The sequence below is a fragment of the Lutra lutra genome, chromosome 13 (assembly GCF_902655055.1).
Source record: "Lutra lutra chromosome 13, mLutLut1.2, whole genome shotgun sequence".
NCBI classification, from domain to species: domain Eukaryota; kingdom Metazoa; phylum Chordata; class Mammalia; order Carnivora; family Mustelidae; genus Lutra; species Lutra lutra.
The window spans coordinates 45438184-45641077 of record NC_062290.1 but is presented as its reverse complement, the minus strand read 5'-3'; the positions used below and the strand labels follow the sequence as shown (position 1 = coordinate 45641077).

At 39.6% G+C, this 202894-nt stretch overlaps 1 protein-coding gene and 1 long non-coding RNA gene across 4 annotated transcripts; one reads left to right on the top strand and one right to left on the bottom strand.

The window, feature by feature from the left end:
- Positions 1–498: 498 nt before the first annotated feature.
- DENND4C (DENN domain containing 4C) lies at positions 499–147600 on the bottom strand. 2 transcript variants are annotated; one of them, XM_047701307.1, is made up of 33 exons: positions 147261–147599; positions 107792–108113; positions 97164–97416; positions 93569–93638; positions 91636–91805; positions 79989–80227; positions 77694–77760; positions 76530–76588; positions 75515–75659; positions 72070–72245; positions 65971–66071; positions 65445–65663; positions 58566–58711; positions 57542–57577; positions 57332–57462; positions 55201–55333; positions 51786–51992; positions 47018–47146; positions 46685–46829; positions 46263–46409; positions 40424–40546; positions 38834–38980; positions 35236–36401; positions 32544–32721; positions 31750–31859; positions 31285–31460; positions 26512–26694; positions 25561–25756; positions 23389–23634; positions 21976–22093; positions 2937–3087; positions 1205–1269; positions 499–992 (listed from the first exon to the last, which is right to left on the bottom strand). In XM_047701307.1, exons 2-33 carry the CDS (start codon positions 108094–108096, stop codon positions 856–858), a joined length of 5874 nt encoding a protein of 1957 aa, XP_047557263.1. In that variant the 5' UTR covers positions 108097–108113; positions 147261–147599; the 3' UTR covers positions 499–855. The 2 variants fall into 2 exon arrangements, with proteins under 2 accessions (XP_047557263.1, XP_047557264.1); XM_047701308.1 differs by lacking the exon at positions 46263–46409 and having other exon boundaries at positions 147261–147600.
- A 93-nt stretch (positions 147601–147693) lies between these two features.
- Positions 147694–149994, top strand: LOC125084113 (uncharacterized). 2 transcript variants are annotated; one of them, XR_007122479.1, is made up of 2 exons: positions 147694–148069; positions 149965–149994. It is a non-coding gene; the product is annotated as an uncharacterized LOC125084113 (long non-coding RNA). The 2 variants fall into 2 exon arrangements; XR_007122478.1 differs by having other exon boundaries at positions 147694–148098.
- Positions 149995–202894: the final 52900 nt, after the last annotated feature.

The following is a 202894-nucleotide window of genomic DNA, read 5'->3' as shown; positions in this document are numbered from 1 at the left end:
ATTTGTGTGCAGTGCAAGTTTATCCCACAGGTTTTTAAAAGTGACCAATAGCAACAATTGATGTACCTGAACAATTTGAGGTCAAAAATATAAAATTTTAAGCACGTTCCAATTTTGTAAATTATGAGGTTGATTTCATTTAAACTATGATTGGTTCCTTTATTCCAATCTTAAAGCTGTTGTAAATTAACATGGTATTGGGAAGAGGATGAAAAGTAACTTGGATATTAAAGATAAAATCCACTAAGGAAGAGAATACCTAAGGCAAGGCTGCCCTCAGACTTTAAGATAATTTTGATTAATGACTACAGCTGAGTTTAGTAGTAGTCATTTAATAGTTGCAGACCCCTTTCAGAAAATTGTATTGCAACACGCAGTCTAGGAATTTTAATAAATATAATATGGCTGTACATACAAATAGCCACACAGCCACACATATATACATACACATACACAAACAGTTGCTCCTGTAATTGAGATTTCATTTTTGGGGGGGGGGGGGGGTTAGCAAGTTTACATTAAACTGCTATTCCCCAAGACCAACAACTTAAAATATAAACAAATGCCAAGAATGAATAGTTTCGCATTATCAAATACATTGAGAAATCCAAAACCAGTTTTGGATCAAGCACAGGCAGATGAACCATTCAGAAGTTGCAAGCCTTTTAGGTAACTAGCCCTGGGGCATTTTTATGTTGCGAGATGATTCAGTATGAATTATATTTCATTATATATTGTCCCAAGCGCTAACTTCATTTCCCTTTCATCAACTGTTAGCATTTGGAATACACCTTGAATGTTTGCCAACGGAATCTATTCCCTCAAGCTTTGTTGAAAATCTACTGAACATCTTATTTAAATGAGAGGTGCTCCAAAACACTTCCTGCACCATTCCATACTGATACTTGGTGGAGCATCAATTTTCTGCAGCTTTTCAAGAATCTCTGAAGATAGATTATTGTATGCAAGTCCATATTCGTTGTCAAAAGCCTCTGAAAGACATTTTCAAAAATGCAGTTGTAATTTGTTAGAAGTCATAAAATGAAAAATGTCAGTAATTTCATATATATCTATAAACTGCATATTTAAAAGTAGAAATCTTTGGAAAATAGAGGATCAGTATTTACCCATACCAATTACAATTCTGTAAATTACTTTAGAAAATGAAGAACCTCCTTTAGTAATCCTTAATTAACCAACTTACCAATATCAATATTCTCTCTTCCAAGGGATACTAATGATAAGAAGAGGATTTCTCGGTATAAACTCCTATAAAACAAGTATTTTTAAAGTTAATGGGTAGAGAACATAAAAATACACACATGGAAGCTTTGTAAAATGGTGAAAAATGATTACGTTCTATGTCTAGTTAACAGTAACGTACCCATGTCAGTGTCCTGGTTCTGATAAAACACTACAGTTAGAAGATGTCACGTTTAGGGGAAGTTGGGTGAAAGTATGGTGAATTCTGTGCTACTTTTGCAATTTACTTTGAATTTTTAAAAAGTTTTGGACGTAAGGCTTCATACTAGAAACTATTTCAAGTGGTGTGTTTTAAGTTTATTATACTATTTTAGCAATATAGATACAGTTGACCCTTGAACAACATGGAATTGAATTTCATGGGTCCACCTATATGGTTTTTTTTTTTTTTTTTTTCAATACAGCAGAGTACTGTAAAGGTATTTACTAACTTTGTTGTAAAAATTCATTATATAACACAACATACAAAATGTGTTTTGTGTGTGTTATTGGTAGGACTTCTGGTCAACAGCTATTAAGTTTTGGGGACTCAAACATCATAGGCAGATTATCTGTTGCATTGGGGGGGGGTAACAGGTAACTGTTTTAACTCTACTTTGCCATTATAATTTGCAAAAGAGTTTCATCTTTTCCCACTTGACAAAGTAACATTAATGTTTAAATAAGTTAGGGGTCTAAAACCCTTGGACACTGAAAAGTGGCGTGATCTTTATTATTATTTAATTAATAAAGGATAGACTACATTTGGCTTGTGAACATAAAAGTGTAACTAATCAAACCTTAAAAATGAGCTTCATAGCTCAGTTAAAAGTGAAGGAAAGCTTAAAAAATGAACTGATTTCAGAGTACTTAACATATAAAAAAAAATCAGAGTAATGCTGATTCTGATAATGCTTCATAAAGACTTGTACAGAAGCTTCAGAAGCCGTAACCTATTTCTAATTTTCCTTCTCTGCCTTTAAACTACAGATGCTTGAAACTAGCTGCCCTTTAGACTGTGAGATTACAAAAGGATCCATTCATTTTCATAATCAGTTCATGCTCTGTCACTTCTGAGGTTATCTTCAAAGATGCCATGACCAAAGAAACTCGCAGAGGACTTGCCAACTCTTGCCAACTGCTGGTATTTGGTAGCATTTATTATGCCACCTTTTCTGTAGTTTCCACTGCAAAATTCACTTATACTGAGACCGGGATGAGTACTGATCTAAGCCTGTGAGCAGACAATAGTAGAGGATCAGGAAAGCTCTATATCCTTTGTAATTTACTGTTTCCATCACTTACATAAATTGTTTCTATTCCTAAACAGGTTTTTTTGTTTTGTTTTACTGTCCCACAAGAAAATAAAAGACGTGCAGGTATGACAGGGCCCGAACAAGTAGTACATATGTACTGACATCACTGCTAACGAATTCATAGAAGGTTTCCAGTGAATAGCAGTAAGGTTTCCTGAAGACTCTACATTTTAGACATGAATGAACTACCTAAATTTTATTCCTCCACACACAACTTTTATAATATTTGCTCAAGTATGAACAGATACATTTAGGCAGCACTTTTTGAAACAGGTGTTCTACACTGAGTATGTTTCCTTTACAACTAGAGATATTCTAAAAATAATACTTAAACATGAAATTGTCTTGAGTGACATGAAGCAAAAACTGGATTCCTACCTTTGTCTTTTCATGTCTGGCTTTATTAGCTGTGAAAGTAGGTTGATGGGTTTAAGAACATCATTATGTTGAATACTCTGCCTGATGGTTTCTACTAAAGTGCTTGTTTCTTCTTGTTCCTCTGACAGGAGAGATAATTTCTTTTCAGAATCTAATAATAAGAACACAGTAAATAAGAATACTCTTAATTACTTTTGTTTAAAAAGTTTTTTCCCCAGAGTTGTAGCATTTTCTACAAGTATTGTCTTTTATTCAAGACTGCCCCCCCCCTTTACTAGTAAAATTATGTGTCAATGTGGCCAGCTAAAAAATATTTTTCCTGCTTTCTTCAGATACGAAAGTCCAGTCCCTTTGCCTTCTCCCTGAATGTAGGGGTTCCTTCTTCAGGCTGGGATGTGATACCTTGTACTCTGGCAGCAATCTTGTGACCATGAAGCAACCTTAACCAATGGAAAAGGCACTACATCAGGAGCCTGGGTCCCTGATGACAGGAGTTGCCTCCCAGTCATGGAGTGTCCACTTCATAACTTCTTTATGAGAGAGAATAATCTTTACCTGTTTAAGCTTCCGTTATTTGCCATTAAATATAGCAGAGTATAATCCAAATTGAAACAAGGGTAATTCCAGAATTACTAAGAACAAATACAGATTTCATAAATTACAAAAGAGCTTTAATACTAGGATTTAATCATTCTAATATTAAAAATACACAAAGTCCAGGTGCCTGGGTAGCTCGGTCAGTTAAGCATCCAACTCTTTGGGTTTCAGCTCAGGCCATGCCCTCTGGGTGAGATCAAGCCCCATATGGGGCTCCATGCTCAGTGTGGATCCTGCTTAAGAGTCTCTCTCCCTCTCCCTTTGCCCCTTGCCCTGTTCGTGCTCTCTCTCTCAAAAAAAAAAAAAAAAAAAGTAAATAGGGCGCATGAGTCGCTCAGTGGGTTAAACATCTGCCTTCATCTCAGATCATGATTTCAGGGTCCTGGGATCGAGTTCTGAATGGGGCTCCCTCCTCTGCAGAGAATCTACTTTTCCTTCTCCCTCTGCCTGCCACTCCCCTGCTTGTGCTCTCTCTGTGTCAAATAAATAAAAAAAAAATATTTTTAAGGGCGCCTGGGTGGCTCAGTGGGTTAAGCCACTGCCTTCGGCTCAGGTCATGATCTCAAGGTCCTGGGATCGAGTCCCGCATCGGGTTCTCTGCTTGGCAGAGATCCTGCTTCCCTCTCTCTCTCTCTCTCTCTCTGCCTGCCTCTCCATCTACTTGTGATCTCTCTCTGTCAAATAAATAAATAAATAATCAAAAAAAATATTTTTAAAAATAAGTAAATTAAAAAATCAACAAAGGGTGATTGGCCTGGAAGAAAGGGAAAACTTTAACACTGCAGGTAATTCCAGCAACTATATAATTTTCTTTGTACCCATGTTAGTTGAGATGGGAATATGTATCCAGTAGCTCCCTAGTCAGCCTCAGAGAATGCCTGTCATAGAACAAGCTACTGTATTTTTCATTCAACACAGCCTCTTAATAAAGACAACTAGTAGAACTTCATTTGTGTTCAAATAACAAAGTCCTCTGTTAAAAGGAGAAATACTGGCTGCTACAGGTTTTGATTCTAGCTCTTCCACCTGCTACATGATGGTCTTTGAATATATTTGATTTTTATGCTATGCTATGATTTTAGAACCTAACCTAAATATAATCTGCAACTTTATTGTTTCTCCCATAGTTCAGTTTTTTAATTACTATTTGAGAAATAATTCCCATTCAATTCACCCACTTAAAAGTGTATAATTCCATGACTTTTAGTATATTCATAAGTTTTGCAACCATCACAATCCATTTTTGAAGATTATCATTCCCCCAAAGAAACCTATCAGCAGTCCCTCCTCTATCTCCCCAAACCCTCAGCCATAGGCAACCACTAATCTACTTTGTCTCCACAGATTTACACGTTCTGGATATTCATATAAAAGTAATCATACTTTGTGTTTTGTGAGTGGTTTCTTCTATAATGTTTTCTAATTCATCTATATTGTAGTATGTATCAATATTCATAACTTTTATTTCTAAATAATAATCCATTGTATAGATGTACTATACTTCATCCATTTCTCAGTGGATGGACATTTAGGCTATTTTCATTATTTGGCTACAAGAAAATGCTGTTAAGCACAGTGTACTATTTTTTAGACATATGTACGTTTTCATTTCTCTTCGGTGCATACCCGAATGCTACTGCTGTGTCTCATGATAACTCGGCCATTTGGAGAACCTTTGAAACTGTTTTCCAGAGCAGCTAGCTACTTTTTATTACACTCAGGAGTGTATGAGGATTCCAATTTCTCTATATCCTCACCAATACTTGTTAGTATCTGATGCCTCAAATTAAGGACTGCCCAGTGAGTGTGATACAAACGGGGGTGGAGGGAGGGAGGGACAGAGGGAGAGAAATCCTCAAGCAGACTCCCCACTGAGCTGCAGGTGGGGCTTGATCCCAGAACCTGAGATTGACCTGAGCTCAAGATATCAAGAGCTCAACCAACTGAGCCATCCAGGGGCCCTCTATTTTATTCTTTTTAATGTAAATGGGATTATTTTCTGGCTTTCGTTTTTGTATTATTCATTGAAAAGTATATGGAAATAGTTAATTTTATTTAAATTAGCCAGCATATAGTACATTAGTCTTTGGTGTAGTGTTCAATGATTCCTTAGTTGCATATAACACCTAGTGCTCATCGTATGCCCTCCTTAATCCCCGTCACCCAGTTACCCCATACCCCCCCATACAGGTAATTTCTGTGTATTGCTCTAATATCCTCAACTTTGCTAAGTTATTACTTCCATATAGTGTGTGTATTCTCCCTATATCTTTTGTTAGATTACTTTTATTGTTGAGGAGCCTGACTGGCTCAGTTGGTTGAGTGTGTGGCTCTGGATTTCGGCTCAGGTCATGATCTCAGAGTTGTGAGATCAAACCCTGCATCAGGCTCTGCAATGGGCATGGAGCCTCCTCCTTAGGATTCTCTCTCTCTCCCTCTCCCTCTGTCCCTCCCCGACCCTGCTCATGCTCTCAAAAAAAAAAAAAAAATCATTGTGAAGTATAGTTAACAGATAATGCTATATTAGTTTCAGGTGTATAACACAGTGGTGTGGCAATTCTGTAGCTCACCACAGTAAGTATATAGTCACCATGTGTCACATTAAAACATTGACCATATTATCTTTGCTGTAGTTCTCTTCTCTGTGACTATTCTATAACTGGAAGTTTCCATCTCTTAACTCCCTTCACCTATTGTGTCCATTCCTCACATCCGTCCCCTCTGGCAACTACCAGTTAGTTCTCTGTCTTTATGACTGTTTCTGTTTTTTTGTTTAGATTCCACATATAAGTGAAACCATGCAGTATTTGTCTTTCTCTAACTTACTTCACTTAGCTTAATGCCCTCAACGTCCATCCATGATATTGCAAATGGCAAGATCTCATTTTTAATGGCTGAGTAATATTCCATTATGTAGTATTCCACACACCTGTATCTTCTTTATCAATTTGTATTGGTTGCTGGACACTTGGGTTACTTTCATACCTTGGCTACTATAAATAACGCAGCAAACAGTGTTTTTTATTCCTTTGGGCAGAAACCCAGTAGTGGAATTACTGGATCAGATGGTAGTTCTAGATTTTTTTGAGAAACCGGCATACTGTTTTCCACAGTGCTGCACCAATTTACATTCCCACCAACAGTGCACAAGTTCCCATTTCTCTACATGCTCAGACCACGTGTTCTTTCTACTCTTTGATACTAGCCATTCTGACTAGTGTGAGGTTCACTGTGGTTCTGATTTGAATTTCCCTGATGATTAGTGATTTTGAGCACCTTCTTATGTGTCTCTTGGCCATGTGAATGTCTTCTTTAGAAAAATGTCTATTCAGGTGATCTGCCATTTTTAAAATTGGATTGTTTATTTGTTGTTGTTATGTAAGTTCTTTATATATTTTGGGTAATAACTCTTTACTGAATGTATCGTTTGCAAATTTCTTCTCCCACGCAGCAGACTGCCTTTTCATTTTGTTGATGGTTTCCTTTGCTGTGCAACATCCTTTTATTTTGATGTAGTCCCAGTTTATTTCTGCTTTGGTTTCCCCAGCCTGAGTAGACATACCCATAAATATGTTGCTTATGGGCACCTGAGTGGCTCAGTGGTTTAAGCCTCTTGCCTTCAGCTTAGGTCATGGTCTCCAGGTTCTGGGATCAAGCCCTGCATCGGGCTCCCTGCACAGTGGGGAGCCTGCTTTCCCCCTCTCTCTGCCTGCCTCTCTGCCTACTTGTGATCTCTCTGTCAAATAAGTAAAGAAAATATTTAAAAAATATATATTGCTATGCCATAGTCTAAGAAATTAGTACCTATGCTTTCTTCTGGAGTTTTAGATTTTAGTTATCACATTTGGGTCTTTAATCCGTTTTTAATTTATTTTGGTGTAAGGTATAAGAAAGTGGCCCAGTTTCATGCTTTTGCCTACAGCTATCCAATTTTCCCAGCACCATTTGTTGAAAAGACATGTTCTCCGTATGTATCTCTTGCCTCCTTTGTCATAGAGTAACTGGCCATATAAGAGTATGGGCTCTGTATTCTGGGCTCTGTATTCTGTTTCACTATGTAACTATTTTAGTGCCAGTACCATACTACTTTGATTACTATAGCTTTGTGCAGTGTATCTTGAAATCTGGGATTGTAAACCTCCACCTTTGTTCCTCTTTCTCAAGATCACTTTGTCTATTAGGGATCTTTTTAGTTCCATACAAATTTATAATTTTTTCCAGTTCTGTGAAAAATGCTATTGGCATATTTATATGGACTGCAGTGAATCTATATATTGTTTTGGGTAGTATGGACATTTTAATGAGATCAGTTCTTCCAATCCATGAATATGTTGTAACTTTCCATTTGTTTGTGTCATCTTCAATTTTTTTCATCACCATTCCACAGTTTTCAGAGTATAGGTCTTTTACTTACTTTGTTAGATGTATTCCTTGGTATGTTATTCTTTTTGTACAATTGTAAACAGAAAGGTCTTCTTAATTTCTCTTCCTGCTACATTGTTTTTAGTGTATAGAAATGTTATCAATTTCTGGCTATTACTTTCTTTTTCAGATTTTATTTATTTGACAGAAATCACAAGTAGGCAGAAAGGCAGGCAGAGAGAGAGAGAGAGAGGGAAGCAGGCTCCACGCTGAGCAGAGAGCCCGATTCGGGACTCAATCCCAGGACCCTGAGATCATGACCTGAGTCGAAGGCAGAGGCTTAATCCACTGAGCCACCCAGGCACCCTCTGGCTATTACTTTTATAACTTTACTGAATTTTAATAGTTTTGTGAAGTTTTTCAGGTTTTCTCTATATAATATCATGTCATCTTCAAATAGTGTAGTTTTACTTCCTCCTTTCAAATTTGGATGTCTTTTATTTCCTGTCTGACTGCCACAGCTAGGATTTCCAGTACATGTTGAATAAAAATGGTAAGGGTAGACATCCTTGTCTTGTCCCTGATCTTAGAGGGAAAGTTTTCAGTTTTCACCACTGAGTATAATGTTAGCTGTGGGTTTTTCATATATGGCTTTTTTATGTTATGTTCCCTCTAAACCCATTTTGTTTAGTTTTTATCATGAATGACATTCTACTTTGTCGAATGCTTTTTTTCAGAACCTAATGAGATGATGTTTTTCATCCTTCCTCTTATTAATAACATTAATTGATTTGTGAATATAGAATCATTGTTATATACCTGGAATGAATCTTACTTGATCATGGTAAATGATCCTTTTAATATACTGTTGAATCTGGTTTGCTAATATTTTATTAAGGATTTCTGCATTTATGTTCATCAGGGATATTGGCCAGTAATTTTCTTTTTGGTAGTGTCTTTATCTGGTTTTGGTATCAGGGTAATAATGATGGCCTTGTGGAATGAATTTGGAAGTTTTTCCTTCCTCCCATATTTTTTTGGAATAACCTAAGAAGACCAGGTATTAACTCTTAAGTGTTTGACAGGATTCAGATGTGAAGCTGTCTGGTCCTGGATTTTTGCTTGGTGGGAGTTTTTTGATTACTGATTCAATTGCATTACTAGTAATCAGTCTGCTCAAATTTTCTATTTCTTTCTCATTCAGTTTTGGAAGACTATGTTTTTAGGAATTTATCCATTTCTTCTAGGTCCAATTTGTTGGCATATAATTTTTCACAATATTTTAATAATCCTCTGTAGTTCTATGGTGTTAGTTGTTATTTCTCCTCTTTAATTTCTGATATTACTTGTGACCTCTTTTTTTCCTAATGAGTCTGACTAAAGGTTTATCAATTTCATTTACCTATTTAAGAAACCAGTTCTTGGTTTCATTGATTTTTTTTTTTTTTTTTTTGGTCTTTATTTCCACTCTAACCTTTATTATTTCCTTCCGTTTAACTTTTGAGCTATGCTTTTTTTCTCATTCCTTGTTAGATATTAGTTTGTGACTTTTATGGCCTTCTGACATAGGCCTGTGGTGCTATGAACTTCCCTCTTATAACTGCTCTGGCTGCATCCCAAAGATTTTGGACTATGGTGTTTCCATTTTCATTTATCTCCATGAATTTTTTCTTTTAATTTCCTTTGATTAACTTCATCGACCCACTGCTTGTTTAAGAGCATGCTGCTTAGCCTCCACCTGTTTTTTCCAGTATTTGTCTTGTAACTGATTTCTAGTTTCACACTGTTGTGGTCAGGAAAGATGCTTGCTAGGATTTCAGTCTTCCTGTTTTGCAGCCCAACATTGATCTATCTGGGACAGCGTTCCATGTGCACTGAAAAAGAATGTGTGTTTTGAGGTGAAATTCAATTTCTGCGAATATTTGCTTTATATATTTAGGTGCGCCTAGGGGGATGCTCAGATATTCAAAACTGTTACATCCTATTCTTGGATTGATTCTGTTATCATTATGTAAGGCCCTCCTTTGCCTCTTGCTACACTCTTTGTTTCTAATCTATCTTTTGTCTGATAAAAGTATTGCTACTCTAGTTGCTTTTGTTTTGTATGCTTCCATTTGCATGGATATCTTTTTCCATCCCTTCATTTTCACTCTGTTTATCTTTAGGTCTAACATGAGTCTCTTATCAGTAGCACAGAGATGGGTTTTCATTTTTTTTAAAATTCCTTCTGTCACCCTCTTTTGATTAGAGTATTGAGTCCATTTATATTTAAAGTCATTACTGAATAAGGTACATACTGATTGCCATTTTGTTGTTTTCTGGTTGTTTTGTAGTTCTCTTTTTCTTTCTTCCCTTGCTCTCTTCCCTTGAAGTATGAGGGCTTTCTTCAGTGTTATGCTTGGATTCCTTTCTCTGTTATTACTTTTTGTATCTATTATAGGTTTGTGATTGTGGTTACCATGGAATTCATATGTAACATTTTATGTATATAGCATTCGATATTATTAAGTTCATGATTGCTTAAGTTTGAACACATTTTTTAAAGCACTGGATGTTTACTCCCCCTCCATGTTTTATGTGTACAGTGTCCTACTTCTTTTTGTGTATTACTTGACTGATTTTTGTAGATCTAATCCTGTCATAATTTTCTTCTATTTATGGCCTTTTCTTTCCACATAAAAAAATTCTCCTTAATATTTCTTTTGGGGGGGGAGGAGTCAAGATGGCGGAGAAGTAGCAGGCTGAGACTACTTCAGGTAGCAGGAGATCAGCTAGATAGTTTATCTAAAGATTACAAACACCTACAAATCCAACGGGAGATCAAACAGAAAAAGAACAGCAATTCTAGAAATGGAAAATCAACCACTTTCTGCAAGGTAGGACTGGCAGAGAAGTGAATCCAAAGCGACGGGAAGATAGACCGCAGGGGGAGGGGCTGGCTCCCGGCAAGCGGCGGAGCAACGGAGCAAAATCAGGACTTTTAAAAGTCTGTACCGCTGAAGGACATCGCTCCAGAGGCTTAACTGGGGTGAAGCCCACGCGGGGTCAGAATGGCCTCAGGTCCCGCAGGGTCACAGAAGGATCGGGGGTGTCTGAGTGTCGCAGAGCTTACCGGTATTAGAACGGGGAAGCCGGCTACAGAGACAGAGCCGAGGAGTGAGCTCTAAACTCGGGTTACCTTGAACCGGTCACAGGCTCCGTCATCTCAGAGCGCGGCTGGAGGCCAGGGTGACGGGAGTAATTGGGCGCTGTTCTCTGAGGGCGAACTGAGGAGTGGGGCCCCAGCTCTCGGCTCCTCCGGGCCGGAGACCGGGAGGCCGCCATCTTCATTCCTGCCCTCCGGAACTCTACGGAAAGTGCTCAGGGAACAAAAGCTCCCGAAAGCAAACCCGAGCGGATTACTCAGCCCAGCCCAGGTAAGGGCGGTGCAACTCCACCTGGGGCAAAGACGCTTGAGAATCACTACAACAGGCCCGCCCCTAGAAGATCAACAAGAAACCCAGCCAGGACCAAGTTCACCTACCAAGGAGTGCAGTTTCAATACCAAGGAGAGCAGCGGAATTCCAGAGGAGGAGAAAGCAAAGCACAGAACTCATGGCTTTCTCCCCATGATTCTTTAGTCTTGCAGTTAATTTAATTTTTTTTCTTTTTCAATTTTTTTTCTCTCTTCTGCTAAATTTTTTTTAACTTTTACTCTTTTCTTTTTTAACGTTTTTAACTAGTTTATCTAATATATATATATATATATATATATATATATATTCTTTTTTTTATTTTTTCTTTTTTTGTTTTCTTTTTTTAATTGTTTCAGTTTTTGTTTTTGTTTTTTCTTTCTGAACCTCTTTTTATCCCCTTTCCCCCCCCTCACGATTTGGGATCTCTTCTGATTTGGTTAAAGCATATTTTCCTGGGGTCACTGCCACCTTTTTAGTATTTTACTTGCTTTTTCATATACTCTTATCTGGACAAAATGACAAGGTGGAAAAATTCACCACAAAAAAAAAGAACAAGAGGCAGTATCGAAGGCTAGGGGCCTAATCAATATAGACATTGGTAATATGTCAGATCTAGAGTTCAGAATGACGATTCTCAAGGTTCTAGCCAGGCTCAAGAAAGGCATGGAAGATATTAGAGAAACCCTCTCAGGAGATATAAAGGCCCTTTCTGGAGAAATAAAAGAACTAAAATCTAACCAAGTTGAAATAAAAAAAGCTATTAATGAGGTGTAATAAAAAATGGAGGCTCTCACTGCTAGGATAAATGAGGCAGAAGAAAGAATTAGGGATACAGAAGACCAAATGACAGAGAATAAAGAAGCTGAGCAAAAGAGGGACAAACAGCTACTGGACCACGAGGGCAGAATTCGAGAGATAAGTGACACCATAAGACGAAACAACATTAGAATAATTGGGATTCCAAAGAAGAAGAAAGAGAGAGGGGAGCAGAAGGTATATTGGAGAGAATTATTGGAAAGAATTTCCCCAATATGGCAAAGGGAACAAGCATCAAAATCCAGGAGGTGCAGAGAACCCCCCTCAAAATCAATAATCAGTCCACACCCCATCACCTAATAGTAACATTTACAAGTCTTAGTGACAAAGAGAAAATCCTGAAAGCAGCCAGGGAAAAGAAGTCTGTAATATACAATGGTAAAAATATTAGATTGGCAGCAGACTTATCCAGAGACCTGGCAGGCCAGAAAGAGCTAGCATGATATATTCAGAGCACTAAATGAGAAAAACATGCAGCCAAGAATACTATATCCAGCTAGGCTATCATTGAAAATAGAAGGAGAGATTAAAAGCTTCCAGGATAAACAAAAACTGAAAGAATTTGCAAGCACCAAACCAGCTCTAAGGAAATATTGAAAGGGGTCCTCTAAACAAAGAGAGAGCCTAAAAGTAGTACATCAGAAAGGAACAGAGACAATATACAGTAACAGTCACCTTACAGGCAATAAAATGGCACTAAATTCATATCTCTCAATACTTACCCTGAATGTTAATGGGCTAAATGCCCCAATCAAAAGACACCGGGTATCAGAATGGATAAAAAAACAAAACCCATCTATATGTTGCCTACAAGAAACTCATTTTAAACCCGAAGACACCACCAGATTTAAAGTAAGGGGGTGGAAAAGAATTTACCATGCTAATGGACATCAGAAGAAAGCAGAGTGGCAATCCTTGTATCAGATCAATTAGATTTTAAGCCAAAGACTATAAGAGATGAGGAAGGACACTATATCATACTCAAAGGATCTGTGAAACAAGAAGATCTAACAATTTTAAATATCTATGCCCCTAACGTGGGAGCAGCCAACTATATAAACCAATTAATAACAAAATCAAAGAAACACATCAGCAATAATACGATAATAGAAGGGGACTTTAACACACCCCTCACTGAAATGGACAGATCATCCAAGCAAAAGATCAACAAGGAAATAAAGGCCTTGAATGACACACTGAACCAGATGGACATCACAGATATATTCAGAACATTTTATCCCAAAGCACATGGAACATGTGCACATGGAACATTCTCCAGAATAGATCACATCCTCGGTCCTAAATCAGGTCTCAACCGGTATCAAAAGATTGGAATCATTCCCTGCGTATTTTCAGACCACAACGCTCTGAAGCTAGAACTCAATCACAAGAGGAAATTTGGAAAGAACCCAAATACATGGAGACTAAACAGCATCCTTCTAAAGAATGAATGGGTCAACCAGAAAATTAAAGAAGAATTGAAAAAATTCATGGAAACAAATGCTAATGAAAACACAATGGTCTAAAATCTGTGGGACACAACAAAGGCAGTCCTGAGAGGAAAATATATAGCGGTACAAGCCTTTCTCAAGAAACAAGAAAGGTCTCAGGTACACAACCTAACCCTACACCTAAAGGAGCTGGAGAAAGAACAAGAAAGAAACCCTAAACCCAGCAGGAGAAGAGAAATCATAAAGATCAGAGCAGAAATCAATGAAATAGAAACCAAAAATCAACAGAATAAATCAACGAAACTAGGAGCTGGTTCCTTGAAAGAATTAATAAGATTGATAAACCCCTGGCCAGACTTATCAAAAAGAAAAGAGAAAGGACCCAAATAAATAAAATCATGAATGAAAGAGGAGAGATCACAACGAACACCAAAGAAATACAGACAATTATAAGAACATACTATGAGCAACTCTACGCCAACAAATTTGACAATCTGGAAGAAATGGATGCATTCCTAGAGACATATAAACTACCACAACTGAACCAGGAAGAAACAGAAAGCCTGAACAGACCCATAACCAGTAAGGAGATTGAAACAGTCATCAAAAATCTCCAAACAAACAAAAGCCCAGGGCGAGATGGCCTCCCGGGGGGAATTCTACCAAACATTTAAAGAAGAACTAATTCCTATTCTCCTGAAACTGTTCCAAAAAATAGAAATGGAAGGAAAACTTCCAAACTCATTTTATGAGGCCGGCATCACCTTGATCCCAAAACCAGACAAGGATCCCATCAAAAAAGAGAACTACAGACCAATATCCTTGATGAACACAGATGCGAAAATTCTCACCAAAATACTAGCCAATAGGATTCAACAGTACATTAAAAGGATTATTCACCACCACCACCAAGTGGAATTTATTCCAGGACTGCAAGGTTGGTTCAACATCTGCAAATCAATCAATGTGATACAACACATTAATAAAAGAAAGAACAAGAACCATATGATACTCTCAACAGATGCTGAAAAAGCATCTGACAAAGTACAGTATCCTTTCCTGATCAGGAAGGGATAGAGGGCACATACCTCAATATTATCAAAGCCATCGATGAAAAACCCACCGCAAATATCATTTTCAATGGAGAAAAACTGAAAGCTTTTCCGCTAAGGTCAGGAAGACAGCAGGGATGTCCATTATCACCACTGTTATTCAACATAATACTAGAAGTCCTAGCCTCAGCAATCAGACAACAAAAGGAAATTAAAGGCATCCAAATCGGCAAAGAAGAAGTCAAACTATCACTCTTCGCAGATGATATGATACTCTATGTGGAAAACCCAAAACACTCCACTCCAAAACTGCTAGAACTTGTACAGGAATTCAGTAAAGTGTCAGGATATAAAATCAATGCACAGAAATCAGTTGCATTTCTCTACACCAACAACAAGACAGAAGAAAGAGCAATTAAGGAGTCCATCCCATTTACAATTGCACCCAAAACTGTAAGATACCTAGGAATAAACCTAACCAAAGAGGCTAAGAATCTATACACAGAAAACTACAAAGTACTCATAAAAGAAATTGAGGGAGACACAAAGAAATGAAAAATGTTCCATGCTCCTGGATTGGAAGAATAAATATTGTGAAAATGTCTATGCTACCTAAAGCAATCTACACATTTAATGCAATCCCTATCAAAATACCATCCATTTTTTTCAAAGAAATGGAACAAATAATCCTAAAATTTATATGGAACCAGAAAAGACCTCGAATAGCCAAAGGAATATTGAAAAAGAAAGCCAAAGTCGGTGGCATCACAATTCCGGGCTTCAAGCTCTATTACAAAGCTGTCATCATCAAGACAGCATGGTACTGGCACAAAAACAGACACATAGATCAATGGAACAGAATAGAGAGCCCAGAATTGGACCCTCAACTCTATGGTCAACTCATCTTTGACAAAGCAGGAAAGAATGTACAATGGAATAAAGACAGCCTCTTCAATAAATGGTGTTGGGAAAATTGGACAGCCACATGCAGAAAAATGAAATTGGATCATTTCCTTACACCACACATGAAAATAGACTCAAAATGGATGAAGGTCCTCAATGTGAGGAAGGAATCCATCAAAATCCTTGAGGAGAACACAGGCAGCCACCTCTTCGACCTCAGCTGCAGCAACATCTTCCTAGGAACATCGCCAAAGGCAAGGGAAGCAAGCGCAAAAATGAACTATTGGGATTTTATCAAGATCAAAAGCTTTTGCACAGCAAAGGAAACAGTTAACAAAACCAAAAGACAACTGACCGAATGGGAGAAGATATTTGCAAACGACATATCAGATAAAGGGCTAGTGTCCAAAATCTATAAAGAACTTAGCAAACTCAACACCCAAAGAACAAATAATCCAATCAAGAAATGGGCAGAAGACATGAACAGACATTTCTGCAAAGAAGACATCCAGATGGCCAACAGACACATGATAAAGTGTTCCACATCACTCGGCATCAGGGAAATACAAATCAAAACCACAATGAGATACCACCTCACACCAGTCAGAATGGCTAAAATTAACAAGTCAGGAAATGACAGATGCTGGCAAGGATGCGGAGAAAGGGGAACCCTCCTACACTGTTGGTGGGAATGCAAGCTGGTGCAACCAGTCTGGAAAACAGCATGGAGGTTCCTCAAAATGTTGAAAATAGAACTACCCTATGACCCAGCAATTGCACTGCTGGGTATTTACCCTAAAGATACAAATGTAGTGATCCGAAGGGGCACGTGCACCCGAATGTTTATAGCAGCAATGTCTACAATAGCCAAACTACGGAAAGAACCTAGATGTCCATCAACAGATGAATGGATAAAGAAGATGTGGTATATATACACAATGGAATACTATGCAGCCATCAAAAGAAATGAAATCTTGCCAATTGCGACGACGTGGATGGAACTAGAGGGTATCATGCTTAGCGAAATAAGTCAATCGGAGAAAGACAACTGTCATATGATCTCCCTGATATGAAGAAGTGGAGATGCAACATGGGGGCTTAAGGGGGTAGGAGAAGAATAAATTAAACAAGATGGGATTGGGAGGGAGACAAACCATAAACGACTCTTAATCTCACAAAACAAACTGAGGGTAGCTGGGGGGAGAGGGGTTGGGAGAAGGGGGGGGTATTATGGACACTGGGGAGGGTATGTGCTATGGTGAGTGCTGTGAAGTGTGTAAACCTGGCGATTCACAGAACTGTACCCCTAGGGATAAAAATATATTCTATGTTTATAAAAAATAAAAAGTAAAATAAAATTTAAAAAAAGAAATAAAAAAAATATTTCTTTTAAGGCTTATATAATGGTGATGAACTCCTTCAACTTTTCTTTTTGAGAAACTCTTTCTCTCTCCTTCAATTCTGAATGATAACCTTGCCCAGTATTCTTTTTTGTAGGTTTTTTCTTTTAACCACTTTCAGTATATCATGATCCTCCCTTTTGGCATGCTAAGTTTCTGTTGATAAATCAGCTGACAGGGACGCTTGGGTGGCTCAGTGGGTTAAAGCCTCTTCCTTCGGCTCAGGTCATGATCCCAGGGTCCTGGGATCGAGCCCCACATCAGGCTCTCTACTCAGCAGAGAGCCTGCTTCCCCCTCTCTCGCTGCCTACTTGTGATCTCTCTCAGTCAAATAAATAAATAAAATCTTAAAAAAATAAAAATCAGCTGACAGGGATGCCTGGATGGCTCAGTTGGTTAAACCGCTGCCTTCGGCTCAGGTCATGATCCCAGGGTCCTGGGATCAAGTCCCACACTGGGTTCCTTGCTCAGTGGGCAGCCTGCTTCTCTCTCTGCCTCTGCCTGCTGCTCTCCCTGCTTGTGTTCTCCCTCCCTCTCTCTCTCTGACAAATAAATAAATAAATAAAATCTTTTTTAAAAAATCAGCTGACAGCCTTGTGGGGTTTCTTTTGTATGTAACAGTTTGATTTTCTCTTGCTGTTCTGAAATTCTCTAGCTTTAATTTTGCCATTTTAATTGTGTGCCTTGTTGTGTTCTGCATACACGGGTTCATCTACTTAGGGGCTTTCCGTGCTTGCTGGACCTGGGTGTCTATGTCCTTCCCTAGAGTTGGAAAAATCTTTCATTTGGGATATATTCCTGTCTCTTCATTTTGTCTGATTCTGTGTTTGTTTCTTTATATTAGGTAAGTCTGCTGTATCTGTGTGTCTTGAAAGTAGTGGCCTTGTATAGAAGAGGTTCTGTGGTGCCGTACAGCGCAATTCCCCCCACCCCATCACCAGAACCAGGTACTCCAAGAGCTTTCCCTTTGTGGGCTGTGTGTGTCCTCTTGTGGCTGAGCTGTGACTGCTGTGGGCATGCTGGCCCTCAGCATGCTGGGGTGGGGCTGGCCCTCAGCCCAGCTGGCTGCAGTTAACACTGCAGGTGCACCAGGCAGGGTCTGAGAGGTCCAGCTGCAGTTGCCATGAATGCACTAGTGTGTGGGGCTGGCCCTCAGCCTCGCTGTCTGCCATTAGCCTGAACCACAGCTGTGGGCACACTGCTGGGTGCAGTGCCTGTGCAGCCAGTTAATAGGCCGGAATGCAGGAACTACAGACATGCTAGTGTGTGGGCTTGTTTACCTCCTGCCCCTCAAGGCAGCAGTCACTTTGGAAGGACACCTTTCCCAGCCAGGGCTGCTTTCAGGAGTGGCAAGGCAAGAGCTACTTTGGAGGGGCCCCTGGTGAGGCAGGTGGGTTGGATGGGAAATGTCAGTGGGCATGCAGTGATCATAAGGCACATGGGGACAATACTGGCTCCCCCAAGTGTCTAGCTATCTAGGCTGGGGGAGGGCAAAAAAAGAAAAAAAAAAAAAAAGGTGGCTGGCAGCACTTGCATTCCTGGAGAAATATACCGATTCCTGCCCCTTTGGTACATGTCTTAAGATCCCCTTTCACAGATACCCTAGGCACTTTGTTCCGCACTGCTGCTGCTCTGCTGTGTCCCCGGCGAGTTACCCAGCATTCTGGCTCTTTGAAGGCAGGGACACGGTTTCCTATCATCCTCTTGCTCTTAAGTTAATCCTCTTGCTCCTCAGCTAAGCACTGCGGATTTTCAGAGCCAGATGTTACAGGGACTTGTCTTCTCACTTCATGTCCCCAAGGCCAGGAGTGGGATTATGATTCCCTCCTTCCCCCATGTTTGTGATGCCCCTCCCATCTGTGGTTAGTTGTTCTGGGAGTTTGGTTCCCAACTGCCCCTCTGCTCCCTTTTGATATGGCCTGTTCAACTAGATTTGGAAGACACGTTTTGCCAGTCTTCAGGTCATTTTCAGAGTTAGTACAACAGATATAGCTGTTGCCTTGGTTTGTCTGTGGGACAAAATAACTCAGTACCCTTGTACTCTGCCATCTTCCCTTCTTCCTTTAAAAAAAAAAAATATATATATATATATATATACACATATTTATTTATTTATTTATTTATTTTAACCAATTATGGTTGCTTTGCTGGGAAGTGGATCTCTGAAGCTCCTCTTCCAGAAATCACTGGAAATCACTACCATTCCAGAAATTATCACCCAAGTACTTAATTCTTGTGTCTTTCAATGTCATTTACATGTCAGTTCTTCATTTAAAGCAGCCAATCAGGCCATTCTTGAGAGCTCTAAATTTTATTCCCATCACAAATTATAAAATATTTTGAAACACTTATGCGTTTCAAGAGAGGTAGGAAAATAACTAAAGAAATAGCAACTCTGGGCGCCTGGGTGGTTCAGTTGGTTAAGCGACTGCCTTTGGTTCAGGTTATGATCCCAGGGTCCCAGGATCCGGTCCTGAATTGGGCTCCCAGCTCAGCTGGGAGTCTGCGTATTCCTCTGACCTTCTCCCCTCTCATGATCTCTCTCTCCCTCCCTCTCTCAAATAAATAAGATCTCTAAAAAAAAAAAAAAAAATAGGGCACCTGGGTGGCTCAGTGGGTTAGGCCGCTGCCTTCGGCTCAGGTCATGATCTCAGGGTCCTGGGATTGAGTCCTGCATCGGGCTCTCTGCTCAGAAGGGAGCCTGCTTCCCTCTCTCTCTCTGCCTGCCTCTCTGCCTGCCTCTCTGCCTACTTGTGATCTCTATCAAATGGATAAATAAAATCTTTTAAAAAATAAATAAATAAATAAATAAAAAATAAATAGCAACTCTATTTTTTTTTTTTTTTAAGTAGGCTCCATACCAAGCATGGAACCTGAACTCATGACCACGAGATCAAAACCTAAGCTCAGATCAAGAGTTGGACGTTCAACTGACTAAGCCACCCAGGTGCCCCTAATTCGTTATTTTCCTAGCATAAATTTCAAGATTATTCTCCTTCTGTTTAAAAAAAAAAAAACCACAGGGCGCCTGGGTGGCTCAGTGGGTTAAAGCCTCTGCCTTCGGCTCAGGTCACGATTCCAGGGTCCTGGGATAGAGCCCCGCATCGGACTCTCTGCTCAGCAGGGAGCCTGCTCCCCCCTCTCTCTCTGCCTGCCTCTCTGCCTACTTGTGATCTCTGTCAAATAAATAAATAAAACCTTAAAAAAAAAAAAGAAATATCAGAACTAAAATAACAAAAAGACAAAAACAGCTTGTAATATTTTTAACTATAATTTTGTGACCAGCATTTTCAAGGGAAAAAAAATTTTTTTTTTTACTTAGAACTGGAAGAAAATTGTAATAATAGCAAAATAGTAATAGATTTTTAAAAGTGAACTGTTCCCTTTCCCATCTGAGGAGCCACTGTTAATAGTGGTTTTAGACCTTCTTATATGTATATATTAAAAACATATATTTTAGGTGGCTGTTTTAATTAAAAAGATCATATACTGTTCCAAAACCTGCCCCTTCTCCACTTGATACATGACATCTAATTCAGGCACTCATATGCAAATGACTCATGCCAACATTTCATTATTCTCCTGTTAAGTATTTATGTGAAGTTTTTCATTATCACAAATAATCATACAGTAAGTATCACTGTGCAGACAACTTTCCATACTCTATTTCTACAGAACAGAGTTGTCTTACTGTATTTTCTGAGTTAAAGGGTACGGATAATATAGGCCACATTCTTCTCTAGAACTGTATCATTTTCATGTCTAACTGTATCAGAGTGTTCCTTTCCTCCATATCCTCAAAAAAATTGGATAAAATAATTAAAGTCTTTTGCCATCCTGATGTAACTAAGTTAGTACTTTCCCTTTTTTAATAAAAGAAATTGGTATTTCACTAAATGAGACTGAGCATTTTTTCATGTTTGTGTTATGAACTGAATTATGTTCCCCCAAATTCATAAGTTGAACCTCGAACCCCCTATTTGACTATATTTGAAGACAGGGTCTTTAAAGAAGTAATTAACGTTAAATGAGGTCGTAAGGGTAGGGGCCTAGTCTGAGATGCAGGTGCACACGGAAAAGGCCATCTGCAAGCCAAGGAGAGGCCACAGGAGCAAAACCTGCTGACATTCTAATCTTTAACTTCCAATCTCCAAACTGTGAGAAACAAATTTCTGTTGTTTAAGCCACCCAGTCTATGGCATTCTGTTATGGCAGCCCTAGCAAACTAATATGTCACGTAATGTTTCTTCCATGAACTGCCTATTGATACCATGCTCACATATCTACTGTACAGTGCTGTCTTATTGACTCAAAAGACTTTGGAATACTGGATGATCCCTTTTTAAATGCCCTGTAAAAATATGCTCTAAATGTAAGACTGAAAATGAGGCCAGAATCTTTGAGATTCGCATCCATATATTTGAAATTATGATCCTATACCAACAACACATCCAAATTACTCTTCCACTATATAGAATTTACCTTCCCAATACTTAACCAAAATTGGCATTTAACAGAAAGATCAGGGGCGCCTGGGTGGCTCAGTGGGTTGAGCCGCTGCCTTCGGCTCAGGTCATGATCTCAGGGTCCTGGGATCGAGCCCCGCATCGGGCTCTCTGCTCAGCAGGGAGCCTGCTTCCTCCTCTCTCTCTGCCTGCCTCTCTGCCTGCTTGTGATCTCTGTCTGTCAAATAAATAAATAAATAAAATCTTAAAAAAAAAAAAAAAAAGAAAGAAAGATCACAAAATACTCTTCAACTCCCTGACACAGTCAAATGGGTCAGTAAAAGAGCAAATCAATTTGATCTAAAATGGAAAGACTCTTCATTGAAGATACTAAAAATGCATGAAAATTTTAAAAATAGAGCAGAATAATTTGTTTCTCTCACCTCCTTAATTTTATTTTTTACCCCAGCTGTCTGTTCTTCTTTATTGCTATATAGTATTCTACTGTATGGATTGTATAATTTGAGTCTTTTATGTCTTTAATTCTGTTTTACTTACTAAAATTCCTCCATGAGACGTACAAAGGTTCGCCCGGTTCCTGATGAAGGTTGATATTATCCCATAATAGCTGAATATACACAAGTTTGCTATCCTGGGACAGAGATGATAGGGGAAGCTAAAAGAAATCAATAAAGAGTATTAGTCACTGTAAGCGTAATAATAATTACTAGTGGATTTAGCAAACTTGGTTATATAGAACAAATGAGTTCTTTCAAAATTCTGGACCTAAAATTATAAGCAAAAATTTTAATTTTCTTTGTTATCTGATGATAAATATTCCTATTTTTCTCAAGTGCAGGTTTCTCATTCCTACTTCCACAGACTGGAAAGACAACTTGGTAGCTGACACAGTGGCCACCTGAAAGATTAGTCACCATTACAACAAATTTTAAGGTTAGTTTCTACTATCTTATTGTGCAGACTGCTAAACTTAAATGAGTCAAAAGACAGTATAATGCTTTAAGCAAAGATTGTGTTGTGCTCCTGGTGTATGTTGGGGCATCTCTCAATAATCAGTATCATAGAATGAAGGAACTCCAGGAAGCGCAGTGTCTCCTGGATCAGGCACCCCAGCCCAAGGACAGTAGGGGCTACAAACTCAGACAGGCAGACTGTGGTCTTGGCTCCCCACCACGTAGTAGTCGTGTGAACTTGCAGAAACCATTTAACTAGTCTAACCTTCAACTGTATCATCTGAAAAATATGGGTAAGAGAAGACCTTTAAAATAAAGTTGTGAAAATTTCAGCTGGAGATTTGATAGTTCAAGATAAAAACTACCTTTCCTAGCCACCCTTTCAACTAGATATAAACATATAACTAAATTCAGGCCAAACAGATACATAGATTAAATGTTACATGCAACTCCAGGAGCTATCCCCAGAGGAAGAAGACATACTTTTTTCTCCATCCATCTTTATCCTTACTGCTGGCCAGAACATGGATGTGATAGTTGGAAACAGCGCAGCCATCCTGGACCAGGTATAGAACTTAGAAACAGAGGTAATGCGCAGCTGAGCAAAAAGATAGAAGGAGGGGCGCCTGGGTGGCTCAGTGGGTTAAGCCGCTGCCTTCGGCTCAGGTCATGATCCCAGGTCCTGGGTTCAAGCCCCACATCGGGCTTTCTGCTCAGCAGGGAGCCTGCTTCCTCCTCTCTCTCTGCCTGCCTCTCTGCCTACTTGTGATTTCTCTCTGTCAAATAAATAAATAAAATCTTTAAAAAAAAAAAAAAAAAAAAAGATAGAAGGATCTCAGGTCCCTGACATTATACCATTCCAAGACCACCTACCCAAACTTTTATGTGAGAAATAACCTACATCTTGTTAAGTCACTGTTGTATATTCTCTCTTACTTGAAGTTATGCTTCATTCTAACCAACCACAATGTAGTATAAGCATGTGTAAGTACCCTACCTGTACACCCCCATTACAGTGTTCAGATGTGAGGATGAGTCCTGGCAAGTTACTAGGAAGGTCCAAACGTCTGAAATACCAAACGAGGTTCCAGAAAATGATCGGATGTTGATTGATGAAAGAGGATGTGTGAATCACTTGATCACCTTCATTTTCTAGCAAAGATTCAAGTTCCTTACGAAGCACTAGAGGACTCAAATACGGCACAGAAACAGGGGGAGGATTGGGTCTTTTTCCTAAAGGATCCTTTAAAAAATAAAAATACAGTAAAAAGTGAGTATTACCTATTCTGTATGTTTTAGAGTACTTCTCAGTGAGATTATGCTTAATCTATCCTTTCAAAATCAGTGATTTCAGACCCAGTGCTACATGTAATATACTCTAATGAAAACCTAAAAAAAGAAAAAAAATACTTAACCATAAATGCCCTGAACTTAAAGGATTACAAAAGAAAATTGATAATCCATATAATAGGCCCTATTTTAAACATTGAAAGTTTCTCTATTTTTCTAAGAAATACTACATTCCAGATGTTTTATGATTTCCCCCCAAAAGTTGACTTTATCTTCTTTCTAAAACTCTAAACAAGTGGAGCAATCTTTGTGTTAATATTTGATGACTCCTTTTATAATTATATCTACCTGTAAAAGCTTGCTTTTACATTTTAAAGAGCAGTCTTACAAATCAAATAACAAATGAAGAAAGAATCTAATTTAGTCTCTGTATCAGAATAAAATGCTTATGACCAATTCATTAATGAGTATCCTTAATGCCCAGGCTGAGGTTTCCAAATAGCATTTCCTCTAAAAAGACCCAGGGTTTCTTAGAGAAATAGCTGATTCTAGGTCTAGAGAAAGAGATACATCACATGAGCATGAAGCATGGAAGCCGGTGCCTGGGTGGCTCAGGTGGTTGGGCAACTGCCTTTGGCTCAGGTCATGATCCTGGAGGCCCGGATCGAGTCCCGCATCAGGCTCCCTGCTCAGTGGGGAGTCTGCTTCTCCCTCTGACCCTCCCCCCTCTTGTGTTTTCTCTCTCTCTCATTTTCTCTCAAATAAATGAATAAAATCTTAAAAAAAAAAAAAAGGCAAGGAAGCTTAAAAAAATTTACAAAAGGCTACTAGAATTGTGTCAAAGGGACTAGGGCACCAATTCGTAGAGGTTTCTAGCTGACCAAAGATGGGATAAGGTAAGTATTAGTAAGGATAGCAATAGCAATGATGTAAACACAAATGTTTAAATCAATGAGTTCATAATGATACCCTATTCTTCCAAATTAATTGATTACCTGGGAGAAAGCTAGGAATCCAACTAATTTTTTTGAAAACTGGTAAATAAAAGGAAAAAAATCAGTCATCCTACCTTTACAAAGTAAACTCTGTGTTTGGAAAAGCAAACAGAAAACAAAGGGCAAGTTTCTCTTTACAGATGTACCCCATATAATAAAGACAATTAGACTATTACCCTTTATAGCTGGAAATAAGTCATGTGATCTGGGCACTGGGGCATTAATAGCTATCAGCATCAGGAAGAAAGTTCATGTCTTCAATTGAGGGACATCCCACCACTGCTATTGTCTTACAAAAATAAACCACAAAAGAAAAACCTGACTCTGATCAAGCTTCTAGATAATTAGCAGGGTTGTAATCAACAAGTAAGTTCCAAGGTCAAAAAAAGGGTCTACAGATTTATAAAGACTAAAAACCAGATCAGCTATAATGCAGAGATATTATTTGTCGTTCTTCAAACTACAAAGCACACACAAATTCGACATTTTTTTTAAACCATTAGAAATTTGAACAGAGACTGAATAATTTGGTATTTTTTTTAGTCGTATAATGGCACCGCATTTTTGTATTACTCTTAAGAACTATGTAGTATACTAAAATATTTACAAATGGAATATATAATGTTTGGAGTTTGCTTCAGAAGAATCTAGGAAAGAAGTGAATAAAGGTATACGTGAAAGAACAATGACCCTAAGGTGAAAATTACTGAAGCCAGATGGCAGGTCAAAGGAATTCATTACACTCTTTTGTTTAGTTTTGTACATACTTGAAATTTTAAGAAGTTCTTAGTCTGCTTATGAAAAATTCTTATCACTTGTGGATTATGTGCTGCCCTAATAAATACTTACATGAATACACAGATAATTATCATCTTGTTACATACCACAACTTCCTGCAGACTGTTTGGGAGACTGACTGTTGAAATGCCATGAAACGGTCGCTGGGAAAAGTCAATATTTTGCAAGGGACCTCCAACACTGTGACTTCGAGTCAAAGATACATTTCGCTTTGAAAAACTATTAGGCGCAGGTGAAATTTTCATAGTTTGGACTTCTCCACTGGCTCTCTTTATTTCATCACTTTAAAAAAATGAAGAAATGCTATGTTTGTGCTGTAACACAATCTAAACCTGTCCAGCTAGAGTATTTTCTACAACGAATTTTGAGTCTACTGAATGTACTGGAGAAGAATCAGTACCACCTTATAAGATTTACATTTTCTTCAAGCATTTTGTTAAAGGAGTCAGAAGAATAGGATGGAGTAGATGACTCTGGTGAAGGGTGGGAAAAAGACAAAGGGTAGTAACAGATATTCTTTTTAAAAGACTAAGTGCCCATTCAGTTGTTTTATTCAAACATTATTTCATCTTTACTAAACAAAATCATCTAGAATTATGCAACTAAGTATTATAGATTCTTTGATAAGTATTTAATCTCTACCAGGCCATGATCCACTAAGGATAGAGACCAGATCTTAATTTTTTTTATTTTTAGTCCTTAGCATAATGCTTTCAATAAATATTTGATTCAATCAGTATTTAAGAGGAAGTAGGTATATTTCACAGTAAAGAGAGTATGTCTCTGGAAACTGGCAATGACTACACTAAAAGGGAAAAATACTTTGTACTTTTACGAAGTTCATTTTGTAAACGGACACTGTAAAACATTAATTTCAAAAATGGTTTATCATCACATTCATTCATCATAGTAAAATGTTAAGACTGAATTTTTTAAATGCCAGAACTTATGCCTATATGCATCAAGTTATCTTTAAAGATGGAATTTTTACAAGGGTACCCAATTTATAGTGCAGACTTCTCTGTATCCTGTGGTACCTTGATTCAATTGCAGAGGTGGTTTCTTCAGTTACGGTCTGGTTTTCCTTTGGGAAATCCATAAAGTTGATCAAGTCAGGTTCTGCTGAACTAGATACAGGTTTGTGCTCTGAAGGTTCACTAGCCAATGGAATGCTGCCGCTTTGTAAACTGTCACCAGAGGTACTTGGTTTCAGGAAAAAGCTAAACACGAGCAATGAAAAAAAAAAGTCTTTTAAAACCTAGAACCGGGGCGCCTGGGTGGCTCAATGGTTTGAGCCTCTGCCTGCGGCTCAGGTCATGATCTCAGGGTCCTGGGATTGAGCCCCAAGTCGGGCTCTCTGCTCAGCAGAGAGCCTGCTTCCCGCCCCCTCTCTCTGCCTGCCTCTCTGCCTACTTGTGATCTCTCTCTCTGTGTCAAATAAAGAAAATCTTTAAAAAAATTAAAAAGAAAATAAAAACCTAGAACCCTAGGGATGCCTGGGTGGCTCAGTGGGTTAAAGCCTCTGCCTTTGGCTCAGGTCATGATTCCAGAGTCCTGGGATCGAGCCCCACATCGGGCTCTCTGCTCCGTGGAAAGCCTGCTTCCTCCTCTCTTTCTCTCTCTGCCTGCCTCTCTGCCTACTTGTGTTCTCTGTTTGTCAAATAAATAAATAAAATATTTAAAAATAAAATAGGGACACCTGGTGGCTCAGTGGGTTAAGCCTCTCCCTTTGGCTTGGGTCGTGGTCTCGGGGTCCTGGGATCAAGTTCCGAGTCAGGCTCTCTGCTCAGCAGGGAGCCTGCTTTCCCCTCTCTCTCTGCCTGCCTCTCTGCCTACATGTGATTTCTCTGTGTGTGTGTGTCAAATAAATAAAGTCTTTAAAAAATAAGATAAAATAAAAACCTAGAACCCCTGGGGCACCTGGGTGGCTCAGTGGGTTAAGCGGCTGCCCAGAGTCCTGGGATCAAGCTCCACATCAGGCTCCCTGCTCTGCAGAGAGCCTGCTTCTCTACTTACTTGTAATCTCTCCCTAGCTCTCTGTCAAATAAATAAATACAATCTTTACAAAAAAAAAAAAAAACCACCTAGAACCCTCTAAATTTCATATTTATTAATTTATGATAAAGCATTCACATAAATTTTACACAATCCACAGAACTATTGCCTCTTCCAAACATATACCAAACGTGCACACACACACTGTGCTATCATTCTCAATCCTCTCTTGTCGTAAACTTTTTTTTTAAAAGCTTTTATTTATTTATTTGACAGAGAGGCAGGCAGAAAGGGGGAAGCAGGCTCCCTGCTGAGCAAGAAGCTGGATGCAGGGCTCGATCCCAGGTCTCTGAGATCATCACCTGTGCCAAAGGCAGAGGCTTAACCCACTAAGCCACCCAGGTGCCCCTTGTCCTAAACTTTTCAAATGAAAAAGCTCTCAAAGTCATTACCATTCAGTGTAAGATTCTTTAAAGAAAGCTATGAAGGAAGATGGAAAGCAAAACATTTCATTAATTTTCTGAGTTAAAAAAGAGAGAGGGAGACAAACCCTGAGAGACGCTGGACTCCCAGAAACAAACAGGGTTTCAGAGAGGAGGAGGGTGGGAGATGAGGCAGCCGGGTGATGGGTATTAAGGAGGGCACATGTTGTGATGAGCACTGGGTGTTATTCACAACTAATGAATCACTGAACACTACATCAAAAACTAATGTACTGCATGTTGGCTAACTGAACATAATAAAAAAAAAATAGAGCAGAAATGGCATTTTAGCATGTATTAACCTATATTCGTGTATGGTAGCCTCTCCCTCATAAATATCCATTTTGTCTCAAGTCATTTCCTCTTCCCCTTTATCCATTATTTTGTTTCATCTTATCTCTGTCCTCTTTCTGGGTGGGGATGAAGTGAGGGTTGGTCCTTGCAAAGGACATGACGAGAACTCTCTGAGGTAATGTTCTACATCTTAGTAAGGGTTAAATCTGCAACAGTGTATGCATTCAGTTTTCAAATGGTACATTTTAAATGGAGAGATGGGTATCTGGGTTTCACCATAAGAAAAATCTTTCAACTTAAGCTGCAAGTTTGAAATTTTCTATAATGACATACTGGGGAGGAAAATCAACAATGCTCCTATATACCTACACAGAAAATATAAAATAAGGTACTTAACATAATAGCTTACAAAACACAATTAACTCAACAAAGAAGTATATGACTATGGAGAATAATTTAAAACAAAAGAACATAAAAGACAATCTAAAAAATAGAGGTATGTTCACAGATAAGAGAGTAATGCTGAAAATGTCCTTTTTCCCCAGATTAATCTATACATCTAATGCCGCAATCTCAATGAAAACTCCAGCTGAATTTGGGGGTGGGGGAGGGGGAGACTAAAGTTGCTCTCAGCAAAATAAATAAATAAATAAATAAATAAATAAATACAATGTCCATGATGAGGATTACCCTATCAACCAGATAAAACTGTGGTAAAAAATAGACTTGACCAAAAAAACAGGGAACACAGAGGCAGGGTGAGGTGCACATGGGAATGTGATTTATGATAAAGGTGATGCTACCTATCAATGAAGAAAGGATAGGAAATAGGCTACTTACATGGAGAAAAAGAAAGCTGTATTCCTACCACCATACACAAACACAAAGGTATATTCCAGGTAGATTAAAGATCTAAATATCAGAGGTAAAATACAAAGCTAACGAAAGAAACTTCAGGAGAAATTCTTCATGTCCTCCAGATGGGAAACTACAAGCACAAATCGTAGGGGGAAAATTAATGGATAATTACATCAAAAATTAAATAGATAATGGAAAAATTAATGGATAATGACATCAAAATGAATGCTTTCAAGGAAATAATATCAAGAAGATTTAACAATCAACAAGAAAAAGAAAGTTAACAAAAAAATGGACAAGGTAAAAATATAAACCAGCAACTCACAGAAAATGCTGGAATAATTAACAAGAATATGAAGAGATAAACTCACTGATATTCACAGAACTTAAAACAAAAACAAGATAGCACTTTATATTCATTAGAATACAAAATAAATGAAAAATGGTAATATCAAATGCTGGAATGGATATATAGAAATGAAAATTCTTGGGCGCCTGGGTGGCTCAGTGGGTTAAGCCGCTGCCTTCGGCTCAGGTCATGATCTCAGGGTCCTGGGATCGAGTCCCGCATCGGGCTCTCTGCTCAGCAAGAAGCCTGCTTCCCTCTCTCTCTCTCTCTCTGCCTTCCTCTCCGTCTACTTGTGATCTCTCTCTGTCAAATAAATAAATAAAATCTTTAAAAAAAAAAAAAAAAGAAATGAAAATTCTTAAGCATTACTAGTGAGAGTACTGCCATATGGGGATCTATCTTCCATTGTTTCTTGAAATCGTGAATGAAAATGACTCAATGACCTCGCTGCTAAGACTATTATTCTGAAAGAAACTATTTCACAAGTTCAGAAGGAGACATATTTTACAGTGCACTGCCTCACTGCAGTGGTATTTATAGGAACAGAGACCTGGAAGCAACTGAACCAAAAGTAGGATAATGGGTAAGTAAAATTAGGTATTAACTTCCTACAGGAGGAAAGGAATAAACTAGATGTACATACGGCAACTCAGCTTTTCAACTGAGTAATAGAGATTATCAGCATTCTAATTATGTAACTTAAATTGCATAATCATGCAAAGCTACGTATTTTATGAAGGTATATATTCAAAGGTACAGTGGAGTCAATGTCTTTGTTGGATAAGGGAATGAGAGTGGGACGGGGGGGGGAGAGCTAACAAGAGAGGATCCTTGCACAAAGCAATGATGATAGTGCATCAGGAATTAGAAAACGATTTCACTCAGCTCCACACCTGAAACTAAAAGGAAAAACTAAGCTAAGAAGACACACCTGTAGGGGCGCCTGGGTGGCTCAGTGGGTTAAGCCTCTGCCTTCGGCTTGGGTCAGGATCCCGGGGTCCTGGGATCAAGCCCCGCATCAGGCTCTCTGCTCAGCAGGGAGCCTGCTTCCACCTCTCTCTCTATCTGCCTGTCTCTCTGCCTATTTGTGATCTCTGCCTGTCAAATAAATAAATAAAATCTTAAAAAAAAAAAAAAAGACACACTTGTACAATTAGTTTTTTTTGGTTTTTTTTTTTTAGAGATTTTATTTGACAGAGAGATCACAAGTAGGTAGAGAGCCTGATGTGGGGCTCAAACCCAGAACCCTGAGATCATGACCTGAGCCGAAAGCAGAGGCTTAACCCACTAAGCTACCCAGGCACCCCTGGTTAGATTTTTTAAAAGCAGCTAAAGGTAGACAGTAATATGAAGCTTGTCTTCTCCATAAAACAAACAGAATATTAAGATCATTATTTAAGCAGTTACCAAACTCTTGATTACTTAATGAGTAATTACAGATCACCTACTCTCTTTTCGATTCCCTGGAATTTGGTCATTTCACTGTACAGAGCACTACCACAGAGGGTTAACAAGTTGGAAGAAGAGTCAAAAAACCCCCATCCCCTGTGCCTTTAGTTTTTTCTTCTAGAATATATAAAGTCACTGAGAAAGAAAGTTTAATGATAAATATTGAAGTTCTGAATGATCTATGATGTTTAGCTCTAAGAATTACTACTACTGATAATTGTGTATTAAATAAACTGGAAAAGTAGTCTCCTATACTGCCAGTATTTTCCACCCCAGTAGTGAGAGTGAAGGAGAGAGGAGAGGGACAGCTGGAGGGTGCCGTGACTATCTCCTTCTCCCCCCAGGAGTCATGCCTTCTGAGAAGGAGCTTTCACAATACTAACCTTGCAGAGCCTCTCAAGTCTTTAAATTCTATGTTGAGAAGAGGCAAGAAGTTGCTTTTACAAAATGGACAGGTGGTATTCAAATTTGAGTCATCTGCCGTCCATCCAGCCATAATTTCTTCATCATAAACTAAAGCGCCACAAGCTCTGCACTGGGAACAACTTGACATCAAAACCTAAGAGTAGAAAAGTGCAGACACTGAGAACCTACACAGTGAAGTCATCTCCACAAACCATCCTTTGGAGACACAGCATTTTACTCATTTTGTTGATCCAATTTAGAATTAAGTTCAGTCACTGTACAGGTAAAACTAGCTGTCTATTGCCTTACTTACATAAGACAAGCAAATTCAACAAAACGATTTACTCTTCGGTCTACAAGGGTATCACGAATTCTGTCCAGTGCCATTCTGAAATAAGCATGTTTACAACCATCCTACCATCTGCAGAATACAGAACTTTTACCTCCATTGCACAATTCTGATAGATGCTAGACATGCTGGTGTTTTGAGAAGAACCATGATCTGATTTTTCACAGTCCTGCCCTTTTATGCTTCTTGGAAATGTAGGTTCACCTAAAGAGAAGTAAATATAACACATTATATGAGACTGTCCTTATTCTTTGGAAATGCATACTAGAGTATTCAGGGGGAGTATAATGAAGTCTACGGTTTATTTTCAAGCAGTTCAGTATAAAAATTTCTGTAGGTATATATCTAAAATTAACAACAGTTAACCCTAAGTGGAGAATATGTGATCGTTCATTATATGATTCTTTCGACTATTCAGGACATTTGAAATTTTTCGTTAACAGAATGTTGGAAAAAATAAATAGAACTTAAATTTCTTAAAATAACATAGCACTAAGAAATTTCAGTGACATAGCCTAGGGCTTCTCTAAACACTGGTATACATTTGATTTATCCAGAGAGTTGGTTAATAATGTATTTCTAAGGTCCCAATCCCTCAAATTCAGTCTGAAAAGTTTTAGCCTGGGACTTGGACATTTGTCCATATTTAAAAACAAATTCCCCATGTGATTCTGACACAAACTAAAGTCTGAGAACCAATGACAGAGTCCACAAACACAACTAAAGTGACTGGAACACTTAGAGATCCTGTAAAGTAAGTGATAGTACGGTGGGGCTACCCTCACCGTCTATCAGCTCATCTCAGCAGAGGGGGTCTATTGTGTATGTGGCAGGCGGAGGGGAAGGTACGGGCACATAAATGACAGGAAAGGACCGTCCCTCCCGTACCTGTTGAGTACTGCAGTTTTCCTGCATCTCCACTGCTGCTGCTACTGCCAAGGCTTGTGTTGCTCTGGGTAAGTTCACTGGGAACCAACCCTGCAATATTCATGTTAGGTGACACATTCTCCCCCAAAATATGGTCTTCCAGGCCAGCTGGGAAGCTGTAATCTCTGTTTGTTTCCTCCTTTAATTGAAAAGAATAAAACCCCACATACGTAAATAGTATCTTCCCCAATAAGAATATATTCACTCTGCCCTTTTCAGAATTAAACTTCTCTATAATCCTTAACTAATCATCTCCTTATTTTTCAAAACCATGAACTCCTCTCAGTATTATTTGCAATTTTCTTTCCACACTCTAATTCAAGCGATGACCTAGAATACTTTTAAGATTTTGTTTCAACCCTGGTGTATGTTGGGATGTCTCTCAATAATCAGTATCACAGAATGAAGGAACTCCAGAAAACTCAATGTCTCCTGGATCAGGCACCCCAGCCCAAGGACAGTAGGGGCTACAAAGTCAGACAGGCAGACTGTGGTCTTGGCTCCCCACCACGTAGTAGTCGTGTGACCTTGCAGAAACCATGTAACTAGTCTAACAAAATTATATCATCTGAAAAATATGGATACGAGAAGCCCTTTAAAACAAAGGTGGTGTGAGAATTATAGCTGGCAATATGATTTTCAGAACAACCACCATCAATATTAGAGGCATAAAATAAGAATAAAACTTCCAAACACTATAGTTCATAACTGCTAGTGACTGCTGATGCTTTAGTTTAGAGAGAAAACATTTCAATCAACAAGCAGGTTCCTTTCTGATTTCTGCTTTAAAGAAGACTCGTGTCTTGTTATAAAACCATGTTAAGTGATAGAACAATTAAACAGATATGCGAAACAGGAAATAAAAGCACTTATATTACCAACACCCACACAGTACAATTAAAATCTTTATGTATATCCTTCTAGTCATTTTAATATATATATGTGTGTGTATATATATATATATATATATATATATATATATACACTTTTACAAAATAGGATAGTTTTTTAGCCTATTCTCATGTGTATTTTGATGTCACTAAATCTTCTAAATTATTTAATCCCAGCAACCTATTCCAGTTTACTGATGGACTGCAATGCATTTGGTAAATCTCTGTTGCTTAGGCATTCAGAATGCTTTCAATTTTATGTTACACTGATGAATTCCTTTGAGTTGTTTTTATACATATCCCTAATTATTTCCTTAGATTAAAATCTGGATAAAAGTTAAGAATTTTTTTAAGACTTTGTATACATTCCTTCATTTGGAAATATTTATTAGGTATAACCTATTTGCTTTGTCAGGCACTAGTACCAAGGCGACAGCAATGAAAACAAAAGAAAGATTAAGACATGTGACCACCTGAAATTTATAGTCCTGTATTCCAAGCCCAAAGTACTCTGTAGAAAGGTGTTTTTTTTGTTGTTGTTGTTTGTTTTTTTCACTATTTTTATTAACACTGTTAGATTAAATTTCAAAAGTAGAGTGGCTTACTCAGTCTACTTCAAGGTAATGCTAGGTTAAGATACTTTTGAAGCTAGCTTATTTTGTCTTTCCTTCATTGACCTTGTAAGTTCTTTTAAATGCAACAAAATGCAACTCTGTCTTACAGAACTCAGTATTACTCTTTTGTTTTTTAGAGATGGGGAGAGAGAGAGAATTTAGTAACAGTGAACATTTATAGGTGTCTGTCCTTCCCACTATAGTACCTAAGTACTCTATCATTCTTTGAACACAAAGGTGAAATTTTAATTAATTTTTTTCTATAAAACAAGTAAGCAAAATTTCTCCCCTTCTATTTCACTGAAAGGTCTAATGGTTAATTCTCTTTTCAATAATTTTTAAAAGAATTAGCAATTGTTATGCAGTATGAAATCTATGGATTAAGTTGTAGAGTGATTCCATATATATTAAAGAGAACATAGATAAAAGTTATTTAAAAGTGAAGTGCTAAAAAAAAAAAAAAAAGGTGAAGTGCTATGGGGTGCCTGGGTGGCTCAGTGGGTTAAGTAAGCTTCTGCCTTTGGCTCAGGTCATGATCCCAGGGTCCTGGGATCAAGTCCCACATCGGGCTCTCTGCTCGGCAGGGAGCCTGCTTCCCCCTCTCTGCCTACTTGTGATCTCTGTCAAATAAATAAAATCTTAAAAAAAAAAAAATTGGGGGGCCTGGGTGGCTCAGTGAGTTAAGCCTCTGCCTTCAGCTCAGGTCATGATCTCAGGGTCCTGGGATCAAGTCCTGCATGGGGCTCTCTGCTCAGCTGGGAGCCTGCTTCCTCGTCTCTCTCTCTCCGCCTGCCTCTCTGCCTACTTGTGATCTCTCTCTCTGTCAAATAAATAAATAAATTCTTTAAAAAAAAAAAAAGTGAAGTGCTATGCAAATATAATATGGCATTGTTATTAAATTATTAATCATTAATACTTTCAAAGAAATAAACTTAATGTGTTCTTCAGACTCATCTATGGAATTATAAAGTAGTCCTGATATTCTGTTTCTTTAATATTAATTTCCTTACACTGATGTTCAAGTCATTTCAAGAACAAAATAGGATACACATAAAGTTTTACCAGAAATCTCTAAATATGAAGTTATATATTAAAAAACACTAGAAACGCTCCCATATGAGACAGTCCACACACATGAAGCGTGTTTACCTCATCGTCCGAGTAGCTGTAGGCAGACGCTACGGCTACCCACATCTTGCTGGCTACTGTTGCTGCTTGTTTCATACCAGATTTTAGGACATCCATCTTAGGTCCTGAGAGTATATTATCTAGCTTCAGCCCTGACAAAGAATTTACCACAGAACCCAGCGAGCCATGTGGTGAAGAGCGCACCAGGGCCGATAAAGCTGAACGTTCTTTCTGACCGCGAGACGGCGTCTGCTGCCTGAAACGCCCGGTGAGAGTTTTAGACCTGGAGTCTGCGGGGGAGCTCTTTTCGCTTTCGGGATCTTCCTGTGCTGCTGGACCCTGCTCTAGAGGCAGGCTTGATCTCCTCTCTAAAGGGCGAGTAAACGCACTGGCCGGACCAGACTCTCTGCTTCCCTCTCCGTGTAATTCCATACTGGAAGACTTGCTGCCCAGGGGGCTCTTCAGGTTCATATAGCTTTCAATTTCATCAGCCAGATTACGTGCAATAACTGGGGAAGACACCTTATCTTCAGAATCTGGAGTTTTTTCTCCTGTACCTTCAGTGGCCAAAAGAGACAAAGGATCTAGTCCAGTTTCAACATCCTCCCTCTCAACAGCTTTAACAACCCCATATAAACTACTTCTCTTATTCATGACATCTCTGGATCCTACTTTTGAGTCTCTGGGCTGATTACTGTCACCATCACTGTGTAGACTGTCACCTGCATCCTTTTCCACAGGAGTCTGAGCTACACTGTCATCAACCACAGGTTCCAGGAGCTCTTGGCTTTCCTCGAGCATCTCTAAAACCGAGGAAGATCTGTGCTCTGAATCCCAAGTGCTCTCAGACATACGAGTCCTGGTATCACCCAGATGACAACCAACACTGTCAAAGCTATGGGTGCTTGCAACTCGGAGTGCAGAGGTCTTGGGACAGGTCAATGCTGCTGTGAGAATCTTGGCATCTGCTCCCATCATAATAGCCGCTTCACTTGAATTCAAATCCAAGCTGCTCTTCTTAAGCAACATTCCTGCTCGACTTTCAGAACTGAAACTACAACTCCTCTCTGGAAAATGCTTTTGTCTTTTATCTCCTCTATCACCATTCTTCTTGGGGTTAGTAACTTCACTGAAGACTGCCTCTTCACTCGGATCCTGAGTAGCAAATGGCACACTGGATGTACTATCTGAAAGAGAAAGTACAGTATTAGAAAGGAACTCTATTTTCTGATGTAACCTTTAGAAAATGTTTCTTTTCTGATTTTGGAAAAGTAACACGTCCTCAGAGTGAAAGATTCAGAGTTCAAAAGGTACAAAGAAAATATATAGAGAAAAGAACAACCAAAAAGCCTCCCCTCAGTCCTGCCTCCCAGAGATAACACTGTTAATGTATGACCTGCCTTTCACTCTCTACACACACATTTTAAAAATGAGGCAACATACGCTGCAGATACCTGTACTGTTCACCAAAATCTATCGCATTTACCAAATACAGATCTAAAAATACATCTTACAGCTGCAAAGTTCTACATTCCATTTAAGAAATATATTTCGTGTTAAATAACTAACCTAAAAAGACAAAATCTCTTCCCTTCTGGCTTTCATATATCTAATTCAACAAATATTTGCTAGGAATCTACTCCACACAAAGTAAATTCATAATCATGGAGGAATTATATATTTGCTAAAATCAAAGCCTTACTGCTCCAAAGTAAAATAATTCCCCAAAGTAGAAGAATCTAGAGTGGAGTCCTTAGACTTGGCAAATTCCAAGAAAGCTGATAAAATCTGCATAGCTCCAAATTTTTCAGATATATTCATTCCCTCAACAAATACTCAAATGTCTACTAGCATTTACCATATAACGTGCTAGAAATATAAAGGCAAATGAAACAGACATGATCCCAGATCTCTCTCTGAGTTCAGTCTTGTTTGATCAAGTGGAACAAAATTATGCTGGTGGCTGTAGGGGGAAGCAAGTAGTTTTTGTTTGTTTGTTTATCTGTTTGTTATTGTTTTTAGGGTTTTTGTTTGTTTAGTTTTTATTTAAATTCCAGTTAGTTAACATACAGCATAATATTAGTTTCAGGTGTAGAATTTAGTGATGCAATTTTTTCCCATTCCAAGACCAAAAGCTATTTCCTATTTGAATCATTACCAAAACTCAAGTCTACCCATTCCTATTTAGGATTCTCATTTGTTTTTTAAAAGGCATAGTGACCTAGCAGATTTGAGGGAAAAGTTCTTTAATAAAGTCTTCTTTTTAAAACTTCCAGGTTAATTTCTAGGTTCTTTTTAAGCTTCCAAATTGGTCCCAAATAATAATCATAATCATACCAATTAAACAGAATAAACACTTAGAGATATTTCACAGCTTTTAGGAGAATTAAATTAGCCTGTTTTACACCTCCAAAATTTGTGCCTGCTTTGCGAACCTTTACCAGTATGTGAGAAACAGAACTTAGCAAATTTACTGGTTCTCACACTATTTCCAGGAATTTAGTGGCACATTTTTTTCAATTTTAAAATAAATTTGACCCTTGATATATTGCCAAAGCCCCACTACTCCCGCTTCCTTTCTTATTAGAATAAATCTTCCCACATCAAGACATGACATGGACACAGGATGAGTAAAGAGGGAGGGAAGCACCTTGCCCATGTCAATATTCTGAGAAGATTATAATCCTCTGATGAAGAAAACTGTCTTCCTCCTTTTTCTTTTTTAAACCTGCTAGCAACAGGTTTGGAAAATAGGATACACTACATACATATTAATTATTTTTTCAAAAACCTTTTTTTAGCTCTACCTCTTGAATACTACCTGCCCCCCAAAACAAACAAACAAAATGAATTTGGTATTTGAATTTGGAATTTGAATCTAAAAGAATCTAAAAGAAGGAGAGACTTTGGAATAAGGAGTATTCCTACATGAATTTAGGAAGCTGAGCAAATTAATTTCTGTAAGTCATATAACAGATACACTTAAGACAGCTGACTTTAGAGAAGTGAATTATAGTTACTACTAAAAAAGGGCAGGAAGCACAAGGCCGATCTCTTTGGTCTTTGAAATCACAGACTTAGATGCATGCTTGGAGGGTACTCAGGAGGCCTAAAACACAACTGAAAGGAGTGAACTGAAATTCAAGGGAGTCACAGGCAAGAGAGTTATTCATTATAAATACTTAATCACAAATAAGTGGCTTAGGGGGCCTGTAACAACTGGCCAAATTAGAGACACACTGGTATTTTTCCACAATACAGCACAGCGATATCAATCTTTTCCTTCCACTGCCTTTCCACTGCCACACAAAAGCACCCCTGGAATTCAGTAACATCAGTGCCCCTCTGTTCTTCATGAGTATAGGAGGCCCTCTCATCATCTACCCTGAGAAAGAGGGACCAAACTGAGAAGAGGCACCACAACAAGCAAAGGTACTCCCAATAACAACTAAGCACAATAAACACCCCTCCTTTGATACACTATTTTAAATAACAACTTCTTAACCCATGGAAAGGATTCAAACTTCTGGCTTTTTAGCATGATCATCACAATTAAGTCATCAATTAATGTCATTAAAAACTATTTTAAATATTTGGCCAGAAATCTGTGAAGACTCACCAGTGCTGCTCCTCCTGCCACTGAGGTCAAATATCCCGGACGGAACTTTCACAATACTGCCACCCCATGCAGGAGGCTCGGTGGGACTCTGTGGCTCCGTACCAGCTTGGGAATGTTTTGCCCCAACAGCAGAGACATCACACACTTCTGAGAAAAAAAGTATTTGGGTGTTATTCCTAATTTTACTAAAATGAACAGAAACCATATATTGATTTTAATATTTTTAAAAATATTTTTCCCCAGGGGTGCCTGGGTGGCTCAGTGGGTTAAAGCCTCTGCCTTCGGCTCAGGTCATGATCCCAGGGTCCTGGGATGGAGCCCCACATCAGGCTCTCTGCTCAGCAGGGAGCCTGCTTCCTCCTCTATCTCTCTGCCTGCTTCTCTGCCTACTTGTGATTTCTGTTGAATAAATAAATAAAATCTTTAAAAAAAAATATTTTTCCCCAAGTAGGAGTGAAGAGATGACTATTTCATCACTAATTTATTGTCTCATTTACTTTATGCCATAAAATGTTGCCAGTACTGATGCAAATAAATGCTTAATTTTAGCATCAATAACCCTAACTTGAGCATCCCTGTAAGTAAATTAAAGGTTTTGGCCTTCATTTATAATCCCTTCACTTACAAAGTAGGAGAGAGGCTTGCTTCTGCTAACTATGGAGCATCAATTAAGTAAGATCATTAAAGAAAGTGTCCTTTTGTGTAAAAGGATAGGAAGAACATCTTATTACAACAAAGCCAGAAAATTCCTCCACATTTCCATAAAATGATTAATGTAAATCATATGTACCTCAATGAGTCCCATAAAAAAATAAGACAGGAAAACCTTGGACACTGTATCTAACCTACCAATGAAAAATACCTACTTAGATATTTGAAGGACTTCCTCAAAGAGCATTTTGAAATAAAACAAGCACTGGAACACAAGTTGGATGACTCAAAGTTTAGCCCTGGTTCTACCACAAAATAGCTCTTTGCCTTTGACAAATACCTCAGTGGACTGCACTGTCCTACAAACTGAGGGCTGTCCTACAAACTGAGGGCTGACCTACAGTCTCTAAAGATCTCTTAAATTCTAAAACTCAGAAACTACTCATTCTCTCTCCATACATCATATTACATAGGATTTTATAAGCCCAGACACTGTATTTCTTTCTTGAAATTATCATCAGAATTATCACATCAGACTTAATCAGTACAGGGGTGCCTGACTGGCTCATCCAGAAGAGCATGCCACTCCTGATCTCAGGGCTGTGAGTTCAAGCCCCACGCTACGTGCAGAGATTCTTTTTTTTTTTTTTTTTTTAAGATTTTATTTATTTTATTTGACAGGCAGAGATCACAAGTAGGCAGAGAGGCAGAGGCAGGCAGAGAGAGAGAGGAGGAAGCAGGCTCCCCGCTGAGCAGAGAGCCCGATGCAGGGCTCAATCCCAGGACCCTGGCATCACGACCTGAGCCGAAGGCAGAGGCTTTAACCCTCTGAGCCACCCAGGCGCCCCGGGTATAGAGGTTCTTAAAAAATAAATAAACTTAAAAAGAATTAGTAACAGTGTTTTTTCTAAGAAGAGCAAGTAAATACCAGTACTTCACCTTCTGTGTGCACTTTTGTTTTAGGTATCACGTCTCCTGCTGCTTGTTCTTCAGGCATGTGAATTTCTGCATCATCCTTCCTAAGTTCATCCTTAGACCCATAGCCTTGGTCAGACTGACCGCCTGTTGAGAAAGAATCAAGCTTACAGGTGGAAGCATTCATCTACGCACAGACCAACTATAAAATGTCAGAAGAAACCTGCACTGATTTACATGATTTAAACTCATGGAGGAGGAAGACAAGAAAGCCCACGAAGCACGCAGGACATGGTAAACAGAAGGTCAGCAGCCAAGAGCAGGAAGAAAGAGGAGCACCGAAGGCTGAAAGTGGAAGCACTGAACCTCAGCTTCCTCATCCACAGATTAACAGATCTGGACAAGATGTTCTGGGAAGTCTCTTTTGGAGTACGTATAGAATGCTACCTTTTGTGAAAGAAAGAAGAGGAAATAAAATAAGCATGTATCTGTTTACTTTTGCAAAAAGAAATGCAGAAATAACATACCAGAAAACAACACAACTGGTTAACTACAAGGGATGGGGGGTCATAGGACGGAAGGGATAAAGAGAGAGGACACTCCTCTAAATATGGCTTATTGTGTTGTATTTTTATTTTTACATATTCAAAAAAATTAAATCAACAAAACTGGGAGGAAGGTGGTGACTAAAACTGAATGTGAACAGGAACAAATGGGACCAACTGTATTTCACAAGAACAACCATACTGAAGGGATGGGGAACGGAGTGGGGCGGGGAGAGGACTAATCCAAGAAACTTTTCAACATGTTATTTTGAGTATATACCCTAAACCTGGGAAGGGAGGTGGTAACAGACAAATCCTAAAGTCCTTAGAAAATCTGTTTCTCCCAGAATAACAGATGTAGCAATTCTGAAATTATTTTATATATACTGCAGGACTGAGCAAATGAGTAAACATAATAATGATGGTTACTGGAAGCCAAGATACTTATTGTGGAAGAAGAGAGATTTTTAAAAAAATGAAATGAAGGAAGACAAAGAAAAACCTGTGGGGTTGATATGAAAATGGAAATATCTCTAGGGGTGCCTGGGCCGCTCAGCTGGTTAAGCATCCGACACTCGGTTTTGGCCCAGGTCATGATCTCAGGTCTTGAGACCAAGCCCTGTGTTGGGTTCTGCACTCAACAGGGAGTCTGCTTGGGATTATCCCTCCCTCTCCCTCTGCCCACCCCCACCCTCAAATAAATAAATAAATCTTTAAAAGAAAAGAAAATGGAGGTATTTCCAAAATATACATACATATTTTCCTTTTTCTCCCCTCATATATACATATTTTCCAGCTCTGCTGAAAAATTCTAAAAGCAGTAATAACCTGTAGTGTAAGCATACCTAGAGCCCAGATCTTGGCTTCTAGAATCTACCACCCATTGAAAGGAACCTGGGATCCTTGAATAAATGGCTGATATCAGATCTCTGGCAGGAAAGCTACAAGAATGAGCCAGGAACATTTTGTTGTACAAGAAAGGAAGTGTTTAAAAACATACTCAGGATATGCCTGAGTAAAATTATTAAACCAAAAGACATAGAACACCATCCTATAAATCTGGAGGACAGAGTTGGCAAATCACTACTTTTTTTTTTTTTTTTTTAAGATTTATTTATTTGAGAGAGAGCAAGCGAGTACAGCAGGAGGGTTCCGAGGGAGAGGAGAATTTCAAGCAGACTCCACACTGAGCTCAGAGCCCCACACAGGACTTCATCTCAGGATCCTGAGATCATGATGTGAGCAGAAATCAGAGTCAGATGCCCAACCAACTGAGCTGCTCGGGTGCCTCAATATCACTACTTTATAGTGAAGACCAGTTAAGGCAAGAATCATCAATGGATGCTAAATTTAAAAGAGAAAGCATGATGAGAGGAGGGTATTACTGCACAGTCTCAGAGTCTCCTTCCAGACAGCTCATCATCTGCAGGGGCAATCATGATAATGAGGAGGAACCGGTGATCGAAATGAGTATCACCAATGAGAGGCAGACAGACAGTGTGCGCCTCAGAGGGACAATTACTTCTGCAACAGAGACATGAATGTACAGCCCAAGCTAACCACAAGGGAACATCACACAAACTCAAACTAAGGAACGTTCCACAAAATAACTGAATTCTTCAGAAAGGTCAAAAGACAAAGAAAGGGTAAGGAACTGTGCCCAGTTAAAGGAGACCAAAGAGAGGGATCTAGAGTCCCACAAAGGACATTACAGCAATTGACAACACTGGAATGCAGCCTAAAGATTAAAGTAGTGTATCGGTATCTGTCTGAATCTGGTTGACTATACTATGGTTTTATCAGAGAAAAACACCACTGAGGTATTTAAAAGGTAGAAGGGCAAGATGTATGCAACCTGCTGCCACAGGACTCAGAGAAAGAATGTACATGTGTGTACAGAAAGAAAACGATAAAGCAAACAGGGCAAACTAAGAATGACTCTGGATAGAAATTATTCAAGTGTTCTCTGCACTATACTAGCAACGCTTCCATAAATTTGAAATAATTTCAAAATAAAGTTTTAAACAAGTTTATTTGACTTTCGAGTTCTGTCATTTAAAATGGAAACAAAGACTGAAGACTAAACTAGGACTAACTGAAATAAAGATCCTAGAGAATCCTTACAGAGGACATTAGTGAAAATGAAACAGGAGCATGAAGCTGACCCTTGAACACTGGCCCTCCCGCCCCGCACAAGCATCCAGGCATAACTCCCCAAAACTGAACTATAACCGTCTACTGTTCATGGCAGCCTTACCGATAACATAAACAGTTGATTAACACATATCCTTTATTCTGTGATTATATACTGTATTCTTATAGTAAAGGAAGCTAGAGAAAAGAAAACATTATTAAAAAGTCCTCAAGGGGCTCCTGGGTGGCTCAGCGGGTTAAGCCTCTGCCTTCAGCTCAGGTCATGATCCCAGAATCCTGGGATTGAGCCCCGCGTCGGGCTCTCTGCTTAGCAGGGAACCTGCTTCCCTTCCTCTCTCTGCTTGCCTCTCTGCCTACTTGTGATCTCTGTCTGTCAAATAAATAAATAAATCTTTAAAAAAAAAAAAAAAGTCCTCAAGTATTATAATAGCGCTGTGCAATGACTATGGTGAGCACAGCATAGAGAGAAGTTGAATCCCCATGTTGTAAACTGGAGACTAATGTAACATCATGTATAAACCATACTCAAATTTAAATTTAAAGAAAGGGGGGGACAAAAATCATAAAGAAGAGAAAATACATTTACAGTACTGGATTTATGGGGGGGTGGGGACTGGCATGGAAGTGGACCCATGCCATTCAAACCCATGTTGTTCAAGAGTTAACTGTAGTGCCTTCTACCTTCTGCTGCATGTTATACTGTCAAACTTTGGGTCTGCAATAGAAAAAAAGAACTAAACTTCTTCTTTTTTTTTTTTTTTAAAGATTTTTTATTTATTTATTTGACAGAAATCACAAGTAGGCAGAGAGGCAGGCAGAGAGAGAGGAGGAAGCAGGCTCCCTGCTGAGCAGAAAGCCCGATGCGGGGCTTGAACCCAGGACCTGGGATCATGACCTGAGCCGAAGGCAGCGGCTTAACCCACTGAGCCACCCAGGCGCCCCAGAACTAAACTTCTTTACATACCCCTCGTTAGAATGATTAATCTGTCAGTTTTTTATTGGCCCCTCAGAAAGTCTGGTAAGGCGTGATGTGCCATGAAATGGACACCAGACTGGGGACTAAGCAGACCATTAAATCAAGATATGCCCCCCAACAAGCTAAGTGACTCTGTATCAGGTACCGAGTGGAAAGGTTCTACAAAAGAATCCCTAAAGAAAGAGTAACCTAAGCACTTTGGTTGGAAGTCTCCAAAAGTATCAAATGATGTCACCAGAAACTCTACAAGGACACACAATCACTGTAAATTCAGCAACAGGGCTTCAGCCATTTGAAATGTGACTTTAAAGATACATATGGAAGGGCGCCTGGGTGGCTCAGTGCGTTAAAGCCTCTGCCTTCAGCTCAGGTAGGTCATGATCCCAGGGTCCTGGGATCGAGCCCCACATCGGGCTGTCTGCTCCCCGGAGAGCCTGCTTCTTCCTCTCTCTCTCTCTCTCTGCCTGCCTCTCTGCCTACTTGTGATCTCTGTCAAATAAATAAATAAAATCTTAAGAAAAAAAAAAAGATACATATGGAAAAGGGATCTGAAGTTTCTTCCCCAACTACTGGAATCTTTATGCCCATTACCCAGACTTACTAGGAGATTTTTTTTTTTTTTTTTTTTACTAAAGGAGGTAAGTTTAGAAGAATAAGGACAGGATTTATTACTATTTTTAAAATTATAATTATTCGGTGAAATGGCTTCATATCACAAAATTATTCCCTTGGGTTTTCTTTTTTTCATAAATGAAGTCCATTTCTTCATAAAAGTCCATTCTTCATATAAGTTTTAGCAACAAATATAGGAAGAAATAAAGTAAAATGACTTTAAAATTAAAGTCATATAAAAACTCCTACTGCTGAAGACAGTGAATTTACAAACAGGATTGTAACTTAGAGCTCTATGTTGACTTTCGATGATTTATACACGCTTCTGTAATTTTGGGGTAATTTTTAGCACAAGAACTCAGCAAAGCAGTTTTAGCGAGCAAAACCATCTCAACAGCTGGAACACTGAAACGTTTAATTTCCATAAAACTAGTGGATACAATGATGCTACAAACCAACCCCAAAGGAAGAATTATCGCAAGGCACGGTGTATTTTCAAATAAGACAACAAATAAGCTTTGCAAAATGACAGAAAAATGTTAGCTCGATATTTTCAGTGGTATATACAGGATTACACTTATCTGAAAAGGAAGAAGTCAAGAAAACTGAAATTGCTTTCTACCTATAACAATACTTTCAGCACAACAAAAGGTCTCTCCCCCACCCTTGCATGTCAGCAAAATTTAACCTAATAAACGGGAAATTACCTGAAGTGGTTAACATTCAAGGGTAGAATTAATGCACACGCGTATCCATAGCTTCACGTCATACAAGTCTGTCTGCACCCCACACCATGACAGCCAAGGACAAATGCAGCACCAAGAAACAGCACAGAGCAAAAAGCAGAGCAACAAAGAGCAGAAAAAAGGAAACTTCAGTCATTGAGACAAGTTCATCAGATGAAGCACAGGAATCAGACTTAGGATTCTTTTTAAAGAAAAGCTTGAGATATTAACAATAACAACAACAAAAAAGAAAAACAACACAAAAAGAGGGATGTGCAACACACACATATTTGCTCCAGGTGCTAGTGGAATAACGCATATTTCTAACTTGGGAGGACAGAGGGGACGCCCGGAGCTTTGTATGTAAAAGGAGCTTCAGAAGTTTCTCGGATTTTAAAAAGTGTCATTGAAAAGAATGACTATATGAAGAGAATACTCTTTCTCATGGTGTGTGACTTATTTTCTTCCCTCTTTAATATTCATAATCTCAAATTCTTAATATTTTCCACTTAATGAAAAAAAGACCTGCAATTTGTATCACTAAATTCAAGTCCCTCAGTTCATCATTCCTACAGCTGTATAGTGTACCTTCACAAACTAATGATGAACAAATACAAAGGAGCACCATGCTGGAGCCTTCTGCACAGCACTCCAAAGTTAATTTCTTGCATTTTAGGAAATAAAAAGAAGGGATCTGCAATCAGAGGTGTAATATCTTCCCTTATTTATATAAAGTATTTTTTAAGGACTCATTGCACAAACTCTTAAGAAAGGAAGGTAAAAGCTTTTTAAAAAGGTAAAGACTTTACAAGAGAGTAAGTGAAGGGTTAGTAAAATCCAGATTTTAGTACCTGTGCTAAAGTGATTATCAGTGGAATCAAGCCTGATTAAATCTCTGACGAAGACTGTGTGCTCCCCACTGTTAGCATCATTAGAACTATCCACGCTACCGTGGCTCACCGTGTCCCCATCACTTCCACCTGTGGCATTCGGAGGAGCTAAAGATAAGGACAACAGCAGTTCAATAACTCATGCACTGACCATTTCTGAAACGAAACACGAATGCCCCACAATTCATTTGCAGTTGCAGAACACTTTCTAAATTTGTGGGGGCAAAATAATTTGGGACTAATGTAATCTCTATCTTTAGTTGTATATGAAAACATCCACCAAAATTTCATTTATGTTTTCTATTTCATACAATTAAACACTCGTATGCCTATATAAAGCTTATGGTTCAGCAATAGAGTATCTTTCCAACCACGTGTATTACCTGATAGTGAGGAGACCTGTGACTTTGGCACGGTCTTTTTAAGCGGCTGCCTAAATTGTGCCAAGCCACGTACCACATTCCGTACCTTCGTCCATAAGAAGATACCACTGCGGGTACTGCTAGGCCACGGGCTCTCCAAAACTACCTACAGGTAAAATAACAGTTAAAAATAAAAATTGTTAGGAATACTTTATTTTTTTAAAGAAATACATACACATAAAATACGTAAGTCACTATAGCTTAAAACTCTAGAAGTTTGATGAATAATAAAACGTACAAAAATGTATCAATCTTAGTAAGCAGCACAGGTTGTCCAATGTCGATCCCACTTACCTTATTATAATAACCATAAGTAATAGCATTTGGCTTTATCTTGGCAGTTTTCATTTCAAATAAGACTCTCACTGCTAAAACAGGGTGACCCCAAAGTCCACAGAGCTGCATGACTACTCGATAGCACACCTAACAGAAAAGAACATCAAAGCATAAGCAGTTGGTTAGTCAGTCTGCGGCTCACAGAAATGTTTAAATTACTCAATTCTTCTTCTCAAAGGCATTAAGTATTATTTTATCCTTTGTTCTCTCTATAAATTATTTAAAAAATCTATTCATTAATGAAAACACCTGCCTCAACTGTATCACGTAAGACCGACATGCACGACCAACATTTGTTTCAGCAAAGTTTACACAAAGAGAATGACTATTATTCCCCATAATTTGAGAAGAAATTTATTTTTTAAATCTAATACGATTAAAATAACTCTCTCCCAAATCAGGCTCTATATTCTGTGCCAAAGAAATTAAAGACAACATCTCCCTGATGCCTATGTAACAAAAAAGATTTTGTAAATTCACATCTTAAGAAAGTATGAGAAGAAACTTGAGGGGCACTGGGGTGGCTCAGTCAGTTAAACATCTGCCTTCCTGATCCCAGAGTCTTGGGTCTGAGACTGGACTGCTCAGCTCTCTGCTTCTCCCTCTCCTCCTCCCCCTGCTTGTGTGCACATGCTCTCTCAAATAATATTATTAGCAAAGGTTTTTCTAAGAATATGTGTTTATGGAGGAGGGCTCAATCTTATCACAAGAGGACAAGTGAGGTTGGAAGACGAAGTCCAAATCTCACACATCAAAGACACAGTAGAAAGCATGGAGAATAAAGAGGTACCACAAGAGCTCCCGGCGAAGAGGTGAGCCCGCTGACAGGAGCAGTGCCGGAGCAGCCACAGCCTCTCAGACAGTGTAGTCTGGGAATAAAGAAATGCACAGACAGAAGATACTCTTCTTGGGACTTGTCAAATGTGCTCTGTTTATGACAGAGTTGGTTAACAAAAAGGTACTGTAAAGCCAAGTTGCTCTCAACTAAAGGGGAAAGTAAAAAGATTTCAGAATGGATATTTCAGTCAAGAGAACAGAAGAAATGAAATAGAAAAAGAGACATGAAGAGCCAAGGGTTAAAAAGATGAGTATCTGGAAGCCAGAAATGGAGAATGTAATTTAGAAACAGGAGGTCAGAAACTGAGAGCAATTGTATAAATGACTACATGAATCCGGAAAACTGAAGGAACTCGTAAGATGTGTGAAGGGAGGAAAAAGAATGTAGCACACGAGGGTTCTTCAAGTATCTGAAGAGATGTCGCATGAAAGAGGGAATAAACTGGGGCGCCTGGGTGGCTTAGTGGGTTAAGCCACTGCCTTCGGCTCAGGTCATGATCTCCAGGTCCTGGGATCGAGCCCCACATCGGGCTCTCTGCTCGGCAAGGAGCCTGCTTCCTCCTCTCTCTCTGCCTGCCTCTCTGCCTCCTTGTGGTCTCTGTCTGTCAAATAAATAAAATCTTTAAAAAAAAAAAAAAAAAAAAAAAAAAAAAAAAAAGAAAGAGGGAATAAACAGACTGTGCAATTCCCAAAAAGCCACAGGGAGGTGAAACTGAGCTCAACAAGAAACACAAACACTTCCTGAACATTAGACCCAATTCAAGCATAGGAAAGATCTCACATGCTACAGACTTTCTTTTTTTTTTTATTTAAATAAAAAGATTTTATTTATTTATTTGACAGACAGACATCAGAAGTAGGCAGAGAAGCAGGCAGAGAGAGGGGGGGAAGCAGGCTCCCCGCAGAGCAGAGAGCCGGATGCGATGCGGGGCGGGGCTCAATCCCAAGGCCCTGGGATCATGACCTGAGCCAAAGGCAGAGGCTTAACCCACTGAGCCACCCAGGAGGCCCCAAATATGCATACTTAAGTTTTAAAGTTAAGTATTTCTTTCTTCCAGTTGTGGAGATGTAATGACTTCAGGAGACTAAAAATCTGTCAAAATAACTCATTAGAAGTAGGAGTACAACAAATTAAGCTCCAAATTTTAAGCTTCCTATCAGTGTTTATTAGGGAAATAGTCTAAAAAATTTTTTTAGCTTACTGGTCATAACTGCTGTGTGTTAGAAATGAGAGAACATAATTCCTTGTACCAAAGACTGCCAATGAACTTTAATACCTACAGAGGAGGGGCGCCTGGGTGGCTCAGTGGGTTAAGCCGCTGCCTTCGGCTCAGGTCATGATCTCAGGGTCCTGGGATCGAGTCCCGCATCGGGCTCTCTGCTCGACAGGGAGCCTGCTTCTCTCTCTCTCTCTCTCTCTGCCTGCCTGCCTCTCTGTCTACTTGTGATTTCTCTCTGTCAAATAAATAATAAATAAAATCTTTAAAAAAAAAATACCTACAGAGGAAAATACTTCTTAGGAAATTTATGATATGTATTATGAACTTAAAACTTATCAAACAAACTTAATGAAGCACTGTGCTTTGAATTTAGAGTACAATAACATCATTCATAGAGCATACTTTAAAACACTTTGAAAATATTTCAAATATTGAAATATTTGAAAATTATTTCACAGAGCACATTTAAGAACACTTTAAAAAATATCTTATGCCTTTCACAAGTTAAAACACATCTTAAAACACATCTTAGAAAACTAAATAACTCTATTAGAACAAATTTTTTTAAAACATTAAAATGCATAAGGTACGAAACACAGATTCTGATCAAGTACTTTTAATTTCCAAATAGTTTCATAAACATCAGATGAAAGCAATGTAATCAAATATGAGAATAGATATTTTAGTACTTGTTTTGTAATTTTATTTTTGAAGCTTTCATAACATACAGTTAATACTTAGAGAAAATGAGTTTTAGTGTCCCCAGAAGCATTATCAAATCTTCATATTATATGTGTACATTCACTTAAGATTTTTTCTTTTAAGAAAAAATATTAGCGCTGAAGCCTATAATGCGCCCCTCTTCAATCCCATTTCTCTTCTATCCCTGTGCTTTCCCTTCAGAGAGCCATTATTCTGAGTTTTTATTTCAACTTCATTTTAAGTTCTAACCTGATTCTAAAGATCATTTATAGTTATTTTAACACCAAAAGTTATTTTTAAGAGGGAAAATTAGCAAAGACAAAGGCTAAATAAGTTGTCCAGTTTCCTCAATGATTAACTGGACAGTATCACTACCTCTTAGGATGGCTCTGAAGCTTAAGACAGAGAGTGCCTGTAAAACCTTTAGCGTATCAGTCACTGAGTGCTCACCTTGCACTGTAAGCCAGGTACTATTCTAGGCACACTGTACATCAGCAGATTTCGCCCTCAAGTTAAACTTAGAAAGATGGTACCAACTACAATTATCTACATCAGTGGGGCAATTCTGACCTCCAGGGACAGGTGGCAATGTATGCAGACATATCTGAATGCTGCGTAGAAGGGGGACTGCTCCTGGCATTAGTCAGGCCAGGAGCATTAGAGAGGCCAGGGATGCAGCTAAACATCCTACAATGGACAGGACTGGCCCACAACAGAGGATTATGTAGGCCGAAACATCAACAGTGCCAAGGTTGAGAAGTCTGGATCAACATTTTCAGATACATTATCTGAAATACATACAGGTTATATAACTCATCCTAGGACACAGGGCCTAAGTGGAGAGCCACTTACTAACAGCCTATTCCCTATTTGCTTCCTAATAAAGTTGTATCAAAAATAAAATGAGGGGCACCTGGGTGGCTCAGTGGGTTAAGCCTCTGCCTTCGGCTCAGGTCATGATCTCAGGGTCCTGGGATTGAGCCCCGCATCAGGCTCTCTGCTCAGCAGGGAGCCTGCTTCCCCCCCTCTCTCTGCCTGCCTCTCTGCCTATTTGTGATCTCTCTCTCTGTCAAATAAATAAATAAAATCTCTTAAAAATTTTTAAAAATTAAAAAATAAAAAGAACAAAATGAAGTAGGGGCGCCTGGGTGGTTCAGTCGGTTAAGCATCTGACTCTTGATGTCAGCTCAGGTCCTGGTCTCAGGGTTGTGAGAGGGACCTGGGCGTGGAGCCTGCTTAAGATTCTCTCTCTCCCGGGGCACCTGGGTGGCTCAGTGGGTTAAGCCACTGCCTTCGGCTCAGGTCATGATCTCAGGGTCCTGGGATCAAGCCCCACGTCGGGCTCTCTGCTCAGCGGGGAGCCTGCTCCCCCCTGCCTCTCTGCCTGCTTATGATCTCTCTTTCTCGCTCTGTCAAATAAATAAATAAAATCTTTAAAAAAAAAAAAAAAAAGAAAAAGATTCTCTCTCTCCCTCTGCCCCTCCCCACTCTCAAGGAAAAAAAAGAATAAAATGTAGTCAATATTATTTTCTATTTATCAAGTGCAAACTATCTGACCTAAGGCAGTCTCTGCTTCATTCCAAAGCAGTAATTTTTAAATAACTATATTTAAATATAAATTCATATATAAATTTATATATATTATTTTATATTTGCAATATTTATGTTTATATATTTATATATTGTATTTTATATTTATATTTATATATTTAGTATTTATTATATGTTATATATTAATTTATTATATGTTATATATTAATTTATTATATTATAAATTATATTATTATAAAATAAATATATTTAAAAATAAGCAATAAGTATTAGCTCCATGGAACAGAGTAATATTTAACCTTTCCTGCTTCATGAAAATACCTGAGAACACTTTAAAGCAACTGAGACCTAAATTCCCTTGGAAATACAAAAATAAAATGTATCCTAGTAATGGTAACTCGGTTTGTTATAATCACCTCATCGAGCGGATCCACGTCTGTTTTCCGCATCTTAATGAGAACATCATACGCCTGCTGCAGTGCTCTGACTTTAGGGTGAGAAACTCTCACATGGGCCGGGAGACAGATAAACCACAAGCTGTAACAGTGACTGAAGAGGCACTTGGCCCACTGTGGTGGATTTGTGTAACATCGCTTTGCCAACTTATGAGCTGTTCTTATCTCCTAGGAAGAGAATAAATAACATATTACAGCATTTGGGACACTTGGCTGGCTCAGTCAGGACAGCATGCAACTCTTGATCTCTGGTTCATGAGTTCAAGCACCACACTGAAGTAGAGATTACTTACAAAAAGAAAATTAAGGGAAAAAAAATCAAGGGATTTATTAAAATCCACTAGGGTGGGGATAAAAGTGAGAAGGAAAAGAGAGAGAGGAATGTAATATAAAATCTGACTCTAACATTAAGCATTTCACAGTTTACTTTCATGAGTGCCTTCCCACCTAGTGCCATGTAGGGCCTTCAACATTCACCTACAGAAGCAGTTTATTCTGTGCTATAACTATTTACTGGCAAGCACATGTTTCCCAATAGACTAGAAATCCCTTAGAAATAGAGATCATTCATATTTATATAATATAATGGCTAATTAGTTGCCCCTCACATAGAAGGCACTCATATGCTTGATGGGTAAAAGGGTTTGAACCATTTAGAGCTTGTCAGTCCATTGATGGCATTCTTGAAAAGTGATAGTCTTTCCACCTTTCTCCCTGCCGAAAATGTTTAAGATCCCATAGGCTATTTCCTGCCAAGATTTCCACTCTATCCTCCTTCACCAATCTTTAATTCTTTCACTGACTGATTCCTTAAAAAGATATATGCCACTGCAGGCAACAGTGTGATCAAGGTCACAGACTTTCTTACCCCACAGACCGGTAATTGTATTTTTTACCTCTGATTCTCATTCTCATTTAGGTGGAAAAGAGGTATCAAAACCACCTGCAGAGCTTTAATCAAACTATATACCCCATGGGGCACGCAGGTGGCTCAATCGGTTGAGCACCTGGTTCAGGCCATGAAGTCAGGGTTGTGAAATCCAGCCCCATGTCGGGCTCCATGCTCAGCAAGGAGCCTGCTTGAGAGTAGCTCTCTCTCCCTTCCCCTGCTTGTGCACATGCTCATGCTCTCTCCCTCTCCGACAAACAAATAACTCCTTAAAAAAAACAACAACAAGGGCGCCTGGGTGGCTCAGTGGGTTAAGCCGCTGCCTTCGGCTCAGGTCATGATCTCAGGGTCCTGGGATCGAGTCCCGCATCGGGCTCTCTGCTCAGCAAGAAGCCTGCTTCCCTCTCTCTCTCTCTCTCTGCCTTCCTCTCCGTCTACTTGTGATCTCTCTCTGTCAAATGAATGAATAAAATCTAAAAAAAAAAAAAAACAACAACAACAAAAAAACAGAAACTATATATACTCTTAGAAACCACAGAACCTTCCAGGTACGTCAGACTACCACTGTGTGCCTTGCACTGAAGATCCCTCTGCTGGGATGTGTTCTAAATAAAAATGTCCTAGCCCTTCATTTTTCTTATGAGCTCTATTTCCGTTATACTCAGAAGATATATCTGAAAATATAGTCACTTGTTTTTCTAAGGTGGGAACATTCTTTTCTTTTCCAGCTAGCCTGGGGGACAAAAATCCTGGTGAATAGGAGCTTTAAAGATTTAGTAACCAAATTCTCCCATTGTAAAAACTGGCTTTTATTAAGCCGGTAATAGCAAAATACATATATGCTAATTTCCCTTCCGACATTGAGAGTTCATTAACTACCTTTATGATGATTTTATCACTTCTAAACTGTCCAGAAAACAGTCATCAGGAAAGTGAAAGGCAGCTTTGTGTTATCAGGAAAAGAAGGTTAACTGTTAAAATCTTCACAGGATGGGGCACCTGGGTGGCTCAGTGGGTTAAAGCCTCTGCCTTCAGCTCAGGTCATGATTTCAGGGTCCTGGGATTGAGCCCCGCATCGGGCTCTCTGCTCAGCGGGGGCCTGCTTCCTCCTCTCTCTGCCTGCCTCTCTGCCTACTTGTGATTTCTGTCTCTCAAATAAAATCTTTAAAAAAAAAAAAAAAAAGAGAGATTTTTTTTTTCTCTCAACACGTTGAGAGAAATGTGTATTATCTGAAATTAAGGAACACTTCAGGTTACCTCTAGCATTTGGGGGGACTGTACAGAAGCTGGTAACACCTGAATTTAAAACTTCATTCTGAAATTTTCCATGTTTTGTAAACCACGAATATGTCAACAATATATGTACAAAAGTTGTTTCATTTTAACTCACACCTAACCACAGATTAACTCTTTATACCTAAATCAGATATAGTATGTCTGTAAGATGTCTAACTTGTCCTAAAGTAACTCCCTTTAACTTCCTTTAAATGTAATATTTGGCGAGATAAATAACTGCGAGAGAAATCACAATGAAATACCACTTCACACACACAAGAATGGCTATCATCAGAAAGACAGATAATCATAAGAATGGACAGGGACATGGTGTAACTGGAACCCTCATACACTGCTGGCAGGAATTTAAAATGGTAGAGCTATTCTGGAAAGCAGTCTTGACAGTGCCTCAATAGGTTAAAACATACAGATACCATATGACCAACAATTCTATTCTAGGCATTTACCTAAGAGAAACAAAAACACACATCCACGCAAACACTTGTACACAAATGTTCACAGCAGCACTATGCGCAACAGCCAAAAGATAGGAACCACTCACGTGTACATGAATGAATAAATACAATGTGGTATATATCCATACAACGGAGGATTATTCAGCAATAAAAATAAATGAAGTACTGGCACACAGTGAAACACGGAGAAACTTAAAAATATCATGCTGTGTGGAAGGAACCAGTCACAAAAGGCCTCTTGCTATTTATTTCCGTTTATGGAATATTTATTACGAAATTCCCAGAATAGGCGAAACCATAGAGATAGAAAATAGATTAAGTGGTTGCCTAGGGCTGTGGGGAATGGATGGGGGGGTTAACAAGTCAGAGGTGCAGGCTTTCTGGGGTAATGAAAATGGTCTAAAATGGACCGTGGTGGTGGTTGCACAACCCTGTGAATAAAAGCCACTGAGTAGACTTGACATGGGTGAATTGTATGGTATAGGAATGTACCTCAATAAAGTTGTTTTTTAAAAAGTGTATTTGGTTCCCCAGGATTCTCTTAAAGCATAAACATACGCATTCAAAAACTTCAGCCTCAATATTATAAAAGGGTTGCGAGACATCTCGTTTACTTAACAACCATAGAGGGTCTTCAAATGGTTGCCATGGGTGATAATTCTAAACTATGGGCTGCATATCACATACACATATTTTACATTTTAAATTAACATGTATTAGATAAAGAATATCTGACCTGTTTAGTTCTCTTAGCCATGAGTGCTGGACTGTTTGTAATGCTAGTCCCAGTAGGGTGTCTACTAAAACAAAGTTTCAACTCCTGTGGTCTGTCAAAAAGTTTAAGGTCCAGTCTTGGAAAGTATTTGTAACTAAAATAAAAAGCAAAAATAGAGCTGCTGATTTAAAATACATTAACTTTTCATATTATTCCAGAATTTAGGTGAGTATTTCTACATCTTAAATAGTACCCAATATTATTTCCCAAAATCCAGATATAGAAAAATAATATTTTTCAAAACTATAAGGTGATGTAGTTATAAGATACACAGACTACCTACATGGAAACTTTGGCTTCCTCCCCACCCTGTAATTTACTTTCAACCAATCCCTGCAAAACAGAAAATCTTGATATCTTACTTGACAGAGGAATTAGTAACTTTGAACAGAAACCATGTGTTGAATAATAATTCATATTAAAAATTAACACTTGGTATACTTTGTAATTTTTTCTTCATAACAGTTTAACTTCATAACATACCTTGCAGTGGTATTTAAGGGGAAACGAATCCATAATATTTTTATTTTAGGGCTATACCATAATTTCACCATTCTTTATTATCAGACATTTTAGGTTCTCAATTTTTGCAATTAAAAGATCTGTGTTACTTATACCTTTATGAAACTTTTGCTTAATGTCTTAGGATAACGCCCAATAAGAGAGTTTGCTATAGTCAATGTTTATCAAGAGAATCAAAATTATTACAGTCACTATCAAATTATTTCAATTTCAATATTTTAATATTTCAATTATATACAGTTTATACAGTAGCATAACCTATTTTCAATCCAATAGATTAAAAATGCTTCTACTCACCATTTTGGTTTGCATTTCTTTGAATACTAGAAATACTGAATATATTTTCATATTATTAATTATTGGAATTTCTTCTTGGAGATTGCCTACTCACTGCCTTTGGCCAATTTTCTTCTGGGAGATATGGTCTTTCCCTATTTGATTTACCTTATACATGGATGCCAATGTGTAGTAATTAAACCAAAGTAAAAAAAAATTCTATAATTAACATGTGATCAAAATAACACTTAATTAAGCCACTAAACTCCAGTATATAGTCTTCATTCTTATCCAGTCTAGGTAAGATAATATATTAATTCCGTATTTTTGGAAGCCAGTTATTTTATACTTCCTTTGCCTCAGATATTCTTTTAGGAATGCAGCCTAAGGAAAAAACTATGTATATACACAAGGATATAGATAGCAAAGAACCAAGAAAAAAAAAAAACCCACAAGAGATTAAACAAACCACAATAAATGCATGCAATATGGTCATTCAAAATGATATGGCACAAAAATATTTGTTAGCATGGAAAAATGTCCAGACCACTAAAGGCAGACACAGGTTACAAAGAATATGTACAATACAAACTCATACTTGTTTTAATATAGTAAATGCAAATTTGTAGGAAAGATATACATACAGGGGTTAACAGACATTAAACTGTGAATTATCATAACAACAAATAAAAATCAAGTACATTTTAATTTTGTAAAAGGTTCCCATCCAAATCTTATTCTCCAAGTTTATTATTTTTATTTTGTTTTAAATCCCAGTGTAGTTAACATACAGTGTTCCATTAATTTCAGGTGTGTAATACAGTGATTCAACAACTCCATACATCACCCAGTGCTCATCACGGACAAGCACCCTCCTTAATCCCCATCACCTGTTTTAATAAATAATGATTCCTGGCCCTCTTAAGTTTTTTCTGGTATCTTACTAATAAATAGGAATTTCAGTCTTTACATTGATAACAAAACTCCCACACGTAGAAGAAACCTCACAGAAGCAAGCTTATTCTTCTCCAGAAATGAAGTTTTTAAAGATTAAAATATGATTCAATGTTTAGGTGAACAGTGATTTGGCTCCCCTTCCAAAAAGGCTGTCCAATTTTTAAATTACAATACCTGGTAACATCTTCATATAACATTCATCTTCATTAGTTCACTGAATTAATTTTGAAAATGACTTTCACAAATGACTAATATACATATCTACTAATAATCACAAAAAATCAAATTGGGTTACTAAAGCTGAAGCCAAACAGCAATCTAAAAAAATCCCTGCTACCTGTACTTCGGGGACAGATCCTTCCCGTCATCAGGGGGCGGCTCCAGCGGCATGATGAATACCGTGTGCTCACTCTTCTGGGAATCATCTAGCTCTATCAATCTGGTATCTTCGGCTGAATCAAAATCAACCTGAAAATAATTATTTTCTCCAATTAATCTGCATACAAGGAGTATCTAGTTTTGAAATTTTAAAATGTAAGAAAAATACCTTGTCAGTTTTCTCTGTGCCTTTATCAGGAAATAGCTAGAAAAGAAGAAAAGAACTCTTGGTGAAAATGTCTAATGTGAATTTATTAGAGATGATCTTAAATTCTTATTTTAAAAACTATCCTTTTTTAATACTGAGCAGATAGGAAACACTTCACATATATTTGGGGGACCCTACACTGTCAGGTTACCGTATAATATTTTTCTTATGGCTATTAGGATAGAAACATTTTAAATAGGTTTTTCATAAATCCTCTTCACAAGCAAAAAATGGCCAATCACAAGGGGAGTCTGGCTTCTCAAATAAAAAATTTCATTGTTACTAAAACCTTGTGTTACATATTGCTATCATCTAAGCTTTCCTCTAACTGGATGATGTCAGACTATCAATTTTTAAGTAATCAAAACACTGAATAGTTTTAATCTTATCCCCAGAAGTCTACATCACATTAGTATAATGGGAGAAAATCATTCAAGTCCTCTAAGGACACTACAAACATTATGTCATAATATTCTACCTTTTTTAGATATAATCTCAAATTTTACATACTATGGCTCACATAAACAAATCAGCCCCAAGATCCACTTAGCAAAAATTTAAAACGGCACATGTTGACTACCTTGCAAAATGTATAATGTTTAAAGTGTGTAACTGAATGAAGAGAAAACAAAAACCAAAACACAAGACTCCATTACCCATAAAACTAAACTTTCTTAATGAACTACAAAATCTTATCTTACTTAGGTAAGTAAAAAAGGTAAGATTTAGGATTTTCAGTGAAATGTTCTTAGTATTTAACAGTTGCAAACTACAGTGAGATTCAAGAAAAATTAGCTATGTAGAGTGGAAACTAGGTATCATAAAGGAAAAGTATTCTTATATTAAGCTTAGAACTGGACACTTGCACATGCACAAACCTACACTGTCTCCCTCAGATCATCTGTACTAATAATAATGATGATTATACTGGCAGCCAAACTGTTAATGTTTTTTTCTTCAACACTTATATACAGGACAAACTTACCTTTTCTATGCAGTCATCAAAAAATGCCAATCCAGTATCTTTATCGCTTACAAAACTACATTCTTCAATGAAACGAATAAATATCTGTGTTTTGGATAAATGAGTATAGAACTTCGTATAGGTACGATCTCGACTTTTTAAAAATCCTGAAAAAAATTATAATTAAATTCAAAATTCAAAGTGGAACTAGATGTTAGACAAAATAGTATCTTAAACCTGTACATATTATATTATATTCTCTTTACATATATCCACATTTATAGAAGCTTTCAGTAACCATATTCTAGTAACCATCACTCTTTCTGACTGATTCAACCATAAAAAAGTTAACTTATACCACTATACCACTAACCTTTTCACTGAAATCTGAACCTCCTATAAGGAACCTCTAGCCCTCAAGTTCTCAAGCAGAAATTTCTCTTTTATAGTCAGCCTACTCTTAAATAAGAAAGGTTAATGTCCTTATTCTGAAATGCCACCAGACAATTCCTATACTGGCTTGTAAAAATCTCTGCTTTGCCCCTGACAGTTCATGTGACTTGGCTATCCCACCCTTTCCCCTGCTAACTGTAGTCATCTACTGACTTCAGGGACACTCTCCTTCATTCACTGAAGCCTAGGGCACATAATTCCAACTTCTCCTCTCCAACTCCTACCATTATCATTCTTCAACATCCATAAGCATAAACCACCTAATACTTTAACGAGTTCTTAAGGCCTTGAATTTCAATGACCTATGGTCTAGCCCACCTCAGTCACCAACTTGTACACAGTCACACACTCCCTGGACCTTTCTTTTTTTTTTTTAAAGATTTTATTTATTTATTTGACAGAGAGAGATCACAAGTAGGCAGAGAGAGAGAGAGAGAGAGAGAGGGAAGCAGGCACCCTGCTGAGCAGAGAGCCCGATGCGGAACTCGATCCCAGGACCTTGAGATCATGACCCGAGCAGAAGGCAGCGGCTTAATCCACTGAGCCACCCAGGTGCCCCTCCCTGGACCTTTCTTGTTGGCATTCAAAACAATTCTGCCTCCTGAATCTAATTTACATATATATTACTTTCTGCCCATTACCCTTGTACAATTTGTTTACTTAAGTACTTCTACCAGGCATGAGGTGGGGGGCTCTTTGAAATCTACAATCATTCATAACCTTTTACTTTCTCCCTAACCCTCCTGTCTTCACTTCTCTCCTTATCCAATATTAATTCCAAGTCCATCATTTCAATTACTTTCTTGTCTACACTCTCAATTCTTATGTTCTTTTGTCTTTTTTGTCAAACTCACCCAGTAAACCTTAGCCCTGGAAGACTGTATTGCCTGCTTTTTCTGGATCTACACCACTGTGGCTGAGTATGTCAACTTGAAAGAGAAAAAAAACAATTCCACAACTAGGCTGGCCAGAACCACTTATACCTTCATTCCTGACTAGCAACCCTATTAAATTTCTGGAATCAACGTAATTTTCCTTTACCCATGTTTTCACAACTATTTCCAATTTTTTTTTAAGATTTTATTTATTTGACAGAGATCACAAGTAGGCAGAGAGGCAGGCAGAATGAGAGAGGTGGAAGCAGGCTCCCTGCTGAGTAGAGAGCCCGATGCGGGGCTCGATCAGAACCCTGGGATCATGACCAGAGCCGAAGGCAGAGGTTTTAACCCACTGAGCTATCCAGGCGCCCCTATTTCCAATTTTTTAATTCTCTCCCCCATCTCTAATGATCACACCTTATACTGAAGAGAAAATGAAAATCATTAACAGAATTGCCACCATTATCTCACTACAAAAAATCTATGGCTTTCCGCAGCTATCAGTTACTCCTTCCCTCTTACTACGACAGCTGTGTCCCTCTTATCTAAGGCCAGGCCCACCATATGAGCCTGGGATTCCAGCCCTTTCAGTGTTCTCAGGACAATTTTCCATCTCAAGTCTCTCATTTTAAAAAACTTTCCTTAAAAAAAAATTAATCAGATCCTTCCCCTTTCTGCTATTTCCCTTCTCAATAAATGGCATGGCCTTCCATCTACTTGGTTGACAAAGACAAAAATTTCTAAGTTGCTCTTGACATCCCCATCTTTTTTTTTTTTTTTTTTTTTTTTAAAGATTTTATTTATTTGTCAGAGAGAGAGGAGAGCGAACGAGCACAGGCAGACAGAATGGCAGGCAGAGGCAGAGGGAGAAGCAGGCTCCCCGCCAAGCAAGGAGCCCGATGCGGGACTCGATCCCAGGACGCTGGGATCATGACCTGAGCCGAAGGCAGCTGCTTAACCAACTGAGCCACCCAGGTGTCCCTTGACATCCCCATCTTATATCCCATATTCAATCTACCTCCTAAAAAACATCACTCTTCTACTCATACTACTGTTAATTAAACAAGGTCACTTCTATAAGCACTTGGACCAATGCGATAACCAACTAAGTAGTAGATCTGTACTCTGGATGCCTCCAATTCAATCTCTGCAAAGAAGGCGAAGAAAAAAAATGTTTTATTACTTCGTCTTTTAAAAACGCAAATCTGGGCGCCTGTGTGGCTCAGTGGGTTAAAGCCTCTGCCTTTGGCTCAGGTCATGATCTCAGGGTCCTGGGATCGAGCCCCGCATCGGGCTCTCTGCTTAGTGGGGAGCCTGCTTCCTCCTCTCTCTCTGCCTGCCTCTCTGCCTACTTGTGATCTCTATCAAATAGATAAATAAATAAAATCTTAAAAAAAAATTTAATGAAAGACTGATGGGGGGGGGGACACGTGGGTGGCTCAGTTGCTAAGTGCCTGCCTCAGGCTTGGGTCATGATCCCAGGGTTCTGGGATCAAGCCCCACATCAGGCTCCCTGCTTGGTGGGAAACCTGTTCCCCCTCTCCCACTCCCCCTGCTTGTGTTCCTTCTCTTGCTGTGTCTCTGTCAAAAAAATAAATAAAATCTTTAAAAAAAAAAAAGAAAAGAAAAGAAAGGCTGTTGGGGAACCTATAATGCATGAAATGAGGCTGACAACACTTAAAACACACCGATCAATCCTAGGAGCACTAAAAATGGGACAGCCAGATAGGCATGTGGGTTGCAATAGGAAGTAGTAAACACCATGTGTTTTGAATATTGGCACTACTTGCCAAGAAAACTAAATCTGAATCTAATCAAGCTCTAGAACAGTACCATTTAATTCAGTAACCACCACCCACATGTGACCTGAGCACCTGAAATGTAACTGCTCCAAACTGAGATGTGCTGTAAATATAAAACAGGCTGATTTCAAAGCCTTAGTATAGAAAAATGTAAATTATTTCATTAAAATTCTATTTTTTAAAAGGTTTTATTTATTCGTCAGAAAGAGAGAGAAAGGGGATAAGCAGGGGGAGCAGCAGACAGAGGGAGAAGCAGGTTCTCTGCTGAGCAAGGAGCCCAATGTAGGACTTGATCCCAGGACCCTGCGATCATGACCTGACCCAAAGGCAGATGCTTAACCAACTGAGCCACCAAGATGTCTCTTTTATTTTTTTCATTAAAATTTCAAAAATGTAATTACATTTTGAAATACCATTTGGGATATTTTTTACAAAAATATACTATGAAAATTAATTTCCCTTATTGCTTTTTTTTTTAATTATAGCTACTAGAAAATTTTAAATTATATGTATGGCTTACATTACATTTCTATTGGACAATGTGTCTCTTAATCCAGCCACAAGTTTACAGGAAATACATGTGATGGAAGAACATTATACAGCGCCAGAGGGACACGATCAGCCAAAAGCACATACCATACATATCTAGGAAATTCTAAAGGATAATTCAAAGTTTATGGGTGAAATGATGTCCTATTTGGGAAAAAAAGGGAAGAAGGATGAAACAAAAATGGCAAAATGTTGATTGCTACTGCTGCTGAAGTTGGAAGATGCTATATGAGAGTACATTATTCTATTTTCATACATGTTGCAAAAGTCCCCCTGATAAAAAGTTAATCCAAAACCCACAAGTAATTCCTATGCATTTTTCAGGCCCAAGCTTATCTGGTACTTCTTCAGGGAACCTTTCCCTGACCTAGCACTCTCAAAGGAATAGCCAATGTTCCTTTACAATACAATTAGTAAAATGTAATTAGTATTTCTTTTACTGTCTAATTATCTGTAGCCCTCACTACACTAAATACTATTCTGTTAATGACAAAAATCTTAGGCCTGAGATACTAATGCAGTATCTTTCTAAATTCCATTAGTAATGCCACTCTCCCTCAGAGAGAGAGAGAAAGAATATGTATGAATTAGTGACCCACTACTGCCTATTAGGAAACCTGTATTTTAAGTCTGGCACTTAAGACTACCCATTATCTGACCCCTAATCTTATTTTCAGCCTTGTATTTCACAACACGACCAAAACTCTTCACTTTGGTCGAACTGTACATAACATGCTGTTATAGGCTGAACCCCATAATACTGTCCCCCCAAAATTCTTTTTTTTAAAGATTTTATTTATTTATTTGATAGACAGAGATTACAAGCAGGCGGAGAGGCAGGCAGAGAGAGGGAGAGAGGAAGGGAAGCAGGCTCCCCACCGAGCAGAGAGCCAGACACGGGGCTCGATCCCAAGACCCCGGGATCATTCGATCCCAAGACCCCGGGATCATGACCTGAGCTGGAGGCAGAGGCTTTAACCTACTGAGCCACCGAGGTGCCCCACCCCCCCAAAATTCTTATGCTAAAGTCCTAACTCTTGGTATTTTAGAATTTACTGTATTTGCAGATAAGGTCTTTAAAGAAGTAATTAAGCAAAATGAAGTAATTAGGATGGGCTCTAACCTAATGATTAATGTACTTATAAGTGAAATCTGGGGGAACCTCAGTGACTCAGTTAAGCAACCAACTCTTACTTCATCTCTGACTTCATCTTACTTCACCTTCTTACATGATCTCAGGGTCATGGGACTGAGCCCCACGATGGGCTCTGCACTCAGCACGGAGTCTAGTTGAGATTCTCTCCCTCCCTCTGCCCCTCCCCACATCCCTCTACATTCTCCCTCTTTCTGTAATGAATAAATAAATCTTTAAAAAAAAAAAAAAGTGGAAATCTGGGTATAGATTCCTTCCCAGAAGGAAGACCACGTGAAGACACAGGAAGAATACGGCCATCTTTACAAACCAAGGAGAGAGGCCTCAGAGGAAACCAATCCTGCCAACATGTTGACCTTGAACTTTAGCTTCTAGAATTGCGAGAAAATAAATTTCTGTTCTTTAAGCCACCCAATCAATGGCACTGTGTTACAGCAGCCATGACAAAGCCATGACAAACTAATACACATGCCTTACACATCTGTAGTTGAGGTTTCTTCCATTCTGTCATTACCACTAGTGGTAACAGCTGTTACCATGAGTACTGTAATTTTACTAGTTGCTTCATATACATCTAATCTTCACAACCATTCATGAAGTAGGTGTCATCCTCATTTTATTCAAGAGAAAACAAAACCTCAGAAAGGCTTAATAAATAACAAAGGAGAAATTCCATTCAGATTTGGCTTTTAATACATATTGTTTTTGTTTTTTAAAGATTTTATTTACTTATTTGAGAGAGAATGAGCACGGGAGGGAGGGGCAGAGAGAGAAGCAGACTACCTGCTGAGCAGGTAGCCCAAGACACAGGGCTCAATCCCAGGACACTCAGATCATGACCTGAGCAGAAGGCAGACACTTAACTTAACTGAGCCACCCAGGCACCCCTAAAGCGTATTGTTTTTTTAGAAAGCCTTTCCTGATAAGCTCCATTTATCTAAATTCTACCCATTTCCTCAAAGTCACACTCTTTTTCCACGAAGTCTTCTGAAACAGTCATTTGGGAAACATGCTCCCTTTTTCTAAATTTGGGAACTTCCCAATGAATTATTAATTGTGTAAAATCTGTTTCCTTGAGTATCTGTTCCATTTTAGAAAGAATTTTAGATTTATTTTGCATTTAGTATCCCATAGAGCTAGATTTTAACACTTCTTTATAATCCCTATCTAATAACTAGTCAGACTTGTAAGTGATAACTAAATATTCAAGAGATAGGTTATCCTGAAGCTGAGATGATAAAAGTCAAAAGGATTATGAGAAAAGTGGAGTCTTTTTTTTTTTTTTAAAGATTTTATTTATTTATTTGACAGAGAGAAAGATCACAAGTAGGCAGAGAGGCAGGCAGAGAGAGAGGAGGAAGCAGGCTCCCTGCTGAGCAGAAAGCCCGATGTGGGGCTCGAACCCAGGACCTGGGATCATGACCTGAGCCGAAGGCAGCGGCCCAACCCACTGAGCCACCCAGGCGCCCCAAAGTGGAGTCTTTTTAAAAGTAACTAGTGGGTAAAAGTACAGAAATAGAAAATAATTTTCATATGAATATTACTGTATTTGTAAGATTGCTACCACATAGAATAGCTGAATTACAACAAAAATCTTGATAATTCCCTAAAATAACAAACACTCAGAAAGATGAGTATAGTGTTTTCCCCTGAAACAAAGCTATGTTTTTCAAAACTTCTAAACACTTGTGGCCTTATTCCAAAAACTAACTGTTAGGGAATATTATAAAGCCAAGAATGTATAAATCAAAGAATTATGCAAAACTGAGGAACCATCTAAAAGCAAATTGCCAGGTATGTTCTACTAAGATAACTAGCTATCTAGTAAATACAAGCAACATCTTTGACTTTTCATAATTAAAGATCTCCAGTTTCAGATTTCTCAGGAAAAATTAGAGTATAATGGAATTCTTCATAGAGCTAGATCACAACAACCCAAAATTTCACTGTATTTTAATATACATTTCTAAGAACTTACATAGTGAATATTTTGGGGGGAGCAATACCAAATAGAAAATATTTTTCATTTCAATGAAAAGTTAACTATGTTTTCAATGCCACTCACCCTGTCGGTCAAACAATGAATCAACAGCTGTGGCTTTATTTGAAGGAGCCTCTGTGATTGGCCTGAGATATGTTCTATACCCTTTTAAAATAGATGCCATAAAACGCAAAAATGCCTCTTGAATTTCCATCTCAAGTTGTGTTGTTTTCTTTTGCCAGGAGAAATCTGCTTCGATTGGAGTCATCTCAATCGCTGAACCTTCTTGAGTCTTTCGGTGAACTGACATATCCAGAGAAGACAAATAATGATTAAACAATTAAGAAAATTGTCAAAATAAAACCCGTGACTTCCTGAAATTCCTCTCTTCACTAATATAAAGGGACCACTGGCAGGAACTAACAAGGAGGCTCAAGCAGACAGGACACAAAGAACATACTTTAAAAAATCATCAACCACAATATTAATGTCTTAGTGCTGAAATTTTGTTTTGTAATGAGATTCCTTTTAAGGAGAGCAAAATTATGTTTAAATTTAAGAATTTTCTTATATTCTTTCGTTAAATGTATCCCTTTCTCTTCACATTTACCTGAAGATAGCTGAGGATACAACTTCTTTAGGGTACTAAGCAGATTTTTGCATGGCTTTTTGGGAAGCTGCTTCCAGTTCATGTTCTTCTTTTCATCTGATCTATTAATAAAAACACAATTAATAAAATCTGTCATAATCTCTTTACTTAGCAAAACTCTTACGTCAAACTAAAAATGAAAATGGACAGGCTATTTTTGCTCAAATTACAATTGACATGGACAGTCTGAATAAATGGTTTTCAAGGAAGTTCTCTTTACATCTCAAACAACCTCAATCAAATTTGGTCATCTCATTCTAATACTCTAACACAAATTTTCAAGGCTGGAGCTATGAATTCAACACCAATCTTGCTTCAAAAGTTACATTTTAGAACTATAATATTTTAAGTGACAAACTTCACTGATACTTCAAACTACCGATTAGAAGCAAATCTCAATAAATATCAGAGAGTAATATGTAAAGCAACTATATTTCAAACAGCATTTAAGGAAAAAAGAACTTGGAAGTTCAAAAGAATACTTCTAAATAATGCATGAGTCAAAATATTTTAATAGAAATAAGAAACATTTAAAACTCTACAAAGATGGTGTGCCTGGGTGCTTCAGTCGGCTGAGTGACTGACTCGGTTTTGGCTCAATTTGTGACCTCAGGGTCCTGGGATAGAGGCCCACCTCAGGCTCCACAGTCTGTGTGGAGTCTGTTTCAGAGTCTTTCTCTCCCTCTCCTCCTCATGCTCTCTCAATCTTTCTCTTTAAAATAAATAAATAAATCTTCTGGAAAAAAAAAAAAACCACCTCTACAAAGATGAAAACCTATGTATTAACCACAGGTCACAGCTAACACTATATACATCATCAAGCCAGTATCATTTATGAGCACAATGTAAACATTTAAAAATTTTTAGAATATTTAATCTGCTGGGCGCCTGGGTGGCTCAGTGGGTTAAGCCGCTGCCTTCGGCTCGGGTCGTGATCTCAGGGTCCTGGGATCGAGTCCCGCATCGGGCTCTCTGCTCAGCGAGAAGCCTGCTTCCCTCTCTCTCTCTCTCTCTGCCTGCCTCTCCGTCTACTTGTGATCTCTCTCTCTGTCAAATAAATAAATAAAAAATCTTAAAAAAAAAAAAAAAAAAGAATATTTAATCTGCTAAGATATAAAGAATAAGACAATATTTATTTCAGGAATGTAAAAATTATTCACTATTGATTTTATAATGTTACTTACTGCACAGAAAACAAAGGAGAAACAATCTGTTCCATTTTAGAAAGAATTTTAGATTTATTTTGCATTTAGTATCCCATAGAGCTAGATTTTAACACTTCTTTATAATAGTTGTACAAAAGTATGATATTCAACACCTATTTAAGAGGTTTTCTTAAAATCACTATGTAGAAGAAAAGTTCCTTGATTTATTAGTAAGCAATCAAAACCCTAGAGTGGGGCTAGCAAACCTTTTCTTTAAAGGGTCAGATGTTAATATTTTATGATTTGAGGATCATACAGCCTCTGTCACAACTTGCCAAATGTAGCATTATAGCATGAAGGCAGCCTCCCAGAATATGTAAATGAATGAGTTCTGTAATTTTATCTACAAAAACAGGCCAGGCCAGATGTCAATTCTTGCTTAAAGCCACAGTCATACTTAATGATGGAGTGCTCAAAGCATTCCCCTTAAAATTAGGAGTACGACAAGATACCAGCTATGACTACACTATTCAACACTATGCTAAGATCCTAGCCAGAGAATTAAGATAAGAATTTAAAAATATATAAGGATTATACATGATGTGATTGTTTATAGCCAGAAAACGGAAAAGAATTTACAAACAAAATTGAATTAAGTCACCATGCAGACTACCTGAAAACCAAACAGCATTTCTATAGTGCAGCAACAAATAGAAAATGTAATTTAAAATATCATTTATAAAAAAAATATATCATTTATAGTACAATAAAAACCACACAGTACTTAGGAATAAATAAGTCTAGGGTACCTGGGTGGCTCAGTGGGTTAAAGCCTTTGCCTTCAGCTCAGGTCATGATCTCAGGGTCCTGGGATCAAGCCCCGAGTTGGGCTCTCTGCTCAGCAGGGAGGCTCTTCCCCCCACCCTCTCTGCCTGCCTCTCTGCCTACTAGCGATCTCTGTCAAATAAATAAATAAAATCTTAAAAAAAAAAAAAAAGGAATAAGTCTAACAAAAGATGTTCATGGTCTTTATGGAGAAAACGGCAAAGTTTATTTTTTTAAAAATGTAGAAAGATCTAGGGGCGCCTGGGTGGCTCAGTGGGTTAAGCCACTGCCTTCGGCTCAGGTCATGATCTCAGGGTCCTGGGATCGAGTCCCGCATCAGGCTCTCTGCTCAGCAGGGAGCCTGCTTCCCTCTCTCTCTGCCTGCCTCTCTGTCTACTTGTGATCTCTGTCTGTCAAATAAATAAATAAAATCTTTAAAAAAAAATGTAGAAAGATCTATGAAGAAAAATACTATATACATGGGTAAGAAGACCAAATCAAAAAGAAGTCATATGCCCCGAAGTTAATGTATAAATTCAATAGATTTCTAACCAAAATCACAGCGTAACTTCGCATGGAACTTAACAATATGTCAAAATTTATACAGAAAAGCAAAGGACTAAATAGAGTCAAAACAATTTTAAAGAACAAGGGTAAAGAAAGGAACCTGTCATCTCACAATACAACTTTTTAAAAACATTATTGAGATATAAATCACACACGATTCACCCATCTGAAACGTGCAATTTGATTATTTTTTTTTTTAGCATATTCACAGGGCTGTTTAGACAACCTAATATTTTTTAAAAGACTTTATTTATTTGACAGAGAGAGAGCGCATGCCCGAGCACTGGGAGTGGAAGGCAGAGGGAGAGGGAGAAGCAGGCTTCCCGCTGAGCAGAGAGTGCAATGCGGGGCTCGATCCCAGGACTCTGAGATCATGACCTGAGCTGAAGGCAGAGGCTTAACTGACTGAGCCACCCAGGCGTTCCTTAGACAACCTGACTTTAAAACCAGTAAGACAGTATTACACTACCAAGAGGCTAAAACAGACCAAAGGAACAGAATAATAAGCATATTATAAATATAAAATTGATTTGCAGATTAATATATAATATAGAATTGTAAAATATAAAATATAAAAATTTATATGCAACGGTGCTGACACTAAAGACCACTGGGAAGAGATAAACTGGTTACCCAATATATAGTGCTATGTGAAAATTATTTATTCATGTTAGAAAAATGAAATTGTACTTCTATGTTATATCATACAGCAATATTAAGTTCAACTGAATTAAGGCCCTAAATGAGAAAGGCAAAACTTTACAAATTTAAGAATATCCACAATAGGGGTGCCTGGCTGCTCAGCTGGTAGAGCATGTGACTCTTGATCTCAGGGTTGTGAGTTAGAACCCCTATGTATGGCGTGGAGTTTACTTAAAATGAAAAACAAAAAAGAAAGAAAAAGAATATCCAGAAAAATATTTCATGACCTCAAGGCAGAGGATTTCATATACAAGAACCAAAAATAGCAATCAATAAGAAGACACTGATAAATTTGATCAACTAAAATAAGCTACTGTTCATCAAAACACACAACAGAATGTAAATACAAGTCACAGTGTGGGAGAGGCTATTTGCAAAGCATGTAACAGACCAAGAATTAACCAGATTATATAAAGAACTGATACAAATCAAAAGAAGACAATCTAATAGAAAAATGAACCAAAAAAAAAAAAAAAACACTAATTCACAGAGACGAACATCAAAGGGCAAAAAGAAATTAAAATGCCCCATTTGCAGAGCGCCTGGGTGTCTCAGTTGGTTGGGCATGTGCCTTCAGCTCAGGTCATGATCTCAGGGTCCTAGGATGGAGCCCAGTATCGCACTCCCTGTTCAGTGGAAAGCCTGCTTCTCCCTCTCCCTCTCCCTCTGGCTTCTGCTCCCCCTGCTTGTGCACTTACACACTCTTGGTCAAATAAATAAAATCTTAAAAAAAAAAAAAAGAAAACCTTTAAAAAAATAAAGTAAAATGCCCCATTTGCTACTAATTAGGGAAATATGAATTAAACGCACAATGAGATCCCATTACCATCAAATTAGCAAAAATTTTAAAGTCTGACCATAACAAGTATTGGCAAAGAACAGAACAAAGAAAATTCTCATTTGTTTCCAAACAGGAGGTAAACTTGGAAGACTAAAATGACACTAGCTATTTGTCTACAAACCAACATTAGCTCTTCTACATGTATACTTCAGGGGAATTCCTGCCCACAGACTCAAAAATATGCACAATAATAATCAGAGAAGCCTTGTTCAAAATTACAAAAAAACGCAGATACAACCTAAATACCCAGCAACACTGATAAGCCCTAAAAATGAAATAGAGCTACATGTTTCAACACAGATAAACCTTACAAAGAATGCCGAGTAAAAAAGCAAGTCACAGGAAACTATACAAACATGGAATTTTTAAAACATGCAAAACAAAATATCATTTAAACTAATACATGTACAATAAATGTTTCTAAAACACGTGGAAACAACATGGAAATGATAATGATAAACCCCCAAATCAAGGTAACAGTCAACCAGGAGCAAGATATGTTGCAGAAGACTATCCAGGGTTTCAAATTCACCGGCAATATTCTATTCCTTAATTTGTGTGATGGATACATGGGAGCTATTTACATTATTCTTTATAATTCTTGGGTATCTAGAACATTTCATAATTATTTAAGTATAATTGAATTCAATTATAAAAGAGTTCAAAGTTATTTTAGAAAACAGTTTTTGATAAATAGAATGTTACAGAAGAATCTCCATAATATTTTATTCAGAACAGTAATGAAAGTAAGGCAAGTATCTTGAGTTACAGCTCTATAAGTAATCATTTCCAAAAGCACCAAATGTATACAACCCTGAAATAACTGTTTTTCAGGGACAGCAGCTGGAAAACAACAAAATGTGTGCTACAGGAAATACCTGGTGGTTCTTTACTTCAAGGCTCTAGGTCGAAGTATACATAGTAAAGAGCTACCATAATTATACAGTTTCAAAAGTAAATGGCAGATCCATTTCAAAAACATTTTAAGTGATAGCAAATGTTTTCTTCCTTCACCTATTCCTTTGGTTCGCTTTGGAGTATTTTGCCAACCTCCTCTACTGTTGTTACCACTGAAGTGTCACCACAGTTTTCACTCTATTTATTTTCTGCCAATCTCAAACAGTAAAGAATAAAAATACTCCAGGATCTGGAGTTCGGCACCAACACAGGAATTTTCAACACGTACTACCTTTTTCCACTTTTTTTTCTGGGGGGTGGGCAGGAAGAGATTGGCTCTCGAGCATTGACCCAGAGCTGCTTTTATTAATGTCATACTCTTTTCTCTGAATCCTCAGTTACACCACTGCTATACATTTTATCACCTCCAGTAAACACAAAGTATGACTGATTTTTAATATAAATTTCTCTGCAATAAGGGGCACCTGGGTAGCTCAGTCAACTCAGCATCTGCCTTCGGCTCAGGTCATGATCCCAGGGTTCTGGGATCAAGCCCCACATCCAGCTCCCTGCCTTCTGCTCCTCCCCATCCTTCTCCCCACTCATGCTCTCTCTCTAATAAATAAATGAAATCTTTTTAAAAATTACTCTGCAATAAAACAGATCTTGACAAGTAAGGAAATGGTGTAATATCACCCTATATTCTAACTAAATTTAAACAGGTGAACTCATTTTTTCATAGCTTATAGATGGATTTTGAATTAAACTTAGAAAGCGTATCTTCTCTTGAGCTCTGAAAGCAGTGTTTAACCTTCTTTTTCAAATCCATATTCTCTTTTGACAAATATAAATATTTTCTGCCAACTGCCAACATTATTATCAAAATATAAACTAATATTTAACATGTTCTTTTCCAAACTTTCCAGGATTCTGATAGCTGCCCTCACTGAGAATTACTATATTAAAGATGAAAACTTACTAAAAACGTCAAAAATAGCATTATTTCTAGATGCTTTCAATGAACTGTAAACCACAGATGGGAGAAAATATAAATGGGAAATAATATAAAAAGAATCAACTTACATATACAACATGTTTGTATCCAAGTCAATGCAAACAACATCTTGTGGTGGGTCATGAAGATCAAAATACCTTGAGTCAACTCCAACTATAAATGGTAAAGGTGCACTAAGGACTGCCGCCAGAGAAAGAGGACAAAGGGGAATATATGGGCACTGCCACTGAAATGGAAAGATCATCTGGGAAAAAAGTTTTAAAAAATTAACCAAATTTGAAATTTGCAATATAAAGTATGTAATTAACTAATATTACTCAAAGGGACCATTAAAAAAGCAGTGAAGTGTAGCTGCTTTTGCCTTCCACTTCATTCCAAAAGCTACAGGACTATAAAATATACTAAGCAATACTATGAAATCTTCAAGCATGACAATAATCACAAGCACAATAAAAACACTAACAGTTCTTTGCATGTTAATTCTTCTAATGCCTATAAAACCCACAGCTACATTTTTTGGAAAAAGTCACAGCAGAGAGAGAACACTACCCCCCAAAATTATAAAACAAACTCATGATCTTTAACTCTTATGCATTTCATCCCTCTATTAATTCTCAAAATAACCTTTGACTAAAATCCAACTAAGAATTCCAAGGGCTGGGGGCACCTGGGTGGCTCAGTGGGTTGGGCCGCTGCCTTCGGCTCAGGTCATGATCCCAGGTCCTGGGTTCGAGCCCCATATCGGGCTTTCTGCTCAGCGGGGAGCCTGCTTCCTCCTCTCTCTCTGCCTGCCTCTCTGCCTACTTGTGATTTCTCTTTGTCAAATAAATAAATAAAATCTTTAAAAAAAAAAAAAAAGAATTACAAGGGCTGAAAAAAATTAAAATGATTCTCTTAAAAATATTAATAGTCAACTGAAAATTTCAGTAAAAAATTTCCTAACTGTTCAAATAAACACAAAATGATCCAACTTCAATGAAGCGTGGCATCTTAAAAAATACTAGTCAATACAAAACATACCTCAAGAATCTTTAAAAAGCTCTACCTTGTGTCATGCGCTTTTAAAACAAAAAAGTTCTGATAAATTAAAAAACAGACTATAATTTTAATTATCAGCTAATATGAAAATTCTAATCACCGATAAAATTTTTCCTCTACTATAAAAAATACTTGTTATACTTTATTCATCATCACTCACCCCAAAGAAATGCCTATAGCATTTATTACATCTGCCAGTTATTCCAAACATTTCTTTGGGATGGGGTTTTGTCTTCATTTATTTATTTAGCAAATATTTCAGCACTTAGTATGAGCCAAGCACTGTTCTAGATGGGGCTATAACAGTGAACAAAACAAAGACTGCTGCCCTCCTGAAGTTTATAGTTTAGCAAAAGTCAGCAAATTTTTATGTACAAGAAAGAAAATATTTTAGGCCTTCTGAGCCATACTGTCTCTCACAAATATTTAACTTTGTCTCCATTAATGAAAGCACTCGTAGGCAGTATGTAAATAAATGGCAGTATGTAAATAAAATTTTATTTACAAAAACAGATGGCAAGCAGGATTTGACCAGTGGGCCATAGTTTACCACCACCCGGTCTAGCAGAAAGAGGTGGAGAATTAACAGAGTACACAATAATACATACATCCTATCATGAAGCACTAAGTGCTATGGAAAAAGAAAAAGGAAAGCCAAGCAAAGGAGATTAGAGTTCAGAATAGGAAACAGGAGAGCAGGCTGTATTATTAAATAGGCAAAACAGGCAGACTTCATTAAGAAAGTGACAACTGAGCCTAACCCTGAAGGAGGTATCTAGGAGATATCTAGGAGAAGAGAGCTTTTGAGAGAAGGAACAGCTACAGCAAAGGCCTTACGGTGTGGGGCCTGCCTAATATGCTTCAGGAGAAGCTTGTGTGCTGGAGCCGAGCAGAGCAAGGCAATAGAGTAGCAGGAATCATCAGAGGACCAGCAGGCAGACAGAGCCACTCCCACAGGACCTTGCAAGGACTTCAGATACCTACAGTGAAAACTATCTTCCATTCAACAAAAGGCACATTACACCTGCAACTATGTAAAAAATTTTAAAAACAAAACTAACAGGAAAATGTGGCACCCTTGTATTCACCTTTGACTTTCACTGCTCAATCATAAATAGGGTCATTTTTACAAAACTACCCATTGATTTCATCAATGTTTCTTAGGAGCCTCCATTAATTCTGGTATTCTTTGATACTCAAATCATTCTCCTTCTGAAGAATTTATCCTGTGATCATTCCTTCCCATTTTCTCTTCTTTAAATGGTAAACTGCCAATCTTTCTTTATCAAAGGTTTTGCATGCAATTCAGGCAAGTTCTCCAACAATTGCCAAATCCTCATTTATCAATGGTTTTGCGTGCATTTCAGGAATTCTCCAACACTGGTTACATAAATTTCATGCAATCTTGCATTTTACATGGATTTCCCATTACATACTACAATTGTTCCACCTGTTCTTGCACTGTATTGCTGAAATCGAGAGACTGGGCCACAAAGATTCTGACCAACGAACATAGGTAAACAGTAATGTTTTACAGGAAGGAGTGGGAACTTTCTAAAACTCTTCAGTTCATTAACAAATATTTTCACATTCTAATGGCTTTTGCTTTCAAATGCAACTATGGAAGTTTGAAAAATTAATATACAACAAAGATCCCTGCTCCCCGTAAACTATCTCACACATTGGTTACTTCAGTTTTTACTCATAGTAGCATTTCCCTGACCAAATTAAGATCATGGAAACATACCCCAGTTGTTGATTTAACAGGTATTTATTGAGTGCTCACTTACTCCATGCTATTAAGCTGTAATTAGTGCTGAGGACACAATGATAATAAAGAGATAGGTCTTTATTTCCATAAGAGTTATATTCTTAAAATGGGGAAGGGAAGACAGGAGAGTCAGCTATTTTAAATTAAACATATAATGAAAAAGTTGGAGAAATGGAACATCCAAAATTCTATACAATGATCTATAAAGCCCTACATGATCAGACACCTAATTCCGATGGGAAGTCATCAAAAAACAGAGGAAGACTTGATTTAATTTTATCTACATTTTACATAAGAGCTAAGCATTTGTACATTATCTATTTCACAATCATTTAGAATGTTACAGGCTCACAATCTGATTAAAAGTTAAAACAGGGAGTACTATGCAATTCATATGCATAATTTTAGGGCAAATGAAACTGGCCAGAGCCTCTTATTTAATAGAGAAAGCTTTATTCATGAGTTTTGTTATAAAATCGTATAGATTCTCTGAAGTACTCTAACATATGAAAAATCAGAAACTGAAATTTTCTCTCAAATAGAAATCATTTTTTTTCTTCTTTATACTTACTATTTCCCTTTGCCAGTCTATTATATTTATGTTAAACATTACCTGGCAATTTCAAAGTTGCTTTCATTGAAGGGAATTTCCCTTTAAATATTCTGTCAGTTACCCAGTACTATAAGGAAAATTCTATACTTACAGCTACGACAGCTTCTGCTACTCCAGTCAACACAGCTGGCCTGAGAGAATGCAGCAGAATCTTACTCTCAAGTAAAACAAAGAGCAGCAGAGTCGCACAATTTTCAGGACCCAGATTCATTAACAAGGTGCTAAAGTTGGCTCCACTAAGAGAAAAGAGAAAAAGATGATTGTAAACTACTTCGCTAAAACATGTTAAGATTTGCTTATTAAATTATTTCCTAAATATTACGATTGAGAATCTAGTGCCAATTTCAAGTCCTGATTTAGTTATCACTGAGAAGTAGTAAAGGTAATGAAATAATATAACAGAATGATTCAAACTCATCCTTTTGTAACAGAGAGGAGTTCATGAGGGAAGATTTTCCCAAAGAAGCATTTGAGTTGAGCTCAAAGAATGGAAGTTAGGGAGAAGCCAACATATGCAGGGGCAGTGAAGCAAGAAAAGCTACCATCATTTCTAGGAAATTGAAATACACTTTCTGTTACTAAAGCATAGTAAGGGGCAAGAGATTATGTCAAAATAGAAACAACACAATTTATTTGCATTTTCAAAAGGACACCTGAATGCAGTGTGGACAAAGAAATGAAAGAAGAGGAGTACCAATTAAAATGTTAGTAACAAAGCTGTCCAGGCAAGAGATCATGCCTAGTGATGCAAATGAACAGATTTGAGATATTTGTTTTAGTGATATCTAGTGATGCAGATGAACAGATTTGAGATATTTGGGGAGGTTAAAATCAGTTTACCCTGAATATTTAGCTATGAACTGGATAGGAGGAGGGGAGAGGAAACAAAAAGGGAGGTATTCCCTACACCCAATCTTGCAACGCTCTTAAGTACTTCATTTTTAAAGGGTGGATGGCCACCATCCATCTAGCTATCACAGACAGACATATTAAGGCTACGCTTATGTAAAAAACAATACTTAACTTTATTATTACAGCCCTTAAAATATTTTAAAGCATTTTTCTCCCAAGTGAATGGATATATCATTTTAGATACTACTGATTACCTTAGTGGTAAAGGTGTAGAAACTGGCTGTGATAATATTAACGCATCATGGACTGAAAGCTTCAAAAAAAAAAAAAAAAGATGAATTAATCAAGCCAATCTTGAAACCTAAGTATTTATATCAAGGGTAATACTGAAAGTAGTTTAATATGCAGACTGACATAGTTTTAGAAATATACTAAGATATATAATGATAGCTGTATTTACTCAAAGGTATTATATTAGTTCTTTTAAATTAAATGGTTAATTCAACTGAATTTTGATTTAGTTAACTGTTTGAAACAGTTTTAAAATTATTTTAAATTTAATTTAAAAATTAATTTAAAATTATGAAATAACTGCTTTTTAACAGCTTCAAGTTTATTTACTCTATAGACTGGTAGGCATTTGGCAATGGATTACTATACATTAAAACCTGCTGAAGTACATGACTAAACTGAAGTACATTCAAGATTAACAACATTTGCCTTAATGCCACCATATCACATATAATGTTGATAACATCTTAGAAAACAATTTTTAAACAGCTTGCCTCTATAGGTCAATACTACTCAAAGCACCAGTCTGCAAACTGTTACTGGTCCAGGAAAAGACTGCAGATAACTGGAGAGCAAGCCATTCAGGAACTCTAATGGCAACATGACACTGCTCCCACCCCCCAAGTACGTGATGAGAAGGCCCCTCTCTTTGGACAGGGTACAGACATGTTCATGTCTACACTGCTCACATGCTAAGGTGCACATTTCACAAGCTGTAAACTTATATACGTCTGCTACTGATTGGAAATAAAAAGAAACCGGTCCTTTAACACATAAATGTTTGAAGACCACTATTATAGATTATTTCACTTTTTCCCTCCAACCGCAAATCATTTCATATTTATTAGTTGCTCTGACTCAAAAACATGCCCATAACACAATTCTGGGTTTTACATTACTAAAATCAGCTACATAAAAGCCACGCACAGACCAGATGATAATGTCATAAATCAAAGACTATATTTCTTCCAATTCTGGACACCCAAATAAAAGGTAAAATATAAGAAATTCAAAGACTTTACGAACACATATTGCTCCACCTCAAACTCAAAGGGCCACAGAATCCACTATGCAATGACTAGAGTGAAGATATGCAGCTTCCCTCAAATACATTTGGTTTGGATTACCTGTACGAGGATTCTTGGTCTTTGTGGTGAGGGAAAAGGGATGTTTTGCATGAAGTGTGAAATGTGCCTAGAAAAAAAATTAAAATACAGAGAATTACTTTTCTAAAATGCTTCATAGATTTTAACAAATATTATCTATCTATCTATCTATCTATCTATCTATCCATCTATATATATATATATAAAATTCCAGATCTGGCAAAACCACTTACCTAAAATTTATGTTAAATTTATCTAGCATAGATAAATGTATTCATCCCACTAAACTTCTGAAATGCACAATGTATTTCCTGATTAAAAGTCCGTATTAAGGGCGCCTGGGTGGCTCAGTGGGTTAAGCCGCTGCCTTCGGCTCAGGTCATGATTTCAGAGTCCTGGGATCGAGTCCCGCATCGGGCTCTCTGCTCAGCCAAGAGCCTGCTTCCCTCTCTCTCTCTCTCTCTCTCTCTGTCTGCCTCTCTGCCTACTTGTGATCTCTGTCAAATAAATAAATAAAATATTTAAAAAAAAAAAAAAAGTCCGTATTAATATACTCTAATACTGCCAGGAAAATAAAAATAAGACAAATATAGTTTTCATGAAAGAAGCTAATTTTTATTGTCTGGTCACAAGTGCTGGTATGGGGAGCAACTAACTGCAATACAATAAATTAAAACTAATACTGAATTTAATTCCAATAATTAGGGGTGCCTGAGTGGTCCAGTTGTTAAGCATCTGCCTTCGGCTCAGGGTCCTGGAATCGACCCTGCATCAGGCTCCCTGCTCAGCGGGAAGCCTGCTTCTCCCTCTTCCTCTCCCTGGTTTGTGTTCCCACTCTCACTGCTTCTCTCTGTGTTAAATAAATAACTATAATCCAAATAATTAATGTTAATTAAATATTAATTCAGTCAATAGTTATTTTCTCATAACTTTGAGCAGACCACTTACCCTATTTCTCTACCTACAAAGAATGTTTCTTAAGTTTCTCCAAAGTTTTGAGCTCTAAAGAGCCACTAACATGCAAAATATTATTTCATCTGAGAAAAAAATATTGATCACAGATACTGATTTTATTTCCTCAAACTATTCATAGAACCTTAATTTTTCAAAAGATTGCTAATTTGTCCCTAATATTGTTTTACTTCAAACAATTTTAAGCTAATTTGAAAGCTCAAAGTTAAATCTAGAACTAGAACTATTAGTATGGCATCCCAAAAGCACAACATGAAAGTCAAATAATTGCCCCTCCCTTTCCACTAACTAGTATGCTTTGCTGACATTCTTTCTCCTATAATGTGAAATTTCTGAAACTGTATGAAAAATTTGTTTATGCATACTATATTTCCATAAAGCTCTTGACACCTCGTTTGTCTGGAGGATAAATAAATCATTAATTATAACAAACAAAAATCAGTGTGCCACTAGAAGTCAGAAAACATGTTTTTTTTTTTTAAGTAAGCTCTGCACCCAACATGGGGGCTTGAACCCATGACCCCAAGATCAGAAGTCAGATGCTCCACCAACTGAGCCAGAGGATCATGGGGGAATAGAGGGAAAAATAAAACAAGAGGAAATCAGAGAGGGAAACAAATCAAAAAAGACTCTTAATCACAATTGAGGGTTGCTGGAGGGGAGGGGGTTAGGGGATGGAATGACTAGGGACATTAAGGAGGGCTCATGATGCAGTGAGCACTGGGTATTATAAGACTAATGAATTACTCAACTCTACCTCGGAAACTAACAATACACTTTATGTTAATTAACTAAACTTAAATTTTAAAACAGAAAGAAAAACCAAAAAAAAATTAAAGGAAGCAGCTCCACATATATTTTTCTTGCTTACAGATGATTTCCATGACAAAGGGAATTACAAACAGAATGGAAAATTGGGATCTCTCAATGCTAAAACTCAAACCTCACTTTTAGCATCAATTAACTCACCCTTATTAATTTCTACATCAGTTTAGAGATGCTTTATGGTTAGAACCAGGAATGTCTACTTGCATGGTTCAGGTGTTTATGTGTGTAATAGCTATGTTTCTCTTGGTTATCAAGAGAATGAATAGGAAGGACACACGCTGTATAACGAGTTCCTTCTTCAGCTGAATTTCTGAAAGATTATTATTTGATCATCCTATCCACCATTCCTCAATTTTAAAACCCATGATTCAGGTGAGGAAGGTAACAAGTAAAACAGTAAGGTGCCTGTGATTCTTCTCCCCTTTAAACTTTTCTGCTTAAAGTTGGGTAAACAACGAAATGTATACATATACAACCCATTTTCCCACCAGACATCTTTCTAATCATTATACCTACTTTTCAATGGGAAGAGGGTGTGGTCCAGACACAGAAAGTTTGTAGATAAACATGAGAAATTTTCTAAAAGCTTCAAAAAAAGGCCAGTGTGAGAGTAAACAAATGCATTTGTTTGAATTGATGGATTTGGAGACCACTTTTCTCTCCACAGGGGTCAACAAGCCCAGCTGCATAAGCTGTTTCTCCGTCAGAAGTTCCCGAGAATAAGGTTCATAAAACTGGATGGCAGCTCCATAGACCTACAAAGCAACAGAATTCCATTATAAGACTCGAGTTTGTTTTTAAAAATTTCTGTTTATCTCTCATTACAACAGAATCACTAAATTAGAGTAGATATGACAGAGATGATAAAAAATATCTCAAATGCTGCTGGTGGGAACATAAAATGGCACAGCTGCTGTGCAAAACAGTTTGGCAGCTTCTCCAAAATTAAAAAAAAATAATTACCATTTGATCCAGCAATTCCACTACTAAGAATACATCCAAAAGAACTGAAAGCAGGGACTCAGACACTTGTACACCAGTATTCACAGCAGCATTAGTCACAATAGACAAATGGTGAAAACCACCACAAAGTCCGTCAGATGAAGGATAAACAAAATGTGGTATATACATGTGATGAAATGTTATTCATCCTTAAAAGGGACTTAAGTTCTGATAGATACTGCAACATGGATAAACCTTGGGAACATTATACTAAGTGAAATAAGTGAAATAAGCCAGACACAAAAGGACAAGATATGATTCCACTTACGTGAGCTACCTAAAATAGGCAAATTCATATAAAGTAAAAGAGAAACTGCCAGGAACCAGGAGTAGCGGAAGGGGAAGTTCCTGTTTAAGGTAATCAAAAGTTTTGGAGACAAACAGGGATGCCTCTCTTTTATAAATCTTACAACTACTTAGTCTATCTATCTATCTATAAAGACAGATAAATATACACACATATACACACACGTATATATGCACACACTATATATATATATACGCACAAAAACGTATGTGTTTTTATCACATTAAACCTTTATAAATACAACACTCCTAGATACAATTATTTCAACGATCTCGAGGTTTTTTTTTTTTTTAAGATTTTATTTATTAATGACAGAGAGAGATACAGCAAGAGAGGGAACACAAGCAGGGGGAGAGGGAGAGGGAGACACAGACTCCCCGCAGAGCAGGGAGCCCAATATGGGGCTTGATCCCAGGCTGCCAAGACCATGACGCGAGCTGAAGGCAGATGCTTAACGACTGAGCCACCTAGGCACCCCCTTCAAGAGATTTTTAACAGAATGCAAAAGCATCTCAATGAGGCTTTGTTGGTCTCTACCAAAGTAAATTTAGTAATTCTTTAGTGTTTGAAGATCTTAAAATTTTCATTTATAGTTATTGTTTTAAAGATTTTTTTTTTTTTTTTTGGACAGAGAGAGATCACAAGTAGACGGAGAGGAAGGCAGAGAGAGAGAGAGAGGGAAGCAGGCTTCCTGCTGAGCAGAGAGCCCGATGCGGGACTCGATCCCAGGACCCCGAGATCATGACCTGAGCCGAAGGCAGCGGCCCAACCCACTGAGCCACCCAGGCGCCCCTATAGTTATTGTTTTAAATGAGAGAACTATAAATAATTCTTAGCTAAAGACTTACCTTAGTTGTAAGCAACCAGTTAATATAGTATTGGCCTTCATTCAGTGCGTATTTTACTTATGTTCCAGACATTATGCTGGACACTTAACCTTAATTATCACTAATACGGAGGTTTTAAACTTATACCCTGTAGAATGAGGCCACAGATGTGTTTTACTTGATCCGTAAGAGTCAGCATTGGTTATACTTTTCAATAAACTATTTTATCAAAATTTCATAAGAGAGCTTTAATTTTTAAATTTCTACTAAATTCATAGTTTTACTTTTTATATCCTAAAATCATTTCACCATCTTTCTTATTTTAAATTATTATTTGTTATTATTACTGCTTTATGCATTTTTTTCAATTACTATTACAAATAAAGCATATACATGTCTTTTGGAAAATATATACAGTCTTTTCCCTCGGGATATGCTCAAGAATGTAACTGCCCGGCCAAAGAGTTGTTTCTTTTTCTTGCTGGTAATGTGTAAGTTCTTTATATACTCTGGACACAAGACACCTATTGTGTGTGTGTGTATGTGTGTATATACACATATATATTGCATTATTTTCTCCCACCCTGTGGCCTGCTTTTTTTTTTTTTTTTTTTTTTGAAGATTTTTACTTTTATTTGCAGAGAGAGAGAGAAATATGCAGAGGGAGAAGCAGACTCCCCACTGAGCAAGGAACCTGATGCGGGGCTCGATTCCAAGACCCTGGGATCACGACCTGGGCTGAAGGCAGACACTTAACCAAGCCACCCAGGTGTTCCTGTGGTCTGCTTTTTCATCTTCTTAAGGGTATCTCTCTCTCTCTCTCTTTTTTTTTAAGAGTTTATTTATTTGAGAGAGAGAGAGCACGAGAGAGTAGATGCACAAGCCGGGAAGGGGCAAAGGGACAAGTAGATTAGAGGACCCTGAGATCACAACCTGAGCTGAAATCAGATGCTTAACTGAGCTACTACCCAGGAAACCCTGGTATCTTTGAATAAACATTGTTTTTTATTCCAGTGGGGTTCTACTATTCATCTTTTTTCTTTTTTTAAGGTTTTATTTTTACTTATTTGACAGCGCACACGCATACACACAAGGGGCGCGGGTGGGGAAAAACAAGCTCCCTACTGAGCAGGGAGCCCAATGCAGGGCTCCATCCCAGGACCCTGGGATCACGACCCAAGCCAAAGACAGCCACCCAAACCAACTAAGCCACCCAGGTGCCCCTCATCTTTTCTTCTAAGTCTAGTATTTTTTTTTAATCCCAGTATAGTTTACATATAGCATTACGTTAGTTTCAAGTGTACAATACGGTAATTGAGCAGTTCCATGTATCACTCAGTTGCTTATCAAGATAAAAGTGTACTCTTCATTCCCTTTACCTATTTCAACAATCCTCCCACCCACCTCCCCTCTGGTAACCATCAGCTTGTTCTCTATAGATAAGAGTCTAGTTTTTTGGCTTGTCTCTTTTTTCCCCTTTGTTCATTTACTTGTTTTGTTTCTTAAATTCCAAATATGAGTGAAATCATATGGTATTTGTCTTTCTCTTAGTTTCATTTAGCATTATACCGCAATGTTGCAAATGGCAGGATTTCATTCTTTTCTGGCTGAACAATATTCCGTTGTATATACATACCACTTCTTCTTTATCCATCAATAGACACTTGGACTGCTTCAATAATTTAAATACTGTTGCAATAAACATAGGGATGCACATATCTCTTCTATTTTTAATTTTCTGAGAAACCCCCATACTGTCTTCCACACTGACTGTACCAGTTTGCATTCCCACCAACAATGGATAAGGATTCCCTTTTTCCACTTGCTCACCAACACCTGTTGTTTCTTGGGTTGGTTTTAGCCCTTCGGACAGGTATGAAGTGATTATTTTATTGTGGTTTTATTTTGCATTTCCCTGATGATGAGTGATATTGAAAATCTTTTTTTATGTGCCTGTTGGCCATCTGTATGTCTTCTTTGGAGAAATGTCTTTTCATGTCTTCTGCCTATTTTTAAATTGGTTTATTATAGGGGTTTTTGCTGTTGAGTTGTATAGGTTCTTTGTATATTTTGGATACTAACCCTTTATCAGATATTTCACTTGCAAAATATCTTCACCCATTCAGTAGACTGTCTCTTAGCTCTGTTGGCTGTTTCCTTTGCTGCACTGAAGATTTTCACTTTGATGTAATTCCAAAAGCTTATTTTTGCTTTTGTTTCCCTTGCCTCAAGAGACGTATCTAGAAAGATGCTGCCATGGCTTATGTTAGAGAAATTACTGCCTATGATCTCTTCTAGGATTTTTACGGTTTCAGGTCTCAGATTTAGATCCTTAGTCCATTTTCAGTTTATTTTTGTGTATGGTTAATAATCTAGTTTCATTCTTTTGCATGTACTTGTCCTGTTTTCCCTATGTCATTTGTTGAAAAGACTTTTTCCCATTGCATATTCTTGCCTCTTTTGTTGAAAACTAATTGATATAGAATTGTGGGTTTTATTTTTGGACTTTCTATTCTGTTCCATTGTTTTATATGTCTATTTTTGTGTCAGTACCTTACTGTTTTGATTACTACAGCTTTTTAATATAACACGAAATCTGGAATTGTGATGTCTTCACCTTTTTCTTTTTCAAGACTCCTTTGGCTATTCAGGGTCTTTTGTGGTCCCATCCAAAATTGAGGTTGGTTTGTTCTAGCTCTCTGAAACATGCCATTGGTATTCTGATAGGAACTACATTAAATCTGTAGATCATTTTGGGTAGTAAGGCTATTTTAACAGTATTTTGTTCTTCTAATCCATAAGCATCAGCAATCTTTCCAATTCTTTGCATCGTCTTCAATTCCTTTCATCAACGGTTATATATTTCAGAGTATAAATCTTTCACCACCTTGGTCATGCTTATTCCTAAGCATTTTATTATTTTTGGTGCAGGTGCAAACGGGACTGCCTTTTTAAATTTCTCTTTCTGCTGCTTCATTATTAGTGTATAGAAATGCAACAGATTTCTGCACAATGATTTTATATCCTTCAACTTTACTGAATTCTATCATCAGTTCTAACAGTTTTTTTGGTGGACTCTTTAGGGTATTGTATATATAGTATTATGTCATCTGCAAATAATAAAAGTCTTTTATTTCGGGGTGCCTCCATGGCTCAGTGGGTTAAGGCCTCTGCCTTCAGCTCAGGTCATGATCCCAGGGTAATGGGAATCGAGCCCCACATCGGGCTTTCTGCTCCGCAGGGAGCCTGTTTCCTCCTCTCTCTTTCTGCCTGCCTCTCTGCCTACTTGTGATCTGTCAAGTAAATAAATAAAATCTTAAAAAAAAAAAAAAAAAAGATTCTACTTCTTCCTTGCTGATCCCTTTCATTTCTTTTTGTTGTACAACTGCTGTAGCTAGGACTTCCAATACTATGTTAAATAAGTGGTGAGAGTGGACATCCTTGCTTGTTATTGACAGGGGAAAAGCTCTCAGTTTCCCCCCATTGAGGATGATGTTCGCCGTGGGTTTTTCATATATGGCCTTTATTATGCTGAGGTATGTTCCCTCTAAAGCTACTTTGGTTCAGAGTTTCTATCATGAATGGATGGTTGTACTTTGTTCCTACTGAAATAAGCATATGGTCTTTATCCTTGCTCTTACCGATGTGATTTATTGCGTTGACTGACTTGCAAATAATGAACCACCCTTGCATCCCCAGACTAAATCCCACCTGATTGTGATAAATGATTTTTTAATGTATTCTTAGATTCAGTTTGCTAATATTTTGTTGAGGATTTCTGCATCTATATTCATCCGAGATACTGGCCTATAGTTCTCTTTTTTTATATTGTCTATCTAGTTTTGGTACTGGCCTCATAGAATGAATTTGGAAGTTTTACTTCCTCTTTTACTCTTTGGAAAACTTTGAGAAGAATAAGTATTAATTCTTTAACTGTTTGGCAGAATGAATGTGTGAAACCATCTGGTCCTAGACTTTTGTTTGTTGGGAGTTTTGTTTTTTTTTTTTTTAAAGGTTTTATTTATTTATTTGACAGACAGAAATCACAGTAGGCAGAGAGGCAGAGAGAGAGGAAGGAAGCAGGCTCCCCGCTGAGCAGAGAGCCCGATGCGGGGCTCAATCCCAGGACCCTGGAATCATGACCTGAGCCGAAGGCAGAGGCTTTAACCCACTGAGCCACCCAGGCGCCCCTGTTGGGAGTTTTTTGATTACTGATTCAGTATCATTGCTAGTAACTGGTCTGTTCAAATTTTCTCTTTCTTCCTGATTCAGTTTTGGGAGGTTCTATGCTTCCAGGAATTTATCTAGGTTTTTATAGATTGGTAAATCTGTTGGCATATAATTTCATAACATTCCCTTACATACTTAAAATTCTTTGTATTTCTACGGTGTCAGCTGTTATTTCTTTTCTTTTATCTGTAATTGTTTGAGTTGTTTTTTTTTTTTTGATGAATGAATCCAGCTAAAGTTTTATCAATTTTGTTGATCTTTTCAAAGGATCAGCTTCTGGTTTCATTGATGTATATTACTGGTTTTTTTTTTTTTTTTAATTCTTATATCATTTATTTCTGCTCTAATCTTCATTATTTCCTTTCTTTTGCTGGTTTTGAACTTTGTTTCTTTCTTCTTTCTCTAACTCCTTTAGGTATGAGGTTAGGTTGCTTGAGATTTTTCTTGCTTCTTGAGGTAGGTCTGTATTGCTATTAAACTTCCCTCTTTGAACCAGTTCTGCTGCATCCCAAAGATTTTGTACTGTTGCGTTTTCATTTTGATTTGTCTCCATGTATTTCCTGACTTTTTCTTTGATTACTTGGTTGACCCATTCATTGTTTAGCAGCATGTTATTTGACCTCCATGTATTTGTGTTCTTTCCAGGCTTTTTCCCTGTGGTTGATTTCTAGTTTCATTGTGTTGTGGTCAGAAAAGATGCATGGTGTGACTTCAATCTTTTTGACTTTGTTGAGACTTGTTTTGTAGCCTAATATGTAATCTATTCTAGAGAATATTCCATGTGTACTTGAAAAGAATGTGTATTCTACTGTTTTAAGATGAACTGTTCTTTTTTTTTTTTTTTAAGATTTTATTTATTTGTGAGAGAGAGAGATAGAGCAAGCACAGGCAGACAGAATGGCAGGCAGAGGCAGAGGGAGAAGCAGGCTCCCCGCTGAGCAAGGAGCCCGATGTGGGACTCGATCCCAGGACACCGAGATCAAGACCTGAGCCGAAGGCAGCTGTTTAACCAACTGAGCCACCCAGGCGTCCCAAGATGAACTGTTCTTAATATATCTATTAAATCCATCTGGTCCATGTTTCTTTCAAAGCCATTGTTTTCCTGTTTGGATGATCTGTCCATTGTTATTGCATTATTACTGTTATTGTATTATTATCAATGAGTTCCTTTATACTTGTCATTAACTGTTTTACCTGTGTTGTACCTGCGTTGGGTGCATAAATATTTACAATTGTTCTAACTTCTTGTTTGTCCACTTTAAGTGTCCTTCTTTGGGGCACCCGGGTGCCTTAGTTGGGTAAGCATCTGACTCTTGATGTCAGCCCAGGTCACGATCTCAGGGTTTAAGATAGGGATCTGCACTAGGCGTGGAACCTGCTTAAGATTCTCTCTCTCCCTCTCCCTCTTAAAAAACAAACAAACAAACAAACCAACCAATGTGTGTGTGTGTGGTGCCTTCCTTGTCTCATTAGTCTTTCCTTTGAAGTCTGTTTTATCAGGGTACCTGGATGGTTCAGTCATTAAGCATCTACCTTCAGCTCTGGTCATGATCCCAGCATCCTGAAGTTGAGCCCTACGTAAGGCTCCCTGCTCAGCGGGGAGCCAGCTTCTCCCTCTCCTGCTTCCCCTGCTTGTGCTCCCTCTCTCTATCAAACAAATAAATTAAATCTTTAAAAAACGTCTGTTTTATCCAACGTAAGTACTGCTACCCCTGATTCTTTTTGACATTTGCATACGAAATGCTTCTCCACCCCTTCATTTTCAATCTGCAGGTATCTTTAGTTCTGAAATGAGTCTTGCTTTTTTATCCATTCTGTCATACCTTTTCCCTTTGACTGGAGGTCAAATCCACTTACTGGAGGTTTAATCCACTTACATTCAAAGTAATCATTGATAGGTATGTATTTATTGCCATTTTGTTACTTGTTTTGTGGTTGTTTTTATAGGTCTTCCCTGTTCCTTTCTTACCTTGCTCTCTTCTCTTACAGTGGGTTTGCTTTCTTTAGTAATATACTTGGATTCCTTTCTCTTTATGTTTTGCCTATCTACTACTGGATTATGATTTGTGGTTACCATTAGGTTTGTATATAAGACCTTATGCATATAGCAGTCTATATTAAGTTAATGGCTGGTTAAGTTTAAACCCATTCTTTACTCCTCTTCTTCCCATGTTTTAAAAAGATGGTGTCATACTTTACATCCTTTTATTTTATGAGTCCCTTGACTGATTTTCACAGATGTTTCACTTATGTTTACTGTTTTTATGCTTCCTACTTTTTTTTACTTTTATTTATGCCTTTCCTTCCCACTCAAAGAGTCCCATTTAACATTTCTTATAGGACTGGTTTAGTGCTCATGAATTCCTTTAACTTTTGTCTAAGAAACTCTTTATCTCTCTTTCTATTCTGAATGATAACCTCGCTAGATAGAGTATTCTTGTCTGCAGATTATTCCCAATCAGCACTTTGAATACCTCATGCCACTTCCTTCTGGCCTGCAAAGTTTCTGCTAAAAAAATCTGCTGACAGCCTATGCAGTTTCCCTTGTATATAACTGTCTTTTCTCTTGCTGCTTTTAAAATTCTCTTTATCACTACTTTTTGCAATTTTAATTATTAAGTGTCTTAGTGGGGACCTCCTTGGGGTGATTTCGTTGGGACTTCTCAATGACTCTTAAATCTGGATTTCTGTTCCCTTTCCCAGATTTGGTAAGTTTTCAGCTTTTACTTCTTTAAATAAATTTTCTGCTCCCTTTTCTCTTTTCTCCTGAGATCCCTATAATGAGAAACATATTATGCTTTTAGAATCATTGAGTTCCCTAAGCCTATTCTCATTTTGCATAATTTTTTTCTCTCACCTGCTCAGCTTGATTACTTTCTATTAGTCTGTCCTCCAGGTCACTGTTACATTCTTCTGCTTCCTCTTGTCTGCTATTTACTTCATATAACGTATTTTTTTTACAGATTTATTTGACAGAAAGAGACACAGCGAGAGAGGGAACACAAGCAGGGGGAGTGGGTGAGGGAGAAGCAGGCTTCCCACTGAGCAGCAAGCCCAATGTGGGGCTCAATCCCAGGACCCTGGGACAAGGACCTGAGCCAAAGGCAGATGCTTAACAACTGAGCCACCCAGGAGCCCCTCATTATCTAGTGTATTTTTAATTTCAATTATTGTGTTCTTTATCTCCAAGTGGTTCTTTTTTATCTTTTTAACAGTCTCACTGATGTCCCTCCACTCTTTTCTCAAGTTCAGTAAGTATCTTTATGATCACTAGTTTAAATTCTCCATCAGGCATATTACTCATCTCAGTTTCACTTAGATTTCTTGCTTTGGTTTTGTCCTGTCCTTTCATTTGGGGCATATTCCTAACTCCTCATTTTGTCTAACTCTGTGTCTGTTTCTGTGAGTTAGAAAAGTCACCTAAGTCTCCTGCTCTTGAAAGTAGTGGGATGGCACACACAGTACCTATTAGTTTTGTGCTGGTCCTCTTCCACAGAGGATGTGCCAGTGCTGCCAAGACCAGAACCAGTTAGAGCTGACCTGCCAAGAGCAGAACAAGGTGCATGCATCCTCCACAGGAGGTAACCAGCCATCACCACCAGGACGGAGGCCCCACAAAGTGCAGAGTCCTGAGACTCAGTGTTGGCAAGCTTTGCGCAGGTCTTCTGGGGAAGAGGACTCACAGCACTAGGGCTGAGGCAGGCCTGGCTGGAGGAGCAGGATGCCGTTAATCAACTTAGATAGTGAATGATTCCCACTGGTAGCTGTGTGTTTATGCTAGGAGGTCAGGGAAAAAGCACCTGCCAGCTCTTTTGTTCTATAGAAGTCACTTCGGGAAACCTACCCTTAAAAATACACTCTGACATGAAAAATAACTCTCCCTCCCCTAGGGCCCAAGCATTTAGCAAATTGCTGCTTCAGTGCTATGTGTGGACTGTTTGTTGTGCTATCTCTTTAAGAGTGAGGACTCAGGGCGCCTGGGTGGCTCAGTGGGTTAAAGCCTCTGCCTTCGGCTCGGATCATGATCCTGGTGTCCTGGGATCAAGTCCCGCATCGGGCTCTCTGCTCAGCGGGGAGCCTGCTTCCCTCTCTCTCTCTCTGCCTGCCTCTCTGCCTACTTGTGATATCTGTCAAATAAATAAATTAAAAAAAAAAAAAAGTGTGAGGACTCAGTTTCCTGTCACTCACCCTGCTGTCCTAGAACCTAGTCTGCTGATTTTTAAACTTTCAGGCTTTAAGTCCCACTGGTTTTAAGAACCTACAAAATTCAGCCCCTCTGGTTTTCGGAGCCAAATATTATAGAGATTCGTCTTACCCACATAGGCTTCTCAGTGTAAGGGTATGTTTCTCTCCCCTCTTGGGACTGGTGATGTCCCTCTCCCCCTTGGAAAGTCCACGCATGTCCCTTTAGCTCCCAACCACTTCTCCACCCTTCCTATCCTTTTTCATGTGGCCTCTTCTCTACATTTAGTTGTGGAGTTTGTTCTGCCCATCTGCAGGTTGTTTTCTGGGTTATTTACACTGATGTGAGTGTTACCTAGATATATCCATGGGATGAGGTGAAGCCAGGATCCTCCCAACTCTGCCATCTTCTGCAAAGTCTGGCTAGTACTTTCTATATGCCATTAAACTTATTGTTTACTCCCTCCATTTTAGTATATCATTTGTCTTCTGAGCTTCAATGCGGTCATTGAAAAATTAGCCAAAAATCTCATAGCTGTCCCTTTAAAAATAAGTATGTCTTTTCTTTCTAGTTGCTTTTTTTCTTTGCTGTTCTATGGTTTCACTATAATAGCAACCTTTCTGCTGAAGGTTTTACAAGTATACCTTTAGTCTAAAGATTTAATTTTTCAGGGGTGCCTCGGTGGCTCAGTCCTTAAGCACCTGCCTTCGACTCAGGTCATGATCCCAGGATCCTGGGATCGAGCTCCACATCGGGCTTCCTGCTCAGTGGGCAGCCTGCTTTTCCCTCTCCCACTCCCCCCCTTGTGTTCCCTCTCGCTCTCTCTCTCTCTCTGTCAAATAAATCAAAAAATCTTTAAAATAAAGAAATTGAATAAATAAATAAATAAAGATTCCATTTTTCATCAGCCCTGGAAAACAACCAATCAATATCCCTTAAAATGCTACCTCTCCCTTTTGTAATCTCTCCTTCTGGAATTCATTAAATATCCACTGATCCTTCTGACTCTATCCTCTACATTTTTAAACTCTTTTAGATGTGCTTTTGGGGGGGCACGTTTGAGGTATCTATCTTGCACTTCATTAATTTTTCCTGCATGTATGTCTTATCTGCTGTTACTCTAATTTTAAGGACCATATTTTTCATTTCTAGACATCTGATTCTCATCACTGTCTACTCATTTCACAAAATACTGTTTTTCCCAGATATTTCAACATCTTCAATCATTTCAATTATATATTTAATTTATACCTTTAATATTGTCATTGTATTAATTCAATATATTCAGATTCTAATCCGGCTTTGTATAGTATCTTGCTGATTCTTCCTATGGTATTTATGTCTTCTAACTTTTACTGTAATACCATCTTGAGGCTTGGGTTTGGGGGTTATCTCTCTGGGAAGACTTTGTATTTGCTTCTGTAGAAGCTCCAGATGCCTCCTGATGCCAATTTTCATGGTGACTTCTCACCTTGGGCACTACAGTACAAATTCAACCCAAAATAAACTGTGGCCAAATAATCCTAACATTCAAATAGATTGACATCATATTCATTATTTTATGGGATAAAAACATGGACAATATAGGTTTAATAAAAGAGGGAAAAAAAATACCTTCTCAGCAGAAGAACCTGTCAGGACAAAAGTTGAAAAAACTGGAAGTGGGTATTTAGTTTGAGGATCCCAACATTCTATAGTAGCTCCCATAGGAAGGCAGAAGAGAGGTACAGATTCTGACAGCGGAAATGACTCATAATCATCTTCTGGATATCTAAAAATTAAACCTTTTGGAGAAAGGAGACAGTATTAAATTTTTTTCAAGAGTTACTTTCACATAAATTATATGTGATGCATATTAATAGGATATTTTAATAGCAAATTTCATGAAAATATTTATGTGTGAAATTTCAAAATAATTTTTCCTCTTGCCATATCAGAAACTTAAATTAATTAACAAGTTCACCCTTTATTTTTTTAACTCATGGACTTTTCGTTCATTGTACGTTCATTATAATGCTAAAATGTACAAAATATACAAGTTAAAACTCTATTCAACAGGAACACCAATTTTAATATATTTTCTTCTATGTACCACAACATCTTATAGAGTGTGGTAAGGAAAATTCACCAACTATTTCAGTAAAAAATTCAGGGAAGGGTTAAGTGTTATATAATCATGGCAAGGCAATAGAAGTGATCAGAGCCCTTACTCATCTTGGGAGAGCAGCAGTGCAGAAAGTATTCAGCATGAAAAGTGAATGAGACCAAAATCCTCTGAGTATAGTATATACTCAGTATATATATAGTGAGACCAAGGAAGCAGGAGGAGGGGGGCCTCGGGCAAGCTAACAAAGCCCCTTCACAATCAAATATCTACAAAGCTCTGATGTCTCTAATATGCAGACCACCTCTAAGTTAAACTCCCGAAAATTTCTGAGTCAAAATTCAGTGTGCAAAGCTCTATATTCTAAAATATGTCTTTTATCGAATACCTGAATACTTTCACAAAGCTTATTTCAGTAAGTGTTCCTTTTTTAAGTGACACTCTCACCACACACACATACATATACATACAAACACAATTTAGGAAATCACATACAATCAACATATTACAGCAATATTAACAGTATCACGTTTTAAAATGATACTGAAATTTGTAATTATTATTTGCTGCCTTTATTTTTATACTATAAATTAAAATGGTCTGACTTATTGTCTTTAAGAAGACAATCAAGATTTTTCAGATATGGAATTGCCTGACTTCTTGAAGCAAAACAAACTGTGCATGATCAAAAAGTAAGAGACACTGCTTCTTTTCACAAGGAAGTTTTCCAGTATTTCTTCTATTTACAACTGGAGCATACCTGTATGTTCAGTTTCTATCCCACCATACCAGTGGGATGAAGAGGTCACACTTAAATCTTTACAGCCCTTGACATTTTACTGTGCAGTAAGAATGTGGCGATAGATTTCTCAAACACTTCATGGCAGAAAAGTTTCTCAGGCCCTCCTCTCCTCCATATAGCTGATTCTTTGCAACAAAGGAAAAAGGAAGCAAGTCCACCTTTCATGGCAAGTAACATGAGGTTTCAAATCAGACACACAGAGATAAGAGAAGGAAATATAAGAAGTAAAGATGCAGTTTGACACCTTTCTGATTGCCAAAATAAAAAGGTCAGAGAGAGTAAGCAGTTTTCCATTGAATTGTTAAATCTATTGGTGTAGACTAAAAGCCTGAATGTTCATTTCACCAATGCTTACTGGGATGGTAATTTCTATTTAACAACATGTTTGGGGGAGGGTATAATATTAATATATCTTGTAGTATGTAACATATTTAAGGAAACTTGTGCCTTTACATGCTAATATTATAGATAATTCAATTTATGAATTGAATAACCCCATAAACCACATAAGGGGGCATACACTGTCTCTTCTAACCAAACAAAAATCTTAGGTGAACATGATGACCACTACACTATGGTTTCTAAGCAAATGTTAATGTACAACAATAACTAGAGTAACAATCATTTTTTAATTTACTTACCAGCTTTATATGCTATTGCATTAGAAGCAGGCACAGACTTCTTATAACACAGAAATACACTGGAACCCCACTGTAAAATATAAATTATGTTTAAAAAAGGCCAAAGAGTGAAAATAAACTGATTTTTTAAAAAGACTTTATTTATTTATTTGACAGAGAGAGAGAGAGAGAGAGATCACAAGTAGGCAGAGAGACAGGCAGAGAAAGAGGGGGAAGAGGCTCCCTGCTGAGCCAAGAGCCTGATGTGGGGCTCCATCCCAGGACCCTGAGATCATTACCTGAGCCAAAGGCAGAGGCTTTAATCCACTGAGCCACTCAGGCAACCCGAAATTGATTTTTTTTAAAAATCTTCTAAAGGTTCTGATTATCAGTGAAATCTATTTAAAACATGTTTATCAAACAGACTACAGGGGTGCCTGGGAGGCTTAGGGAGGCTCAGTTGGTTGAGTGCCCGACTCTTGATTTCAGTTAAGGTTGTGATCTTGGGGTCCTGGGATCAAGCCCCATGTTGGGCCCCATGCTCAGCGGGGAGTGTGCTTGAGATTCTCTCTCTCCCTCTCCTTCTGCCCCTCCCCCGACCCATGAATCCTTGTACATTCTCTCTCTTTCAAATGAATGAATAAATCTTTTTTTTTTTTTAAAGACTACAGACTACAAAACACAGCAAAACATGAAATTCGGAATATTAAAAGAAAGGAGTAAAAAAAAATCTGCTGCAAAATTAAACTGACATAAAACAGTTTTGAAAAGTTTAGAATGCTGTAATTAAACACTCTGAAAGAAACGGCACAAAGCTGAGTGGGCCCTGGAGCCCAGACTAGTATTATGAAGGTAAGTGAGGTACTATGAAGTCATTACCTCCAGAGGCAAACTGTCTTGACCAATACCCAGGATACATTAGTTAGTCATCTTTGCCTGTATCTCACTAAAGCTAATAATAGTTTTATCTAAAGATACTTTTCAGGGGCGCTTAGGTGGCTCAGTGGGTTAAGCCTCTGCCTTCGGGCTCTCTGTTCAGCGGGGAGCCTGCTTCCCCCTCTCTCTCTGCCTGCCTCTCTGCCTACTTGTGATCTTTCTCTCTGTCAAATAAATAAATAAAATCTTTAAAAAAAAAAAAAGATATTTTTCAGAATAAATCTGACCCAACAGTAAACCTCAGTCTCATAAAATTATAAATCAAAGGTCTATGTTCCATGTTCTTGTTCATTAGAGCCCTTTAAAAAAAATAAGTATATAGGGACGCCTGGGTGGCTCAGTTGGTTAAGCAGCTGCCTTCGGCTCAGGTCATGATCCCAGCGTCCTGGGATCAAGTCCCACATCAGGCTCCATGCTTGGCAGTGAGCCTGCTTCTCCCTCTGCCTCTGCCTGCCACTCTGTCTGCCTGTGCCCGCTTGTGCTCTCTCGCTCTCTCTCTCTCTGACAAATTTAAAAAAAAAAATCTAAAAAAAAAAATGAGTATGTAGAGAGTGGGGGGGCCCAGCATGCTTGGTAGAGCATGTTACTCTTTTTTTTTTTTTTTTAAAGATTTTATTTATTTATTTGACAGACAGAGATCACAAGTAGGCAGAGAGACAGGCAGAGAAAGAGGGGGAAGAGGCTCCCTGCTGAGCCAAGAGCCTGATGTGGGGCTCCATCCCAGGACCCTGAGATCATTACCTGAGCCAAAGGCAGAGGCTTTAATCCACTGAGCCACTCAGGCAACCCGAAATTGATTTTTTTTAAAAATCTTCTAAAGGTTCTGATTATCAGTGAAATCTATTTAAAACATGTTTATCAAACAGACTACAGGGGTGCCTGGGAGGCTTAGGGAGGCTCAGTTGGTTGAGTGCCCGACTCTTGATTTCAGTTAAGGTTGTGATCTTGGGGTCCTGGGATCAAGCCCCATGTTGGGCCCCATGCTCAGCGGGGAGTGTGCTTGAGATTCTCTCTCTCCCTCTCCTTCTGCCCCTCCCCCGACCCATGAATCCTTGTACATTCTCTCTCTTTCAAATGAATGAATAAATCTTTTTTTTTTTTTAAAGACTACAGACTACAAAACACAGCAAAACATGAAATTCGGAATATTAAAAGAAAGGAGTAAAAAAAAATCTGCTGCAAAATTAAACTGACATAAAACAGTTTTGAAAAGTTTAGAATGCTGTAATTAAACACTCTGAAAGAAACGGCACAAAGCTGAGTGGGCCCTGGAGCCCAGACTAGTATTATGAAGGTAAGTGAGGTACTATGAAGTCATTACCTCCAGAGGCAAACTGTCTTGACCAATACCCAGGATACATTAGTTAGTCATCTTTGCCTGTATCTCACTAAAGCTAATAATAGTTTTATCTAAAGATACTTTTCAGGGGCGCTTAGGTGGCTCAGTGGGTTAAGCCTCTGCCTTCGGGCTCTCTGTTCAGCGGGGAGCCTGCTTCCCCCTCTCTCTCTGCCTGCCTCTCTGCCTACTTGTGATCTTTCTCTCTGTCAAATAAATAAATAAAATCTTTAAAAAAAAAAAAAGATATTTTTCAGAATAAATCTGACCCAACAGTAAACCTCAGTCTCATAAAATTATAAATCAAAGGTCTATGTTCCATGTTCTTGTTCATTAGAGCCCTTTAAAAAAAATAAGTATATAGGGACGCCTGGGTGGCTCAGTTGGTTAAGCAGCTGCCTTCGGCTCAGGTCATGATCCCAGCGTCCTGGGATCAAGTCCCACATCAGGCTCCATGCTTGGCAGTGAGCCTGCTTCTCCCTCTGCCTCTGCCTGCCACTCTGTCTGCCTGTGCCCGCTTGTGCTCTCTCGCTCTCTCTCTCTCTGACAAATTTAAAAAAAAAAATCTAAAAAAAAAAATGAGTATGTAGAGAGTGGGGGGGCCCAGCATGCTTGGTAGAGCATGTTACTCTTTTTTTTTTTTTTTTAAAGATTTTATTTATTTATTTGACAGACAGAGATCACAAGTAGGCAGAGAGGCAGGCAGAGAGAGAGGAAGGGAAGCAGGCTCCCTGCTGAGCAGAGAGCCCGACGAGGGACTCGATCCCAGGACCCTGAGACCATGACCCGAGCCGAAGGCAGCAGCTTAACCCACTGAGCCACCCAGGCGCCCCGAGCATGTTACTCTTGATCTTGGAGTTGCGAGTTCAAAACCCCATGTTGTGTGTGGAGCCCACCTAGAGCTAGAACTATAAAACTTAGGAAAGCAAGAATGTAAAACTACAACAATTTAAATAAATAAATAAATAAATAAATAAAAAGGAAGTTCCTGTCCAGTCTCCCTGTGGTTGTCCATGAAGACACCAGTGAAACTCAAAAGGTAATAAAACATCTGTATTGATGTAACACAGGTAATATTAGCATATACCAAAAAAAAAATTTTTTGAACCCCTGATTTTAAGTATTTATTTTCTCAATGAAATTATTCTAAAAATCAGTTAGCTAAGGATTTTCAAAACTATTATGAATCATAGAAATTACAGATCTAAAAATAATAAAAACCACAAAAAATATAAGCAGAGTAAATTCTACACCCAATAATAAACAGGAGTACAAAAATTATCCTTTTTTCGGGGGTGGGAGCCAGTACATATAAAACTGAAAATGAAACAACTGTATTCTTACCATTCCACAATTTAAGTTTTTGTCAACTTTGCAGAAAGTATGAGGAGGGGTTTCTCCTTTACTGGTTACAATAACACAGATATCAGTTACAGCCAAGGAATTCTGGGGTCGAATTAAAGGAGCCCTTCGATAAGTGATAAAGATTCTTTGTGAAGTAGTTGAACTATTGTTGACATTGGCACAGCGACCATAGGGTGTGGCTTGGATCACTTCACATCCTGGAATAAGCCTTTCTTTCCCTTCATATAAAACTCTGCAAGGCAGGGAAGGGAGAAATAAATAAATACAAGTTAAAAGCTGGTTTTCAACAAACAAAAAAATGGTGGAAGGGGTTCTTCTACTGTTTCTCAAATCTTAATTATGAACCAAAAGTAAGATTACTACTTTGGGAATTATAGATCTCTTTACTATTTTTCAAGAGCTGGAATGTAATTTTTTTTTTTTAAAGATTTTATTTATTTGACACAGAGAGAGATCAGAAGTAGGCAGAGAGGCAGGCAGAGAGAGAGGAGGAAGCAGGCTCCCTGCTGAGCAGAGAGCCCGATGCGGGGCTCGATCCCAGGACTCCAAGATCATGACCTGAGCCGAAGGCAGCGGCCCAACCCACTGAGCCACCCAGGCGCCCCTGGAATGTAATTTTAAGAAGAGTAAATAAGATCCCAAACAACCTGATTTTTTTTTACCGCTTTTTACAAAAAACATATGAAACCGCACAATAAGCATCCTTAGGTTGATTCCTAGATCAAGCATTCAGACGTTTTCACAAAATTTTCCTTCGTAATTCCTGTCCAAACTTCACCTTTAAAAATCCTCTGACTGAAAATATATATAAAAATTATATGAACTGAAACTATAAAACATGGTTTAAAGAAATTAGAGATGAGCTAATAAATAAAAAGGCATCCCATGGTCATGGATAAAAATACCTAATATTTGGTAAGATGTCAATATTTCCTGAAGAGATCTACAGAGTCAACAAAATGCCCATCTAAATCCTAGCTGCTTTCTTGTGTAGAAATTGGTAACATGAGCCTAAGCTCATACCCAGATGCAAGGGACTCAGATTGCCTAATCTGGAAAAATAAGAAAGATTTGGAGGATTCACACTCCCCCCATTTCAAACTTACTACAAATCTAGTCATCAGCACCATGTGTTACTGCCACAAGGATAAACATTTAGATCAATGAAATGGCATGGGCAGTGCAGAATTAAACCCATCCATTTACAGTCAATTGATTTTAACAAGACTGCCAAGAATATTCAATAGGAAAAAAATAGTCTTTTCAACAAATCTTGCTGGGAGAACTGCATATCAAATGCAAGAGAAAGAGGCGCCTAGGGGGCTCAGTGGGTTAAGCCTCTACCTTTGGCTCAGGTCATGATCTCAGGGTCCTGGAATCGAACCCCGCATCGGGCTCCCCGCTCAGCGAGGAGTCTGCTTCCCCCTCTCTTTCTGCCTGCCTCTCTGCCTACTTGTGATCTCTCTGTCAATTAAATAAATAAAATATTTTTAAAAATAAAAAAATAAATTAAAAAGAATGCAAGAGAAAAAGAAGTTGGATCCCTTCCTTACACTACATACCAGATATGATCAAACACTTAAATGTAAGAGAACTATAAAACTTAGGGAAAAAACAGGAATAAAAATTTGTGACCTTGGGTTTGACAAAGACTTATACAGGATACCAAAGCACAAGTGACAAAAAAAAAAATTTAAGAACTGGATTCATCAAAATAAAAAAGTTATGTTGCACAAGTAATGCCATCAAGAAAGTGGAAAGACGGGGCGCCTGGGGGGCTCAGTGGGTTAAAGCCTCTGCTTTCGGCTCAAGTCATGGTCCCAGGGTCCTGGGATCAAGCCCCGCGTCGGGCTCTCTGCTTGGCGGGGAGCCTGATTTCCTTCCTCTCTCTCTGCCTGCCTCTCTGCCTACTTGTGATCTCTGTTGGTCAAATAAATTAAAAAAAAAAAAAAAAGAAAGAAAGAAAGTGGAAAGACAACCAATAAAATGCAAGAAAATATTTGCAAATCATATATCTAATTAGAAAATCCTTTCCAGAATATATAAAGAACTCTTACAAATAAATATAAAAAAATAAATAGCAATTTAAAAATGGATACAGGGCTGACAAAGAATATATGAGAACTGTCTGTACTATCCTTAAAAACTCTTCTGTAAAACTAAAATTATTAAAATAAGACGCTTTCTTTTTTTTTTTAAGTGGGAAAAAAATCTAAATAGGCATTTCTCCATAGAAGATATGGCCAAAAGCACATGAAAAGAGACTCAACATCCTGGCCATTAGGGGACGGCAAATCAAAGCCACAATAAGATACGAACCACTTCATATACACTGGGGAGGCTATAATCAAAAGACATAATTACAAGTGCTGGTAAGGTGAGAGTATAGAGAAACTGGAATCTCTGTACAATGCTGGTGGGAAGCAACACTGCTTTGGAAAACAGTCCAGTGGTTGCTCAAAGGGTTAAGCATGGAGTTTCTGTATAACTCAGCAATTCTACTTCTAGATATATACCCAAGAGAAATGAAAACATCCATCTGCACAAATACTGGTATGCAAATACACATTTAACAGCATTATTCATAACAGCCAAAAAGTGGAAACAATCTAAGTCCACCAACTACTGGAAAGATACATAAAATGCGCCATGCGCATATAACAGAATATTGTCCAGCAATAAAAAGCAGTGAAGTACAGGGGCGCCTGGGTGGCTCAGTGGGTTAAAGCTTCTGCCTTCGGCTCAGGTCATGGTGCCAGGGTCCTGGGATCCAGCCCCCTGTCGGGCTCTCTGCTCCGCAGGGAGCCTGCTTCCTCCCCTCTCTCTCTGCCTACTTGTGATCTCTCTTTCTGTCAAATAAATAAATAAAATCTTAAAAAAAAAAAAAGGCAGTGAAGTACAGGTGTGCCTGCCTGGTTCAGTCAGAAGAGCATTTGACTCTTGATCTCAGGATCACAAGTTTGAATTCCACAATGGGTGCAGAGATTACTTAAATAAATAAACTTAAAAAAAAAAAAAGGGCAATGAGGTACTAATACAAGGTACAAGATCAATGTCTTGTAACCATGTTAACTGAAAGAATCTACACAAAAAAAAGACCATAAGTAGTATGAGTCCATTTACATGAAATGCCCTGAATAGGCACATCTATGGAGACAAAAAGTAGATCAGTAGTTGCCTAGGGCTAGAGGGTGGAAAGGGACATCAGAGAATGGCTGCTGGTGAATACAGGGTCTCCTTTTAGGGGGATGAAAATGTTCTAAAATTAGCTATAATAGCTGCACAAATCTGTGAATATACTAAAGACCAATAAATTGTATACCTGAAATGGTTGAATTGTGTGATATCTGAATTATATCTCAATAAAACTGATAGAACTCAACTAAATATTAAAATACAGTATAAAGCCTCTATATTTAAATCAGGATAGTACTGGCAAATGAGTCAATAGAAAGAACAACGAACACAAAAGAAATACCAGAAATGGATAAAGGTGACATCTCAATATACTGTGAGAAATATAGGCTTTTAATAGTAATAAGCAGTGCTTGAATAACTGAACTGCCATTTGGGAAAAAAATAAAATTGTGTATCTGAACTTCACACCATATACCAGATAAAGCTCCAGTAGATCACAGATATAAACGTCAAGAATGGAAATGTCAGTGGGTTAAGCTGCTTCCTTCGGCTCAGGTCATGATCCCAGGGTCCTGGGGCTCCTTGCTCAGTGGGGAGCCTGCTTCTCCCTCTGCCTGCTCTGCCTGCCCTGCCTGCTGCTCCCCTGCTTGTGCTCTCTCTGACAAATAAATAAATATATAAAATCTTTAAAAAAAATAAATGTCAAGAATGAAAACATACTAGTACTAAAAGAAAACTTAGCACTGGGAAAAATATGGCTACTATGGAAAAAAATGGCTACTAACTACTGACTCAAAATCCAGAAGCAATAAAATAAACTTCTGGGGTGCCTGGATAGCTCAGTGGCTTAAAGCCTCTGCCTTCGGCTCAGGTCATGATCTCAGGGTCCTGGGTTTGAGCCCCACATCAGGCTCCCTGCGGGGAACCTCCATCCCCTTTCCTCTCTGCCTATGTGCGATCTCTCTCTCTCTCTCTCTGTGTCAAATAAGTAAATAAATAATCTAAAAAAGAAAAGAAAAAAAACTTCATCAAGTAAACTCTACATGAAAAAAATGTAAGTGAAAAGACATAAACCTGAAGAAAACATCGGGAAACTTATTTCACAAAAAGTTCATCTTCCTAATACATAAAAAAGTACTATAAAAAACAAACAATCAAACCAAGCCCAAAACCTGTTTTTATTTTTTTTATTATATTTTAAGATTTCATTTATTTGTCAGATAGAGCAAGAGAGAGCACAATCACAAGGAGAGGGAGCGCCAGGCAGGGGAGAAGCAGGGTTCCCGATGTGGGACTCAATCCCAGGACCCTGGGATCACGACCTGAGCCGAAGGCACTCAACCAACTGAGCCACCAGGCATCCCAAAAACCCGCTGTTAAAAAGACATAAACAAAGTCAGTGCCAAAAGATATTAACAATTCACAAAAGAAAAAATGAAAAATGGTCCTTAAACAAATGAAAAAATAGTTATCTTATTAAAATTACTCTGACACAAAATAGATGATCAAATTTTTGAATTTTTGTCAGTATCGAACTTTTAAATTTTTGACAGCCTCTCAACTGTGAGACTGACAAAAATTCAAAAATTTGATCACCTATTTTGTGGTTAGGACTGGAGGGAAAGAAGCACATATATCATATATTGATGGTCACATGACACAATGGAGAGAAATGTGGTAAGATTTAAGAGAATTATGCATGCATTTATCTTTTATCCCAGCAATGCCCTTCCAGGACAACCTGAAAATACACTTCTACAAATATGTAATAATACATACACAGTTATTCACCAAAGCATTCTTGTCATAGCACAAGACTGGATAGAACCCAAGTGTCCATCAACAGAGGTTTGGATGAATAAAGTACATACATCCACACAAACAGGTACTACAGAGTTACAAAAAAATGAGAAAGACCTCTGTGTTCAAATACAGAGTGATTCCAAGGATATACTGTTGGGTGACAAAAGCCAAGTGTAAAATAGTGTATACTGTATTTACGGTTTGTTTAAGAGGAAGAAATAAAAATACACTTATGTGTTTATTTTTGTAAAAACACAGTGAAAGGATAAATCAAAAAGTACATTAACAGGGGAGAAGAGGGCAGAAAGTATAGAGAAAAAAGTCAAGGAAACAAAGACTGAAGCAATACTTCTCTAAATATATCTTTTTACATGTTTTGAGCTGTGACAATATTTTCCATATTAACAGAAAATATTTCTAAAACAAGTTTAACACAAATAGAAACAGATGAACCTAACTGCATACTGTATAACAAATGGATAACATAACCACACAGAAACACTGCTTCATACAGTTTTTTAACACAGTAAGTACTCTGTAAATGCTTGATAGGTCTTATTCCAAGGACAAGGAGCACATATATATATGAACATATGTATGTATGTGTGTGTGTGTATATATGATACCTCAGTAACAATGAAAACACACAAATCCAGATTTTGTTTGGCAAAGCAGTCAGCTGGAAAGGGTTCCCACTGGCCAAACCTGGGACCATAGGAGCAAACAGACTAAGGATTATAATAGGTTTTTATCACACAGAATAAATTAAAATCCAGTTTCTTAGTTATTCTCAAAACAATTAAAAAAAAAGAGATAGAGAATAGAAAGATCTTCATTCAAGCTCTCTGAGAAAACTGCCAGTTAAAAAATTTATTTTTTAAATGATAGAATTAGAAAAGTCTCATTTTACATCCCCTGCCATACAAGATCTAACTCAGGCAATGATCAAAGGATCCTAAAAAATGAGAGGTGAAAAGGAACTAGGGAACCAGGTATTTAACAAGGCCCAAAACTCCACAAATTACTTAAATAACAATGAAAATAACAAAAGATATCTGGCAATTCCATCTTAACTAAGTGACTGAACTGAACACATCACTAATTATGGGACAACGGACACTACATCCCTTCCTACCTGTAAGTATTCTTGCTAAAAATATTCATAAATTTAATTGAGACTTTAAAACTAACATCCAGGGGCGCCTGGGTGGCTCAGTGGGTTAAGCCGCTGCCTTCGGCTCGGGTCATGATCTCAGGGTCCTGGGATCGAGCCCCGCATCGGGCTCTCTGCTCAGCAGGGAGCCTGCTTCCTCCTCTCTCTCTGCCTGCCTCTCTACCTGCTTGTGATCTCTCTCTGTCAAATAAATAAATAAAATCTTTAAAAATAAATAAATAAATAAATTTTAAAAAAAAAAAACTAACATCCAGTAAACTGACAATAAGATACTAAGTTAAACTACATAATGAAGAAACAATCAGATGAATGTAGAGTGGGGGACATTCTATAAGACAAATGGCAAGACTTTGCACAATGTCAATAAATAATAGAAAAATTATGCAGAGAGTCTGCTTCTCCCTCTCCCTCTGCCCCTACCCCTTCTGCTCACGCGTGGGAGTGCATACTCTCTCTCTCGTGTACACGTGCACTCTCACTCTCTCAAATAAATAAAAATATATTTTTTTAAATTAATGAACCTGAAAAATGGGGGAAAATAAGAAAAGTATACAGTAATTTATGATTCTTTATCTTAATAAACATATCTGACACATAAGATAATATATTGTATTATTTAAGGATTTTATTTATTTATTTGACAAGAGGCAGAGAGGCAGGCAGAGACAGAGGGAGAAGCAGGCTCCCCGCTGAGCAGAGATCCTCACGTGGGGCCCGATCCCAGGACCCCAAAATCATGACCTGAGCCAAAGGCAGAGGCCCAACCCACTAAGCCACCCAGGTGCCCCTATATTGTACTATTTAAATTATACTTCACAGAGTATTTGATGTTATGGGGGAATATCAGGTCTTTATACTTTAAACTTAAATAACATTTTTCTAAAAAAAAACACCCTGATGAGTATCTCATCTCCTCACTCACATGCCTAAATGGGGGGAAAGTGGGGTGGACAGGTCAAAATATTACAGTCACCAGATATTAACAATTATCTGATCTTGAAAGAAAAATTTACCAGCATGATTAACTAAAAGACAACCTACACTCTGGGAAACCTGGATCTGTAAACTTGGGGAACTACAAGATGTATATGAAAGAGTGACCTGCAATCTGAAAGTATCTAAGCATAATTATGTAAGTCATCATTTCAAGTTGTGTCCCTGAACCACAAGCAACAACAATCTTTGAAAGCTATAAATCCTTTCAATCGTGACTGCATCGTGGGGGGATGAGGAGTAGGATATGAAAAGATGTTCTTTAGATACAGCTAACAGTCAACATTGGAGCCTGAAACACAAGTTATGTCCCTGGCTTGATTTCCACCAACTGACATTGATATTACCAAAACTTTACACTATACCCATCCTTCTATGGATATTACCTATCTTCTTAAGAAACTCGTGGAAAGGGGCGCCTGGGTGGCTCAGTGGGTTAAGCCGCTGCCTTCGGCTCAGGTCATGATCTCAGGGTCCTGGGATCGAGTCCCACATCGGGCTCTCTGCTCAGCAAGAAGCCTGCTTCCCTCTCTCTCTCTCTCTGCCTGCCTCTCCGTCTACTTGTGATCTCTCTCTGTCAAATAAATAAATAAAATCTTTAAAAAAAAAAAAAAAGAAACTCGTGGAAAAAATGAAAAGAACTATCGTAAAACCATTACACATGTCCTGAATTACCAATTTTAACCTCCTTGACCCTTCTCTAAGGAAAAGCCCCTCCCATTAAAGGCTAATGCAGTCACCAATGCTGCTGACATTACCCCTTTGATCTGTTTCATCATTTTATTCTATCAAATATCTCCTTATTCTTTTATTTTTACCCTTTCTTTTCAGTGGTTTATCTCCTCCAAATAAAGTGTTCAAGGTTATCCTCTGGAAGAAAGTTAAAAAACAGCCCATGACTCCATATTGCCTTACCCCCCAGGTATCCTCAACAGTTGCTTCTGCGGATTTTGTCAAAATACAGATTCTAATTCAGGAGGTTTGGAGCAGTGCCTGAGACTCTGAAGTTCTAACATGTTCCCGGGCCTTACAGATGATACTGGTTCAACGACCACATTTTGAATAGCAAGGCCCATAACTACCTTCTCTTTCTCTCTTAAAGTCAAGGTTTCAAAAAGCTCTATTAATCCAATTCCAATCATTTCTCAACCCTTTCTAACTTGGCTCCTGTTCCCAGAGATCCTATAAAGCTATATGACCACCATCCTAACTATATTGACTTGAAGGAGAACCACAGAGCTCAACAAGGTGGCCAATACTAACGGAGTCAGACGGATGGTGCAAAAATGTCAGGTAAGAGAACGACAAATCATCCTTTGACTTCAGAAATCTGAACGTAATGAGGACCTAGGACCACTTCCCCAGAGCTCAACTGCAAAAGTAGAAGAGATGACAAAGACAACAAGTGGTGGTCAAACGGAACAACTCATTACCTTTCTTAATATCTGAACAATTATTATCGGAAACACCATGGGGCGCCTGGGTGGCTCAGTGGGTTAAGCCTCTGCCTTTGGCCCAGGTCATGATCTCAGGGTCCTGGGATTGAGCCCCACATCGGGCTCTCTGCTCAGCAGGAAGCCTCCTTCCCCCTCTCTCTCTCTGCCTGCCTCTCTGCCTACTTGTGATCTCTCTCTCCGTCAAATAAATAAATAAAATCTTTAAAAAAAGAGAAGAAAAGACAGACCAGCAACCATTAAAAACAACAACAACAACAACAACTTCATGAGACAATCAGGAAAATTTGGATATATGATGATATTAAGTAATCAATCATTTCTACAATGTGGTATTGTGATGACAGTAAGAGATTTGACATAAGAAAATCAATGTAATACATCACATTAATAGAAAGAAGGAAAGGCCTACATGATCTCAATTGACAAAGAAAGCATCTGAAAAATATCCAACACGATTTCATGATAAAATCTCTCATAAAATCAGAAACAGAAGGGAGCTTTCTTAATATGATAAATGGCATTAATGAAAAACCCACAGCTATATCATATTCAAGGGTGAAAGACTGAAAGCTTTCCACCTAAGACCAGGAATGAGCCAAGAATGTCTGTTTTCGCTACTGCTATTCAACACTGTACGTTAAGTTCTAGATGGAGCAAAAAGACAAGGGAGAAAATACAACAAACTGCAGAGTAAAACTTGCTATATTTGCAGACAACATGATCCTGTATATTTTTTAAAAATCCCTGAATACCCAAAAGAAAGCTATTAGAGCTAACAAATTCAGCAAACTTGCAGGGTATAAGATTAACACATGAAATTAATATTCAGCTGTGTGTGTATACAACAGCAATGAACAATCTAAAAAGAAATCAAGAAAACAATCCCATTTTTAATAGAATCCAAAAGAATAAGATACGTAGGAATAAAACGAATTAAAAGGTGAAAGACTGGGGCACCTGGGTGGCTCAGTGGGTTAAAGCCTCTGCCTTCAGCTCAGGTCATGGTCCCAGTGTCCTGGGATCGAGTCCCACATGGGGCTCTCTGCTCTGCAGGGAGCCTGCTTCCACCTCTCTCTCTATCTGTCTGCCTCTCTGCCTACTTGTGATCTCTGTCTGTCAAATAAGTAAATAAAATCTTTAAAAAAAAAAAAAGTGAAAGACTTGTACACTAAAAACTACAAAACACTGCTGAAAGATACTAAAGATCTAAATAAAGGGAAAGATAACTCACATTCATAAGTTAGAAGATTTAATTGGTATAAAGACGGCAGTACTCCATAATTTGATCTATAGATTAAATGCAATCCCCACCAAAATTCCAACTTCGTGTTTTACATAAATGGACAAGCTGATCCCAAATACTTCCTAAGATGCTCTCAAATACCTGTATGTTTTTACTATAGTAATCAGAACAGCTTAATATATGACATGTATACCTATTAAAGTAGTAATTATAGGTATTCTAAAAGCATCTCATTTACAAAAGAGGGTCCATGTAGACATTTTTGGGAAAAGGGCTTTTACAAAGAATGTACTTCTCTGGCTGTGGACTAGATACTAAATACCTTGTAACAATTACACTCATTCTAAATTGTAAATACCTCCTCCCTCTGGGACTAAAATCCACACAGCACAGTTTTTTGTTTGTTTTTTAAACAGGCATGTTCCTTTGTTAAAGGAGTTCAGGGCTTCACAAAACCTCATCACATAACCTAAGTAGCTCCTTAAAAATATAGTCTTTTATTATAGCTTCTTGCTCTTTTATTTTTAATTACTAAGCTTATCTGAAAAGTACAAGAGAAATGGAATCATATTTCAGGCTCCAATGCCTTCATTTCAATCTTCTGAAAGGAAATGATCTAATGATTCAAGTACAATGCAGAGAAATTCAGTAAGGGTGGACAGAGATATGTAATATCTTACTAAACTCGATCCTGAAGTAACAAGTAACAGAACTATCAAGGATTTAAAATTTCTATTTCCATGCACTTTAAATAAATGTTATTTCCTTCACTATAGCAAAAGAAAGTAAGTCACCATACCCAATGTCGGTAAGGGGTGGTTTATCTCTTGCTCTCTTGTAACAGAGGAAAAGTTCTGGGCTTTTCAGACTTCCATAGTTCAAATTTGCTTGGAGAGCTGATGGAGTGGCTTCAACACAGGTGTAACCTTCAGGTACTGTTTCCCCAGCAGATTTGTTAATAACTGCAATGTCTGTAATGGGAGCTTTGGGCCCCGTTGACTTAGTATCTAAACGATTTAGTTCTTGATCTAAAAGAGTAGATGTGTCCGTGAGACCTGCCACAACAAAGTAGTCAGTCACTCTTGGCCCTTTATCTTCTATCATGGTTGCTACTGTATTTCCTGGAAGAGGAAAAAAAGAAAAAAGACATCCATTAAATAAGCCACTTCATCTTGACTTCCTAAAGTCAAATACTCCTGAGTTAACAGTGATGACCCAGCACACTCCCAGCTGGATTTATAATCCAACTGCTGTCCTTCCGAGAAGCAGCCTGTTTCGGTATTATCTTGTCAGCTTTTACCTACTCCAAGTACAAGTTTACAGAATCAACTCATTTGTAAGGCAACTATGATCGTCTCATGTGGCAAGGCCCTGTGAAGAATAATGAAACTGTCAGGATAATCTAATGGGCTATGGTGCTTCAGCAAATGCACTTAATAAATAAAATTCAGACCATTTTAAAAAAATCCTTCTCTTCTGGTTACCAAATTCGTAAGGCTAAGCTTCACATTTAAACAAATGAATTGAGTTCATCATAAATTAAGTCAAGGTCTAAGACAAAAAAATAATAATAATAAAGTTAATAGTAATAAATATGATCAAACTTGTCTCCTAATCCAGTTAGGAGTCTGTTCCTTATGGAAAAGGAACTTTATGAGAACACCATGTAAACTAAGTAAGTTCAGAAGTCATTATGTATTTCCTATGTAAATACAGATAAGGCATAAAATACTATAACCAAAGAAGACAAAATTATATATAAAACACATATTAAGAGACTTAGATAATACATGGTAGAAACCCAGAGATTATGAACATTGAGTCAAGATTTCTATTATCTCTAAACTTGGCACCTCTAAAAATAAAATTAGGCTTATAAGGTTTTAAATATTTTCACGGATTTCATGTGCTTTTTAAAATCAACTTTAGGGGCGCCTGGGTGGCTCAGTGGGTTAAGCCCCTGCCTTCGGCTCAGATCATGATCCCAGGTCCTGGGTTCAAGCCCCACATTGGGCTTTCTGCTCAGCAGGGAGCCTGCTTCCTCCTCTCTCTCTGCCTGCCTCTCTGCCTACTTGTGATTGCTCTCTGTCAAATAAATAAATAAAATCTTTAAAAAAAATAAAAAAATAAATAAAATTTTAAAATAAAATCAACTTTATTTGGGGCCTGGGTGGGTGGCTCAGCAGGTTAAGCCTCTGCCTTCAGCTCAGGTGACAGGTCACGAGCTCAGAGTCCTGGGATCGAGCCCCTCGTGGGGCTCTCTGCTCAGCAGGGAACATGCTCCGCCCACCCCGCCTTCTTGTGATCTCTGGCAAATAAATCAACAAAATCTTCCAAAAAATTAAAAATTAAAATTAAAACTTTAAGTACAATTTATATCCAATAAAATGTACATATTTACAGTGTAAATTTTCGTAAATATAGATACCTGTGAAATCATTACCACAATCAAGACAGTAAACATATCCATCCAAACCCCGAATTTTCATATACCCGCTCATATCTCTTCCTCCCCAGGCAATGAGTAATCTGCTTTGTCACTATAGTTTTTAGAACTGATATATATGGAATCATATAGTATGCATTATTTTTTTTTTAAGATTTTATTTACTTATTTGACAGAGATCACAAGTAGGCAAAGAGGCAGGCAGAGAGAGAGAAAGGGAAGCAAGCTCCCTGCTGAGCAGACAGCCCAACTCAGGGCTCTACCCCAGGACTCTGGGATCACAACCCGAGCTGAAGGCAGAGGCCTTAACCCACCGAGCCACCCAGGCGCCACCTATAGCATGCATTCTTTTTTGTCTACCTTTCTTTGTAACTATTTTGAGAGTCATTCATGCTGTTATTTATAACAGTAGTTCTTTCCTTTTTATATTTAAAAAAAAATTTTTTAAGTAATTTCTATACCCAACTCACAACCTGGAGATGAAGATTCATCTGCCCTACCGACCGAGCCAGCCAGGAGCCCCTCATTCCTTTTTATTGCAAAGCATTATTCCACTGCTGAGTACATCACAATATGTTTACCTCCTGACCTTACTAAGACATTTGGGTTATTTTCAGTTTGGAGTTACTACAAATAAAGCTGTCATAAACACCCATGTATCAGCCTTACGGACATAAGCTTTCATTCACCTTAGGTCATTCTTTTTTTTTTTTTTTTTTAAAGATTTTATTTATTTATTTGACAGACAGAGATCACAAGTAGGCAGAGAGGCAGGCAGAGAGAGAGGAGGAAGCAGGCTCCCTGCTGAGCAGAGAGCCCGATGCGGGGCTCGATCCCAGGACCCTGGGATCATGACCTGAGCCGAAGGCAGAGGCTTTAACCCACTGAGCCACCCAGGCGCCCCATCTTAGGTCATTCTTAAGATGAAAGGATTGCATCACCCGCTAGGTATACATAGTTCTAAAAAATGGCCAAACACCTTCTTGGAGTGAGTATACCATTTCATATTCCTACCATCAGTATGTGAGACTTCTAGTTGTCCCACTTCCTCCCTACAGCTCCATACGGTCAGTCTTTTATTTTTTATTTTTTTTTTAACATATTTATTTATTTATTTATTTGAGAGAAGAGAGAGACAGTGAGAGAGAGCATGAGCAAGGAGAAGGTCAGAGGGAGAAGCAGACTCCCCATGGAGCTGGGAGCCTGATGTGGGACTTGATCCCGGGACTCCAGGATCATGACCTGAGCTGAAGGCAGTCGCTTAACCAACTGAGCCACCCAGGCGCCCACGGTCAGTCTTTTAAATGTAGGTAACTCTAATATGCCTAAAGTGATACTTACTATCATTTTAATTTGCTTTTTATTTTTTTAAAGTTGGTTCCACAACTAGTATGAAGCCCAACTCAGGGCTTGAATTCACAACCCTGAGAGAGTTAGATGCTTATCTGACTGAGCTACCAGGTACCCACTGAACTGCATGTTTCTAATGACTAGTGATGTTAACCCCATTTTCATGTGCTTATTTTCCACCCATGTATTTTCTTCAGTGAAGCTTCTGTTCAAATCATTGCCTATTTTCTACTTGGTCTGTTTGTTTACTCATTCTTTAGTTGTTTTTTGTTTGTTTTTAAGTTTTTATTTATTTATTTATTTATTTATTTTAGAGAGAGAGAAAAGGAGAAAGCTTGTGTGCTAGCAGGGGAAGGAGTAGAGGGGAAAAGGCAAAGGGGAGGGAGAGGGACAAGGAGACTCCCCGCTGATAGCAGAGCCCCACATAGGGCTCAATCTCACAACCCTGAGATCACCGTCTAAGTCAAACCCAGAGTCAGATGGTCAACCAACTGAGCCACACCCAGGCACCCCCATTCTTGAGTTTTTAAAGTTCTTTAATATTTTTTAAGGCTTATTTATGTATTTATTTGACACAGAAAGAAACAGAGAGAACAGAGAGAACACAAGTGGGGGTGGAGGTGGGGGGAGGTGGCAGCAGAGGGAGAGAGAAAAGCAGGCTCTCTGCTGAGCAGGGAGCCTGGTGCAGGACTCGATCCCACAATTTCATGATCATAACCTGAGCCGAAGACAGGTGCTTAACCGACTGAGCTACCCAGGCACCTCTGAAGTTCCTTATATATTCTATAGAAAAATCATTTATCAGGCATATACTTAGCACATATTTTCTCCCAATCTTTGACTCGTCTTTTTAATCTAACAGTAGTACCTTTTGAAAGGCAGAAGTTTGGTCATGGTCTCAGGGTCCTGGGATCGAGTCCCGCATCGGGCTCTCTGCTCAGCAGGGAGCCTGCTTCCCTCTCTCTCTCTCTGCCTGCCTCTCTGTCTACTTGTGATCTCTCTCTGTCAAATAAATAAATAAAATCTTTAAAAAAAAAAAAAAAGGCAGAAGTTTTTATTTTTGAAGTTCAGTTTACCAACCTGTTCTTTTATGGGGCATGCTTGTGGTATCATATTTAAGAAATCACTATCTAATCTAAGGTCACAAAGGTTTTCTCCAATGTTTTCCTCTAAAAGTTTTATAATTTTAAGTTTTACACTTAGGTCTATGATCCATTTTGAGTTAGTTTTTGTATATAGTGAGGTCTGAATAAAGATCCACTTTTTACATACAGATATCCAATTTTTCCAGCACCGCTGGTTGAAAAAGGGAACTTTTCCCTACTGTTCTGCCTTTGTACCTTTAGTCAAAAACCAACTGCCCAACATGTTTATATTCATCTATGGATTCTTTATTTCCACTGACCTATTTGTCTATTAATGTCAGTACCAAATGATTTTGATTACTGTAGCTTTATAATAAATCTTGATATCAGGAAGTGTTAGTCTTCAACTCTGTTCTTGTTCAAAATTGTTTTGATTATTCTGTTTTAGGTCCTTTACATTTCAATAAGCATTTCAGAATCAGCCTGTTCATTTCTACCAACATCCCTCCCCCGCCCCCAAAAAAAGCCTACTAAGATTTTAACTAGCATTGTGTTGAAACCATAGGTCAACTTAAGGAAGACTGTCAATGATGAGTCTTCAAATCCACGAACAAGGTTCATCTCTACATTTATTGAGATTTGTAAAACTTTCTCTCATTAATGTTTTATAGTTTATAGCTTATGTCCTTCACATCAGATTTTGCTTAAATACATAATAATTAATGCTATTATAAATGATGCTGTTCCCTTTTTAGCTCAATTTCCAATTATTCTTTGCTACTACACAGAGATACACTTAATTTTATATCTTGACCTTATACAGTGCAATCTTCATACAGTTACAAGTTGCAGAATTTTGTAGGTACCATCAAATTTTCTACGTAGATAATAATGTATCTATGAATAAAGACAATTTTACTTCTTTCTTCCCAATACAGATGCCTTTTATTTCTTTATCTTACTGTACTAGGCAGAACATTCAGTACAGTGTTCAGAAGAAATGCTGACCAAAGATGTACAAATGACCATAAGCACATGAAAAGGTGCTCAGCATCGCTAGTCACAGCAGCGTTATTCACAGTAACCAAACAGTAAAAACAACCCAAATATCCATCCAAAATATAAGTAAATAAATTTAATGTGATATATCTATACAACAGTATTATTCAGTTGTAAAAAGGAATTGAATTTTGATAAATGCTGTAACATGGATGAAATCTGAAAACTTTATGCTAAGTGAAATAACCCAGAAAGACACCAAACAAATATTATATGGTTCCTATATGAGGTATACTGAATAAATACAGAAAACATAAAGCAGAGGTTACCAGGGGCTGGGAGGGGACAGAATGGAGAGTTACTGGTTAGTGGGTACAGAGTTTATGTTGGGGATGATGGAAAAGTTTTGAGCATAGCGGTGCCAATGGTTATACAACCCTGCCAATGTACTTAACACCACTGAAGTGTGTATTTACAAATGATAAATGTTATACGTATTTGCCACAATAAAAACAAGAGAATATATCAATAAGCATCTCTCCATATTCACCTTCTGGGCTTCAGGTAAGTTACAGAGTAAACTCCCAGAACCAGCTTTCTAGATCAGAGTATATAAACCCATGTATAACCATTATTACATGCTTCTTGTCTTTGGAAAAGAATACCAATTTACCATCGCAACAGTAATATATCTATGATCCAATGGGTGTTACAACTGTATTTATGTTTATTGTGTTAGAGTAAAATTGGTACAGAGAGGTTTTAATACACATTTCTTTGATTTAAAAGGAAAAAAAAGGAGAGGCACCTGGCGGGCTCAGTCAGTAGAGCATGTGACTCTTGATCTCCGATCTGTGAGTTCAAGTCCCATGCTGGGTGTAGACATTACTTAAATCAATACATTCTTTTTTTAAAAAAGGAGAGAAATGTTGAGAGTAAACATCTTCATTTTGTCCCTAATCTTAACAAGGAAATCATTCAGTCTTTTATCAGTAAATACCTGTTACTTGTAGGTTTGTTGTAAATGCTCTTTATCAAGTTAATCCTTTCTAATCCTGAGACTTCTATCAGGAGCAGATGTTAGACTTTATCACAAACTTTTTTGCATTTACTGACATGAAACTTTTCTCTTTATTTAACACAGTGAATGACGATGATTAATTTTCAAGTTATTAATCAACACTGCATTCCTGAAATAAACCCCACTTGGTCATGATCTATTATCCCCTTTATATATTCTTAAATTCTATTTGCTAACATTTTGCTTGAAATTTTATATGTTAACGAGAGATACTGGTCTGTAGTTTTCTTTTCTTGTAATTACGTCTTATCCAGTTTTGGTACCAAGGTATTGACAGTCTCACAGAATGAGTTGGGAAGAATTCCCTCCTTTTCAAGTTTCTGGGATAGTTTGTACAGAACTGGTATTACTTCTTCTTAAATGTTTGATAGTTCACCTGTGACCTCATCTGGGTCTGGAGTTTTTTTTTTGGAGGTAGGTTTTTATAACTGTAAATTCAATTCCTTTAACATATAGGCTATTCAGGTTACCTACTTCCTCTTGAATAAACTTTCATCATTTGTGTCTTAGTCCATTCAAGCTACTATACCAGAATGCCATAGACTGAGTGGCTTAAAAACAACAGAAATTTATTTCTCACAGTTCTTGAGACTGAGAAGTCCAAGATCAAGGCACTGGCAGCTTTATTGTCTAGTTCCTAGTTCTAAAAGGCTGTCTTTCCACTGTAACTCACATGATGAAAAGGAGCAGAGGGATTTCTCTGGGATCTCTTTTAATAATTCCCTCATAAGGGTTCTACCCTCAGGACCAAAATACCTTCCAAAGCCCCACCTCCAAATACCATCACCCTGGGAATTCGGTTTCATCACAGAAGGGGGGGGAGACGGTGATGGTTAGTCTATAGCAGTCTTTCAAGAAATTTGTCCATTTCACCTAAACTGTCATATTTACTGACAAGTTATTCATAATATTTCCTTATTATACTTTTAATATCTGTATAATATGTAGTGATGTCACCTCTTTCATCCCCAATTTAGTAATTTGGATCTTCTTTTTCCTTAACCAGTGTGATTAGAAATTTCTCAGCTTTTTAAAGATTTTATTTATTTATTTGAGAGACAGAGAAGAGAAAGAGAGAGAGAACATGAGCTGGGGGTGGGGGTGAAGAGCAGGAGAGGGAGAAGCAGACTCCCCACTGAGCAAAGAGCCCTATGTAGGGCTCAGGGCTTGATCCCAGGATCCCCTCCCCGCCAAAGGCAGATGCTTAATCCACTGAGCCACCCAAGTGTTCTGAAATTTATCAATTTTATTGATCTTCTCTAAGACAGCTTTTGGTTTCACTGATTTTTCTCTATTGCTTTTGTGTTTCACGGATTTCTGTTTTGATCTTTATTATTTCCTTCCCTCTGTTTATGCAAAATTTAATTCACTCTTATTTTTCTACTTCATTAAGGTGGAAGCTGGGGTCACTGATTTGAGACCTCTCTTCTTCTCCATCGTAGGTATTTAGTGTTATAAATCTCCCAGGTAATGTTTTAGTGGCATCCAAAAATGTGTGTTATGTTTTCTTTTTATTCAGCTCAAAACACTTTTTAATTTCCCTTTCTTAAAGTATTTTCTTTGACCACTGGACTATTTAAAAGTATGTTTTTCAGTTTCCAAATTTTGTACTTCGGAGTTTTCCAAGAATCTTTGGTTATTAATTTCTAATTTAATTACACTGTGGTCAAGAGAATACACTATGTCTGACGTGAATTCTTTCACATTTATTGAGACTAGTTTTATGGCTAAGAATATGGCCTGTCTTGATAAATACACCATGTGTACTTCACCACTTCAGCATGTGTATTCTGTTTTTGGACAGATGGCTCTACAAATGCCTATCAGGTAGGTTAATAGTGTTGTTCAAGTCTACTATATCCTTGCTGATCTTCTGTCCCCTTGTTCCATTATTAAGAGAACAACATTAAAATCTCTGACTATAATTACAGATCTATTTCTCCTTTCAATTCTTATGAGTTTTTTGCTTCATGTATTTTGAAGCTCCATTATCAACATAATAAACATTTAGAATTGTTATGTCCTTTTCATTAACTGACCCCTTTATCATTATGAAATGGCCTTCTCTATCTCCAATAAAAATTACTCTGTATTAACCAAAGCTTTTGAAAAACAATTAAAATATTTATAAAAATTAAGAGAGTCTAAAAATTAAATTTCATTTTCCAACTATTGCTAAGATAATCTTTCCTGCTATTTAGAATGGCATACACATTAATGAATAAATGCTGTTAATATCAACAAAAGGTCAGTAACGTCAATCTATAAAGCTAAAATGTAGTTTACACAATTTTCTCACTGTAACAAAAATATTTAAGGCTTCAAAAAGTGTGTTCCTTGGTGTTCCAAACAATGCAGAATAAATGGTGAATGTCATGTAAACCACAAAGAGAATGCAGTTTTATCAAACTTATTTGCCACATTTAAGCAATTTAAAATAGGGCCTTGGTGAATCCTTTTAGAAAGCATTATCAACATGAGCTACACCGGCTGGGTCATGAAATTACAAAACAGAAAAAGTCATTTCAGACAAAATCAGTTCCTTTTTCAGAATACAAAGGGTAATTCTCTACTGTTGCACCTGCCACTGAAAGTTTTGTAAAGAAGGAGGGTTGTAAAGAAAGACTGCAAACACAAATGCCTAAAGGGGTCAAGCAGGATATAAGAGTCGTGGGAACTAGAGAACACAGACAGTCACTACTAGTGAGATCCATCCATTATTGCCAAATGGACTTGGCAAAACCAGAATTTCTTTCTGGTTTCTTAAAAGAAGCCAGAAATCAGGATTTTTTATGTAAATTTCCAAGTTTTAAAATATTGGCAACTAATTCAGAATTCTTGCAAACACTACTAAGTTCAAACAAAACCCATTAAGCAGGGTATATTCACTGTAAAGTTTAAATTAAAAGTCTAGAAAAGAACAATTTCTAAATTCCATTAAAAAAATCGGGGGCGGGGGGGGGCACCTGGGTGGCTCAGTGGATTAAAGCCTCTGTTTTAGGCTCAGGTCATAATCCCAGAGTCCTGGGATCGAGCCCCGCATCAGGCTCTCTGTTCCATGGGGAGCTTGCTTCCCTTCCTCTCTCTCTGCCTGCCTCTCTGCTACTTGTGATCTCTGTCAAATGAATAAATAAAACCTTTATTTTAAAAAAATTTTGTCTTTGAGGAGCGCCTGATGGGTCAGACAGTTAAGCATCTGCCTTCAGCTCAGGTCATGATCTCCAGGTCCTGGGATGGAGCCCTGGAGCCCAACCTGGGGCTCCCATCTCAGTTGAGAGTCTGCTTCACTCTCTCCCTCTACCTTTACTACTACTTGTGCGTGCTCTCTCTCTCTCTCTAATAAATAAAAAAAATCTTAAAAAAAAACTTTTTTTGATGTGGTTAAATACCTAACTTCACCATTAATAATATATGAGCCAATAAACCTAATTGTATACCAAACTGACCATATAATCACATAAAAGGAAATGAAAAAAGAGCTAATGCAAGTAATTTAAACAATTTAACATTAAGAACTGAAAAAAAAAATCCTGCCCTTAGACATAGTGGTATGGTTTATAGTAGTATGGTTCAAACATTATTCTGTATGTTCTCTATACCTGAACAATTGTTTGAAGACAGAGATCTTACTGTGAGAAAAGAGAGAGATAATACAGGATGGCAGAGGGCAAGTAAGAATATGTGTACTGGGATGCCGGGGTGGCTCAGTTGGTTAAGCATCAGCCTTTGGCTTGGGTCATGATCTGGGGTCCTGGGATGAGTCCCATATCAGGCCCCTTGCTTAGCAGGGAATCTGCTTGCCCCTCTCCCTTTTCCCTCTCCTGCATGTGCCCTCTCCCTCTCTCTCAAATAAATACAAAATATATTTTTAAAAAATATTTGTACTGAAACTGAACTAGAGCCATCAGTATGAACTCATAATTTTAAAATACATACGCACTAAATGTAATGTGGTACCCTGAATTGGAATATAGAACAGAAAAATCACATTAACATAAAAACTAGTGAGATTAAAATAAAATCTGGATTTTAGTTAAAAGCAGTGTAACAATGTTGTCTTAGTTTTGACAAACGCACTATGATAATGCAAGATATTAACCAGAGGAATATAGGAATTCTCTGTACTACCTTTTCAACTTTTCAGTAAACCTAAAGTAATTCAAAAATAAAATTTTTTAGGAGTGCCTGGATGGCTCAGTCAGTTGAACGTCTGCCTTCGGCTCAGGTCACGACCTCAGGGTCCCAGGATCGAGCCCCACATAGGGCTCCCTGCTCAGCAGTGAGTCTGCCTCTCCCTTTCCCTCCGTGATTTCTCCTGCTCCCACTCTCTGAATAAATAAACAAATTTTAAAAAAATTTTAAATAAAAATTTTTAAATATGTGTGTCAACATATTTTATACTAGACAAAAAATACACTAGACAAAAAACAGCCCAAATGTCCACCAACATATGAGGCAACAAATAAAATGTAGTACATCCATACAATGAACTATCTTCAGCAATAAACAGGAATTAAGTACTGATACATGCTAAACATGGATAAACCCTGAAAACATTACACTAAGTGGAAGAAGTCAGTCACAAAACACCACATATGGGGTTGCCTGGGTGTCTCAGTGGGTTAAAGCCTCTGCCTTGGGCTCAGATCATGATCCCTGGGTCCTGGGATGGGCCCTGCATTAGGTACTCTGCTCAGCAGGAAGCCTGCTCCCCGCCCCCAACCCACCTCTCTCTCTGCCTGCCTCTCTGCCTACTAGTGATCTCTGTCAAATAAATAAATAAAATCTTTAAAAAAAAATACCACATATAGTATGGTTCCATTTCTACAAAATGTCCAAAATAGGCCATTTATAAAAAGAGAAAGCTGCCTAGATTGGGGGGAATGGAGAAGTGGGGAATGACTCTAATGGGGATGGGGTTTCTTTTCAGTGTGATAAACTTGATTGTGGTAATGGTTAAGCAATCTGTGACTACACTAAAAACCAATGAATTGTATATTTTAAATAGGTGAATTGTGTGATATGTGATTTATCAATGAAGCTGTTGAAATTGAGTATATGTCTCCTCCTGTATACCAAAAAGGAAACCCAAAACCAGTGTCACCCCACCAGCAACAAACATACTCAGCACCTAAATCTTTGTTTCTTTTTTTTTTTTTTTTAAAGATTTTATTTATTTATTTGACAGAGAGAAATCACAAGTAGGCAGAGAGGCAGGCAGAGAGAGAGGAGGAAGCAGGCTCCCCGCTGAGCAGAAAGCCCGATGCGGGGCTTGAACCCAGGACCTGGGATCATGACCCGAGCCGAAGGCAGCGGCCCAACCCACTGAGCCACCCAGGCGCCCCTAAATCTTTGTTTCTTAAAAACATTCCTCACCAAACGACAGTAGACCTCCTTGGAGAAATTACCAATTCCAAGGTTGGGAAAGAAAAGCACAAGATAGGGGAGCCTGAGTGGCTCTGTCAGTTAAGTGTCAAACTCTTGATCTCCGCCCAGGTCTTGATACCATGGTTCTGAGTTCAAGCCTCGAGCTGGGCTCCGTGCTGGGTGTGGAGCCTACTTTAAAAAAAAAAAAAAAAAAAAAAAAAAAGGCAAAAGATATACCGAGAACATCTTACTTAAGAAAACAAAAAACACTACTCAAAGATTAGTGGGGTCCTATCAAAAGGACACAGATCTAGCTTGAATAGTCTCCCTATTGGCTGTATCATTTGCAGTTATCTTCTCCTGTTCAGTAGGTTGCTTTTGTCATTTTGTTGATGGTTTCCTTTGCTGCGCAAAAGCTTTTCAATTTGGTGTAGTCCCAGTGGTTTATTTTTGCTTTTGTTTCCCTGACTAGAATTCTCCCCTTTAGTTTCAGGTTGTCTAATCCCTCATGATCAGATATAGGCAATGCTTTTTTTTTTTTTTTTTTTTTTAGAGTGTTAAATAGGAGTAAAGCAATGCATTTTTTAAAATCAGGAATAGGGGCACCTGGGTGGCTCAGTGGGTTAAAGCCACTGCCTTCGGTTCCGGTCATGATCCCAGGGTCCTGCGATCGAGCCCTGCATCAGGCTCTCTGCTCTGCGGGGAGCCTGCTTCCTCCTCTCTCTCTGCCTGTCTCTCTACCTACTTGTGATCTCTGTCTGCAAATAAATGGGTAAAACCTTTAAAAATAATAATAATAATAAAATAAAATCAGGAATACTACATAAGTAATGTGTCCTTGGTGCATCATATCAGAAGACATGTCTGAATAGCAGTTTGACTAATCATTAATGATATTAATTTTGAGTATTTGGTTAAAGTGGTGGCTACATTTTCTTCCTTTTTCTTTTTTTTTTTTAAGAGGGTTGGGAAGAGCAGAGAAAGAATCTTAAGACATAGGCTGATCCCACAACCCCGAGAACATCACCTGAGCCGAAGTCAAGAGTCAAATGCTTAACCAACTAAGCCACCCAGGTGCCGTGATAACATTTTATTCTTTTGTAATTATTGGTATGTCCGGGAAAAGGTCTTGAGATTATGTTAAGTAATCTTGTACTCAGCAGCCTTCTGCCCAGAGATTTTAGGATCCACTGCTAATTCTTGCTTGAAACTGAAAACTGTAATGATTGTAAAATGGTTTTTGATCATTCCTTCTGTGTTTATTAGTTGGCATTCCATTGTGAAAAAACTTTTCCCTCCCCTTCATTCATTTATTTTATAAATATCAGTGTATACTCAAGGCTTAAAAAAATCAATGTGTTAAAATTTACTATTGTCATTAATTTTGATGCTAAAATTATTTCTCGTCTGACCAAAGAAAGCAAAAGGAAGAAATTAAGATAGAAGAAAAAGAAAAGAGGAAGAAGTAAAAATATCCTTATTTGCAGACATGACTGTCTATGTAGAAAATCCAACTAAATATCAAATAAATGACAACTAAATACAATGAGTGATCCTAGAATGAATCTGCAAACAGAAAAACAAAAAGTTGCTATAAAAAATAGTATTGGAAAAATTTCAATGTAGGCTATAAATTAATTTTGTAACAAAACTGATTTTCCTAATGTGATCATTAGATGGTATAAAAGAATGTCCTTGTTCTTAGGAAATACATGTTTAACTTACTCTCAAATGGTTTAATCTAAAAATAATACGATGCACAAGGCAGGGGGCTGACTGGCTCAGTCAGTCGAGCAGCAACTCTTGATCTTGGGGTTACTGAGTTCAAGCCCCACATTGTGCATAAAGTTTACTTTAAAAAATAAAAATAGAATAATACTATGCACAGAGAGAGTGTGTTAATGTGGTAAAATGTTAATAACCGGTAAATGTAAGTGAAAGGTGAAACATATGTGAAAGGCTCATTACAATATTCTTCAAACTATTCTTCAAAGTTGGACTCAACTTTCCTGAATTTTTTTCAAATAAAAGTGGTTTGTTTGTTTGTTTGTTTCGAGAAGGAGAGAGAGAGAGAAGCAGAGGGAGCAGGAGAGAATTAAGCAGGCTCCACGCCCAGCAGAGACACCTGTGCAGGGCTTGATCTCACAACTCTGAAATCATGACCTGAGCTGAAATCAAGAGTCAACTGAGCCACCCAGGTACCCCCAAATTAAAAGGCTTTTAAAAAGAAGTTCAACAAAAGTATAGGGGAGGGGCGCCTGGGTGGCTCAGTGGGTTAAGCCTCTGCCTTCGGCTCAGGTCATGATCCCAGGGTCCTGGGATCGAGCCCCGCATCGGGCTCTCTGCTTCGTGGGGAGCCTGCTTCCTCCTCTCTCTCTGCCTGCCTCTCTGCCTACTTGTGATCTCTATCTGTCAAATAAATAAATAAAATCTTAAAAAAAAAAAAAGTATAGGGGAAGGGGCACCTGGGAGGGTCAGTGGGCTAAACCTCTGCTTTGGCTCAGGTAATGATCTGAGGGGCCTGGGATCAAGTCAGGTGCTCTGCTCAGTAGGGAGTCCCCTTCTCCCTCTCCCTCTGCCAGCCACTCCCCCTGCCTCTGCTCTACGAAATAAATAAATAAAACCTTAAAAAAAAAAGTACAGGGGAAAATGAGGGAAAGTGGAAAAGCTAAGAAAAAAATGGAGTACCATAACATTGGTTGAAACTCAAGACGTAGGGAGGAAAGCTTAATTGCCAATCTGAATATTCCCAATTTTAACTAAACTCTATAAAATTGGAAAAGTAGAACACAAAACCTGCTAAAATATCTCATATATATATATACACACACATATACACATATGTAAATATACAGAGAGACAGAGAGATGCAAGACAAATATCTAATAAATTTAAAATTTTCCCCCATGGACTTTTTTCTCCTTCTTTTCCTTAAAAGCTGAATTATCATTCCTAAACTTTATTCACTGAGCATAAAGGGAATGTGGGGTAAATTCACACCTCACAAGTTTCTAAAACTGTGCTTTCTGACAAGCTCACCAATTCATATACAGCCCAGAACCGGCCATGAAGATCAAAAATAGATACCACAAAGCAGCAAAACATATATCCTTGATGCATTTCAGTCTCTCATTCACAGTCTATTTAGTGTTAGTTTACAAAAAATTATATTATTTGACTACTAAATACATAGTGGAAATTGGAGCAAATTAAAAGTAAGAGAGGGGCGCCTGGGTGGCTCAGTGGGTTAAGCCTCTGCTCAGGTCATGATCTCAGGGTCCTGGGATCAAGCTCCGCATTGGGCTCTCTGCTCAGCAGGAAGCCTGTTTACCCCTCTCTCTTCTGCCTGCCTCTCTGCCTATTTGTGATCTCTCTCAGTCAGATAAATAAAATCATAAAAAAAAGGAAAAGAAAAATAATGATTTAAAAAAAAAAAGCAAGAGAGGTAAAGATGTTATCAGATCAAAAAATTAAACTGCTGGGGCACCTGGGTGGCTAAATTAGTTAAGCATCTGACTTTGATCTCAGTTCAAGTCTTGATATTATCAGGGTTGTGGGTTCAAGCCCCTTACTGGGCTCCACACTCAGGCATGGAGCCTACTTTAAAAAAAAAAAAAAAAAAGCTGTCTAGGAATAAAACACAAAGTGGTGTGGGGGCACCTGGGTAGCTCAGTCCATTAAGCATCTGCCTTCGGCTGAAGTCATCAGTCCTGGGCTAATAAGCCCCACATCAGGCTCTCTGCTCAGTGGGTAGCCTGCTTCTCCCTCTCCCTCTGCCTGCTGCTCTACCTACTGGTGCACACTCACGCTCGAGCGTGCATGTGCTCGCGCGTGCGCGCTCACTCGCTCTCTCTCTCTCTCTCTCTCTCTCTGTGTTAAATAAATAAATAAAATCTTAAAAAAAAAAAAAAAACCCATACAAGGTGACCTAAAGACTAGGTCTAGATAACTAGATCCCTAACTATAGAGAGTAAAGGGTCCACACACCTCTAATAAACCTAATGGGGATTACTGCTTTAAAAAAATGCTCTACATCAAGCTCTATTACAAAGCTGTAATCATCAAGACAATTATGGTACTGGCACAAAAACAGACACATAGATCACTGGAGCAGAAGAGAGAGCCCAGAAATAGACCCTCAACTCTATGGTCAATTAATCTTCGACAAAGCAGGAAAAAATGTCCAGTGGAAACAAGACAGTCTCTTCAACAAATGGTTTCGGGAAAATTGGACAGCCACACGCAGAAGAATTAAACTGGACCATTTCCTTACACCATACACAAAAACAGTCTCAAAATGGATGAAAGACCTAAATGTGAGACAGGGATCCAGCAAAATACTTGAGGAGAACACAGGCAGTAACCTCTCCGACCTCAGCCACAGCAACTTCTTCCTAGAACCATCGCCAAAGGCAAGGGGGGACTTAAAAAGATAAAAAGCTTTTGCATAGCAAAGGAAACTGTCAACAAAACCAAAAGACAAGCACCAGAAGATATTTGCAAATGACCTATCAGATAAAGGGTTAGTCTCTAAAATCTATAAAGATCAAACTCAACGCTCAAAGGACAAATAATCCAATCAAGAAATGCGCAGAGGACTTGAACAGACATTTCTGCAAAGACCTCCAGATGGCCAAGAGACACATGAAAAAGTGCTCAATGTCACTCAGCATCAGGAAAATACAAATAAAAAACCACAGTGAGATACCACCTCACACCAGTCAGAATGGCTGAAATTAACAAGTCAGGAAATGACAGATGTTGGTGAGGATGCAGAGAGAGGGGAACCCTCCTCACTGTTGGTGGGAATTCAAGTTGGTGCAGCTACTCTGGAAAACAGCATGGAGGTTCCTACCAAGTACCTACCCCAAAGATAAAAGGTAGTGATCCAAAGGGGCACCTGGACCCAATGTTTATAGGAACAATGTCCACAATAGCCAAACTGCAAAGAGCCCAGATGCCCACTGACGGATGAATGGATAAAGAGGCTGGGATACATACATACACACACACACACACACACACACACACACGAATATTATGCAGCCATCAAAAAAGTGAAATCTTGCCATTTGCAACAATGTGAATGGAACTAGAGGGTATTATGCTCAGTGAAATTAAGTCAATCAGAGAAAGACAACTGTATCATCTCACTGATACGTGGAATTTAAGAAACAAGGCAGAGGATGATAGGGGAAAAGTGGAAAATATGAAACAAGGATGACAGGGGAAAAGAGGAAAATATGAAACAATACAAAATCAGAGAGGGAGACAAACCCTAAGAAACTCTTAATCTTAGGCAACAAACTGAGGGTTGCTGGAGGGAAGGGGAGTGGGTACTGGACATCTGGGGAGGTATGTGTTGTAATGAGCACTGGGTATTATATAAGGCTTATGAATCACAGACCTGTACTCTTGAAACAAATATTACATTAATTAATTGACTTTAAATCTTAAGAAAAAAAGATAAAAGAAAAATGCTCTACAGAATAAAACTTAGAACTGTGTCCTCTACTTATTACAGAAAGGTTAACTTACTGAAAAATTCTTTTCTCATCTTTCTCATATACTAATATATAATCCTATAGAATCCAACCTTTGTTTTGTTGCATTAGCCAATTTTCAAGCTGGTATCACCCACAGTTAATTATAATAGCTCTAAATATTTTCTGATCTGAGAAAGAAATCTCCTCCTCACACACACACACACCCTTTTTTTTTTTTTTTAAAGATTTTATTTATTTGACAGACAGAGATCACAAGCAGGCAGAGAGGCAGGCAGAGAGAGAGGAGGAAGCAGGCTCCTTGCTGAGCAGGGAGCCCGATGCGGGGCTCGATCCCAGGACCCTGAGATCATGAACTGAGCCGAAAGCAGCGGCTTAACCCACTGAGCCACCCAGGCGCCCCACACACACCCCTTTTTTAAAGATTTTTCCAGCCTTATTCATCCAAGCTTATTAAGCTTCAGTAGAGGCTGGGAGGGTGAGAGGGGGAGGCTGAGATCTTTTCAGAATTGCTCAAAATATAGTTTATTATTCATGGAGAGTGAACATCTTTACAATATTAAGTTCCCTACTCAAAAGCATGGTATGATTCTCCATTTTATTCAGGTCTTTTTTTAAAAAAGCTTTTAAGCAAAGTATAATCTTTTTCATCCAGGTCTTGTGTGGATTATTCATAAGTATTTTATAGTTTTGTGGCTAAGAGGAAAGAGCTCTTATGTTTGCTAATCAATCACTGCTAGTTTATTAATAACCTATGATGGGGCCTCAGACATTGTTCTAAATGCTGGGAATTAAAGCGATGAAAACACCAAATGCCCTGTCTTTACGGACCTTACATCATAGCTGGGAAATAATCAGTAAACAAGTACAAACTTAAAAATAAATAATTTCAGAAAATGTTAAGTACTATGAAGAAAAATAAAACAGAGGGAAAGAAAGTGATTACACAAGGGCTTGTTTTTACAGGGCATCAGGTAAAGACCTCTCTGCAAAAGTAAGAGTATGGAAAGGAAAGAGATTATATGGTCTTCTTAGTAGTCAAAGTGGAAGAGCAAATGAGTTGGTAATGCTGGGGGCACAAATTATATTTGTGGCCATAAATTTATTATTATTTAAAAGATTTTATTTATTTATTTGACAGAGAGAAAGAGATCACAAGTAGACAGACCAGCAGAGAAAGAGAGAGGGGGAAGCAGCCTCCCTGCTGAGCAGAGAGCTTGATGCAGGGCTGGATCCCAGGACCCTGAGATCATGACCTGGGCTGAAGGCAGAGGCTTAACCCACTGAGCCACCCAGGCGCCCCTGTGGCCATAAATTTAATGTGAGACCCAAAACTCATGTTTGTTTCCTCCAGTGACACTCAGCTGCTCAGGTTCAAGGTAGTAGAGTTGGCAAAGTAATGAAGTAATCAGAACTGAAGTTTTGCCTCAATTATAGTTTTTCTTAAAAGACTGTATTTATTAGGTGCCGGGGTGGCTCAGGTCATGATTTTGAGGTCCTGGGATGGAGCCCTGCATCAGGCTCCCTGCTCAGCCGGGAGTCTGCTTCTCCCTCTCTCTCTGCCCCCCTCCCCAGTCATGCTCTCTTTATCAAATAAATAAATAAAATCTTAGAGAAAGAGAGCACATGAGCAGGGAGAACATCAAAGGGGAGAGGGAGAGAAAGAGAATCACAAGCAGACTGCAGACTCCATGCTGAGCGCAGAGCCTATGAAAGGCCAGATCCCACAACCTCAAGATCATGACCTGAGCTGAAATCAAGACCAACTGAGCCACCCAGGCACCCCTTGGCTCAGTTCCAGTGAAAGAGAGGAACAAGGGAATTGGTAACCTACAACGTGGTACAGAACACTCCTAGGCATTAAAAATTTTATTCACTGATTCAATGTAACTGGGTAAAGAAAGAAATTACTATACGTGGGGAATGACAGACAATGAAAAAGTGGTGTGGCTAATGGCCTGGATCTCAGTGGAATCTAAAGAATATCAGAATAGGGTACCAGAGTATGTAAGCTGACAAAAGAGGAGATGGAAGTCAGACGCTTAAAATACTTCCAGTTACAGATCATGGTGCTAAAATCTAGGGTAACGACTCCCCACACTGACTGCGCAGTGGAACCAGCTGGAACACTTTAAAAGATATATACCAAACCAATAAAACAAGAATTTGGGGCGGCATTTTTTTTGAAGATTTCATTTATTTGACAGAGAGAGAAAGAAACAGCACAAGCAGGGGGATGGGAGAGGGAGAAGCAGACTCCTGCTGAGCAGGGAGCCCGATGTGGGCCCAATCCCAGCACCCTGGATCACAACCCGAGCCGAAGGCAGACGCTTAACAACTGAGCCAGCCAGGCACCCCGAGGTGGCACGTTACCATAAACATTTTTAAGCTGCTCAGTAACTATAATGTACATCCAGAATTGAGAACCAATAGTCTTGGATGTGATCATGAAAGTAGTTAGCGGAAGCGGCCAGAAAAGAAACAAGCTGTGGATTTCTGAAATCCGATCTTCTATTATTTCCAATATAAATAAAAGCATGAGCTGTGTTCAAAGTATTTTACACAAATTAACTCATTTTACACTCATAACCACCCAATTAAGTAGAACTAGTATTATCCTGTTTTTAATGATGAGGAAGAATGGAAGAGCATACAGTTGCACTGAATTAAGAGTCCTAGGTTACTGGAGCACCTGAATGGCTCAGGTGGTGATCTTGGAGTCCTGGGATCAAGCCCCGCATCAGGCTCCCCGCCCCTCTCCCTCTGCCTCGCCCCTCCACCTGTTCATCCTCTCCCTCTTTCTCAAATAAATTTTTTTTTAAAAAGAGTCCTAGGTTATACATGACATAGTATACTAGTTGAAGATAAATTGGGGCGCCTGAGTGGCTTAGTGGGTTAAGCCTCTGCCTTCAGCTCAGGTCATGATCCCAGGGTCCTGGGATCGAGCCCCGCATCAAGCTCTCTGCTGAGCAGGGAGCCTGCTTCCTCCTCTCTCTCTGCCTGCCTCTCTGCCTACTTGTGATCTCTGTCTATCAAATAATAAATCTTTAAAAAATAAAACTATCTGAAGATAAACTGTGTGAGTTATAAGGATGGAAAAAAGAAGACATACAGCTAAGAAGACAATGTGGAGATAAACAGAATACTAAAATATATTTTATATATATATAAAATATAACCAAAAAGATAGAACAGGGGTGCCTCGGGGGTGGCTCAGCTGGTTAAGAGTCTGCCTTTGGCTGAGGTCATGATCCCAGGATTCTGGGATAGAGCCCCATGTCAGGCTCCCTGCTCAGCTTGAAGCCTGCTTCTGCCTACCACTCTGCCTTCTCATGCTCACTGTCCCTCGTCCCCTTTCTAATAAATAAATAAATAAACTCTTTAAGAAAAAAAAGAACAGATAGGAAAAATTAAATAACAAGGAAAAATAAATTAAAATAAATAGCAAGGTAATGGACTCAAACCCTACCTTATCGATAATTTCACTAAATTTAAGCCACTATCATAACAAATGAAAAAAAAAGTCCCTATAAAAACTTGTATACAAATATTCATAGCAGTGCTACTTAAAATAGCCAAAACACAGAAACAACCCAAATATCAAGTCAGAATCAATAAACAAAATGTGGTCTTTCCATCCATTAAATTATTCAGCCATAAAAGGAATGAAGTATTACTAATATATGCTCTAACACAGATGAACTTAAGAAAGTATTATGCTATTAATGATATTGTATCAGTAATAATCAGGGAAACATATATCAAAACCACAATGAGATATTACCTTATACCTGTTAGAACAGCAATTACCAGAAATAAACAAGTGTTGAGAGAGGATGTGGAAAAAAGAACACTCATCCACTGTCAATTTGATTATCAAATGGTGTAGTCATTACGGAATACAGCAAGGAGATTCCTCAAAATAAAAAACACAAATATCGTATGATCCAGCTATTCCACTTCTGGATATTTATCCAAAGAAACAAAAACACTAATTCCCCGCTATGTGCACTGCAGCATTATTCACAATAGTCAAGATACGACAACAACTTGTGTCCACTGTTGGATGAATGGCTAAAGACTTGTGTGTGTGCACATACACACATGCACTGAAATATTACTCAGCCATAAAAAGAAGGAAATCTTGCATTTGTGACAACATGGATGGACCTTGAGGGTATTATGCTAAGTAAGTCAGAGAAAGACAGATGCTATATATGATTTTACTTATATGTGTAACCTAAAAAACAAAACAAAACAAAACTCAGATACAGAGAAAAGATCAGTAGTTACCGGACGGGAAGGGGATTCATAATCGGTGAAATGGGTGAAGAGGGTCAACTGCACATGGTAACAGATGATAACTAGACTATGCTTTGTTTTGCTTTGTTTTGTTTTTAAGATTTTATTCATTTATTTGAGAGAGAAAGCCTGAGCTAGAGAGCACAAGCAGAGGGGAGCATCGAGGGAGAGGGAGAAGCAGGCTCCCCACTGAGCAGGGAGTCTGACATGGGGGTCAATCCCAAGACCCTGAGATCATGACCCAAGCTGAAGGAAGCCACCCAACCAACTGAGCCACCCAGGTGCCCCTAGACTACTCTTTGTAATGTATACAAAAATCAAATTACTACGTTCTACACCTGAAACTAATATGTTTTTACCAATTTTGCCTCAATTAAAAAAAAAAAGTCACATACCACATAATTTCATCTATAGGAAATATCCACACTAGGCAAATCCATAGAAAAGCAGATAAGTGGTTGCCAGGGGCTGGAGAGTGGCAAGGACATAGAGAGTGGCAAGGACATAGAGAGTGGCTGCTTAAAGGAAAAGGAGTTTCCTTTTGGGGTGATGAAAACATTCTAGAACTAGATAGTGGTTGACAGCTGTGTAACACTGTGAATGTACTAAATGCCACAGAATTGTGCATTTTTAAATTATTAAAATGGTGAATTTTTTTCATTGTCTTTTTTAAATTGAAGTATAGTTGACACACAATGTTACATTATTTTCGGGTGTACAACATGGTGATTCCACAAGTCTATACATTAGCTTATGCTCACCACAAGTGTAACGATTACCTGTCACCATACAATGCTATCATAATACCACTGACTATATTCCTATGCTTTGTACCTTTCACCCCGTGACTTATACATTCCAGGACTGGTAACCTGTACCTCTCATTCCCCTTCATCTATTTTGCCCCTGTTAAAATGGTGAATTTTATATGAATTTTGCCACAATTAAAAAAAAAAAGGAATGAATTACTTATACAACATGAATGAACCTCAAAAACCTTAACCTAAATGAAAGCTAGTTGCAGAAGATCACTTACTGTATGATTCCATTTATATGAAATGTCCAGAACAGGCAAATCTATAGGGACACCAAATGGAGGAGTGGTTGCCTAGGGCTGCAGTGGGGAAGCAGGGTATGACAGTGACTCCTAATGGACACAAGGTTTCTTTCTGGGGTGAAAATGTTCTAAATGAGATTACACTGATGGCTAGAAAACCCTGTAAATATACTAAGAACCACTGAATTGTACCCTTTTAATGGATGAATTTCATGATGTTTAAGTTAGATCTCAATAAAACTGATTTTTTTTTTAAGATTTCATTTATTTACTTGATAGAGAAAGAGAGAGAGAGAGAGACAGCGAAGAGAGGGAACACAAGCAGGAGAGGGAAGCAGGCTTCCCGCTGAGCAGGGGACCCAATGCGGGACTCGATCCCAGAACCCTGGGACCATGACCTGAGCCAAAGGCAGATGCTTAATGACTGAGCCACCCAGGCGCCCTGATTTTTTTTTTTTTTTAATTTCAGGTGGTCTAAAGACTTATTAAAAGACAGAACTTATTAGACTAGATTTAAAAAAAAAAAAAAAACAAAGAGTCAACATCTAGGAAATATGTTTTAAATACAAAAACACAAATGTGTTAAAAGTTAAAGGATGACTGACCTTCACAAAGAGCAAAGGCAACTCAATGGAGGAAGTAGTCTTTCAACCAAAAGTAGTAGAAAATTGTATCTCCATAAGCAAAAAAAAAAAATTAGATTGAGATCTTACACCTTCTACAAAAAGTAATTTAAAATGGATCATATACCTAAATATAAAATGCAACACTATAAAGAACCAGAAGAAAATGTAGGAGAAAATCTACGTGATCTTGAGTTTGGCGATGAACCATAATCCCTGGAATAAAAAATAAGGCAGACTCTATTAAAAACTCCTGTTCCGTGAAAGACACCGTGAAAAGAATGAAAAGACAAACTACAGAGTGTGAGAAAATACTTGCAAAACACATATGTGATAAAGTACAGGTATACTTAATATACAGAAAACTCAACGGTAAGAAAACAACCCAATGAGCAAAAAAGAAATAGAGGAAAGATCTGAACACATACCTCAACAAAGATGATAAACTACACATAACAAATGTGTGTATGAGGGGCGCCTGGGTGGCTCAGTGGGTTAAAGCCTCTGCCTTCGGCTCAGGTCATGATCCCAGTCTCCTGCTCTGAGGAGAGTCTGCTTCCTCCTCTCTCTGCCTGCCTCCCTGCCTGCTTGTGATCTCTCTCTCTGTCAAGTAAATAAATAAAATCTTAAAAAAAAAAAAAATGTGGGGCACCTGGGTGGCTCAGTGGGTTAAAGCCTCTGCTTTCAGCTCAGGTCATGATCCCAGGGTCCTGGGATCGAGCCCCACATCGGGCTCTCTGCTAGGCAGGGAGCCTGCTTCCCCACCCCCCCTGCCTGCCTCTCTGCCTACTTGTGGTTTCCGTCTGTCAAGTAAATAAATAAAATCTTAAAAAAAAAAAAATGTGTGTATGAAAAAACACTCAGTGTCATTAGAGAAATCCAAATTGAAGAGACACCAATACATACCTGTAAGAATGGCTAAAATTTAAAAAAAGAAAACCTGACAATACCAAATGCTGATGAGGATCTAGAACAGGAAATTCATTGCCGATGGGTATACGAGATGGAACAGACACGAGAAAACAGTGTGACAGTTTCTTACAAAGTTGCATATATTTTTACTATATGATCCAGCAATCATATTCCCAGGTACTTATCCAAATTCATCTGAAAACTTCTGTCTATGCAAAACCTACATGCAATATTTATAGCAGCTGTATTCATAATTACCAAAAACTGGAGGCAAGGAAGATGTCATTCAGGTGAGTGGATAACAAACAGCAACACATTCCTACAATGAATGATTCAGTGATAAAAAGCAATGAGCCATCAAGCCATAAAAAAACATGAAGGCAGGGCACCTGAGCAGCTCAGTTAGGTTAAGCGACTGCCTCTGGCTCAGTTCATGATCCCGAAGTCCCAGAACTGAGTACCACATCAGGCTCCCAGTTCAGCAGGGAGTCTGCTTCTCCCTCTGACCCTCTCACCCTCTCATGCTCTCTCTCCCCCAACTAAATAAATAAAATCTTGAAAAAAAAGGAAAAAAAAACCCTAAAGGAACCTTAAATGCACACTGCAAAATGAAAGTTGCTAATATGAAAAGACTAATTGCTGTATGATTCCATTTACGTAACATTCTAGTAAAGGCAAAGCTACAGAAATAGTAAAAAGAGATCAGCAGTTTGCAAACCTTTAAGGTGAGGCAGAAATGACTTTAGAGTTGAAGCACAGGATTTTACAGAGGTAAAACTATTCAATAGGACACTGTGATGGTGGATACATGACATTTGTCAAAATTCATAGAACTTTAAAGCACAGAGTGTGAGCTTTAATGTATGCGAAAATCTTAAAAACCATTCAGGAGGCCAGGGGATCCCCTGAAGCAATGTGGAGTAGGTCAAGAGAATATAACTGTATTACAAATGTATAAAACCGCCTCACTGAAGAGTGCTGGGAGAAAAAGATGCTGACCAAACTAACTTTTAAAATGAGCAGATATGGGGCACCTGGGTGGCTCAGTGGGTTAAAGCCTCTGCCTTCAGCTCGGGTCATGATCTCAGGGTCCTGGGATCAAGCCCCACATCGGGATCTCTGCTGGGGGGGGGGGGGGGGAGTCTGCTTCCCCCTCTCTCTCTGCCTGCCTCTCTACCTACTTGTGATCTTTGTCTGTCAAATAAACAAATAAAAATCTTTAAAATAAAAAAAAAAATTGAGCAGATATGGGGCACCTGGGTGGCTCAGTGAGTTGAGCCTCTGCCTTCGGCTTGGGTCATGATCTTGGGGTCCTCAGATCGAGTCCTGCATCGGGCTCTCTGCTCTGCAGGGAGCCTGCTTCCCCCTCTCTCTCTGCCTGCCTCTCTACCTACTTGTGATCTTTGTCTGTCAAATAAAAAAATAAAAATCTTTAAAATAAAAAAAAAATTGAGCAGATATGGGGCACCTGGGTGGCTCAGTGAGTTGAGCCTCTGCCTTCGGCTCGGGTCATGATCTTGGGGTCCTCAGATCGAGTCCTGCATCGGGCTCTCTGCTCTGCAGGGAGCCTGCTTCCTCCTCTCTCTCTGCCTGCCTCTCTGCCTACTTGTGATTTCTGTCTGTCAAATAAATAAATAAAATCTTTTTTAAAAAAATGAGCAAGTATGTTAATAAAAATAATTTTTTAAAGACTTTATTTAGGGGCGCCTGGGTGGCTCAGTGGGTTAAGCCGCTGCCTTCGGCTCAGGTCATGATCTCGGGGTCCTGGGATGGAGTCCCGCATCGGGCTCTCTGCTCAGCAGGGAGCCTGCTTCCCTCTCTCTCTCTCTCTGCCTGCCTCTCCGTCAACTTGTGATCTCTCTCTGTCAAATAAATAAATAAAATCTTTAAAAATAATAATAATAAAATAAAATAAAGACTTTAGGGCGCCTGGGTGGCTCAGTGGGTTAAGCCGCTGCCTTCGGCTCGGGTCATGATCTCAGGGTCCTGGGTTCGAGCCCCACATCGGGCTTTCTGCTCAGCGGGGAGCCTGCTTCCCCCTCTCGCTCTCTCTGCCTGCCTCTCTGCTTACTTGTGATTTCTCTCTGTCGGATAAATAAATAAAATCTTTAAAAAAAAAAAAAAAGAAAATCCTAAGGAGGGGCACCTGGGTGGCTCAGTCCTTAAGCCTCTGCCTTCAGCTCAGATCATGATCCCAGTTTCCTCTCTCTGCTCAGCGGGAAGCCTGCTTCTCCCTCCCCGACTCCTCCTGCTTGTGTTCCCTCTCTAGCTCTGTCTCACTCTGTCAAATAAATAAATAAAATCTTTAAATAAATAAATAAACAGAAAATCCTAAGGAATCTACATAAAAACTATTAGACATAGAAAGTGAATTTAGTAAGATAACAGAATACAAAACAGGATATGCAAGGGAATCAACTATTTTTTACACTATCGACAAAAAACTGGGGAAAAGAAATTTAAAATACAGTATCATTGACAACCAAAAGCATCAAAAAACATGAACTACTTAAGGATAAATTGAACAAAATATATATGAGACCTACAAAAGAAGTATTACAAAAGTGCTACCAAAAAAAACTAGAGGGGCGCCTGGGTGGCTCAGTGGGTTAAAGCCTCTGCCTCTGGCTTGGGTCATGATCTCACGGTCCTGGGATCAAGCCCCGCATCAGGCTCTCTGCTCGTCAGGGAGCCTGCTTCCTCCTCGCTCTGCCTGCCTCTCTACCTACCTGTGATCTCTCTGTCAAATAAGTAAAATCTTAAAAAAAAAAAAAAAAAAAAAAACCTAGAGACCTGAGTAAATAGAGCGATATGCCATGTTAAAGTATCAAAAGACTCAAAGATGTCAACTGTACTCATCAGGGTTTTTGTAACTGACAAGCACTGTCTGCAGTTTATACGAAAATGCTGAAGTTCTAAAATAAAGCAATGTTGAAAAAAGACAATGTTGAAGGCCATATAATACCTAATTTTAAGCTTTGCTATATACAAATAGTAATTACAACCATATAGTACTGGTATAAGAATACCAACAACAGAAAGAGAGAGACCAGAAACAGACCCACACTTAAAAAAATAAAAAGGAGGTCAGGAGGTCAAGATGGCGGAGAAGTAGCAGGCTGAGACTACTTCGGGTAGCGGGAGATCAGCTAAATAGCTTATCTAAAGATTGCAAACACCTACAAATCCAACGGGAGATTGAAGAGAAGAAGAACAGCAATTCCAGAAACAGAAAATCAACCACTTTCTGCAAGGTAGGACTGGCGGAGAAGTGAATCCAAAGCGACGGGAAGATAGACCGCGGGGGAAGGGGCCGGCTCCCGGCGAGCGGCGGACAAACGGAGGAAAATCAGGACTTTTAAAAGTGTGTTCCGCTGAGGGACATCGCTCCAGAGGCTTAACTGGGGTGAAGCCCAGGCGGGGTCAGCGCGGCCTCAGGTCCCGCAGGGTCGCAGAAGGATCGGGGGTGTCTGAGTGTCGCAGAGCTTACCAGTATTAGAACGGGGAAGCCGGCTACAGAGACAGAGCCGAGGAGTGACTCTCAGCTCGGGGTTGCCTTGAACCGGTCGAAGGCTTGGTCAGCTCGGAGCGTGGCCGGAGGCCAGGGTGACGGGAGTCATTGGGCGCTGTTCTCTGAGGGCGCACTGAGGAGTGGGGCCCCGGGCTCTTGGCTCCTCCGGGCCAGAGACCGGGAGGCCGCCATCTTTATTCCCATCCTCCGGAACTCTACGGAAAGCGCTCAGGGAACAAAAGCTCCCGAAAGCAAACCCGAGCGGATAACTCAGCGCGGCCCCGGGTAAGGGCGGTGCAACTCCGCCTGGGGCAAAGACGCTTGAGAATCACTACAACGGGCCCCTCCCCCAGAAGATCAACGGGAAACCCAGCCAGGACCAAGTTCACCTACCAAGGAGAGCGGCGGAATTCCAGAGGAGAAGAAGCAAAGCACGGAACTCATGGCTTTCTCCCCATGATTTTTTAGCCTTGCAGTTAATTTAATTTTTTTTTCTTTTTCAATTTTTTTTCTTTTTCTCTTCTTCTGCTAAATTTTTTTTAACTTTTACCGTTTTCTTTTTTTAACGTTTTTTAAATAGTTTATCTAATATATATATATATTTTTTCCTCTTTTTATATTTTTTCTTTACCGGCTTTCTTTTTTTTTAATAGTTTCTTCTTATTCTTTTTTTTTTTTCTTTCTTTCTGAACCCCTTTTTATCCCCTTTCTCCCCCCTCACAATTCGGGATCTCTTCTGATTTGGCTAAAGCATATTTTCTTGGGGTTGTTGCCACACTTTTAGTATTTTACTTGCTCCTTCATAAACTCTTATCTGGACAAAATGACAAGGCGGAAAAATTCACAACAAAAAAAAGAACAAGAGGCAGTACCAAAGGCTAGGGACCTAATCAATACAGACATTGGTAATATGTCAGATATAGAGTTCAGAATGACGATTCTCAAGGTTCTAGCCGGGCTTGAAAAAGGCATGGAAGATATTAAAGCAACCCTCTCGGGAGATATAAAAGCCCTTTCTGGAGAAATAAAAGAACTAAAAACTAACCAAGTTGAAATCAAAAAAGCTATTAATGAGGTGCAATCAAAAATGGAGGCTCTCACTGCTAGGATAAATGAGGCAGAAGAATTAGCGATATAGAAGACCAAATGACAGAGAATAAAGAAGCTGAGCAAAAGAGGGACAAACAGCTACTGGACCACGAGGGGAGAATTCGAGAGATAAGTGACACCATAAGACGAAACAACATTAGAATAATTGGGATTCCAGAAGAAGAGGAAACAGAAAGGGGAGCAGAAGGTATATTGGAGAGAATTATTGGAGAGAATTTCCCCAATATGGCAAAGGGAACAAGCATCAAAATCCAGGAGGTTCAGAGGACCCCCCGCAAAATCAATAAGAATAGGTCCACACCCCGTCACCTAATAGTAAAATTGACAAGTCTTAGTGACAAAGAAAAGATCCTGAAAGCAGCCCGGGAAAAGAAGTCTGTAACGTACAATGGTAAAAATATTAGATTGGCAGCAGACTTATCCACAGAGACCTGGCAGGCCAGAAAGAGCTGGCATGATATATTCAGAGTACTAAATGAGAAAAACATGCAGCCAAGAATACTATATCCAGCTAGGCTATCATTGAAAATAGACGGAGAGATTAAAAGCTTCCAGGACAAACAAAAGCTGAAAGAATTTGCAAATACCAAACCAGCTCTACAGGAAATATTGAAAGGGGTCCTCTAAGCAAAGAGAGACCCTAAAAGTAGTAGATCAGAAAGAAACAGAGACAATATACAATAACAGTCACCTTACAGGCAATACAATGGCACTAAATTCATATCTCTCAATACTTACCCTGAATGTTAATGGGCTAAATGCCCCAATCAAAAGACACCGGGTATCAGAATGGATAAAAAAACAAAACCCATCTATATGTTGCCTACAAGAAACTCATTTTAAACCCGAAGACACCACCAGATTTAAAGTAAGGGGGTGGAAAAGAATTTACCATGCTAATGGACATCAGAAGAAAGCAGAGTGGCAATCCTTGTATCAGATCAATTAGATTTTAAGCCAAAGACTATAAGAGATGAGGAAGGACACTATATCATACTCAAAGGATCTGTGAAACAAGAAGATCTAACAATTTTAAATATCTATGCCCCTAACGTGGGAGCAGCCAACTATATAAACCAATTAATAACAAAATCAAAGAAACACATCAGCAATAATACGATAATAGAAGGGGACTTTAACACACCCCTCACTGAAATGGACAGATCATCCAAGCAAAAGATCAACAAGGAAATAAAGGCCTTGAATGACACACTGAACCAGATGGACATCACAGATATATTCAGAACATTTTATCCCAAAGCACATGGAACATGTGCACATGGAACATTCTCCAGAATAGATCACATCCTCGGTCCTAAATCAGGTCTCAACCGGTATCAAAAGATTGGAATCATTCCCTGCGTATTTTCAGACCACAACGCTCTGAAGCTAGAACTCAATCACAAGAGGAAATTTGGAAAGAACCCAAATACATGGAGACTAAACAGCATCCTTCTAAAGAATGAATGGGTCAACCAGAAAATTAAAGAAGAATTGAAAAAATTCATGGAAACAAATGCTAATGAAAACACAATGGTCTAAAATCTGTGGGACACAACAAAGGCAGTCCTGAGAGGAAAATATATAGCGGTACAAGCCTTTCTCAAGAAACAAGAAAGGTCTCAGGTACACAACCTAACCCTACACCTAAAGGAGCTGGAGAAAGAACAAGAAAGAAACCCTAAACCCAGCAGGAGAAGAGAAATCATAAAGATCAGAGCAGAAATCAATGAAATAGAAACCAAAAATCAACAGAATAAATCAACGAAACTAGGAGCTGGTTCCTTGAAAGAATTAATAAGATTGATAAACCCCTGGCCAGACTTATCAAAAAGAAAAGAGAAAGGACCCAAATAAATAAAATCATGAATGAAAGAGGAGAGATCACAACGAACACCAAAGAAATACAGACAATTATAAGAACATACTATGAGCAACTCTATGCCAACAAATTTGACAATCTGGAAGAAATGGATGCATTCCTAGAGACATATAAACTACCACAACTGAACCAGGAAGAAACAGAAAGCCTGAACAGACCCATAACCAGTAAGGAGATTGAAACAGTCATCAAAAATCTCCAAACAAACAAAAGCCCAGGGCGAGATGGCCTCCCGGGGGGAATTCTACCAAACATTTAAAGAAGAACTAATTCCTATTCTCCTGAAACTGTTCCAAAAAATAGAAATGGAAGGAAAACTTCCAAACTCATTTTATGAGGCCGGCATCACCTTGATCCCAAAACCAGACAAGGATCCCATCAAAAAAGAGAACTACAGACCAATATCCTTGATGAACACAGATGCGAAAATTCTCACCAAAATACTAGCCAATAGGATTCAACAGTACATTAAAAGGATTATTCACCACCACCACCAAGTGGAATTTATTCCAGGACTGCAAGGTTGGTTCAACATCTGCAAATCAATCAATGTGATACAACACATTAATAAAAGAAAGAACAAGAACCATATGATACTCTCAACAGATGCTGAAAAAGCATCTGACAAAGTACAGTATCCTTTCCTGATCAGGAAGGGATAGAGGGCACATACCTCAATATTATCAAAGCCATCGATGAAAAACCCACCGCAAATATCATTTTCAATGGAGAAAAACTGAAAGCTTTTCCGCTAAGGTCAGGAAGACAGCAGGGATGTCCATTATCACCACTGTTATTCAACATAATACTAGAAGTCCTAGCCTCAGCAATCAGACAACAAAAGGAAATTAAAGGCATCCAAATCGGCAAAGAAGAAGTCAAACTATCACTCTTCGCAGATGATATGATACTCTATGTGGAAAACCCAAAACACTCCACTCCAAAACTGCTAGAACTTGTACAGGAATTCAGTAAAGTGTCAGGATATAAAATCAATGCACAGAAATCAGTTGCATTTCTCTACACCAACAACAAGACAGAAGAAAGAGAAATTAAGGAGTCCATCCCATTTACAATTGCACCCAAAACTATAAGATACCTAGGAATAAACCTAACCAAAGAGACTAAGAATCTATACTCAGAAAACTATAAAGTACTCATGAAAGAAACTGAGGAAGACACAAAGAAATGGAAAAATGTTCCATGCTCCTGAATTGGAAGAATAAATATTGTGAAAATGTCTATGCTACCTAAAGCAATCTACACATTTAATGCAATTCCTATCAAAGTAACATCCATTTTTTTCAAAGAAATGGAACAAATAATCCTAAAATTTATATGGAACCAGAAAAGACCTCGAATAGCCAAAGGAATGTTGAAAAAGAAAGCCAAAGTTGGTGGCATCACAATTCCGGACTTCAAGCTCTATTACAAAGCTGTCATCATCAAGACAGCATGGTACTGGCACAAAAACAGACACATAGATCAATGGAACAGAATAGAGAGCCCAGAAATGGACCCTCAACTCTATGGTCAACTCATCTTCGACAAAGCAGGAAAGAATGTCCAATGGAACAAAGACAGCCTCTTCAATAAATGGTGTTGGGAAAATTGGACAGCCACATGCAGAAAAATGAAATTGGATCATTTCCTTACACCACACACGAAAATAGACTCAAAATGGATGAAGGATCTCAATGTAGAAAGGAATCCATCAAAATCCTTGAGGAGAACACAGGCAGCAACCTCTTCGACCTCAGCCGCAGCAACATCTTCCTAGGAACATCACCAAAGGCAAGGGAAGCAAGGGCAAAAATGAACTTTTGGGATTTTATCAAGATCAAAAGCTTTTGCACAGCAAAGGAAACAGTTAACAAAACCAAAAGACAACTGACAGAATGGGAGAAGATATTTGCAAATGACATATCAGATAAAGGGCTAGTGTCCAAAATCTATAAAGAACTTAGCAAACTCAACACCCAAAGAACAAATAATCCAATCAAGAAATGGGCAGAGGACATGAACAGACATTTCTGCAAAGAAGACATCCAGATGGCCAACAGACACATGAAAAAGTGCTCCACATCACTCGGCATCAGGGAAATACAAATCAAAACCACCATGAGATATCACCTCACACCAGTCAGAATGGCTAAAATGAACAAGTCAGGAAATGACAGATGCTGGCGAGGATGCGGAGAAAGGGGAACCCTCCTACACTGTTGGTGGGAATGCAAGCTGGTGCAACCACTCTGGAAAACAGCATGGAGGTTCCTCAAAATGTTGAAAATAGAACTACCCTATGACCCAGCAATTGCACTGCTGGGTATTTACCCTAAAGATACAAACGTAGTGATCCGAAGGGGCACGTGCACCCGAATGTTTATAGCAGCAATGTCTACAATAGCCAAACTATGGAAAGAACCTAGATGTCCATCAACAGACGAATGGATAAAGAAGATGTGGTATATATACACAATGGAATACTATGCAGCCATCAAAAGAAATGAAATCTTGCCATTTGCGACGACATGGATGGAACTAGAGGGTATCATGCTTAGCGAAATAAGTCAATCGGAGAAAGACAACTATCATATGATCTCCCTGATATGAGGGAGAGGAGATGCAACATGGGGGGTTGAGGGGGTAGGAGAAGAGTAAATGAAACAAGATGGGATTGGGAGGGAGACAAACCATAAGTGACTCTTAATCTCACAAAACAAACTGAGGGTTGATGGGGGGAGGGGGTTGGGAGAGGGGGTGGGGTTATGGATATTGGGGAGGGTATGTGCTATGGTGAGTGTTGTGAAGTGTGTAAACCTGGCGATTCGCAGACCTGTACCCCTGGGGATAAAAATATATGTTTATAAAGCTGTAAAAAAAAAAAAGAAAGAAAGAAAGAAAGGATGAATACCCAAGTTTTGTAGCAACATGGGGGTACTGGTAGAGATTATGCTGAGTGAAATAAGTCAAGCAGAGAGAGTCAATTATCATATGATTTCACTTATTTGTGGAGCATAACAAATAGCATGGAGGACAAGGGGAGATGGAGAGGAGAAGGGAGTTGAGGGAAATTGGAAGGGGAGGTGAACCATGAGAGACTATGGACTCTGAAAAACGATCTGAGAATTTTGAAGGGGTGGGGGGTGGGAGGTTGGGGGCACCAGGTGGTGGGTATTGTAGAGGGCACAGATTGCATGGAGCACTGGGTGTGGTGCAAAAATAATGAATACTGTTATGCTGAAAAAAATAAAAAATTTAAAAAAATAAAAAAATAAAAAATAAAAAAATAAAAAGGAGCCAGATCGCATATAACCTCCAAACTGGTAAGGGAAACAAATCTGAAAGAAGGAAGGAAAGCAAATAAATTCTACAGAATAAAATAACTAGGTGGCCTGATAGGAACTGATCTCCCTAACTAGATAGTATGATCAGGAAAGTCAGCTCAGAAAAACTAACATGTAAATGGAACAGTATATGCAAGGACTCTAAGAGAAAGAATGTGAAAGTTGGCTGGTGTGACAGGTGCCTACTGGACAAGAAGATTAGGATAAAGGCAAAGCTTTTGAGCCAGAGAAAAATGTTTGTATCACATAATAGTTCTCAAGTCTATTCATTTTTTCCCATCCCTACCCCTGTTCTCCATTCTCACCTGAATGCCTTCAAGATCTTCTGATGAACCTTCAGCCTCACTCAAGCTGCTCTCCCATATCCATTCTTCACAACTGAGCCAAAGATACTTACAGGCTAAAACAACTGTATGGTTTCCTGTTCCCCCCAGTGTATGGTCTTAATTTCTTACTTGACTTTTAAGACCCTTCAAGACATAGCCCTGCTTTCCCCTCCAGCTTAGTTCATACTTCCCTCCAACACTACTTGTGCACCTACACATTACTCGCATTTTAATTAAGTTCACCGTTTTCATTACTTTGTACCTTTTCATATCATTCTTTTGAGTTTTAAATCAAATGCCTCCTTCTATGTAAATTCACCACCTCTAATCCACACCAAAAATAGTTAGGGACTTCCCTCAGCTCCTGTAGAGAAGTTTCCTCTATTCTAGATTTGTCAAGTTGTAGTTGTGATGCATATTTATAAAACTGTTTATCCTACTAGACTTTAATATTCAGACTGTATGTTATTCAACTTTTTATCCCAGCCAATAGCACAGTACCTATTTAATACATTCTTTTTTTCATAATTAAAGAGACTTATAACATTTATGCTTTTAGGATCTAAACTTCCCTAAATTAAGACATATAAACTGCATATACACAATAAAAAAACCAGATTCAAGGAATCCTTTAAAATATTTAAAATACTTTTAAAATCCTATAAAATTACTCTTCAAAAGTCTAAAGAGCATATAAATCTAGATTTGTAAATATTAGGTCTGGCTGAAGTAAGTTACACTGAGAAACATTTATGCCCCACACTATTACTTTAAGAATTAAGAATTCCTATAAGAATATTTATAAGAATAAATACTCCTATAACAATATTACTTACTATATTTTTATTATCATATAATGTATTATTTGTTCCAGGGGCACAAGTCTGTGATTCATAAGTCTTACACAATTCACAGCACTCACCATAGCACATACCCTCCCAATGTCCATCACCCAGCCACCCCATCCCTCTCAATCCCTCCCTTCCAGCAACCCTCAGTTTGATTCCTAAGATTGAGTCTCTTATGGTTTGTCTCCCTCTCTGGTTTCATCCCATTTCATTTTTTCATCTCCTTCCCCCATGATTCTCTGCCTTGTTTCTCAAATTGCACATATCGGCAAGATCATAAGATAACTGTCTTTCTCTAACATATTTCACTTAGTACTATGCTAAGTATCACCGACTGTATTTTAAAAGTAAAATTAATAAACATAGAAACATGTAGCAAGTTGGTAACAGGGACAGTTATGAATTTATATTATGATACCTACTCAATGAATTCAAGTCATACAGGTATATCTTCAGTTTTTATTCAATTCTGTTCTCAATTAAATATTTATTATAGGAGACCTAATAATCCACTGCAAATGAAACAGTTCAAAGAATGTTTAATTTTTCAAGTTTAAAAAGTAATTTGGTTTGGACCATCATATTAGCAAAATGATTTCATTATCACATCATTTCAAGAGTAATAAAGTGGAACTACTAAAATGTTAAAAGACAAAGAAATAGTTAAATCCACTATGAAACAGTAAAACTTTGGACTGTTACAAAGCCATAAAATAACAGTAATAATCAGCACCAAGAAAACATGTTGTGTTTAAAAACAAAATTACACGGGTGCCTAAATGACTCAGTCAGTTAAGGGGCAGGCTCTGGATTTCAGCTTAGGGCATGATCTCCAAGTCCTGAAATAAAGCACCCAGACAATGGGCTCTGGAGGGAGTCTGCCTGAGATTCTCTCCCTCTGCTCTCCACATGCACATGTTCTCTCCCTCTAAAATAAATCCTCTTTTTAAAAAACACAGTTATAGGGGTGCCTGGGTGGCTCAGTCGGTTAGGTGACTGCCTTCAGCTCAGGTCATGATCCCAGGGTCCTGGGATCAAGCCCCACATTGGGCTGCCCGCTCAGCGGACAGCCTGCTTCTCCCTCTCTCTACTTGTGCTATCTCTGTCAGATTAGTAAATACATACACACACAAAAATAAATAAATAACTAAATAATCAATCCAGACCCGAGTCTTGAATCTCTGGTTTCCTGCTGAGCAGGGAGTCTGCTTCTCCCTCACCCTCTTCCCCTGCCCCGCCTCCCTGCTCATGCTCTATCTCAAATAAGTAGTCTTTAAAAATAAAAAAAGAGGGCGCCTGGGTGGCTCAGTGGGTTAAGCCGCTGCCTTCGGTTCAGGTCATGATCTCAGGGTCCTGGGATCGAGTCCCGCGTCAGGCTCTCTGCTCAGCAGGGAGCCTGCTTCCCTCTCTCTCTCTCTCTCTCTGCCTGCCTCTCCGTCTACTTGTGATCTCTCTCTGTCAAATAAATAAATAAAATCTTTTAAAAAAAAATAAAAATAAAATAAAAAAGACAGTTGTATGATTATTAACTACAGAATTATATACAAGCATGGACAGGATTAGTACATTATACTAATTAGTATATAATACAAGTAGAATAAAAATACAGAAAACTGTAAGATAGGTGAGAAACTTTTTTCCTTTTGAATTTCCTTTAATCATGTATTCTCTTCCAATAAAAAGTTTTGTTTTGTTTAAGTTTTTATTTATTCATTTGAGAGACAGAGACAGAGAGAGCAGGGGGAGAGGCTGAGGAGAGGGAGAAGCAGGATTCTCAGTGAGCAGGGAGCCCAATGCCGAACTCCATCCCAGGACCTGGAGATTATGACTTGAGCCGAAGGCAGACGCCTAAACATCTGAGCCACCCAGGTGCCACCTCCCGCCCAAGTAAAAAGTTTTCAAGTAGCACACTAAGCTCTACTACACTAACTTATATCTATTATGTACTGACATAAGTAGAAAAAATTTAAAGTTTATAAACTACCCAATTTCCTCTCCAAAAATACTGTTTTAAATTTCAAATAGTAAATGTATCTGATTTTGGAATTTCCTACAATCTGATGCTAACCCTATAACTTTACACCAGCTCTATCAGGTACAACTTTCCCCAACTTTTAAGCCTTACAAAGCAATCTCCAATCCCAACAAGGCATCCCATTTACTACAAGTCTGTCAAACTGACAGTTTGAAAGAGCAGATAAAACTCTAGGCAGTAACTGACATAAGATAAAATTTTAATTCTTGTATTAGGGAAGCTTATTTGCCATTAATCTCTAAGTTTCAGCATGCATATTATATTAGAAATTGAAATGCTAACAGAAATTCCCTTCTGCAAATCAGAAAGACCAAATGAGACAACCTGCCTCTGACTCAGCAGCTTTCTTTTTCTTTACAACCTGTACTTAAGTTGCAAGCATAAGACTAATGTTCAAACTGAGCAGCAAAACCAATGCAAAATCAGTAACTGCCTTGGTAGGAAACTCCAAAGAAAATATGGCATGTTTCGATCCTAAATGGAAGATATATAAAGAGCAAAGCCTCCTTTATGTATCTTTATCATGCAAAATTCCCTGTGCATAGCTACAAATTAGCTTTTACTGAAGATACTTAACATGTTTCTTTATTATAGAGAGCACCTCAACCAAATAACCTTCCAAGTCTGGCACCATGAATTGTCACAGCCTACACACCACTTCAGTTCCTTATAATTTAAAACATTTACGTTTTAAGAACAGCCTCCACACACCAGCCCTACTGCCAATTTCTTTAGCTGAAAACTCAAGTTTATACTACAAAATACTATGATTACTCTTAACAACAGGATGCGCTCATTTACAAATTATACAAGAGTAAATTACTCCAATATACAACTTCAACATTTCTAACGTCATTGCTTCTCTATTATCCAAATTAACAAGTCTAAAACTGTAGTGCACTAAATGAGGCAGTATGTATGGACAAAGTCAACTAGCAACATGACCGATTCACTAAAATTGGTAATACAAAAGATCAACTATTTTGCAAAATGGCCACAGGAGATACCAATGCAGTGCAAAGTGTGGACTGAGCTTGCCATTAGAAGGAAAATTAGTCAAATCAAGCCTACTCTACGAGGCAAATCTCCCTCACGAATATATACCTAAATTCATTTCTGAGATTCCAGTTTCACAGCAAGACAGTTTACCAACTTTTTAGCAGTAACACAAAGAACAAGGCAGAAAATAAAATATAAGGTGTTGTTGGTTTTTTGTTTTTGTTTTTTTTTTTTTTTAGTGGTTAAAACTGAACAAGAACGGAGAAGCATTCTTTAACGTTCATAGAGAAGTTTAACTTTTGATACCGATCTTGCTCTTAGGTGTACAAAGAACATCATAAACTGTGCTCTTCATTTCGGATAGCTTAATATACACGCTCACCTCAAATCAAGTATTCATGAAAAACGTGGCACCTTAGCGCTAATATTCTTCCCTGTCTTCCCATACCCTTCAGCTTCTAAACCGGAAGACCGGAAGGGAAGATCCACTCCTACAGCAAATTGGGGTCTAGGGGAAAAGACTTAACACGAGTCTGCACGCGATTAAGCAGTCTCCGTAAATCAAATTCCCAGATAACAATGCTTGACAATCTCAGGCAAAAACACACAGACAGCGGAGGGTTCGTTCGTTACTAGAGATGACACTTAACCCTCACATTTGCACAAGTAACTGGCCTAAATTTTCCCGTGTGAAGCAAACACATAAAGGGATGGCACGAGGGCACTCTGTAAAAAATTGAGTCATTCCTTATTTGTTCTGATGCGACGGAAGGGAAAAAGGTCCATGAAGCAGCGAAAGAAAAAAAGACAGGATAGCATCCTCAGTGCAGAAAAGTTACAGCCCTCTACACAAGTCAGCATAGAGGCTCATTAGTTGGTTTTATTTGTGTTTAGTCACTCCGAGTTTAATGAAACCAGCCTTCCGAAAAGTCATCCCCCACAAGGAAGCCCTGAGGATCAGCCACGGTAAGGCAGAGGAGGACATGCCCTCAAGTCACCTGCGACACCTGCCCGGGCCCTCCAGATCTCCCCCCTTCGCGGTCTCTGGACCCTACTCGCCAGACCCCAGCCCTCGCTCTCCACCCACTCTAACCCAATCCCCGCCCCCTCCCCGCCCAGCCCCCTCCCACACGGCAGTCGCCCAGGAGGTCTCCAGGGCCCAGACCCTCTCGCGCATCCTGGCAAGTGGGTTCTCAGCAGCGAGGGCGGGCGGCGCTGGGAGGCCTGTCCCGGCGCGGCCTCTCCCCGATCATCACTCCCCGCAGGCTCTGGGGACTCCCCGCCCCCGGAAACCGCTGAGAAACTAGGCCGGGAACGCCAGCCGCGGCCCCTTTCCGCCTCCTTGGCGACCCCCAGCAGGCGAGCCATCGGAACTCAGCCCTGCGAGTAGCTACCTGCCCCGCGCTCTCGCAGCCCAGGAGCGCGGGCCCGGCGGAGGCGCGGCGCAGGGTTCCTCCGCGAAAGGCCCTCCACCGCAGACTCACCTGCTGCCTGCTCCACCTTCAGTGCCACCCGGACACAGCCCCTTCCTGGGGCATGAAAGCGCCGGCTTCGCGGCCTGCGCGCCCTCGGCACAGCCGGGCGGGGGACTTGCTCCCGCGGCCGCCGCCGCCGCCACGGCCCGATCTGCGCCTGCGCCGCCTCACGGGCTCGGTCTCGAGGGGCGCCGCATGCAGCGATAACGGCCGGGAGCGTGAGCCCGCGCGGGCGCCTCTGCTCTCTCGAGTCCGGCGGTGCGGGTGGCGGGTCGCCTAGGAGCTGCCCGCTGCACCACCGCTCCGACAGCTGACGGCCATGTTTCTGTTCCCTTTTTTTTTCTCCCCCTCCTTCCGCCCCTTTCCACAGAACAGCACTTTCCTTTTCCCCCTCCCTCTCCCTTTCCTACTGCGGGGGCGGGTGGAAAAGGACGTGGGGGAAGGGGAGGGAGAGGGAGGTCGCGGGGGCGGGGCACAGCTAGAGCCCCGCCCCCAGGGAGGGCCGTGCCCGCGCGGCACTCCTCCCCTCCCCCCACCTCCCGTGGCGACCACCGTGGGGCGCGAGGTCCGGGCCCTACCCAGTTGGAGCCCCTCTTCCGTGTCCGCTCCTCCGGCCCCCGGCTGAAACCAAGCTGGGAGGAAAAAGCCCTGAGCGCTGCTTTGCACCCCTTCTTGCAGGGCGCAGACTCTATGTGTGGTGTAGGTTTATTGCCTTGGCCTCAGGCAGGTGGCGGCTGCTCCTCTCTGCTTTATGAAAGACGGGGACAGTGACGCTGAGTCCCTCAAAGTCTTTGAGGTGAATGCCGAGCCGGATGCAGGTCTGTGGAAGAGAAGTTTTGTTCCCATGGTGGGAGTTGGAATTTCCAGGCATGACGGGGGCGCCTCTGAGGCTGCAGAGAGACCCGCGGACTGGGGCTTCCCGAAGTCCTTTCAGTCCTTCCTTGGCTGCGCTCGGTGTCGCTGCCTCGGCCGGGAGGTCGGGATGCGGACTCCGAATGTAGACATCGCTTAAATCCTCTCCTTCCTCCTAAGTGTAGGCTCCTTATCTACACGTATGCATACAAAGTCCTTTCGCCTTCATGCAAATTTTGCAAAATATTTTTGACAAACGTTTGGAAGTTGTAAGAGAGAAAAAGTAACAACTAGTTTGAAACAGGACGTTTTTTATCTCCTGGAAAAAACATAAAAATAAATGGCGAATGATTTCGTAGATTCCATGGCAAGTCAAAATTAGAACGGGTAATAGTTGAGTATCTCTGGTGAATATTCGAATATATAATGATCATTTTCCTGGGAATTACTCTCTTGATTCTATCTGCACTTTTGCCGGAGAGTTTAAGATTACACCTCAGTCATGAGCACTCTGTTGTCGGTTTACTTCTGAAGTTTATTGCATGTACAGATAGTTTGAACTTTGTAGCCAATGGCAGAAACTATTTTCCTAACTACCTTAGCAGACGGAATTGATTCTGTAGAAATGCACAGCAATGGATGTAAGTTTTATTTAGTAATAGTTTGGAGTGAGTTTAAGCACAGTGCAAAACCAATCTGACAATCGGGGCAGAAGTTTTTCAAGGCACTAATGCTCAGAAATTGAGCTCGAGGACTTCTTGTCCTTCCTTTCTCGAGGCATATTAATTAATAGTTAAGAAAGATTTAATATAGACAAGATGTCTTAATGGATAGATTTTGTTAACTTTGGGAGTTTTTTCTTCTTGGTTTTTTTGCAACCACAGGAATGAGAAATGGAAGAAGCCAATGTATCTCTTCCATTTGATTGACAGATTTTTCTCAATTTGCAAGGTGGGATTTAGGAATTTCTTTAATTTTTTTTCACTATTTTAATTGCCCTAATGGTTTCCCATGGATTTTTCTTTGCCATTGTCTACCTAAAATTTCATGGAATGACCTTGTGTATTTGGGGCCTAATTTTCTTATCTTGGTAGCCGCTCTTAGGCTTGAAAGTCCTTGATTCAGTAACCTCAACTGCAATCTTACGTGCTTAGCACTGAAATAAGTTCATTTTAATTCTTAACATGTAAATATTTGAGTCTAAAACATGGGAGAGGAGCTGAAGAGCCCAATAACTACATAATTGTTACAATCCTTATAGTATAACAGTTTCAGTTGAGCCTTTCTAGGTGCAAGAATGCGTAGAAGAAACATCCAGTCCATTGAAGAAGGGAATACACTGTGATTGGGCATGGTCACTGCAGATTTCTGTGGATCAGCAATGCAAAAGAGCTGAATGAAAATCCTGAAATTTTCCTTAAAATATAAGGGTATTTGGGGTTTCCATCTTCAGTGCTGAAACATCCCAAATTATTTTCCACTTCCTGTTTGTTCCCTCAAAAAACTAAAAATTGGTTTTCACGGGGAATATTCAAAGACCTTCATATATCTTTATTTCTTTTGATCTGTTTTATTCAACTCCATGTTTAACAGAAGCATTATAAATCTAACAGTTTAATCTGATTATGGTAATTTATTATTTTTATAATTTATTTTATTTTATTTTTAAGTATCTCTACACCCAATGTGGGACTCAAACCCACAACCCCGAGATCAAGAGTCACATGCTCTTTGGGCTGAGCCAGCTGGGCACCCCTATTTTTGTAATTTCTTAATGTCTAAATTCCATGCTAAATTGTAAGCCCTTGAGAGCAAGGTTCACATTGTCACATGTGTATTCATATGTCACATTCTCTTTCAGATTCAGAATAACCAATATATGATAGACTTTGAAAAAAAATATCTGATGAATGACTGAAATAAATCATAGTTCCCTCACTTTCTTCCACTCCATCCTCAGGCAAGTTAGTTAATTTTCCTTGTGGGTAAAATTATATTCATAAGAAATGAGATCATTTATTAATTTATAATAAGCTATAATATCCAACAGATTAGTCCAGTAATGAATATTTAGCCCATGTGTTAGATAAACATTCACTGCAGCTTACAGTGACCCCTGCTTCCTGATGTATGCCCTAGTGTAATCTTCCACTAGGTGTGGGGTGAGCTTACTGACTAGCTTCTAACACACAGACTCCATCAGAAATGATGAGGTAACTTTAACAAGACCAGGCTATTAAAAAAGCTTCGCCCTTGGATACTTTCTCTCTCGTCCTGCTGGATTGCTTACTCTGGGGGAATCAGCTACCATGTCATCAGGCAGCCCTGTGAATGACTTCAGAATTGTATCCTTGCCAAGTCGAGCCTGAAGATGACTAGCTACAGCCAACACCTCTATTTCTGCCACCTGACAGATCCTGAGCCCCAGTCACCCAAATAAGATGCTCTTGCATTCTTTACTCAAGGCAACTATCAGATAAGAAATGTTTTCCTGGGCGCTTGGGTGGCTCAGTGGGTTGGGCCTCTGCCTTAGGCTCAGGTCATGATCTCAGGGTCCTGGGATCAAGTCCCACATCGGGCTCTTTGCTTGGTGGGGAGCCTGCTTCCTCCTCTCTCTCTCTCTCTCTCTACCTGCCTCTCTGCCTACTTGTGATCTCTCTCTGTCAAATAAATAAAAATCTTAAAAACTATATATATTTTTTTTAAAAAGAACTGTTTTCTTGTTTCCAGCTGCAAAATTGGGGGGAGAGGAGGTAACTTGTTACTTAGAAAAAATAATTAATGCATCAGAGTAAAACCCAGAAGATAGCAAGTGTTCATTAATGATAGCTCTTCCTTGAGTATAACAGGGTTTAGCGTGTGATTCTTAGCATCCTAGCACGCTAAATTTAATGATTGTGGTTACAATTGCAGTAAGAGAAGGTATCCAGGAAAAGTGGAAAGTCTGACTTCTGATCTGTTACTTATAAACTATCTTTGCTCCAAAAGAGTCCATTGAAATGTATTTCATACACTATCTAGGATTTGCTTCAAAATTATGCAATGGAGGTAGGACAATGAATAAGTAGTTTAGGTAAAACAAAATGGGACACATGTTGAAATGGAGAGAGTGCTACTGGGGGTTCTTTGTGTTCTCTAATATGGCTTTTAAAAATTTTTCATAATAAAAAATGTGGTTTTAAGTATTTCATGGAATCGTGAGTTCGGAGTAGAGGGGAAATTTAGAGATCATCTATCCTAATTAATCATTTGATAGATGGGGAAAATAAGGCCCAGCAAAGTTTATTGATGTACTTAGAATCTCCCAGTCTCAGCTTTGATGCTTTCATACTTGAGTATGGAGGAGAAACTGCTAAATTCTTAGCTCTTTTTTTCCCCCAGTCAGAATAACCGAACTCTGGATTACCTAGGATACCCCCCCACGGCGTGAAAATCTGAGCCTGATCTCCACTTTCCAGTGTATAATCTACATGTCCTACACTGGCACTTATGTGGTTCCAGCCCCTCACTCATCAATTTTTGAAAATATTGCATTTGAAGGCCTGGTGACTCATGCCTGCAGGCACTGTATTATTCTTCCAGAAAAGAGTTCGAAGTAAGAATGACATCAACAAACACAAGATCTGCATTATTCATATATCTCAACGAGCCAGTATGTCCTACTCTCCACAGGGACCATTAGCATACTCTCTCTGTGCTCCACTCCAGTATCTTATCTGGCTGTGGACTGACTCTGTCTCAGCATTATCAGAATGGCCTCATCAAGAGTCTTTTTTGGAGTTACTCAGGTGTTCTTTATCCAACACTCTTTACTAGGCCTACAGGGCAAACACAGCTGGGCTAGCAGTGGGAGGACTGACACAAGGCTCTTGGTCTTGAATCAAAGTAGAGTAAATGATCCTGAGAACAAATCACAAAGAAGAGTAGGGATTAGCAAAGAGAGAAAAAAATAATGGGTAGAGGGGTTGACAGGAAGACAGTCTGTATGAAAATCTGAGACACAAGACCTCTTTTCTTTCATTTCTCACATCGTAGCAAAGTGTCCTCACCACAGATCAAGAAAAAAAGAAAGAAAAGGAAAGAAAGAAAGAGAAAAAGACTGGGGTAGAAAATGGGTCACCAATGACTAGAGTCCCAAGGAATCAAAGATTTTTACCATAGAAAGGGGGAGAAGAATGGAGGTAAATGGAGACCTTAATTTGTGACTTCCAGATACATTGCATTTTTCAGAATGAGCAGCCTCCAATATGGAAAGGGGCAAGGAATACACGCTTATGAATGAACTAGAATTTAGTTATGAGTCCTCAGGGGGCAGTCAACAGGAAAGTATCCAATGAATAGGTTAAGGATGTAGAGGAGAAATCTGTTTATCATGGAAAATCTCAGGAGGCAGAGTGAAAGCTTTGTAGAGGAAGAGTGACAGCCGTGGGGGCTCCAGAATGTCTTTATCAAAGGCACTTAGAGGTGTCACTGGTTGAAAGAATGTCACTTATCCATACCAAGAATGAGGGAAGTGAGCGGAAGGAGATTCTGGGAGATCTGGAGCTGCTCCCTAACGTCCCATTGGCACTTCCCACTAGTGGGAGGTCAAGAATGGGAAAAGGAAGCTAGAGTATAAGCAGCACAAAAGGGCATGGCAAAAAGGACTTCTATTTTGAAGTGGGACTGAAGATGATGACAGAAATGACAAAATTGGCTTCACGATTTCAAAAGGATTCTTCTTATACACTTGCTTTTGCCCAGGATAGAAGCCCAGGTCCTGGTAGAGTCAGTGGCCTGGGGAAGCTGATGGTCTGACCTGTGAATTTTGTAGGTCAGAAGTGACCAGGCCTTACAACCTCAGTGCTTTAACTGTCGGTATCCAGCACCTCTGTCAAGGAAGCTCTTTTCATTTTTGAAGCCTATTGGAATTACAGCAATCAGGAGGCCATAGCGCAGAAAAGTAATCTGAAATAATTCAGTGGTTAAAAACAAAAAAGGAAAGGAAGACACCTGGATGGTTCAGTCGATTAAATGTCTGCTTTCAGCTCAGGTCATGATCCCAGCCAGGGTCCTGGGATGGAGCCCTACATCAGGCTCCCTGCTAGGAGGGAAGCCTGCTTCCCCCTCTTCCACTCCCCCTGCTATTGTCCCCTCTCTTGCTGTGTGTCTCTCTGTCAAAATACATAAAGAAATCTTAAAGAAAAGGAAAGGAAAGGAAAGGAAAGGAAAGGAAAAAGTGAAACCATACTATTAGAAGTTCTTAGTCCTGTTCTTTGATATGCTTTTGCTTCCTTGCTTCCCCCCGCCCCAAGACAGCACCATCTTTTAAAATACTTCTGTAGTTGTAGGAAAGGACAATGATTTCTGGAAAGTTAAAAAAAAAAACAAATCAAGCAACCACCTTTAGGGTCGTTTCAGGGGAGCTCTGACTCTAACGTATACTGTCCTTTCACCTCAACTAGATTTTTATCGTTCAGTGTTCACAAGCCGTTTTCACTATGTATTTTGCAAGTCATGGCATCTCCAGCATTTTTAAGCAGAGTAGTAACTTGTTTAATATCCACTTTCCTGAAGATTCCATCCCATTCTGGAACAAAACTCAGAAGCGTTTTTAAATTTACCTATTTGGATTCATTTCAATGACTTTTTTTTTTAAACTTTGATCCTAATATTCTTCAGTTCTTTCATTTTTTAAACATATAAAAGTTATTTTTAGAGCTGGACTTACAGACTGGTTTGCTCAGAAGGCAGCTAAAATCAAAGTACTATTAGTAATGTTGTCCTGGTGTGTGGAAAATAAGGTTTTGAGCTGACATGTTAGAAAATCATTTTAGTTTCAGAGAAAGGCCACAATGATTTCTATAATTCAGTCAGAAAACATGCCTAAATTACAATTCATGTTATGTAAAGGAAAGGCAAAGGGCCAATAATTTTTCACTCATTCAGGGAGTATCAAACATCTACTAGGTGCCTACACTGTCCCGGGCATTAGGTAAGAATGAAACAGACAAAAATTCCTGCCTTTGGGAAGGTTTATATGCTAGTGAGGGAAAACAGGCAATCAACAAAATAAATAGGAGGGGCACCTGGGTGGCAGAGTCAGATACGCATCTGCCTTCAGCTCAGGTCCTGATCCCAGGGTCCTGGGAATCGAGCCCCATGTTGGGGGAGGGGGTGCCCCTGCTCAGCAGGGAGTCTGCCTCTCCCTCCTCCTTGTCTACCTCCCCTTGCTCTCTCTCTCTTGCTCTCTCTCACTCAAACAAATAAGTAAAATCTTTTTTTTTTAAGACTATTTCATCATAGTAAATAAAATTTTTAAATTTTTTAAAAAAATAAATAAATATGTAAATGCTACTGAGTTCTAGGAGCAGAAACCACGTGAAAGCAAAATTTCCCTAGCTTTTGCTATTGCAGATAAGCTGGTGACGAATCCAGCTTAGAATTTCTCTCCATTTGAGATATGGTGCAGTACCCTGGAAAGCACTGAGTCAACAGCTTTGGGCGTGGGGTACCAGGTACGCCCCTGCCTACCCCTGCAGTTTGAGTAGGTTACATGCACCTTTCTAGGCCTGGGATCTTCATTTGAGGAACTCTCACATGCTGTGATTCCTCTTCTTTGTAATCAGTTCAAGTCATTAATTACATAAGCCTAGATGAAATAAAACTTCCCTTTTTTTTTCCAGGAAGTAAATATATGTGGCTAAGATGATTAACCAGGTTTTGTGTATAAATTAAGTAGAATATGGATCTTATGAACGATTTACATGACTCCTTAATCCCCGTGAATGTTTTTTATTAGGAATATGTATCAAATTCTTTGTATATATTTCTGTTTTACATCAAAGCGGATTTTCAAATATAGAAAAGTTTAATTTGCATAAGCTAATCTCAACTTTGATTAAAATTTGAATAGTTTAGAAAACTGGAATATTAAGATCAACGTAGGACAACTTTTTTTGGAACATAGCATTGTGTTGCTTTATATACGAATAAAAATTTGATAAATAATGATAATTAAAATCATTGCCAGAAGGTTTGATAAGGGCATTATATATACTAACTTGGCTGAAACTTAGAAGAACGTCAGTGAGGTAGATAATATTATCTCTCCTATTTTATAGATCAATGATCTGGAATTCAGAGAGATTAAATACCTTGCCCAAACGCACAGAGACCTTGAGCCTAAATTTGAGCCCAGGCCTATCTGACTCTGGAGCCTTGGCTCATTATCAGTATTGCTCTCTTAAGGAAGAACAGTTTCATATGAAGTTACTAAACATTGGTGGAAGACAGTGCCAAGAGGAAATTAGAGGAGAGTTTGGTGCATTTTGTGTGACAGCAGAGATTCTGAGCAGACCCACTGACCCTCATTTACCCCAAATTTGTACACCTAGAGCTGCCATTCCCTATTTGATTTAAAAATATTTTTATTGTAGGGGCACCTAGGTGGCTCAGTCAGCTAGGCAGCTGACTCTTGATCTCAGCTCAGGTCTGGATCTCAGAGTGATGAGTTTAAGCCCCAAACTGGGCTCCATGTTGGGTGTGGAGCCTACTTAAAAATGAATGGAATGAATGAATGAATAAATAGCTATCTTTTCTCTTACAAGTCATTATTAATAGTTTGTGGGGCACCTGGCTGGCTCAGTCAGTGGAACACATAATTCTTGATCTCAGGGTTGTAAGTTCAAGCCCCATATGGGGTGTAGAAATTACTTAAAAGTAAAATCTTTCAACAAGACAGTTTGACCATGTTTTTTTTTTTTAAGATTTATTTATTTATTTGACAGACAGAGATTACAAGTAGGCAGAGAGGCAGGCAGAGGGAGAGAGAGGAGAAAGCAGGCTCCCTGCTGAGCAGAGAGCCCAATGCAGGGCTCCATCCCAGGACCCTGGGATCATGACCTGAGCCGAAGGCAGAGGCTTTAACCCACTGAGCCACCCAGGCGCCCCAACCATGTTTTTTTTTTTAATGCCTTAAAACTATGTATAGCTTTTTACCCAATGAGGACATTTGCCGAAATTTTAACTAAAAAACAACCAAGGCTACATCTTTTTTTTTTAATTAAAGCTACAAATTAATTAAATTTTAGTTAAGGCCGTTACAGGAAGGTTTAAATCCTATAGTGAGACATAATTTAAAACAGCAAATATTCAACAACCAAATTATGGAACATCTATGAGGTGGACTGCAACACATCATATGAAGAATGATGTTGAAAAGTATATTTTTATACAGAAAAGTGCAGGCTAAAAACCTGTATGCACAGACGATTGCTATTTAAATTAGTATGAATATCTGTATACATGAACATATATAGAAAAACACTGCCCTAAAGACTGGTGAGGTCATGGAGAATTTGTTTCCTTTAATTCGCACAACTGTATTTCCAGTGAGCACATTACAATCATTTAATAAAAGCTATACGATGTTTAAATGAAGAGTGTGCTTTGGTATAAGTTAAAATGTAAGACTTTCTATGAGAAGGAGACTGCACAGGAAACACAAGCAAACAGAACAGCTGGATTGCTATTGGTACGGAAGGTTTGCTCTCTTTTTAAGAGAATAGCAAATGACTCCCCGTGGATGTGGAGTTCACTCTGTCAGTATAAGGATGTGCCTTTGTTGACTATCATCTCTTTATTCTTAAGCCAAGTGGAAAGAGAACAAAGCAGTCAGAAGAAACTGATAAAGACCTTTAACTGATCTGGGGGAGGGGGTAAGGGGAATTAAGAAAACCAAACCTCAATTAACTCTTGAAGTAATTTTGTGTAGCAAGAGAATAGTCTGGACTGCATGAAGCCGGATAAAAATCTCACTGCGCTCTTGTTACCAATGGAATTTTCAGACTAGATTGGCTTGAAGGGTGGGGACTGAGCTTGGTGGGAGACCTTCTAACAGACTTATATTCAGGGTCAATTAGAGAGAAACCTTCCTACTCCATCAAGGAACAAACCAAAATGTGAGACATTTTGAAAGGTGGTAAAACTATTATATTTAGGCTGTGTATGTTTTCTTTTCTTTTCTTTTTTTAAAAGATTTTATTTATTTATTTGACAGAATAATGTCAAGTAGGCAGAAAGTAGGCAGAAAGGCAGGCGGGGGGGGGGGGGTGGTGAGGGAGGAGAGAAGCAGGCTCCCTGCTGAGCAAGGAGCCTGATGCAAGACTTGATCCCAGGACCCTGAGATCATGACCTGAGCTGAAGGCAGAGGCCTTAACCCACTGAGCCACCCAGGCACCCTAGGCTGTGTATGTCTTCAATGAAATCTTGCCTGATGGGGGTATCATCTGAACATAGCGTTAAGCAAGAGTCCTATATGTATTTTTCATATTAGACAAAAGAGGAAGGTAAGAATGTGATAATCTACCTCTCGGTTAAGCATTACTGCTCAAGTCCAGTCATTCGGACAACAAAACATTAGTCAAGATGACACCAAACATAATTTATAGCTATGAAACCCAAAGAAACAAAAAATGACCAGAATGCTGAATTTAAAACCTAAAGCACTTACAGTGGGAACATCAAATCCAGCAAAGCTATTAAGCACGTGATTAACAGGCAAGTGGCTTTTACAAGATTGACCCATTATTTTAGATTTTCAGCAATAGTTTGCTATAGCATACAGATGCTGATTTCTCTGTTTGATAAATCTACAAGGGATGACCTCTTTCAAGTAGTCACACAATCTTTTCTATCTATAAGCATCACAACGGAAAATTCTGAGGACTTTCTCAATATAACAATTTAAACAAATGTAAGGTATATTAATTTATTTGCTTCATATTGTTTGCAAAATGGGGCACCAGGTGGCTCAGTCCATTGGGTGTCTGCTTTCTGCTCAAGTGGTGATCTCAGGGTACTGGGATTGAACCCTGAGTCTGGTTCCCTGCTTCTCCCTCTCCTTCTTGCTCCTCCCCTCCGCTCCTCTCTCTCTCTCTCTCTCTCAAATACATAAATAAAATATCTTAAAAATATATTGTTTGCTAAATACCTGTACTGGCTGATATACTATATAGTTAGGTATCAAGGCTGGATGCTGGATATGAACCTTTGGGCTTGTGAGTGCTGAAGTGACCTTGTCTCCCTCCAAATCCAGCAGATCTGCTCATGTAGGCAACTGTTCACATTTTTAGTGCTCTTCAGAAAAATATACAGAAGCTTACTATTTGACACCAGCCTTCCTGTACTTTCCTTGTATTCTGAATTTTACCGTTAGCCTTTTCTCCCTCAACCCTGTGATTTGTGAGCTTTACTTTGGACTCTGATTTTATTTTATTTGGTTTCTCATATTTTGGACCCTACCTCTGGCATGTTTTTTCATTTTTTGTTCCTTGCTGAGCTTGTCTCTCAATTCAAATTCCTGAACTCGACACCCCCAAGCTCCACCTCCAAGCCTCTTAAACGGAGATACTGTTTCCCTAAGTCCTAGAGACTAAAACCAACAGGGAAATATTAGCTCTGCTTTCTAGAAAAGCATCTTTCTAGCCTCTAGATAGGCTCTCTTCTTTGGTGGAGGGTCCTCACATAAAACCCAAAATTTGTTAATCCAAAAAAACCTTGTGCAAGAGTTACCTGTTTGCACAGGCTTTCTCCCCAAGGGGACAAGAAGAACCTGCTAGACTAGTTACCATCACTCAATTAGAAAAGACATTCATGTGAGACACACTTGAAACCGGTCTGTCTTTCATTTACCTCTCATCTCCTCATTTACCACCCAGATACAGACACACTTGCCTGCCCGGCTTTGTCCGGTTTGTAGATGGTTTACCAAGAGGAACTAAGGTTTCCTGGCACTCCAGTTCTATTCTGGTGTCATTTCACTGTTCAAACTCTTCTGATTCTACCACTACCCATCAGTCTGGGTAAATTTATATCTGTGGGCTTGTGAATGCATAAGGCTTCAGGCATATGCTTCCTTTGCATGAATTTGGCTGAATGCTCTTATCTTACTCTGAGTATATGAATTTGATGCCAGTTTGTTTGAATTACACTGTGAAATTACTAACACCCTTCTCATGGCCCTAGGGGCTTCTTGGGTTACTTAATAGCTGAATATTATCTAAGGAACATCACTATAATGTTATCTTTTGGTAAATGCAATGTTTTGTTTGGTACAATTTGAGAAAAATCTTGCTTCCAAGTAAGTTTCCCACCAACCTATCACAACATCTGAAATTCCACTATTAGGGACTCATATCTTTATGTCTTGAAAGGAAATCAAGACACCTAATAGTGTATTCTTTTTTTTTTTTTTTTTAAGATTTTATTTATTTATTTGACAGAGAGAGATCACAAGCAGGCAGAGAGGCAGGCAGAGAGAGAGGAGGAAGCAGGCTCCCTGCTGAGCAGAGAGCCCGACTCGGGACTTGATCCCAGGACCCTGAGATCATGACCTGAATTGAAGGCAGCAGCTTAACCCACTGAGCCACCCAGGCGCCCCCCTAATAGTGTATTCTTACGTGAGTGTGTGTCTATGTGTATGTCTGCATATTTCAAAATGTTAACAATTATCTGGAGGCAGTGGGATTATTATTTTAATTTTCTTCATATGTTTTCCTATGTTCAAAAATGTCTACAATGAATATATACACTTTTCTTATCAGGAAAAAAATGCTTAAAATTTTTATACACTCAAGAATGGCAAATCTAAAGCGATTCTCAGCAAGTAGGACCTTACTGAATATACGTTTCTCAAACTTTTTACCTTAATGTCGGATCTCTAGAAGCCAGAATCCTTCAGAAATAGGTATAAGTTCCCAAAAGGTAGTAAGTCCTAATATTGATAATTTTTTTGCTCTTTTTTTAAAAAAAGATTTTATTTATTTATTTGACAGAGAGAGAGATCACAAGTAGGCAGAGAGGCAGGCAGAGAGAGAGGAGGAAGCAGGCTCCCCGCTGAGCAGAGAACCCGATGCAGGGCTCAATCCCAGGACCCCGAAACCATGACCTGAGCCGAAGGCAGAGGCTTCCACCCACTGAGCCACCCAGGCACCCCAATAATGTTTTTGTTCTTAAGCAGAACACATATTCACATATCACTATAACACATTCTTTTGTTTGTATTCAATATTATACTGAAGTGTTTTTGTTTTTTTTTCCTAAAGTAAAAAAAGAAAATTCTGAGGGGCTCCTGGGTGGCTCAGTTGGTTAAGAGTCTGACTCTTGGGACGCCTGGGAGGCTCAGTTGGTTGGACGACTGCCTTCGGCTCAGGTCATGATCCCGGAGTCCTGGGATTGAGTCCCACATCGGGCTCCCAGCTCCATGGGGAGTCTGCTTCTCCCTCTGACCTTCTCCTAGCTCATGCTCTCTCTCACTGTCTCTCTCTCAAATAAATAAATAAAATCTTAAAAAAAATAACATTTAAAAAAAAAAGAGTCTGACTCTTGATTTTGGCTCAGGTCATGAGATGGAACTCTGGGTGGGCCTCTCTGCTCAACATAGAGTCTGCTTGAGATTCTCTCCCTCTCCTTCTGCCCCTCCCCCAACTCTAGTGCACATGCATACATGGTCGCATATCTCTCTCTCTCTCTTTCTCTCTCGCTTTTGCTCTTGCTCTCAAATAATTAAGAATTAAAAAAAAAAAGAAAGGGACGCCTGGGTGGCTCAGTTGGTTAAGTGGCTGCCTTCGGCTCAGGTCATGGTCCCAGCTTCCTGGGATCGAGTCTCATATCGCGTTCCTTGCTCGGCAGGGAACCTGCTTCTCCCTCTGTCTCTGCCTGGCTCTCTGCCTACTTGTGATCTCTCTCTCTCTGACAAATAAATAAATAAAATCTTTAAAAAAAAAAAAGAAAGACAAAAGAAAATCCTGAAAGGGCCAAAGATAAACTTCCATTCCCCAGTATTACCCAGGCTTGCATGGCAGGATTCATGCTGAGGAACTTCCTTATGGATAATGTGGCTAGATAAGTAGCATTTCTAAAAAAAAATTTTTTTGAAGATTTTATTTATTTGACAGAGAGAGAGAGAGATCACAAGTAGGCAGAACAGCAAGCAGAGACGGGGAAGCAGGCTCCCTGCTGAGCAGAGAGCATGGTGCAAGCCTCGATCCCAGGACCCTGAGATCATGACCTGAGCCAAAGGCAGAGGCTTAACCCACTGAGCCACCCAGGCACCCCTCTAAAAATATTTTAGAAAACTTGGGTGCCTGGGTGCCTCAGTGGGTTGAGCCACTGCCTTTGGCTCAGGTCACAATCCTGGAATCGCAGAATCGAGTCCGGCATCCGGCTCCCAGTTCCCCGGGGGAGTCTGCTTCTCCCTCTGACCTTCTCCTCTCTCATGCTCTCTCTCACTCTCTCTCAAATAAATAAATAAAATCTTTAAAAAATATATCAATTAAAAAAAAAAAGAAAACTAGGATATGTAGGACATTACACCTTACACCCAATATGGGCATTACCCATATTAGGCAAAATTAAACCACATTAGGCTGAAGTTTACCCACATTTTATGGTAAATTTTGTTTACTTAAAAAGCCCGTCCCTGGTAATAATTTAAACTACTGAAAATAAATTATGATGGTGGGCATTATATGATATCTACTCACAGCATATTCATGCTCCTTTTCAATGTCAGGTAAATTTGGTTTTGTAATTTTTTTTTAAGATTTTATTTCTTTATTTAAGAGAGACACCTTGAGAGAGCACACGCAGGAGGGACGACAGAGGGAGAGGGAGATGCAGGCTCCCTGCTGAATAGGAAGTCTGACGGGGGCTCCACCCCAGGACCCCAGGATCATGACCTGAAGACAGATGCTTAACCAACTGAGCCACTCAGGCACCCCACCTTCTCTTTTTATCGTGTCTGTATGAGATGATGGACGCTAACTGTATTTATTGCAGTAATCATTTCACAATATATGGAAGTTGAACCCCCCTGCTGTACAACTTAAATTACATAGTAATGTATGTCAATTGTATCTTAATAAAACTAGAGAAAAATTAACCGATGGATATAAAGAAATTGAATTGTAATATTTTTACTATTTAGTAAATCTTCCCTATAAGACCCAAGAGGGTTCAGTCTATAAGTATTTCACTTACCTAACATAGTGCCTTACAATTAACCCAACACTCAACAAATATTTGCAAAAATAAGTGAAAATGCAACTGGTACTTTAAAGGGTATATATAATGGTATGTGAATTATATCTTGAAAACAAAACCAGAAAACAAGATACAATTGGTAAGGGTGGCATACCAGGAACATACCAGACTGTGAGCAACCTGAGGGCAGGGGACACGTCTGGTTTATTCAGCACAATACTCCTAGCACAAACTTACCATGCACCTACCACATTGCCCAGGAAATATATGAGTCAAAGGAATGGATGGATGAATGAATGAAAGGGAGGTCACTTCTCCATGAACATATCTGAAAATGGAACAGACAATTAGCTACTGTTGGAGAAATCTACCCTTTTTTAATTCAGGGATTCCCATGAAATTAAAACCAAATTTAGGGGCACGTGGGTGGCTAAGACAGCCAAGCATCTGCCTTCAGCTCAGGTCATATCCCAGAATCCTAGGATCAAGCCCCACAAAAAGCTCCCTGCTCAGTGGGGAGTCATCCTCTTCCTCTCCCTCTGCCCCTCCTCCCCTGCTCACGCTCTCCCTCACTCTCTCTCTCTCTTTCTCTCTGTGTCAAATAAGTAAATAAGTAAATAAGTAAATAAATAAATAAATAAATTTTAAAAAGAGAGAGAAGAAAATTTTTTTTCTTGTGAACTCTTAGGATCGTTTCATCTTGTATCATCTTTACTTACCACATCAGGATTAATCACAATTAATCTAAGCTTATACCAACTTTTCCCAAGATTGAAGGAGGATTTTAATCATTTTTAGAATGAAGGGGTTTTTTTGTTTAACTTTTTTTTTTTTTAAAGATTTTTATTTATATATTTGACAGAGAGACAGCGAGAGAGGGAATACAAGCAGGAGGAGTGGGAGAGGGAGAAGAAGCAGGCTTCCCAGTGAGCAGAAAGCCTGACACGGGGCTGGATCCCAGGATCCTGGGATCATGACCTGAGCCAAAGGCAGATGCTTAACCAACTGAGCCACCCAGGTGCCCCTTTGTTTTAACTTTTAGGCTTTTCTTTATAAGATGGCTGGGACCCAGATATGATAGTTTGAGTGCTTGGGAGCCCTCCCTTGTCTCTAGGTCTAGCAAGCATAGTTGCCATCTTTGTGAAGCTGGGATTCCAGCTACACCCAAACTCTACTATGTGATCACCAGGAATCTTGTTAAAATGTGGATTGTGGGGGCGCCTGGGTGGCTCAGTGGGTTAAGCCGCTGCCTTCGGCTCAGGTCATGATCCCAGGGTCTGGGTTCAAGCCCCACATCAGGCTTTCTGCTCAGCAGGGAGCCTGCTTCCTCCTCCCTCTCTGACTGCCTCTCTGCCTACTTGTGATTTCTCTCTGTCAAATAAATAAATAAAATCTTTAAAAAAAAAATGTGGATTGTGGGGCGCCTAGGTGGCTCAGTTGGTTGAGCAACTGCCTTCCGCCCAGGGTTATGGTCCCGGAGTCCCAGGATCGTGTCCCACATCAGGCTCCTAGCTCCAAGGGGAGTCTGCTTCTCCCTCTGAACTTCTCCCCTCTCATGCTCTCTCTCACGTTCTCTCTCTCTCTCAAATAAATAAATAAATCTTTTTTATTTAAATGTGGATTGTGATCTAGTAGGTATGGGTTGGACCAGAGATTCTGGATTTCCTTTTTTAAGATTTTACTTATCCAAGAAAGAGAGAAAGCGAGAGCGTGCATGAGCAGGAGGTGGGGGCAGAGGGAGAGAGAAAGGAAGAAGCAGACTCCCCACTGAGTGCAGAGCCCTATGGGGAGCGGGGCACAGGGACCCTGAGATCCAAGATGCTGAGATTGTGACCTGAGCTGAAGTCAGATGCTTAACTGACTGAGCCACCCAGGCGCCCCTCAGGATTTCTAATAAACTCACTGGTGCTGCCCATGCTGCTGGTCCACGGCCCGCAATGTGAGTCCGAAGAGTTAGGACCATGTTTCTAGAAGACCTGCTGAGGCTCTCCCTCAGATGTTGCTGTGTGAAGGCTGCCATGTCCTTTATTTAACACCTCCTCTCCCCATCCTGGCAGTACTCTAGCCGGCACAAATCTGGCCTCCACTCACCTCCCAACTTTCCAACTAGTTTCTTTTTCCTAAAATGTCAAGTGTTTGCCCATTCCCCAGCTTCTGCTTTTCCCTGAGGGGCTGCCACCCTCCTGCCTCCCGGGATAAGCATATCCTTTGTTTGTATTTATGGGCCATTAACTACCTTTATCTAAGAGATAAGAAAGATCAATGGAAACCAGCTGCCCTTTGTTCAGACTATTTCATTGACTTTGATATAAGCCTTTCCCTTCCCCTCTGCTTTCATCCAAAGTTTACTGTTCACAGCATTTTGTAAGTTTGGGAAAGGTGGTTATAGCTGAAGGCTTGTTTGATCTTGGTTCAAATTCCTTAAGCTCTGGGGCACTTGGTGGCTCAGTCCTTTGGGTGTCTGACTTGGTGTCGGCTCTGGGTCATAGGATGGGGCCCCAAGTTGGGCTCTGAGCTGGGTGGGGAGTCTGCTTGGGATTCCCTCTTTCCCTCTCCACTGCCCCTCCTCACATGTGCTCTCTCTCTGTCTCTCTCTTCCTCTCTAAATAATAAATAAATATTTAAAAAGAAAATACAAATTCCCAAGTGCGATCTCAAGTGATCCAAATGAGGAAGGTTTGGCCTTAGCTCTACAAGTTAATTTGTTTCTCTAACCCCTTTGATCTGTACCTTGGTTTTCAATATCTCTTTTGCATTGACCGCCTGTTTGTCTTTATTGAGAAGGTGATATGCCGACTCTTGAATTACTGAGCTGCAGAGGCAGCAGCAACCAGTCAGACAATCTGGAGACAGTCTGGAGGGTCGCCTAATATCTATGTCACCAAACTGGCCGCCCAATCTTGTCAGCCATGCTACGAATCTCTCTCAAACTTGCCTCCTTGTATTTCCCCCACTTCCTTAGGCATTGGTCGTCCCATACCTGGTCTATAGCATTTGCCTGTTTGGCCTCCATCTTTCCTGTAGCTGTCTCCTTGCTGCCACTGAAATTACCTTTTCTTTATCCTATTATATTTTTGTTGAACAGCCTTTGACTACTCCCAGTTCGGTGCAAAGTTTCTTCACTACCTTATTCTAGCACACCTTCCCAGCATCAGCTCCTACCACCTTTCTTCTTGTAACCCACAATTTAAATGTATTGCCCTTCTACTGCCTTCTTCCTCATTCCTTGCACAATAACCTTTGATGTCCTTCAAGATCCAGCTTAGATGACCTTTTCTATGCTGTTGTCCCTGATGGTCCCACAATGACTTAAGGCCTTTGCCAGGAGAATAACCAATGGGATCCTTAGTTGATCCACAAGGAAAAAAAAAATCATAACTTTAATTCTTTTTTTGCCCTTTTAAATTTATGTGTGTGTGTGTGTGTGTGTGTGTGTGTGTGTGTGTGTAGGCTTTTTTAATGCAAAGGCAGAACAACTGCAGTGGATTCTGAAGCTAAGTGGCCTGGGCTCAAATGCTGACTCTGCCACTTGCTAGTTGTGTTTGATTCCATCAAGTTACTGAACCACTCTGTGTCTCAGTTTTCTCATCCGTAAAGTGGACATAGTTCCAACTACTTATTACTTATTACTTATTACAAACCACTCTAAGGGTTGAAGATTTAATACTTCATTATTATCTTCCAAGGTTTTGGAGGATAACTGGACTCCCAGTGGTCCTCATTTGGGATCTCTCATGGTTGCAGCCATATATTGACAGGGACTGGTGTTATCTATAGGTTTCTTCATTCACATACCTCATACCTGGGTTAGGAAGGCTTTGGGTATTTCCTGGGGCCCCTTGGGTATTTCTCCGGTGTCCAACTTGTGTTTCTTCACATGACATCAGACTTCCCCTAGAACAAGGCCTTTAGTAACATAAGCTCAGGGGTCCCCTAAAGTCACACCTCCTGCATTCTATTAACCAACCAAGTCACCAAGGTCAGGTCAGCTTCAAGGGATGAGGAATAGACCTCCTGATGATTATGTCAAAGAATTTGCAGCTGTTTTTAAAACACTGTGGTTATAATAATAGTACTTACTTTGGGGTTGTTGTGACTGAGTGACTATTTGTACAGGATTTAGAACAATGCTTAGTACTTAATAGTGCCATATAGTGTTAGCTCTTATTATTATGAACATAAGTATACTTTACAGATATAATATGTTTGGGTGAATGCTCAATATTTTTATGATGAAGACACACAATTTTTGAAGACTGCTCTGTAGTGTCATTTACCAAATTTTTGTTGTTGAGTATTAGTGTCCTTCTGAACCCACTCCTCTGAATTCCTCAAGGTCAGGGACTTTTGTCAAAGTTCTTCTTCTTTATTCTCCAGTGTCTAGTAGAGTGCCCAGCATGTGGAAATTGCTAGATGTTTTTGTTGTTGTTGTTTTTTAATAAATGGGTGGAAAGAATGACTTGAATAAGGTGACATTGCCTGGAACAAGTGGGGTTCCTAGGACACAAAACTTTCAGTGCTAAAACCCAGAAAATCTCAGACAAACCAGAACAAACTGGTCACTTTAAGAATAAACGAATGAATGCATTTTCCACAAGAGACCAAAGTTGAAATGTAATCTTGAGGTGAGTTTCCTAGGCCAGCCCACTCAATCTTGGTAAACTCATAAACTCATAAATCATAGTAAGACTGTTTTGTTTTGTTTTGTTTTCTTTAAGGCTTAGAGTTTTGTTTCTGTCTTTGTTTTTGTTTCTTCTTCTACTACTTCCTCTTCAAATGAAACCTTACTCCAGCACAGAACATGTGAAAGAGGCAAACTGGACCCTGGCAGAAGGGAGCACCTGAGGCTTTAGCTTTGGAGCTTCTCTTCCTTCGGTCTCTCCTTTAGAGGCCTCTAGAGCACCACTGAAAAATCCTAGAACATGACCTTGAAAGCCACCAGTGTAATAAATCATAGCCCCAGGGCCCCTGGAAGTACCTGCAGTTTGCCCATTTGGCCCTTCTTAATCTTGTATGTTACAACCTGTAGCCTCTGTCTAGCACAGTGGTAGGAGGTGGGTGAGACAGGTGGACAGATCCCAGGCAAAAAAGAGGATAGTGGGGGAGGTTTCTAGCACTAGGAAAGGAGCTGCACCAGCTCTTTACAGACTCCCTGAGAATGGGAATGGGAGCATTCATGAGAAGGAAATAGTATGGGCAGCAGGAGAGCTCAGTGGCAAGAGGAGTGAAACAGAAGGGGCCACTGGTTTGTGCTGTCCTTTTCAAGTAAGGAAGTGATTGACTTTAGAAACATTCTATCCATCCCTCTTTTAAGAGAATGAGCTCTTCTGTGTATTAAGACCCTTATACATGTTAATAATCTTTGTCACAGTAAATCTACTTCTAATAATTTCCACTAAAGGCACACTCAGAAATATGTGCAAAGATATACACAAGGGTATTCACTGCAATTTTTTTAAATAGTAAAGGCCTCCAGGAGGACATGACAACTGAGCTGAATGTAAGAGGGTGATCAGGACATAAGTAGGCCTATTAGGAATACAAAGCAGAGAACCTGTTCCATCGGAGGGGGAGGGAACAGCATGCACTAAGATACAGAGATGTGACAGACTCCCGTGTTTGGGAAACCATAAGAAATTGGGAACGGGGTGCCTGGGCGGCTCAGATGGCTAAGCATCTGCCTTTGGCTCAGGTCATGATCCCAGGGTCCTGGGATTGAGTCCCACATCGGGCTCCCGCATCAGGCTTGGGGAGCCCGCTTCTCCCTTTGCCTCTCTCTCTGCCTCTCATGAATAAATAAATAAAATATTTTTTAAAAATTGGGAATGACTGGAGAAAAGGAGACACTGTAAATGTGGGAGGGCAAGAGGCTGGAAGAGAAGAGGTCAGAGGCAGAACAGAACAAAAGCATAATTCCTCTTTAAGAATCACAGTACTTTTACTCTTTGAGTGAAAAACACATTCTTCAGGTTGGCATGTCTACAGAGAGATAAGAACTCCAACCCTGTGTGCAGGAAATTCAAACCAAGTGAACTATCCTTGAGTTTAAATATTATTTTCACCAATAAAATAAATAAGATGAATGATTACATTACTTTGATGTCTGTAATCATCTTTATATATAATACACCGGTCAAAGTTCAAGAACTGGTTATCTTTATAAAAACATCGCTCTCCTCTTTGCAAGGCCATCACGGCAGTTCAAGAATTACTTGGGTAATAAGTTTCGTTTCTTACGCAAAAGAAGTTATGAATTTAGCCAAGTTGATTGGACAACATTTTCTGTATCCTTGGTGGATCTGTGTCCATTTGCGTAGAAAAAACTGCTCCAAATTTATTGTGATCAAGTGACCTGTAGTTGTGCCCCCCGCCCCCCCTTGCGGTTTCTTAAACTCCTCTTACAGGTTCCTGTTTATCCGTCACCATCTGCATTTTCTTGCTCCTTCTGTTGCTACACAGTCATCTCAAAGGAAGCTTTTCATGCTGTGGCTTCCTACTTCATTGTTCTCTGACCACAAAGACCAAGACCAAAGAAATATCCCACCATCACACCTCACACCATTTCTTGCATTAACAAACTGGGTCAGGGTGCCTGGGTGGCTCTGCCTTTGGCTCAGGTCATGATCCCAGGGTTCTGGGATCAAATCGGCATCCCATCGGCTCTCTGCTCAGCAGGGAGCCTGCTCTCCCCCTCCCCCGCCTCTCTGCCTACTTGTGATCTGTCTGCCAGATAAATAAATGAATAAGTAAATCTTTAAAAACAACAGCAAAAAAACCCCAAAACGGGGTCAATGGCAGTCCTTGCTCATGGGTGAAAGACTGTCAGACTCAACTGACCAATGAACTGAAACGATTACGTTGTCAAATGTCCCTCTGTCGGCCTCAAAGACCTAAGAGTCTCAAAGGAATGTAGCAGGTTCTGAAGAAACAGTTCTTGGGAGGAGAAGTCTCACAACATGAAATCGTAAAATTACAAAGTTTTAGAGTGTGCATTTAAGAAATGGTCTTATCCTGCTCCTTTTTTTTTTTTTTTTGTTAAAGATTTCATTTATTTATTTGACACACACAGAGAGAGAAAGATCACAAGTAGGCAGAGAGGCAGGCAGAGAGATTGAGGGGAAGCAGTCTCCCCCCTGAGCAGAGAGCCCGATGCGGGGCTCCATCCCACGACCCTGGGATCATGACCTGAGCTGAAGGCAGAGGCTTAACCCACTGAGCCACCCAGGCGCCCCTATCCTGCTCCTTATGGATGAAACAGCTGAAGCCTGGGAAGACAATGTGGTGACTGCGCGACCTCAGGCCATTTACTTATTTTCCCTTTGCCTTTTTTTCTTATCTAGTACATTGATCTGAGCAGGACCCACACCTCAGAGGGTTATTGTAAGGCTTAAAGGAGATAAGGCAAGTAAAGAACTTAGAGCAGTGCTTAGCCCAAATGTGTCATTTGATGTTTGTTGCTATGACAGTAGATACAACAATGGAACAAGGTGTCCTGAATCGGCTATTACTTTGCAATCAACTCCCGAAGTTCCTCCGTTTATTAGTCTGTGAAATGAGGCTAGACTAAGTCTGGTTTAGGTCATGCTGCGGAGCCTCAGGACTCCCCTGTAGGACAGTAGGAGGGCCTGGCCAGGCCGGCAGGCAGAGGCTGAGCGGCCACTCTCTGTCAACCAAAGCTGTTTATCTTTCCTCTTACTCCTTAGATTTTTGTTTGAATGAGGGCACTGGGTGGCTCAGCCAGGTAAGTGTTAGCTCAAGTCATGATCTCAGGGTCCTGGGATTGAGCCCCACATCGGGCTCCCTGCTCATCGGGGAGTCTGCTTCTCCCTCTCTGCCCCTCTCTCCAATTGAGCTCTCTCTCTCTCTCTCTCAAATAAATAAGTAAAATCTTAAAAAAAAAAAAAAAAAAAGGGTTCTGGGACCCCTGGGTGGCTCAGTCGATTAAACGTCTGCCTTTGGCTCATTTCATGATCCTGGGGTCCTAGAATGGAGTCCCGCTTTGGGCTCCCTGATGAGTGGGGAGTCTCCTTCTCCTTCTTCCTCTGCTGCTTTCTCTCTCTCTGCTAAATAAATAATATCTTTTTTTTAAGACTTCTGTTTAAAAATAAGCAAGTAACTTTGTAACAAGATAATCTTTAAGGTTCTTTCAGCTCAAGATTCTATGATTTTGCAACAATCACACTATGTTCTTCTGTTAGCCCAGTTTCAAAATAAAGACAAGGGTTTTAAAGTTTTAAAGATAAGATCAAGTTATGACTATAGGGACAAAGCTGGAACAGAACTCTAGGTCTCCTGACACTAAGGAAGAGACATGATAATCTCTTGAGGCTAATGGGAAGGAAATTCTCAAATCATTAATGCTCAGTAATAGTTACAGATAATCTCAAGTCTTGCTTACAGGGAAACAAATCTTGCATTTTTTTTTTTCTTAGTTTCCTGAATCATTCAGGGGGCATATATTCTTTTGGACAGAGCTGAGGACTATCTATTCTATGATTACATTTATTACCTAATCTTTTCTTGGTAAAGTGAAAATTCAAGTTTGCTGAATTATAGTTTAATGAGAAAGAGGAACTTAAGGAGAGATTTCACCATCTCATCTACTCGGATTTATTTTTTAGAAGGTTATAGAGTAGTTATGGCCAGACCACTAAAATATCCAGGTGAGAATTTGTATATTCAGATGTATTCTCTGATACAGTTCTAATTTTCAGTGAACCCATTTCAGTGTCAAAGCTCTAATCAGGGCCACCTGGGTGGCTCAGTTGGTTAAGCATCTGCTTTTGGCTGGTCATGATTCTGGGGTTCCTGGGATCTAGCCCATATCAGGCTCCCTGGTCAGCAGGGAGGTCTCTTTCCCTCTACCCCTGCCCCCACCCCCCTCTCCTGCTATCTCTCTCAAATAAGTAAATAAAATATTTTTTAAAATTTTGTTAAGTTCTAATCAAAAAAGAGATTGTAGTTATGTCAAAATATTAAACAAGTAAAATTTTTTGGCACATAATAAGCTTATGGTATATTTTCTACTGGCTTATTACAAGTAATCTTGTTATCTCTGCATTTCAGACTTTCCCAGGATAAAAAAATGTTTAGTTTTAAGTACTATATCAAATTTCAGTATATAAATTCCAAACTGTTCTTTCTGCCTTGCCTTTTCAAGTGTCTCTGAACTAATATTTCCATTTGTATGAAATAGTTTAAGGGCACTGACTTTCATCAGATAAGAAATGTAACCCCAGAAAGTATGCAACTTTCTGCTGTATAATTTTTTTACTTTAAGATTTTTTTAAAAGATTTTATTTATTTATTTGACCGAAAGAGCGATCACAGGTGGGCAAAGCAAAAGGCAGAGAGAGAGGGAAGCAGGCTCCCCACTGAGCAGAGAGCCCGATGTGGGGCTCAATCCCAGGACCCTGAGATCATGACCTGAGTCAAAGGCAGAGGCTTAACCCACTGAGCCACCCAGGTGCCCCCAAGATTTTATTTTATTATTTTTTAAAGATTTTATTTATTTATTTTGTCAGAGAGAGAGGAGCGAGAGTGAGCACAGGCAGACAGAGTGGCAGGAAGAGGCAGAGGGAGAAGCAGGCTCCCTGCCAAGCAAGGAGCCCGATGTGGGACTTAATCCCAGGATACCGGGATCATGACCCGAGCTGAAGGCAGCTGCTTAACCAACTGAGCCACCCAGGCATCCCCCCAAGATTTTTATTTTTAAGTAATCTCTGCACCCAGTGTGGAGCTTGACCTCATGACTCTGAGATCAAAAGTCACATGCTCCACTGACTGAGTCAACCAGAGGCCCATCTACTGTATAATTTTAATTCTCATGTAGAACACATTTAGTCCAGACTCCATTACAAGGCATTGCAGTCATAAAAGATCTAAATGTAAATGAAATAACATGTTTCTGCACTTTAGTGTATTTATGAAGATTTTATTAAAGCCTACATTTCATACTAGTGATTCCTACACATGCATTTTTTCCTCCATAGGGTGGAAAATACTGTACATACAACGAAAAGAAAATTTTTTGTCTAACCATGACCCCTTATCTCTTAGTTCCCCTACCTGGATATTACCACTAGTTCCACTTTCTTATATATCCTTTCGGAAATATATAATGCCCTTTTTAAAAGATTTACTTATTTATCTCAGGGGGCGCAGAGGGAGAGAAGAGAGAGAATCTCAAGCAGACTCCCTGCTGAGCTCCAAGCCCTAGGCGAGGTTCGATCTCACAACCCTGAGATCAGAGACCTGAGCTGAAACCAAGAGTTCACCTACCTGGTAGGTAAATGAGCACGTGGACAAAAACCTGATTGGGTGGCAGGTACCTGGAGGGTTAATGAGATAACAGCCCGCTGACAATCTCATGAAAACCCCTAGGTTTAGAAACTCCAATGGCAACCCTCTCCGGGCCCCTCCCTCTTGGGGAGCTTTGTCCTATTGCTCAGTAAACCTTGCTTTCCTGCCCACCACCCTGGTCTACTTCTTCCAAGCGGCCTGAAGGAGAACCGTGGGCACTAAAGGAACAGCAACCCTGAAACCCGGGTAAACACTGAGTTGAGGGGCAGAGACGGGACTCCAAGTGCAAAGGCATTACACCTCAGTGCTCCTTCTGTCCCTTGGAGTGGTTCTTAAATGCTTCCACGTAAACAACGGAACATGTAAACGTGCTTACTGAGCAATCTTAATTCACAGAGTATCGTGTCCCCACCCCCATTCCGTGACAGCTGACAACAGCATTAAGAGAAACACGAGGGTTGGCTTTTGAATGTAGTATCTGCCTGCCTTGGCACTGAGGTTTTCATTTTAAGGATTTCTTAGGAAACCCCAACTCTTAGAAGGAAGTGTTGTTTTTGGTTTAATGTTTATCCTGCTGGTGTGATCCACCCTTCAGTGATCTTGGTGACTAATAGGACTGGCAGCAGCTCTCACTTAGCAGATATGAAGTCTCCTTACCAGCATGTTTTTTTGTGCCTTTTGCTAATTTGCAGTTGCAGACAAAGCCAGACTAAGGAACTTCTTTAAGTCAACAGGAATAAGCCACAATGCACTTGCTCTCTAATTTTCACTTTGGCCTGGAACAAGGGCCTCACCTACAAGTTCTATGGTCAGTGAGTGGTTTTACTGTTGGGGGCCTTCCCCAGCCACCACGATGACTCAGAAGGCAGCTGCAGGGAACAGGAAGGCATGAGATTCATGTGACACACCCTTGACCTTCATCAGGGCACAAAGCAGGTGGGATGTCTCATACTGGTCCTCCAGTTTTATGCTGCAGTTTGGAGACTTTTTTTTCCCTCTCCTCCAATTGCTTTGAATTTTCTCTTTGACCTAATTTCATCCACAGAAAAATGCTGCCCGGAAGGGCCTGCTGATATTTTTGTCTGGGCCTGCCTCCTTGAGGAAGGCCAGCAATCTGTTTACACATAACAGATGAAAAAAATGTTTCTGTGCTTCGGAGATGACTGGCTCCACTCTTCCCAACATGAATCGATTCCTTCCAGCAGGGCTCATTTCCATTAGCTGGGAGAATGAAACTGGCAGGATTCAGCAGTCCAGCTCTCGATTCCAAGAGACCACACTCCAGACTTTTCTTTACCAGGGTTCAGTCGTTATTTCTCAAGGTGTGGCCCAGGATAAGGGAGAATCACTGAGATTAAGGACCCGCTATTTCTAGAGAAGGAAGCGGGTATCTGATTTTAACTAGCAGTGCAACTCGTTTGCATGCACAGAATGGAATCAGCTAAATCCAAGTTCACACGCTTTCATTGGCGATGGCCAGAGGAGGCAGTCCTAGCAAAGAGGCATGCTGTTATGTCACCCTGTCCTCCTCAAAATGCCATGTCTGATAGTGTAGTGGGTTGCTCTAGGAGGAAAAAAGGAGGAGCTAAGGAAATAGCAATGTTCTCCCTGGATTGTCCTGGTGTAGGAATTAGCCACCCAGGCGGCCCCAAAATAGTTATTTCTGAAAAGACTGGTTTTAGAAAGCAGTGGACCAAAATACGTAAAAACCACTGTGCAAGGGGCTCCTGGGTGGCTCAGTCAGTTAAGCATCGGCCTTCGGCTCAGGTCATGATCCCAGCGTCCCGGGATTGAGCCCAGCATTGGGCTCCCTGCTCAGCAGGGAGTCTGCTTCTCTCTGCCCCTTCCCGGCTTGTGCTCTAACACACACATTCTCTCTCTCAAATAAATAAACCCCCCTTTTTAATTTAATTTTATTTATTTATTTTTAAAGATTTTATTTATTTATTTGACAGAGAGATCACAAGTAGGCAGAGAGAGAGAGAGAGAGATCACAAGTATGCAGAGAAGCAGGCAGAGAGAGAGAGGGAAGTAGGCTCCCTGCCGAGCAGAGCCCAATGTGGGGCTCGATCCCAAGACCCTGAGATCATGACCTAGGCCAAAGGCAGAGGCTTAACCCACTGAGCCACCCAGGTGACCTAAAACCCTCTTTTTAAAACAAGTATGTTTTTAATAATATAAAGGTTGTATTTGTCTATTTCGTGTGTTGACTTTTGCACTCATTGTCCAAAATCAATGTTGGGTAAAACTGATGGCCTGGGTAACTTAGTGAATAGTGGTGTGTCTACTGAGAGAGAGAACATAGGAAGACTAGCCTAAGGAGAAGGGAAGACTTTGATTTTGGATACACTGATTTTGCAGTGTCTATGGGACATCCACATGGAGTTGGTATGAAGGAATTTATGGATCAAGAGCTCAGATCCAGAGACTGGATGTCTCTGCAATCAACCCTTCTTAGGCAAGACAGGTAATAATTACACTCCTTCTTACCTACACCCTAATTCTCCCACGTAGGTTAAATCTCTCATACATTCTTTTTTTGGCCCAAGGATACATAGCCAAGGACACACTTACCATCTGTGTAACCTTGGACAAGTTACAAAAGCCTCTGTGTTTCTCAATTCTCTCATCTATGACATGAGGGTAAGGAACTTTTATTATTGCTGTATGGATTAAAGGACTTAATGCATGTTAAATGCTAAGAATAGTGAATGGTACACAGCAAGTCCTCAGTTAGTATTAGCTGTATTTTATACTTACAGCACCTGTACTTTTCTTTGTGTACTTACCACAATTGCTAGCATATAAAATTACCAGGCTGTAAGCTTTACGAGACTCTGGGTCTGGATCTCTGCAGTGTCCCTAGCTCTGGTACATGGTAGATGTTGTTTGATATGTATTTATTTGATGAATTCATAACTATATTTTTCAGCGTTGTGGTTGCACAACTGTAAATTCCTTTCCATATTTAAGCTGCCCTCGATTTAACTCAGATCAACAGGTTGAAGAAGTAAGCTCACTGTCACTTGTTCTTTGCTTTGTACTGTGTCATTTCCAACAAAATGCCTACAATGGCACACATACACAAGGGGTCAGTGAGTGTTTGGGGGTTAGTTTATTGAATGATGTGAATCGATCCTGGTCTCTTGTCCCAACTTTGCCTGTTAGCAGTTATAAGGCAAAGAGAAAAATTAGGGAATCAACTCTTAGGTTACAGAGGTCAAATCTCTCCTTGGACTTTTTGCAGTATAGTCTGATATCCATTGGAACTTCTCTGCTTTTGTCCACTACTGGTCTGAAAAATCAGACAGCCCTAGGCAGGAGCCTAATGACCAGTAACTGACTATTTCATTATCTCAGGTACTGTAGATAGCATTAAATTCCATATATACCCCATATTGTGAATTAACAGGCAGTAGTGTAATCAAAAGTATCTGTTTCATCTTGTGTTTTGCAAATGGATGGGTAAAATATTCACTATTCTTTGTTGGGCCCAAATCGTAACTTTATCAGAGCACCAATAATTCACTAGCTGTGTAGCCTTAGGTATGTTATTTCTCCCTGGAAGTGAATTTTCTCATTGATAAAATAAAGAGCCTGGATACTGGTCTAAGGTTTCTTTCAATTCTAACATCTTTTTTTCCCTTCTATAGACTTCAGTGCATCACACCACCCAAAATTAATTTTTGTTCAGTTTTTGCCTCTATTCACAGGGAAAAAATATTTCCACTTTTTATATATCTGCAGGTAAACCTTTTTAAATTGTCTTTATGTCATTACAACAGACTTTTCCTTGAAAATACAATACTGAAAATATAGACCTCTTCATCCATTTGGCCATTAGATGTCGCTCAACATCCAGGAAGTGCCAGAAACCAGGCGTATATTCTAAAACCCTCGTTGGGTCCCCCAGACCCACCCCTTCCCACCATCTGATCTGTGGTTTGCTTATTTGTATTTGCGCATCAGTGCTTTGCTGTTTGTAACCTCAAATCCCTTCAGCCACCCAGAAAGCATGTTTTCCAACCGTCTTGAGTTTGCAACTTCACTCAACCCAGAGTTGGTAAGAATTTGGCTTCCTACATACGGGGATCAAGGCACTCCGTGGCCAAACATAGCTCACATGTCCCCTCCTCCGTGGAACGGCGTCTGACCTTCCTTCCCAACCCAGAGCACCACAGGAAAATCTTTGTCAAGATGCTGTTGAATTGTGTTTGTTTACAAATCTCTGAGGAATTCTGAATCTCCTTCACCATATCAATCAATCAATCAACCAATCAACGTACAAAAGAGAAGCCTTTTTATGCAGGAGATTGGCAAATAGCCACAGTTTTTTTGTTTTTCTGGGTTTTTTTTTTATTTTACTTATTTTTTTGTCAGAGAGGGAGTGCTCAAGAGAGTGCACAAGCAGGGAGAGCTTTGGCAGGCTGAGGGAGAAGTGGGCTCCCCAATGAGCAGAGAGCCCAATGCAGGACTCTATCCCAGGACCGTGGAATTATGACCTGAGTCCAAGGCAGATGCTTAACCAAGTAAGCCACCCAGGCGCCACTCCACAGTTGTTGTTTTTTTTTTTTTAAGATTTTATTTGTTTATCTGACAGAGATCACAAGTAGACAGAGAGGCAGTCAGAGAGAGAAATGAAGGGAAGCAGGCTCCCTGCTGAGCAGAGAGCCCGATGTAGGACTCCATCCCTGGACCCTGAGATCATGACCCGAGCTGAAGACCACTGAGCCACCCAGGTGCCCCTCCACAATTTTGATAATATATTTGTTTGAGGGTAACCGCCTTTCTCACACATTCTTTGTGGGAGTGTGCACTGGTTTGTGCTTTCTGGAAGACACTTTGGCAATATCCACCAAGATTTATTTTTATTTATTTATTTAAAGATTTTATTTATTCGACAGAGAAAGACACAGAGAGAGAGGGAACACAAGCAGGGGTAGTGGGAGAGGGAGAAGCAGGCTTCCTGCTGAGCAGCAAGCCTGATGTGAGCCTCCATCCCAGGACTCTGGGATCATGACCTGAGCTGAAGGCAAACAGCTTAACGACTGAGCCACCCAGGTGCCCTCCACCAAGATTTTTAAATTGACAGCAATTCTTCTAGACATTTGTCCTGGTGCTAGATGATACTTGCACAAATGCACTAAGATCTGTATAAGAAGATATTCACTGCAAAATTGTGGCAGCAAAAGACTAAAAATGACCAAAATGTTCATTAACAGGGGACTGGTTTTAAATGGTACATCTTACAGTGAATTACCACGCAGCTGTTAAAAGAAGGAAGTATACTTACATGTCAATATAAAATTATCCACAAAATGTATCATCACAAAATGGCAAGGGAGGCACCTGGATGGCTCAGTCAGTTAAGTGTCCAGCTCTCAATTTCAGCTCAGGTCATGATCTCATGGGTCATGAAATTGAACCCTGCATGGGGCTCCCTGCTCAGTGGGAAGCCTGCTTCTCCCTCCTCCACTCCCCCTGCTTGTCTTCTCTCTCTCACTGTGTCTCTCTATCAAATAAATAAAATTTTTTTTTTATCAAGATTATTTATTTATTTATTTATTTGACAGACAGAGATCACAAGTAGGCAGAGAGGCAGGCAGAGAGAGAGAGGAGGAAGCAGGCTCCCTGCTGAGCAGAGAGCCCGACATGGGGCTTGATCCCAGGACCCTGGAATCATGACCTGAGCTGAAGGCAGAGGCTTAACCCACTAAGCCACCCAGGTGCCCCTCAAATAAATAAAATCTTAGGGGCGCCTGGGTGGCTCAGTGGGTTAAGCCGCTGCCTTCGGCTCAGGTCATGATCTCAGGGTCCTGGGATCGAGTCCTGCATCGGGCTCTCTGCTCAGCGGGAAGCCTGCTTCCCTCTCTCTCTCTCTCTGCCTTCCTCTCCATCTACTTGTGATCTCTCTCTGTCAAATAAATAAATAAAATCTTTAAAAAAATAAATAAAATAAAATAAAATCTTAAAAACAAAAAGACCCTAGGAAGTTAGGCATTTATTGTTATCACCATATTACAGATAAAACTGGGCAGAGAGAAGCTAAATAATTTGTCCAAATGCTAGTTAGTGATGAGAAGAACTGATATTTAAACCCAGATAATCTTGATTTCAGGAGACGAGCTCTTCATCACCAGACCTCATTTATGTGCAGTCGTGTGAGATATAGGGGGGCTCTAGAAAAGCCTGGTAAGGCCGGCTGCATCTGGCAGAACTGGGAGCTAAATTTAGACCAAGGATGGAAGAGAGACTTTTGTCCCGGTGGGTCTCGGCCTTCGTCACCTGTTAGAATCACCAGGAGAGCTTCTAAAACTACTGTTGCAGTTGCTTGGGTGGCTCCGTGAAGTGACTGCATTTGGCTAGGGTCATGATCCCGGAGTCTGGGGATCAAGTCCTGCATTAGGCTCTCAGCTCTGCGGGGAGACTGCATCCCCTCTGAACTTCTCCTCTCTCAAGCTCTCTCTCTCATTCTCTCTCCCTCTCTCTCTCAAATAAATAAATAAAATCTTTTTAAAAAATAATAATAAAAAAAACTACTATTGCCCAGGCACAGTGGATGACACTCTGGGAGAAGGGCCCAGGCACTGGCATTTCAGTCAAAGCTTCCCAAGTGATTCAAATGTGAACTTGGCCTTAAGAATCACTTTCTATACCTTCTTGTACATTTAAATTTTTTTTTTAAACGGGGGAGAGGTCGGTGCCTGAGTGGCTCAATCGGTTACGTGTCCAACTCTTGGTTCTGACTCAGCTCACGAACAGATCAGGTTGTGAGATTGAGTTCTGATGGGGCCCCACACCTCTCCCACTTCCTCTGCCCCTCCCGTGGCTCACTCTCACTCCTTCCAAATAAATAAATAAAATCTTTATAAAGAGAAAAAAAATTTAAATCAGCTCCACGCCCAAGGTGGGTCTTGAATTCACAGCCCCAAGATCAAAAACTGCTTGCTCTATGGACTGAGCCAGTCAAGCACCCCTTAAATTTTTTTTTAAGTAAATTTTAGGGGCATCTGGGTGGCTCAGTCGTTCAGCGTCTGCCTTTGGCTCAGGTCATGATCTCAGGGTCCTGGGATCGAATCCTGAATCGGGCTCCTTGCTCAGCAGGGAGTCTGCTTCTCCCTCTCCCACTCCCCCTGCTTGTGTTCCCTCTCTTGCTGTCAAATAAATAAATAAAATCTTTCAAAAAAATAATAAAGTAAACCTTACACTGAACATGGGACTTACATTCATAAACCCAAGATCAAGAGACACATGCTCTAGTGACTGAGCCGGACAGGGAGCCCCTGAATTTTTTTCTTTTTTTTAAACAATAGTGTTACTTTAAAAAGAACCTCCCATGGGAGCCTTAAGTCCTATAACACAGATCTCTGGAGAACATAGTTTCCTGGTAAACACACTTGTTTATTGTGCTAAAAATGATCTCTTTGAAATCTGATGTATAAGATGGGTTAATTTAACAAAAACATCTATGTTTTTGCCAAAAGTTCTTTATATACATACTTCAATTGTCAAATTACCCATACCCTGATATAACTGAGTTCATTCTATTTCCTTATAATAATATAAAAAGCCTCTGGCCTAACATGTCCTTAATATAATACAGATTTGTCAGCTGTATCTGTTTCTTGATAAAACAGTAACCAACAGGGGCACCTGGGTCGCTCAGTCGATTAACCGTCAGCCTTGGGCTCAGGTTATGATCCCAGGGTCCTCCCAGGTCCACCCTGCTGAGCAGGGAGCCTGCTTCTCCCTCTGCTTGCCGCTCCCCCTGCTTGTGCTCTCTCTCTTTCGGTCAAGTAAACAAATATAGTCTTTAAAAAAAAAATAGTGGCCAACAAAATTATTTAAATATATTTTACTTTTGGTTCCTGGCATCTTCATTCCTCTTTCATTGTATTATTCTGCATGAAAGCATCTTTGTGGTCTCATATATAAAAGAGTGGAGGTTCCGTAAGTCAAAAAGAAGTTAGCAATTTATGGATAAAATGCTTTCGGAAATGATTTAAGTTCATCAGTCACCACTTTGTTATGCTGATGTGTAACAGCTAAAGATGGGCTTTCCAGAAAACTCCCACGAAGTAGAACACACTAGGCAGCCCAGGGGTAAAAAGTTCATCCCAGGTCAATGATTAACAGGTCCTAGGCTAATGAACTGAAAATATTTGGGATGAGGAAGAATACCAGGAAGCTTGAGTGCGTTTTTTGGCAGACTTGAGTTGGGAAAGGCAAATGTTGGCCTGAGAGAAGACAGGTGGTGCTAAGTGTGACAGCTGGCAGGTGGACGATCAAAGGGCCACTGTTACCCCAAGACCTGTCTTGGGTAGTCCTTACCAACTTCCAGTAGGTAGCTTTTTGATCATCGAATTAACATTCTCTGAGATTGGGGAAGAAATCTGGTATTCACTTCCACCCACTTTCATTCTTCAAAATGTTCATACCTGAGCAGTGCTTTAATTTGTTGTGCATTTTACAACTTGGCACAGGGAAACTGAGGCACAGTTGAAGACTTTCCTATGAAGTTAAGTGCTCCAGCCTAACCGACCACATTTCAGTACAGAATCTGGAGTGTAATCATGGTCATCCTGAACTGTGCTTTCATCAGATGAAGACTGAATTTCAGCGCTGCAAATTTTGTTTTTGTTTTTTATAGTGAGTTGAGTCTGGGTGTGTGTGTGTGGGAGTTTAAGGTTGGGGGAGGGCAGAGGGAGGAGGAGAGACTTGTCAGCAGGCTCCATGCCCAGGGCAGAGCCCAAAAAGGGGCTCAGTCTCACGACCTGGAAATCATGACCTGAACTGAAATCAAGAGTCGGCTCCTCAACCATCTGAGCCACCCAGGAGCCCCTCAGTACTGCAATTTTTAACCACAAGTGGATTACTTAATTGTTCTGTGACTTTTTTTTAGGTAAACTCTATACCCAACATGGAGCTTGAACTCATGACCCCAAGACCAAGAGTTACATGCTGTGGGTGACTGTGTGGCTCAGTTGGCTAAGTGACCGGCTCTTGATCTCAGGGTCATGAGATGAAGCCCCATGCTCATCTCCACACTGGGTGTGGAGCCTACTTGGGGAAGGCGGGGAGGAAGAGTTAAAGAGCTCCCTGCTCCACTGACTGAGCAAGCCAGCTGTCTACTCTTAACTGCTCTCATTTTAAAAAAAAATTTAAGTAAATCTATACCCAACATGGGGCTTCAACTTACAACCCCGAGATCAGAGCCTCACACCTTCCCAACTGAGCCAGCCAGTCACCCCTGCTCTCCTTTTTTAAGTTAAAAATGCCCTTCAGTAAAAGGCTCTTATTTTCCACTTCCAGTCGGGGAATGGGAGAAGAATGAGGCATAGACAAGTCAGCTGCAAAAGAAAGGGAGCAGAGGACAGCAGTCGAAAAGACTGCTGCCCCAAGCAACTCCTCAGTCTCACTTTTATTAGATAGAACAATAACCAACAGAAGAGTCGATGAAAGTCAGATAGTCACACATGAAAGTCAGTCACACGTCTTGTGGACTAACAATAAAGAGGGTAAAGTTTATAGTTAAACAAGCACATTCAAAGGATTCATCTAACAGGCGCTTTGGGGAGGAGAAAGGGAAGATAATGGAAAAGGGAAGCAGGTGCCATTCCACCCTGAGCAAGCCGGGCATTCCCAGCTGCTCAGCTTCAAGGCCATATATCGTCCTCTCCCCCAAAGACCTGTTGCCAGTTCTGTGTTTTTCTTAAGGCTATTATCTAAATGTGTTTGGTAACTAGTAAAATCTTCCAGGGGTTGTATTTTAAGTTAATACAGTGTTCTGAAAGGCAGTCGCATTTCCCTTTTGTAAAGAAGTAGAAAATTTGATTTTGCAACTTCTTGATTCTTCAGTCGTCGGAGGGATTTTCGTGTGCGTCTGAGGACTAAGCATCAGAAGATCATAGCAATAGAAAGAATAATCATTCCATCTATAATGTGGAGACCAGTTTGTTTTGCTATGCCCTGAGTTTTCACATCTGAGAGACCACCAAGGAGCCAACACTGATGTAATCACATGAGTGTTTATTTGACAAGCTTAAGCTTGGGCCCAAGTATACCCGACACAGCGGAGTGGGGACTTGGACCCCCAGCTTAGTTAAGGCAGGGGTATTTATGGGTTCCTGTTACTAAAGCAGGGTGGGGGTCTCTGGAACTAAAGCAGGGTGGGGGGTCTCTGGTGGAACCAAGTAAGTAGGGGAAGTTCAGCCTTGGGCTCAGGTGTCTGAGATGGCTGTACTTATGCTAAGGCTAAACCTGAGGTGGGATGGCCTTAATTTTTCTCAGCCTCCCCATTTCCCCCTCTCAGAGGAACCTAAGGAAGGACCCAATCATGCGTCTAGTCTGGTCTCAGCAACAAGGTCCGGTGGTTGGTACTGCTGTCTGAGTACCATGAGCTGAACTGTACGGTCTTTGACAGAACCAAGCAACATTAATGGGGTAAGTGAGAATGGCGCAGTCTTAGCTTTAGGGGATTGTCCTTGTCAGGCTGAATTTTCCATTCTGGGACGAAGTCCTTGAGAATGGTGTGTGGGTCAGCTGGTTGGACGTGGGTGTAGCAGACCCAGGGAGTTATCCCATCAACCTTGAGAGCGGTGGGAGTGGTCAGGATCACGATGTAGGGTCCCTTCCAGCGAGGCTCCAAGTTTTCCACTTGGCGGCAGCGCATCCGGATGTGGTTCCAGCTCCGTCGGTTTCAGTGTGGGCAGTCAGGATCTCTGCGTAGGCTAGAGAGACTAATGCCTGCAGTGACTGGAGTACAGACTGATCAGTCATTGTTAAGGAGGAGGGCCCGATACCCCGTCACTCTGGCGTTTGTCATCCACTGCTCTGGTGGAGTCTGGAGAAGGCCCTCGATAGCGTGAGTGGTAGTCAAGGTTGAGATTTTGACCCAAAGTCAATTTACTTGCATCCTTGACCAGGAAGGCCATGCCAGCAATTATGTGGAGACAAGGGGGAACCCAGCCGCTACTGGATCTAGTTTCTTGCTAAGATACACTACTGGCCTTTGCCAAGACCCCCGAGTCTGCTTTGGCCACCCCTGCCTCTTTATCCACATACAAGCGGGAGGGCTTGGTAACATCTGGGATGGCCAATGCTGGGGCACTCAGTAAGGCTGTTAATTCCCGAAATGCTGCTTATATCTGGGGCTGGCTGACTGGCAAAAGCAAGATCATCTAAATGAGCGATCGTGCAACTTCTCTGAAGTTTACCTCCAGTTGTCTAGCTTAGACAACAAACATTTAAAAACAATCAAATTTAGAATTTAACACCCATAAATGTGGGTTATGAAAACATAATTTCTCTCTAGAGTAACCCTCATTTCCAAAGATAGTCAAATCAGGACTAATTTATTTGAAAAACAAGTCCAGTTTTAACAAACTTGGCCTAATTATTTACATAAGCTCAGCAAGGACAGTGAATAATCATCTAGATCTTTTAGAATCTGCTCTGCTGGAACTTCTTATAAGGAATCTCTAGGTTGAACTTTTTAGTAGCCTCTCCAGGCCAGAAGCCAAGCCACGTAGTTGCCAGACAGGCCTGCAATACCTGTCAATTTGGGCAAATATTTCCTCCTGAGGTTCCCAAAGTATCCTGCCAGGAAGTGACATTCTTTACTCACCTGGTGAGGCTGCTGGGAACTCTTAAGCAAGGTATCAGGCCAACAGTTCCCAAAGGGCTTTACGGCTCCAGGATTTATAAAGTCAACCTTAGTTCCTTTAAACTGTCCTATCTGAGTCTTTTCAAATAGGACATTCCAGTCAAAGCCGTAGTTAAATAACCAGTGTTTCCAATGGTGTCCTGTTACAAGGAGAACAGATTCTTACTGAACTTATGCAAAGGACTGATTGCCGTGGAAGAAAGAATCCTTGCTGAGACCTTTTGGTTTCAGAGGGTTCAGTTCGAGAGAAAAATTGAATGCCTTGATTCGTTTACAAATGAATACTTTTACAGCTCTAAGTTACAGATAAATTAAGAAAAAGTTTCCCTAGTCTGGGAGAGCAAACATTACAGAACCAGTCATGTTTAAAATAAGACAAAACGTTAAGAAACAACAATTCCCTCCAGTTCATCTAGTCCCATGTTGCTAATTCTGGTTTAGTCTGAATGCAGCCTTTACTTCCAGAAATTCTTACTCATTTCAGTTCCAGGATTTTAACATATCAAAGACCTGTATTTGTCCTGTAAGCCCTTTATAGGAATCTCCTTGAAGATAAAACTCATTTTACAAGAGAACTAGAACAATTATAAATGACAAAAACTCAGAATAGATATGGTGAAATATCAAGTGATGACCCTTATCAAAACATTAAAACTTTAGAAGTGTATAGAGTGTATAGAACCTCTAGAGTAGTTACAGCATTTACCCAAATATAACCCAAGGTTTAGCATTGGTTTAGCAGTACTCCCTGAATAGCTTAGGGTATCAAGGAAAAGCCTTAGGAGTCAAAGAGATCTCATTTACAATTTTGGGTGGGTGAAGAGAAAACCATTTACATTTTAACAACAGATTAATTTAAGAAAACTTTGTCCTTTTAAACAGAGAATTTCAGTCTTACACCAATGTACCTTTAAAACCCATTCATTTCAATCTTAGTCCGTCCTGACCATCCTAAATTCCATTCCAAAGATTTCCCTCCACAAACCTCCTACAACTTTCTTTTGCATCCAGGTTTTGTCCCAAGCCATACCCTTTCAACCATCTCATTTACAACAAAATTCCCTTCCCTTCCCTTCAACAAAATGTATTCCCATTCCTTAAATCTTTCTCACAAATCTTCTACTTTCCTACATACAGAGTTGCTTCCTTTATTTCCATCAATCTTACAGTTAGCACAGCAGAATTTTGTACTCTTATCAACACCTTTAGTTATTAACCTCTAGTCAGTTATTAATCAATTGTGAATGGTTCTAACAGAATTCTTTAGATGCCAATTTATGAATCAGTTAAGCACAAACCAAGCTCACTAACTGATTTAAATATTATTTTCTTTGCTCCTAACTGATTTAAATATTATTTTCTTTGCTCTAAGAAGTCAAAAGCACAAACCTACATCCAGTACTCAATGACTTAGCATTTTAACCTCTTTGGAAAAGACCTAAATGTCCAACAAATTTAATTCCATTTGTCATCCAAGCAAAACTTTGACCTTTCAGGTTGCCAAAGACTTTGAAAGCTGTCTCAGCAATTACCCCTTAAAACTTTTAGACAATTAACCATCAGTTTAGTCATTTCTTTGCTAACAGATTTTTAACAAATAACACGAGCTTATTTGACCTTCAGTAAACTTTGAAGTTTCACGTTGACTGCGAATAGTTTAAAAGACGTGTATATCTTAAATTAAACCAACAAACTTAACTTGGTTTAAATACTGATTTACGGGGCGCCTGGGTGGCTCAGTGGGTTAAAGCCTCTGCCTTCAGCTCGGGTCATGATCCCGGGGTCCTGTGATCGAGGCCCACATCGGGCTCTCTGCTCAGTGGGGAGCCCGCTTCCTCCTCTCTCTGCCTGCTTCACTGCCTACCTGTGATCTCTATCTGTCAAATTAAAAAAAAAAAATCTTTAAAAAAAAAAATCTTTAAATACTGATTTACGCTCCACCTGGGCCCGCTCCACCTGGGCCCACTCCACCTTGAATGTTTACCGGAGACACGAGTGGGAAGATCTGGAGTTGGGGGGGGGGTGTTAGGTCCAGGGGGCGTTCTTCTTGTTTCCCAACAGTAAAGAACAGAACAAAGTGCCACCAGAACGCAGAGAAAGTGTTTCCAGTTCTAGGGCTCATCAGCTCCAACAGAGCAAGATGCCTTGCTTTCCCTGCCAGCAAGGGGGAGGGGCTGAGGAGTTCCTGTCAGGCCAGAGAAGACCAAAATTTCCCGGAAACAAAGGAGTTTCAGCAGCTGCTTGGGGATATTTCTTAAAATCTCGGGTTAGATCAACCCCAGTTGGCTCCAGTTATAGCCAGCCATTAACACAAGAAATGAGTAAAGGGGCGCCTAGGTGGCTCAGTGGGTTAAGCCTCTGCCTTCGGCTCAGGTCATGATCTCAGGGTCTTGGGATCGAGTTCCGCATCGGGCTCTCTGCTCGGCGGGGAGTCTGCTTCCTCCTCTCTCTGCCTGCCTCTCTGACTACTTGTGATCTCTCTCTGTCAAATAAATAAATAAAATCTTAAAAAAAAAAAAAAGAAACGAGTAAGGGAGAAGCCCCACATCTATTAGGAGGAACATAGAGATGAAAGTCAGAGTCCCCTTACTCTCTCTCTGCTTGTCCCATTTCTTCAAACATAGCAAACAACACAACAGACAACAGAAAGACAAGACAAAGACAACCACAGTCCCGGGCTCCTGGGTGGCTCAGTGTGTTAAAGCCTCTGCCTTCTGCTCGGGTCATGATTCCTGGGATTGAGCCCCGCATTGGGCTCTCTGCTCAGTAGGGAGCCTGCTTCCTCTTTCTCTCTGCCTGCCTCTCTGCCTACTTGTGATCTCTGTCCAAAAAAAAAAAAACAAAAACCGCAGACTCAGCAGCCCCCCCCACAGCCATCCAACATTAAAGGATGGCCATTCAGACATGCAGAAAGTCTGACACTTTCCCTTTCCGTACTCAGGTTATGAGCTCTTTCCCTAACGTACAAGAAGTGGTCCATCACCAGAGACAGAGGGTTCTTCTGTGTCTGTCCCGTCACGTCCTCAGTCCACAACAAGACAAATACACTTACAACAATTAACAAGAACACACTCACAAAGACAAAGGATCTGGTACTGCCGCGAAGACAAAACTGGAAGGAAGTTAAGCCCCGACTGCAACAGCAGCCGAGCCTCCAGGCAGGAGCAAAGGGACATCTAAGATTCCCTGATCCACGGCCCGCCACGCGTCCGCTTGAGCCAATGTCAACTCCCAATACAGATTGGAATTCCTACAGGTAAAAATGCACACTGGAGCTCCCTGAAAGTATGCGCGCAAACAGATTAAAAAAAAAAAAAACAACAAAAATGAGTGCACTCACCAGCCGGCGTTAAGACCCGATCTCAGTGGAACCTCCAAATGTTATGCCCAAGTTTTTGCATCTAACAGACCAACAAGGAGCCAACACCGATGTAATCACACAAGGGTTTATTTGACAAGCTTAAGCTTGGGCCCAAGTATACCCGACACAGCGGAGTAGGGACTTGGACCCCGAGCTTAGTTAAGGCCGGGGTACTTATGGGTTCCTGTTACTAAAACAAGGTGGGGATTCCTGGAACCAAAAGAGGGTGGGGGTCTCTGGAACCAAAGCAGCATGGGGCTTCTGGAACTAAAGTAGGGGAAAGTTCAGCCCTTGGTCACAGGGGTCTGAGATGGCTTTACTTATGCTAAACCTGAGGTGGGATGGCCTTTATTTTTCTCGGCCTCCACAGTTTGATCCCAGTAAAAAGGTTTAAATCAAACAGAGTATCATTAATTCTTTGAGTAAAACTCATCCCTGGGGCTGATTGTAATGATGAGTGAAAATACTTTGAATAGTATCTCGAAGTTGTTTAATATCTAAAGTTAGATTATCACCATAATGATCAGTAATATGCTGGCGAATTTTGCTCCAAGATATTTGATTCATTATAGGCATGGGGAGTATAACACAGAAAGAAGAAACATTCCAGTCACATAAAATATGAAGCCTAAGCTTTATATTTTGAAGATCATCTCCTATATAGATCATGGCTGTTTCTACATCAGAGATACTTTCATCTAATTTTTGATGTACGATCATTTGTTGATTCCAAGCTTTGCTAGCATTCTCATGCCACTTTTGAACACATTGTGTGGTTTGTACAGTTTGATGCAAGGCTATTCCTGCAGTGACAGCTGTAGCAGTAATGGCTGTAATTCCTAAAATAGCTGTTAGAAGCAACCTAAGAAATCTTCGGTTCTATGGACCTAGTCCTTCAAAACTGTTAGAAGTGTAGGTGTATCTGGAGAGCTTTCCCGAACACGGTGGTGTTTCACCAGTAACCAAATGCCTATTCTTCAAGCTATGAGGATAATAGAATTGTCTGTATAAACATCCTCATCTACACAGGTGAACATTTTACATTTGAGACAGTTTATTTCTCTATTGTTATGATCAATAACAAAAACATAGGGATCTCTAACACAAGCTCTTACCCATTCTTCATCCATTAGGAAAAAAGAAAATGCATAGTTATTAGACTGATGAATGTAAGAGCCGTTCCAAACTCTTATAGGATTTAAAGCGGTGGTAACCTTCCATAAATTCTTTTGTCTTTTATGATTAACAAAAGATGGCATAGAAAATCCTTGCCCAAGCCAGACCAGAGGTGCATCTCCTGAGGTTAAGGTTTGTGGTAAGATGAGATCATCAAAAACTTTCCATTTTAAATTTCGATGAGAGGAGCAGGGTCTCCCAGTGCAATTGGTGACTGCCATCCCCTTAGGGGACAAGTCCCATACAATTCCATAGGAATCATTACTGGGATGAGAAGCTCGACAATCCTCCCATAAAGGGTGAATTCCCTTATCAGACCGTATTTGTGTTAGTTTGCATTTGGGAATAGGGGGTGCTGCTGTGTTATAGCTAGGACCCCGATATTCATTGGCTAGGAATCCTTTAGTGGAGAGTAAATGTAACTGAACTTTAGTCAGATAATTATCAGTAGGAAAGTCCACCAACCATCTCTGATCATCAGGGATTAAGACAACTGGAATGATTGCCAATACATATTGGTCTATTTTGATACCCTAAGGTAAGATTAGTATTTGTGCCCTCCTCTAAGAGCAAATAGTGGCAATCTAGGATCCAAAATTCCAGGTACCCATTTTGAAGCATTTAAATAAATTGGTATTCTATCTTCTCCCCACTCTACTGGACAGAGCAGAGGAGGATTGGGTATATAAGCCCAGTAAGTAAAGTTATGTATTTGTGCCTAACATCCAGGAAGACTTAGGCTAGCTACCGTGATGAGGGTCATCATATTACATCGGATGTAGAAACAGTAGTAGTTTTGATATGCTGTAGAACATATACTGTACATAAAGAATCAGATAACAGATTAAATGAAGAAACGTCTTGAAACAATGCCAATAACCGCCATTAATTCTGATTTTTGTGCTGAGAGACCACTAGTAGATCCGACCTTCGAAGTAGGACCAGAATAACAAGCTTTACCTTTGACAGAACCATCAGAAAAGCAGGGGCATTTGTTATTGAATTTTTGGAAGTAATTTTAGGAAGGACAAAAGCAGTATGTTTTAAAAAGGAAACAAGTCAAGAGAGATAATGAGGTGTTTCCAGTAAAGCCACTAAGGGCAATTTGCCAATTCAAGTTATTTTGGAATGCCGCTTCAATTTGTGTCTTATTTAACGGCAGAACAATAACCTGTGGATCATACCCCTGTATTTGGCGAGTTCTTTTTCTTCGTAATTGAGTAATACTGCCAATATGGTCTATATAGGTAGTGAGTGTTTTAACAGTATTATTTGGGAGAAAAATCCATTCTATAATTTTTCCTGGAGAATTAACCCAGTGGGTGTATGTGGGGTATGAAAAATGAGAAGATCTAACGGTATCCCACGTTGGACTCTATCTGTTTGCATTGAATGAATCCGGCTTTCAACAAATTATAATTCTTTTTTTTTTTAAGATTTTATTTATTTATTTGTCATAGAGAGAGAAGTGAGAGTGAGCACAGGCAGACAGAGTGGCAGGCAGAGGCAGAGGGAGAAGCAGGCTCGCTGCCAAGCAAGGAGCCCGATGTGGGACTCGATCCCAGGACGCTGGGATCATGACCTGAGCCGAAGGCAGCTGCTTAACCAACTGAGCCACCCAGGCGTCCCAACAAATTATAATTCTTTTAAGGCCTCTTTTGATAGGGTCCTAGGGCTGTTTAAATTAGGATCCCCCTTTAAAGAGGCAAACAGATGCTGTAAAGTGTAAGTGGGAATTCCAATGTTAGGTCTTATCCAATTGAGGTCTCCCAATAATTTTTGCAAATCATTCAAGGTTGTAATTTTACCTCTATGGATTTGAACTTTTTGGGGTTTAACTGAGGTCCTGTCCATCATGAACCCCAAATGTGAGACAGGTGTGGTGACTTGTATTTTTTCTGGAGCTGTAATTAGTTTGCATTTTTCAAATTGCCATTGAAGCATTCTGAATGCCTCCTGCAATTGCCATGTTGTCAGAGGAGGCACATACATATCATCCATATAATGGATGAGAGAAGCTTGTGGAAATTGATTTCCAACTGGCTGTATAACTTTTGCCACACACTCCTCAGATCGTGGGCCTATTCAGCATTCCTTGTGGAAAAACTTTCCATTGATATCATTTAGCTGGTTCTTTTAAATTTACACTGGGCATAATGAAAGCAAAATGGGGACAGTGTTCCTTAGCAAGTGGTGTAGTATAAAAGCAATCCTGTAAGTTATTAATTATTGGCCATTCACGTGGGACTAGATTAGGCGAAGGCAATCCAGGTTGGAGAGACCCCATGGGTTGGATAGCAGATAACCACGCGCAGGTCTGTTGAAAAGTCTCCATTTTCCTGATTTTTTCTTAGTAACAAAAACTGGTGAATTCCAAGGACTGTGAGATTCTTTAATATGTCCCTTTTCTATCTGTTCCTCTACTAAGGCTTGCAAAGTAAGTAATTTCTCTTGTGTTAAGGGCGACTGCTCCACCCAAATGGGTTTGTCATACTTCCAATTTAATTTAACGGGTTCAGGAGCAGTGGCCCTCAGTGAAAAATCTAGGAATCCTCCTTAGGGGAAGGTATAACCAGAGCGGCTTCCCACTGACTTAGTAAATCTTGCCCCCAAAGATTAATGGGTAAGTCTACAATATATAGCTATAAATAACCCTTTTGACCCTCAGGTCCTTCACAGAAAAGAATATTGGAGCTTTGATGCACATTGCCAGCCTGTCCTAATCTGGTAATAGTAACAGAAGAGGAATTTTATGGCCATTTTTTAGACCAATGTAATGAGCTTACGATAGAGACATCAGCTCCAGTATCAATTAGACCTGAAAATTCCTTTTCTTGTATTTTAAGATGACAAATTGGTCTATCTTGAGAAGTTTTCTCAGTTAAATACGCTCCAGTTTTTCCAGTACTTCCAAACCCACTGGAGTTTGTTTTTAGACTGAACCTGGAGATAGGGTAAAAGTAACAACTGGGCAATGCAGTCTCCTTTTTGAAAGTGGTATGGAGCCACAGTAGTTAACATCACTGAAATTTCACCAGCATAATCTTAATCAATAATGCCAATGTAAACTAGTACTCCCTTTGAAGTAAGACTAGATCTCCTTTAAAGTAACCCAGTGGTCCCCTTTGGTAAAGGGCCATAAATATTAGTTGGAATTTTAATGGGAAGCTTGGTAGGCATTAGAAAATAATCGTTGGGGGGGTGCCTGGGTGGCTCAGTGGGTTAAGCCGCTGCCTTCGGCTCAGGTCATGATCGTCAGCGTCAGGGTCCTGGGATCAAGCCCTGCATCGGGCTCCCTGCTCAGCGGGGAGCCTGCTTCCTCCTCTCTCTCTGCCTGCTTGTGATCTCTGTCAAACAAATAAATAAAATCTTTATAAAAAGAAATAATCATTGGGAATGGGGATGTCTAATCCAGCACTACCAGTTGTGTCATGTAATAAATTTAAAATGGTACATTTGTGCGAAAGCTGGGTGTTATGGGAGAATTGGCCCCCTTGTTTTTCGGGGCTGAGGGCTTGTCCCGAAATAAGTTTCCCTGAAGGAGAAATCCATCCTTGCTAAATTTGGAGCGACACTGACTTGCCCAATGATTTCCCTTTTTACATTTGGGACAGAGACCAGGTGTTTTATTTTTTACACTTTGCAGAAGGAATTTTCCTTTTTATCTACATTGAGCTTTAGTATGCCCTGCTTGTCCACAGTTGAAACATTGTCCTTTAAATTTTTCTGTGGTCAGAGCAGCCATTGCTTGAGCTAACAAATCAGCTTTATAGGTATCTGTTCCTACTCCTTGGCATAGCTTAATGTAATCCGTCAACGTTCCTTTGCCTTTAAAGGGTGCTATCAATTCCTTACAATCAGAATTAGCATTCTCATAAGCCAGTAGTTGCAGAATAGTATCCGCAGCCTCAAAATTATTTGTCTTTTGATAGCCCCTTGTAATCTCGCAATAAAATCAGTATAGGGTTCTTTTGGGACCTTGTATCACTTTTTGAAAAGAAGAGCACTTCTCTCCTTGGGATTCTATTCTCTCCCAGGCTCTCGAACAGCAACGCCGGAGCTGCTCAATAGCTTGATCATTCATTAGTACCTGGTCTTGCACCTGGGCCCATGGCCCAAGACCCATGAGCTGTTCCATGGAAATAGGAACATTACGAGCTCTGTTATGGGCAGCTGCTGTTTCTGCATGATCTTGCCACCATGTTTTAAATTCTAAGAACTCACTTGGAGATAGAACTGTTTTTGCTAACAAGGACCAATCAGTCGAAGTAAGATGATTGCCTTCTGCGATGCCTTGAATGATTCCCGTTGTAAATGGGGAATTGGCTCCATAGTTTTGGACTGCTTGTTTTAGTTCCTTCAATAATTTGAAGGGAAATGGCTCAGGCTTGGCCTTATAGACACCATTAGGGTTGTTAGGATCATGTCCTGGAAGGACACGTTCTATAATAACCGGGATGTTAAAATGTAAGGCATCTTGTCTCCCGCTCGCTGTGCTTCAAGGAGGCCTTTCCGAATAGCTGATAGCATATATTTTTCATCTTTTTCATTAAACGGTGCCTTCTTATAGGATGAAGCCGATGGCAGCAATGCCATTTGCACCTTTTGTTCCGTTATTGGAGGAGGAGGAGAAGATTCCTCTTTTATATATTCCTTTCTGGTGGCCTTAGTAATTTCTTTCTCCTCCTGAATGGCATGTTCAGGTTCCTCTTTTTTAGTTTCTCCTGAACATTCATTATCGCTCTCCGAATCAGGGGTTTGTAAAGGCTCCAGAACAGAGCGAATGAGGGTCCAAGTAGGCCATATAGTAATTGGAACCGGTTTTCCTTTAGTATACTAAAGTTTTAACTCATGACCTACTTTTTCCCATGTTTGTAAATCTAAGATCTGTAATATAGGAAGCTAGGAACAATGTTCTTTAATTACCTTTAAAAGCTCCAGAAGTTGGCCCTCGGTGACTTTTGCTCCTCCCGCCTTTAGGAAGCATCTCAGTAAGCAAACGTAAGGGCGATAATCGTTTGTGCTCTCTAGATTACCCGTACCCTGCGGTAAGTACCCACAACTCACCAGCGGGAAAAAGGCACGGCCGTGCAAGAACTCACATTGGGGCTTCTTCTCCTGTTTTGTTTCTGGTCCCTCTTTGGGCGCCACTTCCAGTGGGGAACGGGAGAAGAATTAGGCACAAACAAGGCAACTGCAAGCGAGACAGAGTGGGGGACAACAGTAGAAAAGACTGCTGCCTCCAGTAACTCCTCAGTCTCACTTTTATTAGATAGAAACAATAACCAACAGAAGAGTCGATGAAGGTCAGACATTAGTCACCTGTTTTGTGGACAAGAAGGAGGGTAAAGTTTATAGTTAAACAAGCACATTCAAAGGATTCATCTAACTAACAACAGGCACTTTTGGGAGGAGAAAGGGGAGATAACGGAAAAGGGAAGCAGGCAGCTATCCGCCCTGAGTATGCCTGGCATTCCCAGCTGCTCAGCTTCAAGGTCGGCATTCCCAGCTGCTCAGCTTCAAGGTCGTATATCGTCCTCTCCCCCAAAGACCTGTTGCCAGTATGTGTTTTTCTTAAGGCCGTATCCAAATGTGCTATGTAACTAGTAAAATCTTCCAGGGGTTATATTTTAAGAAATACATTGTTCTGAAAGGCAGTCGCACTTATTCACCTCTTGGAGGGTTGTTACCAGAAAAAGAGAAACCCAAGTTACATTCAAATATTTCTTGCTACCTCAACAATAGATCTAAAACGGGTGGGGGGTGTCTACAGTAAAAATAGAATCATGGAAAAATGCGATGTTAGTTTAAGCACAGAACACTTAAAACCAATTTAGTTTATATACCACCAGAGCAACTAAACATTTATTGAATAAACAGTTATTGAATACTTGCCCTTTCAATTTTCCTCCTGACTTATAGTTAATAAATATATTTGGATACTATGTATCCTATGTGTCAGGCAATATTGTAGGCATGTCATGTGTCACCTCATATAAGCCTTCCTCTGGCTTCCCACTTGGATTCCCCTCCTCCAAACTGCCTTTTTCCTTCTGGTAGCTCACATTTTGCCTCTGACTCCTTTTCCTTTCCTCTGTTACTTACTCTGTTCCCGTTAGTTTCCTCTGTTTCAACACTCAGTCCTTGGACACCTATTTTTATTTTTTCTGGGACCCTCCCTCACACCTTCTTTTTCTTCTTTGCCTGTTTTCTGTGTATATTGATCAATGTGAAGAAACTTCATAGGAAAGTTACAAATAAAACACTTAAATATTAAATATCTTAAGTATTAAATGTCTTAAAATTAAATTAAATATTAAATATCTTAAAATTCTTTTTTAAGGATCTATTTATCTTAGAGAGAAAGCGCGCATGCGCACAAGTGGGGGAAAGCGCAGAGGGAGAGAAAGGAGAGGGCATGTCTAGCAGGCTCCCTGACAAGTATGGAAGCCAATGTGGGGCTCCAGCTTAGAACCCTGAGATCATCACGACCTGAGCCAAAATCAAGAGTCAGATGCTCAACCAACTGAGCCACCCAGGCACCCCTTAAAATGCTTTCAAGTCTAGTTACTACCAGCAATGTATGAATTTTTGGTGTTCAAATCCTCATGGTCGAAACATTTTAGCTGCTCTACTGGGTATGTTTGGGTACCCCATCCACTTTTACATTCGTGATGGCTAGTGATGTTGAGCTCCTTTCTTGTCCTACTGGCCACTCTCTTATCTTCTTTGGTGAAGTGACTATGCAAATGTTCTGCCCATTTGCAAAATGAGTTTTTTGTCTTTTTATTATTGAACTGTAGGAATTCCTTATATATCTTGGATATATATATATATATATATATATATATATATATATAATTCCTTATATATCTTTATCTGATATATGCTTTGCTAATATGTCCCTCCCATGTGTGGTTTGCCTCTTCATTTCCTTGAGGGTGTCTTTTGATGACCAGAAGTTCTCAGGGTTTTGTTTTTTTTTTAAGATTTTAAAAATTTATTTTAGAGAGAGAGAGAATGGGGGAGGAGCAGAGGGAGAGGGGCGAGCAGACTCCACACTGATTGTAAAGCCCAACACGGGGGTCGATCCCACAACCTCAAGACCATGAACTGAACTGAAATCAAGAGTTGGACACTTAACCGACTGAGCCAACCAGGCACCTTGTAACAAGTTTTTCATTTTATTGGGTTGTGATCTGAGGATCTGGTTATATAATATTGATATTTTAAAAATTTTTGGACACCTTTTTGGCGGACTACATTGTCAGTTTTATTAAATGGTCACTGTGTGCTTTAAAAGTATTTTTTTCCCCTCTAATTGTTGACTTCAGAGCTCTCTCTCTGTCCTTTGAGGAGGTGTTTGTGTTGTACAAATTTCACACTCAAACTATTTTTTGGCTGGAGTTCTCATTTTTTGAAATATCTGTTGTAATCTCCTAGCTTGTCATGCATGTGGGATAGCAAGGAGGCCAGCATGTGACTCAGACACAGTAAGGGGGAGTTGAGGTCAAAGAAGCAATAGGGCCAGATCACATCTTCAAGGCTCTGAATTTTACAATGAGAGTGAGTGGAACATTAAGGATTATGAGCAGAGGATTACACCAGTGCTGTGCTGAGAACAGAACAGGATGCGGGGGTGGGGTGCCCTAAGAAACTATTGTGGAAGGCCAGATAAGAGAAGATGATGGTTTGGCTTAGGGTGTGTAGAAAGAAAAGAGGAGGAAGGTCTGAATTCTGGAAATATTTTGATAATGATGTCAAAAAGCAACAGATGTAACTAATAGTTTAAATGTGGGCTGTGAGAGAAAGAGAGGATTCAAGGATGATTCTAAGATTTTTGGTCAGAATTACTGCAAGGATGAAGTTACTGATTACAAAGCAGGGTGGGGGTGAGGGGATAGAGAGATATGTTATATATATATGTATATATGTAATATATTAAAAATATATAAAAATACAAACATAAATATCTGTATATACCGATATATTTATATATATGCACAACTGTGCAAGAGAAAAATGATATATATATACACACACATATATATATGAGATTATCCAGATATATATACATTACAGATATATATGTATCTGTAAGCTCCATACAGGAAGAGCCAGTATCTTCTTTCTTTGCAACCTCTCTCTAGCCTTCATTATCAGAATCCCAACAAATATAATAATGTTATTATGTGGGGCGCCTGGGTGGCTCAGTGGGTTAAAGCCTCTGCCTTTGGCTCAGGTCATGATCCCAGGGCCCTGGGATCGAGCCCCGCATCGGGCTCTCTGCTTGGCCAGGAGCCTGTTTCCTTCCCTCTCTCTCTGCCTGTCTCTCTGCCTACTTGTGATCTCTGTCTGTCAAATAAATAAAAAATAAAATAAAAAAATGTTATTATGTATCTATTAATTTATGTGCCAGGCACAGCACCAGTAATGTAAATGTAAATTAAATCTTTTAATGTATATTTATATTTGACCATTTAATCTTTACTCAAACCTAGGTGATAAGGTCCTGTTGTTATCCTCGTTTAGACCTACGGACACTTGAGCCCTGTAAAAGTTAAGTAACTTGTTCATGTTTGCATAACTAGTAAAAAGGAAAGATTTTTTTTTTTCTTTTTGTAAGTTTTCTCCAGACATATATCTCCTTTTAACCGTTCTTTAATTTTAGAACAGGTGACAGAATCACATAGTTTAAAAGTGAAATGCCAAGTTTCTCTTTCCAACTTTTTCCCCTCAGCTATCCACTTTCCCTCCCGCTGGCAATCAGTCTTAACTGGTTTCTTGAATACTCTTTCAGAGATATTCTATTGCCTAAACAAGCAGATATAAGATAGAAAATAGTTTCCTCTTTACACACTGCTTTGTACTTTGTTTTTCCATTTGCGTAACTTTCCATGTGGTTATACCATAATTTATTTAACTGGTCCCCAATTGGTAGATATGTAGATATTAGTATATGTCTAGTTACTTGTTATTATCAACAGTTCTGCAATGAATTACCTTGTGAATATACCATGGGCAAAGGGGACGGGTGGCACTAAAACTTACATCTGTCTGGCCTTAAAGCTACTTCCTTCCACACCACACTGCCTCCCCGTATGTTGTTGACTGATTCGAGAGGGTGATTCTTCGGAACTCCTCTCAGTTTTGTGAGAGTGTGTCTTCACCCCTGTGACTGTTGTCTCCCAGCGCCCGGTGTTAGGTGTTGCAGGATGGCAGGGTTCTTGTCTCACAGAGTCCAAGAATGAATCTCGAGAACACAAAAGGGTGAAATGAAGTCAAAGTTTATTAAGTGAAGGTGAGAGCAGAAAGGGGGAACAAAAACCTCTCTAAAGTGAGAGGAGTCCGGAAAGGCTTGCCACTGAGGGATTTTGGTGGCAGTCTTTTATTGAGAACTGACCCGGAAGCTTGTGGCCTTGACATTCCTGTGTCTCGGTTTGTTCCGCTCTGCCTCAGTGTCTCCTCCTGCCAGGAATAGTTCCAGAACCCAGTCAGGGGAGTCAAGGGCGTCCTCCCTCTCTCCTGCTAGACCTTTACCCCTTCCCTATCCTTCACCCCTTCCCTATTCATGGGACAGGGCCTGTGGGCAGAAACAGCTATACTGGGATTGTGAGGAGTGACTGATTGTGTACTTTTCAGTTAGTGGGGGTCAGGGGTACCACAACTCTCCAAGGAATCTGGAAGCAAGACTTTCCGAGCCCCGAGGGGCCAGCTGCTGCCAAGGTAAGGTTCCTTTTATTTATTTATTTATTTTTTTAAAGATTTTATTTATTTATTTGACAGAGAGAGAGAGATCACAAGCAGACAGAGAGGCAGGCAGAGAGAGAGGAAGGGAAGCAGGCTCCCTGCTGAGCAGAGAGCCCGATGCGGGACTCGATCCCAGGACCCTGAGATCATGACCTGAGCCGAAGGCAGCGGCTTAACCCACTGAGCCACCCAGGCGCCCGGTAAGGTTCCTTTTAAATGTAAAGGTACGAAGGCAGCCTCAAGCTCCTTGAGGAAGGTCACATTCTTCAAGTTTCAGGTGTCTGTCACTGGCTGTAAGCAATCTCTTAAGGAGATTTTTTTTAAGATTGTTTCTTTTTTTAATTTGACAGACAGGGATCACAAGACAGGATCACAAGCAGGCAGAGAGAGGGGAAGGGAAGCAGGCTGCCCGCTGAGCAGAGAGCCTGCTGTGGGGCTCCATCTCAGGACCCTGAGATCATGACCTGAGCTGAAGGCAGAGGCTTTAACCACCGGAGCCACCCAGGCGCCCCAATCTCTAAGGAGATTTTAATTTAAGTTACATTTCTATTGCTTTAGTTTCCCTCATCATAGTCACTTCTGAACACCTCTTACATTCATGAACAGTCTCCTCAGGGGATCTGGACCCTCATTCACACGCCTATGACCCTGATGACAAGAGTCTAGAAAAGGGAAGTCGTACACTCACAGCACTTGAGAAAGATTTTTTTCGCTTATTGGTTTAAGGCAAATGTACTTTGAGAAGTAACCCAGAGGCTGAAATTGTCTAGGACAAATGGAAAACCTCTTTTTTTTTCTCTCTTTCTTAATGGATTTTTATTTATTTATTTATTTATTTATTTATTTAAATTAAATAATGTATTCTTTGCTTCAGGGGTACAGGTCTGTGAATCATCAGACTCACACAATTCACAGCGCTCACCATAGCACAGACCTTCCTCAATGTCCATCATCCAGCCACCACATCCCTCCCCACCCCAACCCAGGGAAAACCTTTTCTAAAGTGAGACGATGATCTGACCCCTGCAAAGACAGATTGCACACCAGTATGTTGAGCAATGTATCAAATCATCCTGGCATTTAACATTCATCATTTTTCTCTTGCACAACTTTTCACTGTACATGAGACTAACTTTGTTCCAGATTTGAGTTATTTCCTGTTAAGTTTTACAACCACCTTGTGGTGCTCAAAGGTTTACTGGTCTCATAAATGAGTAACTCAGCAACTCTAACTGGCTCTGAACTTTGGTCCAGTTTGTGTTGCCGTGACAGGCACTCTTTGTGAACTTTACCTAGATACTAAGTTATTAATAGTACTGTATATGGGCCCAAGAATTCTTTTTAGTACTATATATTGATACTTGAGACAACTAAATACTTCATAAATGTTATTAGCACATACATTTAAAGTTAAAAAATAAATAAAAACAAGCCAAAAAATAAAGGTAAAACCACTCTTCCATCTCAGCCATAGAAAACAGAACTTGCTTATCTTTTTCCCTAAGGTTCATTTATTCATTGTTTTATTTATTTATTTATTTATTTTTGAAGATTTTATTTATTTGAGAGAGTGACAGTAAGAGAGAGAACATGAGAGGGGAGAAGGTCAGAGGGAGAAGCAGACTCCCCATGAAGCTGGGAGCCCCAGGTGGGACTCGATTCGGGTACTCTAGGGTCATGACCTGAGCTGAAGGCAGTTGCTTTACCAACTGAGCCATCCAGTCACCCTATTGTTTTTAAGATTTTATTTATTCATTTGCCAGAGAGAGAGAGACAGAGAGTGAGAGAGCACAAGCAGGAAGAGCAGCAGGCAGAGTGAGAGGGAGAAGCAGGCTCTCCGCTGAGCAGGGAGAGGACGCCAGAGTCAATCCCAATTGGGATCATGACCTGAGCCGCTGGCAGACGCTTAACTGACTGAGCCACCCAGGTGTCTCTATTTGTTCATTTTATTTTATTTTTTTATTTTAAAGATTTTATTTATTTATTTGACAGAGAGAGATCACAAGTAGACGGAGAGGCAGGCAGAGAGAGAGAGAGAGGGAAGCAGGCTCCCTGCCGAGCAGAGAGCCCGATGCGGGCCTCGATCCCAGGACCCTGAGATCATGACCTGAGCCGAAGACAGCGGCTTAACCCACTGAGCCACCCAGGCGCCCTATTTGTTCATTTTATAGAGGAGGTAGAGGAGGGGGTAGAGGGAGAGGGAGAACCTCAAGCAACTCCCGGCTGAGTGCAGAGTCCCACACAGGGCTCGATCTCACTACCCTGAGATCATGACTTGAGCTGAAATCAAGGGTTGGACTTTTAACTGACTGAGCCACCCAGGCGCCCTGAGCCCTTGCCTATCATTTTCATTCTGTGGTAATAGTAATAATTAAGAATTTACTGAGCCCTTACTGCATGCTAGGTATTGTTGTAAGCCCTTTGGGTAGTACTCACAGGGGTGGATTCTATTATTACCTGTTTTGTAAAAAGCAAGGAAACTGGGGCACCTAGGTGGATCAGTGGGTTAAAGCCTCTGCCTTCGGCTCGGGTCATGATCCCGGGGTCCTGGGATCGAGCCCCACATTCGGCTCTTTGCTAGGCGGGGAGCCTGCTTCCCTTTCTCTCTGACTGCCTCTCTGCCTACGTGTGATCTCTGTCAAATAAATAAAAATCTTAAAAAAAGAAAAAGGCAAGGAAACTGAAATACATAGAGGTTAAGTATTTGCTTCAGGCTTTACCAAATGGCTATTTGTAGGGAAACTCAGATTTGGAACTCTTGTGGTCTGGTTTTGGAGTCTATACTGTTAACCACACTGCCATGAAATTGTTAGAGGACTGAAAGCCCTCTACCTTACTCCTATTGTCATTCCGTACCTGCCGTTTCTGTTTTTCTCTTCTACCTCTACTCTTTACCATCTTAGCCAAACAGTGGCAAAGCGGAGTTAAGGAACCAGTAACCCAATTTTGTGATGTACCAGAAAGTCATGATTCTCTGACCGGGAACTGGTTGTATTTATGAGGGGCTCTGTACTAGTTGAGAACATTCCAGTGAGTGCCATATTCCTTTGTAGAGGCCAAAGCACTGGTAAGGAAAGTCAAACTATGCTGTGGGATAGGTTTGTATTCTAGGAAGGGTCCAGGAAATTACCCATGACCCTCAACGTGAGGTAGGTATAGACAACCTTTTGACTGAGAACACTTGGCTTTCCCACTTCTAGCTTCCTAGAGATGTCAAACTTCAAGGTTTCCATGGGAGCAGACAAAACTAGCTCTTTCTTCTTTCAAAACAGCCGTCCTTTGGGCACCTGGGTGGCTCAGTCATTAACTGTCTGCCTTTGGCCCTGGTCCTGACCCAAGGGTCCTGGGATCGAGCCCTGAAGCCAGGCTCCTTGCTCTACGGAAAGCCTGCTTCTCCAATCCCACTCCCCCTGCTTGTGTTCCCTCTCTTGCTGTGTCTCTGTCAATTAAACAACAAATAAAAAAAAACAGCCTTCCTCCCTGAAGATTTCTTGAGTCCTCCAACCATCTCTCTGCAATCCATCCTTCACACCGTCCATCCATCCAGTGTCCTCCAAGGACTCCCAGATACCACTGTAAGAATGAAGTTTAGGGCACCTGGGTGGCTCAGTGGGTTAAAGCCTCTGCCTTCTGCCTGGGTCATGATCTCAGGGTCCTGAGATAGAGCCCCATGTAGGGCTCTCTGCTCAGTGGGGAGCCTGCCCCCCCACTTCTCTGCCTACTTGTGATCTCTGTCTGTTAAATAAATAAATAAATCTTAAAAGAAAGAAAAAAGGAGTGAATTTTTTTTTTAAAGATTTTATTTATTTATTTGACAGATAGAGATCACAAGTAGGCAGAGAGGCAGGCAGGGGTGGGGAGCAGGCTCCCCTCTGAGCAGAGAGCCCAATGTGGGGCTCGATCCCAGGACCCTGAGACCACGACCTGAGCCAAAGGCAGAGGCTTAACCCACTGAGCCACTCAGGTGCCCCTGTATATGCCTTTAAATGAGAGAAGGAATCTATCATATTATTCCAGATATCTGATAAAGACAGCATTATGCACATTTCTTCTTAGGGAGGAGTTTGCATTTTAAGAATAAATATTCATGTCCTCAAAATACTGCTTTGAAGAAGGTCAAGAGAGATGTGTATGGGGCATTTATATAGTGAGAAGCAAGAGCATATCTCTCTTGTAACATTTGTCCTGGATTCCTAAGATGCAAACTCTTCAAGGCATTTGGAAGAGAGGAATATTTCAGATTTTCTCATCAAAAACTTTAGAAAGTCAATGGGTCATGATTTATTGGTACCAATGAGAGTTGGGACTTTCCCCTGTGATTTCTCCTCTTTTGACCTGCTCCCTAAATCTAGGTATTCCTTAAGGTTTGTTCAAACCCTCCTTTCTCTTCTTTCTGGACTCTCTTCCTTGACCCATCACCGTATCACACAACTCCTATCTCCAGTCGTCTCCTCCAAGGTAATGACTCCTAAATCGACCTTCCCATATAGGGACAACGAGTGCAGGCCAATG

Bases quoted from the DNA above. Each gene is read 5' to 3' on its own strand.
- DENND4C (XM_047701307.1), bottom strand. From the start codon at position 108,096: ATGATAGAAGATAAAGGGCCAAGAGTGACTGACTACTTTGTTGTGGCA. The intron at 55,334-57,331 runs GTAGCAGGGATT...TTTTTATTTTAG, and splicing joins GATCTGTCCCCGAAGTACAG to TTACAAATACTTTCCAAGAC. The intron at 1,270-2,936 runs GTAGGAATCCAG...CTTGTTTTATAG, and splicing joins CCAGACATGAAAAGACAAAG to GAGTTTATACCGAGAAATCC.